Source organism: Nyctereutes procyonoides, unplaced genomic scaffold (assembly GCF_905146905.1).
Source record: "Nyctereutes procyonoides isolate TBG_1078 unplaced genomic scaffold, NYPRO_anot_genome, whole genome shotgun sequence".
Classification (NCBI taxonomy): domain Eukaryota; kingdom Metazoa; phylum Chordata; class Mammalia; order Carnivora; family Canidae; genus Nyctereutes; species Nyctereutes procyonoides.
In genome coordinates this window covers 702,659-984,138 of record NW_026575128.1, presented here as the reverse complement: position 1 = coordinate 984,138, position 281,480 = coordinate 702,659, and the positions used below count along the sequence as shown (strand labels likewise).

The following is a 281,480-nucleotide window of genomic DNA, read 5'->3' as shown; positions in this document are numbered from 1 at the left end:
CAGGCCCTGGACTGAAGGCGGCGCTAAACCGCTGAGCCACCAGGCTGCCTCCTTTTCTATATTTAAGACGCTAGCAAGTCTCTGAAAATAAAAAGGTTCATTCACGCATTTGTCCAACAAATACTTGCCAGTTACTATTAAGGTTGTCAGACACTATTTTAGTGCTTTGGATGCATCAGCAAACAGTAGAGGGAGAGGAGGAGGAGGAAACATCCTTCCCTTTTGGAGCTTTCATTTATTGTGGGGAGAAAGGCGATTAACATAACAAGAAAATTATTTGGTGTGTTAAAAGGTATTCAGCGCAATGGCTGAAAAGAGACCAGGGTAAGAGATGTGAAGAAAACTGGAGGACGTAGGGCTTGGGATTTTTTTTTTTTTAACAATAGCAGTTTATTTATCAATATTAGTTTTATTTGGGGCACCTGGGTTATGCCAGACGGTTATACGTCTGAATTCCGCTCAGGTCACAATCTCAGGGTCCTGGGATTGAGTTCCATGTTGGGCTTCCTGCTCAGAGGGGAGCCTGCTTCTCCCTCTCCCTCTGCTGCCTCCCCTGTTCTCTCTCTAGTGAATAAATGAAATATTAAAATAATAATAATAATAATAATAATAATGGTAGTAGGTTTATTCAACAAAGCCAAACCATGTGTTAGGTGCTGGGGCCTCAGTGGAGAACAAGCCAAAGCTCCGACCTGGTGGACTGTCCAGCTAGTGGAGACCACATGCCAGGTGCTTTCACGTGTCCTCTCATGCAATGCTTTCGCAAGTCTGTGAGAAAAGGACTCTTATGCTCATCTTTGCAGCTGATGAAATTGAGGCTCAGGAGAGAAAAACGAGCTGGAATTCAAACCTGACGTCTTCATAGTCCAGCTCCCTTTCTAGCTTCAGCTGAGGCATTTCGTATTTTTCTGTTTCATTATACCTCACTTCTTTCATCATGGAAACTCATGTGTTAATCTAGGCGAATGGCCTTAGGCCAGTATTGAGGCAAAAGGGAGGGAGAAAAAGAAAATATTTAGAGGAGGAGAGGGAGGAGTTATCAAAACATCTAGACGTGTGGAGCAAGGTAATAGGGGTAAGCAAAGAGGATTTCGTGGAAGAGAAGTGAAGGGAGATTCATTAGTATTCCAATTCTGGTTTTACAGGATGGGATCTTAAACAGCCATCAGGGAGAGCCCAATTCATGAGGTGACTTTAATGAGAAACTTGAAAGAGGTGAGGGAGTGAGCCATGCCTTTGTCTGGGAGTGTCCCAGGCTGAAGGACTAGCTAGTGGAAAGGCCCGGAGGCGAAAGCATTCCTGAAAGTGTTAGAAACCAGGAAGAATCCAGAACAACTAGAGCAAGGTGAGCAACAGAGGCAGGAATGGACAGATTAAGGTCACAGTGGGGTCTTGTAGGCCGCTGTAAGTATCTTAAATAAAAAAAAAATCCACCACCAGGCTTTGAACAGAGGAGCAATATGCAGTTCATGCTTTCAAAAGACCACTCTAGCTACGGTGCTAAGAGTAGATGGTGAGTGGGCATTGGAAGCCAGAGGCTCCACTGTCCTGGTTCAAGATGATGACTTGGATCAATAGGAAAAATAGGATACAGTCTCTATAAGAACTCACAGTATTGGGAGGCCCAGGTGGCTCAGCGGTTTATCACCGCCTTCAGCCCAGGGTGTGATCCTGGAGACCCGGGATCGAATCCCACATCAGGCTCCCCGCATGGAGTCTGCTTCTCCCTCTGCCTGTGTCTCTGCTTCTCTCTGCGTGTGTCTCTCATGAATAAATAAATAAAATCTTAAAAAAAAAAAAAACTCACAGTATACTGTGGGATGCAAATAGATCTGACAATGACATTACACTGTGATAAGGGAAAGAGTATCCTGGAATAAGCCCACATCAGGCTCCCTGCTCAGCCAGGAGCCTGCTGCTACCCCTCCTTCTGCCTGCAGCTCCCCCTGCTTGTGTGCTGGTGCGTGCTCTCTCTCAAATAAATGCATGAAATCTTTAAACCCAGCCTGGGAAGGTAAACCTGCATTTAATCTCATGTTCCATAGCTTAGTTCTTGTGTGCCTGTATCAAGCAATTTAGTTTCACTTAGTCTCATTTTCTTGCTTATTAAATGGAAACAAGAACCCATAGCTACCTAGCAAAAGGGACCCATGTACAGGCTGCCATAAAATAAAGGCACCCCCGGGGTGCCTGGGTGGCACAGTCAGTTGAGTGTCTGATTTGATTTCAGGTCAGATTGTGATATCAGGGTCATGAGATCAAGCCCACCATCCAGCTTTGTGCTGCGCAGGAAGTCGGCTTGGGTTTCTCTCTCTCTCCCTCTCCCTCGGCCCCTTACCCCGTCAAATAAATAAATAAATCTTTTAAAAATCTATTTTAAAAATAATAATTAAGGGGTGCCTGGGTGACTCAGCAGTTGAGTATCAGCTCAGGTCCTGAATCCCGGAGTTCCAGGGTCGAGTTCCATATCAGGCTCCCTACAGGGAGCTCCCTACAGGGAGCCTGATTCTCCCGCTGCCTGTATCTCTGGCTTGCTCTCTCTCTCTCTCTCATGAATAAATAAATAAAATCTTAAAAATAATAATAATAATAAGTAATAAATAAATACAAATAGAGACCTGAAAGGCATTATGTACGAGATTGTCAGCTCAGAAGAGAATAGTTCATCCAGTCTTGGGAGGTGGGGTAGGCTGGTTCACAGTTGTGGTGAGCAGGAGAGCCCTCAAAAAGGAGAGCAACTCCTTAAGAGGAAACAGATTGCTGACAGCAATGAGATAGAGATTTTATTGTTTTGTGTTGTTTGTGATCTTTTCCCAGCCTTGTGTGGATTATAAATTCTCTGAAAAAAACAGCCCTGAGCTAGGCTGTAATTGCCCTACCTTGACTCAGCCACACCGGCAGTACATCAGCAGGGCGTTCAGTGCTTCACGTGACCCACAGCCACTTAGACACTTGAGGTTTTACTTGTTCCTTTTCTCTCCATTTATTGTAAGAGGAAGGCAGAAAATGAGAAATGAATTTAAAATGAGCCAAGACCTACAAGAGGAAGAGAGGAAAACATGAGAGAGTCCCTCCTGTTATTCCCCAGCCCTGAAGGATCCTTCCAGATTCCCTGGATATCTTTAGATGATACTTTATATTTCACATATTCAATGCATAGCGACAACAACAAAGCCTATATACAAAGGCCACTGGGAAGCTCTCAGCACCACAAATGCTATTTAAAGATGATACTCGGCAGTTGGGTGTTGGACACTATGCATACTTGACTAGCGTTCGATAATCATTTATTAAGACCCTACTCTAGACCGTATATTGGGCTAAATACTAGGGAGTCAAAAGGGAATACATAAATTCTCTATTTTCATCAAACTCCTAGGCTGCTGGAGATGCAGACATGTAAACAATCCCAATGCAATTTGGTAGAGATTTGTACTTGTGCCATGGAAACAGAGAAAAAAAAACAAGGCTTAACTCAGATTAGATGGGGACGGGGGCACCAAAAAAAGCTGCACCCTTAATGGTAAGGTTAAGACTAAGTCTGAATAAATGAGTAGGAGTTTGCCATGTAAAGACAGAAGCAAGGCTGAAGTAGAGGAAGAAAATCTGGGGTAGCGGAGGACAGCTTGTATAAAGTCAGAGGTTGGGTAAATATGGGAAAATAGAGGCCATGGAAATTACAGTCATGTAGGTGGTCCTTAAACACTAGTGACTGATGGGAGTAACAAGCTCATAAAGCTAGGCCATAGCACTCTGTGTAAACCATACGTAAATTAAGTTCCTGCTCTTGGTATTAACTTGGTATTAACTTCAGATTAGATCCCGACAGCAGAAGAAAGGAATAGCTTAGAATATTTCTTCCTAGTAGAAGGCAGCAGCCTAAACTTTTTCCAAGTTCTAGCAATGCATTTGCACAAGTGCACTCACACCATCTACCTTCCCCGCTCTGTAACCCCCATCCGTCTTCCTTGTAACCACCTGGCTCAAACCTTGGCTTGCCTTCACTCAGGATTGACCAAGCTAATTAAAAGCATAATGAAAGACACAAGGGCATTGAGACAGCTGAACAAATATGAACAAATACATAGATTAACTGAAGTATTTACATTGTGTGTAAGCAATGGTGTAGAAGAAATTTGGGTGGCACGAGAATGAGTGAGTCAGGAGATGTTCAAATAGAGTAGGATTAGAGGAAATCTCCTCTCTCCATTAGTTAGCTCTATCTTTTGGAATAATTGAATGAAAAACCTGGTTAGCAGGAAAAGAAAGCCAAGGTTTGCAGCTCAAAGGAGCCTGAAACTCCAGGTACAAACATGGCAGTTAGGAAACAACTGTTTGATTTCAAGTTGTGAAGTATTGACCTGTTTCATGCCTAGTGAGCTGAATAAGAACAATCAAGAAACGCTAGCATGATGAGAGAGTGGCTAATATTTATTGAGTGTTCCTTGTAGGATTGGGAACATGACAGCCCCTTTCATACTTTTTCATTTAATCCATGTAGCAAGACTACGAGGTGGTCATCCCCATTCTATGTATTTATTTTTCTAAAGATTTTTTTTAATTTTTATTTATTTATGATAGTCACAGAGAGAGAGAGAGAGAGAGAGAGAGAGAGAGAGGCAGAGACATAGGCAGAGGGAGAAGCAGGCTCCATGCACCGGGAGCCCAACGTGGGATTCGATCCCGGGTCTCCAGGATCACACCCCGGTCCAAAGGCAGGTGCTAAACCGCTGCGTCACCCAGGGATCCCGATTTTTTTTTTTTTTGAGTAATCTCTACACCCAACGTGGGGCTCGAACTCAATCCCAAGATCAAGAGTCACATACTCTACCTACTGAGCCAGCCAGATACCCCGGTCATGCCCATTTTACAGAAGGAGAAATAGACGCTCTATAGTGAGAGTGGTAATTAGAATTTGAACCCAGAACTGCCTGGCTCTAGGCTCATCTTCAAAGACCCTCTAAACCATCCACGCACAGTGATAGGAGAATTGTAACCTTCTGGGTGCTAGCCACTGCAAGACAGTGTATTTACATCCAAGTACTACTTCAGGAAACCTTTCAAACCTTGTTAGAGACACAATTGGGGTTGGGACCAATACACAAAGTCCCAAAGAATCCTCTTCATTTTTTCTATAGACACACAACCCAAATAGTTTCTGCAGCCTGAGGGGGCAGGTAGCTGAAAATCTGTTTTGCAACAACAACAACAACAACAACAACAAAAGGATCAGGAGAGTCGTTGTAGACCATTTTATTGTCCCAAAACATTTACTGTGCTTCTCAGGGGTAGCTTTGGGATGGGTTGTACTTCCCTCACTCCTTTGACAGCAGGCTTGATTACGTGACTTGCATTAGCCAAAGAAATGTGTGAGTGGCTGTATGAGCCACTTTCAGATGGAAGCTTTAAGAGTCAGTGTGCTTCACTGTGTTTTCCTTTCCTGCTGCCCCGATGACCAGTAGCATTCGGGACAGAGGCTAGTGGACCGGCCTGATCCCAGAGTGAAGGTAACATGCAGCAAATCTACAGCTGACCTGGGAAGGACACAGAGCATAAGCGAGAAAAACAACTTTTGCTCATCAAGTCACTGAACTTTGGGACTTACTACCATTAGTATAACAGAGCCTGTCCTGACTAATGCAAACTCCTGCTGAATTTTTTCCCTTTGGTGACCCAAATTTCTGGTGTCATCCCCAGGTATAAAAAGTTGCTTGGGAAGTGTGAGAAAATATAGGAAATGGAATGATTGTTGTAATGTAGTGAAAGGGTTTAAAATAAAAGATTTTTGGAGGGCCTGGGTGGCTCTGTCAGTTAAGTGTCGAACTCTTGTTTTTGGCTCAGGTTGTGATCTCCCAGTGGTGTGATCGAGGCCCTCATTAGGTTCTGCACTCAGGGCAGGGTCTGCTTCATATTCTCTCTCCCTCTGCCTCTGCTTCTCCACCCCCTGCCCCCCCTCAAATAAATAAAATCTTTAAAATAGAAGGGTTTTTTTAAGATTTTAATTTTTTTAGGTAATTTCTACACCCAACTCAGGGCTCGAACTCACAACCCCGAGATCAAGAGTAGACTGCTCCACCAACTGAGCCAGCCAGGTGCCCCATAAAAGAAAGGATTTGAAACTTGGTCTTGACCTATGGGCCCAGACAAGCCTTCGTAAGAGGTTCCATAGACCGTGTCATGTCCCAGAGGAAGTTAAAAAGATTAATATATGGTCTTTGTACTTGAGACAAAGGCCATCCTCACATTCATTTTTAAACCTGGCACTTACAAGACACTCAATATATTTTTACAAATTTTTGTTGAACTAATGCTGTAGAATGATCTGGAATTATAACTCATGTCTCTTAACTCTCCACAAAGGCTCTTCCTATGTTGTGTATTGCCCACTGGGTTAAGGGATCTTGGAAAAGAAGGCTATAGTAATATTTTTTTTTTTCAGTTACATCACTGTATAAGTTTAAGGTATGTAGCATGGTGGTTCGATTTACATATATTGTGAAATTATTACAATAGGTTCAGCTAACATTCATCTTCTCGTATAGCCACAATGAAAGGAAAAAGGAAAAAAGTTCCTTATGATAGGAACTGTCAGGATTTACTCTTTTAAGATCTATCCTATGTATCATATAGCAGTGTTAACTGTAGTTACCATGTTGTACATTATATCCCTGGTATTTATTTATCATATAATTAGAAATTTGTACCTTTGGGCCACCTTCTTCCAATTCCTCTACCTATATGGTTTCTTTTGCTATGCAGAAGCATTTTAGTTTGATGTAATCTCACTGGTCTATTTATTGATTGTGCTTTAGGTGTCATATGTATGGTAATATTATTAGCAAATTTTTATATAATACCTTACAATTTATATGCATTGCCTTTATTTGAAATGCTGCAGAAATTAAAAAAAAATGTCTAGAACATTGGCATCTGCAGGGCTGAAGCATCATAGGCCCTCAGTAAAGGCACACAAACCTCCCTGAGTAAATTACGAAGACCAGAAAACCTTGAAGAGCCCGGGGGACTTGGGGACTTGGCAATGAGAAATCTAGCTTGAAGTGCACTGTGGATCAATCTTTTAATGGGACCAGACTAAGAGAATATGCAGGTGAAAGTCAAATTCAGACAAAGGTGCAGGGCCCTGAGGCATCTCCAAAGAGTACAGAGTGGTAACTGAAAAGCTTTCCATGGAGCATCCTCAAAGAAGCATTGAAAAAAGTCCTGAAAATGAATTAGGACTGCCCAGATCTGTGGATCAGTCCTTCAAAACCAGGAAGAGATTCAATCTGTTATTACTACTATTCACTTAAAAAGTTAAAATACTGCAAAGATGATATACATCTAATTCTCAGGTATAACAGTGCCTGGGCATAATTAGAATATTCAAAGGACTAATTTAAAGCAGAGAAATGAAGAGTTATCCAGTGAACCTATTTGGGTTTATCTTAGCAGATTAACCAGATTGAATAACATGTACAAAAAGATTCTTTCTTTCTTTTATTTATTTATTCGTGAGAGGCACAGAGAAAGAGGCAGAGACACAGGCAGGGAGAAGCAGGCTCCCCATGGGGAACCTGCTGCGGAACTCGATTCCAGGACCCCGGGTCAGGACTTGAGCCAAAGGCAGACGCTCAATCACCGAGCCAGCCAGGTGCCTTTTCTTCCTTCTTTCTTTTTCTTTCTTTCTTTCTTTCTTTCTTTCTTTCTTTCTTTCTTTCTTTCTTTCTTCTTCTTCTTTTTCTTTTTTCCTTTCTTCCTTTTTTTAAATTTATTTTTTATTGGAGTTCAATTTGCCAACATATCGCATATCACCCAGTGCTCATCCAGTCAAGTGCCCCCCTCAGTGCCCTCCACCCAGTCACCCCCACCCCCCGCCCTCCTCCCCTTCCACCACCCCTTGTTCGTTTCCCAGAGTTAGGAGTCTCTCATGTTTTGTCTCCCTCACTGATATTTTCACTCATTTTCTCTCCTTTCCCCTTTATTCCCTTTCACTATTATTCATATTCCCCAAATGAATGAGAACATACACTGTTTGTCCTTCTCCGATTGACTCACTTCACTCAGCATAATACCCTCCAGTTCCATCCACGTTGAAGCAAATGGTGGGTATTTGTCGTTTCTAATGGCTGAGGAATATTCCATTGTATACATAAACCACATCTCCCTTATCCATTCATCTTTCGATGGGCACCGAGGCTCCTTCCACAGTTTGGCTACTGTGGACATGGCTGCTAGAAACATCGGGGTGCAGGTGTCCCGGCGTTTCATTGCATCTGAATCTTTGGGGTAAATCCCCAGCAGTGCAATTGCTGGGTCATAGGGCAGGTCTATTTTTAACTCTTTGAGGAACCTCCACACAGTTTTCCAGAGTGGCTGCACCAGTTCACATTCCCACCAACAGTGTAAGAGGGTTCCCTTTTCTCCGCATCCTCTCCAACATTTGTGGTTTCCTGCCTTGTTAATTTTCCCCATTCTCACTGGTGTGAGGTGGTATCTCATTGTGGTTTTGATTTGTATTTCCCTGATGGCAAGTGATGCAGAGCATTTTCTCATGTGCATGTTGGCCATGTCTATGTCTTCCTCTGTGAGATTTCTCTTCATGTCTTTTGCCCATTTCATGATTGGATTGTTTGTTTCTTTGCTGTTGAGTTTAAGAAGTTCTTTATAGAGGGATCCCTGGGTGGCGCAGTGGTTTGGCGCCTGCCTTTGGCCCAGGGCGCGGATCCTGGAGACCAGGGATCGAATCCCACATCGGGCTCCCGGTGCATAGAGCCTGCTTCTCCCTCTGCCTGTGTCTCTGCCTCTCTCTCTCTCGCTGTGTGCCTATCATAAATAAATAAAAATAAAAAAAAAAGAAGTTCTTTATAGATCTTGGAAACTAGCCCTTTATCTGATACGTCATTTGCGAATATCTTCTCCCATTCTGTAGGTTGTCTTTGAGTTTTGTTGACTGTTTCTTTTGCTGTGCAGAAGCTTTTTATCCTTCCTTCCTTTCTTCCTTCCTTCTTTCTTTCTGACGGAGAGAGAGTGCAGGGGCGAGCGGCAGAGAGAGAGAAATCCTAAGCAGGCTCCACATGGAGCCTGAGACTGACCTGGGCTAAAATCAAGAGTTGGACCCTTAACCTACTGAAACACCCAGATGCCCCAAGATTCTCTGTTTTTTTTTTTTTTTTTTCAACCAGGAGACTACATTGGAGTTTCTTTTGGTAAAAAATAAAATAAAATAACAGAAATCCTTGCAACTGAAATATTTAAATAATGTCTGGGATTTGCTTTTAAATACTCCAGGAAAAAAATGTGTGTGGGAGATCTATAAAACAAGACTGGCAAAATATTAATGTGTATACAAATTCAGAGGAGGGATGGCTCCCTGTCAAGAATAAGGAGTGGAAAAAAGGAAGTAATATTTTGCATTAGTAAATCACTATAATGATGCTAAGTTGGAGATCATTGTCCCCACTTTACAGGCAGAGAAAATTGAGATCACATTGCTACTGAATTGGACAATGTAGGAACTTGATCCTCAGTCTTGTGACTTTGAAATCTTTCCTTTGCTAATATCCCACATTGATTGTCTAAATATGTTTTCTCAGATTCTGACATTTTACTGGAAATGGAGAAGAGTTATTTTTCTGTATAATGGAAAGTTATTTGTAATTCCTGTATCTTTCACCTTTCATTATAGGTTCTCATCTCCACTTTTTTTGAAGTAGTATCTATACCCAACGTGGGGCTCAAACCCATGACTCCACGATCGAAAGTCAGGTGCTTTACCAACTGAGCCAGCCAGGCACTTCCCTCATCTCCACTTTTGAGCAGCTTTTTCAAATACCTCCTGACTCATGAAGTTGTTTTAATCTCATTTATTCTGGATTCATGATCTATCTATGGCTGACTCCCACTATTCAGCACAGAATGAATATGGAATTTTTATTTTATTTTTTTAAGATTTTATTTATTGGGCAGCCCCGGTGGCACAGCGGTTTAGCGCCGCCTGCAGCCCAGGGCGTGATCCTGGAGACCCGGGATCAAGTCCCGCGTCGGGCTCTCTGCATGGAGCTTGCTTCTCCTTCTGCCTGTGTCACTGCCTCTCTCTCTCTCTCTCTCTCTCTCTCTCTCTCTCTGCATCTCTATGAATAAATAAATAAAATCTTAAAAAAAGATTTTATTTATTTATTTGAGAGAGTGAGCAAGAGAGAGAACACAAGCAGGGGGAGCAGCAGGCAGAGGCACAGGGAGAAGCAGGCTCCCCGCTGAGCAGGGAGCCAGTTGTGAGGCCTGATCCCAGGACTCTGGGATCATGACCTGAACTGAAGGCAAACACTTAACCTCTGAGCCACCCAACCACCCATGAATTTATTTTTATTTATTTATTTATTTATTTTTAGGATTTTGTTTATTTGAGAGAGAGAGGAAGAACAGGAGTTGGGGGTGGTGCTCAGAGAGAGGGAGAAGCAGACTCCTCGCCATGCAGGGAGCCAGATGTGGTGCAGGGCTAGATTTCAGGACCCTGGGATCATGACCTAAGTCAAAGGCAGACGCTCAACCAACTGAGCCACCCATGCACCCTGGAATGTTTGATGTTTTGTTTTCTTGTTTGTTTAGTTGTTTTTTTTTTTTTGGCAATAATTCTCAAAGCAAGAGATGCCACAATGCCTGCATGCACATGCATATACACCCATAAACACAAAGTTTATGGTTAAGTACTTAAGGACAGTTTTTCCTTTTCAACTACTTAGTTGCTGAGTGACCTGCTATGCCCACTTCTATCCAATTGCTTTCTCGGCTATGTTACATAGAGCCAAGCTTATCCCTTCTAGGGGGGGTTGTTGTTCCTTGCTACTATGAAATACATTTGTCAATCTTGTGCTGTAAATTATAACTGGATTTGATCTGTTTCTAAATGAAATTTCAAATGCCGATGTGATGGCTATCCACTCCTTCAGTAAACATTTGTTAAATGCTGACTTCTGGGCTGTGTCCTGAGCTCAGGGATTGAAGTACAAAGATAAAAGCAATAGCTAGGGGGCAGTACAGCATAATAGTGATTAAGTGACTATGCGGTAGTGATAAGTGAGCAGCTAGTGATAAGTAAGTAGGGGCTCCCTTGCCTGGGGGGAAGTCCCAGCCCTGCCACTCAGTATCTCAAAGACTTTAATTGGGCAAATTGCTTAATCTCTCTGAGCCTCAATTTCTTCATCTGTAAATGGGTATAATAATAGTACCTACTGCATAACTATGTTGTAAGTTAACTGAAACAATGCACTTGTAGAGAGGTTAGCGTGGTGCTTAGATCCTCAGAAGTGTTATAAATGTGAGCTCTTCATAGTTCCCCGCATGGTTCATAGAAGAAGGAGAGTGGAGGAAGAAAGTTGATCGGACTAGGGGGGGATTTTATTTTTAACTTTTTATTTAAATTCCAATTAGTTGGCATACAGTGTTCTATTAGTTTCAGGTGTACAATTTAGTGATTCCACACTTCCACACATCACCTGGTGCTCATCGCAGCAAGTGCACTCCTTAATCCCCATCACCGGTTTCCCCCATTCCCCCCACAATCTGGTAACCAGTTTGTTCTCTATCGTTCAGTCTATTTCTTGGTTTGCCTCTCTCTCTCTTTTTCTTCCCGTTTACCTGTTTGTTTCATTTCTTAAATTCTACATATGGGTGAAATCATATGGTATTTATCTCCTCTGATTGGCTTATTCCACTTAGCATAATATTCTCTAGCTATGTATTCTATGTAATATTCTCTAGCATAATATTCTCCATCTGTGTTGTTGAAAATGGCAAGATTTCATTCTTTTTTATGGTTGATTAATATTCCATTGTACATACATAGCACATCTTCTTCATCGATTCACCAATCAATGCACACTTGGATTGTTTCCATAATTTGGCTGTTGTAAATAATGCTGCTATAAAGATGGGATGCATGGGGGCCCCTGGGTGGCTCAGCTGGTTGAGTGTCTGCCTTCAGCTTAGGTTGTGCTCTCCAGGTCCTGGGATGGGGCCCCGCCTATGTCGGGCTTCCTGCTCAACAGGGAATCTGCTTCTCTCTCTCTCTCTCTCCCCTCTGTCCCTCCCCACCAATTGTTCTCTCTCTCCCAATTCAATAAATAAAATCGCAAAACAAAACATGGGACGCATGTATCCCTTTGATATTTTTGTATTCTTTGGGTAAATACCAAGTAGTGCAATTGCTGGGTTGTAGGGTGGCTCTATCTTTAACTCTTTGAGGAACCTCCATGCAGTTTTCCAGAGTGACTGCACCAGTTTGCATTCCCACCAACAGTGTAAGAGGGTTCCCCTTTCTCCACATTCTTGACAACACCTGCTGTTTCTTGTGTTGTTAATTTTAGCCATTCTGACAGGTGTGAGGTGATTCTCATTGTAGTTTTGGTTTGTATTTCGCTGATGATGAGTAATGTTGAGCATCTTTTCATGTGTCTATTGACCCTTTCTGTGTCTTCTTTAGACAAATATCTATCCATTTCTTCTGCCCATTTTTATTTTTTTTCCCCAAAGACTCCATTCATCCATTCATGAAAGACACACACACACACACACACACAGAGAGGGAGAGACACAGGCAGAGGGAGAAGCAGGCTCCATACAGGGAGCCTGACGTGGGACTCGATTCTGGGTCTCCAGCATCATGCCCTGGGCCGAAGGCAGGCGCCAAACTGCTGAGCCATCCGGGCTGCCCTCTTCTGCCCATTTTTAAAATTGGATCATTCATTTTTGGAGTTTTGAATTTTATAATTTCTTTATAAATTTTGGATACTGACTCTATCAGGTATGTCATTTGCAAATTATTTTCTCCCATTCTGTAGGCTGTTGACTGTTTCCTTTACTGTGCAGAAGCATTTTATTTTGATGAAGTCCCAATAGTTTATTTTTTATTTTGTTTCCCATGACTCAGGAGACATTCTAAAGGGGTGCCTGGCCAGCTTGGTTGGTAAGTGTGCAACCCTTGATCTCAGAGTTGTGAGTTTGAGCCCCACGTTGAGTGTAGAGATTACTTAAAAATAAAATCTTAAAAACAACAACAAAAAAGGAGACCCATCTAGAAAGAATTGCTATAGCTGATGTCAAGAGATTACTGCCTGTGTTCTCTTCTAGGATTTTCATGGTTTTAGATCTCACAGTTAACTCTTTAATCCATATTGAATTTATTTTTGTGTATGGTGTAAGAAACTGATTTAAATGTCTATACCACCCAAAGCAGTCTACCCATTTAATGCAAACCCTACCAAAACAGCAATAGCATTTTTACAGATCTAGAACAAATAATCCTAAGATTTGTATGGAACCACAAAAGACCCCAAATAGCCAAAGCAACCTTGAGAAAGAAAAAGCTGGTGGCATCACAATTCTGGACTTCCAAGTTATATTACAAAGCTATAGTGGTCAAAACAGTAAGGAGCTAGCACAAAAATAGACAGATCAATGGAACAGAATAGAAAACCTGGAAACGAACCCATAATTGTATGGTCAGTTAAGCTCCAACAGAGCAGGAAAGAATATCCAATGAGAAAAAGAGTACCTCTTCAACAAATGGTGCTAGGAAAACTGGACAGCAACATGGGGGTGGATGTTTTAAGAAAAGTGTGCAGACACAGAAACATTTGAGATCAGCCTTGAAGGCTTAGTTCAAGCTTGTTGGGGTGAGGGAGGCAGGGGAGTGATTCCAGGTATAAAGGCCTGGCCCCAGTGCTCCAGGCTGTACATATTTGAAGGGCCTTCCATCTGAGCTCCCTAGGAGCTCGGGGCATGGGTGCTGGGTCAGATGACATCTGCTCAGCAACTGTATCACAGGTCAACTCCTTTCTCTGCCCATTCCTCTTTTTTTTTTTTTTAAGATTTTATTTATTTATTCATGAGAGACACAAAGAGAGAGGCAGAGACACAGGCAGAGGGAAAAGCACATCCATGCAAGGAGCCTGACATGGGACTTGATCCCGGGTCCCCAGGATCACGCCCTGGGCCGAAGGCAGACGCTTTAACCGCTAAGCCACCCAGGTGTCCCTCTGCCCATTCCTCTTGACTTCACTCCCCCACTAGAACTGATCACAAAAGCACACTTCACTCCCCAAGCACACTTCACCCCCCAAAAAACTTCTTGCCCACAAACTCCCTATCAGAGTCTGTTTTTTCAAGGAGCTTAACTTACCACATCATGAATGATACTAATTATAATTTGAAACAGAAAAATATTATTTATGTGCACAGTGTAGAAACCTCACTACGGAGAGCCAGCTGGGAGAGGCACACATTAATTTATCTGTTAAGCCAACACAATGCATTTTTCCAACACTGTAGTAAGGAGTATTCTGTACTTCTTTACATCTAAGCATTTTAATGTGCATACAGTCTTGGAGAAAGGGACTGTTTTATTTTTTTAAGATTTATTTATTTTAGAGAGAGAGAGCACGAGTGGGAGGGGCAGGGGGAGAAGGAGAGGGAATATCAAGCAGACTCTGCACTGAGCATGGAGCCCGACACAGGGCTCAGTCTCACCACCCTGAGATCACGACCTGAGCCAAAACCAAAAGTCAGATGCCCAGCCGACTGCATCACCCAGGCCCCCCTGCACTTAATGTTTTAAATATGATTCCTTAATCTCCTCAAACTATTTTCAGTGGAAAACTTCAAAACATATGCAAACAAAGAATACACTGAACCCTCCCCATCATCCGGCTTCAACAGTAATCAAGCAGTACCCCCTTGTTTCAATCTAGATCTCACCCTCACCCTCACATTGCCCCTTCTGTGTTATTTTAAAGCAAATTCCAGATACCATACTTCAATACATGCATAGCTTAAAACTGAATCTCCAAAGATAAGAACTGCTATTTTAACACATCATATCATCATCTAAAAATTAATGGGAATTTCTGAAGTCGGAAAATAAATGTATACAGACCTATTAAGATATATTTTTGATACATCTGGTCAGTATTTACATTTCCAAACCCCTTATGAATTTCTTAAGGTTTTGTTTGTTTGAATCAAGGCTCAAGTAATATCCACAAATGGAAATTGGATGATCTGTCCCTTAGATCTTTTTTAATTTATATGTTCCTTCTCCCTCTTTTTTCTTCCAATTTGTTTGCTGAAGAAACTACACTGTTTTTCCTGTAGTATTTCTCACAATCTGGATCTTGCTGATTGCTTCTCTGTGGTTTTTTAATGTGCCCTGCCCTCTGTGTTTCCTATAAATCAGTAATTGAGTCTCTAGGCTGAATCAGATATTCATGTGTGACTTTTTTTTTTTTTTTGGCACAACTACTTCTTTGGTAGTATGTTCTTCTATTAACGAGGCACAAACTATCTGGTTATCTCTCCTTTCCTTTTTCCAATGAAATACTTAACAAAATTTTTCCCCCAAGAAGTTACAATCAGCATAACTTGGATTGCAAGTTAAGAATTGCAGCTGAGGGGCATCTGGGTGGCTCAGTTGGTTAAGCATCTGCCTTTGGCTCAGGTCCTGATCCCAGATCTTGGGATCGAGCCCTGCATCAGGTTCCCTGCTTAGCTGGGAGTCTGCTTCTCCCTTTCCCTCTGCCCTTCCCCCTGCTTGTACTCGCTCTCTCTCTCAAATAAATAAATAAAATCTTTAAAAAATTAAAAAAAAAAAGAATTACAGCTGAAGTATAGCTGGGCCATCACAGGACAACTGATCTTTAAGGTCTGCTGAAGATGAAATCTAATCCTACTGTTATCCTATTATCTGTCATCATTGTCCTATTATTCATCAGGTATGCTAATCACTAATCATAGTATAATAATTAATTCAAACTATTTATTGAGTCCCTACTCCAGGCCAGCCAAACTTTATTTAGGTTACGTAGTCATCACAGCCACTATGCAATGTTAAGTTTTATTATCCTCATTTTAGAGAAGAAAACTAAATTTCAAGGAGATAAAATGACTTTCTTAAGGCCACACAGCAAATGGCAGAAGCAGAGGTGGCATGTAAATGCAGATCTGTCAGGCCCAAAGGTCTCCTTTTTCCCACTAACCCCCAATCCTTTGAAAACACAACAGAATTATAAGAACGATCCCTGCCTTCAGCAGGATTATATCTATGTAGGAGCAAGAGAGAAATCGCTAAAGCAATTAAAGACCATCAGTTAAGAAAACACTATATAGAACATGAACAATGAAAATGTGTGCAGTTTGCAAGCACTGATTGCTATAAATGAACAGGAAGGAGGAGGGGGCCATCAATGTTGATTGAAGTTCCTGAGGGAGGTTTCATCAAGCGATGCAGGAATTATTGCAAATATAAAAGCTTTACCAATGAGCAAAGGGTCCTTTGCACAAGCATCTTCTCCCTTGGGATCCATGTCACACTGACACAAAGATTTTGTCACCATGGCAACTGGTCATTGGACCAATGAAATAATCAGTTGTCATGGTAACATGATCTCCATCTTACTCCCACCAGGCACCTGTTCCAAATCATCACATCCTCCAACAACCTCATGCCACCTCAGGGCTCCTTTCTTTTTTCCCTAGTCACCCTGTTGCCCCCAGCCACCTATGTCTGAGCACCTAACTTTATGGCTAGATGTATATATGAGACTATTAAAGCCAGAGCAAAGGAAGTAAAGAGCTTCACTACAGACGAGAGGAAACCCTCTAAAATGTAATTGTTGAATGAGCCACAGCACTGAAGCAAAAGAGCATGTGATGCTTCCCACTCCTCACCCCCTACATTTCCCTAAGTAAAATTCCTTTGGATTTTGAAACATTGCACTACCCGGATTCTCCTCCTACTTCTGACTATTCGTTCACTGGGTCCTTTTCCTCCTCCTGTCTCCTAAATGCAGATATCTCTCAAGGCTCCATCCTTTGTGTCTGTACTTTCTCTGACAGCACTGTCTGATAGAGTAGCCACCAACCACGTGATGGTTATAGAGCCCTTGAAATTAATTATTGATAAGCTGAGCGGAAGTGTGCTCTGAGTATAAAATCCATACCAGATGTTAAAGACTTCATAACAACAAAAAAGTATATAAAATATCTCATTAATAATGTTTATAGTCATTATAGGTTGAAATGATATGATTTGAATATGTTGAGTACAGCTAAATGTGACATTAAAATTCAATTTTATCTGTTCCTTCTTAATATATTTAATGTGCTTACTGAAAAATTTAAATTGCAAATGTGGCTCATATTTATGGTTTGTGTTCTTTTTTTTTTTTGAGTTTTCTCAAATGTGTTCTATTTCTACTGCACAACACTGCTCTAAATTTTCTCTTTTAAGCTATCTCACCCATGCCTTAGGTGTCAAGTGTCTCCTCCATGAGATGATTCTAGGATCCCAAATCCCAGCCCTTTTTTCTGAGATCCAAACCCACATTTCTAATGGCCTTCTGGCCCTTTCACAAATAACCACCAGCTCCTTAGCTGGGCAATAACAAAGCCATGAGCTTTCCTTCAAAATCTGTTCTTTCTCCTGATTAACTTTATTAAACTTTTGTGTTATTTTCTTTTTTATTTATTTGTTTAATTTTTTTGTGTGTCTGTTATTTTCTCATTGCTGCTGTAACAAATGACCACTAACCTGGTGGCTTAAAATTACACAGATTTATTTACTCTCTTACAGTCCTGCAGGTATGAAGTCTGAAGTGGGACCCACTGGGCAAAAATCAAGTTGTCTGCAGGCTGCATTTTCTGCTGGAGGCTCTAGGAGAACCTAGAAGCTGTAGAGGCTGCTTTGGCATTCTTTGGCTCCTGACCACCTTCCATCTTCAAACCCAACAATGACTGGTCAAGTCTTTCTCAGGCCATATTCCTCTGGCACTAACTTTCCCGCTTCCCTCTTATGCTTCTGAGCTCTGTTGTGATTCCCATGGGTGCATCAGGAGAATCCAGGATCATCTCCCCCATTTAAAGGTCAGCTGATTAGCAAATCTATTTCCATATTCTTAGTTCTCCCTTGCCATGTAACATCACATATTCACAGCTTCCAGGGAATAGGGTGTGGACTTTTCATCTGAATGGGCTGGGCAGAGAGGGAGAATCTGTGTGTGATCCAGCAAGGAAAGAAATGGTAATCAGGGCAGATAGCTCTCTGGCTTTCAAGGCAATCACTGTCAGATATGGAGCAATTAAAGGGGCTGACTGGTATGGACATCAATGGTAACACCTTACTTAGTTTACTGCAGAAACTACCTCTAAGACTCCTTTCTCGATCACTCCTTTTCCCCAGTTACACCTCCCCTCCGTGACAGTTTTTATACATCCTAGACATCTGTCTTACTCTTTTTGTATCATGATTATGTATGTATGTACTTGGTCTTAACCTCTCTGCTAGGTTGGGAAATAATTTGTAAGCAGGAACTATTTGGTTTAGGGTTGTTGTCATCGTGGTCGTTGTTGTTGTTGTTTTATGAAATAGATTCTATACCCAACATGGGGCTTAAGCTCATGACCCCTAGATTAAGGGCCACATGCTCTTCTGACTGAGCCAGCCAGGCCCCCAGGAACTATTTGTTTCACCTTTGTGTTTAACTGTGATGCCTAACATGGTACCTAATGGAGTTTCCCAATAATCATTTCTCGAATTTAGTTGGATAGAGACAACTCATGTTGGCTTATAAAGGATGTGCTTTACCACCACAACCACTGATTTCCTGAAACAGTGAACACCTTTTAAATTGACTTCCACTGGGGTGCTTCAGCCGGGAGTATGCTTCTCCCTCTCCCCACACCCCGCCCCGCACTCCCCCATACTCTCTCTATCTCTCTTTCTCAAATAAATAAAATATTTAAAAATAAAATAAAACAAATTGACTTCTTCTTTACTGATACTCTCCATTCTGTTTTATTTTATTTATTTATTTTAAAAGATTTTATTTATTAATTAGAGACACAACACAAGCAGGGGGAGCAGCAGGCAGAGGGAGAAGAAGAAGCAGGATCCTCATGGAGCAGGGAACCCGATGGGGGGCTTGATCCCATGACTCCTGGATCATGACCTGAGCCAAAGGCAGACATTTAACTGACTGAGCCCCCCAAGAACCCCTCTCTGTTCTGTTTTAGAAGAACTGTTAAGAGCAGCCCAGGTGGCTCAGCAGTTTAGCGCCACCTTCAGTCCAGGGCCTGACCCTGGAGGCCCAGGATCCAGTCCCACATCGGGCTCCCTGCATGGAGCCTGCTCCCTCTGCCTGTGTCTCTGCCTCGCTCTGTGTGTGTGTGTGTGTCTCATGAATAAATAAATAAAATCTTTTAAAAAAATAATAAAAGAACCATTAATGTGAGGCACCTGGTTGGCTCAGTCAGTGGAGCATGTGACTCCGAGGTTGTTAGTTCAAGCCCCATGTTGGGTGTAGAAATTACTTAAAAATTGGGGATCACTGGGTGGCTCAGTGGTTTGGTGCCTGCCTTACGCCCAGGGTGTGGTCCTGGAGTCCCAGGATCAAGTCCCACATCAGGCTCCCTGCATGGAGCCTGCTTCTCCTTCTGCCTGTGTCTCTGCCTTTCTCTGTGTCTCTCGTGAATAAATAAAATCTTAAAAAAAAAAAAGAAAGAAAGAGAAAAGAAATTACTTAAAAATTAAATCTTAAAAAAAAATAAAAACCCCATCGATGTTATCCTTGTAAGTATTGGGCTGCTGTGGACTTAAGTTTTATGCTCATCCAGGGTCAGCCGTATTTGATTTTATAACCTATTGATGTCAGATGTACTTAAATTATAAAATATAATTTAATTTCAAATTACATATAGCAGTGTAATATGAATGTCAAAAGAATGAGAATTGTTTCTATGAAGACTGAATTAGGTATCCCAAAAACAGAAGGAAGTGCAACACCCTAAAATCTACTGATGTCGTACACCATGTGAACAGATTAAAGGAGAAAACCTGACCATTCCAATAAATACAAAAAAAGAAAATCAACAAAATTTAACACTCATTCATGATTCCTAAAATTATTTATTTATTTATTTATTTATTTATTTATTTATTTATTTGAGAGAGAGAGGGCACAAGCAGAGGGAGAGGGAGAAGCAGGCTCCCTGCTAAGCAGGGAGCTCGACATGGGGATCAATCCCAGGACTCTGAGATCATGACCTGAGCAGAAGGTAGATGTTTAACCAACTGAGCCCCCCAGGCACCTCTCTAAAAATCTTTAAAACTGAGATTAGAAGGCCATTGTCCTTATTTACAAATAATATGATTGATTGCATATAAAGTCCTAAAATAATCCACAGAAGAGAATCTATTAAAACTAATAAGGGAGTTCAGCAAACTTGACCATTATGGAGAAATCAATAGTCTTTCAACATCAGTAAATAATCAGAACTTGCAGTAAGAACAAAGATCCCATTCACAATAAGGACAAAAATAAGATTACTAGGAATCAATCTGACAAAAATGTAACTGTGAAGAAAATTACAAAATTGAAGAACATGTGTATATACACACAACAGGGAGATCTGAATAAATGGAGAGATCTACCTGGTTCATGAATTGGGAGATTTAATGTCATAAAGATGTAAATTCTTCCCAAATTAGTTCATAAATTCAATATAATTTTAAATAAAATACAAATATGGCTATTTGTGAAACTAAACAGACTGGCCTTAAAATTCATATAGGAGAGAAAACTATAAGACAGTTTCGAAGATGAGAACAAAACAGACTGTTGCACCAGGTATCAACTTATTTTACCACAACAGTGGGCATGGTCCTGGCTTGAAGATAGACTGAGACAGTGGTAAGTAGAATAGAAAAGGGACTCTGGAAAGAGGTTGATGAATATATGCAGACTTGATATATTCAATGGTGGCAGTATGATGGCAGGGGGTGGAGGTGGGAGGAAAATGAACTATTCAATTATGAGAAAATTGATTTTAAAGAATTCAAATAACATATTTGAATCCTGGATCCACCTGCCCCTGGAGGCCCCAGAAGCCATTGATGTTTATTCCTGTAATACTTCTAGTTATCTCAGGCTCACCATGGAGTGAGAGCCTGGCTTTGGTGTGGCCTCTCTGCTCCCAACACAGCAGAAGACACAGTGGTTCTGGGGCCAAGGTCCCACCCTACCAAACTCAGGGAGGATATGCCTCTTCCATCACTGTCAGATGCAGATAAAGCAATCAAGCTCCATACAACACCACTGAAGAGACTAGCTTGCCCCCTGGCTAGGCAGAGAAAATGTGGAACTCAACCCAGAAGTGAATTAAATGCCACTGGAATAAGCTTCACCTGAGAACAGGGAGGAGAAAAAAGGATCAGCAGATAAAATGTTTGCCCTTTTTCCTCTCTCTGATGGACTATTCTGAGTTGTGGTGCATACACAGAGCATGTCAGGAGGATGTCCTGGGTGACCAGGGCTGGATCTCCTTAGGATGCTATGGCCAGCTTGGTAACATATCAACTGCAATTTGTTTTCTTTCCTTCTACTCCTCATTTCCCTTCTCATTAACTCTTGCTGCCTTGGGATTGCTCATCTTAATACTTTAGCAAGACGTGATGCCTCGGGTTCTATTTTTTAGGGAACTTAGGGTAAGACAGTTGTGTATATAACAAAAAAGGAAGTTAGATCCCTACCTCTCCCCCACACACACCATACTGAAAATCATATCAAAGTGGAATAAAGATCTAAACATTACAAATAAAGCTTTAAAGCATTTTTAAAAGATTTTTATTTATTCATGAGAGACACAGAGGGTGGGGCAGAGACACAGGCAGAGGGAAAAGCAGACTTCCCACGAGGAGCCTGATTCAGGACTTGATCCCAGGACCCTGGGATCACGACCTAAGCCTTAGGCAGATGCTCAATCACTGGGCCACTCAGGTACCTCTAAAGCTTTAAAACATTCTGAAGAGAATGTTAAGAAAAACTTTCTCTCAGAATAAGCAAGTATTTCTTAAAACCCAAAAGCACAAACCATGACCGAAAAGACTAATACATGTGATTACCTGTAATTTAGAAACATTTATTCAGCAACCGATGACATGAACAGGGGCACCTGGCTGGCTCAGTCAGAGGACTGTGCAACTCTTGATCTCAGGGTCGTGAGGACTGGAACTCATGCCCCATCTTGGGCACAGAGATTAATTCCAAAATCTTTTTAATAAAGAAAAGATGACATGAACAAAGGTAAATCCCAGGCTGCTATCTGAGAAAGATATTTGCAATACATTTAATTGACTAGGCTAGGTATCTGGAATTTAACAAAATTTCCTACAAGTCAAGAATAAAAGATAAACAATAGAGAAATGACAAAGTACAGAAAGAAGCAATTCCTAGAAGACTTCTGGATGGCCAATAAATATATGAAAAGATAATGAACTCACTACTGATTGGGCAAATCAAAATAAAATCACTTGAGATACCATTCCACACCTATCTAAGTGGGGAAAAACTTGAAAGAATGATAGGTGAGCATTGGGTTTGAGCAATGAACTCTCACACAGTGCTAGCAAGAGCGTCAACTGCTATAACTATGTTAAAAAAAATTGATGATACACTTGTAAAGGTATGCATACCCTGGGGTGCCTAGGTGGCTCAGTCAGTTAAGTGACTCAGGTCATGATCCCAGAGTCCTGGGATCAAGTCCCGTTATCAGGCCCTCTGCTCATCACGGGGAGTCTGTTTCTCCCTCTTCCCCCTGCTTGTGACCTCTCTCTCTCTCTCTCAAATACATAAATAAAATCTTTAAAAAAATATGCATGCCCTTTGACACCCAAATTCCATTTCTTGTTATATTTTCCAGGCTAGATAAACTCCCACATATATCTACAAGGGGATTTATGAAAGAATGATCACTGTAGTGTTGTTTATCATGGGAAAAAATGGAAATAGCGAGAAAATAACAAGTTTTGAAATATTTGCAAAATATGAACGGCAAACACATAATGATGAGAGAAAAAAATCAAGTTGCAGAATCATGCATGCTGTGTCATATAGATGCCATTTATGTATAGATTTCAAATAGGTAAAACAAAGCCATCTACTTATTGGCACACGTGTGTAATAAGTATAAAAACACATATGGGATGTGGCCTGGATGGCGCAGTCGGTTGAGTGTCCAACTCTTGATTTCAGCTCAGGTCCTGATCTCAGGGTCGACTCAGTCCTGCCTCTGACTCTATGCTCAGTGGGGAGTCTGCTATGAATTCTCTCTCTCTTTCCCTTTCCTTCTGCCGCCCCCCCCACCCCCAACAAATCAATTAGCAACAAAACATATATGGGTTAAAAAAAAAAAAAACCTATATGGGTAAGACAAATGCTAAATTAGAGATTCTTGTCCTGCATGGGGAGGGTGAAATAGAAATGAAATCTGTGTGGAGTGTGTGCAGGAGGTTTCAACTCTATCTGTACTATTTATTCCTCTTGAAAACTCTGAAGCAACTTTACCAAAATGTTAGGATTCATACAGCAGAGTGTAGGGACAGGTGTTCCTTCTGTTGTTCTCCTTGTATGTCTGCAACATTTCATTACATTTTCTTTTCTAAACAAGGTGGAATGCTTTGAAAAGATCCAATAAAAGCTGAGACACTGAAAAACAAAACAAAAACAAAAACTACCATTGTAATAAGTGTGGGCAAAACAATTGTAAAAAGTTGGGTAAATAATTCTAAGCACAGTAATTTCAAGTCCTGCACACAGATTTCCTTCTGAGATATGTTGAAGTTCTGTTTTAAAGAAACCCAAAGTGGGGTTCTGGCTGGCTCAGTTGGTACGGCATATGACTCTTGACCTCAGGATGCTGAGTTGAAGGCCCACATTGGGTATGGAGCCTACTTAGAAAAAGAAGAAGAAGGAGAAAAAGAAGGAGGAGAAGAAGAAGAAAAGAAAAGAAACTCAAAGTGGAAATTATTAAAATGCATATTGCAGGTATAGGTTGCTCAAGAAAGATAATGCAGAGCTCCAAACGGAGGACTCATTCTCAATCTCGCCTTCCATCAAACATTGGTGACTGAATGGATATAAATATGCTTGAAGTTAAAATGAAATATTTAAAAATAAATAAATAAAAATAAAATAATAAAATGAAATATTTAGGGACGCCTGGGTGGCTCAGCAGTTGAGCATCTGCCTTCGGTCAGAGGGTGATGCTGGAGTCCCCGGATCCAGTCCCACATCAGGCTTCCTGCATGGAACCTGCTTCTCCTATGTCTCTGCCTCTCTCTCTCTCCTCTCTCTCTCTCTCTGTGTGTGTGTCTCATGAATAAATAAATAAAATCTTAAAAAAATAAAATGAAATATTTAAAGTAAGTATAGATCCCATTTTGTGATTTCTTTAACAGAATTATTCAAGTTCTTATCCTGATCTGTTGGATAAGAAGACCTCTTCAGTAATCATTCCAAGGTCTCTTAGCACATATTAAAGGCCTCCGTGCTATGCATAAGGCACGGATGGCTCCCTGAAGGATTGAGTGAACCAAAGAGGTGAGGGTTGCAAGCATCCTGGGCAGAGGATAAAATGGGAGCATATTCAGCAAAACATGGACAGGAAATAGAGCATGGATTTCTTTCTTTCTGGAAGGTGTAGGAGCAGGAGAGAAGTTGAGAAAATAGGTTATGGTAAGACCAAAGAAAGAGATACTTGAGTTTTGTCTTAATCTCAATTTTAGCATACTGTAGTTTCATTCAATTCAAAAATTGAATGCATTTTATTCATCACATTTCTTTTCATTCATCGTATATTAAGTTGGCGTGTCAAAGAGTCGTCATCTGCAGTTTCTAAAGTGCTTCAGGAAAACCTAGGCTGATGTCATTTCTAAGATTAACACAGTGGGATCAGAGTTATCTCTTTCTCTTTCACCTTCTATAATAATTAGTAAATTGTCGTATTTCTTTTTTAAATAAATTTTGACACAAAAAACTAATGTATCTTTTTTTTTTTTAATTAATACACCCTTACAGGGACCCTGGGTGGCTCAGTTGGCTAAGCATCTGCCTTCAGCTCAGATCATGATCCTGGGGTCTTGGGATCAAGCTCCGTGTAGGGCTCCCTGCTCTCTCTCTCTCTCTCTCTTTCAAATAAAAGAATAAAATGGGGATCCCTGGGTGGCTCAGTGGTTAAGCATCTGCCTTTGGCTCAGTGCGTGATCCTGGGGTCCAGGGATGGAATCCCACATCGGAGTTCCTTCATGGAGCCTGCTTTCCCTCTGCCTATGTCTCTGCCTTTCTCTGTGTCTCTCATGAATAAATAAAACCTTTAAAAAAAATAAAATCTTTAAAAAAATTAATGCAACTTTAAACAAAATAAATACATTACAAATTAGCCCATGGTTCCTTTGATCGCCAGCCAATGCCAATGCCCTCCCCACATATTTTTTTTTTATTTTAAAGATTATTTATTTATTCGAGAAACAGCAAAAGTGGGGTGGGGGGCAGAAGGAGAGGGAGAAAGAACCTCAAGCAGACTGTGATGCAGGGCCCAATCTCACAACCCTGAGATCGTCATCAGCCAAATTTAAGACCAGTTGCCTAATAGACTGAGCCACCAACATATATCAAAGTAATATAGGTACCCCTCTCCCTACCTGCATATAACCAAAGGTAAGACCTGTAGCTTGGAAGGAGATTATCCAAGTTCAAATCTTTTGTTTGGTTGGTTAGTTTGGGTTTAGGTCTTGATTTTTTCTCTTAAAAAAAACCTTATTGATGTATGATTAACACGTAAAAAGGGATATATATTTAATGTACACAATCCAGTGAGTTTGGGATTAAGTATCTGCCTGTGAAATCATCACCACCATCAAGGCCATAGATGTCTCCATCCTCACCCAAAATTTTCTTCCTCGCCCTTTATCATTATTTTTTGTGGTGGTAAAAACATTTAACATAACATCTACCCTCTTAGCAAAATGTAGGTGTAAAATACAATATTGCAGGGTGCCTGGGTGGCTAAGTTGGTTAAGTGACTGATTCTTGATTTGGTTCAGGTCATGATCTCAGGGTCCCCAGGACTGAGCCCCATGTAGGGGGCTCCATGCTCAGCAGGAAGTCTGCTTCTCTCTTCCTCCTTCTCTCTCTCCGCCCCTCTGCTTGCTCTCTCTCTCAAATCTTTTAAAATATAAAATAAAATATTATTACTTATGGGCATTATGCTGCAGAACAGATTTGCAGGATTTACTTACCTTGCAAAACTGAAATGTTGTGCTCTGTGACCATGACCTCTGGGTTTCTTTCTTCCCTCAACCCCTATAACCACCATTCTACTCTTTTCTTCTATAAGTTTGACTATTTTAGATTTCACATATAAGAGAGATTGTTTACAAATTCAAATCTTGATTCTGCAACTTCCTCATGCCTTGAACAAGTCATTTAACCTCGCAGCTTCAGTTCATCATCATGAAGATGATAGTGGTACACATTTTATAGGGTTGTTGTAAGGATTAAATGAGGTAAATCTTTCAAAGGGCTCAAAGAATTTTATTTTAATAGAAAGCGCTAATAATATGCTATTATTGGCTATTATTTTCAGTTTGGGCCCTTACTCTTATGTTTTAAATATACACATACCTGCAGATAACATTGTGTGGTGTGAGATTGTTTTTACTAAATAGTATCATACCAGACATACTGGTCGGCCACTTTGTCACCTGAGAATAAATCCTGGAGGTCATTCTCTGCACATAAAAATCAACCTTTTGGGGATCCCTGGGTGGCGCAGCGGTTTGGCGCTGCCTTTGGCCCAGGGCGTGATCCTGGAGACCCGGGATCAAATTCCACATCGGGCTCCCGGTGCATGGAGCCTGCTTCTCCCTCTGCCTGTGTCTCTGCCTCTCTCTCTCTCTCTGTGACTATCATAAATAAATAAAAATTAAAAAAAATCAACCTTTTTCTTTTAGATTGTGCATAGCCAGTCCACTTCTACACATTTTTTCCCAGTCTGTCTTATGATGAACAATGCTGCAGTGAACATCTTTATACAAGCAGTTTGCACACTTTTTTTAAGATTTTATTTATTTATTTGAGAGAGATATAAAGCACGAACTGCAGTGGGGGAAGAGGAGGGATGGGGAAGAGTAGACGGACAAGCTGACTCCCCACTGACCCCGAGATGATGACCTGGGCAGAAGTCAGATGCATAACCCACTGAGCCACCCAGGCATCCCTGAAATTTTTTATTTTAAATTAAATTTCCCTGATTCCTGGGAGAATTGGTCAAATGTCTGGGTTTTAAAAAATATTTTTATTTATTTATTCACAAGAGACTCAGAGAGAGGCAGAGACACAGGCAGAGGGAGAAGCAGGCTCCATGCGGGGAGCCTGATGTGGGACTTGATCCCAGGACCCCGGGATCACACCCTGAGCCAAAGGCAGACGCTCAACCACTGAGCCAACAGGAATCCCTAAATATCTGTTTTAATATGTATATTGGCCATTTGTGTTTTCCCATTTGTAAATTGTTGCTATCCTATACTCTTTTTTTAAATTAACTATATGAGTTCTTTATCCATTATGAGTCTTAATTTCTTGATACATGTACTACAAATATTTTTTTCTCAGGGTGCTGCCTTTAACTTTCCTTATGGTATCTACTGTTCTACAGAAGTTTTTAATAGTGACATAGGCAAATGCACCACTAAAAGACTTTTTTTTCTATTTGAATCTTCATCAGCAAGATTTTCCTTACTCCTAAAGCCAGAAACATTTTTCTATAGTTTTTTTCTAATAATTTCATAGCATTTTTTTATATTTAAGTTTTTAATTAATCAGAAATGTATAGTTTTGGGGATCCTGGCTGGCTCAGTCGGCAGAGCATGCAACTCTTGATCTTGAGGTAGTAAATTTAAGCCCACATTGCGTGTAGAGTTTACTTCTTAAAAATGTTTATTTTTAATTGTATTGTTAAGAATCCAATTTTACTCATTTCCCCAGGATTTCCAATTGTCTTCAATTGCATTTTTTGGGCATCTGCTTTATTAAGAGATAATTCACATGCCATACAATCCACCCATTTGAAATGTGCAAGTCAGTGTGGGCTGGCACAATCAGTAGAGCATGCAACTCTTAAGGGTTGTGAGTTCAAGCTCCATGGTGGGTGTAGAGACTACTTAAAAATAAAATCTTAAAAAAAATAAAAATACAATGTACAAGTCAATGGTTTTTAGTATACTCAAAGAGTAGTACAATCATCCCTACAATAAATTTTAGAACATTTTCATCATCCCCAGAAAAAACCTTATCCCCTTTATTATTCTAACCCTCCTCCCAATCCCACAACCATTAATCTACCTTCTGTCTCTATAGATTTGCCTATTCTGGACAGTTCATATAAATGGGATCATACAACATGTGGTCCTTTGTGCCTGGCTGCTTTCACTTAGCCTAATGTTTCAAGGAATGTTTCATTCCTTTTAATAACCAAAAAATAGCACGTTCTATTTCTCTATGCATCAGTTGATGGACATTTGGGTTGTTTCCATTTTTTGGTTATTATGAATAATGCTGCAATAAGCATCATGGCCCCAGGGAATCACTAATGTGGCTCCTATCACTATAGGTTAGTATTCCCTTTTTTAGAATTTCGTATAAATAGAATCATATATTTTTGTCTCTGGCTTTTTTTTTTTACTGAGAATAATATTTGTAAGATTCATCCATGTTATTTGCACATATCACTAGTGCACACCTTTTTACTTTTTATCTATTTCTTTTTATTTATTTGATGGAGAGCACGAGAGAGAGAGAGAGAGAGAGAGAGAGAGAGAGAGAACAGGGGAAGTGGCAGGCAGAGGGAGAAGGAAAAGCAGGATCCCCAAGGAGTAGGAAGCCTGATATGAGACTCGATCCCAGGACCTTGGGATCATGACCTGAGCTGAAGGCAGATGCTTAACTGACTGAGCCATCCAGGTGCCCACAGTGCACACCTTTTTATGGCTGATTAGCATCCCATTTGTGGATACGTCTCCAAATTTTAAAATTTTGATGGGACTCAATTTACCAATTTTTTAAAATTTCATGCTTTTTGGATCTCACTCACAATGGTGCCTTTAAAATTTATTCATTGGAGAAGATTTCCTCTCTGGTCCTGATGACTCTCAGGCATTCACAGGACTCTTAGATAATAAAATGATCTCATGGTCACGATAAATGAGTTTTAGTTCAGGCATTAGAATGCCCAATCTATATAATAATCAAAATGCCAAACTTCATTAAAATGAAAACTCTCGGGGATCCCTGGGTGGCGCAGTGGTTTGGCGCCTGCCTTTGGCCCAGGGCGCGATCCTGGAGACCCGGGATCGAATCCCATATCAGGCTCCCTGCATGGAGCCTGCTTCTCCCTCTGCCTGTGTCTCTGCCTTTCTCTCTCTCTCTGTGACTATCATAAATAAATAAAAAAAAATTTTAAAAAAAAATGAAAACTCTCCTCTCTCTTGGACCTTCTGCATGAACATTTAGAACAGGAATGGAGGGAGGTAGGGCCTGGTAATTCTCTCTTTCCCAGTCTAGGTTATGGCCTCCTCTTCCAGGTGGCTCTCTCAGGTTTGGAAGAGTCAAGTAAGAACTTTCTCTCAGGTTGGGGAAAGAAATATTTCTGTTAAGTAGTTTCAAGTTCTCTGGGATTGGCAAATTTTCAAAGCTGACGATTTCCTTCTTGGCTATGTTCCTTCTGCAGAGGCCTCCTTCTTGGCTATGTTTATTTTCCTTCTTGGCTGTGTTCCTTCTGCAGAGGCCCCCTCTAGATACATTCTATTATACCTGCAACAGTGCAGGTGGTACCATTTTCCTTCCCATCTCAGTTCTTGTTTTTTGGTGGCTCACTGTATCATGGCTCTTTCTGTTGGAATCCCATGGCTCTTCCAAGCAATTTTCTTGGGCAAGATTTAATAGGGTTTAAGCCAACTCTCTTTCCAAAGAAATCTTCCACTCTGACTAACTCTTGGAGTGCAGGCCACTTGACATAATCATTTCCCTCTTCTCTCCTGTGGTTTAAGCAGCTAGCCAGCCCATCTCTGTTCTTCACATGTTCCAGGCATAAGGCAGACACTGACCTGGAGGAGTTACAGATCAAGGTCTCCAGGTGGTCCCATTGAAGCGGTTCCCTCTTGGGGCACCCAGGTGGCTCAGTGATTGAGTGCCTGCCTTTGGCTCAGGTTGTGATCCTGGGACTCTGGGATCAAGTCCTGCATTGGGCTCCCTGCATGGAGCCTGCTTCTCCCTCTGCCTGTGTTTCTGCCTCTCTCTCATGAATAAATAAATAAAATCTTAAAAAAAAAAAAAGAAAGAAATGGTTCTCTCGATTTGACAAGGGGAAAATATCCCCTACCCCTGCTGAGAGACTCAGTATAGCTCTCCTCCAAAAAGTCCTCTTCACAAAATTTTATGGCAACCTTTATATCCCTGAGGGTGAGGCGGTTGAGAATGTGCAATTCGTTTTTGACCATTGACTTTGGAACTCCTACAAGATGGTCTGCTGACAACTTTGTTATCTAATATCTACAGCCTTAGGGTTTCTGGCTGAAACTTCCAATTTAAAATCCCATTACACTTGCATTTGTGAGCTAAATGCTACTTGGATGTGATATATTCTTCTTCTTACTATCCTAATGGATTAAATATGTCAATGTTTTATTTAATATTATGGAATCTATGTTCCATAAATTAAATTGACTGTACTTGTGCTTTTTTTGTACCGACCTTGTGAGGATCATGCAGCAGGATAGAAATTTGCATACTATGACTCAGATGTGCAAAAGAATATCATGTTCATTATTTTCTACAACTAATTCTATCTCAGACTCAAGCCTCTACTCCTCCTAATAGCATAGGAAAAAAACTTCTAATTATGTTTATGTGTCTATGAGTTCAAATTGAATTTAGTCAATTTGGAATCACACCGATGGCTGTTTTTCCCCCTGATGACAGCAGGGGAGGAGCCCCACACTATCCTGTGACCTGCCCTCATGCCACTGTTCAAACCTGCTGAGGAAAAGCTGGTTCTATTTTATCTTCTGCAATGCTGTTCTGATGTGTCCTACTGAGATTCATCATCTCTACATTCGGTGCTTCCCCATGCCAACATCAGGCAGGGAAATAATCCCAATTATTGAGAAGGGGAAAATGCATCAGAAGATACTCTCTAAACATTTTAACTAGTTTACTTATATTTAAACCTGAGACATTGATTGTTCTTATGCTTTTGTTGCTAAATCAAGAACCCAATCACACAGAATAGTCCCCAATTATAGTGATGGGGAAGCGAGCTGCTGATTTCCTCCAAGTGCTTTACTCAGCTCCTCAGCATCCTCTCATGAAGCCTGCACTAATAACTATCACTTATAATAGCTCTGACAGGTGCCTTCCTCATAGTATTTTTAATTCTTACTATAACCCAGTGGGGTACAGAATGCCATTGCCATTTTACAGGAAAATAAATGGAGGCATAGAAAGGTGGCCTGTATTCCTTAGGATACTGGCTAACGTGCTGTAACAAAGAGATAACAATACAGTGGTTTGAACAGCTGAAGGTTTATTTCTCTTTCAGAGAACACAACAGAGGCAGAAATTTCAAGGTGACAGGTGTTTCTACTTTACTCAGTTATTCAGGGACCCAGTACCTTCTGTCTCGTTACTCCACCGTTGAATCATTCAGGGTGCTGTCCTCACCTATTTGGTAAAAGCTGGCTCACCACTACACCTGCATGTGGGAAGGACGAAGAGAGGATAAAGGACAGCAGTTTCTTTAAGGAAACTGCACATAAACACTTCAGTTCGTGTCCCGTTGTCCAGAAAGATCATAGTCCCATGGCCACAACTAACTGCAGGAGGGGCTGAAGAATATGATTTCTACTCAGAGGTCACATGCCAAGGTAAAACTAGCCGTAGATAGGTATGGTGGTGATTCTATTACTAAAAGGAGGGAATCATGGACATTAGAGATTGTTTAGGCATCTCTGCACAGAATCTAATATGATTCTTTCCTTCCAAATTCTGAGCAGTGTGTGCAGATGAAAAATTACATTTCTAAACTTAACTCGCAGATAGGAGCCACCAATTAGATATAAACAGAAGTCACTGTGGGGGCTCCCAGGAAAACTTTTATTGTCCTTCATCCTTCCTGCTGTCTGGAAAGAGGATGAGGTGACTGGAGCTTCAAAAGCTATGTTAGACCATGAGTGACCTAGAATGTACTAAAGATGATGGGGGCATGCAGAAAGGAAGAACGTAGACACTTAATGACCAAGGAGTCACCATACCAATCTTGAACCACCTAACTCTGCACTTCTTTGGGAGAGAAATCAGCCCCTTTCATGTTTCAGTTGCTTTATGACCTACAAGCAACCAAATGTAATTCTTAACTAACTCAAGTTATTCAGTTGAGCAATGTATTCACAGTCATACAGCTAGGAAAATGTTTATACTCAGATTTACCCAAAGCCCATATTCTTGCCCTTTCCAGGTTAAATTAGTCTTTTCTGAGTCAAAAATGGTATCATTTTGTCAAGATTCTGCAATGCAATGAAGAAATAGTGGCAGGTTCCATCATATTTAGGGAAAGATACTTACCCTTTACATCTAGAGTCCTTTATGTGATAAGGCATTTTGACTAGCAAAATGTTTCTCTGTTAGATGTCTGCAACATAAAATTACAGAAGAGCACCATGAGCTATTGAACCAGGCAAGATTTGTTATTTTTATCTCTTTTTCTATTAATTTTAATTGGCTTCCCATTAATTCCTTTTGTTGTCAGCTAGCATGTGCTGACAGGCAAGCAGTTGGAGGCACCAGTGTTAAGGAAGATTAATGGGGAGCATTTTTGAAATGTATAACAATCTACTCATCACTGTAACTTTTTCCCCATTTGCAAAAAAAAATCTGTAATTATTTAACTTTAAGTCTAATACAGAGGACACAGAGTTGGAGATTCTCTGAGCTACGTGATTGACTGATGGGCCTTATGTCATCAGGATGGAAAATAAGGAACAGGTTATGAGATCCATTATGGCCTTATGAACCCGATAAAGGCTTTACTCTTTCTTGTCTAAAGAGCATTTGGTTAAAGTAGGAAATCAATTACATGGACTATTTTTATTTTATTTATTTGAGAGAGAGAGAGAGAGTGATCACAGTGGGGTTGGGGAGGGGCAGAGGGAGAGGGGGAAGCAGATCCCCACTTCCCCAATGTGGGGCTCCATCCCAGGACTCCAGGACCATGACCTGAGCTGAGGCAGACACTTAACCCTCTGAGCCCAACTGGGTGCCCCCTACATGGACTATTTAACCTACATGTTCTAAATTGTTATTAGGAATAATATCACTAGAATTAGTGAGGAAAACTGTGCTACTTTTTTGGGCAAAATACCAGAGAGTTGACATAAGTTGCTTAGAAGGTAATGTTCTTATCATCTCCTTTTGAGAAAAGAAGAAATGATTGTCTGAGGCTATCAAAATGTTTTCTTTAAAGGTTTATTTATTTATGACAGACATAGAGAGAGAGGCAGAGACACAGGAGGAGGAAGAAGCAGGCTCCATGCCGGGAGCCTGACGTGGGACTTGGTCCCGGGACTGCAGGATTGTGCCCTGGGCCAAAGGCAGGTGCTAAACTGCTGAGCCATCCAGGGATTCCCCTATCAAAATGTTTAGATTTAGAATGTCCTGTGTAGTATAAAGGAAATAAGTAAGACTGATTTACCAACAAATGTCACTTTTTCATTGTACGGGTTTGTGGTAGATAGAATAATGAATGACCCTCCAAAGATGTTCATGTTCTCATCCCCAGAACCCATGAGTATGTCACCTTACAGGATAGAGGGGGTTTTGCAAGTGCAATTAAATCAAAGGTTTTAAAACAAGAGCATTTTTTAAAATTTCTTTTTATTGGAGTTCCATTTGCCAACATATAGTATAACACCCAATGCTCATCCCATCAAGTGCCCCCATCAGGGCCCATCACCCAGTCACCCCAACCCCTCGCCCACCTCCCTTCCCACCACTCCTTAAAACAAGAGTATTTTAAAGGTGCAGAGGCTGTTGTGATGCCATTTAGGGGGCCATGAGGCAAGGAACATGGATTGCCACTAGAAGCTGAAAAAAGCCAGGGACTGATTCTCCTTTGACTCTCCAGAGGGAGTACAGCCCTGTCAACACTTGATTTTAACTCAATAAAGCCCACTTTTAGACTTCTGATCTTACGACTTAGACAATAAACTTGTAAGGCACCGACCTCGCACAGTCAGGGGAGTATGTGATTCTTGATCTCAGGGTTGTGAGTTTGAGCCCCATGTTGGGCAAAGAGATTAGTTAAAAAAAATAATAATAATAATAATAAATTTGTGTTGTTTCAACCCACGAAGTTTATGGTAAGTTTATGGTCATTTATTATAGCAGCAATAGAAAATGATGTATGGGGCAGGCCGGGTGGCTCAATGGTTTGGCGCCACCTTTGGCTCAGGGTGTGATCCTGGAGACACGGGATTAAGTCCCACATCGGGCTCCCTGCATGGAGCCTGCTTCTCCCTCTGCCTGTGTCTCTGCCTCTCTCTCTCATTCTTTCTCTGTGTGTCTCTCATGAATAAATAAATAAAATCTTTAAAAGAGAGAGAGAGAGAGTAATTTTACAGTAGGAAAGCCTGACAAACACTACTTCAGCCTTTATTTATTGGAGATCAGAGTCAACATCAGTAGTAACAAATCATATTGATAGTATGTATCCCTGCTATAATGTGATGAAAAGTGGCATCTGTTAGAAAAACCACAGGCCCAAAATGATGTCACTTAGGCCAACTCACCAACCTAGGCTTAATACCTAACCTGAATGCAGTTTCAACCTCTCCCCAGAAATGTGGTCTTAACAGGTTAGTCAAGAATTTTCTGGGGTGCCTGGCTGGCTCCATCGCAGCATGTGACTCTGATCTTGAGGTCGAGGGTTCAAGCCCCACGCTGAGCACAGAGCTGACTTAAATTTTTTTTCCTGATAAACCCCAATGAGATAATCTGTCACAAGGGCCTCTGTCCTGGCTGCCACGCCAAAAGGAAGAGGAGATAATCTACCCCATGAGACTACCTGCTCTTACCCCCACCCACCCTAAGGAAAGTGACCCAACCTGAAACAATCTTTTCTTTCTTTTGCTAATAACTTCCTTGCCCCACCCTCCTTCCTATAAAAATCTTCTATTTTATACAACTCTTTCTACTCCTTCCAGCTCCTACTTGCTAGGTGGGATGCTACCCAACTCATGAATCACTTAATAAAGTGAATTAGATCATCAAATCTTCTCCTTGAATTTTGTTTTTTAACAAACCTTACCTCTTGTGGTCTTGCTCCCAAAAGGCAATAACCTGGCTGGCTCAGTCAGTAGAGCATGGAACTCTTGACCTGGTGGTTTTAAGTCGGAGCCCCATGTTGGGTGTAGAGATGACTTAAAAACAATCTTAAAAAAAAATGCCAGACCAATTGTCTTGAAAACTATCAAGGTCACCAAAAGGTCAGTCTGAAAAAGTGTCTTTAAAAAAAAAAAAGATTTTATTTATTTATTTATTTATTTATTTATTTATTTATTTATTTATTAGAGAGAGAGAAAGAGGGACCGAGGAAGAAGGAGACTCCCCACTGGGCAGGGAGCCAGACATGGGACTCAATACCAGCACTCTAGGATCATGAGCTGAGCCAAAGGCAGATGTTTAACCGACTGAGCCACCCAAGCACCCCTGAAAAAGTGTCTTAACCAAGGGAAAACATGGCAAGTATATGTATTGTGGTATCCTGGATGGGATCCTGCAGCAGAAAAAGGGCATTTGGTGAAAGCTGAAGAAATCTAAATAAGTCATCGATTTTGGTTAATAATAATGTATATCAATAGTAGTTCATTCATTATAACAAATATGCCATAGTTATCTAAGATGGTACTAAATAGGGCCAACAGAGCACAGGATATATGGGAAGTGTGTTTGCTATCTTTGCAAAATCCATATTTTTCTGTAAATCTTAAAGTTTTAAACTATAAGCTGATTTATTTATTTTTTAAAGACTTATTTTTATTTACTTATGATACACATAGAGAGAGAGAGAGAGAGAGAGAGAGAGAGAGAGAGAGGCAGAGACACAGGCAGAAGGAGAAGCAGCCTCCATGCCGGGAGCCCGACACTGGACTCGATCCCGGGACTCCAGGATCGTGCCCTGGGCCAAAGGCAGGCGCCAAACCACTGAGCCACCCAGGGATCCCCTATAAGCTGATTTAAAAAGAAATAAGTGGGGCTTAGTGGGTTAAGCATCTGCCTTCAGCTCAGGTCATGATCTCAGGGTCCTGAGATCAAGCCCTGCAATTGGGGTCCCTGCTCGGCAGGAAGTCTGCTTCTCTCTTTCCCTCTGGAGCTCCCCCTGCTTGTGATCTCTCTCTCTCTCTCTGTCAAATAAATAAAATCTTGAAGAAGAAGAAAAGAAGAAGAAGAAGAAGAAGAAGAAGAAGAAGAAGAAGAAGAAGAAGAAGAAGAAGAAGGAGAAGGAGAAGGAGAAGGAGAAGGAGAAGGAGAAGAAGAATGATGAATGAATCCTGGTTTCTGATGTAGCATCGGTGGGGTAAACAGACCCACAATAAGCCAGCCCTTAATTTTGTGTCAGTTGGCATGTTGAATCGGATATCCTTGGAGGGTGTCCTAAGATCCTACTATAGTCTTCCATTTTTCCTAGAACAAATACTCCCCCACCGTCTCTCAACAGGAATTCAGCATCTGCCAAGTAATTCTAGAATTATTCAATCAGCAATTAGTCAATTCAGCCATCACCACACCCTGTGGCAAGCATGGTTATTCTAAAGGAGGAAGGCACCCTGCGACACAGAGCTAGAAGGCGGCAGGATGAACCTGCTATCTCCCTCCTTATCCCCTGCACCCTAACGAACATCGTTCTGGCAGCTATCAGGAACGCCTACTTGGTTTTGTTCCAGGGGTAGGTTAGAGTGAGGGGCCATGTGTGGTTGCACTGCTGTAACTTTAGGCCTCCCTATGAGACCAGGAAAAGGTCTAGGACTTTGTTAATGGGGACTAGTGGCTGGGCGGAGAAGTGCTTCCTCTCAATTTCAAGCTTCGCATTCTTTCTTTCTTTTTTTTTAATAATAAATTTATTTCTTATTGGTGTTCACTTTGCCAACATACAGAATAACACCCAGTGCTCATCCCGTCAAGTGCCCCTCTCATTTGGCCAGAGCAGTGCTCTCAGCATGATCCTGGGGAGCACAGCAAGCGATCTGATTGGTAAATTTGGAAGCAGAACTTGGTTCCTTGGAGGGTATGATGCTGAGTGAAATAAGTCAATCGGAGAAGGACAAACAGTGTATGTTCTCATTCATTTGGGGAATATGAATAATAGTGAAAGGGAATATAAGGGAAGGGAGAAGAAATGTGTGGGAAATATCAGAAAGGGAGACAACATAGAGACTCCTAACTCTGGGAAACGAACTAGGGGTGGTGGAAGGGGAGGAGGGCGGGGGGTGGGGGTGAATGGGTGACGGGCACTGAGGGGGGTACTTGACGGGATGAGCACTGGGTGTTATGCGATATGTTGGCAAAGTGAACACCAATAAAAAATAAATTTATTATAAAAAAAAGAACTTGGTTCCTTGGACCCATTTGAAAACATAAACACCATACCTGTGTTAGTTATATTATTAATTTAGCTCCATGTCATTTAATTCCCTAATTACGTTTTATACACCTTTTAAGCCTTGTGCACAACTAACCATTAACATTGTTCTTTTGAGGGTAATGGAAGGGGAGCTGAGTGGGGGGGTTGGGGTGACTGGGTGATGCATACTGAGGGGGGCACTTGGCGGGATGAGCACTGGGTGTTATGCTAAATGTTGGCAAATTGAACTCCAATAAAAAAAATTTAAAAAAAACTTTGCTCTTTTGATTCTACCCCTCGTTTGCACACTGATTATAAGAATCTGACGGGAAACAGATAATGACCTTGGTCTTCAAACTATCTGACGTACCAGGTCCCGCAGCCAGGGCACCAGGTTGTCTGGAAGAATGCACACTTCCAGATTGTTCCGGGCCCTCCCCCACCCCAAGATTTCCAGAAACCTCTCCCCTTCCCCTCATGAATATACCTCCTTCCCCAAACATATATAAACTGCCCCAAGGCCCAACAGGGCAAAGTAGCTTTGGGAATGATCCCCTGCCTTCTCGTTGGGCTGCCCTTATGATAACAAAGCTTTCTTTGCTTCAAAACCCGTGTCTCATGGGGATCCCTGGGTGGCTCAGTGGTTTAGCACCTGCCTTTGGCCCGGGGTGTGATCCTGGAGTCCTGGGATCGAGTCCCGCGTCGGGCTCCTTGCATGGAGCCTGCTTCTCCCTCTGCCTCTCTCTCTCTCTCTATCATGAATAAATAAATAAAATCTTAATAATAATAAAAAAAACAACCCGTGTCTCAGACTCAGGTGCAGCCACAGGTTTGAGTTCAGCGACAAAACTGGGCGTGCACAGCAGAACCCCCTTCCTACTCCTTCCTTTGGGGAATGGGCCTGGCCACAGTAGAGGCCCTCTGTTCTGCTCCCACATGTCGTGTGTTTTATAAATACCCTTCCCTTATAGAGGAGCCCTGCAGAAATTCAGTGATTCCTCTGACCGAGTGGTAAACCCATCTAACCCTGAGCTTCAGCATTAAGGAGACAGTTTGAAAAAAAAAAAAAAGAAGACAGTTTGACTCTCACGGCTAAGCCACGTTCTCCAGCATCATAGAAATGAGTATGATAACGGGAAGTGTTAACCATCACCCCCATAAGGCCTAACCTTTGGAGTGATACTCCGCAGAGCAGTCAAGGCCATGGGGCGTTGTGCTCAAGTGAAAGCAAGTGAAGGCAATAGGAGGCCTTGATCCCAGGACTCTTGGGCTGGGACACAAGGTTCGTACACAGCCTGGGACTACCTCTTGGAAATGGAAGATGACATTCAGAAAGACTTCCTGAGTGACTCATGTGTCTTTTTTTTTTTTAAGATTTTATTTATTTATCTATTTATTTATTTATTTATTTATTTGAGAGAGAGAGACAGCTTCGGAGCATAAACGGGGGAAGGCCAGAGAGAGAGGGAGAAGCAGACTCCTCACTGAGCAAGGAGCCCAACTCGGGCCTCGATCCCAGAACCCTGAGATCTCAACCTGAGCTGAAGGCAGACACTTAACCAATTGAGCCACCCAGGTGCCCCGCCTCATATGTCTTGTCTGCAACCTATGGGGATGTGATGCATAATGCCCAGACCTAGAATTAACCTCATCTCTTGTAAGCCAGGGCCCTCTCTCCTGTTCCTTTTTCTTTTTCTTCTTTTTAGAGATAGAGTTTGAGGGAGTGAGTGGGCAGAGGGAGAGGGAATCTCAAGCAGACTCCATGCCCAGCACAGAGCAAGGCGTGCTCAGTCTCACAACCCTGAAATCATGACCTCAGCCAAAATCAAGAGTCAGACGCTTAACCGACAGAGCCACCCAGGCGCCCCTCTCCTATTCTTGTAGACAACTAAGGGGACATTTGGAACCTAAGCTATGCCATCAACAAAGTACAGATCGTATCTTATAAACACGAGCAATACTCTAGCCAGGAGGTAGTCAGTAACCTTTGGGCCACATTTGGATACATCTAGAACGGCTATGACGTTAGCCACCATGCTAGCGTTAACCATGGTCTGTTATGTACAAGCTCCGCCTCTATAGGTACATGATGAGCTTTGCTGTGTGAGTAATATTTTTGGACACATTCCCCTAGAGATACAACAGGCAAAAGACAAAGAAAGCAAATCACAGAGAACATTTTGATGTCTCTTACTCTCACCCCTGATGGAAAGGAACATTTGGTGTAGGCAGGACTAAGTCTTTTCCCAGTACTGTCTGTGGCTGCTGTGCCCGCCTTCCCACTCCTCCCTGGAAAACAAGGGGGGACTTTGCAGCTGTCTCTCTGGTCTTCACCAGCTTGGGCTTGTTTCCTTCTGGTCGTTGGCCCAGTTCAGTTCACTTACTCTTGGCTCCTGGTGTTAATCGATGAGTTTCTTGAGCACCTGGTGATGCTTCCAATGAGACTATGGTATTACAGCATTTTATTTTATTTTTTAAAGATGTTAAGTTGTGGGGCGCCTGGATGGCTCAGTGGTTGAGCCTTTGGCTCAGGGCGTGATCCCAGGGTCCTGGGATCAAGTTCCGCATGGGGCTCCCCATGGGGAGCCTGCTTCTCCCTCTGCCTGTGTCTCTGCCTCTCTCTGTGTGTCTCTCGTGAATAAATAAATAAAATCTTAAAAAAAAAAAGATGTTAAGTCGTCTCTACACCTACCAGGAGGCTCAAACTCACAACTCCAAGATCAAGAGCCCCCCGCTTTACCGACTGAACCAGCCAGGCATTCCAGAATTATAGTATTTTAGAGCTGGCTTTAGAGGATATTTAATTAATTAATTTTTAAAAAGATTTATTTATTTATTTGAGAAGGAGAGGGGTAAAGAATCTCCAGCAGACTCCTCCTGAGCGTGGAGCTCCACACGGTGCTCCATCTCACCCACCCTGAGATCACAACCTGAGCCAAAATCAAGAGTCGGACTCTTAACTGACTGAGCCACCCAGGTGCCCCAGAGGCTGTTTAATTTAAATAATGGGTTATCCGATATAAGATTCTTCATCTCGTAGATAAAGCTAGTGAGGGTTACGTGACTTTTCTGACATCCCATTGCTGGCTAGTCAACAGTGCTAGCGAGGTAGGACAAGAATTGGGTCTCCTAATTCAGTGGGGTTTTTCCCTCCAACGTGTGCTGCCTCCCATATATCCCACTTCCTCTCCGCTATGCATAGTACACTGTGTTCTACTGCACGTGACTAAGATATCTAATGCGTTCACTGGCATCAAGATTTAAAAAACAATGCAATCAAGAGGCCTCAGCACGACCTGACAAAGTAAATACCACACAGTGTGTTGTCAGCTTCCCAGGCAAGAAGGGACAGAGTCGATTACTTTGAGTTTTTCCAAGTAATGGGGGTGACTCATGTCACCTTTGCTTTCCACAGAGGGTTTAGTTCAGAAGGTACAGGACTGCTCTTTGTTGGCAAATCCGTTTGAAAATGATTTATTCACAGCTGTGTCCCTCGCAATACTGATATGATCTTTCCCTGCAATTTGTTATTTTCTCGAATCTGAGCAATCCCATGGATGCTCCTGCGGTTCCGGGCAGCTCTCGCACTGTCTACATTGTCTCTAAATTACTTTCTTCTAACTCTGTTTGATGTATTCAGGAACCACCTCAGGAGACCTCCCTTCCACACCTCCCTCCTGCCCTCATCCTATCATCTGCCAGAACCCCATCCAATTTAGTTTTATTGAGGACAACACAGGAGGATAACAAGAGAATGTCTGAGGGCCAGATTATGAAGCACTCCTGGGTCTTCAATTGTGTGCCCTTCTACTGAAAAATAAAGCCCTAGGGCAGCCTCATGAGGGATACAGGGTGAGAGTGTGACCACTTTTGGCCTCACTGAGTCATGGCTCCAGAGGACACACCAGGGGGCAACAGTAGCCACAGGCTCCTCTATTCCTACTGGAGTGAGGGCCCACTGGGACGCAAGTGGGATTTGGGTGTTGCTGGGTCCAGTGAGATGGCATCTCTTGCCTCCTGTGCTGACTGCTGAGGAAGCTTCCAGGAAGAGAACTCAAGCCATATCCATGTTTTCTATGTAGCTCTATCTGAGGGCCTGGGGGACAGTGGGCCGGGGCAGGGCTAACAGAGGCTAATTGCAGGCAGGACTCCAGATTCCCAGGGGAGCATTCTTCACCAAAGAAAGGGTGTGGTGTCAGCAGCCACCTGTGGCATCAGGGCTTCAGGTTTGGTGAGTATGGTAGTCCTGGGACCTACAGGGTGGCTCTTACCAAAACTTGTCAAACCCAGCCACTCACCATTGGTGTCTTGCATGGTTCTGGGGAGCGGGAGAGGGGCACGTTTAGGCTGTATGTGATATTAAAGGCCTGTCTTGGTACATCAGAGACCCGTCACAACCTGACTGCGTAACTCGATGTGCACACGGTGGCAGCTGGTATCTCCATGACGTGGTTCTCACAGTGCTTCTTAGATTTTCTTTTCTTTTCCTTTTTTTTTAAGATCTTATTTATTTATTTATTTGAGAGAGAGAGAGAGAGAGAGAGAGCATGAGTGGCAGGGAGGGCAGAGGGCAGAGGGAGAAGCAGACTCCCCGTTGAGCAGGGAGTCCCAGGACCCTGAGACCTGGACCTGAACTGAAGGCAGATGCTCAACCGACTGATCCACCCAGGCACCCTTAGATTTTATCATTTTCTATCTTTTTTTTTTTTTATCATTTTCTATCTTGATAAGAAACATGCCAGTTTCAGAAAACATAGAACCCAAAATGCCTTATAATTTTCACAGCTGATGTCGGTGTGGTTTTGACGGCTCTGTCACACTTGTGACGGTTTTCATTATTTTTTGCTCTGGCATATTGGGAGGGCGTATGAGGACGTTCCAGTTGGATGATGGGGTGGGGTGGGCCTGTGATCCCTGCTGCTCCTGCTGTGTTATGTGGAAGGTAGTGGCATCCCTCTGATACACTGGCAAACAAGAGAGGGAGCTGTTCCTCTGCTTTTCAGAGGAAACAGTAGGAGCTGTGTGTGTGCCAGCCAACAGCTGCGTAGGGGCAGTCACAGCTCCTGGGGGGCATGGCTCAGGATCCTTGCAGAAACAGAAAAAGGGCTTCTTCCTCCTGGAGAACACATGTGGGTGGGTGGGTAGCTTAACCACAGTGAACCACATTTCGTGTTAGACTTTGGTGCCTATGCCTCAGCGCTTGTGCACTGAACAACTCACACAACTGTGCCTAACTGCACAGCTCTATGCACTGGCCCCTGTCAGACCGTCGGGGAAGCTCACGCGCACATTTCCAAATAGAGAAGCGAGAGGAGGTCCAGGAAAGATACACAGGCCTGAACGGCAGGGTGGCCAACCCTGGTCCAGCTCAGTAGTATCAGCCTAAGTGGCAGGCAGTCCAGGGGAACCAAGGAGCAGGGGTCCACATGGCAGGCAAGGAGTGATCAGTGTGGAACAATAAGAGTAGAAACGTCAGAAGTATGAAGTGAAGCTTGGGCTGTATGGTGGGAACCCCTGAAATATTTGCTGGGGACGCTCAGGGCGTTAGAAAGGCAGAGTGTGGTGATATTTCTTGTTTTGTCTGCCCACACCCACACAAACGGTGTGAGTCTGCGGAGGCTGCCAACGGCCGCACCCCACTTCTCAGCCACAGGATCCAGCCAACCAAGGAACCCATGGCTTTGGCTATGATTAGCCCCGGGGTCAGCCAATCAAGTTCTTCTGGAGGATTGTTTTTTTCATTTAGAGGTAGAAGAAAACTCACCTGGCCTTCCAGAAAAAGAGTGTTAAGAAGGTGAATGGGGGTTGTCTTCTGGGGAGTGTAGAGGAAGGTATCTCTTGTAGGAGAGGGTGGGGTCAACGTAAGAAAGAAGCGGAGGGAGTGGCAGAGAAAGGGAGAGAAGAGATTGAAAGAGTGAGAAAGACCAATTCAGAAAATGTATTTTTAGTCCCCTAGATGTAGCTGTGACTGAACTCCACTCCTAGACTTCCAAGGGTTATAAGCCGCCAGCACATTCCCTTTGTGCTTATGTTAGTTTAAATTGAATTTGTCATTTGTCAATGAATGGCCTCTAACAAATGTAGGCAGGGAAACTTGGAAGGGTTCTGAGCACCTGAGCTATGCAGGTGAGACCTATCTCCTAACTCTTAAATGAGCTTTTATTTTTTTTTTAAGATTTTATTTATTTATTCATGAGAGACACACAGAGAGAGACAGAGACACAGGCAGAGGGAGAAGCAGGCTCCATGCAGGGAGCCCGATGCGAGACTTGATCCCAGGATCCCAGGATCACGCCCTGGGCCGAAGGGAGGCACTCAACCGCTGAGCCACCCGGGCGTCCCTAACATGTGCAAACTAATTCACAGGTTAGGCATGATAGAGTTTTAGCAGGATGACCAGTGATGAGGGGGATGATGGCCAGAGCCCACTAGGAGCAGAAGTAGGGAAAACTGACCTAACTAAAGGGTCATTTGTCAATGTCCCAAGATAAAGAATATGCCAGGACTGAGTCCCAGCTGGTTTCAGTATCAAGAGACGTTTAGCAGGTGAAGCCTAGCTACTGAGGGGATCCGAGATCAAAGGCAGCAAATGGCAATCATACCCTGGTTCTAGGTTGGCAGTCAGCCTCTACAAGGTAATGAGAATAGGTCTTGGGCTCCCCAGAGGCAGGAATTCAAAGAGTTAAGAAGAGGATCAGGATCTTAGACCAGCAGGGGCATCAGGCTAGTCCTTTTGTCCAAACAGGAAGAAGAATGCCCACTTGGAAAGCTGTAACTCAGTGGACATGCCTGGCCGTCAGGCGATGGGGCAACTTATTTCACCTCCTGGCAGGCTAAAGGAATCCAGCTCAGGTTAGGTAGTAAGGATACAAATAGGACGAAGACACAGCATAATTGCTCTCAAATTGCTTATAATCTAGACAGAGACCGAGCATAAAGAGATGATTACAAATGCATGGAGATACTGGAGGACTTTGATAAATGCCAAAGGAGGGGAATGCATAGTGTGCTATGAGAACACAAAGAAGGGTCACTGACCCCAAACCAAGGTTTAAGAAGACTTCCTGGAGAAGATGCTGCTTGAGCTGATTCCAGCAGGCAAGGGAAAGTGAGAAAGATGTACCATGAACAGTCATGGGGGTGGGACACAGAAAAAGCACGTTCAGGGCATTTCAAGAAGCTGGGTATCCCTGCGGTGGGAAGTCCAGAGAGTCTCTTACGCCATGCTGAGGTGTTTATCCCACACAGGGGTAGGGAGGTATGGTGGGAGCAATTCATCACCCTCATGTCCATCTTTCCTCTTCCTTTTAGTAATAGACGCCCTGTAGCTGGGCATATACCTCCCCAATTAGGGAATATAGTCTCCAGCCTTCCTTGCAGTGGACATGACTATTGGACCAAGTTCTTGGGCTGTGAATGGAAGCTAGGACTATAAAGTTCATGTCACCGCATTCATGTTCCCCACTTCCTCTGTCCTCTCTTTTTTCCTTCCAGAGGCCTGGAACACAGATGTGGCCAAGAGAGCCAGCCTCAGACATGGCATGCCCCGGGGTAGGTAGCACACTACAAATAAAAGGAACCTGGGTCCTGGGATGAACCTGTGAAGCAGAGCCACTTCCTCATCCCAGAGGTCTTTCCTGGACCACTGAATGAGAGGGAAATAAATTTCCCTCTTTGGGGGAATTTTGTCTTTGGGGTCTCTTATTGCGACATAGCATGTACCCTAACATGAGAGAGCAGAGAGATGATGTGAGGAAGGATTTCCTTTTTTTGTTGTTTTTTTAAGATTGATTGATTGATTGATTGATTGATTTATGATAGAGAGAGACAGAGACAGACGGAGACAGAGAGGCAGAGACACAGGAGGAGGGAGAAGCAGGCTCCATGCTGGGAACCCGACATGGGGCTCGATCCCAGGACTTCAGGGTCACGCCCTGGGCCAAAGGCAGGTACCAAACCGCTGAGCCACCTAGGGATCCTTTTCTTTTTCTCCTCCTCCTCCTCCCCCTCCTCCCCCTCCTCCTCCTCCTTCTTCAGATTTATTTAGATGTGAGGATTTCCAATAGAATTCCCAACTCGGTCACAAATGACAGAGGAGCTAGGAAAGGTGGGGAAAGCCAACCTGTCTTTAATGATGAGAGCTGAACAAGGCTGGGGCTGGCAGAGAGTGGCAGCAACTAAGCAATTATGCAGCCTTGTCGCAAGAGAGAGAGGGAAGCCCCTTGAGAACCAGAAACTTCTACCTGGCTCTGATGAGCCAAGTTAATCCAGGATGGCAGCCAGCATCCTCCTGAGCGTCTTCTTTGTACTCTGCCTCTCAAAGCTGTGTGTCCACTGTCATCTTCAAAAGCCAACTCCAACAGGCTTTGCCTGAAGACTTCATTGACAGGTCCAACTTAGTCATTTTGGGTTAATTATGTTTGCATAAGAAAAATATTATTTATAATCGTCTTCTATTTCCTGAAGAGGATGGGTCCTGTAATTGGAAGAGCTTCTGTTTTGCTAAGCACGGTAATTTGTCAGGCGCAGGTTTGGAAGTAGAAACTAGGATAGAGGGACGCCCGGGTGGCTCAGCAGTCAAGTGGCTGCCTTCGGCCCAGGTCATGACCCTGGGGTCCTGGGATCGAGTCCCACGTCGGGCTCCCCATGGGGAGCCTGCTTCTCCCTCTGCCTGGGTCTCTGCCTCTCTCTCTGTGTCTCTCAGGAATAAATAAATAAAATCTTAAAAAAAAAAAAGAAACTAGGATAGAATGCATTCCTCTGAGGAATGAAGGGTTGAGGAATCTGCATGGGGCTGGGAGGTGGTGGTGGTTAAGAGCAGCAAGGCTGGAGGCTAGGGGGTATGGTCGGAAAGGGGATGGGAAAAGATCTGTGTGGCATCTCCTCTGGAGAAAGAGGTGTGTTATCGGGGGTCTTCAGTTGCTACAGCCTACATCACGTAAATCAGGTCTTCCCTTCAGCAGATTCTGACTTGTTCACTAAGACGTTGGTATGAGGGCATAAGGGGCAGGAGTTTGAATTAGAGGATGAGGGAAAAGCTGACATCTGGATTACACACAGCATAGAGAGAAGAAACCAGAGCACAGAAAGCGAGAGTCAATGCCAGTGATTGACAGTTCTAGAATTTCGGATACTTTCTGTTAGTCATTATTTTTTTTAATATTTATTTATTTATTTGTTTGTTTATTTATTTATTTATGGTAGACATAGAGAGAGAGAGAGAGAGAGAGAGAGGCAGAGACACAGGAGGAGGGAGAAGCAGCCTTCATGCCGGGAGCCCAATGTGGGACTCGATCCCAGGACTCCAGGATCGCACCCTGGGCCAAAGGCGGCCCTAAACTGCTGAGCCACCCAGGGATCCCTCTGTTAGTCATTAATTCTATAATTTGAAATTATGTGTCCTGGATTGTCTTATTCTGAGTCGCTGTTCACCCAATAGCTACTCAATGCCCATTACTGGAATAATCACCACTGGCACATATTAATCGCTTATGAAAATTCAGAAACAAGGAGCTTTCTTCTAGCTGAGGGTGGGATGAATTTAAGGAAGGCAACATGACAGGAGTTGCATTTGAGCTGGGCCTTGAAGAATGGACAGGAATCGGTCATGCAAAGGCTTTTCGGGGGAAGGGAACAGCATGGACAATCTGACAAAAGCCAAAGTCCCACATTTTTTTTTTCAATTTATACTTAACAATGTCCACTGTGTGCCAGGTGCAATGCAAGGTCCCAGGGATGTGAAGATGAATTTGGCTTCAGCGGCTTCTGTTAATACATCCTGCTATTTTCTATTCATTGTTATTGGTTTTCCACATCTATCAGGTCTTTTTGGCCACGTTTCTGCCTGGCCAGTTTTTCTTGCTTGAATTCATGCGTGTGTGAGATGCTTCTTTTGCTCCCTAATGCATGTTAACCTGCCATTGATCACCGTTTCTCTAATTTATTGAGGTCAATTGAATTTTGATCTTCTATATACTTGGCACATCCATCTGCTTGGGGTCATATGTAATATTGATGAAGACTATCACTTTCTTTCCACTGTCCAGACCCACATCTCAATACCGTTTTGTGCCAATATGTACTGAAGGTTAAAAGTAAAACGAGAAATATAGCCCTAGAATCCCAGGTTACAAAACCTAGTACACTTGACCTTTGAACGACATAGACTTGAACAGTGTGGATCTACTTATGCATGGATTTGTTTCAATAAATATAGTATAGTACTATAAAGTGTATTTTCCCTCCCTTTTGATTTTTGTTTTTAAACTTGGTTTGAACAAGAGGCTTGAACTCAGAACCCTGAGATCAAGACCTGAGCTGAGATCAAGAGTCAGATGCTTGGGGGATGCCTGGGTGGCTCAGTGGTTGAGCATCTGCCTTCGGCTCAGGTTGTGATACCTGGATCCTGGGATCAAGTTCAGCATCGGGGTCCCTGCGGGGAGCCTGCTTTTCCCTCTGCCTGTGTCTCTGCCTCCATGTGTCTCTCATGAATGAATAAATAAAGATCTTTAAAAAACAACAAAAAAAGAGTCAGATGCTTAACCAACTGAGCCACCCAGGCACCCTTCCTTTTGATTTTCTTAATAATGCTTTCTTTTCTCTAGCTTACTTTATTGTAAGAATACCGTATAAAATACATATACAAAATATGTGTTGTTTATGTTGTTAGTAAGGTTTTTGGTCGACAGAAAAACTTTACTGTTAAGTTTTATGCTTCTAACTACTGTTAAGTAGGGAGTTAAAAAATTATACGTGGATTTTTTTTTAAAGATTTAATTTATTTATTTATGAGAGACAGAGAGAGGCAGAGACACAGGCAGAGGGAGAAGCAGGCTCTATGCAGGGAGCCCGACGGGGGACTCGATCCCAGGTCTCCAGGATCAGGCCCTGGGCTGAGGGCAGCGCTAAACCGCCGAGCCACCCGGGCTGCCCTATACATGGATTTTTGACCCTGCAGGGGGTTGGCGTCTCTAACGCCCGTGTTATTCAAAGGCCAACTATATTTCTGTAATTGACCACAATTTTGTCAACCGAAATTGCATGATGTCTCTTAATGACAGTTATAACTGTTATCAACAGATACCTGAGTACCTATGACAGGTGGAAACCATGATACATGATGCATTGGCCCCCGGTTCTTAAGAGGCTTCCAGTCCAGATGAGGAGGCAAATAGACGATGCATAGGAGACTATCCAGTTCCTCTCCCTAATGGGGTAAAAGGGAACAGAAGTGAGAATGGGGGTATTACCTTCTCTTCTGCCCTAATGGCTTCCTTCAGAAGGAAGGATTTGTTAATCGGATTGGTCAGAACCCAGGACACCAGCGGATTCCACATTCAACCTGGTTGGGGTCACTTTGTGTTGAAAGGTCACATGGCTGTGTGTGCTGCTTTGCTCTCCATTTCCTGCTAAGTAGGCCCAGCTCAGCCTCCAGCACACACTTAGAAGAGGAAAGCTGGTCTGCTTCACAGATCTGATCATCTTCTCCCCTCTTTCTGCAGGCATGCCCACGCATCCTGGCCCCAAAACGTAGAGGGTGGAAGGGGAACAGGGAATTAGGAAGCTTCACTGCAGCAGCCTTAAACCTATGCCACGTCATCCAACTAAGTCTTCTGGCAGAGTTCTGTTCTAGAGGTTATTGGGTGCGAGCTCAGCTATGAATAAAATGATCCTTTGGTTTCAATTCCAATTTCTTTCTTGTGTATGTATTGTTCCCCTTGGGAACCCTAAGGAGAGGAGAGATGATTAGCAGAGCAGTTGACTATTTCTGGTCCTTGAGTGTGGCATATTATAGTGTTGGTCACCGGCTGTCATACATTTTTGCTGTCCTTCCCTGTGGATGTCAGAGTTGGCCAGGTGAACTTGTTCTGACCAAGAAAATGTATCGGTTCCAGGCAGAAGTATCAAGAGCCAGTGTGTCATTCACCACAATCACCATAATCGCTTTTCTTCTTTCATGAGACCAACACTGTTCTGGATAAGGGTCACTTATAAGCCCAACCCCAGCATGAAGACAAATTAGGATATAGCCAAGCTGACCTGCCATGAACATGTAGGGTATTTCAAGAAAAAAAAAAAAACAACTTTGTTGTTATAAGCTACTTTGAGATCATTTGTTACTGCAGCCTAACCTAGCTGACATGTTTACCTTATACAGTTGAACACTGTGATGTGATTTGTCCTAATATCTTTTCTCCCTTCATTTCTCCTAAGAAAACCCTCATTTTGCTCAGGTGATTCTCCAAACTCTATGTGTGCTTGGGGGGAAGGGATTCTAATTCCCAGTCACAGGGGCGAACCATAATTAATTTTATGATAGTTTCTTCCTCCTTGATGGCAACTAGTTCAGATATGGGCATATGAGACTACGGGAAGTTGGCTTGAGGGCTTCCAAGACAGGTATTTCCGTGCTAATTAAAAGGGACACATGAGAAGAAACAGTCTGTCTACTTCTGCCAGACATTATGCATACGCATGACTTAGGTGGACTTGACAACCGTTTTGTAACTATGGGGGGCACTGACCTAAGAATGTCAGAATGAAAAGATGGAAAGAATTGAGATCCCCTGATAGTGTTACTTAGCTGTTAAATGAATCTACCTCTAAATTTCTTGCTACGTGAGATAGATAATATATTTTCCTTATAGTTTAATAAGACAGTAGAATCTGGAATTGAGGGGAAAAGAATGAGTTTCGTTTTAGGGGCATTGAGGTGATGGCAGAACATCCTTTTACATGCCAGAGCTCAAGAGATGTCAGAATTAAATTTGAATTTGGGAGTCATCTGTGAAGAAATATTATATAACAATACATCTGGGAAAATAATCCTATGCCAGAGACAGTATCTATGTACTTGAAGGATTTCAGTAATATAATAAAACATTAATCTAAACAAATGTAGCCATCTCCTAACTGGATATACCACTGTCCCAGGTCCTCACCTGTCACCCATCCTAGGAAAGGGAGAACACAGGGGTGGTAGGAACCTGCTACCAAGGGAGAGGAAAGACAGTGAGGCATTGATGACACCATCTGGGTCCTCAGACCCTGCCCTCCTCAAGCCTGGATATGCACATGATCTGCATATGACTTATGCACTCTAATCTTGCATAGATGACTATAAACGTGGGTTATAAGTGCCTTCTAAAATTACTCTTATATACCTCTTTTTTTTTTTAAAGATTTTTATTTATTAATGAGAGAGAGAGAGAGAGAGGCAGAGACACAGGCAGAGGGAGAAGCAGGCTCCATGCAGGGAGCCTGATGTGGGACTGGATCCCGGGTCTCCAGGATCATGCCCTGGGCCGAAGGCAGCACTAAATCGCTGAGCCACCCGGGCCGTCCCTTATATACCTTTTAGTAAACAATCGTTCCAGCAAACTATGGTTCATCATCTCATAGACTTTCTATGTGTCATACTGCAAAAGCCCCGGAGGGAGCACCAAGGTCAACAAAATGAATGCCATGAAGTATCAAGGAAATGGTCCATGTAGAATATAGAGTCTCTGATGCCCAAGCTGATCTGTGGTTAGAAGATAGTTTTGGGGGTACCTGGGAGGCTCAGTCAGTCGAGTGCCTGACTCTTGATTTCCCTCAGGTCACAATCTCTGGGTCACCAGTGTCACCCTCACCATGGGCTCTGCATTCAGCGTGAAGCCTGCTTGAGATACTTTCCCTCTCCCTGTGCCCCTCCCTTTGCTCGTGCTCTTTTTCTCTATAAAATAAATTTACTTCAAAAAATAAATTAATTCAAAAAATTTTAAAACATTTATTTATTTATTTATTTATTTATTTATTTATTTATTTATTTATTTATTTAATAGAGAGAGAGAGAGAGAGAGAGGGAGGGAGGGAGGCAGAGCGCACAAGCAGGGGGAGCTGCAGAGGAAGGAGAAACCAATTCCCCACTGAGCAAGAAGCCACACACGGGGCTTGATCATGGGATCATAACCCCAGCTGAGGTCATACGCTTAACGCGCTGAGCCACACACTGCCCCTAAAATACATTTAAAAAATCTTAAAAAAAAAAAAAAGGATTTGGAAGTTACTAGTTTATTGATACTTTAATACATAGGAGAGGGTTCTGTTGAAACACAAAAGGATTTACCTACTATGGCTTGAAAAAGCATTAATTTTTGAAATTCTGTTTAGACGTAACTTTGCCAAAGACATACCCAGTGGGTAAAATGCACACATCTGCACACTATTTGCAGTGAAGCCTGTACTTTACCTGAGACATCTTAAAATAGGTTCCTAACTCGTCACTGCTGGGCCGGCCCTGAAATTACTCTCGCTTCCCTAAGCAGGAAAAAAACAGAGACAAACAAAAGCAAAAAACAGAAAAGACATATTTTAATGAGCTGGAAGAGCAAATGCAATCTTCAAAGATGTCTAACTTCAGTCTTGCAGTTATTTAGAAAGGATCTGCCTCCAAACATTGTTTTTGGGCAGAATTTGCAATTGGCTAGGACCGAGGACGGTATTTAAAGATGACTCAGTTGTAAGGTGGGGGTGGGGGGGCCGGGGTGGGGGGGACCAGCCAGCGGCCCTTCCAAGCCAGTGGATTCATCACCTTGGGGGTCCGAGGCCCAGAACCGCCGGACCCTGGGAGCCGCTGCCCAGTGTAAGAAAATCCGAGACCCGAGAAATGCACCTCCGAATTGTCCGGATGGGAGGCGGCTAAAACCCAACTCCCCTCACCCCACCCGCAGCTCCAGGCCAGGATTTCCGCAGAATATTCTCAGGCCAGGGACCAAGCGGGGGTGGGGTGGGGGGGTGCTGCGGCGGGGACCCTGGGCGGGGGACCCTCGCCGGGCCCCGGGGTCCCCCTCGGGACGTCCCCGAGGCCCTGCTCCCGACTCCGGCGGGGCCCACGGGTGCTCGCGACCGCCGTGGGACGCGCCCCGCTGCGCATCGCCCGCGGAGCCGGGCCCCGGCCGCCGTCCCGCGCCCCGCCACCGGGCGGGCGACGCCACGCGCCCCGGTGCCCCCGGCCCTGGGACGCGCCCCGCTGCGCGCCGCCGGCCGAGCCGGCCGGGCCGGCCGGGCCGCCCGGGAGGCCCCTCCCCCGGCCGCCGCCGCAGGCCCCGGCCCGCCGCCCCTCCCGGGCGCCGCCCGCCGAGGCCGCCCCTGCAGCCGGCCCGCGCCCGCCGCTGCGCGCTGATTGGCTGCCCGGGCCGGCGGCGGCGCCGAGTGGCCGGGCGGCTCCGCGGGGTCAGGGCTGCAGAGGCGCCTGGCGCACCGGCGGGAGCGGCAGCGGCAGCGGCGGCGGCGGGAGCCGGAGCGGGAGCGGGAGCGGGAGCGGGAGCGGAGCCGGAGCGGAGCCGGAGCGGAGACGCCGGCCGCCCGCCCGCCAGCCCGCCAGCCCGCCAGCCCGAGCGAGCGAGCCAGCGAGCGGCCCGGGGCGCGGAGGGGCCCGCGGGGCGCCGCGCCCTGGCCGCCATGTGCTCGCAGCTCTGGTTCCTGACGGACCGGCGCATCCGCGAGGACTACCCGCAGGTGCAGATCCTGCGCGCGCTGCGCCAGCGCTGCTCCGAGCAGGACGTGCGCTTCCGGGCGGTGCTCATGGACCAGATCGCCGTCACGGTCGTCGGCGGCCACCTCGGTGAGCGAGGCGGGCCCCGGGGGGGCGGGGAGGCGCGCCGGGGTCCCCGGGAGCGGCCGCGCGCGCCCGGGCCTCCTCCAGCCGAGTCTCCTTCGGGCCCCCCCAGCCCTCCTCGGGCTGCAGGAGCCCTAACCTCGAGCGCCCGCTCGGGCCACCGCCACCTGCCCCGAGGCCAGCATCCGAGGACCCCCGGCGCCCGGGCGACTTTGGGGAGGAACGCGAAGGCGCCGAAGCCGCCCGGAGGTGCGCGGAAACCCAGCTGCAGACCCCGGCCTGGCAGCCCCAGGTCGCGCCCGCCCGCCGCCAGGACGGCTCTAGCGACCCCTCGCCGCGCTGACGACGTCGCCGTAGGACGACCGCTCGTAAAAGTTTCGGGAGTGTGTGAGCCTCGGCGATGCGCTACCTAGAGTGTCAGTCCCAAACCGGGAACCTGCACGGGGGGAGACGGTTACCGTTGGAGTCACCTCCTGAGTGTGTAAGTGGGAGACGAGCCCGTTGATGGGTTCTCCTTTGAACGCATTCTCCCCCCCCCCACCCCCGAAAGTGTCCAATGCCGAGTCCAGAAAAGCCAAGATTTCAGGTACACACCGTCCTAGCCTCCTCTGTTTCTCCACGGATGTGTCCAAGAGACATTTTGGGGTGAGACACGGTTATTCACCTGTGACCCTGACCTCGAAAGGTGAAGCATAAGCATGGTTTTAGATACTCTGAGGTATCTCTACGGCGGCGAGCAGCCTCTGATGGGAATCCCTGTTTTAGGAACCCGCCCCCCCCCCCGCCCCCACACACAGCCTGCAGTTCGGGTGGCTGCAGCCTCCACCCTGGAAGGAAGCCAGCTACTTCTCTGGGATAAGATGTGGGACTGGGGGTGGGGGCGGGGGCGGTATTGGGGCCCAGTTCAGGGTGCTTTGTGGGACGTCGTCCTTATTATTTCAACCATACCCTGGCTAAATAAGCTCACGATTTGGTCTTCTTTAGCAGAGAAAAGGGATTCCAAATTCTGAACAGGTTACTCCTAGAGATCTTGAATATGACCTGTGTCTAATGTATCTGTTCTAGAAGCTTCATCCATAGATTTACCTAAACCCTTCATAAGTAATATCAGACTGTGGAGCCGCCCGGAGAAATGCACTACAAGCATTATTAGATGTCATACATTTAGCCTGAAACAGTGTGTCATCTGTAAGGGGTACTATCTCTCTAATCTCGATTTGCTAAGACTCTTACAGTTAGTTCACATAGACCTAGATTCCTGAACGAGGGACCCGCAGACCTGGATCCTTAGCACAGCTTTGCTGCTAACAAGTATCTTGGTTTTGCACTGGCCGGGTCACTTTATGACTTTGAATCTCAGGTTTCTTGTGTATATAAAACTAAGGGTTAAGATCCGTCCAGCTCTGAAATTGTTAAATGGAATAATCTTAAATGAAATAATCTTATATTTTACCGATCTAAGGTCTAGTATATGCGTCTTTCTACCCCCAGGGTCAGTTTGTCTGCTCCTCGTTTTATTTATCTTACAGCTTGTAAAGATGCCTTTTATTGAGGTATAGTCATTGAAGTTCCATATCATATTCCTGTTCCCATCCTGCATTCTGTGAAAGAGGAGGGAAATGTTGTTTTGTTTCTAAAACCCCATTTTAGGAGCACCTGGCCGGCTTAGTTGGTAGAGCATTTGGCTCTTGATCTTGCGGGTCATGAGTTTGAACCCCACGTTGAGCATAGAGCTTACTCTTAAAAAATTAAAAAAAAAAAAAAAAAAAAACCTGTTTTAAAGAATTGGCCCTAGAGAAAGAAAATTATATTCTTGTGCTGCAGGAAGAGTTTAAAGCCTTTTGTTTAGTGTCTTAAAATTTTACAGGAATTCATATGTGAATGTATCTCAGTCTTTTCACAGAGCAGAAGTTCCTTCTTTTTAAAGTAGAAGAAAATATATGTAGTTATTTGCCTAGTTGATGGAGAAAACTGAAGACAGGCATTTTTTGAAGCAGTTTTAATCTTCTGCTAAATGAGAGATAGCCGCACACAATTCGTTATACAAAACAAACCAACCAGATCACTATTTCTGCCATCCCAAGCAGTCAAAAGATTTATTTGTCATGGGAATGGATTAATTGAAGCACAAGGAAATAATACTTGCTCCATGCAAAGAGTGAGCTCCTTTGCTTGTTCAGTGCTGTAATGATGACATGAACAGTGTCTTGCAATAATAGGCACTCTAAATACTTTTGAGTGAATTAAGATATGCACTCTATTTCCCAGTTTCTTTTACAAACTGTAGAAAAGCACTGGCAGTTTGCTGAGCCAAGTAATCCTCTGAAATAAACTCTAGAACTTAGTGGCTTTGAAATACAGAAATAGTTACTGATATTAATGCCATTTCTCATTTGAAAATTACTGAGTGTGAGAGCTGGGAGAGCCTTTGAGATATCCATCCTGACCCTTCCGTTTTTGTAGATGAAGGACCTGACGCTCAAAGATACTCAGTTAGCAGCTAGTTAGCAGCTTAACGACAGTTCAAGACCCGATCTAATTCCCAGCTACGGGTATGAAATACGTGGGTGCAAGGGCATCTGTAGCCTATAGTGCTTTTTTTCTGTGGATATGGAATTGAACTGAATTGAATTACATTGAGGCTCCATGGTGACTTTGCAGAGTGATTTTAAAGTTTACAAAGTTAAGGCACCATCTTTACAAAGTCTGCATTCATTCTACTGCTCCCTCTGTTCCTTCTTGACGTTAGTATGGGGGTCAGTGCAGGAGTCACTTTGGGACAGTATGGGGAGGACCTCAGCCAATGATATTCTTTCCTGAGCTTCCTTCTGTGGAGGCTGGTGGGACCCCAAATCCAGAGACCAAAATTTCAGGTTATGTCTGGAAATAGGATTTATGCAAGGGATGAAAGGTTTGGGATTTAAAGATTGCAGTTATTTATTTATTTTTTTTAAAAAATAATTTTATTTATTTATTCATGAGAGACACAGACAGGGAGGCAGAGACACAGACAGAGGGAGAAGCAGGCTCCATGCAGGGAGCCCGATGTAGGATTCGATCCCGGGGCTCCAGGATCAGGCCCCGGGCTAAAGGCGGCACTAAACTGCTGAGCCACGTGGGCTGCCCCAAGATTGCAGTTATTTAAGCAAGATAATACAAGGAAGCTGAAGATGCCATGCAAATGCAAGATTTTAGGATGAGTGGTCCAGCTGCCCCAGCGTAGGTTTGGATGGGATGGATGGGAATGGCTACTGGGAAGAGCAGAATGACCTTCCTGGGACTGAAGCAATCCCATAGAGAACACTTTCCCTTCACCTTCCTGTAGGACATAGCATAATGAGAGCCATGTCTCACTTCATTCCTTCCTAGAAACAACAAGTTCTTCATTCACTCAGCAAATATTTCTTAATTATTCTCAACTGTACGGTGAGGTGGTGGTGAATGTGTCACCCGAGCACACATCATAATAGTCAAAGCAAAATATGCATAGTGTTTATTGTGTGCCAGGCAGATGTCAAGGTTCTTTCTGCAAATGAACTCTTGTAAACATCGGTAGGGTATCTGGCACCTAGTACTGGCTGGTGGTTAGGACCAATACTCAGGAATTCCAGGCTCAGCAAACTTGTTTCCTCTCTTCCATGCCACCCCATCCGCACATCGCCTGCCCTGACTTCACCGTGCCCTGTGCACTGATTGCCTCGGCCCCGGGGTGCTCATCATCTTTTGTTTTGTTTTGTTTTTTTAAAGATTTTATTTATTTGGGGATCCCTGGGTGGCTCAGCGGTTTAGCACCTGCCCTTGGCCCAGGGCGCGTCCCTGGAGTTCTGGGATCGAGTCCCGTGTCAGGCTCCTCCCTCCTCCTGTGTTTCTGCCTCTCTCTCTCTCTCTCTCTCTCTCTCTCTCTCTCTGTGTCTATCATGAATAAATAAATTTTTAAAAATCTAAAAAAAAAAAAGATATTTATTTATTTGACAGAAAGGGAGAGCACAAGCAGGGGGAGTGACATGCAGAGGGAGAGGGAATCGATCCCAGGACTCTGGGATCATGACCCAAGCTGAAGGCAGACACTCAACTGACTGAGCCACCCAGGAGCACCCCAGGATGCTCATCTGGTGCTCCCTCTCCCTCACGTGGCAAACTTGTATTCCTCCTTCATCCTCAGCTCACATCACTCATCCCTCTGAGGTCTTTCTGGAACTCCTTCCCCTCCCTTCAGGCCATCTCTTCTCCATCTGCTGCCAAGCTAACACTGTATATCCTTTTAAAATAGCATCCATCATATTTTATTGTAATTTATCTGTTTATAAAGTTTGTTGTCTCTCCCTAAATGACTGGGGATCCCTCAGATGTGTGCTCCGCAACTGGCACACAGTAGGCCTCCAGTTTATGTTTGGATGATTGAGTGAAGGGCCTGAGAGGCTAATTTGAAGCATATGAGACTTTTACCATAATTAGATTCTGTTTGGGAGATCATGGTTGGATGTGTAAATGTTTTTTGTCTGCGAGGGCAGAGTCATTAGTGCAAATTAAGTTCTTTGGCCACCCATGAGCCTTGACAAAGACAATTTCTTGTCTCAAGAAATAAGTATAGTCACAAACTCAGGGATAGGCATCAAGACCAAAAAGCAGTGCATCTGACCTGGAAATGAGGGTGTGTAATAGTTAGTCTCTTAGGAGCAGAATGATTCAGCATTCCTTGCCTTCCTTTCAGAGCTGAAACCTTGGTGGCCATATGGTGATTTCTAGGTCAGATTCTTTTTTTTCTCTTTTTTTAAATTTAATTAATTTATTTAAGATTTACTTATTTGGAGAGAGCACGTGTGTAGATGCATGCCTGTGAGTTGGGGGAGAGGCAGAGAGTCCCTCAGGCAGGCTCCCCACTGAGCACAGAGCCCCACGATCCCAGGACCCATGAGATCATGACCTGAGCTGAAACCGAGAGTCAGGTGCCCAACAGACTGAGCTACCCAGGCGCCCCCGGGTCAGGTTCTAAAGGTGTCTGGGCTACTTTTCCTTGGTTCTCTGCGATCAGTTGAGTAAGATTTAAATGTTTGGGTGGGTGGGGTCTGAACTTAATTGGAAGAAATGGTGGTCTTGCAGCCTTCCAGAAGACAACAGAGGCCTCACAGAAGAAGGAAGGAGTCCCGTTGCTGTGCCAGGAGGCACGAGCAGACAAGGAAGGGTCCCGTGCTACCCGAGGGCGCAGAGGTTGGTCTTTGGCCTCGCTCTCTGCCACGGGCCTGGGCCTGACACTGTGTCATCTGAATGAACAATCATACGGGACTCGTGGAAAAGTCAGAGAGCGGATGGAAGCATCTACCATGTACTGTTCCTAAGCTGCTGTGAACACTGAATGGATATGCTCTGCACTGTGGGTCCACGTTTACATCCGTGGACTAATCTCAAGGACTGAGGATGGACTGGATGTGTAGTTTATGATTCTAGCAGTAGTTTTTAGGGCTACTTCATCAACTGTGTCAGAGAGAGTTCTAGAACCAGTAGGTTGGGATCCTTAGTAGATCTCAAAGCCTTACTTACAGATTTCTGGACTGCCTCTTGCTGCTACCATAACACTTCCACCAAATTTGTTAGGCTTGCCTGGAGGAAGGCGTAGAGCCATCAGGGAAGTCTGTGTCATTCCCATCCATCCACACCTCCTCCTTGGCATCCCCCTTACTAACAGGGAGTCCAGTGACGGCTTGTATGTCAGAGCTAGCCTCACCTCACTCTACCCCCTTCTCCAGTGGCTTCTCCTGCACCACCTTGCTCACTTTGCTAAGAGACTTCACCTTATTAAGGTTTATATTATTTTAACACAAATCGACAGCATGTCACTGAAGCTTTCACTGTATTTCTGTTTGATCCTTTGCTGTTAAAAAGAAACTCAGGGGACCCGGGGTGGCTCAGTGGGTTACGCATCTGCCTTCAGCTCAGGTCATGATCTCAGGGTCCTGGGCTCGAGCCCCACGTCACGCTCCCTGCACAGTGGGGAGTCTGCTTCTCCCTCTCCCTCTGCCTGCTGCTCCCTGCTGTGTGTGTGCTCTGTCAAAATAAATAAAGAAAATTTAAAAGAAAAAAGAAACTCAAGAAGACTGCCCGCCCCATGAGAAAGTGAGAAATTTAAGTTACTGTGCATTTAGGAACTGACAGGAATAGTGGTTCTTTATTTCTGTGACTTTGTTATTATTAATGTTTCCATATCTTTTATGTGCCTTAATCTTCACAACCGTCCTGCCCATTCAACAGCTGTTGCCTGCCCAGTCTGTGCCAAGCCTGTGCTAGGTACTAGAGATATAATGAAGAGTAAGAACAGAGTCTCCATCCTCATTGTTAAGATTTCATTCACTCATTTTGTCAACAAATACCTGTTGATTACCTATTATGTATAAGGTATCATTCTAGGTGCCAGAACAAAAAGGCAGGAATCTCTTCCTCTCCAGGAAATTACAGCCTAGATGGCAGAGAGAAGATACAAACAAAAATGTAAAATATGTGGGAGGTTAGTGAAAAGGGCTAAGGAGGAAAAAGCAGGGAAGGGGGATCGGGGGATAGACTTTCTAGAGGTAGGGGAGGGGATGCAAGTTTAGATAGGGTGGCTGGGGCAGTCCTCATATAGGAGATGATGTTTAAGCAAAGACCTGAAGTTGGTGAGGAAGCAAGCCATTTAGTAATCTGGGATTAGGGGATCCTGGGTGACTCAGTTAAGCATCTGCCTTTGGCTCAAGTCATGATCCTGGGGTCCTGGGATTGGACCCCAAGTTGGGCTTGCTCAGTGGGGAATCTTTCTTTTTTTATTATTTTTTTAAAAGATTTTATTTATTTATTCATGAGAGACACAGAGAGAAGCAGAGACATGGGCAGGGGGAAAAGCAGGCTCAATGCAGGGAGCCCGATGCGGGACTCGATCCTGGGACTCCAGGGTCACACCCTGAGCTGAAGGCAGAAGCTTAACTGCTGAGCCACCCAGGCGTCCTTGGGGAGTCTATTTCTTCCTCTCCCTCTGCCCCTTATACCCTGCTGCTTGTGCTGTCTCCCATCTCTGTCTCAAAGAAATAAATGAACTCTTTAAAAAAAAAAAAAAGATATCTGGGATTAGAGTAGTGTCGGCAAGAGGGAACAACAAAGCAATCTGTGACCAGAGCAGCATGAACCAAGGGATAAGCATTAGGAAGGAGGGTCAGAGAAGAGGGTGAGGGGAGAAAAGCCAATATATAGTGCCTTGGAAGGACTTTTGTTTTTAGTAGGCTCCATGCCTAGTGTGGAACCCAACGCTGGGCTTGACTTTACAGTCCCAAGAGCTGAGGTCAGGAGTTAGACAGTTAACTGACTGTGCCATCCAGGTGCCCTGGTCATGGAAGGACTTTGTATTTTACTTTGGATAAACTGGGACTCCGTTGAAGGATTTTGAGTGGAGGAGTGACGTGATCTGCCTTATGGTCACAGGATCATTTTGGTCGCTGTGTTGAGAACAGACTGATGGTAGCAAAGGCAGAGGCAGGGAGATTGCTGAGGTTCAGGTGAGAGATGATGATTGTTGGAAGAGAATGATTTCAGGGGAGGATGTGCAAGGTGACTGGATTCGGGATAGATTTTGAAGACAGAGTTGTCAGGATTTGCCTACTGGATCAGATGTTGGATGTTCAGGGAAGACTAGACAAGGAGGACTCCAGTGTGTCTGGCCTGAGCAGCTAGAAGAATCAAGTTTGCCATTTACTGGTATGGAAAGGATGTAGGAGTAAGTTTGGGCAGATGGTGAGGATCAGGACTGAGTGTGAGATGCCCATTAGACATCCAAGTGGAAATGTCAAGTAGACAGTTTCATATTATTTGGGATACCAAGGAAAGCCCCGGCCTGAAGAGATCAAAATTAGAAGCATCTCCATTTACCTATCAAGGGAGTGACTACAAATAGAAGAAAGAAGAAGTCCAAGGACTGAGCTCTGGGGCACTCCCTGAGAGTGGTTGGGCAGAGGGGGAGCAGCCAACAAAGAATCCTAAGAATAAGGGATGAAGAAATCCAGGAGTGAATGGTGTCCTGGAAGCCAAATGGTGGGAGTATTTTAAGAAGGAAGTTGTGATCAAATGGTGTCAGATTTTGCTGGTAGATCAAGTCAGGTGAGGAGTGAGAATGGACTGTTGGATTTAGCAATGTGGCCTTAGCATTAGTGTCCCTGATAAGAGAAGTTTCATGAAGTAACCAGCAAATATGCTACACCGTCTTAGGAGTTTTGTTATAAAAGGAAGGTGAAAAGTGGGTTGATAGCCTGCTATGAACTGAATTGTGTTTCTCCCCCAAATTTTCTCTCCCTCTCTGCCTTCTAAGGTTAAACAAGACAGGGACGCCTGGGTGGCTCAGCGGTTTGGTGCCTGCCTTCGGCCCAGGGCATGATCCTGGAGTCCCAGGATCGAGTCCTAGGATCGAGTCCCACGTCAGGCTCCCTGCATGGGGCATGCCTCTCCCTCTGCCTGTGTCTCTGCCTCTCTCTCTCTCTCTCTCTCTGTATCTCTCATGAATAAATAAAATCTTAAAAAAAAAAAAAAAGGTTAGACAAGACAGCAAGAAGGTAGCTGTCTGCAAGTCAGGAACAGAGCCCTCACCAGAACTCAGTCATGCTGGCACCCTGATATCAGATTTCCAGTCTCCAAACTGTGAGAAATAAATTTCTCTTGTTTAAGCCCCCTCCCGGGACGCCTGGGTGGCTCAGCGGTTGGGCGCCTGCCTTTGGTTCAGGTCTGATCCCGGGATGCGGGATCGAGTCCCACATCGGACTCCCTGAGAGGAGCCTGCTTCTCCCTCTGCCTGTGTCTCTGCCTTTCTCTCTCAGTCTGTGTCTATCATGAATAAATAAATAAATCTTAAAAAAAAAAGCCCCCTCCCCCCCAGTCTGTGGTATTTTGTTATAGCAACCTGAGCTAAGACCTCACCCAAAGGGGGGATGGCTTTGAGAAGCTTTTCTTAAAGAAGAAATAACAGCATGTTGTATGCTCGAGTGAGTGATCCAGCAGAGAGATCGGTGATGCAGGGGAGAGGGGGGGAATTGCTGGAGCAGTGCTTTGAGTGGAAGGGGTTGGGATCTATTGCATATTTTAAGGAATTGGCCTAAGCTAGGAGCAAGGACACTTCAGCTGTTATAATAAAAGAGAAGATAACCTGTACGACCCAGGTGTCGGCAGGTGGGTAGATGTGCTTGTAGGGGCTTGTAGACAGGTTCCTTCCTGATTGTTTCAGTTTCTCTCATTGCGATAGGAAGAGTGAGAAGGATGAAGGAGGGAGGAAGTAGCAAGAAGAGAAAGCAAAATTGTTGTGTGGGTCAGGGAGAGTGAATGGACCAGGGAAACAGGGTGCTTGCCAGGCAGCAGTAAGGATGCCCTTGAGACCGGTCAGCAGGGTTATGTATTTTTTCTCCATATTCCATTGCACAGGAGCGCACACGAAATAGGCAGAGTTGGATCAGTCTGACCAGGGATATGGTTTAGCCAAGCAAGAAGCAGGTGCAAGATTTGAGGATGTACCGTAGATTTGAAGATGCATGCTATGGTGTTTGACCATGGAATTTAAATAGGTTAAAAGGGGAAGTGAGAGACAGTGAAAAGGTGGGCATCCATCCATGGTAGTTCCTGGGGGAGGGGGGGTCAACGTTGGGCTGGAGCTGGGGTACTAGAGAGAGCATGCTGGAAAGATGGGACACAGTGATTGAAAACTGGAATTAGGGTAAGTGCATCATGTCTAGACTAACCCGGAGTGGTGGCCAGGGTGGGGTGGTGGACAGCATCTTTGGAGGAAATGAATTCAGGAAATAGGGGCCTGGGTACTGGAAGACTCTTGCACAGGAATATTGAGATCACATCACCACTAGCTCTGACCCCGTGGGGAGTCGTGAGTCAGGAGCTAAAGCTTCAGGGAGGGACCGAGGGGGCTGGCTGGGTCCCTGGATGACCCGCACAGGTGGAGTGATGAGGGCCAAGCTGGGAGTTTGAGGGGAGAGAGAGGAGGATGGTCTGGAAGCCTCTGTGAGGAGCCAGGGGCATCCCTCCCTTGGGTAGGAATCCCAGGTGCCAGGGAATGAGAATGCCACAGCTGGGAAGGGACGTTGGAGAAGCTGGGGAGAGCCGGGGGTCCGCTGCCCTCGGGAAAGGAGGCGAAGGGACACTCACCAGGGAGGTCCAGGATAGAGGATCTGCTGCCCTTGAGTCCCGGAGGACACCTCAACGGTGGGAAGGATGGAAGGGGGAGTAGAAAAGACAGTGTCAGAGCTGGAGGGTGGGAGGTTGGCATCTCCAGAAACAAGGGGACTTTGGAGACTGGAGTGTAGGGTGACTGATACACAAAAGGGATAAAGGGCTTGACGAGATTCATCTTCGTGGTTGCAGGGAAGCTCCCGTTGGTGAGTGGAGCAGGGGAGCCTGGGGGTGGCTTCCAGGTCCTGGGACCCTTCCATTTTGCAGAAGAGCAAACTGACACCCGAGAGACGTGCGTGTTGCCAAGCTGTCGAATGACAACAAGGAATTAAATCAAGTCTCTGACTCCGAGGCCAGTGCTTTGTCCGCTTGACCGTGATCAGCTTTCAGCGCAAGTGCGCTCTACCTCTTGCGGGGCCTTGGTAAATACACTCGCCCTGAGATATCCCTCAGCTTGGGGCCTCGAAGGCGCCAGGCCTCGACTGCGGATTTCTTCCTGAGAGGTAGTCATTATGCATTTGTTGGTTTTACATGTTTCTTCCGAGCCCAGAGGCACCATGAGTCAACATCTCCTTTCTGAAACTATTCTTGATTCCCAGAGACGATCACTCCCTGCTCCCTGTGCCCCTGCTGTCACTCTGCCCTGATACAGGGGCCTGTTAGGCCACTTCTGTTGAGTTACAGTCGGTCGCCTCCTCTCCCCACCCGCTGCCCAAACCAGAATGATAACTTCCTGACGCCAAGGTGCTCTGCACACAGCAGCAGCAGCATTCATCACAATTGTGTGTTGTCTTTCTTAAGTTCCAGGAATCACCCCTCCACCCCCAGGCCCAGCCTTTAATCTGGTGGCTGTTCCTTAGCTGTCAGTGGCCCTCCCATGTCTCTGGTGCCCTTACCATTTGATGGCACTGGGGCCCCAGGTCTAATTTTTATTTATTTATTTATTTATTTATTTATTTATTTATTTATTTATTTATTTATTTATGATAGTCACAGAGAGAGAGAGGCAGAGAGGCAGAGACACAGGCAGAGGGAGAAGCAGGCTCCATGCACCGGGAGCCCGACGTGGGACTCAATCCTGGGTCTCCAGGATCGCGCCCTGGGCCAAAGGCAGGCGCCAAACCGCTGCGCCACTGGGGCCCCAGGTCTCACCTGGGCACCTGAAGCTCTGTCTGAGGGCTTTCTCTGATGTGGGCCAGGAAACTACTAGCGCAGCTTTCAACCAAAGACAGACACGGTGTAGGCTAATGATCGATCACCAGCTCCCTCCCCACTAGGGTGGGATAACAGAGCCTCATGCACTAAACCATTTCTTATTTTTATGCAGCAGGATTAAGCCCCAGTCGCCGATGAGGGGGGTCCCTCAGTTGATAGCACACCCTGTATTTGCCACATTCCCTCCTCTACTCCCCCACCCGTGTTTCCTGAAATTACCCCCCTATTAATAAACTTCTTGCACTTGTCTCGGGGCGTGCTTCTGGAGGCGCCCAAACTAACACGACTTGGCCCAGAGTAGGTGCTAAATAGATACTGCTAAATGGACGTGTTGAGTGCTGGACTGAATGAATATTCAAGTTGTGTCTATGTGTCCTCCTCTACGAGGAGCTTAGAGTCTCCTCGTAGACAGAGATCCCCTGGTTCAGCTTGGTATTCCTGCTTAACAGTGTGATTCATCCCGACAGTTCAATAAAGGTTGAAGTGAATTAAATGATCTGAAAACAGCAGTTGGTAGAGAACAAAAGCAGCCACACGATGACTGGGTTTTAATGAGGTGGAGGTAAGATTTCTTAGGGCATTGTGACAAAGGACTTTAAGAGGAAGGTGGAAAAAAAAAAAAAGAGGAAGGTGGAGTGGGGAATCGCATGTCCTCCTTAAAAATAAAAATAAGTAAAATAAATAAAATAAAAAAAAATAAAATAAAATAACTTCCTTATGAGAAAGTGGGGGGCGAAAGGTAGAAAGAAACCAGGAAAACCTGGAGCATGATTTGACACGAGCCAGATCGTGTTTCACATGGCACCTCTCCCTCATAATGCAAGGAGATCATGTAAAGCTCTCCGTGGATTATCCACTTACTTTATTTATATTGTCGATTCCTTCCTGACAACTTGCAGAGCTTCAGTGCCAGCCACGGTTACATGATCCTGTTAAAATATAGGGGTTCTTAAAGCTGCCGTGAGGTCCTTGCTTGCTGTCATGCTATTGTGTCCTCAGATTTTCTTATTTCTGCTGCTTGCTTTGTACATGAAAGTTTTTTTCTAGTACACCAAAAACCAGTTTACTTTTGAAGCTTTCTCCTGTGAAGCCCAGGATGTGTGCACAGGGTTGGAAGGATCGTGACCCATGATGCATTTGTTTTCTGTCAACGTGGAGACTTTTAAAGTCAGATCTATTGCAGGGATCCCTATGGCAAGAAATCTTTTGTTTATTTATTTCATTTTTTAAAAAGATTTATTTATTTATTTTAGAGAAGAGAGAGTGGAGGGGACAGAGCAGAGGCAGAAGGAGAGAAAAACACTAAGTAGACTGCTGAGGATCCCGATGCGGGGTTCGATCTCCGGACCCTGAGATCACAGCCTGAGTCGAAACCAAGAGTTGGGTGCTTAACTGACTGTGCCACCCAGGCACCCCTAATTTTTTTTTTCAAAGTAATCTCTACACCCAATGTGGGTCTCAAATTCACAACCTTGAAATCAAGAGCTGCGTGCTCTATGGATTGAACCAGCCAGGTGCCCCAAGAAATTTTTCATTTAAATGAGATAATATATGTGAAAGGTCTTACTTAGCACAGTACCTAAAATACAACAGACGCTCAATAGAAACACTAACCTGATTCAGATCTGAACGTCTGCACCTCTGACTAGCCATGCTTCTACTTCTCTCTATGGGAGGGAATGATTGAGAATGGGTTTTAATTTTTTTATTTTTTGAGAATGGGTTTTAATTTCTAGAGCTCTACTTTCCAAGAATGATTTGCTTCTTTCTAAGACCATTTCTCTGTATCATAGAGTACATTTCTTTGCTATTGCATATACAATGTGAAAGTCAAGTTTTTTTTTTAAATTTATTTATGATAGTCACAGAGAGAGAGAGAGAGAGAGGCAGAGACACAGGCAGAGGGAGAAGCAGGCTCCGTGCACCGGGAGCCCGACGTGGGATTCGATCCGGGGTCTCCAGGATCGCGCCCTGGGCCAAAGGCAGGCGCCAAACCGCTGCACCACCCAGGGATCCCGAAAGTCAAGTTTTATAGACTCAATCCAACCTGATACTCGAGTTAGAAAAGAATAGGCCCAGGTGTTTGGGGAAAGTTGTCCCCCTTTCCTACTTGTTTTTTTTTTTTTTAAGATTTTATTTATTTATTCATGAGAGACACAGAGAGAGAGGCAGAGACACAGGCAGAGGGAGAAGCAGGCTCCATGCAGGGAGCCTGACGCAGGACTCAATCTCGGGGCTCCAGGATCACGCCCTGGGCCGAAGGCAGGCGCTAAACCACTGAGCCACCCAGGGGACCCCCCCCCCACTTGTTTTTAATGCAGTAAAATATTTCCAAACATAAATAACAGGTATCAAAAGGACATTAGCCCATAACGATCCACGAAAGTAGATTATTGTTTGTAGAATTAATATGGAGAAAATATTGTTGTGGCTGGGTTGGCTGTTGGTCACTGTACTAATTAGTTTGAGGTTTGACCTTTTTTACTATCTTAGTGACCCATTTGGGGACAGAGTGGTTTAATTAAAAAAAAAAAATAAAGGTTGTTTGAGGCTAAACAGTACATTTCAAGCCCATTGTAGGAGTCTGGGAGACCCTAAATAATATTCCAGAAACAACTCTACTCCCTCCCTCCTGCCCTGTTCCCCAAGTCAAGGTGATGCCCAAGAGCACAGGGCCACTTAGTCACATGAAATCTTTTGTTATTTGGGGGCACGAGCCTCTTCCCTCCATCCACTGGCAGCCAAGCAGAGCCCTGCCTGCCCTGGTGTCCTGCATCAGCTCTTCATTCCCTTGGCTTGAGGCCTATAGATTGCAGTGGAAGTGCTAAGGACTCTGGGAAAGGTGACCCATTTAAGCTGCATCCTGTATTAAGTTTATCAGGTCTTTCCCTGAGAGCAGATATGGATGGGGTGGGGATGGGGGGAGAGCCATTACTAAGTGGCTCAAGGTCTCAGCAGGTTTGCCAGGAGCCAACCTTACACACCCAAGCTGTTCTTGGCCATGGCCAAGTGGAAGCGCTGTTTGCACTGGAGCCACGGGGGAGAGCGGCAGCCTCTTGTCTGCTCCTTGTGGAATTGGTGACTTCCCTGGGTTTAGATGGCAAAGAGAACAGAAATGTGCAGGGCAGGCGAAGATGCCCAGAGCAGGAATACTGGAGCCGTGAACGTGGGCAGCGGAGGAGCCGGTGGTGCAGAGGTGTTCCTAAACCTGTCGGGTCCCTCGGCACGGAGCCGGAGGCTCAGAGCCCACACCTGTCTAACTGCTTGGTGTAGAGCCTTTCCAACTCCGCTTTAACCCATTCCATTCTTCATTTATTGAAGGCTTCAGTTGGAATGAGCCAGGCCCAAAGATTTACCTTTGGAGAAGAGAGATGAAGTTCTGGTAAGACTTCCTAGGTGTCTGTGAACCTGCTTGAGGCTGAGCTGTCTCCGTCCACCTGTGGTTGGTATTTCCAGAAACGACTGAATTCTTTTCTTCCCATTTAGAAGTTTAACTGTTCGTCTGTGGCCTCATGTTGGGATTGGAAAGCCAGACATTTCTGCTGCTTCTCATTTCTCTAGGTCACTTTTCTGTTGCAAAGCCATTTTTCTCTCATCAGGAGGTGCAAAGCTCCATAAATTGTCCTACCCTGCTCGGTAGAGTGTGTGTGTGCAGTGGCGATGCCAGCGCCCCACGTGTGGGTGGCTCTGTGTACTTTCCAGAGCACAGTTGCACATATTCCCTCGTCGCGTGATGTCGTCCCGGGCTGTCGCTTCTGCCCTGAGTGTTTACTCACCATTCTCACCCACTGGAATACCTGTCTTTCTTTCTTCTCCTGTCACTTTTGAGGACGCTAATACAGAGTTTGCTTTTTTTCTCCTTTTATATTCTTTTCTCCGGGGGCTGTAGGTGGCAAAGGAAAAAAAAAAACATATAAATGATTCTGTTTTCTGACGGCAGAGTGAAGATAACCCAAATGCTCTTTTATAAGTCATCACCTGAGAATTATGTTCCAGTTCCTGGGGTTCACACTGTTTGCAGAAGTCCCGAGAACAGTTTATCCTAATAATCACACCTGCCCCCTTTTGTTAAATTGATGGAGCAACTCTTAGAAGAGGGGGGGAAACTGGGCAAGCTAGATGATATAGTACCTTTGTGGTTTTGATTTCTGTTTGCTTCCTTTTGTTTTGTTTTGCTTTGTGTTTTTATATTAATATTATTCATTCCCCCAGTGGAGAAATACTAACGTTTCATTAGCATTTTTTGTGTTCTCGGAATTATCTGGTGGTGTGGCACATCGCTTGCAGAACAGAAAGCACTTAAGTTAAAGCCTGTTTATAAGATGGTTCTGAAACTGTTTAAAAGGTCCTCTTTAGAGCCTTTTAGAGACTCCTTTAAGGCTCACCAAACCGACCTAGTAATTCCCTGAACTCACATCTCATCGCCCTGCCCATCCCATTTCCTGTCTGTGTGGTTCCAAATCTACCTCCCTGTGGCTTCTGAACAATTTAGCAAACATCAGGTGCCTGTCATGCACCAGGCACTGACAGACAAAATAATGCTTATGGATAGCTGTGTCTCTTGGGGTCAGAGAAGACCAACCAAACCAGTCTTCTGCATGGAAGCCCTACAGATACGTCAAGACTGAACTCGTGATCCTCTGAGTCTTTACTTCAAGCCAATACTCCCAGTTTCCAAGTGTAATACAAGCACAGGTCCTTTCATTATATGGACTGCTTGTCTTTGGATACATTCTAGTTTTGTTTGATACTAAATTGATTTTTTGTAGATTGATTTTTTTTTAAGATTTTATTTATTTATTCATGAGAGACACAGAGACAGAGAGAGGCAGAGACACAGGCAGAGGGAGAAGCAGGCTCCATGCAGGGAGCCCAATGTGGGACTCGATCCCGGGTCTCCAGGATCACGGCGTGGGCTGAAGGTGGCACTAAACCGCTGAGCCCACCAGGGCTGCCCTAGATTGATTATTTATTTATTTATTTATTTAAAAAAATTTTTTTATAGATTGATTTTTTAAAAAAAGATTTTTGTTGTTGTTCTAAAGGTAATATGCACTTGGAGACACTTTGCAAAATACAGATAAGTGTAAAGTAGGAAATCACCCATCATCCCATTACCCATTGTTAAAATGTCGGTATATTTCCTTCTAGTCTTTTCTAACTTGTATTTATGATTTTGTGTCCTGTTTTTTTTCCTACTTAACATTGGCATGTTTGCATTCATTATAGTCATAAAAATCATTTAAGCAGTTATGTAATTTTCCAGACATTTACTTTTTTTTTTTAAGTAGTCTCTGTGCCCAATGTGGGACCCAAACTCATGACCCCAACATCAAGATCAAGAGTTGCATCCTCTACTGACTGAGCCAGCAGGGTACCCCTTCAGACAGACTTTTTTTTTTCTTTAAAGATTTTATTTATTTATTTGAGAGAGAGAGAACATGAGTAGGGGGCAGGGGTAGAAGGAGAAGCAGATTCCCTGCTGAGCAGGAAGTAGGGGACTTGATCCCAGGACCCTGGGATCATGACCAGAGCCAAAGGTGGATGCTTAACCGACTGAGCCACCCAGACGCCCCTAGACAGACTTTCAAAGGTTAAGTCATAAAAGACTAATAAGGATCCCTTAAGTGAGCTGCACTGCTTCCCTTTCATTATGTCTCCAACCTCCCAACCCCTTACACTTGGAGGGAAGATGCTGTGCTATCTTATCTCTCCTCTGTGGATTCTTCTAACTTGGATTATTCTTGATCTGCTGCTTCTCTCTCTCTCTCTCTTTTTTCCTGTTCGTTCTTTTGCATTTCCTCATAATCATGCTCTGCCCATTTGTGTGGAGTGTGGCACTGACTGTAGCCCTCTGGCTACTACAGGATTCCCAGTGCCGTTTTCAAGGCTGTCTTCCTGCTGGGTTCAATCTTGAGGAGTCGGTTGGAGCCAGTTCTTCTGGAGGGACTAGACCACGGCCAGCACAGAGCTCACTCTTGTCCTTCAATTACAGGCCTTCAGCTGAACCAGAAGGCGCTCACCACTTTCCCAGATGTGGTGCTCGTGCGGGTGCCCACGCCCTCTGTGCAGTCAGACAGCGACATCACGGTCCTGCGCCACCTGGAGAAGCTGGGCTGCCGCCTGGTCAACCGCCCACAGAGCATCTTAAACTGCGTCAACAAGTTCTGGACTTTCCAAGAGCTGGCTGGACACGGGGTTCCCATGCCAGACACCTTCTCCTATGGTGAGTGTCCCTGGGATTGGAACTTACCTTTCCAAAGCACCCTGCATCGCTAGGTTTTCCCTCCCCCAAAGCACTCTAGGTCTTGTTGGTTTTCAGTGTGCATTTGTTCATCTTAGGTGACTCAACATCTTGGGTCTTTACCATGGTCACCCTCTGTGTCTGTAATTCACTCGTTCCGTATGTTTGTGGTACGTGCTTTGTGGCGGCCACTATCCTAGGTCCTGGGCTATAGCAGGGACTGAGAGAGTCCTGCCCTGAAGGCGCTCCCAGTTCATCACCGCTGTCAGTGGTGGAGGACAGCAAGTGTCAGGGCAGTGGTGAGTGCCATGATGAGTGAGCGTGACATGGGACAGGATACCCAGGAGGGCTCCACGTGCAGCTCGGGAGACATGGAGGAGGGTTTCCTGAAAGAGAATATCTAAACTCAGCTGAAGTTATCCAGCTGAAGCAGCAGGGACGGGGAGTAACCTGAGCCCAGAGCAGAATCTGGATCGGCCTAGAGTCAAGTGAGAACATGACAGATGGGCGGTATTTTGAGTAGTTTGTAGGTGTAGAGTCTGTGAAGTGGATTAGGATGACTCCTGAGGATAACAGGGCGGTAAGCAAGGAGGTGGCCTGATGGGAGTTCGGAAGATCACTTTGGCTGTTCTATGAGGGAAGACTCAGACCAGGGCGACAGGATATGTGGTGATGGGCTTTTTAAACTATCCAAGTGAGCGGTGATGATCTAAACTAAGGGGACCGGGGGCACCTGGGTGGCTCAGTAGGGCAAGCGTCTGCCTTCAGCTCAGGCCATGATCCTAAGGTCCTGGGATCGAGCCCCACATCTGGCTCCTTGCTCAGAGGGGAGTCTGCTTCTCCCTCTCCCTCTGCTGCTCTCCCTACTTGTGCTCCCTCTCTCTCTTTCTCTCTCTCTCTCAAAGAAATAAATAAAATATTTTTAAAAAATAATAAAATAAGGGGGTCATAATAAGAATGAAGGTAAGTGAACACATTGGGAATTACGAAGGAGATCGCAGTAACAGGACGTAACGACTGGCTAGATATGAGGAGTCTAGAGAGCAATCGAGTGACTCTGGTTTCCGATTTGGGCAACCAGACGTGAAAGCAAACATTCACAGAGATGAGAAGCATGAGGGGAGAAACAGGTTGGTGGGTAGGGGGTGAGAGGTTGTCGGGCAGAGATGATTTCTGTTTGAGGCTTGTTGTTTTGAGATGTCCGTAGTATAAGCAAGTGTATTCTGTAGGCAGCAGATAAATGGATCTGGAGCTCCCGAGAGAGCTGTCGTCTAGGAGGGGATTTGGAAACCTTTGCTCTGTTAAGCGAAGTCACAAGAATGAGTGAGATTGCTCAGGGGAATGTATAGAATGAAGAGAGGGCTGAACTGTACACCTAAAGTGGTAAATTTTATGCATATTTTACCACAATAAATAAAATTCAGTGAGAGGACTCAAGAGGGAACCCTTTCAAGAGTGGGTCAAGGAAGAGGAATGTGTCCATGAGACCAAGCAGGAGTGGTGAAGAGGGAGAGGAGAGAGGACAGATGCCAATGAAAGAACATTCCAGGAAGGATGGTATAATTAAAGGTATTGTCTGGTTTGGTTTTGTTTTTAAAGATTTTATTTATTTGAGAGAGAGTAAGCGAGAACGAGTGAGCACAAGCGAGTTGGAGGAGCAGAGGGTGAGGGAGAAGCAGGCTCCCATCTGGGGAGCACGGAGCCCGATGCAGGACTCGATCCCAGGACCCGGGATCATGACCAGAGCTGAAGGCAGATGCTCAACCGCTGAGCAACCCCCCTCCCCCCCTGCCGCACGGCGCCCCTGTGATCTGGTTCTGAAAGGACAAGTAACATAAGCACCGAGACATGTGTTGGATTTAGCAGCAGGGACTTCAGTTTAGTGATGGGGAGAAAAGCCACTGTCGAGGGAGGCCAAGGGAATGAATGAGAAGTGAGACAATGCAAACCGGTTTGAGTAGCTTGATGGTGGGGGTTCAAGGTTGTCATTAAGGGGCGGGGCAGGGGCAAGGAATCAGGATCTTCTTTGTCAAAGATGGGGGAGAGTCGAGCGTGTTTAAAATGGCAATGGAACTAGGAGGTTGGAGACCCTCTAGAGGGAGCTTAGTGGCGCCTGACCCCCAAGGAGGCAGGAGGGAAAGGGGTGTGAAGCACAGGTGCAGGAATGGCCTTGGGTAAGCAGGGCCCCTCTCTCACTGTTTTATAGGGAAGGGAAAAAGGATAGCTAGAGAGGAGGTAAATAGGTCAGCGATGTCAGGAAGTAGGGGTTCCCTTTTTTTGCTTTTTTAAGGAGACAGAAGTTTGTTGAGTGCACTGCAAGGGAGCAGCAGGCAGGACAGCAGAGGAGACACGGTCATCGGCCTGGAGGCAGTGGTCGGGGGGTTGTGGGGGACTGTAGTTAAGGGGGGTGAGGGGGGATATGGGAACGTATGGAATTGTCTTTTCTTTTGGTTCCTGTGCTTGGTTGTCCCGTTGGTCAGGTAGGGCTTGTGGATATTTCGAGGTGGGTCACCTAATGAGCCTGTTCCAGTAAGAGGGTCCAACTAGAGGGTCACTGTGGGCCCTTCTACCTGATTCAGGCCCTCATCGCTCAAGCCCATTGCCTAAAAGCAGTCTCTACATCCCCCTGACAGATCAACCAGGGCAGATCTTTGGCATTTGGGCGGAGGTCCCGTCTTCAGTAGCTTCTTCATGCTGGCAGGTGGCTATGCTGTCCCTACCCAAACTCGTCGGTCAGGGATGCCTGGGTGGCCCAGTGGTTGAGTGTCTGCCTTGGGCTTAGCTCGTGATCCCAGGGTCCTGGGATCGAGTCCCACGTTGGGCTCCCTGCATGGAGCCTGCTTCTCCCTCTGCCTGTGTCTCTGTGTCTCTCATGAATGAATAAATAAAATCTTTAAAAAAAAAACAACCCAACTTGTCGGTTGTCCCTCAGGGGTTCTGTGCAGTTACAGACCAGAGCATGTATTATATCACTGTACTGACTGGAGATGGGAATGAAATTCCTTGGCGGCCAGGTCCATGGGATTTCGGGGGCGGGGAGCCTCTGATGGTCTGGGGTCCTTATTGAATGTCATTTGTATGTGCAGTTGTGGGATTTACTCAGACACTTGGGAACATTGTTTGCCTGTCAATTAGAATGGCAGCTGGATCGGAGGGAACAAAGGGAATACCAGGGGGCCTGAAAGAAGGCAGGCGCATCAGGCATCAGGAAAGGGTCCCCACCGAGTCCCTAATGTGTGGATTCACTGGGGAAGAACTTCCACTGCCAATTACTCCTCAGGTTGGAGACCTCGGGGGACGGAGTGGGAGAGGAGAAGACAGGGCCCCTGGCCTTCACGGGCCCAGGTAGGCCGACCTGTTTGCCCTCAGACCTCCAGGCCCCCCGGGGAGCTGCCCTGGCCAGAGACCTTCTGCTGTCTGAGGAGCAGTACAGGGGTCAGACCGCCCACAAGCCAAAAAGAGAAGGGGGGAGGGAGGAAGGGTCCCTCCGGAGGGAGGGCGAGGGGGACATCCCTCACCCTTTCGGGGTGGGGCAATCTGGTGGGTCCCCCTGGGGCTAAGGGTCCTCACCAAGGGGTAACCTCCCCCTGGGAAGTCATCAGTTCCTCAGGGTGCACCAGGCTGAGGCCCTGCCAGGGAGAGCCCTGGGCAGCCGACCTTCCCCATACAGGCCACCAAATGTGGGGCGTCCCAGCCAGTTGGGGGCTGGTGGCACGGGCTGGGGACACAGAGGAGACAGAAGTTCACACAGCGCAGGGGAGCCGCGGGCAGGGCAGCAAAGGAGGCACGGTCTGCAGGAATTCCTGCTTTCTTCTTTTTTTTTTAAAGATTTATTTATTTATTTATTTATTTATTTATTTATTTATTTATTTATTTATTTATTTATTTGAGAGAGAATGAGGGTGAGAGGGAATGCGAGTCGGGGGAGGGGCAGAGGGACGGGGCCTCCAGCAGTGCCAGATGTCACCTCCCATGAGACCCGGACCGGGACGCTTAGCGGAGCCCCACGTCGTCCCCGGAGTTCCCTTCTAGTAAAACTGACTGTTGATACCTTCTTCCCGCCCCTGATCGTGTGTGTTTGTGTGTGTGTGTGTGTGTGTGTGTGTGTGTGTGCGCGCGCACAGCCCTGCCGTGGTTTTATTCCAACCGTTATGGCGTGGGGGGGCCACAGCCGCGGAGCTGGGGTGCGCGCCCTGCCCGGGCCTTGTCAGGACTGCGGGAGCCCCCGGCACACCCTCGTCCTTGATCCGCGTCCGTTGCCTCCCCTGCCTGCTCCCACGGGTGTCACAGGGGGTTGAGCTGCTTTAATGGGAGGACCTGGAGGCCTGGGGAGGATTCGCACGAGGGGCCGCGCTGGGCCGACCGCTCCGGCCTCACCTGCACTGACTTTCACCCTTTCTCGGCAGGTGGCCATGAAGACTTTTCAAAAATGATTGACGAAGCCGAGCCCCTGGGCTACCCGGTCGTGGTGAAGAGCACGCGAGGACACCGGGGTCAGTGCTGCTCCTCCGGGGCTTCCGCTGGGGCCGCGCATCTGCTGGGAGAAGTGGGGCCCCCCGGAGGGGCTCGGGGTCCTTCCCTCTGTCCCCTCCTCTCTGTCCCCCTGTCCTTGCTTCCTCAGACCCTTCTCATTCCCGCCCTGGCCTAGGCTGCAGGCTCCTGAATGGACTGACTGGCCTCCCCCACCTCGCTGCCAGGGCATCCTCTCTTCTTAGGGACTCATTCCTCTGAACCACCTGTTCCTGTCCTTCCCTCGCTAAAAACACGCCCTCCCACGGGCCTCGTGGCCTGTTCCACGAAGTCCGTGTTCCTCACCACAGCTCTGAAGGCCCCGAAGCTTCAGCCTTCCTCGGCAGCCCCTCTGGCCGCATCAGCCCTCCCTAACCCGCTGCAGACCCCTTCTCCTTCACGACCTAGACCATGGATTTTCTTTTCTTTTTTATTATTTTTTTTAAAGATTTTATTTATTTATTCATGAGAGACACACAGAGAGAGGCAGAGACACAGGCAGAGGGAGAAGCAGGCTCCATGCAGGGAGCCCGATGCGGGACTCGATCCCAGGACCCTGGGGTCACGCCCTGGACCGAAGGCAGGCGCTCAACCGCTGAGCCACCCAGGAATCCCCCTGGATTTTCTTTTCTTTAAACCTCTGCTCTCTTCCCTTTGCTGGCAAGGCCATCTTCCTCCCACCTCTGGTGACTTACGCTCACCCGTGAAGGGCCACCCCAGCTGACCACCCCCTCCACTGTTGTTTCCTACCCCCTGCCCAGCCCAGGTCCCCCTCCCTGTCTGGCAGCAGAGTGACTTGCTCTCCCCTTGTGTTTCTGTGGCACTTTGTCCACGCCTCTAACACAGTCACAGGTGTTTGTGCCCTTTTCCTTCGCTCGGTGGGTTCAGGCTGCTCGGCGGCAGGAACCCGGCCCCTTGCCTCTGTCCCCGACACCTGCTCCGGTGCTTGGGGCATAGCAGGGACCTGGAACTGAGAGGGGCAGGCACGCAGCAGGGAGGTCTCCCCTGCAACGTGAGGGCAGGTACCTGCCGATGTGACCCCAGGACGACTGCAGTGAGGGGAGGCACCTGGGACAGACAAGTGCTGAGGGGGTCCTGCTTTGGGGACTGGGTGGCGACATGGACTGGACACAGGCACTGCTGCTCCCAAGGAGCTGCAGCGTGCACAGGGTGGAGATGGTTGCATCGCAAGGTGACAACCTCCGAGGCAAGCTCGCCCAGCACCTGCTTGTGCCCGACAGCGGGGCCGATTCTGCCATGAGGCAGGGAGGGCCTCCCCAGAGGAGAAGGAGACTGAAGTTGGAGTCTGGAATTCCAACTGGAGGAAGCGAGGAAGCAAACACACAGGAGCAGGTGTGAGCAAAGCAACCTGTGGGAGCCCAGGGATCCTACTGAGGAGAAAGGAATGAGTTGGGGGGCACTGTGGGGCCCTTAATACTATTCAGATGGATATGCTACAGGCCTGAAGTTCAATGTCTCGTTTTTTTTTGTTGTTGTTGTGCTAAAATACACAGTAATTTAGAATTCAACTCATATTTATTGAGTGCCTAGAGAGTGCCAGGCACTGTTGTAGGCTCTGGGGATACAGAAGGGAACAAAGCAAAAACCCCTGTCCTCAAGGAGCTCATGTCGTAGAGAGGTAAGACAGACAATAAACAGAAATTAGATAAAATACATCATATTTTCAAACGTTTTAAAAATTGAGATGTAGGGGCGCCTGGGTAGCTCAGTCACTTAAGCATCCGACTCTTGGTTTCAACTCCGGTCATGATCTCAGGGCTGTGGGATGGAGCCGTGTGTCGGGCTCCACACTCCACAGGGAGTCTGCTGGAGATTCTCACATTCCCTCTCCCTTCCTCCTCCAACCCTCACTTCTCTGCTCTCTCTTTAAAAAAAAAAAAAAAATAGGGGCACCTGGGTGGCTCAGTGATTGAGCGTCTGTCTTCGGCTCAGGTCGTGATCCCGGGGTCCTGGGATCGAGTCCTCCATCGGGCTCCCCGTGGGGAGCCTGCTTCTCCCTCTGCCTTTGTCTCTGGCTCTCTCATGAATAAATACGTAAAACATTTTTTAAAAATAAAATTACAATAAAACATTGAGATGTAATTCACATAACAGTTCGCCATTTTTAAGTGTACAATTTAGTGGATTTTGGTATATTCACTATTGTGTGCAACCATAGCCACCGTCTAACTTCAGAACCTTTCCATCCCAAAAAAGAAATCCTGTGCCTACTAGGGGTCAGTCGCAGTTGCCTCCCCTAGTCTTTGGCAGCCACAAATCTGCTCTATGGATTTGCCTATACTGAACGTGTCCTATCAATGGAATCCTACACCGTAGCCTTTTGTGTCTGGCTTCCTGGACTTAGCATGTTGTCTTCAGGGGTCATCCATGTTGTAACATAGATCAGCCCCTCATTCCTTCTTAATAATCCCTCAGTAATAGGCTGTTGTGCAGATAGACCACATTCTGTTTATCTGTTCATCAGCTGAGGGACGTCTAGTTGTCTCTACTTTGTGGCTGTTATGCATAATGCTGCTGTGGGCGTGTGTATGAGCGTCGAGGTGAACATATGCTTTCATTTCTCCTGGGTATGTATCTACTACCTAAGTGTGAGCTGTGGGGTCATGTGGTGACTCTCTGTGTAGCTTCAGAGGAACTGCCAAACTATTTTCCACAACGGTTGTGTCATTTTACAGGCCTACCAGTAGTGCACAAGGGTTCAGATTTCTCCACATCCTCCCTAATCCTTATTTTATTCATTCACTCATTTATGTATTTATTATTTTTTTAGAATACTAAATAAAACTTTTTGATTGTGTATATATATATGTATATATTTAAATATTTAATTTATTTATTTGAGAGAGAGAGTGAGGGAAAGCATGGGCAGGAAAGAGAGGGAGAAGCAGGTTCCCCACCAAGCAAGGAGCCTGACATGGGACTTGATCCCAGGACCCTGGGATCATGACCTGAGCTGAACTGACTGAGCCATCCAGGTGCCCCTGACTGTATGTATTAATCTGAGAGTTTGTAGCCTAAAAACTGGGCAGGCCTAACTCTTAGAATATACATATATGAATGTCTTCTTTGTCTTGACAAATTAAGCTAATAGTCACCATACTTACATCATAAAAACAAGCCACAGGCCAAATTACATGTTTTCCAAGCACTAGTAATGTAGGGGCCCATTGGATGTATGGATGTATGGATGTATGGATGTATGTATTTTTATTTAAATTCAATTAATTGGGGATCCCTGGGTGGCTCAGCGGTTTAGTGCCTGCCTTCAGCCCAGGGCGCGATCCTGGAGACTCGGGATCGAGTCCCACGTCAGGCTCCCTGCATGGAGCCTGCTTCTCCCTCTGCCTGTGTCTCTGCCTCTCTCTGTGTGCATCTCTCATGAATAAGTAAATAAAATCTTAAAAAATAAATAAATAAATTCAATTAATTAACATACAACGTATTATTGGTTTCAGAGGTAGAGGTCAGTGATTCATCAGGCTTATATAACACCCAGTGCTCATCACATCACGTGCTCATCACCCAGTTACCCCATACCCCCAACCCCTTCCCCTCCAGCGACCCTCAGTTTGTTTCCTGTGATTAAGAGTCTCTCATGGTTTGTCTTCCTCTCTGATTTCATCTCGTTTTATTTTTCCCTCTCTTTCTGAATTTTTAAAATATTCTTTGAGGTCTAATTGACATACAGCATAATTAATGTCAGTTTTAGTTGTACAGTATAATAATTCAATATTTATATACATTATGGTCAAAGTCTAGTTAACATCCATCACCGTACAGAATTTTTTTTTCTTATGATGAGAACTTTTAGCAACTTTCAAACATGTGATTTGTTTTTATTACCACCATCCCAGTGGGTGTAAGGCATCTTAATGTGGTTTCGCTTTGTATTTTCATAATGACTAGTGACGTTGAGCATCTTTTCCTGTGCTTATTGGACATTTGTAGATCTTTGGACAACTGTCTATTCAAATCTTTTGCCCTCTTTTCAGTTGGATTATTGGTCTTTTTTATTGCTGAGAGTTTTTTTTTTTCTTTTTAAAGATTTATTTATTTGTTTTGCGGGAGGAGGGGGAGAGAGAATCCTAAGCAGACTCCATGCTGAGGGCAGAGCCTGCTGAAGGGCTTGATCTCACAACCCTGAGATCACGATATGAGCCAAAACCAAGAAGAGTTGGATGCTCAACCAACTGCACCACCCAAGTGCCCCTTTTTATTGCTGAGTTTTTTTAAGAGTTCACAACATACAAACATAATGTGAACATGTTTTTTTCCCCACCCTGTAGTTTGTCTTTTCACTTTCTTGATAGTATCCTTGGATGTACAAAAGGTTTTGATTTTGATGAAGTTCAATTCATCTATTTTTCTTTCCTTTGGTGGCTTGTGCTTTTAGATGTCATTTTGTGGCTGCCTCATCCAAGGTCACACAGATTGACACCTGTGTTTCCTTCTAAGAGTTTTATAGTTTTAGCTCCTACCTTTGAGTCTTTGATCCATTTTGAGCTGATTTTTGTATATGGTGTGATGAAAGAGTCCAGCTTCCTTCTTTTGCATGTGGCTATCTAGTTTTCCCAGTATTATCTGTTGAAGACTATTCTTTCCTTCATTGGATGTTTTTGTAACTCTTGTCAAAAATCACCTGTCTATATGAGGGTTTATTCTGGGCTCTCGGTTCTATTGCATTGGTCTGTACGTCTCTCATCTTATGCCAGGCCACACTCTCTTCATTACTGTAACGTTGTAATAAGTTTTGAAGTTGGGAAGTTGTGCTCCAACTTTGCCCTTTTTTTTTTTCTTTCTTTGAAGATTGTGTTGGATATTTGGCATCCTTGCCTTTCCTTTTTTTTTTTTTTTTTTTTTTTTTTTTAATGTGAGACACACAGAGAGGGAGAGAGAGAGGCAGAGACACAGGCAGAGGGAGAAGCAGTCTCCATGCTGGGAGCCCGATGTGGGACTTGATCCCAGGTCTCCAGGATCACACCCTTGGCTGAAGGTGGTGCTAAACCGCTGAGCCACCGGGCTGCCCATCCTTGCTTTTCCATACGAATTTTAGGATCAGCTTGTCAACTTCTGCAAAAAAAAAAAAAAGAAAAAAGAAAAAAAAGGAAGTTAGACTTTTGGTGGGATCTGTATTGAATCTGTAGGTCAGCTGGAGGAGTGTTGCTATCTTAACAATATGAAGTCCTCCGATCCCTGAACATGGGGTATCTTTCCATTTACTTAGATCTTTAATTTCGCTCAAAAATGTTTTGTAGTTTTCAGTGATAAGTCTTATACTTCTTTGGTTAAATTTATTCCTTAACTTTTTTGTTCCTTTTGATGCTCTGGTAAATGGAATTGTGTTCTTAATTTCGTTTTCAGGTTGTTCGTTGCTGGTGTCACACATAGTATCTTAGGGAAAATGGATCGGGAGTAAACAAATTATAGCGGCAGTTATACTCTGGCCTATAGAAATAAATCTAAAGAAGACAGTGCAAGGGTACGGGCTGTGCCCTTGAGAAAGTTACTAATCTTGTAGACCTTTATTTCCCTGTACTGTAAAATAAAAATAACCATCCTGTCCTAATGGCTTCATAGGGCTAATATGAGGTGTAAATGAAATGATAAGAAAACAATCTATTTGGCACATGAGAGATGATTAATCTAAGTCCTCTTTCCCACCCCCTCCCCCCTTTTCCTCTGTTCCTGAAAACTGTAGCTCCTTTAGTAATTTCAGACTAAGTCCTATATTAGAACCTGCCAGGAACCAAGGAACCAAGCCCCTATATCTAGTCCCCATCTCTACTGAAAATCCTACGTAATGCCCAGGGAACCCCTAGTGCCTATAATTGAATCCCAGCCATCTGTGGTCAGACGCCAGGTCTCCTGGTGCCAAATGTCCAGTGGCAGAGACATGTGTTGGAGGATACTTCTCAGTCTTCTATGCCCCGAGGGGCTGATACCCATCACTCTTTTTGTTAAGACTTCAGAAAGGTCCCACTCCTTTTTTTTTTTTTAATTTTTTTTCCCACTCCTTTTAATGTGGTGACACAAATTTTAGGAAAACCATCTCTTTGTTCCATATTTGTGAACAGGAAGGCTCAGGCTGAGTGCGCTCATGTCAGATTTCTAGAGCAAACCTATCAGGAACTCCCACTCAGATCTGTCAGCTAATATGTAAATGGGAAAGGGAGATGCCAAGTGATTATAAAAGCACTGGTGATTCAGGCAGAAAATAAAGGATTTGGAGTCAAGAAGAAATGCTTTCCCTAGATAGAAGTGTATAGGTCATTCCTTTTTAGAGTTAAACAGGTACAGCCAGATAATAAGTTTCTCATGTTTAGAAGGAGGAGGGAGTCTGTCGGAGGCTCCCTCTTTGGACTCCCAGACCTTGTCCATAGCATAGACCTCTCTTAATGCCATATCCTGCTGTGTTGTGCTTACCTTTTGGGGGTCTCTCTCTGCCTAGACTTGGAATTCCTCTACAGTGTGTTCCATTAATTGTGTTCTGTAAACACTGATTGAGGTTCAGCTTTGTACCTCGACCCACTGTGGGCTTTGGGGCCTTCACAAAGTGGGCTGGAGATTAGACTCAGCCTAATCCTGGGGTGAGAGGAGATGCTAACTGCTTTTGGAACTGAATTGACCAGAGCCTTAAGATTTTATCTTGGTCTCTTCTGTGTGTTTCTGGAACACATTATTATTCCTGAAAGAAGAGTTGTGGTAGAGGGAGAGGGAGCTGAGGAAAGCCAAGAGAAAGTTTGGCGGCCATTTAAGAAGAAGCGAGAGTCTGGTCAGAGAAAGGGAAGGGGCTCAGGTAAGGCAAGTTCAGAAAGAAACGACAGCGGTAGGGACAGGGAGATAGGAGGGCAGAGGCTTCTCTAACCACTCCTCTTGCTCTGTCTTTCTTCTTCAGGAAAAGCTGTTTTTCTTGCAAGAGATAAACATCACCTCTCAGACATCTGCCATCTGATACGCCATGATGTGCCCTACCTGTTCCAGAAATATGTGAAGGAGTCACATGGCAAAGATATCCGGGTGGTGGTGGTAGGGGGCCGGGTGATAGGCTCAATGCTTCGCTGCTCCACAGATGGACGGATGCAGAGCAACTGCTCTCTCGGTAAGGTAGACAAGCTCATGGTCAATTTTTTCATTAGGTTGTTTGCACCCATTCAGTAAATGTGGATCGATCCCTCCTATCTTGTCAGGTCTTCCGCTGCACACCAGGATCACAGATAAGGATTAGAAACAAGCCCTGTCCTGTCACAGCAAGCAGCCCGGGAAAAGGACAGATGGGTCAGTGTCACAGACGGTGCTGTGACACAGGTCAGGCCTGGGCATCGGGACGCTGAGAGGGAGCCTTGTCTGGTAGGCGTTGGGACTCAGCAGTCAGGTTTAAACTAGGCAGTGACATGTGGACCCAGGCTTGAGAAAAACTTACACATGGGTAGAGGAGGGATTGAAGGCAGGAGGCAAGGAGAGGAGCTTAGAAGATTTTTACAACTGTCGAGGCAAGAAATAATGAGAGTCGACACTAAGGCAATGCAGAAGGCAGAGTGTATTTCGTGTTTACGTTGTAATTGAAGATTGGGTTTTTCCTATATGTATGATATTATTAGAAAGCTGCAGTTCATGTTTGGATCAAATGCATAACACCATCCCACGAACCTATTGTTAATCTTGTTTTCTATTATGGTGGATGGAGATGTTCCAGGAGAGAGATAAATTATTGTCCCCATCACAAAAAGCTATTGTCACCCTCATCGAATGAATGTGTATGTTGCTAATCTGAAGAAAAAAAAAAAAAAGTGCCCACGGTTATATCCTAAATGCCCCGGTGAGTATACCAAGGCTAGTGATTAATAAAGAGACTGAGACACCAATTCGGCTCTTCCTTTATTAATACTGGTTAAGCAGTTGGCAGAAGCGGACTCTACAAGAACGTGTGTAATTAATGAGAGAGGCTCACGGCCCCACAAAGGAGAAGACCTGAAAGCAGATCGTTGCAGGACACTTGATGGAGTGGTTGTGATGGGGGCAGATGCCAGGCTCAGGTTGACACAGTGCTAAGTACTCAAGACGCAGTCTCATCTCATTAGCGTGTGTGTGGTGCCACCATGTTGAACCTCGTGTATTATGTTGTCTTTTGTAGTCACCTTACAAGATGCATTCTTTAAGTACGTAGGAACCAGATGGTTTTGCCATTTGCCCATGTTGCTCTCCTTGGTGAGCTAGTCTAAAACTCTTTTATAGCCTTTTCCTTATACATTCTAGCAGGTGGAGAAGGGATGGCGTTAAGGAAAAGGCATGAATCCTTGGACCTGAGAATACAGGTCTTAAGTCTTTCCATGGAGACTGTTAAGTCTTTCCATGGAGGTCTTAGCTTCGTAGTAGGTAAGGACAGTCAGACTATCTTTGGTATGGGATTTTGTCTCACAAGCCTATCCATCTCCCTCTTCCTAAAATATAATATTAATTTTTTAAAAAAGGACTTTTAAATTTATTTTGGAGGTGGAGGGAGGGGCAAAGGGAGACAGAGAATCCCTAGCAGACTCCATGCTGAGCGTGGAGCCTGATGTGGGTCTGGGTCCCACGGCCCTGAGGTCATGACCTGAGCCAAAATCAAGAGTCAGATGCTTAACTGACTGGTTCACTCAGGCGCCCCAACATAATGTTAATTTTGCCTTTTTCTGTACAAAAGGAATGCATTCTCATGTAGAAAATTTGGAAAATACGGCAAAGTCCAATAAAAAAGATATTTATCATTAATCCCGTCCGTTAAAGACAGGCATTGTTAACATTTCTGTATTGTTCTTTCTGGCAATGTCTTTTGGCACGGTTGTGGTCATGCTGCAGTCTTTAATCCTTCCAAGTATTTTTCCGTGGGATAACAAACTCTCAATGGGCATTATTATTCATGATTATAAAATATGCTGCTTCCTTCTATTGTGAGAGGTTTCTAGTTTTTCATTTACTCACCAACAAATATTTAGTGAGTGCCTGCTATATCCCAGGATTTTTATTTTCCAGTATTTTATGTTATTTTTTTAAGATTTTATTCATTCATCTGAGAGAGAGGCCCAGAGACTGTGAGCATAAGCAGGGGGAGGAGCAGAGGGAGAGGGAGAAGCAGACTCCCCGCTGAGCAGATCCGGGGTCTCCAGGAACGTGACCCCAAGCTGAAGGCAGCCGATTGCCGACTGAGACACCCAGGCTCCCCTCCAGGATTTTAAGTACCTCTGCCAACACCGTCTTTGTGATACAGCTTTTTTTCCCGTTACGTAAGACTATTTCCTTAGTGGTAGGTCAGAGGAAATAAACATTTTTAAAACTCCTAAATAAGCAGTGACCCTATTGTTTTCCCAAAGGGCATCCTGATTTCCAAGCGGATCTTCTGTGGGTACTAAGAATGCCCATCTCCCTCAGGAGATGCCTCTCCTCAGCACTCCCCCCCCCGCCCCATCTCTTCTCTGAAGGGTCAGCATGGCCCTAGTGTCTGATGTCACCATTATGTCGCTGTGCTTTCCCCGCAGGTGGTGTGGGCGTCATGTGCCCGCTGACAGAACAAGGCAAGCAGTTGGCTATTCAGGTATCTAACATCCTGGGCATGGACTTCTGTGGCATCGATCTGCTCATTATGGACGACGGCTCCTTTGTGGTGTGCGAGGCAAACGCCAACGTCGGCTTCCTAGCCTTCGACCAGGCGTGCAATTTAGACGTGGGTGGCATCATCGCGGACTACACCATGTCCTTGCTGCCCAATAGGCAGACTGGCAAGATGGCTGTGCTCCCAGGACTGTCCAGTCCCAGGGAGAAGAAAGAGCCAGATGGCTGCGCTTCAGCTCAGGGAGTCGCAGAGAGCGTCTACGCCATCAACAATGGGTCTACCTCTAGTGAGAGTGAGCCTGAACTGGGAGAGATCCGGGATTCCTCAGTGAGCACCACGGGGGCCTCGCCCCCCATGCTGCCCGACCCCGGCTACAACATTAACAACAGGATTGCTTCAGAATTAAAACTTAAGTGAATTCCTGCTTTTTGGCAGCATTTAAACCAAATCCTACAGCTTCCCTATAGTTTTGAGTGAATAAAATCTGGACTAACGTGATTTCATTTGCACAGGAACTAAGAAATCCCATCTGGGCACTCCGCATTCTTTCTAACGGTGATTTAAGCAAACGGCTTAGCTTTGTAGTTTTTACAAAGACTGAAATAAAAACACTCACCACGAGCAACATCCCGACTGATCAACTTGAGACGGATCGGTGTCTGCCGCAAGCACTTGGATACCACGGCTGACTTTTAAGGCGCTGACTCTGTCGCTGCTTCTGGCTGCTATCAGCAGAGCCCGTGGACTTGGAAGGGCTCCCGGAAGTACTGTCCTCGGAGGCCACCACCGGATGGAGGCCGGTGCAGAAGAGATGGAATGTGCCCTTCGTTAAGTGTGTGTGTGTGTGATGCTTGAAGAATACACAGTTCAGTCTCTGCTCCCCGTCAATCACCATCTTGGCCATATTTCTCTGACACTCAGGATATGGTGTTTTAGGGAGCTTCCTCATTAGCATTTTCGACGAAGCACTTTGTAGAAAGTTTGAGATTGAGCGTTACTTGACTTCACTGGTTGGCAGGTACCTGCTGTGTAACTGGGGCTTTCTACAAATTGCTTTGCCACTCCGAATTTATAGACCCTGCTTCAACTAATGCCAGCCCCAGCAGCCTCTTGCACCTTTGCTGCCTTTGGCCTCAGCTGGAAATGCACTTCAACGAGCTAGTGGCCACACACTTTCTTTCTTCTGCGTGCACTAGAATTGAATGCCATGAACTTTCTTGTCAATGGACTCTGTTCATTTGTCATCCAGCAGCCGGTGGGTTTTTATCATAGAAAGCTTACTGGAAGATAATCATTTCCCCCTTTCTCTCCTAAAACTTTGTGTACTGCTTAGCTGTAGGAGGTTCTCTTGTATACATTGGTGTTGTGGGCCTGTTGGGTAGATAGAGCCATTGGAAACACACTCTAATCCCCTTGACATTCTAGTCCTAGCCAGGTCCCAGAGACCGGTCCTTACCCACTTTTCCAAACTGGGGAGACTCAGGAATTACTCATTGCACATTTTAGGGGAGGAGGGGGTTGGATAGTGTGGACAGGACACCAAGTGCTTTTCACTTTAACTCTTGAAGCAGCAGATGATGATCTTTCCCTTGGGAGAAATCGCGGAGGTGGGTTTTCCATTTCCACTTAATGAAGTATGATGAGAGTGAGCAAGGCTCCCTTTTTAACCAAATACACTAAAACATAAGCACTCAAGAGTTATCATAATCTGTGTTGTTTCCTTGGGAGACCATACTCTTGAGCTGTGATGTTGCACGTGCCAAGAATGGGTGGAAGTCGTCTTTGGGATTATCTCTGAAGCCCTGCAAGGAAAGATGCCTCACAGCCTTATAGTCAGACTTCATTTTTTCACACTACCCTTCCCAGAGGTAGTTCCAAGCTCCATCACCCATTTTCTTTATCAGACTTACCTTCTAATGCTCTTCGACTGTTCCAAAAAAGAAAAAAAAAATCATCCCTCAAAACACCAGTCTACCCATAAAGGACAACAATGAGGAAGCAAGCTTTCAAGTGGACAGTTTCCAAGGAAGGCTCTAGAAATAGTCTGAGTTAAGGTCAGCTTCACTGGACTACACGTACATCTTCCCAAGGTGACTAGTGTGAAGGCAGCAACACCCATCTGGGTGTATAAATCCCTGTACTTACTCTGCTGTACATGTAAAATGTGTACAAAGTCAAAACTAGTACATTTTTTTCCACAACACATTTAAATAGAAATTGGCTTTTAAAATATTGTGGCTAAAAGCACATCTCACCAAGTAACGCGCAGTTGAAAAGCGTTTGGCTCCATGTAATGGAGATACCGCACTACACAGTTGTAGTTTAAATGCAGTCCAGCCTAGGTTGCATGCCACTCAATTGTAACTCTAGTAACGTGTCTTGTACAGTTGACAAATGATAAATACTTCACCTTTAGACAGGTTAAGACATTTACCTTATCTTTACCACTCAGGGTGGGTTCAGAAGGATAGTTCAAGGTCTGTTCTTGTTGGAATTGTCCAAATGCTTTCTACGTAAACATCTGAACCAAGTGGTGACCCTCTGGAAGCTGCATTCGCTCATTCCCACTGTTCACTGTAAGCCCAGTCTCTCCCACTTTATCTAAAAGGATGCTAGCAGGCCCCGCCCCGAGCAGAGCAGCTGGAGGGTGCTTCCAGCTGCTAGTGACATCTGTAGTCCTTGGCACCATTGCTTGAGATCTAGCCCCTGCCTGGAAGCAGAGAAAGCTAGATCGCACCTGGATCACAGCTTCCTCCCCGGATTTCCCACACTGGCCATGGGCCCTGGGAGCCTTGGTCGCGGGTCTGGGCCACACTTGTTACGGCCGCCCGCCAGGCTGCTGGAAGGAGCCACAGATGTGGCCACAGAGCCACATCCTGGTCCTGGCTCTCCCCTTAAAGAGCTGACTCACCTTGTACAGGCAGGTGGACTCTGCCTCCCATTTTTCCATTCTTCCAATAGGGGAGATGCCCCTTTACCTCTTGAGGCTGCTTTGAGGTTGAAGTGAGTTAATTAATGAGACTGTGCATCATGTGGGAGGTGGTAAAAGAATACCTCCCGCATCTGGCTTTAGAAGTTTCTCATCGTCCCTCCTCTGAGGGAGTCAAGAAAAAGGCCATGGATTCTTGGCATTAGCACACTAGACCATGAGAAAGGATGCAGCTTCTCAGAGGCCTTACCACCTGAAAGGATTAAGGCTCTCGTGTATTCGCACAGCCTTCTGGATGGATCGTATCTAACCTGGAACTCTTGACTCTCCTATATCAACAGTCTTCCTTCTGTAACATAAATTGCAGTGTCTGTATAAGGTCTTCCCATTATCTGATAGTAGCATCTTGAAACTGGTCAAAACTTGAATGCCAATAGCTCCGTCACTCAGAATATATACGATTCTGCACTTGGGAAAAACGTCTTCATGGTATCTGATTGCTGGGGGGTGGGGGCTTGCAAGAATGTGGTCTTGGGGCTTCGGGGCTGTAACATCTGATAAAACTGTGTGAGTGGATCATAAGCTCTTACTATCACCGTTCCAGACTCATTGCTCCCAGCTAAGAGGGGATTCCGTGACGCCTGGGGATGGGGCGAGGAGGAAAGGGAAGGAGAAAGGTCTTGGAAGGTTTTGTGACATTGCAGGGGGAGAAATAAGAAATTGGGATCATTTGGGATTCCAGGCGGAAGGAAGAAGAAATGGCTCTTCCGTGGGTTGTTTCAGTGAAAGAATCATGCACACGCATTCATTAGAGGTAGGGGTCTCGGAAACTGTTTTGTATAAAGAAAATGAATTACATGGATTCTCATCGACCTTGGGGAAGTGGGAGAGACCTGCCTCGGCACTTGCTCAAGTCCTGAGGAACGCTGGTCTTGATGCAAGTCCCAGGGAGACGGAAGCGGTTTGGGGGGGTGGGTCCAGGATCCCCCAAGTAACAGCAGGCCCTGCTGCAGGCACCTGCAGGTGAGCCTTGGGCACCCACCTTCTCCGAGGTGGGTCTGAGGGGCCGTGTCCAAGTGAATCCGAAGCCATTAGAACGGGACACCTCAGCTTCCGTACTTTCCTTTGCATCTGCAGGTGAGGCTTCTGTTTGCTGTCAGACTGCAGATGTTTGGGGACGAGCCCTGACGACTGTCATCTTGTCTCTGGACTTAGCATCCTCCCATCTGCTGCTACAGCCATTAGGCCAAGCCGCGTGCTGTTTTTGACTTTCTCTGAGACTCGAGGTCAGATTATGACTTCAAAATGCTTCCACCTGGAAGACCTCCCCATCTCAGGAAAATGTTGTCGGAATCCTTCCTTAAAACTATATTATGCTGCCATTCCCAGTATATGGCCAGACCCTGCAGCCCTCCCTTCTAGAACACTCCCTCGAGTCCAACCACTTTGTTCCTTCAAGCTTCTCAGTTCCCTTCTCCAGGTGTGGTTCCCATGCCAGCGTGTGGCCCTCTCCTGGGCCCCGTGCTGGCATCCCAAGCCCATTTGGTAGTCTCGCTGTGCCATTTCATGCTCACCGTGCCTCCGAGGCAAGACTGAGGATGTCACCTGACAAGTGGACCCAGGAATAACCACACTCCCGACACCAGTTCAGTCCCCTCATTTTATAGATGGAGGATCTGAATCCCAGGAGCCAAGAGCTAGTCAGCGGCAGGGTGGGGACGCTGGTAGGCCCATTCCCCATTCAGGCTCAGCACACTGCCAGAGGTGGCTCTGTTCTCCCCTGGGGCTTAGCACTTGCTGTCACCCTGGACTCCCCCTCTGCCCTTTGTCCTGCTGGGCCTCTGCTCTCAATCAACATGGTGTTGATGCGCCAGCTCTGAAGGGTTTATCTCTTGGATGGCTTTGAATGAGTCCTAGAGGCATGCATATATGAGGTTTTCTAGGGTGCAAGCTGGCATGTGGCCTGTGCCTTCAGACCCACCAAGACCCATTCAGCCCCACCTCACGCTGTCAGTGATGGATGAGAGAAGGAAAGGCCCTGCTGAGCTGGCCGAAGGCTCCCTGGGCCCCAACTTAGCTGACGTTTCCCCGCTGTGGAATGTCTTGGATGTGTGGAGGCCTTTGTGGGCCTCTTTGGAGGTCAACGGCCTGGAGGTCCCAAACTTCTCCCATCGGGCACTCCTGCCGGGGGATCCTGATGGATGCACACGTTCCAGTTGCAATCGGCCACAAAGTCAAAAGTCTCCTTCCACTTCAAACCCACGGTGCATTCACCTGCAGCCCAGCCACAAGGCCAGATTCTTCCCTCTTGTAGCCCATAGGTCAGCTGAGGCCCACGTACCCCCTGGGACCCAGGCACATCTGATAACTGGGCCTTTGGATGTCTGCTCTCTAAGGCGCTGACATTTTGGCAGTCCCAGCTGACTCCAGACTTCTGTTACCTCGTTTTAGGCAATGACGGGGTCTCCTCCCTGCCGTGCATCAATGACACGAAGCTCAGTTCCCTCTCCCATTTCTGCACACAACAAAATTCAAACGTGCCAGCATATGTGTGTGCGTGTGTGCTCCAGTGACCTGAGAGGAAGCAAGAGGTTATAGCAATGCAGACACGATACCCCCCCCCCTCCATAAAGGGTTCTTTGGATACATCACCAAGGAGCCCATCACCTTCTACCCCACAAGTACCTGTCTCTCTGCTTGGGGCAAACCAAAACCACTTAAGTGCTCTTGGACAGCAGTGAGGCCAGTCCTTTTCTTAATTTGATTTCTGCCAATGCCCTTACCTTGGAGAGTTCCTCTTCTCCAATGGGTGGCTTATTAAAGGCATTTTCTTAAGCAAAAAAAGCAAAAACGGCTCCTTCCTCAAGAGGAACTGCAGTGTCACCGCTTAGGGTGGTACATTTTCCACTCATTCTACGCTAACCAGGCATCACAGCAACCAGAGGCCCCACTGTGAGGGGCTTCACTGTCAGTGGAAGGCAACATGGGCTAAGGTCAATAATGCCAGTTTGAGCTTGACATCCCGGGTGCAAATCCTGACCACATAACCTATGGCTTGTGTGACCTTGGGAGAGTCACTTAATCTGGCCAAACCCTCGTTTCTCTACCTATAAATGTGATAAACACGATCGCGAATGTGAAGCACTTAACCACATGCCTAGCTTTCAGCAGCTTCGTTCCCACTGTCAGCAGTCACGGGCGGCTCCTGCCTGCGATCAGGGCTCAGGGCCAAGGGATGAGAGCGGGCACACAGCAGCTCTACAGCTGGGGAAGGAGGAGGGCGAGGAGGCCTGGCAGCTATTTAACGATGGGCAGGTTCCATCCGTCCTGGAGATTCTATGATGCTAGAGTGTAGGATCTAGGTGGTGCATTTGGCTTCATGTACTTGTGTTTGAAGGAAAGCCTGCCTTGGACAACGGGGAGTCTGGAAAGCTGGCAAGCAGCCTGCCCTTGGATGATTTAGCACCTGGTTTCTTCGACTTTTCCTGTATTAGGTTTGCTGGCTTTGCATCAAATGGAAGGAGGAGGTGCCAGGGACTTGAATTAAATCTGTCACACAGAGGGTGAGGGGGTGCAGAAGGCCAGGCTGTGCGGGGAACTCCAATAGCCCAACAGCACCATCTGGGCTTGGCAGCGATGACAGCCCTGAGATCAGATGCAAGGAGCCCGGAAAGTGGCTACTATCCTGCCGCCCTGCGCCTGTGGAGTGGGGCGCCCAGAATCTCCCATCTAGAAAGAATGCTCATCTCCTCTAAGGGGGGGCCGGGGCTCTCCATCCCTCTGCGGAACTAACAGAGGTCTCTGAAGACAGGATTAGGCAGGTGGCTGGCGTGTTTTCATCCCACCGGGGAAGTCTCCGGAGTGCCAGTGGTGTCCTGGAGCCAGCTCGTCCTGGCCCATGAGACTGGATTGTTAGCATTTTCAGGAATTCAGTGAGCTGGTGTTTTGTTTTGTTTTTTTAAACACAGCCATCATCAAAAATTAAAAGATATAAGCCTACGACTAAAGTGTATCACACAGAAATCAAGTGTATTAAAAACATGGGTAATAAATACTCAAATGTCATCACTTCCTGATTTTTTGACTACGTTTTCCTCTGCTCGATGCTGTTGAGCTTGTGCTGTCATTTCCTCGCGGTGGAGACGCCTACGATGAGCGGGGGGCTGCTGTGCGGCTCTGCAAACGCCACCGTGCCGTGACCCTGGCCACTTGAAATCCGCCACGGTGGGGTAGCTACCTGCCAGCAATGGGCAGATGCCACATGGCAGGCTGTTACCCCTGGAGGGCTGGTGGTGAAACAGGCATCAGCACACACCTGCTACTTGGTGACCGAGGAAGAAATTGAGCCACACGAGCACTGAAGGAGCTGGTTCCCAGGGGCCTGGCCTGTGTGAGGTCCTCCTTGCAGCAGGTGCCCTGGTGTAGTGCGCAGAGCTGACCAAGAAAGACGCTTGAGAACGTTGCTCCTCTGCTTGTTTTGCCTTGCCTCTGTTTGCCACGCGTGAGAAATCCTGTTTACTTCGCTCCAAAACTTCTGGAGACATCGGAGAGTTCTGGCTCCCTGCAGGCTGTACCTTAGCCCAGTTCCCTCCAACAGAGTGAAGGGCGGTTTCTCCTGCCCCACTGGTAAAGTGCAAATGTGCTGCAAGGAATATATCTTACCTGGGCCGGAGAGAGCTCCTTGCCAAGTGGTGTCTTCAGCAATAACAATGGTAAGTCCCCCAACAGGGAAGAAATCGTTTATAACTGATTGTTTTTGCTGTCTTCACTTTTTTATTAAAATGATGACTGTGGAGTCAACAAAACTCAAAGACAACCTACAGAATGGGAGAAGATATTTGCAAATAACATATCAGATAAAGGGCTAGTTTCCAAAATCTATAAAGAACTTCTTAAACTCAACACCAAAGAAACAAACAATCCAATCATGAAATGGGCAAAAGACATGAAGAGAAATCTCACAGAGGAAGACATAGACATGGCCAACATGCACATGAGAAAATGCTCTGCATCACTTGCCATCAGGGAAATACAAATCAAAACCACAATGAGATACCACCTCACCTCACACCAGTGAGAATGGGGAAAATTAACAAGGCAGGAAACAACAAATGTTGGAGAGGATGTGGAGAAAGGGGAACCCTCTTACACTGTTGGTGGGAATGTGACCTGGTGCAGCCACTCTGGAAAACTGTGTGGAGGTTCCTCAAAGAATTAAAAATAGACCTGCCCTACGACCCAGCAATTGCACTGTTAGGGATTTACCCCGAAGATTCAGATGCAATGAAACGCCGGGGCACCTGCACCCCGATGTTTCTAGCAGCCATGTCCACAATAGCCAAACTGTGGAAGGAGCCTCGGTGCCCATCGAAAGATGAATGGATAAAGAAGATGTGGTTTATGTATACAATGGAATATTCCTCAGCCATTAGAAACGACAAATACCCACCATTTGCTTCAACGTGGATGGAACTGGAGGGTATTATGCTGAGTGAAGTGAGTCAATCGGAGAAGGACAAACAGTGTATGTTCTCATTCATTTGGGGAATATGAATAATAGTGAAGGGGAATATAAGGGAAGGGAGAAGAAATGTGTGGGAGATATCAGAAAGGGACACAGAACATAAAGACTCCTAACTCTGGGAAACGAACTAGGGGTGGTGGAGGGGAGGAGGGCAGGGGGTGGGGGTGAGTGGGTGACGGGCACTGAGGGGGACACTTGACGGGATGAGCACTGGGTGTTATTCTGTATGTTGGTAAATTGAACACCAATAAAAATTAATTTATAATAAAAAAAATAAAAACAAAAATAAAATAAAATAAAATAAAATAAAATAAAATAAAATGATGACTGTGGGACAAAATGCTTGGTTTGCCTCTGTTCCCCACAATCCGTCCCTTTTGGTGGTTCTTTTTAAGTAAGAGCCACGCGCTGAAGCTACATTTTATTATCTTCATATCACAAAACGAGGGAAAAGCTTCACAAAAACTTCATCCTATTCACTTGCACACCAGCTGCATCCTGAAAAACCATAATTTTCCTTTCAAACGCGGAGTGTCATCTGAATTGTAATATTGCCAACTCTCAACTGTCAAGATGATGGAGGAAAATACTAATGCAGATGGTTTGAGCGTGTCACGGGCCTGCTCCGTGAGCTCTCTTGCACTGACATTTGAATTAAGATTCAAGGAGCAAGTGAGAGCTGAAATCCTTTAACAAGGGTCGCGTGGTGCAGTCAGGGCCCCAGGGGACTGAAGGAATCTGTGCGACCACCTGAAGAAGGCATCCTGGGGACGCCTGGGGGTGGCTCAGGGTTGAGCACCTGCTTTCGATTCAGGGTTTGCTGTCCTGGGATCCTGGGTCCTGGGATCAAGTTCCGCATCAGGCTCCCTGCAGGGACCCTGCTTCTCCCTCTGCCTCTCTCTCTGTCTCATGAATAAATAACATATTAAAAAAAAAAAAAGAATGCTCCCAGGTCAGGCTGAGCCACAGGGACCTACCTGTATTTGCCTGATACTTCACAGGCTGTGCTGGGAGAAACAGGGATAAGACCTTTAGCACCTTACGATGGTCAGCACCAGGCCAGAGACCCTTGAACTAGGGCTGTTCCCCAATTTGTGAGGGTTGGGGAACCCAGCCTGAGTCAAGAGATTGGCAGGGTAATCCCTGATTGTTGCTGCCGGGGAATGATTTGGGGGATACCACTGTCCTACCTCTCATGTGTCCTTTGACCTAAACATCGGGGAATGTGACCTATGTTTCTTTTTATTCTTTTTATTTGATGTGAGAATCTTCAAAGGACACAAAAGCACAGAAAACACCCAGCGTGGAGCCCAATGTGGGGCTTCAACTCACAACCCTGAGGTCAAGACCTGAGCTGAGATCAAGAGTCAGACACTTCACTGACTGAGCCCTAGCATGTATCTCTTTTTTTAAGAGAAGACCCTCCCTTATGCCTTTACCACATCTAAAAAAAATTAACAATAATTCCTTGGTACCATCTACTTCCCATTCTATGTCAAATTCCCCTAGTTGTCTCAAAAAGAACTCCCTTTAGCTGCACTGTAGTTCAGGGTATTTGATGGGGCAGGAGGTACATTGGAAAGGGTGGTGACTGTTTCCCCATCCTCCTGACTTTGGCTCTGGCGGAAACTGTGCCACCTGTGGAGACACCACTGGAGGGGCACCAGCTGGCTACAGACATCTTTCCAAGTGGTTGGGTCTTGGGACTTCCTCTCCTCAAGGAATAGGCCTACGAAGCTCCCCTTCTATTTTCCAGGGTCCCACGGTCTCCCCCTGAGACCCACCCAGCCTGTGTGCTGCAGACACCCCTGGTTGTCACCGTGGCACCCACTCCACTGCTTCTCCTGCACCTGTGTCTTTCACTGCAGGTATTTCCTAAATCAGGGAAGAGGCCTCTCCCAAGGGTTGCCTCTTTCACCAGCCTCAGATCTACCGTACCCTCAGGGAATCACAGCTCTTCAGCTCTCCCAAAGCGCTGTGGCCTCCTCATTTGTCAGGAAATTTTGGCTGGATTCTTCATGGGATGCGTGGTGGAGCTTCTGAGCAGCAGCACACGTGTCACATCTGAACACACATCTCTCACTGGAGACACGGGGCGACTGATGCCCTGCCTGCTTCAGGATTTTCTTTTGCTACAAAGAACATTAAGACCATTGGTTGGTGAACTATGAATAAGGTCCGTATTTTATCATCTGATAGTATCATATCAGTGTTAATTCCTAATTTTGATGATTGTGCTGCCAAGTATATGGAAGAGCATGTCCTTGTTTTTAGAAAATACACATTCAGTGTTGGGGGGTGAAGGGGCATCATGTCTGCAACTTACCTTCCAATGGTTCAGAAAACAGTGAATAGCTAGGGAGGAAAAATGAAAGCAAATGTGGTAAAATGTTAACATTTGGGGAATCTGGATGAAAGGGACAAGGGGATTCTTTGCATGAACAGTCTGAAGAAACCTGAAATTATGTCTACCTCCTCTGCTGGGTTTTCTCCATTAATCCTTCAGTCTGGGGGCATTTCCTTGTCTCTCTTCTCTTCCATGGGCGATCTCCTCTATCCCTGGTATTAGTTACCATCTACTTGATGTTCTCAAAGTTCTCTCTCTCTCTTTTAAAAAAATATTTTATTTAAATTCAATTTGCCAACGTGTAGTATAACACCCAGTGCTCATCCCATCAAATCAAATTTTTCTCTGGAACCTAGGCTTCTTCTCATAATGTCAGATGGTATGTCCTGTTGCCTACCTTTTTGTCTGGTCCCTGAATGTCTCACCGGTTCCTCCAACTCACCTCGCCCCAGTCTGAGTACATGTTCCCCTCCCCTTCCCTCTCCTCCCCTCACAGGCCCTCTCCTCTTCCACGGCCCCCTCACCTGCCTGCATGGTGCCAACTGCTTGCTCAAACCAGAAGAAAATAAACTGCAACTCCAGTGCTCCCTTTGGGCTGCTCTCTTCCTCATCCTTCATGGACATTTTTGTTTCTTGTGGTGAGACTTGACTTTCAAACTAGGAGAGGTCTTTCATCACTGCCTTGTTCATCAAGATGTTCTAGAAGATCTGTGATCTTTGCAAAGGTTTGCAAGCAATGGACAATGATTTTATAATATATAATCCTAGGTTTATCACCTGGTTGCAACATCCATATGCTTTTAAAGCCTGCTAGCATTTATTTAACTATTTGTTAACTACTGAAACTGTATGTTTGTGTGGGCACATATTAAAATATATTAAAATATTTATCTCTGTTGCGTTGCCATCAATATTGATGAATATCAGGAAAGACATACTTTCTATCAAACAAAATGATGACATGGTCTGTCATTCAAGTAATGGTTCATTATCCTTTTTTGAAGTACTTACTTTGTCAGATGTTTGTTTTTCATGACCTGTTATTCTTTTTTTTTTTAAGATTTGATTTATTCATTTGAGAGAGAGAAGAGAGCACAAGCAAGGAGAGGAGGAGGGGAGGAGGGAGAGAGGGAGAGAAAGAAGGAAAGGAAGAGGGAGGACGAGAGGCAAAGCAGACTTTCCACTGAGCAGGGAGGCTGATCCCAGGATTCTAGGATCATGACCTGAGCCAAAGGCAGACACTTAACCAACTGAGCCACCCAGATGCCCCTATGGATCTGCTGGGAGATGTCACACTTTATAGTGTCATTGTGAATACAGAGACACCTCACTTAACGTGTTGTACACCTGTAGTGGGAGCTTCTGGTGGCAGAGCAGTTTGTTACTGATCTTGGTCATCTAGGATCAGTGACACAGCACCACTCCATACCTGTGCAGTGATAAAATGTCATATAGCAGGAATACAGAGCAAGTACTCAAAAGTGAATTTTTGTTAATGTTCATAGACAAATGATATAATTTGTGACAATGAACATGTACTTGCTGGTAGAAAAAAATTTAGCTAGACCTTTCAAGGATGATTTCTCAGCTCCAAGCCTGCAAGTTCTGCTGAAGATGCATAGGGAAGATGTGATGACCTGGTGGGAAGAGAAGAGACACTCTGTGAAGGACCCACCGCATCGCCAGAACTCCTGGTTGGTTCTCTTTAGCCTGCTTATACCTTTTTGGGTCAAGTAAACCACATTTCACAGAGATCATTGGAACTGAGATTATGTCCCACATGACTGTATCATGTATGAAAATGAAATACATCTTCATTGAAGAGTCAAAAAAATGAGGGCAAAATAAAACATTTTAAGATTAATGAAAGAGAAAATCTGAGAATTTGCCATCAGCACACCCTCACTACAGGAAATCTCAAATGAAGCACCATCAGTACACCTTCACATGGAAATCCCAGGTGAGCCAGATGAAAGTATGAAAAACAAGAAAGAATATGATGACTTTATAAAATAAAAATAATTGTGATTTGTGGATGTGAGACATATTTGAAATAAATAATAGTGATAATATACAAGTTAGGGCAGTAAATGGAATTAAAAGGTTTTAAAGGTCTTATATTATTGGGGATGAGGGTTATACATCCTGAAGAGCTCAAGACCTCATTAGTTAGGAATGAATATTTGAATTTCTGGGGTAACCACTGAAAGACTAGAAGCATGGTATATAACCTACAAGCTAGTAGAGAGGAGGAGAAAATAGAATGGGAAAAATGTATAATCAATCCAAAATAAAGAAGAAAATAGAACATGCAGATCAAAGAGAAGACACAAAATAAGAATGTAGATTTATTTTTTTTTAATTTTTATTTATTTATTTATGATAGTCACACACACACACAGAGAGAGAGAGAGAGAGAGAGAGAGGCAGAGACACAGGCAGAGGGAGAAGCAGGCTCCATGCACCGGGAGCCCGACGTGGGACTCGATCCCGGGTCTCCAGGATCGCGCCCTGGGCCAAAGGCAGGCGCCAAACCGCTGCGCCACCCAGGGATCCCAAGAATGTAAATTTATTTATTTATTTATTTATTTATTTATTTATTTATTTAAGATTTATTTATTTATTTATGATAGACAGAGAGAGAGAGAGAGAGAGAGAGAGAGAGAGAGAGAGAGGCAGAGACACAGGAGGAGGGAGAAGCAGGCTCCATGCCAGGAGCCCGACGCGGGACTCGATCCCGGGACTACAGGATCGTGCCCTGGGCCAAAGGCAGGCGCCAAACCACTGAGCCACCCAGGGATCCCCAAGAATGTAGATTTAAACTCAAATAATTTAGTATGTAAATAAAATGTAAATGGCTAAATGATGATTTAACAATTGCAGATATAAAAATATCTAGTTCTATTTTTACAAGAGATATATCTAAAAATAAGGATATAATCTATATCCTTAATAGATCTAATAATCTATTAGAAAGTAAAAGATTGCAAGAAGAAATATCAAGTGTTTCGGTAAGGGTTCAGTTGGGAGAACAGAAGCCTCTAGACACTTTTAAGTAAGGAGCTTTATTTAATACAGGGAATTAGAGGCTTACATGATCTTTGAAATCGCTGGGTGATAAAGACCAAGGAGCAAAGGTCAGCAAGCTGCTTTCACAGAAAATCCGCTTTCAGGAAAGCAACCGGATGATTTTCAAGAAGATTAATGGCTGCTTCTTCTCATCCAGACTCCAACTCCTGTGTAGTTGCCCCTGATTGGCTGAATTCAATCCAGAATCATGGAAGAAAAAAGAGGGAACTGTAGTTCTAAGCTCCCCATTGGATACAGAGATAATGCTGAAGGAAACCATGAGGATGCCTTGCTGGTATCAAGCAATCCAGCCCCAAAGGAAACGGAGGTAGCTACATTACTACCAGACCAAAACAGACTCTAAGGTCAAAAGTGTTAACTAGAGATAAAAGAATCACTTCATAGTACAGAAAATAAAGATTCAATTCACCAGGAAAGTCTAATGTTTGAATTTGTACTTGCCTAATGATAATAAAGCCTCAAAATATATAAAGCAAAAATGGATGGAACTACAAAGAGAAACAGATACATCCACAATCATAATGGATAGATTTTTAAATGCCTCTCCCAGAAATAAACAAGTAATTCAACAAGGATATGCAAGATTTGAAACTATGAACAGGCTCGACTTAACAGACATACACAGGGCAATGTGCCCAATAATTCTATTCTTCTCTAGCACAGACAGAATGTTTTCAAATATTGAGCATATCCTGAGCCATACAGCAAACCACAACAAAGTTCTAAAAGCCAGAATTGTACACAGCATATTTTATGACTTCAATAAAATTAAGCTAAAAGTCAACAACAAAGAAGGAATTAAGGTTACCACCTTCTTTTAAAAATTAGGAATCATATTTCTAATGGACTCATAGATCATAGAAAATTAAATATTTAACGCAAAGTGACAATTGAAATGCTGCCTTTCATATTGTGTAGGATAAACTAAGGCAGTATTTAGAGGAACATTTATAGCTTTATTTTTTTTTTAAATATTTTTTTTAATTTTTATTTATTTATTATAGTCACAGAGAGAGAGAGGGAGAGAGAGGGGCAGAGACACAGGCAGAGGGAGAAGCAGGCTCCATGCAGGGAGCCCCACGTGGGATTCGATCCCGGGTCCCCAGTATCGCGCCCTGGGCCAAAGGCAGGCGCCAAACCGCTGCGCCACCCAGGGATCCCCACATTTATAGCTTTAAATGCAAATTTTCAAAAAGCAGAAAGACTGTATCCCCCACACCCTTCTATGGCAAAGACCTGATGATTAAATTACTAAACATATGGAAAAGTAGAAGGTTATGGCCTATAATCAAGAGGAAAATCAGTCAAAAGGAACAATAAATTGGGGTGCCTGGTTAGCTCAGTTAGTTAGGTGTCTGACTTCGGCTCAGGTCATGATCTCAGAGTCCTGGGATCGAGTCCTATGTCTTACTCCCTGTTTAGTGGGGAGTCTGCTTCTCCCTCTCCCTCTGCCCCTCTGCCTGCTTATGCTTGCTCACATGCTCTCTCTCGCTCTCTCTCAAATAAATAAATAAAATCTTTTTAAAAAAGAACAATAAGTATAAACACTCTAATTTACACAATGAGTTTATAAATAGATTCAGTGAGGAAGGACGCATGAACAAAACCTCAGAGGTGGTAGGAGGACAGAGAATGGAGCAACGAAGAAGGAAGAAAGGGGCTGATGAATATGGTGAGGAGGGAGCTAGAGTTTAGTGAAATGGCCTAGGGAGACTTCCTAGGAACAGGGAAGTTCCAGTATTTTCTTGTAAATTATCTGCTGAAGAGTGGTCGATCCTCCTCCTCACCCTTCCAAACTTCATCACACATCTCTTTGAAAGAGTGGACCCAAACCCCGGGCTAGGGGGTGAGAATCCAGAAGCACGGGGTATGTTCCAGAAGAGAGGAAAAGCAGCTGCATGAAGGTTGTGCAGAGGAGAATGCGCCTGGAGTGACAGTAAGGCCCTGTGACTTCATAGCCACTGTGGAGAAGCTCACAACACGCACTGGTATGGAATGGGGGTTCCAGCAGATTTTACCTAGACCTGAAGGGGCAACATGGCCACCTGACCCCACCTGACATATTTTTATTAACTTACAGTGAGGAACACAAAACTGTCTCCCAAGTCCTCAACTTCCATACCCTCTCCCTTGGATGAAGATCTTATCCAGGAAGCAAAGTGCTACTGGGCAGGCTGCTTGGAGAGTCTGGAGAAAAGAAGGATGTGCTAGATGACCAGAGGCATCGATGGGACAGGCCGAAATAGCCACAGTCATATCTGGGCCGTTTTACAAAAATAATGAATGAGATTCTGGGGGGATCAAGATCACTTGAAAGCTATTAAAGTGAGAGAGTGGGGATTTGAACCCAGGTGTGTCTGCCTCCAAGGCCTATACTCTGTCCCTTCCATCACAGGGGCCTTTCAGAGTGCTGCTCGCCCAGACGGTGTACATGGCTCACATCTGCTTTAAATCCTTGTCTAAGAAAAGAAAGACCCTGGCCCAGAACAGTATCTCAGCCTATCCAGACTCTGGGGTGCCCCGCCAGGCCCAGGGGCCTTCTCTGGCAAAGACCTGTGATTTATGTCCGCATTTTCCTATATGTTTTTGATATATCTCATGTCCTTTTTGTTCCACTACTCTCTTTTCACTGTCTTCTTTTGTATTAAATGGATATTTTCTAGCATAACATTTTAATTTTTTTATCAGTTTGTAACTATTTTTCAGAGCAATTTTCTTAATGATTGCTCCAAGAACTACAATGGACATTGAAATCCACAATCTACCTCCAGATTAATGCTAACTTAATTCTGGTAGAAGAGGAAAACTTTGCTCCACTGGAACTGTATCCCCCACACCATTCTTTGGCAAAGACTTATGAAACATGTGTCCCGGGGAGACTTCTGGCAAATGTGATAAACTATTTGTGGTTTAATTTCAAGCACATCACTCAAAGTCATACAAAGTCATGAAGCCAAGTGCAAAGGTCATGATAAAGATCAGTTTTACTGATTTCTATGCCTAAAACTCTATATTCCCTCCCATACTCTGTGTAAGAATAAAAACATGACTCTGTATGCAGGCCCAGGGGAAATGAGTAGGAGCTTCAGCAAGCTCCTCAAAGCAGTTGTGCAAGCTGGAATATATTTGATGTTGAGTAGCCCCTTGAACGGTTCCCTGATGCAGAGTTCATGGGTCACTAAGTAATGGGATGAGCTTCTTCAGCTGAGATCATATTTAGTAAGTCTTCAATGGTGCTTTGTTCGTTGACACTGAGATGCTGTTCTTTGGCTAGACTGAAGGCTCTCATGGCATATTCTTGTGCCTGGAATAGAATTGCAGTTACAAAAGGAAGTTGTCATAGGAAAGCTTTATGTTGGGAAGCCCCATCTGTGCTCAACCCAGAAACACAGGAAAGGACCCCTCCGCTTCTCACACCTGCCACGGAGCCCTTGTTGGAAATTTGTGAACACCCACCGGGTCCTTACAGCTAGCCACACATGTGCTGGGTGGGGCGTGGGGGACCAGAGAAACCCACCTGGCTTGACAAACTAAGCACAAAGTAAGTACAGCTGTCTAGCAGAGTGAGCTCTCTATAGGGTCTTAATCAGGACCCTCTGAACCAACTGTGCAAGATGCAGAGGTGACAGGTGCCATCCTGGGGGCCATGTAATCCAGAGTTTTGACTTGGACCGAGGCCTCCCGGAACATCCTGGGACACCCTCTGGGCTACCTCTTCTATCCCTCTCACCTCCTCCCTTCCTTCCAATAAATATTTATTGCATGGCTACGATGTTCCAAGTACTATGATCACAGGTCGAAATGCCTGCCCTCTTGGAATTTACAATCTCCCTCCCAGGGCAGGGAGAGAGGCAATAAACAAGACAAATAAGCAAAACATCATCCATCTTCAATAGTGATACATGCTAAGGAAAAAAAAAAAAGTAGGAAAAGGGGGCTGGGAAGCACCAGGAGGAGGGTTTTGCAGCTTTAGATGTGGGGCCAGGGAAATCATCACTGAAAATAAGACAGTTGAGTAAAGACCTAAAGGAAGGGAGGTGTCAGGGGCCGCCTGGGTGGCTCAGTGGTTGAGTGTTTGCCTTTGGCTCAGGGTGTGATCTAGGGGTCCTGGGATGGAGTCCCATATCAGGTTCCCCACAGGGAGCCTGCTTCTCCCTCTGCCTGTGTCTCTGCCTCTCTCTCTCTGTGTCTCTTGTGAACAAGTAGATAAAAAATCATTAAAAAAAAAAAAGGAAGGGAGGGAGGTGTCAATCTTGAGTATATAGATATGTCCCTATGCCCTAAGGACCTCCTATAGATCTAACACCCTTCACCCTGCCTTGGGGTCAGGACTTTGACTGTGGAGTACACAGTCAAAATTGACCCCTGAACTGTAGGAAAGAGGTTTTGTCCAGTGTAAGCTTGGAAATTCAATGGAAATGTTCCCCTGTTCTCTCAGCACTCTTACCTAACCGCAGAGAGTGCCCTGGTCTTCACTATCACATGATTATAACCCACTCACGGAGCTCTACTAGGTCCTGGTATACAGTAGGTGCTTAGTAAAGTTCGCTGAAGATAGGTAGGGAGGAAGGGGCTGGGGAAGGGGATCCTATATTTTCCATGACCCCCACACAGAAAGGCCTCCTCCAGCCAACCCTCCCTCCCCATCTCTCTCCTTGCCTGCTTTTCTTTTTCCTTGCAGCGCTCTTCACTATCTGACATTACATTATGCATTAAGTGTTTCCTTGTTTATTGTGACTTCTCCTCCTCCAAAAGAAATTGGGCAAACAATGGACCCTCTCTGCTCCTCAGTTTCCTTATCTGTAAAGTGGGTATAATACAGTATCTACTTCATGAGTTTGGCCCAAGAATTAAATAGGATAGTTCATGAGAAGTACTTAGGCTAGTGATGGGCATGTCCCTAGGGAGGAAGACAATGCAGTTTCCATTATGCATGTTGGACCCACCAAATGAGAAACATCGGGAGCATCCAGACTGCTTTGAATGAAGTGAGGGCTTACTCAGAGGGCAAAATCCAGTGCAACTGGGCGAACCCCGCCAAATTCACCTAGAGGAATTTCTACCTCCCTTTCAGACACGGGGCTTTCTGGGGAAACTTGCCTTTGAAGAATTCATCATCAGGTAGTAAAGCATGACCAGGATTTTCAGAACAAAGATTGTTTTTTGGGGGTCTGTGTTGGATGTAGATTCTCGAATATTCCAGATTGAGGTCAGGATCTGAATGGCTTCTGCTTCCTGGGCTTCATCTGCAATGGAAAGGAAGGAAGCTGGAATGAAGAAGCCGGCCTGGAGAGCTGCTGAGTCTACCCTCAAGGGTGAGCAGGGAGCAGTCAGGGCACCGGCCTCCTGCACGAAGCACAGCAGGTTCCTCACCTGGTGGCCACGTGCAAGTAGGAAGCCAGGTGGTAGGTAACAGGCAGCTCCATCAAACCTGCTCCTCCCCACAGGTTGCTCAAGGTAGCTACGGTTTCTGGTGTCTCTCTTTCGGAGTCCTGAGCTCCTGATTTCTTAGGCCCCAAATGCAGGAAGCTGTCACAGTGGGATTCCTTGGGGTCCCCCTCAGCTTCGGCTGGAGAGCAAGAGTGGGGAGCCAGGACTTCTGGCAGCCAGCAGCTTGATCCTCCCCCAAATCCAAGGGTGCTTGAGCAATGGCCTCTCTGCTCCCCCAGTGTGAGTCTGTTTATTCTTCCTCCCAGCAACTTTGGGTCCTACTTTGGACCATTTTGAGTTATTTGGGGCCAGATGCTTATAAGTACATTCACGTACTACGCTTAGAGAAGAAGGCAGAAAGGACATACACCATAACGCTAAGGTTGGCTGCCTTTGGATTTCTATGATTTCCAAATTTCTTCCTTTAACCTGAACCACTTTTATAGTGAGAGAAAACTCAATAAAGTTAAATTTTTAAAAAAATTTTAGCTCCAAACCTCTCCTCCAAGAAGTCTTCCCTCTTCAACACTGTCCAACTTCCCTATGCTCTTCCTTCTGGGGCCCACCCTGTAATACAATGTGTACTTGCAAGAACTTCCTTTTATTTCATATAGCTTCTATCTCATCAACCACACTGTATGTGCCTTTTGAACTAGAGGAACTAGATCCTCTGTCCCTTTTTATTATCTCAGAGGGAATGATGCTGTGCAGCCCCACTCAGCACTCACACTTTGCTGAGCCTGGGAACAGAGACATGAATGAGAATGAGCTCCGCCGCTGAGAACCTCACTGTCCAGTAAAGGAGGAGGAGAAAGCACCAGAACAAATGAGCAATGTGGTTTCTTCAGAGAGAACCCTGGCTTATGTGCCCTGGAGAGATAACACACATGACATGGCTCGGTGGAAATCACAGAGGGCTCTGGAAGGTCTTTCTCTCTCCATATCTGTCCCTTATGAGCCCCCAGAGAGGCTATGTGTGGTGCCAGGGCTCTGAATCTTTTGGATTCCCCCATCTCAGGGTCCTCATCAGTAAAATACAGAAGATGGCACTGATGTGCTCCATGACAGGGACAGTGGCTCTCCATCATGGGGACAAGGCCTGTGAATTAAGAGGGGTGAAGCCATGGCTCTACTTCCCAGGGAGAGTGCCACTCACCCAAGCCAGTGTCGGTCTCAAATCGTTTGCCCAGTAAGTCTATCTGCTGGATGCGATTCTGTGAGAGCACTTGGTAGCGATTGTTCAGGTATTTACTCCAGATCTCAGCAATCTGTTGGGAAAGCAGATGCAATCAGAGCAGCAAGCCAGACCCAAGCCTAGTCCATTTTGCTAGTAAAGAAACAGGAAGAAAGGAATAGTGGAATATATCATGTATCAGACCACGTGATCTTGGGCAAGTCATTTCATCTCTCTGTGCCTCATATTTCTCTTGAATGGCCTGACACCAGTTGTAACTTGGAAGGCCAAAGTACCAAGGCTCAACTCCCACATTCCCCAGCTCACCTTGGTGTACAACGTGTCTGCTAGGTCCAACTTTTTAAGGCCATAGAAGATATTAGCCAGGTGGAAATAGCCCCCCGAGGTCCTGATGTCCTCTGTTCCAAATGCACAACTGGCAAAATAAATCTATAGCAAGAGGAAGAAGAGGTGCTTTAGAAGCTTTAGAAGAGGTGCTTTTTACGATTTCTCCTCGTAAATCACATATCTGATAAAGAACTTGTGTACATAGAAATTGTAATGAACTTTCACGGCAGCATATTTAAAATTTAAAAATGGGCAGAAGATCTGAATAGACATGTCTCCAAAAAGATATGCCAATGGCTAATAACACATGAAGTGATGCTTGGCATTATTAGTCACTAAAGAAATGCAAGATAAGATCACAATGAGATACTACTTCACACACACTACAGTGGCTCTAATCAAAGAGGCAGAAAACAAGTGTTGGCGAGGAGGTGGGGAAAATGGAACCCTCGCATGTTGTTGGTGGGAATAGAAAATGATGCAGCTTCTGTGAAAAGCAGATTGGCAGTTCTCAAAGACTTAAATGGTGAGTTACTATATGACCCAGCAGTTCCATTCTTAGGCGTATACCCAAGAGAAATGAAGGCATGTGTCCACTCAGACTTGTACACAAATGTTCAGGGCAGCATTATTCATAACAGCCAAACAGCGAAGACAACCCCAGTGTTCATCAAGTGATAAATGGCTAAATAAATTGTGTATATCCAGATGATGAATACTACTCAGCAATAAAAGGAATGAAGTATTGATAGGACAACACGGATGAAACTCAAAGTAATTATGCTAAGTGAGAGAAGTCAGATGAAAAGACCACATATCATTCTGTTTATATTGAAAGTCCAGAAAAGGCCAATCTACAGAGACAGAACGTGGCTGCCTGGGGTTGGGGGTCAGAATGAGAAATGAATTGTAAATGGATGTGAGGGATTTCTGGGGTGATGGGAATGTTCTAAAACGGGATTGTGCTGATGTCTGCACAACTCTGTAAGTTTACTAAAAATCATGGAGTTGTACTCTTAAAGTGGTAAGTTTTATGATATGTATCTATAAAGCTACGGTTGTTTTGTTTTTGGTTTTCTTTTTTTGAAAGGTAGGCTAAAGAATCTGAGGTTGATCTACTTCTTAACTGTGTGGCCCAGCCCAAAAGATAGAATCTGTAACTCTGCTTAATTTGTTGTGAGAGCATAGAGAGAAAACACAAATAAGGAAGTGTATTAGTCTCTTAGGTGGAAATAGATGGCACCCTCAAAGTGTTTCCTGAAGATAGTTTAATGAAAAGACTGTTTAAAGAGACATACAGAGGTTAAGGAACCAACAAGAGCTAGTGAAGCACCAGCGAGTGTCAACAGCAAGAAATTATTACTCTCCTGACTCCTGAAAAAGAAAGAGAGAAAGCAAGTCACCAGGGCCCTATAAGAGTTAGAGCTATGGGAGAAGGCCATCTGCCAGTAGCTGGGGCCATGGAGGAACAATACCCCTGCCAGAACCGGGATGGAGCAGAAAGGCAGCAGAGAAAATAGATACCCAACCTCTTTCCCCTCCTAACATCCACTCCCCTGCTATGCCTCTCACTCTCTAAATCCAACAGAAACCAGGAAGCAATGGATTCTGGGTAGAGGTCAGCCTCCCAGGCCATAGTAGAGCAGAGAATGGATTTGGGGGAGGGGGATATGGAGACTAACCAGCACAAGAATGTTTCCAGTGGATTTATGGACATTGTGCAGTGGAGACAACCGGAGGGAAGGTTGCCCAGTGGAGGGGCTGAAGAGAGAACCAACTCGTGTTGAGACAGCATCCTGACCCTAACCTCAACTAGATTTCAGGTTCAGGAACCTTCTCTCTGGTAATATTATCCACTACTGAAATCCTTATAGAAACCTCATTAAATTAAGAACAGCTCCATCATCACCCTCATCATCATATTATCTAACAGTTTTACAGTTTGATAGTTTATAAAGAACGTTCATATATGAACAGCTCATTTAAAATTAATAACCACACTCTGAAGTAGAAACATTGATGTTATATGTAAAAATGATAGCAAAATGCTGCATATACAGTGTCCTATGATTAACCTCAATGACCCAATGAGGCATGAGCTATTTGATGATTTGTCTGATACTTGATGAAAGAAGTGAAATAGTTTGTCCAACACTATGTCTAAGAGTAGAAGAAAAGCCCTTCTCTTAACCAGTGTGCTGTTCTGCCTTTATTATCCTCAGAGCAATCGGGCTTGGAGAAGTGATATGACCTGGCCAAGGATCCAGAGCCAAGGAATGGAAAGGCTCGAACTCAGGTCATTAGAACTGTGTTCTTGCTAATACCTCACCAGTCAGTTGTCAACAGAAAGTTCTAGAGAAATGCTCAGTTAATAAAGAACAAACAAAACAATAAGTATAGCGGTTCCCAGAAACATTCAGGTGTTAAAATTTAGCTTGTTTACATCATTGGCCAGATGATAACGGGCTTCCTCATAGTTCTCCTTAGCTATAGAGAGAAGTCCCAGGTTCCGATGCAGTAAAGATTGGGTGGCACAACAACATTCAGTTGATTTGAGGACTGTCCACTGGGCTTGGGATAGATATTCCTCAGCTTGAACAATCTGGCCCAGACCTGCCCAAAAGAAGTGAAGAAGGTTATAATTCATATCCTGGCTAGAGGACACATGATGCACTGTGAGTCAGCACCCATTCACTCATTGATTCAGTGACCTCATCATTTATTGACACACAAGAACTGGCACATGAACATTCATAGCAGCCGAGCCACAATAGCCAAAAAATAGAAACAACTTAAATGCTCATCCACTGATGAATCGATATACAAAATGTGGTCTATCCATAACCATGAGTAGAATATTATTCAATATTTCAAGAAGGGAAAGAAGTATTGACACATGCTACAACACAGACAAGCCTTGAAGATGTTACACTAAGTGAAAGAAGCCAGACATAGAAGGTCACATATTGTCTGATTCCATTGATATGAAATGTCCAGAATAGGCAAATCCATAAGGCAGAAAATGGTGGCCAGGGACTGGAGGGAGGGAGAATGGAGTATGACTACTATATGGGCATGGGGGTCCATTTGGGGTGACTAAAATGTTCTGTAATTAGATGTAGTGAAGGTTGTACAATCTTGCAAATATACTAAAACCACTGAATCGTACCTTAAAAGAGTGAATTTTACGTACGTGAAACGTATCTCAGTTTATATATATTATGTGCATAAAAGATATTAAATATATATTATTAAATATTTAATTTAATATCTTTTATGTACCAGGCCTTGTGTTGAGTGATGAGGATTCCAAGATGAATCCAAGCCATTGCCCTTGAAAGATTTACAGCTGCGGTCAGGGAATGCATGTGTGTCATGAAAACAAATATATTTATAACATAAGTGCAACAACAGTTACATCATAAGGTTTGTAAGTGGTAGAGAATAGGAGGTGTTTAATTCTATAGATGGGGTGTAGAGGCCAATGGTATGGGGAATGGCATGGTCAGTACTATGGACTGAATGTTGAGTCACCCCAAAACACATAATTGAAGCCCTAATCCCCAAAGCGATGGTATTTGGAGGTGGGGCTTTTGGGAGGTAATTTGGTCCTAAGAGTAGAGCCCTGTGAATGGAATTAGTGCCATAAAAGAAGAGATACAAGAAAGGTGATCCCTCTCTCTGTCGTATGAGGATAATAAGTGAGAAAGTAGCTGTCTATAATCCTGAAAGTGGGACCTCACCAGACACCGAATCTGCAGACATCTTGATCTTAGGCTTTCAGCCTCCAGAACGGTGAGAAATAACTTTTTGTTTAAGCCACCCGGTCTGTGGTATTTATTATAGCAGCTGAGCTAAGACAGGAAAATCTGAGCTGAATTTTGAGGATAGATAGAAGTTTTCCTGACAAGTAACGGAGGGCGGACATCTGGAGCAGAGGTAATACATATGCAGAACCATCGGGATGTGAAACAGTGGGCTGTGAGTGGAGAACTGTCTGTGCGTCTGTGATGCTGGAGCACAAAGTGTGAGGAGGAATCAAGTTGCAGGAAACGAGGCTAAAGACGTAGTCAGGGGACAGGTCATGGAGGGCTTAGTCAGTTGCTCCAAGGAGGTGGATGCACGTGGATAAAAATTAGAGGATTTTCAGAAATGGAGAAAGAGAGAATTGGATTTAGATTTAGAAGGACCCCCAGGAGCCGGGGTGGAGGAGGAAGGACCAGAGGGGAGGAAGAAAAGTGGAAGACTCACTAGAGGGGGATCCCTGGGTGGCGCAGCAGTTTGGCGCCTGCCTTTGGCCCAGGGCGCGATCCTGGAGACCCGGGTTCGAATCCCACGTCAGGCTCCCGGTGCATGGAGCCTGCTTGTCCCTCTGCCTGTGTCTCTGCCTCTCTCTCTCTCTCTCTCTGTATGACTATCGTAAATAAAAAAAAAAAGACTCACTAGAGGACTTTTGAAATAGTTCAGGCAAAGACTGATGAGAGCCTGAACTAAGGCAGTGAGCGAAGATGGAGCTGATATATAAGAGACATTTAGGAGCTAGAATGGACCCCACATGGTTACTAAGTAAAAGGCACCTTTATTTCTACTATTCAGAGACTGCTGACACCTAAAACTTTTTGTTTGGTTGTAAAGATGCATCACAGTTTCCTGCCTCCCTGCTTGCCTCCTAGGGAGGCTGTCAGAACCGGATAGAAAACTACCCTGCCAGCCTTCTGCAGAGCTGGAGGTGTGCTCTGGGTGCGGGGTATTTCCTGTGATGGATGCTGCAGCAGAAATGGCACCAGGAAAGGTCAGGAGATGAGGACAGAAACCCCTCATAAGTCAATCTTCTACTCTGCTTGCCCCTCCTCCCAGGTCTGGTTCACAGGCAGGCATCACCCAGTCTAGCCATAATCACAGGTCACTGAATTGAAGGGGGAGAGCTGAAGAAGAAGCAGTCTGAGGGAGGAAGCAAGTAACTTTGCTTGACTGAAGTTCAAACTAAAATGGGAAGATACTAGATTAGAAGCAGAAGGCCGAGGCCCAGGTTCCTGGCTCATGCGAACATTGCAAACCACAACTTCCATCTGGATTTTTCTTTAAAATAAGAGCTGTAGACTGAGGTCTTCTCAGATTTAAAGAATCAAAGGACTCTTAGCAAAGATTATCTAGATGGGGAAGAGATTGGTAGAGGGTACCGCCAGACACTGGAAACTTTTCATCGTGCAGTTTCCCTTTGAGGAGACTATGCCAGGGGAGGAAGGCCCCAAGGCCAAGCTGAACCGGCAACTAAACTAGCATCCCAGAGGAAAAGGCATACTTGGGAGAAAAAACCTTGAGGCCCCAAAATCCAGACAACAGGTAGAGTGAGATAGGAGGAATGTACTGCTCCAAGCAGGTCTAAACTAAGACTGTGGCCCTTGGGGGGTAAGTCTAGGCATGCCTCTTCTACACAGTGCTTACCTGGGCAGGTGTAGGGATGGAGCGGAGGTTTCAGACACACAAAGATGCCAGAGGAAGTGAGACTCTCTTACAAGGCCATGTCACTAGCGTACAGAAGAGAAAAAGAAAGGATGGCCAGTTAAAGAGTGATGGCACCTGTCTGCAGGGTGAGACAACGGGCTCACCCTGGGCTAGCAGCTGATCTGAGAGATGTTGTGGGGGAAGATTTTGCAAGGCTTGATGACGAAAGTAGAGGAGATGAGAATAAGGCAGTCACAGATAATCATCTTCGAGGCTGGGAGGCATCCAGGGGAAGGAAAGGGAATTCGCATTCACTGAGGGCCTGCTATTTGCTGTCCGTATGCTATGCTCCACCATTTGCACCTGTGATCTAAGTTGGCCACCAACTCCGTGAAATAAATAGCAGAGGAGGAATGTCCCGAGAAGGAAATTTCATTCATTCATTCAACCATACATTCACTTAATCTAGAGTCTCTACCCCTTTGCTAGATGCTCAGCGCATACTAGTGAATAAAACAGACATGATCTCTGCCCTCAAGAGCTTATAATCAAGGGAGCTAGATACACGATAAACAAACAAAAATAAAGTGCCATGAAGGAAATGAACAGAACACAATCATCAGAAAAAGGGGGGAAGAAACATACCTTGATTGGATGCGAACACCTCTCTGAGAAGATGATATTTAGGCAAATACCCTGATACCTAGGATCACTCAACCAGTAAAGAAAGAGTTGGAGGGGTCCCTGGGTGGCTCAGTTGGTTTAAGCATCCAACTCTTGATTTCAGCTCAGGTGGTGATCTCAGGGTCATGAAATAGAGCCCTGTGATGGGCTCTGCACTCAGCAGGGAGTCAGGATTCACTCTCTCTGCCCCTCCCCCCACTTGCATGTGCACTCTCTCTAAAGTAAGTAAATAAATCTTTAAAAAAAAAAAAATTGGAATTTGAACCCAAGCTCTCCTGGTTCCAAAGTGCTAACCAGAGTGAGTGAAGATGAGTAAGGTGGCTCGTTGAAGATATTGTCTGACTGACAATATCATCTCTTGTTGATTAAAATTCCAAAGTTTTACCAAAAAGAAAAGAAGAGACTAAATACCCGTTATTTTTTTCCACTCCAGTCTGGAGGAATCTCTAAGATGACAAAGAGACATGTGCACAAGGAATGTGATTTATTTAGACTTTCAAAAAGGTTGGCAAGGTTTTCAATGACCGGGGGAGGTATAATGAGAACTTCCATTTAGATGGAACCTTCCGGCTTGCAAAGCACTCTCATGTTCTTTACACACAAACTCATTTAATCCTCAAAACGATCCTGTGAAGGGGACTCAGATTCACCAAATGCTTTCACAGTGCCCACCAGATGTCAGGTTCTATGAGAGGAGTTTTTGAGCACCTCCTCCATGCTAAGTGCTGTTCTGGGTGTGAAGAGATTCTTGTGAGTAAGAATAGGGACAGGCCCAGTTCTCTCTGAGCCTGTAGTCAGAGAGGGGGAAAGAGGAATTTTAATTAAGTAATCTCATCAATGGATATATAATAATAACTATTATTATTTTGGTTTTAAAAAATACTTTAATATTAGAGAGAGATCACACGCAAGCTGAGGGGAGGGGCAGAGGGAGATGGAAGGGTGAAGAATCTCCAGCACACTTCCTGATGACCGCAGAGCCTACCTGGGGCCCAATCTCAAGACCCTGAGATGGTGACCTGAGCCGAAACTAAGAGTTGGATGCTTAACTCACTGAGCCACCCAGGCGCCCCTGTATGTATAATTATTACTGAAATAAGTGCCCAGAAAAGAGGATGAGGTTTTTAAGGGGGTATATAAAAAGAAACCTGGCCCAGTCTGGGGGCTTGGCAAGGCTTTTAGACAAGGAGGTGGTAACTCTTGAATAGGACTTAGGTGGAGGGGAGAACAAGGCAGGAGAGGTGGGTGGAAAGAGTGGCTGGAGAAGAACCTTCCAGTACAAGAAGGAAGGAGGCCAGTGTAACTAAAAGGGAGAGAGAGGATATCAGATGAGGTGGAAAAATTTATAAAGGCTGGCCCAAACTGTACCTCATAGGCTCTTGAGGAACCCGGTCTTTATTTAGTGGAGTGATTTGACCCTGAATCCCATTTTCAACTAAAAAAAAAAAAAAAAAAAAAAAACCAACCAACCAAACAAACAAAAAAACAAAGCTCCTTGGAGGGATGTTCCAGAAAGCAGGAAAGTGATCGAAGAACAATCGGGAATGTGTCAAGGAGACACAGAGTCCAGTCTGAATGGGCTGCCACTTGCCAGATCCCAAACAGTCTAAGCACCAAATTAATGATAATAAGATTATTAATCCATTGACTAGAACAGGGAACCAAGATTTCATACTGATATAAATAAATAAATTAATTTACTGAAAGTTTGATGGAATGGGATATTTATATAGTTTCAGAATACTAGTCCACAAAATACTTATTAATCGCAAAAAGGAGGAAGAGTATACAAAGGGAAGCCTGGTGATACCACCTTAATAGCGTGACTTAAATGGGTATCATCAGGCATGAAATAAACTGAAAACACGTGCCAACTTGTAGGATGAGGTGCAAACAACACAGCACCACTTGTGATACTCCCACCGAACATACATCACCTGAGTCCAGCCGAGAGGAAACATCAGAGAAACCCAGGTCGAAGGACATTTTGTAGAACACTTGACCTTCAATCTTCAAAGTGTCAGAGTCATACGGTCAAGGAAAGACTAAGAAACTATTCCAGAATGAAGGAGACTAAGAACACATGGCAACAAAAGTGAAAAGCGTGATTTTGGACTGTATCCTTCTGCTCTAAAGATGTAACTGGGATGACTAGAGAAACTCGAATGGGGTGTGCTTAGTAGATGAGAGCAGATGATGGTTGTAGTGGTGGATTTGAGGGATTTGGTCTTTGTGGGAAATGCATCAGGCACACAGCTTACTCTCATGTAGCTCAGGGGAAAAGACCTGGTTTGTACTGTATTTCCAACAGTTTTGCCTTTCAAAAGTCCACTTTTTAAAAAGAAAGTAGTGGCTATTAAGATGTATAAAGTGGGCTGTACAGTAACTAAAGCCCTGCGGATGCTCAAAAATGTTAATTCCCCTCCAAGATGCTAATTCTCTTCTGGGAGCAACCGCCACATGGGATGGAGCCAAGTCTGCGCTTCCCACTCTCACCCAAGAGATGAGATATGTAGTTCCTCTTCCCTCTCCCCTCCACAGGAGCAGGTTCCTACACTCCTCTTTGAACCAGGTGACCCTGACACAAAGGCTGGTAAAGGTGAATATCACCCTCAAGCTGAGTCAACCCAACTCTCTCTTCTAGGAATTTAACACTGGCAGTCGGATGCTGATTGCTTCTACTACCCTCCTTGAACCTGGAGGATGTGTAAATTCCACGTAAATTCAGGTACATCTGATATTTTGGGGTAGCTGTTTTCTGTAGCAGGCATGGGGCAGAAACACCTGGTCTGCAGAGATGGTGAATAAAGCAGCTGCCAAGAGAGAAGCAGAGACAAGACAAAGGCCCAAGAAAGAAAGAGAGCCCCGGCCTTAGTTTGTTACAACATTCTGATTCTAGTACCTCATGAAGACTCAGTTCCCCTGGGACACTCCAGGGTCCTAATAAACGCCCTCCTTTTGCTTGGGCCAGCTAGAGTGGATTTCTGTAGTAGCCCAAAGTTGATGACATCTGCTTCCCCACTTAGGCCAAACCTTATAGTGACATTGCTCTTTTACAAAAGGTATTTTGGTGCCACTGCCAGTATAACCAATATAGAGCTCCTTAAGGGGCCTGGGGGGGTGGCGGGTGGCGGGTCTCAAGTCATTTCACTTACCAAGGCTCGCCTCGGCCAAGAGCAGGTAAGCAGGTACAAGCTCTACTGAGCTCAGGCCGTGCACACTCATGCGAAAGCGAAGCGAGTGCAAAGCTGCTGGAACGGCAGCTTCGTGTTTTCCTTCAAAGAGGTATTTCTGGGCTACGGTGTAGCAGAATTCAATCAAATGCTTCTGCAGAAGAAAAAACTAGAGCATCTCAGACAGCTGAAAGGTAAAAGGCAATGGTGGCCACAGGTACACCTGGAGGAAAGCTAACATCCAATGAGCTGGTTGAGGGCACTTGGTTAACCTGCTTGTATAAGGTGGACGTGAGACCCAAAATGGGTGATGTAAAAAGGTAGACCTGGATTGTGAGTTCCTCGAGGTCCAGGGAGCAGTGTCTTTTCACCTGAGTTCATTGATTGGCAGAGATGAGTGCTCAGTGTTAATTAAACAAATATTACTCTTGTATTTACAGTAAAATTGTAGTTCAGCAAAATCATTATGTCTCAGGATATTCCAAAACTTTCCCCCTGTTATTTGAGTTAATTTTGAGAGAAATAGCTTATCTTTCATTCTGGAGTTAGCCTGCTTAGCAAATATCAGAAATAACTGAAACTGCATTGTTCCAAAGCCATTCTCAAAGTGCCGCAATGCTAAAACTGATGAATCTGGTGTTTTGAGATTCATGGCTTATAAAGCCTTAGTTTTTTTGTTTTTTGTTTTAGAATAATTGAGATGCTGCCAATGCTATAAGAGAAGTTTTAAAAGTTCTTTTATGAATTCACCAGTCTATTCATACATCATTTTTTTTGACCACCTTGCTCTTGCCAACATACTTGGCATATATGGACGTTATGACTGAATTCTGTCCCCACCCCAGCTGCACCCTACCCAAACTCCTATGTTAAAGCCCTAACCCCTAGTACCTAAGAATGTGACTGCATATGGAGACGAGACCTTAACAGAGGTGATTAAGTTAAAATGAGGCCATTAGGGTGGCCCCTAACCCAACCGTACTGGTGTTCTTATAATAGGAAGAAATTTGGGGAACACCAAGGATGCCTGTGCACACAGGAAACCAAACCTGCTGATGTCTGGCGTTGATCATGGACGCCAGAATTGTGAGAATTGGTTCCAGAATTGTGAGAAAAAAACATTTCTGTTGTTTAAGCCACCCAGTGTGTGGTATTTTGTTATGGCAGCCCTTGGAACCTACTACAGTAGGTGTTCAGCAACTATGTGGAGAATGACAGACTGAGGACATAAAGTCATAAAGCAAAGCATAAAGTCACCTCTGTCCTCAAAGAGGTTCCAGTTTGGTGATGTGGCTGCAGTACACCCCGTGTCCTGGGCGGTCTCCCTGCGCCCATGAGCTAAGCCTGTACCAGGCCTACAGGACCCACCTGCCGCTGCTGGAGCTGCTGTAGGCCATGCTGCCGCTCCTCCTCCGAATTGTAGAAGGGCATGGAAGTGCGCAGCGGGATCAGCAGCTGACATATCTTCTCATGGATGCTGCTCCAGTCAGCTCTTTGATGAACCAAACTGCTGACAATAAAAACGTGGACTTCAGTATCTTTCCCTGCAGCCTGGCTTAAGATTCTAGTGGCCCCACTACTTGGCCGAGCCCTAAACACCAGAAAAGTAAGCCCAACACACCTCAGGCAGGGACCCCAAAGCCATTTCTGACACAAATTGCTTTTCTCTCATGTGCTTATTTGATAGTGTAGAAACTAGTTTGGGGTGAGAAGCTGTGGCTTCTTCGGGCACAGGTTCACACTCCAAAGTCGTGGTGACTGGTGACGCTGTGGCTGTTGTTCTGCTTTTCTGCTTTGTTAATAACCAACAAAGACAACTTTTAACTTGTCATTAATCTAAGGCCACTTTCGGAATATCTGATCAATGCTGATGGCTGTGAGGGTCTTTTTCTTGGGGAAGGGAAAGGAATTTACATTTGCTGAGGCTCTAGGAGCCACTTGGCTATGATGTCGCATGGCTCTGGGGGAGCGCCCTGCGCCACGGGCATTGTCTTCTGTGCTCCAGGGGCACAGTCACAGGAACTGGCTAGGAAGGGGTCCCCATTCCCAGCATTGCAGCAGGTGTCTCTGCAAGTAACTGTTTAACTTTTTGAGAACAAAAGCTATGACTTCAAAGATAAAGAAGCATAGGCAGGAAGAGCTTAAGTCGTTACTCTCAGCCTATACTCCAGAGCCAGTTGTTTTTTTAGCTCTCCAGAGGGAAGCACCTTGACAGTTTGGTACAAAGCTTTTCTGAGTTTTACATAGAGATTTGGTATTTTTTTCAACTAATTCATTGGACAGAAAGTCCTGCCGAGAATCTACTCCCATTCCTCAAAGAAATACCTCCATCACTGATTCTCAAATCTCTTCCCAGATTCTGACCCTTCCTCCAATTATTATTTTTTTTTTACATTTTTAAAATGATATATAACTCACATACCACAGAAAATTCACCATGTTTAAGTATAATTAGGGAAGCCTGGGTGGTTCAGTCAGTTAAGCATCTGCCTTTGCCTCAGGTCATGACCCCAGGGTCCTGGGATGGAGCCACACATCAGGCTCCCCGCTGAGCAGGGGAGCCTGCTTCTCCCTCTCCTGTTGCCCCTTCCCCCTGCTTGTGCTCTATCTCGCTCTCTCTCACATAAATAAATAAAATCTTAAAAAAAAAAACACTATAATTTAAATTCAGTGGTTTTTAGTATATTCACAAGGTTGTAAAGCCATCACCTTATCTAACTCCAGGACAATTTCATCACTCAAAAAAGACACTCCATTTGCTCTAACTGGTCCTCTCATTCTTCTTTCCACCCACTGGTGCCCAGAAACCTCGAATCTACTTTCTCTATGTAGTTGCCTGTTCAGGACATTACATATAAATGGAAACAGACGATATGTGACCTTTTGTGTCTGGTCCCTTACACTTAGCATAATGCTTTCAAAGTTCATCCACTTCATAGCATTCATCAATATTATATTCCTTTGTACATCTGAATAAATATTCCACTGTCTGGCTGTATCACTTTTAATGTTTCTCCACTCATCAGTTGGTGGACATTTGGGTTGTTTCTACATTTGGGCTATTGTGAATAATGCCGCTATGAACATTTGTTTATAAATTTTTGTATGAACACATGCTTTCAGAGCCTCTTGAATATATACCTAAGAACTGCTGGGTCATATAGTAACTCTATGTTTAACTTTTTGAGGACTGCCAAACTGTTTTCCGTAGAGGTTGTACCATTTTACAGCCCCGCAGCAACAGATGAGGGGTTCACATTTTCTGTATCTTTGCCAACACCTGTTACTTTTTTTTTTTTTTTTTTTTTTTACTACAGCCATTTTAGTGTGTGTGAAGTGGTATGTTATTGTGGTTTTATCTTGCATTTCCTTAACAACCAATAATGCTCAGCATCATCTCATGTGCTTATTGGCCATTTGTGTATCTTTGGAGAAGTGTTAATTCGAATCTTCTGACCATTTTTTTTAAGTGGGTCTTATCTTCCTATTGTTGAGTTTTAAAAGTCCTTTACATATTCTAGATATAAAATCCTTATTGGACATGATTTGTAAATATTTTCTCCCATTCTGTGGGTTGTCTTTTTGCTTTCTTAATAGTGTTCTCTGATACACAGAAATTGATCTTTGATCAACTAAATTTTGGTGGAGTCCAACTAATCTATTTTTTCTTTGGATTTTTCTGATTTTTTTTTTTTAGATTTTATTTATTTATTCATGAGAGACGCAGAGAGAGAGGCAGAGACACAGGCAGAGGGAGAAGCAGGGTCCTCGCAGGGAGCCCGATGCAGGACTTGATCCCCAGCATGCTCTGATGCTCAACCACTGAGCCACCCAGGCATCCCTAGATCCTTGTGCTTTTGGTATAATAGCTAAATTGTTGGGATACCTGGGTGGCTCAGTGGTTGAGTGTGTCTGCCTTCGGCTCAGGGCATGATCTCGGGGTCTGGGGTCAAGTCCCATATCCGGCTCCTTGAGGGGAGCCTCTTCTCCCTCTGCATGTGTCTCTGCCTCTGTGTCTCTCATGAATAAATAAAAAAATAAAAATAAAAAACTGTTGCCTAATCCCAAGTCACACATATTTCCAACTATATTTCCTTCTGAAAGTTTTATGTTTTTAGGTCTTACATTAAGCCCTTTTTGTCTATGGTGTAAGGCAGGGGTCCAAATTCATTCTTTTGTATGTGGCTATGCAGTTATTCCAGCATCATCTGGAAGGGATCAATCACTCTTTCACCAGTTGAATGGTCTTGGCACCCTTGTTGAAAATCAATTGACCATAAATGTAATGCTTATTTCTGGACTCTTAAACTTAGTCCACTCATCTATATGTCTATCCTTACGCCCCTACCACACTGTCTTTATTACTGTAGTAGTACTGACCATTTTTTTAAGTGGGTCTGATCTTTTTTTTTTTTTTTGGTCAGAAAATGACCAGTACTTTAATACCAGTAAAAAAATGACCAGTACTTTATTACTGTACTGTACATTAAAATTTGAAATTGAAAAGTATGGGTCCTCCAGCTTTGTTATTTTATTTATTTTTATTTTTTAGCTTTGTTCTTTTAAAAGACTCTTTAGCTATTCTGAATACTTTGCATTTTCATTTAAGTTTTAGGATCAAAGTGTCCATTTGTACAAAAATGACAGGTGGGAGTTTTGATAGGGATTGCACTGAATTAATAGATCAATTTGAAGTGTTAACTGTCTTAAAAAATATTTTATTTATTTATTCATGAGAGAGACACACAGAAGGCAGAGGGAGAAGCAGTCTCCCTGAAGGAAGCCTGATGTGGGACTGGATCCCAGGACCCCAGGATCACGACCTGAGCACAAGGCAGATGCTCAACCACTGAGCCACCCAGGTGCCCTGAAGTGTTGTTACTACTTTAATAAGTCTTCTAAACTATGAATATGGAACAGCTTTCCATTTATGTAGGTCTTTCTTTTAAAAATGTTTTTCAGTTTTTAGTGTATAAGTCTTGCTCTTCTTTGATTAAATTTCTTTTTTGATGCTATTGTAAATGGAATGGCTTTCTTAATTTCATTTTTAGATTGTTCATTGCTAACATGCAGAAATACAACTGATTTTCTCACATTGATCTTGTCTTCTGTAACCTTGCTGAATTTGAATTCACTTATTAGTTCTAATAGTTTGTTGTGGGTTTTTTGTAGATTCTTTAGGGATTTCTCTATATAAGATCATGTCATCACCAAATAGAAGTACTTTTACTCCTTTTCCAGGATAGATGATGACTTTTATTTCATTGTCTTACCTAATTGCTCCAACTAGTATTTTTAGAACAATGTTGAATAGAAGTGATGAAAACATCATTGTTGTCTCATTCCTGGTTTTAGGGTGGAAAGTTTTTGGTCTTTGATCACTAAATATGATGTTAGCTTTGTGTTTCTCTATAGATTATTCATACTCATTACCAAGTTAAAAGTTCCTTTCTATTCCTAATTTGTTGTGTTTTTATCACAAAAGTTATTGGATTTTATCAAATGCTTTTTCTCTAACTATTGAGGTTATCATGCAGTTTTTGTCTTCTCTTCTGTTAGGATAATGTCTTAAATAGATATTAGTATGTTGAGCCAATCTTGAATTCCTGGGAGAAATGTCACTTGGTTATGATGTATATAAAAAAAATCCTTTTTATGTGTTGCTGATTTGGTTTGCTAGTATTTTATGGAGGATTTTTTGCATCCATATTCATGAGGGATATTGATCTGTAGTTTTCTTGTGATGTTTTTGTCTGTTTTTGGCATTAGGATAACACTGGCCTTATAAAACGAGTTGGGAACGTTTTCTTCCTCTTGTATTTTTTGGGAAGAGTATTTGAAGAATTGGTATTAATTCTTCTTGAAGTATTTGATAGAATTCACCAGTGAAGTCATTTGGTCCTGGGGTTTTCTCTGTGGGACGTTTTTGATTGCTAGCTAAATCTCTTTACGTATAGACCTACTCAGATATTTTTCTCTTGAGTCAGTTTTGGTTGTTTGTATTTTATCAGGAATATATTTCATCTAGGTTTTCTAATTTGTTGGTATACTATGCTACATAGTATTCTCTTATGACCTCTTTTATTTCTGCAAAGTTGCTAGCAATGTCCCCACTTTGATTTCTTACTAGTAATTTGGGTGTTCTGCTCTTGTTCAATTTAGCTAAAGGTTTTTCATTTTTGTTAATCTTTTTTAAAAGCCAACTTTTGGTTTTGTTGATTCTCTATTGCTTTTCTATTCTCCACTTTACTTATTTCTGCTCTAGTATTTAATATTTTCCTCCTCCCACTAGCTTTGGGTGGGGTTTGCTTTTCTTTCTCTAGTTTCTTAAAGTGGAAGGCTAGATTATTGATTTGAGATCTTCCTTCTTTTATAATATCTGTGTGTTTTTTTCCACAGAAAGCTGAAAAATAATTTATTCCGATAGATGGCAGAAATAAGAAAGTCATCCTGAAAATACACTTTGGTGTAATTCTGTTGGGACAGATATTCCCTCTGAACATGCTCTCCTACTGACTGCCTTGTCTTGTGACAGTTTTTAAACACTTTGCTGATTCCCATGTTGTGACCAGGCAGGAGTCATCTTCAAATCCACAGGTTCCAAGGAGAGAGCAATGTATTTCTCAGAAGAATAGCACCCTCTATCTCAGAAGAGTGCATAAACATTTTATGGAGTCAGCACAGTTTATGTTAAGTAGGCACATAATTCATCAAAATGTAAAAAAGGCAACAGGAAAAAATACTGCACTGTAGAATAAAATATTCAAATATGGTGTGAATGTTTAAGGCAGCTGATGGCCAAAATAGGCAAGTCAGAGAAGGCGGTCTGGGTTTGGAGTTGATTTTGCATCTAGAGGAATTCTCTTCGTGACCTCAATGACTGAGCGCTGGAGAGCAGGTCTTCCTCCTCAAGGCCAATGATACTTGAGGTACCAGATGGTTCCATTTTTCAACTGTGGCCCAAAGACAGGGTTGAGTTGGGCCAGAAATGCAATCAGCCAAAAGAGATAGCAGCAAACTGAACAGGTTACCAACATGGTGATGATAACTCCCCGGTTGGGACCCTTAGGGATAAACCAGGGCACGCAGAAGCCGACGAAGCCCCAGAACACGCTCATCATGATGAGAGGCACCGTGAGGCCGTTGCACGCCATGGCTGCAGCGGAGGCGCGAGCCCCTGCCCAGCTGCCTCGCTTCAGTCCCTATAATCTCTGTGTTTAAGCTAGAAAGTTCCCTCTGAGTACTGCTTTCACTGCATCCCATGAGTTTTAATATTTGTGTTTTTGTTCTCATTTCATCTCAAAGCATTTTCTAATTTCCCTTGTGATTTCTTCGATCCACTGGTTTACGACTTATTTCCATACATTCATAAATTCCTCAAATTTCCTTCTGTCATTGATTACTAACTAATGTCATTCCACTGTGGTCATAGAACATGCTTTGTATAATTTCAATCCTTCTAAATTTATTGAGACTTGCTTTATGGTCTAATACATGGTCTATCCTGGAGAACATTCCATAGGTGCTCAAGATGAATGTATATTCTGCTATTGGTGGTAGTGTTCTATAGATGTCTGTTAGGTTCCGTTGGTTTACAGTGTTGTTCAAGCCTTGTATTGCCTTGCTAATCTTCTGTTCATTATTGACAGTGGAACTGAAGTGTCCAACTATTATTTAGTTCTCCCTTCAATTTGACACTTAATACTTCATGCATCTTGAAACTGTTGTTGGATACATAAATCATGAATTTTTACATTTCTATTGCCTACTGTATATTTTTACTCAAATGTGACTAAGTTAACTGTTTGCTTCCAATTATACATATTCCAAAATTGGTAACAGTAACCTAGCACAGGGTCAGCAAAGTTTTTCTGTAAAGGGCCTAATAGTAAATATTTTAGGCTTTGAGAGCTACATGGTCTCTGCTGCAAAAATTCAACTCTTCTGTTGTAGCAGAAAAGCAGTCAGTCATAGACAACATATAGCTTTGTTCAATCAGTCTCTCTCCTTCCTTCCTTGTGGGACAACAGAGATGCAATAAATTATTTTCTTTATAAACTGTAACCACTATCACAGAAATGATAAAAGTATTTAAAATTTTTTATAGGTAATTATTGTAAACAAATCAATAAAAGCACTTAACAGCCAGGATATAGAAATAGTTGAGTTCAATAGGGTATTTATTAAATCGGGGCTTCTTGAGTAATTGTGTGAGCAATGGAAGTATTAATTTACTTAACTGCCTAGACTTTTGTTCCACTGAGAGCATTTGACACATCTTGCTTTTCCAAATAAAATGAGCATTATTTATACGTTCATGAGCTCTTTCCTTATTTGTCTGTCTCACCCCTAACACCCAACACAGGGTCATGCATAGAGAAGAAGTTGCAAATTATATTTTCAATCAGGGCTCACAATCAAGTAGCTTGTGAGCCAGACGTGTTTTGTTTGGCCATTATCTTGTTTTTAAAACTGAAATGCATGTCTTTTGGCAGGACGCTCATTCTGCAGTTTACCACAGATCCTACTGTCTATTGAATACTACTTCACTGCTGTTCTCTCTTCCTGGACAGTGAGAGCATTTTAATTTGTGCCCCATTTGTTCAATAAAAGGAAAACTTATTTCAAATTACTCTTATCTATAGGCTATGATTTGCTCATCTATAGTACTGAAGCCTCTTTTACTTGTCTATAATGTTTCAGTGAGTACTTTAATAAAATTGCCCTTTCTTACAAATGTTCAATTCCCTGGGAACTTTCTCACAAACCAATACAGAACAATATGTGAAAGATTACAGAGAGCATATAAAATGGATGTATGTATAGGAAAAGAATATAAGGAAATTGATCAAAATGTCAGGTTATTAATTTCTGGGCTGTGAGATTATGGATTATTTCTCTTTATTTTTTATATTTTCAAGTTTTCTACAGTGAGCACGACTTACATTTACAATCGGGGAAAAACTCTTTGGCAAAAAAAGAAAAAAACACTTTCACAAATTCAAGTTGACTCTCCTTCCTGCTCCTTAAGTTGGAGAAGGAAAGAGAAGGAAAGGAATATTGAGTGCCAACTTAGTCTGAGGCATGACACTAAAACACAAAAACCCTCTGAGGAAGGAGTATTAAAGTACCCATTTCTGACATATAGAACAATTACCTCAGTTTTATTTTATGGAAAAATCTTGACATCTCCAGGATACAAGGATATAGAAATCTGGAGGAAAAAAAAAAGGCTGAGTGAGGTGGGGGGGGGGGTGGGGCAAAGAGAAGATCTTAAAGAGAATGAAAGGCAGTGAAGAGGAGAAGGCAAATAATGCTGGATAAGGGCATAGGAAATAATGATTTATTCACGCATTCATCAAATATTTAGTTTCAACTATTTCAAGACACTTTGCAGGAGACTGTAGGGAATACACAGATGGGTCTGACACAGATCAAAAGATAGCATATGTATCACAGTCCTTCTATACATATTCAACATAATATCCTGCATTAATGAAACATGAGAAAATTGACATAACACACTTGCCAACAACTCAAATGAAGAAGGGAAATAAGAGTCAACTGAGAGTAGAGTGACTACAAAGTGAGTTGAGAGGAAGCAGGAATTGCTTCTGGTGCAGGGATGATGGCGAGAGGGAAAGAGATACATGCTCGTATCAGCCATAGGACTCTAATCTCTCTCCTGAGTGCCCCAGGCCTGTACTTGAAGTTGTTCATTAGCCATATTTCCCAAGTGACCTGAAGGCCCTCAAACTCTGTGTCCCCATCCCCATCTCACCACCACCTCCCTATCCACTTAGAAGTCTGCTTACTCAACGAATGATCAGAGTGTCTGGTATGTACCACCAGTAGGCTTAGTAAAAGACAGAGATATTAAACAAGGAAATATAAAATACAGCCGTACAGGAAAAAAGAAGAGGTGAGACAGAAAAATAAGAAAGGAGCATTTTCAGAAAGACCGCTCTAAAGACGTAACATTTTTGAGAACTGAAGGATGAGAAGGCCCTAGGAAGATCTGTGATTGAAGTGGAGGTTCCCAGCAGTGGAGGGAACAGCTTAGGCAAAGACACTGAGGGAGGAAAGGACTTAGCAAGTCAGAACTGAAAGAAAACCTCTGTAATTACATCAAGATTAGAGGGTGGGGAGTATGGTGGGAAATGAAGGTAGAGAGCTCACCGGGGCTTTGCAGTTTAGTTTCTGCTACAAATTCTGAATTGTATTCTAAATGCAACGAAAGACACAGCAATGAAAACACAGATGCCATCCCTCCCTTCATGGTATATATAGATCTAGTGAAGAATACAGATTATTAAACAACTGATTTCAATCTGTGTCATAAGTTTTAAGATAGGGAATATACAGAGTGCTGTAAGAGAGCACGGAGGAGGGGACACCTAATTCAGTCTGAGCAGGTATATTCACTCTCCACAGGGACCATTGCAACAACTTCTCAATCAGTTATGCAGCCTCCAGAGTCACCTTCCAACTTATCTTCCACACTGCTACCTATCATCTTTCCTTGACACAAATGAGAGCCGGTCAAAACCATCCATGACCTCCCAGAGGGTAAATTCCAAAACTTCTTGATCTCCTGTCACCATTTGGCCCTAACCTCTATCTTCTCGGTTTAAGCTCCTACCACTACCTATCACAATGGTTTTTAAACTTTCTTTTTAGTAGGAAACACATTTTATCATTACAAACACACATTATCCACATCAAACGCCAGAAAGTTTCAAGAAACAATTCAAGTAGGATTGCTCTGATACTTTCTGACTTCTTTCCTTAAAATGCTGGTTGATTTATTCATGACTTGCTAATGGGTCTATTCTGCAGTTTGAAATCAGTGACTGCTTCCTCCACTACGAATTTCTCCACTCGGCTTTGAACAAGCTCTGTGCTTGGATGCCTGGATCCAAAGAGTAGCCTGGATGCCAGGAGAACCCTGCCCTTCTGTCTTCATTGTTTATTCACCTAGCAATTTCCTACTGACCTCCCAAGAGTCATCCCAAACATTATTTATTCAGAGAAACCTTTCCAGATATTGCCCCAGTCACCGTACTTCCATCCTTGGAGGTCCCAGGAAATAACACACCCTGAACGACAGTACGTGCCATGCAGGGTCTATTACAATGACTTTTCAGAAACAGGTCAGTCTGCTCTGGACGAGGTTTCTGGACATCAGCAACCTGGCTGTTTTATCTCCGGTCCAAAATAGGGCCTAATCGGTCGGAAGCAAAGGTCAGGGGATGTCACCCTGAATAGATGAAAACTCACCTCATTTTCTACTACCCTCCCCCACACTCTCACCATCTTGGCTGTGCACCAGACAAACTGGCCTTCTTTCTAGTCCTCAAGCACACAAGGTCTTTCCTCCCTCAGAGCCTTACTCTTCCCCCAGCATTTCCCCGGCAGCCTGCTTGCTGCTACTTTACCGTCAAATCAATATCTACCCTTAGAGAGGCCATCTGCCCAACCTCTCAGCACATTTCTTTTTTTAAAGATTTTACTTATTTATCCATGACAGACACAGAGATGCAGAGAGAGAGAGAGGAGCAGAGACACCGGCAGAGGGAGAAGCAGGCTCCATGCAGGGAGCCCGAGGCGGGACTCTATCTCGGGTCTGCAGGGTCACACCCTGGGCTGCAGGCGGCGCTAAACCGCTGGGCCACCAGGGCTGTCCTCTCAGCACATTTCCTTTGTTTTTATGGCATTCAAGGCTCTCTGGAAATTACCTTATTTTCTTTGTTTACTCGTCTACCTGTCCCACATTAGTAAGTGAGGGGCACAGTCCGCCAAGTATCCCCCAGGAACTTCGGCGGCCAGGACGATGCACCGCGTGCAGGAGGCGGTCAACAAAACCTCAGGTGACGAATGAGGGAGCGGGAGCCGGGGGTGCGGACGCAGAAGTCCCGGGGAGCTGTCCGGGAGCCGCCGGGAGTGTTCCCGGGCAGGGCCGCCGCTACGCCCTGCGCAAGGCACCCAGGTGCCGCATTTCAAGGGCCTACCAGTAATAAGTGACCGTGCAGGCCGTGCACACCCGCTCGGCCGGGGCTTCGCACACCTCGCAGCACAGCCGCCGCCCCTTGGGCACCGCCAGCGGGTAGATGCGGTCCATGCTGCAGCCCGCAGCGTCGGCCTCCAGGACGGTTGCCTGGCAACGACGCGCCGCGCGCCGGCATCACGTGCCCGCCGTCGGGCGCACAGGGAGGTGGGGGAGGGGGCGTGGCTGCGCTGACATCTAAGAGTGTATTCGTGCAATTAAAAAAAGAAACCAAAAAAAAAAAAAAAATCAAACGCAAGAGACACAACTCCTCCCCGTACGTCCCGAGGGTTAAAAGGTTGGGGCGGTGTGACTTCGGTGGAATCGAAGCGCAGGGAGGCGCGTACGGTGGCCGGCGAGCGGCAAAAACAGCCGGAGGAGGACGCGAAGGGGCGGCGGCTCCCGGGGCCCTTGCAGCCCTGCCCAGCCGCCAGCCGCCAGCCGCCAGCCGCCAGCCGCCAGCCGCCAGCCCAGGGTCACGTCTGCGGCGCTCCGGCTGCAGACAGCGCGGGCAGCCGCGCAGGACGAGAGGCGCGGCGCCGCGGCAGGGGGAGGCCCGCCCCTCGCGACTGCGGCTGCGCGGGGCCGGGCGGGCGGAGCGCGCGCGAGTGCGGAGCGCGCCGGGGGCTCATGGCGGAAGTGGACCTGGTCGCCGAGTTCCCCAAGCCGGCGGACGCGGCGCGCCGCGGCGAGGTTATGGCTCGCTTCGCCGCCAGGCTGGGCGCGCAGGGCCGGCGGGTGGTGCTGATCACGTCCGGCGGCACCAAGGTCCCGCTGGAAGCCCGGCCAGTGCGCTTCCTGGACAACTTCAGCAGCGGGCGGCGCGGGGCCTCCTCGGCCGAGGCCTTCCTGGCTGCGGGCTACGGGGTCCTGTTCCTGTACCGCGCTCGCTCCGCCTTCCCCTTTGCCCACCGCTTCCCGCCCCAGACCTGGCTGTCGGCGCTGCGGCCCTGCGGCGCGGCCCCTCCGGGCTTGCTGAGCCTGCAGGCCGAGGAGGATGCTCTTCCGGGCTTCGCGGCGGCTCTGCGCAGCTACCAGGAGGCTGCGGCTGCCGGCACCTTCCTGGCCGTGGAGTTCACCACCTTGGCGGACTACTTGCACCTGCTGCAGGCTGCGGCCCAGGCGCTCAATCCGCTGGGTGCGTGCCCTAGGAGTTCAGGGTTGCCTGCAGGCGGACCGGCCTCCCCGGGCACTGCCCCCCTCACCTTCCCGTTGTCCGCAGTCTGACCGCCGGGGAGCCTCAGCTGAGAAGGAGCCGCTCCCATACCCCACGCCGATTGATTACACCCTGTGCTTCTCTCCGCAGGCTCTTCTGCGATGATTTACCTGGCTGCGGCCGTGTCAGATTTCTATGTTCCTGTCTCAGAAATGCCTGAACACAAGATCCAGTCATCTAGGGGCCCACTGCAGGTGATGGGCGCTTCTCTTCCAGAGATCTGATCCCCCATAATCAATCTTGGGTTAATTCCCTCTTGATCTGGAGATGGCCTTTCTGCATTCCGTATGTGCTAGGCGCTAGGGATACAGAGATGACTAAGACACCGCCCTCCCTCAAGAACCTCACAATCTAGTGAGGGAGCTGGACACAGACATAATTACAGTACAGAGGGATAAATGCTCTAGTAGAGGTACGTACAAAGTGAAGCCAGAGCATGGGGTGAGTGCATTCTCGGGGAAGTCAAGGAAGGCTTCCTGGAGTAGATGACACAAACTGGGTTTTGAAAGATGAACAGACTGTGGCAAAGTAGGGAAGGTCCTTCCAGAAAGAGAGCAAGTTGGAGTTTGGAAAGGAGCAGCGTGCTGCCAACTGGAGTGGTTTGGTGAGGCTGGAGAGGAGGGAGAGTGGGGCGCAAGGGGGGGGGGGCGGGCAGACTGCAGAGAGATGCTCTCGTAGGTAGATTTTGTGCTGCTTCTTAAGGAGCTTGGAGCTTAAGTTTTCCTGTGGCACTAAGGAAAACTAAAGAGAACGAGGTAAAGTTTCCGTTTGAAAAGAACATTCTGGCATCACTGTGAAAAGTGCATTAGAGAGTGGCGGGTGTAGGTTGGCAACGTGAGGGTGGTTGCTGTAGTTTAAGGATAAAGGGCGTGGGGTGGGTGGCTAGTGGTGTGGTTGAGGTGTTGAGGAGATCTGGCATCTTGGAACCTGAAAGAATTCTTCGTTACGATCCAAGCAGAAGTTAAATAGGAGACACTCTCTCTGTGGGACACTTGGTGACTTTGTAGGATACTTCATTTGTTCGTTTCTTCAACAAATATTTTATCTGACTACCTGCTATATGCCAAGCACTGTAGTAGTTCCTGAAGATAATGCAGTGTAAAGAAACGTACTGCGCCCTTGTGTGGCTTGTAGTCTTCAGAGACTATAAATAAGTCAAATGCATCCTATGTTAATGAAAAATGCTAAGCAGAAAAATTAAGTGGGGAATGCGGATATAATCCCTATCACACTTGCTAACTTTCTGAAATCCTGATAGTTACCGTAGTAATTTCATACTTTTAAAATTCTGGGAGCTTTAGCTTATCCTGTATTTCTTAGTTCTTGAAAGTACACAAACCAACAAAAAAAAAAAAAAAAAAAAAGAAAGTACACAAACCGACTCAACGTTCTTAGGAGGGATCAAGAACTACCGTAGTAGTAGGACTTTTGATCAAATGAAAATAAAATCAATTCTGTTTCTTCAGTGCGAAGATGTGTTATGAGGTGACAGTTTTTAAATGGAATCCAATAGCCATTCTACTGGCGCAAGAAATATTTTAGGCTGAGAGGTTTAAAAACCCAACTTGAATTAAATTTCTGCCAAGGTCACACTTGCCTTACCGATTTGCGCGAATAGATTATTTGCCTTTTATTTGAGAGTGGTTTAAAATAAGGGGAATGTTTTAAGAAAATACAATGCTGTTTTCAGAGCTCTGTTAATGGTGATGAGGGTGGTAGGGCAAGGTTAATTCACAAGACGTGGTTTGTGTCAGAATTTGTATGAAGCCTTGGAATTAGGTATCCTTACGAACCCCACAGAGCCAAGGTTCTTAAGCTAAGCATTTAAAATGCTCTGATAAGTTTGACAATGAGAAATCCCACTTAAATTGACATAGCCAAAAAAATCTGAGTCCCTGCTTCCTTAGTTTCCCATGAGACTGACCTGGTAGATAGTGACCTGTGTTTGCTTATTAAGCTTTTCTTTTTCCGATACAGATAACAATGAAGATGGTGCCAAAAATGCTTTCTCCTTTGGTTAAAGACTGGGCTCCCAAAGCATTTACAATTTCCTTTAAGTTGGAGACTGACCCTTCCATCATGATCGATCGTGCACGGAATGCTTTGGAAGTTTATCGACATCAAGTGGTGGTGGCTAATAGCCTTGAGTCACACGGATCCTTTGTGATTATTTTAACGAAAGACTCAGAAACCAAGATACTGCTGTCAGAGGAAGAAGCAGAAAAAGGCATAGATATAGAAAAGAAGATAGTAGATGACCTTCAGTCTCGACACACAGTTTTTATACATGACAAAAACTGAAGTAAAAAGAAAAGCCTTTGTTTGTAGGATCAAAAATTGTTCAGTGGATCAGGGCTCTTATAAGTGGTAAAAACAAATCCTTTGCTATCATAAAGACAAAAAAACGAAGGGAAAAAACTGTGAGTGGTATGCAGATGAATATAGTTTGGTATTTATCTTTTAAAGATCATTTCATACTCAGTAAAAATGAAAAAAGCAAAGCAGTTATGATCAAACCACCTGACACACCTACCTGATTATCACCTGGATTGTGAAAATGAACACGAACTGTTGCTCACCTTTAAAAAAAAAAGAGCTTATTGGGAATTATATTTCTCAGAATCTACATGTGAGGCCTGAATATCGACCTTCTTCATATTATGAGAATTATGGATGCATGAATGGCCATGCCTTAACGATCAAATATTTCTTGATGGCCTACTATGTGGTAGGCCCAGAGGATTATGAGGATTAAAAAGATGAATAAATATGTCTCTGGGAAACGGATGTATGAAAAATAAAGTGCAATAAAGTGTGCCCAAAAGCCAACACAATGGAAATGATGTTTTTTGGAAATTTATCAAAGGTGGGAGTACGAGAGGACACTTCCCTTAAGACAGATTGCCTGGGGATCCCTGGGTGGCGCAGCGGTTTGGCGCCTGCCTTTGGCCCAGGGCGCGATCCTGGAGACACAGGATCGAAATCCCACGTCAGGCTCCTGGTGCATGGGGCCTGCTTCTCCCTCTGCCTGTGTCTCTGCCTCTCTCTCTCTCTCTGTGTGACTATCATAAATAAATAAAAATTAAAAAAAAATTTTAAAAAAAAAGACATTGCCTGTAGAATGATGAGCTTCCCACTACATTCACTTTTTGCTGCTTTTCCTAGATTGACTCCATTTGAGTTAACAGTCTATCTTTCAAATATTTTAGAACTCTTCTTAAGGGAAACTTAATCTGACTCCTACTTGGGGCCAGGAAGGGGCCCATTTGTGACTTCTGCCCTGAGGGAAGCTTTACAATGTGAGGAGTAGGGACTTTGGAAACATCTCAACCAAGTTTGGCCCTTCCAGCTGTGTCAGCCGTTACCTGTGTAAGCTTAGACCCTTGACTTAATATCAACTTCCTAATTTATAAAACAGAGATAATAAATCTGCTGAGTAGTGCCCTTTGTTGTGAGGATTAAATAAAACAAGAGAAGACGAGGGATCCCTGGGTGGCGCAGCAGTTTGGCGCCTGCCTTTGGCCCAGGGCGCGATCCTGGAGACCCGGGATCGAATCCCACGTCGGGCTCTCTGCATGGAGCCTGCTTCTCCCTCTGCCTATGTCTCTGCCTCTCTTTCTCTCTCTCACTGTGTGCCTATCATAAATAAATAAAATTTAAAAAATAAAAAAAAAAAAACAAGAGAAGACGTTAGCCTGGTGTCTGGCATGTAGATTTTTAACCTGCATATAAATTTTTTTCAGCAAGGATGTATTCTGAATTCTTGATTTTTCAGAGTTCCTCTCACTGTCCTGGGCTTTGGGTTGGGAGTACAAGAAGTGTGGTTGAGAAAAATGCCCTAAATGGTTGGATTGTCTAGAGTGTATGTTGAGAAAGTACCATTAATAAGTAGGTAGAAGCAGGGACTGTACTTCACATATTTGATTTGAAATGCATTTAGTGATATATCATGGATTTGGGAAGGATAGCCCCCCAATGTGTCTGATGACATTGGAACAATAAATTTTAGTTGAAAAGATTTGAGCAGAGGAAAAATAACTGCAGCAATTAGGACTATTCTGGAAGCAGCAGTCCCATTGAACAAACATTTTAAGAGAACTTAAGGTCCATTTAGCAAAAACCTCAAAGACGACAGGCTTGGTCACCAGAGGCTGCAGTACTGAAGGGCTAGGAGGTAAAAGATTGATTTCCTTCCCTACATCTGTAGTTTCATGTGGATGATGACTATCATGATGTTTGAACGTCCAATGAGGGTAAATGGAGTGAAAACTAGAAGTGATCTCAATGTTTCTACCATTATTATTACTTCCCTTGGGAACCATTTCCTATCCTGTTGTATTAGGCTTACACAAACACCACTTTCCTACATGGATTTATATAAAGTGTTTTCCAGTTCAGTTCAATTTTCATTTGGAGCACTTAAACAGTTTACACACGTTGAAATTCCAAGAGGTGTTTTTTTTTTTTTTTAACGGCAAATAGTGTGCAAAGAAAGAAATACTGAAAAGGAACACAAGTCAATGAGGGCAAACGAGAAGGCACTTGATCTAGATTGGAGGACCAAGAATCGTTTCCCTGAGGAAGTGACACTTGAACTAGTATGTAGCAGTTAAGTGGACTGGAAGTGATGGTGATGGGCATTTTAGATCGAGAAAAAACACTTGTAAGGTAGAAATGATTGAAGCACTTCCATAAAGGATAAGATCTGTCCAAATAATGCACCATCTGTCCAGAGAGCTGACCAAGGTTTGGAAAGGATCCTATAAGACTGAGATGTAGGTACCTATTTGAGGTATCAGCAAAGCAATGATTTGACCCAAAACATGGGTCAAATCAAGCTTTGATGAACTAACTAGAATCTTGCAATAAGAGCATTTAAATGAACATGATATAAACCAAGCCTCTCTTAAATTGTCATTTAGAAATTTTTATTTTGCGCGACATCGGTGGAAGAACGGTTCACTTAAACTGCATTTTCACTGCTTAGGACCTCTAAAAAGGGCTTCTGTCTTAGGGACAATTCTAGTCGAGTCCGGTTTCTTCATTTTTACAATGATAAAGCCAGGTCCAAAAAAAAAAAAAATGCGGTTTGTCATAGGCGCCCCAGGCAGTGACAGACCTAGGCTTAAAATTCAGAACTCCTGACTCTCTCATTTAAGAATGAAGTTCTGGGGATCCCTCGGGTGGCTCAGTGGTTTCTGCTGCCTTCAGACCAGGGCGTGACCCTAGACACCTGGGATCCAGTCCCGCGTCAGGCTCCCTGCATGGAGCCTGCTTCTCCCTCTGCCTGTGTCTCTGCCTCTCTCTCTCTTCTCTGGGTCTCTCATGAATAAATAAATAAAATCTTATGAATGTGTAAGAAGATGTGGTTTATGTATACAATGGAATATTCCTCAGCCGTTAGAAACGACAAATACCCACCATTTGCTTCAACGTGGATGGACCTGGAGGGTATTATGCTGAGTGAAGTAAGTCAATCGGAGAAGGACAAACATTATATGGTCTCATTCATTTGGGGAATATAAAAATTAGTGAAAGGGAATAAAGGGAAAGGAGAGAAAATGAGTGAAAATATCAGCGAGGATGACAAAACATGAGAGACACCTAACTCTGGGAAATGAACAAGGGGTGGTGGAAAGGAAGGTGGATGGGGGGTTGGGGTAACTGGGTGATGGGAACTGAGGGGGGCACTTGACGGGATGAGCACTGGGTGATATGTGATATGTTGGCAAATTGAACTCCAAAAAAAAAAAAAAAAGAAACTAAAATATTAGACAATAGTCATGTGTAAGATTGAGGGACACTGAGGAATTAAAGCATTCTAAAGTCCATGTTCCTGCAAAATATTTTTTAAAAAAATGGCCTTGCAAGATAAAAACAACAACAAATTGATGAGAACTTATTAATGAAAGCAAGCTGAATTAAGTGAAATAAAATTAAAGATTTTTGTTGCATCTCAAAAAAAAATTTAAAGGTAAAAAAATAAAAATTAAAATTAATAAATAAAATCTTAAAAAAAAATGAAGTTCCTTCTAGAAAAATAAAACCAAGGTTATCAGGCCGGGTCTCCAACTTAAGGCCCTGGCGGGAAACTGCTTGAGGGTTATAAATGCCCGCTGACAAAACTTAGCCTCCAAGTAGGGACTCGCGGAGCTATGCTGTTACCATGGTGACGGCCCAGCCAATGGACTGAGCCGTACTTTCGTTCCTGCCGAGAGACCCCGCCCCGCGACCCGGAGACCAATGGGGTGCGCGATCTGCACAGGAAGGGCAGCCCCTGAGCCAATAGCGCGCGTCGTTTCTATGGTGCCCGCCGGAAGGGCGCCTCGGCGTCTCCGCGGCCAGCGCGGTTGCTATGACGCCGGGGCCGCCGCACACCTGCCGCTGGCGGCGGAGCTCAGTGACCCCGGGCCTCCGACTCCCCGAGAGGCAGCTGGCGGCCCAGTTCCCGAGGTTCCCGCGTTCCCGCCTCAGCCCCTTCTGCGTTCCTTTTCAGCGCTCCAGGTCTTTCCCGCTCTCGCCTGTATGGCCCGGAACGGGAGGGGAGGCTCTCCCGGCTCTGCCTTTGTCGTCGCGGCCCGGGCTGATGCCGCCTGAAGGGGGACTCGCCGGCCTCCGGGGACGCGGCCGCCGCGGGCCTTCAGGGCTGGGCCGCCGGCCGTACTCAGGCCTCGGGGCCCCTTCTCACCGCCCGGGCGAAGACTCAGCCCTGCGCCTCCACGGCCTGGCCTCCCCCGCTGGTAGGCTCGGGAACAAAGAACTGCCTTTTTCTGCCTTTTTTGGGGGGTTGGGGGGGGTATGTTCATCCTGCAGAACCCAGATTCCCGATGAAGCTCTGGAGAGGCCTTCTGTATCGTCAGCTGCAGGCGTCACCAAGTCAGTTACCTTGCGCCCTTCGAGCTACAACCTCCTCTTCTCTCATCCCCCCAGCGCCTGTCCTCCCACCCTGCTCATCCCACAGCCATCTCCACCCTCCCTCGTCCACGCTGTGCATCACTGACTGTGCATTGGTCTCCACCACGCCTGCCATCTGCAGACCGCCTCCCTCCGCCTTTCTGCTACGATGATGCTTCGGGTAGCTAAGTATCCCACATTCTCCAGCTCTGGAATCATTGGGAAGATTTTTTCCTTCTTCTTCTCTATTTCTCTGCGCTATGGCAAGCTTTCCTGGCTTGGGTAAACTAGACGGTAGCGTGGAGAAGCGCACATCGGTGAATACACACAGTAAATTTCTGCAGGCCCGGTGTGTTTTGAAAATCGGATGGGGAAAGTCAAAATGCATTTTTGCATTTTGCATTGTAGGCCCGTCCCAGGCTTACAGAAAGAAAGAAGATGGTTCCTTGCTCACGTGAATATTGTGTTAGGTATACGTGATGTATTCATGCGTGGGAAGAGATCATTGGAAATGATCAACTTTAAGCCCATACAAACACAATGCCTTGATAGGATCGAACTTTCTGGAGAGGAGTTGCTTGAAACAGTTCTTGTGCCTTCTTTTCATATGAGTTTCTCTCTTTTCTTTTTTTCTTTTTTTTTTTTTTTTTAAGATTTTATTTATTCATGAGAGACACAGAGAGAAAGAGAGAGGCAGAGACAGAGAAGCAGGCTCCATGCAGGGAGCCTGATGCAGGACTCCATCCCCAGACCCAGGATCATGCCCTGAACTGAAGGCAGACACTCAGCCACTGAGCCATCCAGGTGTCCCTCTTTCTTTCTTTTTAAAGATTTATTTATTTACTTTAGAGAGAGAACACGAGCACATGGGGGGCGGGACAGATAGTGGGAGAGAGACAATGCTCCAGCAGACTCCCCCCTGAGCAGAGCCAGAGGGGGTGGGTGGGCTATCTCAGGTCCCTGAGATCAAGACCTGAGGCAAATCAAGAGTTCCCTGCCCAACCAACTGAGCCACCCAGGTGCCCTTTCATGTCAGTTTCTTTTTTGTTAAGATTTTATTTATTTATTCATGAGAGACAGAGAGGCAGAGACACAGGCAGAGGGAGAAGCAGGCTCCCTGAGAGGAGCCTGATGTGGGACTCGATCCCCAGACCGGGATCATGACCTGAGCCAAAGGCAGATGCTCAACCACTGAGCCACCCAAGTGCCCTCGTGTCAGTTTCTTAACCAGAAAGTTCTTTGTGATGTGAGCCAAGAAACAGAAACAATGAGGAGTGATTGGAAAAAAAAAAAAAAAAAAAGTATTTCTAGCAAGGGAGTAGGCTTAAGAGTCCTAAAAAGACTGGAACATAGGACCTTAAAAATAGAATGAAATTCATTTAGAGCCAGTGCAATTTTTTTTTTTTTAAGTTGGAAAACTTTGCCTTAAAGTATGTGTTCCTTGTTGAGTCTTAACTATTTCTTTTTCAGTACTCAGGTTTAAATGAAAACTATTTCCCTGCATGAAGCAGGCTCCATGCAGGGAGCCGGATGTGGGACTCAATCCCGGGTCTCCAGGATCACACCCTGGGTTGAAGGTGGCACTAAACAGCTGAGCCACCTGGGCTGCCCAGATGTCTATAATTTTTAAATTATATTTGTGTAGAAGAGAAAGAAGAGTTAGGGTGAATGGCCTATCTGGGTATATGAGTTTTTGCAGGCATGCTATTGACTTCTTTTCCCTAATGTCACTCTAAGACCGTTAGATCTAAAACTCATCCTTTGCTCAGAGCCAGAAGATGTGCTATAGCATGAGGTATGGTCCTGGCCCTGTCATTGTGTTTTGAGGGCACTTGTAGGGGAGTTAAGAACAAGTAGCAAAGACTCTGCACCCATTCTCCTTGCCATATTTCCATTTAAAATTCTTTGTCTCAGTTTGCTTTGACAGTTTTACCAACTCATTCTTTACCTCTAGAAGTTTGGGGTGAGGGGACTCAAAAACTTTTTAAGATAGTTAATGAGCATTTATTCAATATCTGCTTTGTAGAGAATCATTTGCATGTATGCTTTGTTATGTGGGTAATTTTATTTTTTATTTAAAGATTTCTTTATTCATGAGAGACAGAGAGAGGCTGAGGGAGAAGCAGCCTCCCCACAGGGAGCCTAATGCAGGACTCAATCCCAGAACTCTGGGATCACAACCTGAGCCAAAGGCAGACGCTCAACCACTGAGCCACCCAGGTGCCCTGTTGTGGGATTTTAGGTGCAGTTCAGATGTTAGAGCATTTATAATTCAAATAATGGATTTTTTTAAAAAACGATTTTATTTATTGAGAGAGAGAGAGAGCGCGCACGAGGTGGGTGAGGGGCAGAGGAAGAGGGAGAAGCAGACTCTCTGCTCAGCATGATCCCTGAGATCATGACCTGCACTGAAGGCAGATGCCAAATAATGGATTTATATCACCTCAAGATCTGCTTTTTTAGAATTTTCAAATTACTTAACCATTGAGTCTCAGTGAACCAACCTCCTGGAAAAAAATGTGTGTTCTGGGATGTTGCAGGAAAACAGGCAGAGCGACCCAAATGTTCAAGTCATGGAGATATAAGCAGCTTGGTGGGGATCTGTAAGTATACTAGCGTGGAGGACTAATGTCAAAGTGTGGTAGAAGATAAGGCTATGGAGTAGGCAGGAAGCAGGTTGTGAAGAATCTCTGCTGCCCAGCCAAGGGGTGCGAACTCTTCCTGGAAGCAATGGGAATGATAAGCAGCAAGTGATTTTGCATTCAGGACAGTCAGTCTGAGGGCTTTGGATGGAGGCCAGCCTGGCAGCAGCACATCAGTTAAGGATGCAATTACACCAAACTGGACAGGAAGTGAGGAGATCTACACTAAGGCTTCCTATACTTCCACCCTTAGATAAGAGGTGGAATCTACACATTCAGGGACTGGTCGTTAATGAGAATGGGATAAATCAGAAGGCAGGGCCATGGATGACTCCCAGGTTTCTGGCTTGGGAAACTGTATCGATGGTGATTTTGTTAACTGTTGACTACAGAAGGAGAAGCAGGTGGAAGGGAAAGATGAATGGATTCAAGCTGAGTTGTTCATTAGACAATTGGATATGCATAGGTCTTAAATAGTAGACTCATTTTATGTTGTCTTCCTAGCCGACATCATCTTCTCTGGAATATGTACCTCTCCACCAATCCTTATTTAAAGAATAGGCTTTGGTGGCCATATTTGTACCCCTACTTCCAACCCATTCCAGTGACAATGGACTGAATGAGGATTGTAGAAACTAACTTTGGAGAGGGGGACACCGTTCATTGGATGAGCAAAAAATAACCAACTCTCCTGAATTTGAATTAGAAGACAAAGGACAGAAATGACTTAATCTGAAAAGTTACTAAGGCTTAACACATGAATGGCTATTTTTAGCCTGGCTGGTGAGCAAGCAGAGAAAAATCTATCCATGTGGAGAAGCAAGTAAATTGGGGCAGATTCACATGGAAACTAAGAGCTGAAAGACCTCAGGAGTCAGGATAGACTAGTCCAATCTAGTCCAGGGTGGGCTGTCCAGTTCCATATCCAGTTCCTATATAGTCATATGTATTTTCCAGTATATGCCCTTTTATCTTATTCTTTAATTAACCCTCCTACGATAGTTGGGATTGGTTGGCTGTGAGGGTCAGAAAACTCATAATTAAATGACTTGAAAAGATAGAACTTTATTTCTCCCAAGTAAGAGTAAAGAAGAAAGCTGTCCAGAACTGATAGGGCAGTGTCTTAAAATTGTCGGAGAATCAGATTTCTCCTCTCATGATAGTATATTATCTGTGGCAGGTGGCTTCTACCCCATGGTGTTCAGGATGGCTGCTCAAGCTTCAACTATCTTGTGTGTATTCCAGCCAGTAGAATGGAGGAAGGAGTGGGGAAGGGTGGTCTCATTCCTTTCTGGGCATTTCCTAGAGGTGGCTCACGATGCCATTTACATCCCATTGGTCAGAACTTAAATCACATGGCTATATCTAGCAGTGAGGCAGGCAGCCATGTGATCGTTCAAGAAATCAGTTACACTGTGGGAAAAGGGAAGAATAAATATTGGGGGACAACTGGCAGTCTTTGCCACACCCACTTGTGTTTGTTCTAACTTCAGTGTGTTTCTGTTTCTTCCCAATTTTTTCTAGATAGATCTGGAGTTTAGTAAAAATTGATTATTATTTAACCCTAACAACCCCATAAAGTAGGCATTATTAATAAACCATTTTATTTGAGAGTAAATAACAGTTGAAAGAAGTTAGGTGACTTGCTTAGTCACAAAGCTAGAGAGTGGTGGAGCCGAGGTTGAACCCAAATGTCAGACTCCTATATCCATGCTGTTAACCACTATGATAGCGAGAAAGGCAGAGAGCCAAAGACATGATTCTTAGGAATGGCATCCTTTCAAGGGGCTATGGAAGAAGAGGAGCCCGGGAAGAACACAGAGAAGGAAAGGCTGGAGAGGTAAAAGTAAAAACAGGAGAAAGTGATGTCACAGAACAGAGGATGGAAACACTTTCAAGGAAGAGGTGGACATACTGCAGAGAGATCACAGAAAAATTACAGAAACATGTCCAGTTTGTTTGGCATTTTGAAGGTTATTGGTAACTGATATCTTGAGTCTCATGCTAAGAACAGAAGCCAAAATGCGGTTGTTTGAGGAGGGGTAGACAAATTAAAAGGAGGACAGTAGCTTCAGAGGAATGTGGTGGGATCAAAGGAGGGTTATTTTTTATCTTTATTTTTAAGACCAGAAGCATCTTTTTTTTTTTTTAGAGAGAGAGAAAGAGAGAGTCCATGTGGGGAGGAGCAGAGAGTGAGGAAGAGAGAATCTTTTTTTTTACATTTAAAATTTTTATTTATTTATTTATTTATTTATTTATTTATTTATTTATTTTCATTTTCATTTTAAAAATTTAAATTAAATTTGCCAACATATAGTATAACACCCAGTGATCATCCCATGAATTGTTCTCCTCAGTGCCCATCACCTAGTTACCCTATTTCCCCACCCACCTCCCCTTCTGTAACCCTTTGTTTGTTTCCCAGAGTCAGGATTCTCTCATGGTTTGTCTCCCTTTCTGATTTTTCCAACTCAGTTCCCCTCCTTTGACTATTTCTTATATTCCACGTATGAGTGAAACCATATGATGATTGTCTTTCTCCGATTGACTTACTTCACTCAGCATCATACCCTCCAGTTCCATCCACAATGAAGCAAAAGGTGGGTATTCATCTTTTCTGATGGCTGAGGAATATTCCATTGTTTATATATAGAAAGAGAGAATCTTAAGCAGGCTCCACATCCAGGATGAAGCCTGATGTGGAGCTCAGTCTCATGACCCTGAGATCATGACCTGAGCCAAAAATCAAGAGTCAAACACTCAACCAACTAGCCATCTAGGCCCTCTGGGATGAGAAACATCTTGAGTGAAGAGCAAGAGATCAGTAGAGAGGGAGATCATGAGTATACAGAAAAGAAATGGCTTCCCTGAAGAAATTCTAGATGGGATGGGATCTAGAACACAGTTGAAGAGACTTGCTTTGATCAGGAGGATGGAAATCTCCATTGAGTGGAGAAAAAGCAAGGTCTCTAAAGACGAAGGCTGTATCTTGGTGTTAGGGAAGAAGCTGACCGAGTTTTATGATGACTTTAGTTTTACTAGTGCTGTGGGAGATAAGGTCATCTGCCAAAAGAAGGGAGAGGTGAGGTTTGGAGTTTAATGGGAGAGATGGAAGTTCTGAATAGTTGCTGAGTGAAATGGTAGCAGAATCTGGTAAAATACATAGATTGATCTGACAATAGAGAAGCTTGGCTCAGACTGCAGGCCATGATTTGTAATGGCTCCAGTTTGTTTTAGTTTTGCTTGTTTTATCTTTCTCTACTACCACTCAGCAAATGAAAATAGAGAATAGTCAAATGGTCAAGCTTTTGCAGGACTGGGATTTTCAGGGAAGGTAGGGACATGGAGCAAGATAACTGGGGACATTGATGAGAGATTGAAATGATCAACTATTGGGTCTAGGCTTGAGGGAGAAGCCAAAGTATCTGGTGGTTTGAGAGATGTTATGGCCTAGGGACAGGTCTTACTGCCATTGCAGAATAAGTACCGCTTAAGACAGCAATCATTTTATACTCATCAGTATATATGTGTGTGTGTGTGTGTGTGTATGTGTGTATGTGTATGTGTATAACAAATAATAACAAGTGTCGGCAAAGATTTGAAGAAATTGGAACCAACCCTTCTGCATCATATGGTGGGAACATAGAATGGCGTAGCCACTTTGGAAAACAGTGCGGCAGCTCTGCAAAAAGTTAAAAAGAATTATAACAATTCTACTTCTAGATATATACCGAAAACAATTGAAAGCAAGGACTTAACCAGATACTTGTACATTCCTGTTCACAACATGTTGATTCATACCAGTTGAAAGGTGGAAACAGCCCAAATGTCCATTAACAGATGAATGAATAAACAAAATGTGACACATATACACATGCAGACACACACTCACGTGCACACACACTCATGCTATTATTCAGCCTTAAAAGGGAGAAGGAAAACACGAGTGGGGACCAGATGATGGGAGTGGGATGGGGAGGAGCACAAGAAGATTTTTAACTACAACTCATGAGGAGGACACATGGGGTATAAAGATTCAGACCCGGATCTTTGTTCTTTCAGTGTGAGGTTCAGATGATAATTAGAATTCTATATATGTCCATTCTAACTGTTGATGTGAAAATGATGAGACTGAAGAACTTAGCAAGAAAGGAGAAAAATAGTAAAATATGATTTTGCTATCAACGCAAAACTGAGTATAGTTTGTGTAGACTATCTGGAGTACAGTAATCATTATGCATATCACTACAATTAGATTAACTTGGTTGAAAGTGATGTTTGGGGAGATGCCTGGATGGCTCGGTGGTTGAGCGTCTGCCTTCAGCTCAGGTCGTGATCCCGGGGTCCTGGGATCGAGTCCCACATCAGGCTCCCTGTATGGAGCCTGCTTCTCCCTCTGCCTATGTCTCTGCCTCTCTGTGTGTCTCTCATGAATAAATAAATAAATAAAATCGTAAAAAAAGAAAAAAGTGACGTTTGGGGCACCTGGGTAGCTCAGTCGGTTAAGTGTCTGCCTTCGGCTGAGGTCATGATCCTGGGGTTTTGGGATTGAGCCCTTCATAGGACTCCCTGCTCAGCAGAGTCTGTTTCTCCCTCTCCCCCACTCCACCCCGTTCTCTCTCTCTCTCTCTCTCTCTCTCTCAAATAAATAAATAAAATCTTTTTAAAAAAGTTTGTCATATTCACAGTTAAAGGTTCTAATAACAGAGAAACACAGATCATCAATCAGAAATTTATCTTTCACCCACCATTATAGTGTAAGCTGTTTTGTAGCATGACTACTTTTAACTTAAAAAACTAAAGATAAAAAAAAAAAAACTAAAGATAATATTGATGGCAGGCTTGTATCAAGAAGTTTTGGAAGAGAACCGAGTGAGTTAGAAGTCAGCAAAAATTCAAGCCATGTTCTGAGAGCACAGTCATTCCTTGGTACTATGGAATCAATGAGTTCTCTAGCTTCCAGAGTCTTTTTATCTCTCAAATTCAATTGAGGGAAAAAGGCTTCTTTGGAATTTATAACTTTGCAAGGGGCCTTTGGGTGATTTTCAGATTACTAAATTGTAAACTTCAGAACTGGGCATACAGAAAAGCTTGTATTTTTTTTAAAACAGACATTTGGGGGATCCCTCGGTGGCTCAGCGGTTTGGCGCCTGCCTTTGGCACAGGGCCTGATCCTGGAGTCCTGGGATCAAGTCCCACATCGGGCTCCTGCATGAGCTTCTCCCTCTGCCTGTGTCTCTGCCTATCTCTGTGTGTGTGTGTCTCTCATGAATAAATAAATAAAATCTTAAAAAAAATAAGACAGACATTTGCATTATCTATCATGTATCTATCTATATCATGTCATCATGTCTTTTTTTGTGTTGGCTTTTCATGTAAATGTTCATCATAACTGGACAACATATCCATTAACAGGAGAACTGAACGATACTTTGTACAGAGTCTAACTCTAGGTGTATATATGCACCAGCTTACTTGCATGCTCAGCTGTATGCGTGTGTATGCATGCATGTGCCTACACATACACTTATCTCTTTTACAAAGGGACAAGTTCAGTTAGAATATGTACTGCATCATCTCAAGAAAGAAGGAACTAAACCTCTTGTTGCTACAGAAGAACCACTCTATTTTGTTTGGTGCTTATTCCAGAACAGTGAAGACGGGCTGAGCACTGCTAACCAGAAATTTAGAAGAGCTTATGGTGAAGCACATGGAAGAAATGAAAGAAGTGAGAACTAATAATATAAAGTTTTAAGATATCTATGATTTTGTTCGTTGTCCTTCATTACATTGACACATTAAAAACCAACATTTGAATATTCCTGTGTAGTGTGCAAAGCACTTGGCACATACGTTTTTGTTTTCTTTCCTTGAAACGTGCCAACAGTCTGTCTGTTTTCATTTCCAGTAGAGTACACCTACAGGTTATCACCTAGGGATGACTGGTTAGATATCCAAATAGGTCTGCTTAGGGTGGCTTGCAATATCTTTGTAAATTCATCCTTGTTTCAATAACTGACTCGTTAGCTGACTCTCATGCTTTTATAGCTTGGAGGCTTAGAAACCTGATTAGTCATGTACTGTGAGTGGATCTGTTTCTCAAAGGTGACCTTATATTAACTACACTCGCAGAGAAGTTTGTAGAAAAATAGATAGCAGCTTACTAATTGACAAAAAGAAATGTAATTGCCACAGGAACCAGGCACGCATGTCCTGTGGCTGATGGATTCTTTGTCTACAGGTACATTATATTACAGATGTTTACTTGTTGAACAAATGATTATAATTTTTCTAGCACTGGCTAAGATAATCACAATAGGGCTCTCTATAGCTGTCCTTATTTCTCGACCTGTTATAGGCTAGAACCAGGGTAACTAGCCCTTAGATGAGTAGGTAATGGCATCTTTTGACCTTCTTATCACTCTTTTGATGTTTCCAATACTGATCAACCTACTTTTTGACATATTCTTTCTTTAAATGAGTTAAAAAAAATACTCTCTCAGGTTGTTTGGAAATCACTCTGCTGTGTTCAACATCTGAGCTCAGATAGGCAACTTACTGATTTTTAAATTTAACTCTTAGAGGACAATTTGATTTTCAAACTCTTAAAGAAGAATGCAGCTCCTTTAGAACAAAAGCAGGACAGCATAATAGACCATAAACTTTAACATTAGGCAGATGGGGGTGAAAAATTGCCTTTACTACTGTCTTTCTGTGTAAGTTAGATAACTTCTTTGAACTTGAAATTCCTCATCTATACGTTGAGGATTGATAATAGCTTCTTCAAAGAGATGTGTGATGTTTACACAGGTTAAAGTACATAAAACATTTCACACACATGTATTTGACACCTAGCAAGTACTCAATTATAGCTGTTATATTAAGAAACAGGTATTATTGTTCCTGCCATTTTGAAGAGAAAGAAATTGAAGACCAGCAGGAAGTTATAAAGTTAAGAGGCAGTGCTGTGTTACCTCTGCTATACCATTCAGCTTTTTCTTCATATTGCAAGATGTTGTCCAGTAGATTTCAACACAGTTCAGCAAAATGCAATTCAGTTACTTTGGCAGTCTACTTCTAAGCACTTTGGCACGTAGGCTAGAGCTCAGCCTCTGGGTCTGGCCGGGCAGTGTGAAGTCTAGCCCCTCCCCTTACTTCCTGCATGACGAGGCAAATCCCCTAGGCCTCCAGCAGCCTGCTTCCTCCCCTAGAAAGTGAGAGGGTAATAGTCTCATAAGATTGTAGTGAAAATGAAGGCTTTGATCTCCTTACTCTAGTGTCTGGAGCATCGAGTCAGCTTTTAATCTATTATTATGAACTCATAAAAGTACCTTTTAGGAAGCTGCCATATTAACCAGAAGCTATTTTTAAAAAATACTCAACAATTGATTTTTTTTTTTTCAAAAAAAATTTTTTTTGAAGATTTTATTTTTTCATGAAAGACACACAGAGAGGCAGAGACACCGGCAGAGGGAGAAGCAGGCTCCATGCAGGGAGCCCGATGTGGGACTCGATCCCAGGTCTCCAGTATCACAATCTGGGCTGCAGGCAGCGCTAGACCACTGAGCCAGCTGGGCTGCCCTCAACAATTGATTTTACTTAAATCTTATGTTAAGATTTCAGGCATCACCATCTTTGTTAACATAGGAATATAAACAGTTATTGTGGGGATTTTTCTCTGTTCGTGGGTATCATTTTTTATTTCCTAAACTATAGATAAGGAGACTTGATTTCAAACCTGATATGTTAATGGGGAAAAAATTAGAGATTGTGAGTGTCTGTGAAATTTGTGATGGTGTGTCATCATGTCTGTGGGAAACGGTCTGTTAACATAAAACAGCTGGAAGGAAGTTTAGGGAGGGAAACTCACATGTAAGGAAAGCCAAGTTTTCTTTTTATTTCTTAGATTAGGGACATGATAGTACGGTGATCTCTTAATGACTCTTTCACTTTATAGATTCGATGTAGGTTACTATATGGACTAAGAGTAAGAAAATGTGTTATTTTCTTTTTAGGTTAAAAAGTATGCAAGTCCGTAACTTAATAGAGGAAAGAGAAGTATTTTCTCACAATTGTGAAAAGGAAAACAAACAGCTTAGACATGTGGTTAAAGAACTCCAACCCAAACAGGGTAATCTTTCCTTTTGTAAAAATGTGAAGTTTATTTTTTTTCTACTTCTAAAAATAATATGTGACAAATTTGGGAAATGCATAAAAGTAGAAGGAAGGGGGAAAATTACTATATAATCCTCCACTCCAAGAAAAGTACTTATAATGTTTTGAGTGTATTTTCTGCTTGGTGTTTTAAATTATCGATTCTGAAATAGTCAGGAATGTGTGTGAGAGAGTACAGGATGGTTATTTCCTTCAGTGTCTATTCTGCTACTTACTACACTATGTCATAGTGACCTGTGTCAGCTCCTCTGGGCCAGAGATCATGCCCTGATCGTAGTGGTTTCTGTGTTCCCACAGCACCTGCCTTGTAAAGAACTAGCACATTAAGCAATGTTCGTCCCTTAATAATAATAAAAATAAAGTAATAAATGTAATAAATAATAATAAAATAATAATAATAATAAATAATAGGAAATATTTATTTAAGTACTACAGAGCTACAAGAGAAGACCTGGATAGAACCCCTTTAGAATATTTTGGGTTTTTTTTAACCTCACAAATTATATATGATTATTACTAGTGTTGGTGATTATTTATATTTACCACACATTTATTGTTTTCTTTGCTCAGCATTTTCCCTTGCATCTCAGATATTCCATATATTCCATTTGGAATCATTTTAAAACTGTCATGAGGGTCTGCTGATGGAAGTTTTCTCTTTATTTTGAATCTCATATGGAGGGGTTGAGTGAAGTATAGAACATATTTCATCTGTTCGGCACTCTTGCTTCATTTATTTTCCTTTCTTGTTTTCCATTGAGTATACTGAATTTTCTTCTGCTGCTTTAAAAGTTTGCATTCTATTTTTGTTTGTATGGTAGTTGCATTTTTTAAAAAGATTTTATTTACTAATGGGAGACATAGAAAGGCAGAGACATAGGCAGAGGGAAAAGCAGGCTCCCCATGGGGAGCACAAGCAGGACTCCATCCTAGGACCCCAGGATCACAATCTGAGCCCAAGGCAGATGCTCACCCCTGAGCCACCCAGCTGCCCCAGTAGTTGCATTTTTAAGAGTTTTTCAATTTCTTCTGGCATTTTTAGTTATTCTCAGCAAGAGGTTGGTTCAGGGCTCTAATCTGCTATTCTGTGAGAAATGGAAGATACTGTTATGTCCTGCTGCCAACATAAATTAGCTCATGAAATATTGGTAAATAAGGGAATGATGTCATTTTAACGCAGAAGTTCATATACAGTGTACCCCAGCATGTTAATGATTTGGGCTTACCAGCAAGCATTGGAGTTTATACATGAAGCTAATTTGTCCCAGAGTCTCCTTTGGAATTCAGTTGGGCCACATGTTTCTCCTTGGAAGTGCTTATGCCAAGATATCCCTAATCTTTGAGCATTTTGCCTTTGTTTTCATAACTCCACAGACTCAACTCTTTTAGCTCACCTTTACAGCAAGCCTGATTTTTTAAAAGAAGATAAAAGTCCTATATTTACTATAGTATTTCTTTGTTTTTTTAGGAATTTGATGTATCTCTTTAAATGTACCAGTATAATTATTAGGATTGTCAGTGTTTTTTATAGCACTCCAGTTACACAATGATAGAAGTTTGGAATTGTCTGTACCAATCTGTTGCTTCAATAAACTTTATTATTTTTAGCAAGCAGTTTGCAAAATACAAGTTTGTTTTAAAAACATAAAAATCACTGCAGAAATGCTTCTATAGTTAGGGTATTTTTTGAAGGTAGGGGTAATATGATTTGATAATGGATATAATGTTAGGTGGGAGAAAAGGGGAGAAATCACTGGTGACCCAAAGCCTTATGGCTGAGTGGTTGGATATTAGAGGTCCAGCTTCTTAGGTTGGGGAGCCTATGGGAGGTTCCATTTGGGGAAGACAGTAAAGAGTTTGCCTTTGGACATGTACATTTCGATGCATGTATTAGATATCCAAGTGGAAATGTCAAGTAGACAATTGTGTATGTTTGGAAGGCACCGCAAGCTAGAGCTGTGAATTTGGGAGTCATCAGCAAATAGCCAACACCTAAAGCCTTGGGACTATAGACGGTTATCTGGGGAATGAAAAGAAGATTAAGGGCTGGGCCCTTGGAATTTCTATGTTTAGAGGTTGGAAAGGGGAGAAATTAGTCAAGGAGTCTGAGAAGGAGTGGCACGCATGGTAGTAAGAAAACCAACAGAGTATGATGTCGCAGGGAGAAATGATGAAAGCCTGTTATCTTTGAGATAAGTGGGAATAGGATCCAGTGCACAAGGGGAGAGTCTGGCCTTAGGATCAAGGGTAGTTTGTTAAATCTCACAAGATGGAAGAGTATGTGGGAATTGGCAGATACGATAAGAAGAGTTTGTGGAAATTGGAGTGCTGCTTTTTTCTCAGGGAAATAGGAAGCAGGGTATTCAGCTGAGAGTGAGGATGGGTAAGGAGGTGTTGGAGACTTGAGGAGAAAGAGTAATGAAATAATGGTCTACATCTCTAGATAATGAGAGAGAGAATTCCAGGGAACTATGGGAGGATTGGTGGACAACAAGGATCCACTTGAGGTGAGTAGTGAGTAGACATGAATTTAGAGTGAAACCAATTGCCACTGGCTGTGTGGTTTTTCTCCAGCTACACTCAGCTTCTAGAGTGAGGTGCAGGAGAGGTAAAGGGTTAGATTTAATAGGCTGGAGTTCTGTCAACTAAGTGTAATGGAGAAAGAGGAGCAAGAAGTTGTGAGTATTTTCAAGGGGGTGATTAGGGACACCTGGGTGGCTCAGTGGTTAAATGACTGCCTTTGGCTCAGATTGTGATCCTGGAGTCCCAGGATTGAGTCCCGCATCAGGCTTCCTGCATGGAGCCTGCTTCTCCCTCTGCCTGTGTCTCTGCCTCTCTCTGTGTGTCTCTCATGAATAAATAAGTAAATCTAAACAAAAAATCAAGGGAGTGATTATAATGATGAACTGATTAGATGAACCTAGGTTGGTAAGAAAGTAAATGAGGACAGGAGTGGGATGAGGAACGTTAAGAAGTGTTTAAAGCTAGTGGATTATAGTTGCCATTATGGTCAAAAACTTGTTGACATCTAGCTACCAGAAGTACATAGGAAAGGATGATTGGAGAATGGGATGCTTGAAATTGAGACTAGGGAGTTGCTGCTAACAACAAGGTCTAGAGAATATCTGTGGAGTAGAAGCTGAGATGAGGCAGCAGGCTCAATCTGAAGTTAGTTGGTGAAGAGACTGAGAAGCCAAAGCACTAGAATAATCTACCTGAATATTGAAATCACCAAGAATTTTGGCAGGGACTAGTTAAGTAACCTTATACAAACTAGTTGGCTTATTGGTGCCTGCATCCTTGTCTCATAAATGGAATAATCACGTTCCCTACCTAAATGGATTGTTGCAGGGATTAGATTACATAAATTTACCTTAAATTTATGCTGCCACATAGTAAGCACTCAATAAAACAACAAATTTTAAAGTTACACAACAGTAAGAATATCTACCACTTGGGATCCCTGGGTGGCGCAGCGGTTTGGCGCCTGCCTTTGGCCCAGGGCATGATCCTGGAGACCCGGGATCGAATCCCACGTCAGGCTCCCGGTGCATGGAGCCTGCTTCTCCCTCTGCCCCCCTCTCTCTCTCTCTGTATGACTATCGTAAATAAATAAAAAAAATTAAAAAAAAAGAATACCACTTTTGAGAACCTTTTCCCACTACTTTTTTTGTTGTTGTTATTATTTCTGAAAGTTTGCAAACACTCTGAAGAGATGGGGAGAAGAGTGGTAGTAGCAGTATAGCTAATTAAAAAAAAATTAACTTGCTATTTAACTAAGAGCACACTTAACACCTTATAACAGCAGTTTTTTTGCCTGCATTCCTTTTAACAGTTTTGTTTCTGTTATTTCTTCTTAACAGAAGTGCAAATAAAAGAGATTGAAGAAGTGTTGTCTCAAGAGGGTTTGTCTGAAATAGCTCTGGGCAGCCCCAGGGAGCAGATTGAGTACTTACTGGTAGAAAGAAGCACATTCTCGAGAAAACTGGAAACTGGGGGCCCCAAGCCAGAGTCCCAAAGACATATGGCCAGTCACCTACAGGAAAGACTTGCCCAGGTATTCTGAAATTAACTAGGTAGTTGAATAAGAGGCAGGCCAGTTTTTTGTTTCTTTCTTTAATAATTCATTGATTAAATGATCAGGAAGTCAGTTTTAATAATGCTTACATATATAGGGTGGGTTTTTTGTTTGTGGTGTTTTTTTTTTTTTAACGATTGACTTATTTGTTTGAGAGAGACAGTGCGCGCGTAAGCCAGTTGGGGGAGCTGCAGAGGGAGAAGGAGGAAGATAATCTTTTTTCCCCCAAGGTTTGTGTTGTAATTTTATTTTTTATTATCATTTTTTATATAAATTTATTTTTTATTGGTGTTCAATTTGCCAGCATATACAATAACACCCAGAGCTCATCCCATCAAGTGTGGAGGTTCCTCAAAGAGTTAAAAATAGACCTGCCCTACGACCCAGCAATTGCACTGCTGGGGATTTACCCCAAAGATACAGACGCAATGAAACGCTGGGACCCCTGCACCCCAATGTTTATAGCAGCAATGTTCACAATAGCCAAACTGTGGAAGGAGCCCCGGTGTCCATCGAAAGATGAATGGATAAAGAAGATGTGGTTTATGTATACAATGGAATATTCCTCAGCCATTAAAAACAACAAATACCCATCATTTGCTTCGAAGTGGATGGAACTGGCGGGTATTATGCTAAGTGAAATAAGTCAATTGGAGAAGGACAAACATTTTATGGTCTCATTCATTTGGGGAATATAAAAAATAGTGAAAGGGAATAAAGGGGAAAGGAGAAAAAATGAGTGGGAAATATCAGAAAGGGAGACAGAACATGAGAGACTCCTAACTCTGGGAAACGAACTAAGGGTGGTGGAAGGGGAGGTGGGCGGGGTGGGGGTGGGGGTGACTGGGTGAGGAAGACAATCTGAAGCAAACTTCCCTACTCAGTGGGGAGCAAGATGTGGGGCTCCATCCAAGGACTCTAAGATCCTGACCTGAACCAAAACCAAGAGCTGACCACTCAACCAACTTTGCCACTCAGGCACTCCAAATATATAGCTTTTATGTTTGGAGGAACATCTCTGCCACTTGTTTGTGGTATGACCTTGAGCAAGTTAGTGAACTTTTGTGAGTCTTGATTTTCTCATCTATAAAATCTGAGATCAACTTAACTACTCCACGAGGTTATCATGAAAATGAAATAACATGTATAAGACTCTAGAATAGTACCTCACATATTAATTAGCATTATTTTGGGTTTTTTTTTCCTCCACAGAAATATATAATAAAAAGTGAAAGATTTATGCCATCTGAAGAGAAATCAGAATATTAATTAGCATTATTGTTAATTGTTTATCGAGAACTTTCCATCTGCCAGGCTCTGTCCCAGTGGATGTAGAAACAAAGTCAAGTTAGACATGATTTGGGCTTGCAAGGAACTTACAAGCTAATGGATGGAAGAAAAAAGCCAGTGATTATAGTTCAGTGTATAAAGTCCCATGATAAAGGAAGGCACAGAAGGCTGGGGAAACTGAGAGGAGGGGCTGAGTCAGATGTGATAGGTGACCGAAAAACATCTTCCATCTCTCATCTTCCAGAGGAGATGCTGAGTAGTATTTTGAAAGCTCAATATGTATCAGCTACGTAAAGATGCTGGGAAAGGCATTCCTAGCAGAGGAAACAATGTGTTATTACATGGTGGTTCACGGAAGTGAATGCTAAGTAATGTGGCTGGAGATGTGTTCAGGAACTACATCATGGTGAGATTCATACACTAATCTCAAATTAGGACTCAGCACCCAGCAGTGTTCCTGAACCATACTAGAGGCATAAAAACATTTTTTTAAAAGATTTTATTTTTCAGGGATCCCTGGGTGGCTCAGCGGTTTGGCGCCTGCCTTTGGCCCAGGGCACGATCCTGGAGTCCCAGGATCGAGTCCCATGTCGGGCTCCCGGCATGGAGCCTGCTTCTCCCTCCTCCTGTGTCTCTGCCTCTCTCTCTCTCTGTGTCTATCATAAATAAAAATAAAAAAAATAAATATTTTTTAAAAAAGATTTTATTTTTCAGTAATCTCTAAACCCAACAGGTTGCTTGAACCCACAACCCCAAGATCAAGAGTTGCAGGCTATGCATATTGAGGCAGCCAGGTGCACCAAGGCATAAAAACATTTAATGGACTTTGTTATAGAAGGTCTGGAGAGGCACTAAATACTTTTAAGAGGAAAGAGTAACAATCTGATTCATGTTATTACAAAATCTAGGATTTTGATTTTTGATTGTATTGAATCAGCTTAAGAGGAATTTACTATCTTACAATATTGATGTGATCTGTGATCATAGAATATCCATTTATTTTTTAATGTATATAAGTAAAGTTTTATGATTTTCCCCACAAACTCTTGTACTCTTGTTACATTTTTTCTTAGGTACTTCATATTACTTCACATTTTTGGATGCTATTAATAGCAAATGTTATCTTCTTAAAAAGAATTTAATATTCTAACTATCTGTGGCTGGTATTTAAAAATGCAATTATTTTATACTGACTTATATCTAACATTGTTGCTAAAGTTTTTTATTCCTTTTACTTATTTATAAACCACTTTTTCCTCTTTATTTTTATTTATTTATTTAAGTAGGCTTCACACCCAGTGTGGGGCTTCAACTTACAACCCCAGATCAAGAGTCATGTACTCTACCAACTGAGCCAGCTAGGTGCCCCTCTTATTCATTTTAATAATTTATTAGAAGATTTAAAATATGTTCTACCTGTACAATCATATTATCTGAGAATAATGATACTTTCATTTCTTCTGTTTCAGTCCTTATTCTTTCCATTCTTTCTCTCTCTCTTATTTTTTTATTTTTTTTTCTCTCTCTCTTTTAAAGACTTTATTTATTTGACAGAGAGAGAGAGAGAAAGAGAGCACAAGCAGGAGAGTAGTGGGCAGAGGGAGATGGAGAAGCAGGCTCTCCACTGAGCGGGGAGCCCCATGCAGGGCTTGACCCAGGATCCTGGGATCATGACCCAAGCTGAAGGCGATTGAGCCACCCAGGCACCTCTCATTTCTTTTTCTTGCCTTTTACTGGGTAGGCCCTCTAGTATTACCTTGAAATTAATGTTATTAGTAGTATTAAATAGTATTTTCATCTTGTTATTAATATCAGAGAAAGCATTCAGTGATTCATTATTAAGTATGATGTTTGCTAAAGGTTTTGTTTCAAATGGTACTGTTTATGTATCATTTATACTCTTGTTTCTAGTTTGCTAAGAGTTTTTTATAGTCATTGATGATGAAATAATTTAAAACTTGAATCTGTTAATGGGAAAATTTTGTTGATTTATTTTTCTAATGCTAAACCTATTTTGCATTCCTAGGATAAATCCAACTTGTTAATGATATTTTATCCTTCCTAGATATTATCAGGTTAGATTTGATAAAGTTTTAATCTATGTTTATGAATAAGAAGATTGCCCTGTGATTTTTCTTTCTCCTGTTATCTTTGTTGGGTTTTAATCTCAAGGTTTGGCTAGCCAGTGTTAACCAGTCATTTTTCATTATTGCCTCTGTAATGAGATTTTTTAGATTTACTACTACTGTAGAGTTCTAGATACTGTAGGCATATCATGCTTTGTACATAAGAAGAGTAAGATTTTTTTTGCTCCTGTAGAAACCAATTTTCACTCCTTTGGGGATGATATTGTCTCATTGAGAATGGATAGCCTAGCCTCATAAAATGGATTGGACTGTGTCCCTTTTTTTTCTTTTTTAAAAAAATTTAAATGACATTTTTTTTACAAAGACTGATGCAAGTTTCATTTATCTCTTATTATTTATTTAGGAGACATTTGAACAAATCTACCAGCCTCTGCAAAGAAAACATGAGAAATATCAGGAACCTGTGCAGCAATCTGAAAAAATTTTGAGTGAGGTAAAAAAAAAAAAAAAAAAAAAAAAGAATCCTTCACTTAATAATCACAGCTAATTACACATTAGTTTTTACCAAGTATTTTGTTTGAATATATTAAAATATATGCTGTGAAAATTATAAAATTATACGTAAAAGTATTGTAAACATATCACGAAGATTTGGGAAGAAAAAAATTAATAGCTAATTTTTATTGAATGTATCAAAATTTAAACAATCAATATGTGTTATATCCTTTGAAAAATCACTTTGGGATAATACATACTTCTTCCCAAATATGTTTGGAGCCCTTTTTTGGGGGTAGTCTTTTGATATATACAGCACATTATTTTAAGTATAATCAATTCTCCTCATATAATTAAACTTTCTAATCTGAGAAAATGTTATTAAGTGCTAAATCCAGTAAATAAGCTATGTGCTAGAAATTTAACTGCAGGAAATAACCCAAGATAAATGTATATGGATAAAACTGTATATCATAGTATTATTTTAAATAGCAAAAATTGGAAACTACCAAATATTTAAATAATTATATAAATCATATTACTCCTACTTTGGAACATTATATAGCTTTTAAAAATTATCATTACAAAATCTGTACAGTTATTTGGGAAATGTTCCTCATATAATGTTAAATGAAAAAGACAAACATGTATGTAGATTGGGATTATGACTACATAAAAAATGTATATAAATAAAAAATACTGCAAGGATATATACCAATATCCTAGAAGTGATTTTGTTATGCAGATGGTATTTTGGTTGTCTTTCAGAAATAGTTGTATGATGATTATATAAATAATACATATTTTAGGGATCAAAAGCAAGGTATAATTGAAACTGAATTTCTTAGCTTTTAAAATACTTTGAAGGGATCCCTGGGTGGCGCAGCGGTTTAGCGCCTGCCTTTGGCCTAGGGCACGATCCTGGAGACCCGGGATCGAATCCCACATCGGGCTCCCGGTGCATGGAGCCTGCTTCTCCCTCTGCCTGTGTCTCTGCCTCTCTTTCTCTCTCTGTGTGACTATCATAAATAAATAAAAATTTTAAAAAAATAAAAATAAAATAAAATACTTTGAAAATAATTGCAGAAAAGGAGTTATAAACATTTGAGTGTGTTCATATCTTGAAATTAAATGTGAAAGCATTTTATAAACTGTATTTAATGGACCATATACATAAGGATTTTTTTCTCTCTTTTTTGCCAGATGATACTCATTTTTATGATAAAATTTCTATTTTTTATAATCATATAATCATAAACTCTTATTTTTTTTAATTTTTTTTTTTTAAATTTATGACAGTCACAGAGAGAGAAGGAGAGAGAGGCAGAGACACAGGCAAATGGAGAAGCAGGCTCCATGCACCGGGAGCCCGACGTGGGATTCGATCCCGGGTCTCCAGGATCACGCCCTGGGCCAAAGGCAGGCGCCAAACCGCTGCGCCACCCAGGGATCCCTTTTTAATTTTTTTTTTAAACTCTTATTTTTTTTAATCATAAACTCTTAGATATTAAGTTGAACTATATGAAGTTGTATGTTCATAGGTAAAAAATCAGGTATCAATAATTTTATATTTCAACTTAAAAGAAATACATATAAATGAAATATTGTTTGCTGCTTTTCTTTATTAGCTTTCAAATGCTTGTAGGAAATAGTACAGTATTATAAGAATACATTTAATTTTTGTTTTAAAAAATTATTTTATTTTAGTTTTTGTTAGTTTAAAACTAACTATAGTTTTATTTCAGTCCCATAGTGAAGACCTGGAAAAAGCTAAAATTTCACAAAACTGCCTGGAGAGGAATGCAAAACAAGTAGCAGAGAGGTTAGGGATGGCCCAGGAAGAGATCCGAAGGCTCACTGATGAACTAAAAAGGAAGGAGAAAGAACAGAGTAAATTAGGTAAGCTGTGGTTGCAGATGAACATTTCTGATGATGTTTTCAATGTAATTGATATTTTCTCAGGGTGGAACATGAGTGCATTGGAAAAAAAAATCTTCTAAGACAAACACATAGAAGTTTGATAAACGGCTTCTTTTTGTACACTGTCTACAAATTTTTACTGAAGCGTAAGCATAACATACCTACCAAAATATTCACAACTCCTAAGTGTGCACCATGTGGTCCAAGAAGCTCCCAGCATCCCAGAGTCCCCTTTGTTTCTTCTTTCTAGGTCTACACCCTCTCTCCCATCCGAAAGTAACCACTATCCTGACTTTTAATACTGTTTCTGAGTTTTGACTGCAGGTAATATGCATTTTTAAATTTAGTTTGTTTCTCTTGTTCAGTCTTATGTCCATGAGATTCACTGTTGTTGCATGTAGCAGCACTTTGTTCACTTATGCTGGTTGTATAATATTCCACTGAATAAACATATAGTTTACTTTATCTAGCCATTCTACTGTTGGTGAGCATTTATGTTGCTTCCAGCTGTGCTCTGTTATGAATAGTGCTATGGATGTTCTTGGACTTACCAACACATTTCTGATTGTGATATACTAATTATTGGATTGAACGGTTATGTGTACAACCTACTTCGGTAGATAACTGTTATACTGTCTTCCAAAGAGTTGTATTAATTTAAACTCTTCTCAGCTGTATAGGAGACTTTGGTTACTCTACATTCCTTGTCAGTATTTGGTATTGTCAGTCTTACTAACTTTGACTTTTCCGATAAATGTGTAGTGGTATGTAATTATGGCTTTAATTTGCATTTCTCTGATGGCTGATGAAGTTGAAAACCCTGTCATAATTTGTTGTTACTGTTGTTGTTGCTCATCTAGATATATTCTTTTGTGAAGTACCTGCTTAAGTCTTGTATATATTTTTCCATTGGGTTGTATTTTTTATTAATTTGTAAAAATTCTTTATATATTCCTGGGGCAGCTGGCTGGTTCAATCCATAGAGCATGTGACTTTTGATCTTGGGATCGTGAGTTCAAGCTCCACAATGGACGTAGAGACTACTTAGTAACAAAAGAACAAAAGAAATTAAAAAAAAATTCTTTTATATATTCTGGATATGAGCCTTTTGTTGGTTATAAATGTTACATTGGAGTTTTTTTGCCATATAGAAATGTTAATATTTTTCAAGTTGGGTTTAGCAGAGTTATTATTCTGTATGGCTTCTGGGTTTTCATGTGTAAAAGCCTTTTCTATATCATTACAAGGTTTTTGAAAGTATTCATCCCTTTAGTGTTTTATTGCGCTTTCATGGTTTCATTGTTTATATTTCAGTCTTCACTTTATCAATAATTTATTTTAGCATAAAGTTTAAACTTTTATCCCCCTTTTATATTTATAATTTACAATGACTAAGAAATTAGGCCAATTTTCAAATGCAGTATATAAGTTACTTTAGGATTGTATCTTTTTTTTAATTTATTTATTTATGATAGTCACAGAGAGAGAGAGAGAGAGAGGCAGAGACATAGGCAGAGGGAGAAGCAGGCTCCATGCACCAGGAGCCCGATATGGGATTCGATCCCGGGTCTCCAGGATCGTGCCCTGAGCCAAAGGCAGGCGCCAAACCGCTGCGCCACCCAGGGATCCCAGGATTGTATCTTTAAAGTGTTAAATGTTAAAACAATAATGATTCTGCCAACTTGATTATGGATTTAAAAATGAAGAATATCAGAGAGGTTGGGATTTTGTTAGGAATGTGTTTTAAACAGTGTACACAAAGGAATTTTTGTAATATGGAATTGTTCTATAATAGGGTTTGTGATTATACCACTATATATATTTGTCAAAATTCACTGCCCACCTAAAAGGATGAATTTTTACTGTATGCAAGCTATACACCCAACTTTTTAAAAAGGGAAAGAAATTTGGCTTTGTGAATATGATGAGAAGCAGTCTTTGCTACTTGTAATATGGAAGGAGAAAGGAAAAGCAGGACACTCATTCCTCTTAGTTACATTTGGACACAACAGAATACCATCACATGGCACCCTGTTCTATAACCAGTTGGCTGGTCTCATAGATCCTAAACTATTAACTGAAAGCTGTCTCTCTAGAGTCAGTATACTGGGGCACTGTTGGGAAGTTAAATTAGCAAGTCCTTTAAAAATATATGTACTATCAAAAAGAATAAAAATAAAATAAAACAAAATAAAATATTAGTACCAGTGTGTGCCCTATGTATAAATTCTTGACTTATCAGGTTATAAGTCAATGTATTTCTAGGTAACTGTGTTACATGACAATGTTTACCAAGTATTAGTCTACTTACAACAAATTTATTTATTTATTTATTTATTTATTTATTTATTTATTTATTTATTTATAAAGATTTTATTTATTTATTTGAAAGAGAGAGAGCATGAGGGAGAGGAGAGGCCAAGGGAAAGGGAGAAGCAAACTCCCCACTGAGCAGGGAATCTGACATGGGGCTCAATCCTAGGACCCCAAGATCATGACCTGAGCCAAAGGCAGCTTCACAACCGACTGAGCCACCCAGGTACCGCCAAACTGACTCTTTTGAATGAAGTACTCTATATTAGTTTATTTTCTAGCTCTCTCTACAACTGACTGAGCCACCCAGGTACCGCCAAAATGACTCTTTTAAATGAAGTACTCTATTTTAGTTTATTTTCTATCTCTCTCTATATCACATCCAAAAATTTGGATGAGAATGAAAAACTCTGGATAGTAACAAAGATATTTATTCAGAATAAAACAGAATTAATGTGAGATATTTAGAGTATTCTTCAATAAACAAATTGAAATAAAAAGATGAATTTTTTAAAATTTAAGGGAATTAATAACCAATTATAACATGTGGCCTTTACTGGATCTTGATTCAAACACATTTGTAACATTGGTGAAAAAATTGGAAATGTGAGTATGTACTGGATATGTAAGGAATTTAGTTAAATTTCCCTAACCACATGTGAAGTTTATGTTTAAAAAGAGTTCTTATCTTGTAATTTAACTATAAAGTAAAATAATGAGCAACACTAAAAAAAAAAAAAGATTTCTTATCTTTTAGAGATATATAGTGAAATATTTATGATGAGTGATATGGTTTCTGGGATTTGCTTTATAAAGTGTCCTACATCAACCTACACAAAAATTGACTGCAAAGCTAAATAAGAGTTAAAACTATAAACTTCTTAGAAGAAAACAGAGTAAATAAATCTTCATGATCTTGGATTAGGCAATAATATATTAGTTCAGCACCAAAAGCAAAGGTGGTAAGAGAAAAACTAATAAATTGGACTTAATAAAAATTTGAAATTTCTGTATTTCAAAAGACAACATCAAGAAAATGAAAAGACAACTTCCTAGACTGGAAGCAAATATTTGCAAATCATATGTTTGATACAGAACTTATATTTAGAATATGTAAAGAATTCCTATACTCCAATAATAAAAAGAAAGTATGATTTTAAAATGAGAAAAATATTTGAGTAGACATTTCTCTGGAGAAGATATATGAATGGCCAGTAGGCACATAGAAGATGCTCAACATCATTAGTCATTAGGAAAGTGCAAATTAAAACCACAATAAGATACCACACACAATCACTAGAATAAATAGCTAATAAAAAAAGACAATGACAAGTGTTAGTAAGAATGTGGAGAAATTAAAACCTTCATATAGTGCTGATGGCAATGTAAAATGATACAGATACTGGAAAATAATTTTGCAATTTCACAGGATTTTAAATGTAGACTTATCATGAAGCCCATCAATTTAACTCTTACGTATCTACCCAAGAGAACTGAAAACATGTGTCCACACAAAGACTTATATGCGAATGTTCCAAGCACTATTATTTACAATAGCCAAAAGGAAGAAATGACCCAAATGTTTATCAATTGATGAATGGATAAACAAAATGTGATATATTCACTTTGTGTAGGAAATAGTTAACAGAAAAAACTTGACGCTGCTATCCTTAGAAAGGCATGCTTGAAGGTCAGTCCTTGGATAACATCTGGGAACTTGAATTTTGGGAAGGTTCTCACCATTCCCTAACTAGTAATAGTGGCTCACTGTGCCTTAATGTTTGTACAAACTGTGTGGCTTACACTTACTTATCTAGGGTTCCTGGATCCCAATTTTAATGTGGAAGAGGGCGGTGTCTCTCATTACGACCAAGCAGTTCTTGGACATCAGTTGGGTGTCCTACAATTCAACTTAATTCTAACACTATTTTCCATTAATTCTAACACTGTTCACCTGGATATAGTGTCGGATTCTACAGATTAAGGCTCAGTTTTGTTTTGTTTTGTTTTGAAGAGAGAGAGAAAGCATGCGCCTGCAAGGGGCAGGGGAGGAGAGAAAAGGAGAGAGAGAATCCCAAGCTGAGCATGGAGCCCCACTCAGGGCTTGATCTCAAGACCCCAAGATCATGAGCTGAGCCAAAATCAAGAGTTGTACGCTTAACTGACTGAGCCACCCAGGTGCCCTCCACTTTTTTTTTTTTTTGAAAAGAGAGCGCAGATTAAGGCTCAGTCTTATAAGACTGCTCCCCACCTCTTCAGATGTCAGTTGTAAGCCTAGGGTATCACCTGTGTGGTTCTGCCAACTGGGTATAGATTGGAAGTTCTTTTTTATTTATTTATTTATTTTATTTTTAGATCAGAAGTTCTAATTACCCCTCCTTGGGTTCAATTAATTTGCTAGTGACTAACAGAACTCAGAAATTCTAACATTTTGTCACAAGGTTACTGGTTTGTTATAAAAGAATACAGTTCAGGAATAGCCAGATAGAAGGGGATGCCCCTCTGAGTGTACCATCCTCCCCAAATCTCCATGTGTTCACCAATCCAGAAGCTCTCCAAACCCTCTCCTGGGTTTTTATGGGGGCTTCATTACATAGACATGGTTGATTAAATTATTGGCTATAGGTAATTGATTCAACCTCCAGCTCCTCTCCTGTCCCTGGAGGTCAGAGGATAATTGGAAGTTCCAACCCTTTGTTTGATTTTTATTTTATTTTTTTAAAGATTCCATCCATTTATTTTACACACACACACACACACACACACACACACACAGAGGAGAGAGAGAGAGAGAGAAAGCGCAAGCGCAAGCACAAGCAGGGGGAAAGGCAGAGGGAGAGGGAGAAGCAGGCTCCCCACCGAGCAGAAGCCCAACGTGGGACTTAATCCCAGGACCCTGGGATCATGACTTGAACCAAAGGCAGATGCTTAACTGATTGAGCCACCAAGTTCCAACCCTTTAATCGCATGGTTGGTTCTTCTGGAAACCAGCCTCTGTTGTTAAGCATGGTCCAGGAGTCACCTCATTAACATAAGATGCCTTTATCACTCTCATCACCTAAGAAATTTCAAGGGCTTTAGGATCTCTGTGCCAGAAATGGATTGAAAACAAGACCAAATACATATTTCTTATTACAAATCACAGTACCACAGTGCTGGACACCTCCTTTCCTTCCAAGAAACCGGAATTTTGGTACTTGATGAGTAGAAGGTGGTATATATGTGACCAGCCCCAAACAAAAACCTTGGGCACTGAGTCTCTAGTGAACTTCTCTGATAGACAACATTTCACACATGCTGGAGAAATTAAGCACATCCAAGAGAAGACTCGGGCACGTGAGCCTGATTTCCTCTGGACTTTGCCCCATTTACCTTTTACCTTTGTTGATTTTGCTTTGTATCCTTTTGTTGTAGTAAATCTTAGCTGTGAATATTAGTATATCTTTTGTCCTGTAAGGCAAGTCCTAAGAGTCACCAAACCTGGGAGTGATTTAGGGGACTCCTAATATTCATACAATGAATACAATTTGCCTATAAAAAACCTAAAATACTTATACTTGCTACAACATGGATGAATCTGAAAAACATAATACTAAGGAAAAAAGTCAGATGCAAAAGGTTATATATTATATGATTCCATTTATGTGAAGTGTCCAGAAAAGGCAAACCTATAGAGAGAGAAAGTAGATTAGTGGTTGCCTGGGGCTGAGAGTGGGATCAGGGCCAACTAAATGGTCATGAAGTTTCTTTAGGGGGTGATAAAATGTTCTAAAATCAGATTATGGTGGTGGTTGCACATATGTAAATATACTAAAAGTCACTTAATTGTACACTTAAAATAGGTGAATTTTATGTAAATTGTACCTCAAAAATTATACCTCAATAAAGCTGTTAAAAATATAAGAACTGGAGGTTTTAGGTATATTAGATAGAAAGCTAAGATGGTCTCCAAGAGCCCCACTTGGTGTAAATATTCTTTTTCCCAGTTAATTCAATCAAATACAATATAGATGCTCCTGTGAAGAACCTTTACAGATGTAGTTAAGGTCCCAAATCAGTTGCCTTTAAGAAAAAGAGATTATCTTGACCTGATCAGATGAGCCCTTAAAAGGGCTTAGTCTTTTCTGGGTGAAAAATACTCAAAGTATGAGAAGGATTCAACATGAGGGAAATTCTCCTTTGCTGACTTTGAAGATGGAGGAGACCATGTGGCAAAGAATGTTGGTTACTTCTAAAAGCTGATAGAGCTCTGTATATGTATGTAATATTTAAGGATGCAAATGAAACAAGATTGACTATGGCTTAATAATTGTTAAAAGCTGGATGATAGATATAGGTATTTCCTTAACTGTTGTATCTACTTTTGTATATGTCTGAAATATTCCATAGTAAAAGAAGTTCTAAAAAATTATCTAGGGTAACCACTAAAGGAATAGACTTAGAAAATTAAACTGTCGGGATCCCTGGGTGGCGCAGCGGTTTGGCGCCTGCCTTTGGCCCAGGGCGCGATCCTGGAGACCCGGGATCGAATCCCATGTCGGGCTCCCGGTGCATGGAGCCTGCTTCTCCCTCTGCCTGTGTCTCTGCCTCTCTCTCTCTGTATGACTATCGTAAATAAAATAAAATAAAAAATTTAAAAAAAAAAAAAAAAAAAAGAAAATTAAACTGTCAAATAAGAGAGGTCTCCAAAACCTACAACCAACACAGGGTTAGAAATATTACTAGTTTAAGAGAAATAATGGAGAGCTATGATTTTCACATGTCTGCATGAGCATGGCAGGAGAAGCTAACCTGGCAACGTGAGTTAATGCATTTGGTGGTCTCTGATATATTTGAGTTTTGTATATGATATATTTGGCTGTATGTGTTAATGTAAAAATGGGTTGCTGTTGCTTTTTTTTTTAATTTTTTTTTTTTATTTACGATAGTCATACAGAGAGAGAGAGAGAGGCAGAGACACAGGCAGAGGGAGAAGCAGGCTCCATGCACTGGGCGCCCGACGTGGGATTCAATCCCGGGTCTCCAGGATCGCGCCCTGGGCCAAAGGCAGGCGCCAAACCACTGCGCCACCCAGGGATCCCTGCTGTCGCTTTTTAAGTGGAAATCAAATCAAATGTTTGCAGAACCTCTCGATTACCTCCTCAGGACTTTAACCTTCCATAAGAATTTTATTCTGAAGGATAAATACTGAGCTTCCCAAAGGCCTTTCTGGTTTGGCTCTTGCCTATCTGTATGGCTTCATACCCTATATTTCCCGTAATCCTTTGCACTGTAGACCCAAGCAGTATTAAACTACATGTAGTTCCCAGAACATTCAGTGTTCTCTTACTCACTCTCCTTCCAGAGACAAACATATTGGAAAACCATGGTCTTTTTTTTTTAAGATTTTTTTTTTAATTCATGAGAAATACAGAGAGAGAGGCAGAGATATGGGCAGAGGGAGAAGCAGGCTCCCTGTAAGGAACCCGATACAGGACTCAATCCCAGACACCCGGGATCACACCCTGAGCCAAAGGCAGACACTAAACTACTGAGCCACCCAGGCGTCCCAGAAAACCATTGTCTTAATAAAACAGAAGCTATTCTCACATCTCTAGCATAGCGTACTCAAACAGACCTGAGTTCAGATCCCAACTTTATCATTTACCAATTATGTGACTCTGAGCAAATTGCCTAATTTTTCTGAGCCTCCTTTATCTTATCCATAAAATGGGAATACTAGTATTTGCTTTGAAGATTTGTTATAATGTTAATATATCTGACACTAGTAGCTGCTGCTGTTGGTAGCAGTGGTAATAACTATTGTTATGGTCAGGAATATAATTTTAGGTGAATCTAGTAGATCAGACTGGGATTTACTCCAAAGAATTGAGCATTTGGGGAGTAATAATAAAATATGCATAATTGTGCTGATGTATTTACTTTGTGATTAGGAATGATCTCTTATAAGGGTCATGTTAGCCTCTTACTTCTGAGAAGTTCTTCATCCTGACATAGAAGCCCACCAAACATATCACTGGTAATGACTAGACCCAAGGAAGCAAAGTGATAAAACCTGGATTAGAGAACCCAAATCCAGTAGACTCCAGTGCCCCATGTCCTTGCCCTGTACCATTTGGCCATCTTCATATAATTCTTCAATAGTATCAAAAGGTATTTCCTGAAATTTTGTTGTCTTGATGTTTCTAGCAACTACTGGTAAAATTCTTTTTTAAAAAAGTTTTGTCTTATTTATTTAGAGAGACTACTGGTAAAATTCTTTTTAAAAAAAGTTTTGTCTTATTTATTTAGAGAGAGCAGGCAGGGGAGGGGCAAAGAGAGAGGGAGGAGGAGAGAGAACCTCAAGCAGACCCCCTGCTGTGCTCGGAGCCTGACGTGGGGCTCAGTCTCACAACCTGAGATCATGACCCACGCCAGAATCAAGACTTGGATGCTCAACTGACTGAGCCACCCAGGCACCCCACTACTGGTAGAATTCTAAATATTACTAATTGAAGAAATTAATTTTAAATATTTCTGACTGTAATTGAAGCTGAGAGTATCATGCTTAAAAAGTTTAGTTGTTCCTATTGTTTATTGTGATCCAAACTCTTCAACATGGACTCCAGTTAGGGAAACAGAACTCTTGCGAGACTGCACAATCAGGAATAATGATAGGGTGCATTGAGAACACTAAGGGGAGTCTGGAAGAGTTTCCTGGAGGTGACATTTTGTAGAAAGTCAAAGGACAATCAGCAGAAAGTGAGTTTTCCAAAGAAAGAGAATGCTAATCATTTGCTCCTTACAGAAAGATTTTCTTTTTTCTTTAGATTCTGCACTTGAGAAGGCTCAGCTAGAAATTAAGAATTGAAAGAAAATTTGACGAAGCTGCAAGAAAATGGTGAGTGATGCATGTTAGTAGATATGTTTAATAATACACTAAATAATAACAAGTGATTTATACACAATTTAACATACTGTCTTTAATAATAGTGATAAAGCACTATTGTACTGTTATTATTTCTACTACTATTACTGCTACTACCACTTATTTCTTACTAAATAACAGGCATTCTATCTATCAGGCACTTTATATGCATTGACTCTAATCCTCACAATTCCAAATAGTGAGTATTATCATTCCCATTTCTTAGACAAAGAAGCTGAGTTATGGCAAGGTTTAGCGAGTTATCCAATAGGTACACCGAGTATTAATGAATTAAGTAATATAGGGCTGGTATTTGAACCCAAATATATCTAACTCTAAAACCTGTGGTGAACAGAAATAGCACATATTTTACTACTGAGATCAAGACACATTATGATGAATTTAGCAATACTTCATACATACTTTCTCACTGGGAAGCCAATAGGCTTGGAATCCCTGGTGAATTAATCTGACCCTAGCTGAACTATGTAAAAATGCTACCAGCTATAAATAATACAATGAACTTTGAGTGTTATAATGGTAGCAACTACAAAAATAATTAAAATCCTTTACTTGTTTTAAATAATTCTAAAACTAGGTTTCCCCAGTGATATTGTGATTTATAATAAGAAATATATATTTGGTCTTTGGCCCTTTTCTGCCACCAAGCTTCAAAAACCCTTGAAATTTCCTCCAATGGGAGTGATAAAAAGTGTCTTTTATTATCTTAAGGAGGGCTTTTGGAAAGCTCCTAGGTTACCAAGGCTGGAAGGGGACAGCCGATAGAGTTCAGTCCTAATGGCCAATGACTCATCAATCATGCCTATGAATGAAGCCTTTGTAAAAATACCAAAGGACAGGGTCTGGAGAGCTTCTGAATTGGTGATTTGGGGGAGAGTGTTGTGCCCAGAGAGGATATGGAAGCTCCTCACGTCTTGCCCTATGCATCTCTTCCATTAGACTATTCTTCAGTTATATCCCTTTATAACAAACCAGAAATCTAGTGGATAAAATGTTTCCCTAAATTCTGTGAGCCCCTCTACTAAATCATTTGAACTAAGATGATTTGCAACCTCTGATTTATAACCGGTCAGTCAGAAGCACAGGTAACAACATGGATTTGTCTTTGGTATCTGAAGTGGTGGGCGTTCTTGTGGAACTGAGCTCTTAACCTGTAGAATCTGATGTTGTCTCCAGCTAGATAATGCCAGAATTGAGTTGAATTATAGGATACCTGGCTACTGTCCAAGAATTGCCTGGATGTGTGGGGGAAAAAAATCCACACATTATAATTGGTGATTAGAGTTGCTAACCCTCCTTTTCAAAAATATATCAATGCAATTATAAAATGAACACTACTTTCTTAGTAACTGAAAAAAAAAAACGAGAAAACAAAATCAGTAAAGATAAAGACTTAAGGATAGTACCAACCAACATGACCAAATTAATAATTATAGAAAAGTCCATCAGATTACACATACTTTTCAAGTACACATGGAACATTCTCAAGGAAAGGCCATACTGAGCCATCAAACAACTTTCTGTGGAAGAACTACAATCACACAAATTGTGTTCTCTGACCATAATGGAATTGAACTAAGAATCAATAACAGAAGTATGTTTAGACAATCTCCAAATATTTGGAAACCAAACAAGATATTTCTAAATTGCCATGTGATCAAAGAAAAAATTACAAAATTACAAAAAATATTAGAAAATATTTTCCATGAATTAACTTGAATGAAAATGAAAAAAAAAAGCATATCAATATTTGGTAAAAGTAACTAAAACAGTACTTAGATGGGAATTTATATCATTTAATGCTTATACCAGAAATCGAGAAAGGACTCAAAGTGATCTACACTTTCACCTTAAAAACCCAGAATAAGAAGACCAAATTAAATCCACATCAGGTGCAATGAAAGAAGTATTTTTTTAAAGTCTTTTTTTTTTAATTTTTATTTATTTATGATAGTCACACAGAGAGAGAGAGAGGGGCGGGGGCAGAGACATAGGCAGAGGGAGAAGCAGGCTCCATGCACCGGGAGCACGACGTGGGACTCGATCCCGGGTCTCCAGGATCGCACCCTGGGCCAAAGGCAGGCGCTAAACCGCTGCGCCACCCAGGGATCCCCAATGAAAAAAGTATTAAAAATAAGACTTGAAGTCAATACAATTAAAGACAGAACCACAAGAGAGTAAATTATGGAACCAAATGTGGTTATTTGGAGGGATCAATAGCACTGATAAATTTCTAACTAGATTGATCATGAAAAAAAAAAAAGAGAAGACAACAAATCACCAATATAAGAAATTACAGGAAGAACATTTCTACAGACCAAAAAATAATAAGAGGATATTTTGAACAACTTTATGCCAATAAATTTGAGGATCCATATGACTTGAGCACATTTCTTCAAAGACCAATCCTCGGGGATCCCTGGGTGGCGCAGCGGTTTGGCGCCTGCCTTTGGCCCAGGGCGCGATCCTGGAGACCCGGGATCGAATCCCACGTCGGGCTCCCGGTGCGTGGAGCCTGCTTCTCCCTCTGCCTATGTCTCTGCCTCTCTCTCTCTCTCTCTCTCTCTCTCTCTCTCTCTGTGTGACTATCATAAATAAATAAAAATTAAAAAAAAAAAAAAAAGACCAATCCTCACTCAAGAAGAAATCTGCCGGGCTGCCTGGGTAGCTGCCTGGGTAGCCTGGGTAGCTCAGTCCTTAAGCATCTATTTTTGGCTAGGGTCATGATCCCAGAGTCCTGGGATTGAGCCCCATGTGGGGCTCTCTGCTTGGTGAGGAATCTGCTTCTCCCTCTTCTCCTGCTTGTTCTTGCCCTCCTTCTCTCTCAAATAAATAATTAAATCTTAAAAGAAAAAAAAAAGAAGAAATCTGCCAAAGGAAATAAATTTGTAGATAAAAATCTTCCCATGAAGAAAACTCTAGGCTCAGATGTCTAAGAAAAAAATTTTTTCTGAGAAAATTTTTAAGGATAAATGATATCGATTTTACATAAAGTCTTCCAGAATACTTTCCAGCTTTTAAGTGGTCAGCATTACCCTGATATCAAAACCAGACAAAAATACTACACTATCACTAATGACTATAGAAGAACTTGTAAAAGTACAGAGAATAAGGAAAACTTTTGGGGTAGCAAAATTAAGTTGTGTTTATCCACAGTGGATTGGCTAACTAAATGACTGTGCATCTATGAATAAGAAGGATGTAGATCTATGTGCACAGACATGAATAGATGTCTATGATATATTATCAAGTTAAAAAAAGCAAGCTGTAGAGTAATATATGTAGTATAATGTTATTTTAGTTTTTATTTTTTGGATGTGTGTGTGTGTATGCCCATAGGATGGCTATGAAGTGGTACACATTAATGTATGACAGTGAAGACACTGGAATAATTTTGTATAAGTTGTAAATAGCTGCTACCCTGAGTCTTTCAGCTGTCTACCATCTACCTCAACTATCTGAGCTCCTTCCAACCCCTTGTCTTCCCAGGCATTAAAGGGATAATACTTGGCAGTTCTCTAGAACTCTACTCCAGAGCTACGTTCTTATAGGTGAGGACCCATACTTTAGCAGTTGATAAATACTTTTAATACAACCCTTGTCTGTATATGCATATAAAATATTTTGATGAATATTTACTAAGTATTAATATTATTTTGGGTCATCTAACCCTTTGAGTAAGGGTTAGATGAGAATATTCACTTGAAGATAACTGTACAGTTTTACTTTTAAACAAAAAGCCTATATTCATTTGTGATCAGCAAAACATATTGCATTTAAAAACAAGCCATTATTTGGGATGCCTGGGTGGTGGAGTTGGTTAAGTGTCCAACTCTTGGGTTCAGCTCAGGCCTGATCTCAGTGTCGTAAGACTGAGCCCTGAGTCAGGCTCCGTACTTAGTGTGGAGTCTGCTTGGGTTTCTCTTCCTTTCCCCTCTGGCCCATTCTCTCTCTCTCTCTCTCTCTCTCTCTCTCCCTCAAATAAATAAATAAACCTTTAAAACAAGCCATTATTCAACTGCATTTTTAAGATTTATGAAAATTAAAATTCTGGTAACATTCAGTGTGGAGAAATGGGCAGAATGTAACTTTGTGCAATCTTTTTAAGGAGTGATTTGGCAATATCTATTAAATTTTCTAAATGCACATATCCTCTGATCCAGCTTTCCCATTTTTGGGAATTTGTTTTTTGGAAATAATTTCATAAGTGCCTAAAGATTGATGAACAAGGATAATGATTTTAGAATTATTTATAAGAGTAAAGCATCAGCAATGCACCTGAATCTTCTTCAGTAGGGGAAAAGTGACACACATGATGACACATTTGGACAATGGCGCGTTGTACAGAACAAAGTGAGAGACTGGATGAAGATTATCGATATGACAGATGGCATCGCCAAAATATATATTGAGCAAAAGAAGCCTGCCATGAAAAATACATATATTAAGATTCCATTTGTAGGAAAAGCAAAATCCAGTAAAACTAATCTAAAAATAGTTCCAAATGAGAAATGGAAAATGGCTTTATAAGGATTGTGCTGTAAAGACATCCATGACATGTTCACAAGTGGTGAATTCGCAGATTATGTAGCATTGTTTAAATCTTTAAAAAATTGCACAGGTCAAAAACCAAATGTCTCTGTCTTTGCCTCTGTCTGTCTCTCTCACTCTAAATCCACACACACTCACACATAGATAGGGTGAGATTGTGAATATTTTTTTTTCCCCTTTTCGGTACGTTTTCAGCATTTTTCAAATTAAAAAAAATACTAAGGGGGAAAGTAGATGGGAAGAGGAAAACTAAAAATAAAGAAAGAACATGAAGAATAATTAATACAAAACAAGTGATGAAGAAGGAAAACAAAAGAGAATTTAAGGCAACAGAAGAAAAATAAGAAATATGAGTGGAAGTGGCTTAAAGAAATAGCTACAAATTTAGGAAAGTCTCAGGCAGCAAGTTTGCAATATTGAAACTGATGAAAGCTGGAAAGAGCAGGTCTTAACACGAGGTGCTAAACTCAGAGGGAACTACCATTTTATGGGCTGTGGTGGAGGCAGAAAGATGATTTTGATGCATGAACTTGATTTAGCTAGGAAAATCTGGCTGTCCACTGCTCGTGGCTCATCACTTGTCATCTGTGGGGCCTTACTGTTGCTAAGTAGAAGAGAAGAGTCTAGGAGTAATATGTAATGTGTAAGAGAGACAGGACCACAAGCAAGATAGGAAGTTGATTTTCTCGATTGTTTAACCTTTAGGAGGTAGGCTCCACGGCTTTAAAGGTACAATTCCCTAAATAACCTCTGTTGCTGGAAATCCTATTCTCAAAAAAATCCAGCTCATTAGTCTAGTGTGAGAAATAAAAAAGTTCTGTTCTGTTTCAATAGGTTGTTAGAATATTCTAGGGCTGGACTTGAGAGCATAGCAGCTCTCCTGTGCAGAGATCCACATATGCAGAAACATGGTAGGACTGACAAGAAGCCAGGAAATAGTACTTCCTTAGTTTTAAAGTTAGTGCCTCAAATCAAAACTTTGATCCAGTCGAACCAACTGTGTTCTGTTCTGTTTTAGATTCAGTTGACCTACAGAAAGCAAAGGAACATAATCAGAGACTAGATGAGGAAATTCTGGCTTTAAGAAATCGGGTTCGATCACTTGACTCAGAAAAGAAAGTGCTTGGAGAAGTGGTAAGTTGTTCAATGTAATTTTTCTTAGAATTTATTTAAATGTGTTTAAAATAACAATCAGCAGCTAGAGCACTGTATACATATGATTACTGAGGACCAGTCCTGGTGCCTATCATATCCCAGATAGATGCCATACTCTGACCTAGATGCAGTCTATCAGTATTTATGTTTTATACATTTTAACTACCCATGCTAAACAGTAGTGTTAATGCTATTATGTCAGTTTAGGATCTTTTCTTTTTAATAAGGATTTAGGTAATAGTTTATACTTAATTTACCAAATAGAAATTATTTCTCTATTTTATTGGATAAGTTTGAGTTGTGTCACATTTTTTAATTATTTCTTTTTCATCCTTTATTGATTTTTAATGTGTACTTCCAAGTTCTGGATATATGTCTCTTCAATTTTAGTGGGTTTTGGGGCGCCTGGGTGGCTCAGGCAGGTTTAGTGCCTGCCTTTGGCCCAGGGCGTGATCCTGGAGTCCCAGGATCGAGTCCTGCATCAGGATCCCTGTATGGAGCCTGCTTCTCCCTCTGCCTGTGTCTCTGCTTCTCTCTCTGAATAAATAAAAAAATATTTTAAAAAAAATTTTAATGAGTTTTTAAAAAGATTTTATTTGAGAGAGAGACAGAGATAGCAACAAAGAGCACAAGCAGGGAGGAGAGGGTGAAACAGACTCCCTATTCAGTAGGGAGCCCCATGTGGGGCTCGATCCCAGGACCTTGGGATCATGACCTGACCCAAAGGCAAATGCTTAACCAACTGAGCCACCCAGTTGCCCCTGATTTTAGTTTATTTTCATTTTACAGTTATATCTCTAGTGTCTCACACAACACCTGGCATATACTAAGTGCTCACAATATACTTGTTGCAAGAATGGATAAAAGTACCCATTAGGAAACAAACTAGGGGTGGTGGAAGGGGAGGTGGGCAGGAGGTGGGGGTGACTGGGTGACGGGCACTGAGGGGGTCACTTGATGGGATGAGCACTGGGTGTTATTCTATATGTTGGCAAATTGAACACCAATAAAAAATAAATTTATAAAAAAAAAAGTACCCATTAGGATGGCTCTTATCAAAACAATAGAAAATGACAAGTGTTGATGGTAATATGGAGAAATTGGAACCCATGTGCGTTGTTGTTGAGAATGAAAAATTATGCTGCAGTCACTATAGGAACCAGCATGGCATTTTCTTTAAAAAGTAAATGTAGAATTACCATTTAATTGAGCAATTCTGCTTTTGAGTATATACCCAAAGAATTGAAAGCAGGGACTTGAACAGATACTTGCACACTCACGTTCATAGCAGTGTTATCCACGACAGCCAAAAGTTTGAAGCAATTCAAGTATCCCTTGATGGATAAATAGATAAATAGAATGTGGAATATACAATAGAATATTATTCAGCCTTAAATAGGAAGGAAATTCTTTTTTAAAAAATATTTTATTTATTTATTCATGAGAGACACAGAGAGAGAGGCAGAGGGAGAAGCAGGCTCCATGCAGGAAACCCGATGTGGGACTTGACCCCAGGACTCCAGGATCACGCCCTAAGCCAAAGGCAGATGCTCAACTGTGGAGCCACCCAGGCAACCCAATAGGAAGGAAATTCTATTCTATGCTACAACATGGATAAGATTTGAAGACATTATGTTAATTGAAATGTAAGTCAAAAAAGGAAAAATAGTGTATGATTCCCCTTATGTGAGGTACTTAGAGTAGTCAAAATCATACAGACAGAAAGTAGATTGGTTGTTTGGGACTGCAGGGAGAGGACAGGATAGGGAGTTCTTTAATGGGCATAGAATTTCAGTTTTGCAAGATGAAAAGAATTTTGGAGATTTATGGTGGTGATGGTTGCATAATAATTAGAAGGTACTTAATAATACTGAACTGTGCACTTAAAAATGGTCAACATGGTAGATTTTGTATTATTTGTTTTTTTTTTTCATTTTTAAAACACCATCATAAAAAGAATGAACAACTGTTCAAGTTGTCTTAGTCTTTGTGCATTTATGTATTTAATACATATATGTATATATTAAGTATATTATAAGTAATATAAGCTATATAATAAGTTATTATAATAATACTTAAAATATACTTAATACATGCACATACATATATACACATACATGATAAAACTCAAGAAGGGTATATCCTGAACAGTGTTACTTCTGGAAAGGGAAATGGGATTGTGGGGTAAGGTTATGTGAAAGAAATTTTCAATTTTTATTCTCTATTTCTATGTGTAGTTTGAAATGTTTTCATAAGGGATGTATTCAGTATTCCTTGTATCTTTTAAAAACAAAGCAGACCACCTCCCCAAACCCCATATTCTCATATTCAAAATGCTTTTGTATTTGAGGTTGAAAAACTTAAAGGAGAGATTCATGAATCTCAAAAGAATAAGCAACTTGGAAACCACTCCCCTGGGAAAACTGTGGACCCCAAACAGAGAGAACAGGTATTGTAAAGTCTATTCATTCTGATTTTGAATTTTGAAGCAAGTCGCATTTTTGTAAAATACACCAGAGTGTACTGATCATTTGCTACTCTCCTCTTGCTGTCTGTCTTTCTTTATTGCTTGTCCAATTAGAATGGAGGAAGAAATTGGGGAGCAGAGGATGTGTTTCTGTTAAAATCTTCCCCACAGGGAAAATTTATATGAAGAATGTAATGGACTATTTTCTCTTTTAAAGGAAAAAAAAAGGGGGGGAATCTTACAAAGATACAACCAATTTGAGCATTTTTAATCATCAAAATGAAGTTGATTTATAGAATCAACAATAGTGGGGTAGTGGGTAGTTGGAGTCACACTGAAAGAAATAAAGTATGGTGAAGAACCAGAAGGGCTTAGATGCTGTGCACCATGTTTCGTCTTTTCAGCATGATCAGCCTCTGAAGTGGTGGGCAAAGAGATCAAACGCAAGCTGGAATGAAGTGGGACCCAGTGTGGTTTAGATAGGGCTGTGTCAAACATTCAGGGCAAGGGGCTAGACTGCTTTGGGGGGCTTTCCTCTTCCATACCCAAGATGAGTGACATCCCTTGTTGCTGAGCTTGTTTTTATTGTAGCTCCTTGAGCCCTATAGCACAGACCTCTTAGGTATCATGGAAACTGCAGCTCCAGGATTTCTTGGCTCTGACTCAAGGAACTAGTATTATTCCTTGTCTTCCAAAACCCTCTTGCATAGAAGCAGTGCAGTTTTGTAGGAAGGAAGGGAAGAAAAGCAGAGAAGGTGGGAGAGAAGAGTGGAGAGAGTAGAGAGAGAGAGAAAGAGGGCAAATGGGGAGGGGGCAAAGGGGGAGGGAGCGAGAGGGAGAATCTGAAGCAGATTCTGCACTGAACGTGGAGCTGGACAAGGGGATCCATCTCCTGACCCTAAGATCATGACCTGAGCTGAAATCAAGAGTCGGATGCCCAAAGAGAGAGAGAGAATCTTAAGTCAGCTCCACGTTCAGCAGAGCCCAAAATGGGGCTTGATCTCATGACCCTGAGATCATAGCCTAAGCTGAAGTCAAGAGTTGGGCACTTAACCAACTCAGCCACCCAGGAGCCCCTCACTGTGGTTTTAATTTGACTTTTGAGAGTGCCTAATAACAATGAGTAGGTTTTGATGTGCCCATTGGCTGTTAGTATATTTTGTTTTATGAGACTTCTGTTCAAATATTTTATTCATTAATTGAATTATATGAATATTAAGTTGCAGAAATTCTTTATATAGGTTGTAATCAGGCCTTCATTAGATATATGTATTTTAAATATTTTTCTCAGTCTATGACTTGCTTTTCATTTTTAAAAGTGTTTTATGAAGAATAGCTGTTTTTAAATTTTGATAGAAATTTATCAAAGTTTTATTATAGGACAGAAAAGCCATCTGAGAAATCTTTGGCTACATCAAGGACACAAATATTTGTCCTCTCTCTTCTTCTAAAGGTTTTATAGTTTGAGCTCCTACATTTAGGTTTATGATCCATCAGAGAGAATTTTTGTAATAGTGGGATGTAAGGTTTGAGGTTCATTTATTTCCAAATGTATATCCAGTTATTCTGGGACAATTTATTGGAAAGAGAATTATTTCCTTATTTAATTTTTTTGGCACCTTTATCCAAAATTAGTTATGCAGCTCAATTTCTGGACTCTATTCTGTTCCACTAATCTACATATTTGTTCATAGGATAATACCATGCAGTCTTGAAATCAGAAAGGAAACCTTTCCAACTTTGTTTTTCTTTTTCAAAGATGTCTGGACTGTTCTAGGTCCTCTGCATTTTCATATACATTTTTTAAAAAGATATTATTGACTTATTGAGAGAAAGAGAGAGAGAGAGAAAGAAAGGAGAGAAAAGAGAGGAGGGGCAGAGGGAGAAGGAGAAGCAAACTCCCTACTCTGCAGGGAGCCTGACATGGGGCTCAATCTGAGGACCGTGGGATCATGACCTAAGCTGAAGGCAGATGCTTAACCAACTGAGAATCAGCCTGTCAATTTTGACAAAAATGCCTGCTAGGATTTTGATTGGGATTTCACTGAATCTTCAGATCAAGTGAGGGAGAATTTTTATTTTAACAATATTGGATCTGCTGATGTGTTAACATGGTCTACATCTTTCTGTTTATTTCGGTCTTTAATTTGTCTCAGCAATGTTTTGTAGTTTTCAGCACACAGGTCTTACCTTATGTAATTACATTTATTCTTTAGAAAGAATTGAAGTATAATTTACATACCATAAAAGTATATGGTTCAGTGGTTTTTAGCATGTTCACAAAGTCACACAATTATCACCATTATCTAATTTCAGAACATTTTCAACTCCCCTAAAGAAACCCCAAACCCATTATATTCTCCATTCCCTTAGCCTCCAGCCAGCCTCTTGGCAACTACTAATTTACTTTATGTCTCTAAGAATTCGCCTATCCAGTACATTTCATACAAATGGAATCATACAGTATGTGGTCTTCTTCATCTGGCTTCTTTCACTTAGCATAATCTTGTCAAGATTCAAGCAAATTGTAGCATGAATCAATACTTTCTTTTTATGGCTGAATAATATTGCATGGATATACCACATTTTGTCCATTCACCAGTTGATGGACATTTGGTAGTTTCCATTTTGTGGCCATTATGAATAATGCTGCTATGAATACGCACATACAAATTTTTTGTGTGGACATGTTTTCATTTCTCTTGAGTATGTATGTGGGAGTGGAATTGCTAGGTCCTATGTTAATTCTATGTTTAACCTTTTGAAATTGCCAGGCTGTTTTCCAAGGCAGCTGCCCCATATAACATTCCCATCAGCAGTATATGAGAATTCCAGTTTCTGTCTTTTTTATTATAGCCATCCTAGTGGGTGTGAATTAGTATCTTAATGTAGTTTTAATTTCATTTCCTGAGTGATATTGAGCATCTTTTCTTATGCTTATTGAGCATTTGTGCATCTTCTATAGAAAATGTCTATTCATATCTTTTGCCAACTTTTAATGGACTAATTTGTCTTTTTATTTCAAGAATTCTTTATGTATTCTATTAATGAGTCTATTTCATACACTGGATTGTGCCTCCCCCAAAGTGTGTTGAAATCCTAACCCCTAGTACCTGTGAATATGACCTCATTTGGAAACAGGGTCTTTGGAGATGCAATCGAGTTAAGATGAGGTCATTAGAATGGGTCCTACTCCAATATGACTGGTGTACCTGTAAGAAGAGGAAATGCTGTTTGAAGACAGAGATGCTCAGGGAGTGCCATGTGATGACAGAGGCAGAGGTTGGAGTGATGCAGCTGCAAGCCAAGAAATGCCAAGGATCAACGGCCACCGCCAGAAGCTAGGAGAGGCAAGGAAAGATTCTTCCCAGCGTCTCAAAGGGAACATGACTCTGCTGACAGCTTGGTTTCAGAGTTCTAGCCTCCAGAGCTATGAGGAATACATTTATGTTGTTTTAAGCCACCTAATGTGTGGTGCTTTGTTATAGCAGCCCTAGGAAACTCGTTGACATTTTGGTACCAGAAAGTGAGGCACTTCTATAACAAATACCTAAAACTAGAATGGGCTTCATGATTGTATTATATACAGAGGCTAGAATAATTTTGAGGTGCTAGATAGAAAAAGCAAAACTGCCTTGAAAGGAATGTTGGTATAATATGGATTTAAAGGTGATTCTGATGGGAGCTCAAGAAGTGAGAGCTTCAGGGAAGGCTTTGTCATCTCAGACAACACATAGATTGCCATGTCCAGAATGTTGCTATAAATATGCACATCAAAGGTGCTTCTGCTTGAGGTCTCAGAGAGCAATGAGCAACATGCTGTTTGGAGAAGAGGTGATACTTGTTATAAGGTAGGAGAATGTGGTTGAATTATGTTTTACCATTGGGTGGAAAGTAGAACATATAAGTGACAGACTTGGATGCCTAACTATGGTGATTTACAAATAAAAGGTATAAGGTGTGGTTTAACCTCGATGATTATGGTAAAATGCAAGAGGAAGGAAATAAATTGGATGAACTGTTAATAAAAAGGAACAACACTTGCTGTTCTAAGCCCTGTAGTACACTGTTATTATTCTTGTTTTAGCCTATTACCTTTTAAAGGAAAAGCAGGGGATCCCTGGGTGGCTCAGTGGTTTCACGCCTGCCTTTGGCCCAGGGCGCGATCCTGGAGTCCCAGGATCGAGTCCCGTGTCAGGCTCCCTGCATGGAGCCTGTTTCTCCCTCTCCCTGTGTCTCTGCCTCTCTCTCTCTCTCTATGTCTATCGTAAATAAATAAATAAAAATAAGTCTTAAAAAAAAAAGGAAAAGCAAAAGTCTTCATATTTAACCACATATTGACTGTTTCTAGAGTTCATCGTTACTTTGTATAAATCCAACTTTCTATCTGGTACCAATCATACTTCTTTAGCCTAAAGAACATGTTCCAACATTTCTTCTAGAGTAAGTCTAGTAGTGGTAAACTATCTGGTTTTGTTTGTCCATAAAAGTCTTACCTTTAAAAAAAATTCTTTTTACCTTGGCAAAATACACATAACAGAAAATTTATCATGTCAGCTATTTCTTTTTAAGATTTATTTATTTATATGAGGGAGAGAGCATGAGTGGCAGGTGGGGGAAAGGGGGGAGAAGGAGGGAGAGAGAAACAGAATCTGCGCTGAGAAGGGAGCCCGCTGCAGGGCTCAATCTCACAATCCCAAGATCATGACCTGAGCGGAAATCAAGAGTCAGAGGCTCAGCCCACTGAGGCGCCCAGGTGCCCCTCGTGTTTCTAAGTGTACAGTTCAATGATAGTAAGCATGTTCACATTGTTGTGCAGCCATTACTAACATCCACCTCCAAAATTCCCTTCATCTTGCAAAACTGAAACTGTATATTCATTAAGCAGTAAGTCCCCTTTCTGTCCTTCCCCCAACCCCTGGCAACCACCATCCTACTTCTGTCTCTATGATTTTGACTACTATAGGTACCTCACATAAAGGGAATCATACACTATTTATCCTTTTGGGACTCACATTTCAATTAGCATAATGTCTTCAAGTATCATTCATGTTGCAGCATAGATCAGAATTTCCCTCCTATTTAGGCTGAATAATATTCCATTGTATATTCCACATCCTGTTTATCCATTTATCCATCAAGGGATACTCGGGTTGCTTCAACCTTTTGGCTATTGTGGATAACACTGCTATGAACGTGAGTGTGTAAGTATCTGTTCAAGTCCCTGCTTTCAATTCTTTTGGGTATATATATATAGATGTGGAACTGCTGGATCATATGGTAGTTCTCTTTCATTTTGTTGAGGAACCACCATACCATTTTCCACAGTGACTGCACTATTTTACATTCTCACTGACAGTGCACAAGGATTCCCTTTTCTCTATATCATCAGCAGCAGCACTTGCTATTTTCTGTTTCTGGTGCTAGCTTTCCAAATGAATGCAGGGTGGTTTCTCACTGTGGTTTGAGATGCATTTACCTAATAATGAAAGATGTTAAACATCATTTGATGTGCTTATTGACCTTTCATATGTCATCACTGGAGAAATATCTATTCAAGTCCTTTGCCTATTTTTAAATCAGGTTGTTTTTATGTTGTTGAGTTTTTGGAGCTCTTTACATATTCTGATTACATCAATCCCTTATTGGTTTTATAACTTGCAAATATTTTTCTATTCCATAGGTTTACTTTTCACTGTGTTGATGCACAAAAAAAGTTCTAAGTTTCATGAAGTCCAGTTTGTCTATTTTTTCTCTGATTGTCTGTACCTTTGAAGTCATATCCAAGAAATCATTGCCAAATTCAATGTTGTAAAGCTTTTCCCATCTTTTCTCCTATGAGCTTTATAGTTTTAGGTCTTACATTTAAATCTTTGATCCATTTTGAATTAATCTTTATATACACTGTTAAGATACAACTTATTCCTTTGCATATAGATTTCCAGTTATTCAAGCATCATTTGTTGAAAAGACTAGCCTTTTCCCATTGAATGTTCTTGGCACCCTTGTCAAAAATTATTTGACCATATACATGAAGGTTTATTTTTGGGCTCCGTATTCTATTCCATTGATCTGTATGTCTGTGTTTATGCCTGTACCACACTGTTTTGACTACTGTGACTTCACAGTAAATTTTAAAATCAGGAAGTATGAGTCCTGAAGCTTTGTTCTTCTTTTCCAAGATAGTTTTAGCTATTCAGCATCCCTTGAGATTCCGTATGAATTTTAGGATGGGTTTTTCTATTTCTGCAAAAAAAATGTCATTGGGATTTTGATAAGGATTACCCTGAATCTGTAGATCATTTTGGGTAGTATTGACATGTTAACAATGTTAAGTCTTCCAGTTCATGAACATGGAATGTGTTTGTTTGTCTTCTTTAATTTTTTCAGCAATGTTTGGTAGTTTTCATTGTACAAATCTTTCACCTCCTTGGTTAAGTTAATTCCTATTTTATTCTTTTTGATGCTACTATAAATGGAAATGTTTTTGTAATTTCCTTTTCAGATTGCTTGTTGTTAGTGTGTAGAAGTGTGACTGAGTTTTGTGTGTTGATTTGGTATCTTGTTACTTGGCTAAATTAACTTATTATCTCTAATTGTTTATAGAATCTTTACAGCTTTCTACATATAAGGCAATATCATTTGCAAATAGATGATTTTACTTCTTCCATTCCCATTTGGATATCTTTTTTTTCTTGTTAATTGCTCTGGCTAGAATTTCCAATACTGTGTTGAATAGAAGTGGTGAAAGCTTTGTTTCTGATCTTATAGAAAAGCTTTCAGTCTTTGACTATTGAATATGATGTTCACTGTGGGTTTTTTATAAATCTCTTATTATGTTGAGGTAGATTGTTTTTAAGATTTTATTTATTTATTCATGAGAGACACACAGAGAGAGGCAGAGACATAGGTAGAGGGAGAAGCAGGCTCCCTTCACGGAGCCCGATGCAGGACTTGATCTCAGGACCCCAGGGATCACGACCTGAGCTGAAGGGAGACTCTCAACCACTGAGCCACCCAGGGATCCTGAGGTAGTTTACTCTATTCCTAGTTTATTTCATGTTTTTTTTTTTAAATCATGAAAGGGTGTTGGATTCTGTCAAATACCTTTTCTGCATCAATTGAGATGATCATGTCAATGTTCCCTCATACTTTTAATGTGGTGTATCACATTGATTGATTTCTGTAAAACCATATTTACATTTCAGGAATAAATCTCACTTGCTCATGGTGTATATATTCATTCAAATATAATGTGGAATTCATTTTAATAATTTTTTGTTGAGAATTTTGCATCAATGCTCGTAAAGGATATTGGTCTGTGGTTTTTTTCTTCCTTTTTGTATATTTGTATGACTTTCATGTCAGGGTAAGCTGGCCTCACAGGATGAGTTAGAAAGTGTTTCTTCCCTTTTAAGTTTTGGGAAAGGTTCAAGAAGTGTTGGTCTTAGTTCTTTTTTAGATGTTTGGTGGAATTCACCAGTGAAGCAATCAGGCCTGGGCTTTTCTTTGTACCTGAGATTTTTGATTACTGATTCAGTATCCTGTGAGTTATAGGTCTAGTCAAATTTTCTGTTTCTTCATGATTCAGTCTTTGTTGCTTTTATGTTTCTAGGAATTTGTCGATTTCATGTAGGTTATCTAGTTTATTGGTGTACAATTGTTCAAAGTACTCTCTTCTAATGCTTTTTAATCTGTAAAATCAGTAATGTACTCACTTTCAATTTCTCTGTTAGTAATTTAATTCTTCTCTTTTTTCTTAGTCTTTCTAGCTAATAGATTTATCAAATTTGTTGATCTTTTCAAAGAACCAATTTTTGGTATCACTGATTTTCTTTTTTTCTTTTTTTTATTTGATCTGTGCTCTCTTATTATTTCTTTCTGCTAAGCTTAGATTTTTTTGTTTGTCCTTTTATACCTCTCTAAATTATAAAGTTAGGTTGTTGATTTCAGATCTTTCTTATTCTTTGATGTAAGCTATAGCTATAAATTTCCCCCTTAGTACATCTTTCATTACATCCCATTAGTTTTGATATGTTGTAGTTTCGTGTTTCATTTTCATTCATCATTAGGTATTTACTAATCTCTTGTGATTTCTTCTTTGAGCCATTGGTTGTTTAAGAGTATGTTGTTTAATTTCTACAAATAGTTGAAATTTCCAGTTTTCCTTCTGTTATTAATATCTGTTTCTATCCTGCTGTGGTTGGAGAAGATACTTTGCCTAAGATCTGTCTTTCAAAATCTACTAAGACTTAGTCTATGGCCTAAAATATTGTCTGTCCTGGAGAATGTCTGTGTGCATTTGGGAAGAGCGGTCATTGAGTAGAGTGTCCTATATATGTCTGTTAGATATTGTTGCTTTATTGTATTGTTCAAGTCCTCTGTTTCCTTATTTATCTTAGACCTGGCTGTCTTATCCATTATTGAAAGTAAGATATTGAAGTCCCCAACTCTTTTTTTAAGATTTTATTTATTCATGAAAGACACAGAGAGAGAGAGAGAGAGAGAGAGAGAGAGAGAGAGAGAGAGGCAGAGACACAGCCAGAGAGAGAAGCAGGCTCCATGCAGAGAGCCTGATGTGGGACTCAATCGCGGGTCTCCAGGATCATACCCTGGACCAAAGGTGGTGCTAAACCACTGAGCCACTTGGACTGCCACCCCAACTCTTATTATAGAAATGTTTATGCCTTCTTTCAATTTTGCCAATTTTTGCCTTATATATTTTGGTTGGTGATTAGGTACTGCTATATCTTATCGCTGTATTGAACCTTTTCTTAATATATAATGCCCTCATTTGTCTCTTGTAATCTTTTTGATTTAAAGTCTATTTTGTGGGATGCCTGCATGGCTCAATTGGTTTCGCATCTGCCTTCAGCTCAGGTCATGATCTCAGGGTCCTGGGATTGAACTCCTCATTGGGCTCCCTGCTCAGCAGGGAATCTGCTTTTCCCTCTCCCTGTCTCCCCCACTTCTCATGCTCATGCTCTATCTCTCTCAAATAAATAAAATTTTAAAAATAAAATAAAATCTGGGACACCTGAGTGGCTCAGCAGTTGAGCATCTGCCTTTGGCTCAGAGCACGATCCTGGAATTCTGGGATGAAGTCCCACATCAGACTCCCTGTAGAGAGCCTGCTTCTCCCTCTGCCTATGTCTCTGCCTCTCTCTGTGTCTCTCATGAATAAATAAATAGATAAATAAATAAATCTTTGAAAAAAATCTATTCTGTCTGGTATTAGTTTAACTAGCCTTGCTATCTTTTGGTACTATTTGCACCCTTTTGCTTACAATCTCTTCATATCTTTGGATCTAAAGTGAATCTTCTGTGGACAGTATATAGTTAGATTATGTTTTGTTTTTTCCATGATACCAATGTCTGTCTTTTGATTGGAGAGATGAAGTGCCTTACATTTAAAGTAATTATTAAAGTAGGACTCTGTCATTTTGCCATTTGTTTCTATGTGCCTTATAGCTTTTGATCCCCCTCATTTCCTGCATTAGTATCTCTCTTGTGTGTAGTTAACTTTTTGGGTAATAAAACATTTTAATTCCTTTTCATTCCCTTTTGTGTGTATTCTATAAGTATTTTCTTTGTGGTTACCATTGGGATTACATTTAACATACCAAAGTTATAAACTTTAATTTGGATTTATCCCAGCTTAACTTCAATAATATGCAAAAACTCTACTCATTTACAGCTCTGTTCTCAGTAATTGACATCACAGAATTACGTCTTTATATAGGATGTATCCAAAACAATGAACTAATAATTGCTTTTTAAAATGTATTAGCCCCTTGGGGTACCTGGATGGCTCCATTGGTTAAGTGGCTGCATTTGGCTCTGGTCATGATCCCAGGGTCCTGCGATGGAGCCTATATCAGGCTTACTGCTCAGTGGGGAGTCTGCTTCTTCCTCTGTCCCTCCCCCTACTCCTGCTCTTTCTCTCTCTCTCTCTCTCACACACACACACTCTCTCTCTCTTATATAATAAAATCTTTAAAAAATGTATTAGTCTCTTAACATAGAAACCAAATCATGGAATTAGAATGAAAGTTACAATAATACTAGCTTTTAGGCTAATAATAATTTTTATTTATTTATTTTTTAAAGATTTTATTTATTTGTTCATGAGAGGCCCAGAGAGAGAGAGAGAGAGAGAGAGAGGCAGAGACATAAGCAGAGGCAGAAGCAGGCTTCCTGCAGGGAGTCCAATCCAGGACTTAATCCCAGGACCCTGGGATCATGCCCTGAGCCAAAGGTAGACAATCAACCACAGAACTACCCAGGCATCCCTAATTTTTAAAAACAATATATTAATCTCTTAAATCATGTAGAAAACAAAAAGTGGAGTTTTAAACTATTGCTAATTTTTATCATCACCCATGTATTTACCTTTACTGAGATGTTTATCTCTTCATATGGCTTTGAGTTACTGTCTGTTATCTTTTCATTTCAACCTACAGGACTCCTTTTAGAATTTCTCACAGGGCAGGTCTAGTAGTAACAAACTCCCTCAGCTTTTGTTATCTGTGAATGTCTTAATTTTATCCTCACTCTTGAAAGAACAGTTTTGCTGGATATGGAATTCTTGGCTGTTTTGTTCTTTTAGATTTTGAATATATCAGTCTGCTCCTCTGGCCTCCAAAGTTTCTGATGAGAAATCTTCTATTAATCTTACTAAGAATATCCTGTAGGTGACAATTCACTTCTTTTTGCTACATTCAAGATGATCTCTTTGTCTTTGTCTTTAGGTGGCCTGATACGTCTCAGTGTGAGTCTCTTGCAGTTCAGTGAGCTTCTTTGATGTTTATATTCATGTCTTTAAATAAATGATAATTTTCTTTTGACTTTGATGGTAACCATGACCTGTTGCCCATTCCTTGTCTTATCATCCATATATCCACTAGAAGGAGACTGATCTGGGAAGCAAGCACCAAGACAAGACTAGAGTTGCAGGAGAGTTATTGGGGGTGGTCCCTGAGAAGGATCAAGGGAAGGGCAGACGTAGTCTAGCAAAAAAGCCTTTAGCTCATGATGTAGGTCTGATATTTGTTAAAGAAGAGGGAGAAGGAAAAAAGATTGAATAGGAAGAGCCTCAGATTGTGGTGTAGCTCTGAGAAGTCTTGTTCAGACCAACAGGGCTTTAGCGTAATGGTAACCTGTGAAGGAATTCCACATTAACTAGAAATGTCCGAGACTTAATATCCTCACCATGCTCAGTTATTCACTGGAGGCTGCCTGGGAAGAGAATGCCAAGTTCTTTCCTGAAGAGAGAGATACCTACCAGTCGTGCACTTTCATGTGGCCCTCTTTATCACAGGATTCCTGATAGTAGAAAAGATCCTTGTAGAGTAACTGGTTAATCCGCTCCCTCTATGATAGATGTTATCTATGACATAAATGAACATACATCATATTTTAAAACATGTTTAGTAAAGAAGATTATACATTTTCCTCTCGTGTTTAATTTTAAATATCAGAAGTTTTTTCTTTGTCTAATCTCCATCCTGTAGGCTGTAATAAACCACTTTTTTTTACTTGTTCATCAAGACTTGAAATACGTGTGGATTTCTAAAATAATACTAAATAGATTTTTGCCATCAATGTTTTCTCTTGATCTTCCATGAAGACAAAGATTCAAGCTTTCTTGATTGAGTTTGGCAGCCAAGCAATGATGCTATCATATTAACTAAAGGATCATTCTCATCTGTGGAATTGAGTGAACCGAGTACTGTAATCAGTAGGTTAGAATTTTCAGATCTTGATGCAGGGCCATGCTCCCCTTGGGATGAATCTTCAGCTTTTAGGTGGGTGCATGGGTGTCTCATGCCATCATTCCTGGTTTCTTACTGCTTTACTTTCTGTTTCCTACAAAAAGGAAGTAAGAGTATGGGAATGAAAATTTCAGTGCCTACAATGTTATAAGGTCTCTGCTGTGGGTTTGATATAACTCATTTAATGTTAACAGAAAATTCTGGAAGGTAGGTATCTCTCACCCTGCTGTGTAGGTGAGGAAACCAAGATCACAAATTCATAAGTGTGAAGATTTCAAATTTCAACTGACTACAAGACTCATGTTTTTGCTACTGCAATTTTCAAACTGTGTTTTGAGGATCCTTGATGTTCCACAGATGCAGAGCTCTAGGTTTCTGCCTCTATATCAACCAGAAAAGCCTCCATTTCTGGGTACCCTGTAGACAGTTTCCCCATAAGAATTCTTTTGAAAATAAATGGGAAGAAAAGGGAGGTGGGCGGGGGGTGGGGGTGAATGGGTGACGGGCACTGAGGGGGGCACTTGATGGGATGAGCACTGGGTGTTATGCTATATGTTGGCAAATTGAACTCCAATTAAAAAATATGTAAAAAAAGAAAATAAATGGGAAGAGATGACTTTAAAAGGACAAATAATTTAGAAAACCAATCCCTTAAATCGGGCAGGCTATTCAAGATAATGACCTGTAACCCTTACCTATTTCTTTCTTTCTTTCTTTCTTTCTTTCTTTCTTTCTTTCTTTCTTTCTGTCTTTCTTTCTTCTTTCTCTCTCTCTCTCTTTTTAATTTTTTTTTATTTTTATTTATTTATGATAGTCAGAGAGAGAGAGAGAGAGAGAGGCAGAGACACAGGCAGAGGGAGAAGCAGGCTCCCTGCACCGGGAGCCCGATGTGGGATTCTATCCCGGGTCTCCAGGATCGCGCCCTGGGCCAAAGGCAGGCGCCAAACCGCTGTGCCACCCGGGGATCCCCTCTCTCTTTTTTTTTATTCATGAGAGACACAGGAGTGGGGGGGGCGGGCAGAGACACAAGGAGAGGGAGAGGTAGGCTCCACGCAGGGAGCTCGATGTGGGACTCAATCCCAGATCTCCAGGATCAGGCCCTGGGCTGAGGGCGGCGCTAAACCGCTGGAGCCACCCAGGCTGCCCCCCTTATCCATTTCTATCTGCAGACAGATTTACCATTGATAGACCATCTTAATGCAGCTAGTATGCATATTCTCAGAGAAGATGCTTAAAAAGAAGAAATGCTAGGTATCTGGTAGGAATGATAATAGCCGCAATATATTAAGTATCTCTCAAATGCCATGATCTGTTCTAGATATTTTATAAACATAATCTCATGTAATCCCTGTAACAGCCCTCCCCAAGGTAAGTAGGTATAGTCCCCATTTCATATTTGAGAGAACTTGAAAGGTCTTGAACAAAGTGAGCAGCAGAGCTAGGACTTGTTCCAGGCTTGTCAGGCCTTGGAGCTGATTTTGTATATCACATCAACTCTTGGATGAGGATTTATGGAAGGATTTACTTAGGGGATTTATAACAACTCATGGGGGCTACACTGAGCACATAAACCATGCCCACCTGGAGGTGATGACTATGTCCCATCCTGCCTGGTGCCCGCACCTGCCATTCCATTGACTGTGTCTATGAGAGAGCACAGCCTAGTGCAGGCACATAGTTGAGACGGCAGTAGCACTTGTCATACTGTGCCTAGGAGGCACAGTTTGCTTCAGAGCAGTAGACGATCCCTACCTTTGGGCCAGTAGAACACTGAAAGTGGAGAATTCTGAGCTGTTACACTGCACTCCAGAGTCGTTGGTGGCTACCCCATGCCAGTGAGGCAATTCCCTAATAAGTCCGGTAGTGCTTGCTTTTTTCTGACTGCTGCCTGACAGGCGAGGTAGGCTCCCTTCAGCTACCCAGAGCTCTCTCTATCCCACTGCTCATTTCTTAGATTATTTGCTGCCCCTTTGCTGTGTTTTTCTGCTTGAAACTTTGATCACCACGAAGTACATGCAGGACATAGATTGCCTAAATGCCTAAGCATTTTTAGTATGCCGCAAATTATGTTAAATTTCAAATAAACATTCTCTTGAAAAGCTATCTTTTAAAAGCTATAGCATTAAAATACATGGCATTCTTATACTAAAAAACAGAGGAAATGAGGGGAGTTTTCATTTTTAAGAGTTGAAATGTTTCTTGCATTTTGCACTGAGGCATCTCAGGTGGAGTCAAGGAGATTCTTGCCTTGAGTGCCGCATGCATCAGCATGTCATGTGTGGATGTACAGAAACATTCAGCAGGGCAAAAGGGGGCTGATGAAGGGGAAAAGCCGCTCTGAGGAAAAAATTTACCCTTTCCTATATCCTTGTTCAGCACTCCTAGGAAGCCGACTTGATTCTTAACCAGGTCTTTTTTCTATACTCCTGGACAGAAGAATTTGTAGAAGTTACACTGGGGGTTCATCATCCATTTTTCCAGTTGCCTGTCCTCTCTTCCTATTTTATTGATATTAAACACAAGAAAGGTAAGTCTATTGATAATCAACTTTACCAAACTAATAAATTAATTTTTGAAAAAAAACTGCAGGTTAAATTAATATGTATCTGGAAGTAAATTATGAATCTGCAAGTATAAGCAAAGCCCCAAAATACTTTTCTCCAAAATTTAATTAGGTAAAACTCTGATATATCAACCCTTTCCTTTCTTCAGCTTAAATAAATGAATGTTTTTGTCTCTGAAATAAACGAAAAACTTAACTGAAGTTTCTGTTGAAACCTAATTGTGAATAAAAGTAATATCAGTATTAGTGTCTTCTATTTCTAAATTACATCTAAATACTCAAAAGCTTTTTTTGCATATAGTATTGTTACTGGGCCAATCAACAATAAAAGGGTACTTTTCAAAAGTGAAAAAAAATACATTAGCAGCTTAAGTTAGGACAATGAGGATCCTGTAGTATATTTTTCTAATACTTGGTCCCTTTGATTAAGCTGCTAAACAGCAGTGAGGGCTTAAATACTTAATAAAGCAACTCTCCAAAGGACCTAAGACCAGACAAGGGGTGAAACTTGTTGATAGGGAAATTTTTCAAGGTGTAGCTTCAGGGAAGGACACTTAAGAACTATCGCTTATGTTTTCAGTGTTTTTTAGAGTAACACATGAATGAATTTAAACTGATGATTTATTTGGATTAAGATTTCCCTCTTAGAGCCTGAGTTATCAGTAATATAGGAAATCAGAAGAGAAACCAGTACGAAAGGTCAAGAGACAGTGCAAGTACAAGATATGAATGAGGCAAGAAATAAAAAGGTTGTTTTCAGTGACAGTTGCTAATACAGGTGAGGCGGACTCCATTACTAAATCACTAAATTGGGATCCCTGGGTGGCTCAGCGGTTTAGCACCTGCCTTTGGCCCAGGGCACAATCCTGGAGTCCCAGGATCGAGTCCCACATCGGGCTTCCTGCATGGAGCCTGTTTCTCCCTCCTCCTGTGTCTCTGCCTCTCTCTCTCTCTCTCTATGTCTATCATGAATAAATATAAAAAAAAAAAACAACTAAATCACTAAATTGCATTTTGGCCTCCATTTAATTTCCTCATAGGTTTTTATAACAGGAGAAAATATACTTAGGCAAGTCCAAATAGAGAAGATATTAAACGTAAGGACTTGTAAGTTAGATTTGATTTGAATCCCAGCACTGACTATGTGATCTTGGGGAAAATGTCTAATATATCTGAGCCTCACCCCTGTTCTCTGTAAAAAAAAAAAAAAAAAAAAAAAAAAAAAGTAGTAGTTCCAATTTCACAGGAGTCATGGGAAAACAAAATGAGGTAATGCAAGTAAAGCATGTACCATAATGTCTCACACATGGTAAGCACTAACTAGTAGCTGCTCTCATTATTTTAATTATTATTACCAATCTGGAAAGATTTTACCAACACTTTATATTTGGTAGGTGCTTAATAAAATTCTTTCAAACTCTCACTTAATTCCTACTCTGATGATTATAATGTATGTAGAACAATTATTAGCTTCATTTGACAACTGAGAAAACAGGTTGAGAGAGAAAAATGTCTCTTACAAGCTATGGGACCATGAATTCCTTTTCCCAGCTTTATATCTCCCCTAAATGACTTTATAATTGAGTTAGGCAGGAAATTATTATTATCAATATTTATAAGAAACATTATTGTACGCAGAATTAATGATGTAAAATGCTTTTTACAGATTTTGAAAATGAGCCAAGAAAAAATTGAAATATTTGAAAGTGAGTTGTCAGAAGAGAGAGAAGGGAGAAAGCAATTGACATCTGATCTTAATACTGTGCAGATGGCTTTGAAAGTTAAAAGTGAGGTATTTTATCACTCAGGATGTTATTTCCCTCTTTTTGCATTCCTACTTTAGGGATTTCGTGTTACCATTCATTTTGATTCTAAAATAAATCGTAGCTGTAGAATATGTGTTTCTGTTAGTAATAATGAGGTGAGTATCATTTCTACAAGCTGAGTTCCAGCAGCCTTTAAGTAGCAGGTGTTTGGTTCTTATGGTGGTCATGGAGTCATGGACTTGTCTTTCCTTTTAACTGCTTGTCCTACCATCTTGGAAAGGTCTATCAGGAGACAACCAGCCTATATTTGGAAGAGACACCTGGAACTGAGTTCATGGAAGTCTAGATCACCAATTTGAAGGATGGTGACACTTAACCGGTTTGCAGGGGGTGGGGGTGGGCGGGGGATGACAGGCAGTGCAATGCCCCAAATCCCACCTTGATGACCTACAGGGATTTTCAATGCAATGAGGTAGGAAACTGATGCCACTTGCCATCTTCCTGTGGTTTTGGGTGGCCACTCTCCATTTTCCCTCTATTTTCCCAACGCCTTCCTCATCAACACTCTCTTCCTCTTCTGATCTCAAGGCTTTGGGAAAATAGCAAGTAACTCCTCTCCTAAAACAAATTTTATATCACCTGTTCCCTTTATGGGGCACCACAGATTCTCAGGCCCCAATCATCCACCAACTGAACTATATATTCCATGTCATCAATGTAAAAATTGGATAAGAATCTACATATAACTGAAGTGTTTTCTCTCACGGATCTAAAAAAAAATCAGAGGACTAGAGGAAAGCTTAGTTGATTATGTCACTGAATATATACAACATTAAGTAAGGCAGCATAATTTGTAGCTAAGAACAGAGTTTGAAGTTGGTCAGACAATTGAATGTCAGCTTTAGCACTTCCTAGCTATGCGAACTTAGGCAGGCCACTTATACTCTCTGAGCCTGTTTTAGTAACCCTAGCACATGGGATTGTCGCAAAATTAAAAGTAAAGTTGTTCTATAAAAGGTAATTTTTTTAAAAAGATACATTTAAAAATAGGCAATATAACTAATGCAGGAGTTGCTGAAGAATTTACCTTTCTACAAGCCTTGCTAAAAGTAGGAATGATTCTACAAACCAGTCCTTCAACCTGTGAATGATAGAAATTAAGAGTGCTCAGTTTAATTAATTGATTTAAGTAAACTTTAACTACTAAGAAAGTAGTTCTGCCAGAAAAATAAGTTGGAATATTTAAAACAAAAAAAAAATTCAGAGTCATTTTAAAGATTCCTTTTTAGAAGTATTATATCTCTTATGAAGAAAAGTCTTGTTTTATTTTACTAAATATCTTTATTTCTTAATCAGGAATTACAAAAATCAAAGTCAGAACTTATATGCCTTTATAATGAAATTCAAAGTCTTCCAGGGACAACAAAAGACAGAGACCATTTTTTAACAGCATATGACCTGCTACAAAGAGAGAATTCTGAATTAGAAACAAAGGTGAGACTGAATTATTTAAATGTTCAGTGTTTGACTTTATCTTTTATTAAGATAAGAAAAAAGGAAATCAATTCTCAGGGAAATATTACTTGGAAATTAGGGTTTCTTTTATTATTATAGAATATATTTCCATATAGTTTTGGTTATAAGCCAACCTGTGTCTCAGAAAAGACTTCAACCAGTATGTCGCTCTTAGGATTAATCAGTGAATTTTTTACTTTAAATCAGTTTCCCAACAGCTTAATTTTTGGAGCACATATTATAATGTAAAAGGTTTACCTAAAAATAGAACTACCAAATGATCCAGCAATTCCACTATCTAGGTATATACCCAAAAGAATTGAAAGCAGGATCTTGAAGAAATACTTTACACACCCATTTTCATAACAGCATTATTCACAATAGCTAAGATGTGGAAGTAATCCAAGTTGTTTATTGATGGATAAATAGATAAACAAATTGTGGTATGTACACAATGGGAACTCATTCACTCTTACAAAAGGAGGGAAATTGTACAATATGCTACAACATGAATAAATCTTGAAGACATTATGCTAAGTGAAATAAGCCAATCACAAAAACACAAATACTGTATGATTCCAATTATGTGAGGTTCTTAGAGTAGTCAAAATCATAAAGACAAAAAGTATAATGGTGGTTGCAGGGGCTGGGGGAGGAGAAAAGGGGGAGTTATTATTTAATAGGTAGAGTTTGTTTTACAAGATGAAAAGAGTTCTGGGAATGGATGATGGTGATGGTTGCACAACAATGTGAATGTATTTAATACCACTGAACAACATACTGAAGTGCGTAAGGTTAAGATGGTAAATTTTATGTTATGTGTATTTTACTACCATCCCCAAAATTTAAAACAAACAAAAGTTTACTTAAGTGTCTTCAACTTTAAACCTTCAAAGCTTTTTTTTTTCAGCTACACTGAAAATTAGGCTTATACTTAGAATTAGGAAAATGTTTAAATGTTCTGACCCCAGTGTGTTCCCCAAGTATAAAAATGCCTGCCAGACCAGGGTTAGAAGGAAGGGTTGCCTGTAGGGTGATTTCTGGAGTCCCACTTATTATTAACAACTCCTACATGAAAATTCTCTTCCTCAGTTACTCTCTTGGTCTTGATAAAAATGGTAGGAAGGAGTGAAGCCTTGAACACACAATTAAAACATATTTCCATACCACATGTGAAATGGAAAATTAAGTTTAGGCCTCATTTATCCTAAATGAATTTGTTGTCTTGAAAGTAGGGTGCAAGTTGCTGAGGGATTGGGACATGGATCTAATAGTATGTGACCTAGAGAAGGAAAGATGCAGAACATGGTTTTGTCTACCTGGAAAGGTGGATACATGGGGCATAGCCTATAGATGAGCTTTGTGAGACCTTGTCATCAAAGTGAGTTGTCATCACACTGTACAATTAAAGGATTCTGTCTTATGAAATATCACTGGACAGTGTAACACAGAAGATGAACTGAGGCAACAAGGATGTAATATAAAAATGAGAGATCCAGATCACTATCCTGGTAATCTGGCTCTCCCTTTCTCTCTCTCTTAAAAAACTTTTTATTTTGAAGTAATTTCAGACTCATAGAAAAGTTGCAAAAATAATACAAAGAATTCTCATGTACCTTCACCCCTCCGATGTTAACATGGTACCACAGGTGCTTTGTCATCCTAGCGCTGTCTCCCTTTTTCCAAGAATACCCTTCTTTAACACCATGGATTTACATATCCTTATGCCTACAGTAAAAATGGATTTGCATAACAACTGCAAAATGTTAAGTTAAATTAGAAGAAGAAGACTTCAAATAGGATATCAATTTATATTATATGTCAATAATCATTTAAGCATTCAATGGACTCAATGGACTTTCTCATAATTCTATATTAAAACATACAAAACAGAGTATTTTCTCACTTAACTTTTACAGGTCATGAAGCTTTCACAAGAATTTGAACAAGTTAATCATTTTACTGTAGCTGCTAATTTAATTGCAAGTGAAAGTATCTGTAAAGATCCTGTGTCTAAACTACCAATTTTGGAATTAGAGACTCAAAGCCCAAAGGAGGAGAGAGAGGAACTCTGGTAAATTGAGAAAGTCCCATATCACATTAATTATTTGGGGGGTATACTTTATTTGACTTGATCATTGTAAGAATTTGACATTCATTTCCAAATGATGTGAGCAGAAAAATTAATTACAAGTGAGCATTCCCCCAAGGAGTTTGTCTTTTGATATATTATTACATTTTTAAACCTTTTCTTGCTTTTAAAAATAAATTTATGCTTTTGGTGGGAAATTTGGAAGGCATGGAAAAATAAAAGGAATGATAATAACCCATAGTTTCACCAGGGAAATACGTTAATGTCCTAACTTAGACTATACTCTGCTAAGAGATTTTTTTGCTGTTTTTATTTAACACTGTATCTGATAATTCTTTTGATTACCTTTCTTTTCTTTTCTTTTCTTTTCTTTTCTTTTCTTTTCTTTTCTTTTCTTTTCTTCTTTTCTTTTTCTTTTCCTTCCTTCCTTCCTTCCTTCCTTCCTTCCTTCCTTCCTTCCGTCTTTCTCATTAATCTTGCCCTCTAACTCTTATATTTCTACTTTTTCACCAAAAATATCTTTCACTGAAGCTTTTGAGACTTTGGGCAAATGCATTACTCTGCTTCGGCACAAAAACTAATAGATGCAATCAAACTTTTTCTGGGCAAAAGCCTAGAACTAGGTCATCTACTGTTATAGATGGCAATTTTGACATATACTATATACTAAAGGATACATCATCAGTAAACTAGGAAAATATGGTCTAGGTATAGCCAAATTTATATCTTTGTCATGTTTTAACATAGAAGGAGGGGTTTTGTTTTTTGGGTTTTTTTTTTTTTTTTGCTAGTTTTTGGACCACTGAATTTCATGCCTTCCTGAAAGTTGCTTTTAACTTTAGAGTGTACTCTAAGATTCACAATCATGAAACCTAACTGCAGAAGGGGAAAAAGCATATTGGAGGCATGGTGGGGGACAGGCATGATAGTGGTCACAAGAACAAAAAAGCCAAGAAGCTTGGTCACAGCATTTAAGTTTGCTATAGGAAAAAAAGGAAGTCTAGTTCTTGAGCACTGTAATGGTGTATTACCAGGTTTTTGAGGGAGATTGTTCTAGTACCTCTATAAGAGGTAAATCGATGAAGACCAATTAATTCAGATATGAGCCATAGATGAAGAGATAGTGGCCTAGATTCAGTAGGTGGGAGTTGAAGTGGCCAATCTGAACACTCTTCAGAGAAGATATAGACATTATCAAAGCTGACAAAAATCCACCTAGCTGAAATGGGATACTTGCCACAGGGAGCAAGGCTGTGGCCTTAATTCATTTGGAGGTGGGGAACCTTGCCATGATAAATGTACTGGACTTCTGGGGCAGCCCAGAAGTCCAGTAGCTCAGCGGTTTAGCGCTGCCTTCAGTCCAGGGCGTGATCCTGGAGACCCGGGATTGAGTCCCACGTCAGGCTCCCTGCATGGAGCCTGCTTCTCCCTCTGCCTGTGTTTCAGTCTCTCTCTTTCTCTCTCTGTGTCTCTCATGAGTGAATAAATAAAATATTAAAAAAAAAAAGATACTGGACTTCTTTATCAAGAGCCCCTTGCTACCACCTGTTTCCATTACTTGGTCCAAATTACTTCCTATCACTGGGATTGTGAGAAGCTACATATCTGCCCTATCTCCTCTTCTCAGATTGTTTTCTCATTTATCTCCTGTGCCCCCCTTCACAGTCCCCATTTATCTCAGCTCCAGTACACCATCACATTAGACAATAAAATTCCATATCTACCATGTGCCAGGTACTGTAGGGAGAAACTGAGCATACAAAATAAGACATAGCTCTTACCCTCATGCTCCATATAGCCTGCAGAGGGGAGATAGACAATTAAACAAAGCAGTACTGGAAACCATGGGAGCACAAAAGAAGTGACCTGGCTCATTCTTAAAGGAAGTAACAGACTGAGTCCTGAAGCATAGGTAACCCAGGACCAAGCAAATGGTGAGGGAATAATTTTTAGGGGGATTATGACATGTGCAAGAGAAGTCCTGATTTGTTTGAGGAACTCAGTAACCTCGGCACTGCTACAGCACAGAGCATGGAGAGAGGAAATGGAGAAGGAGACTATGAGAGTGAGGAAGTAGGCAGGGACCTAATTATGAAGGAAAGTGAGTAATTGCATGGGGAAGTTTGGACAGTAGGAAACTACTGCAGGGTTTGTTAACATGGAAGAGACTAAAGCAGATTTGGCCTGTTCACTCTGCCTGCTATGTGGAAAAGAGATGTTAGCACAGGAATGAAGTTTGGAGGCTATTGCTATAATCTGGGTGAGAGAAGATAGTGATGTGAGGATAGAAAAAAGTGGATGGAACTGAGAAGAGGTAAAATCAACAGGACTTAGGGACTAATGAGTATAGGAAGTGAGGAAGAAGATATGGTCATCAGGGACGTGGGTGTGGGTGGTGGTTAAGGAAGACCTCCAAGTTTCTGGTGTGATGGTGTCATCTGTTAACACAGTTTTGAGGGAGGAGGGAAAAGAGTACAGCTTTTGATACATTGACTTTGAAGTGTCTTTGCAACAGCCATGCCAAGAGTGAAGCCTGGACTGGAGGTAAATTTGAAAATCATCAATAAGTAGACAGTAACAGAAGTCCTGTGATGGATAAGATAGTCCCGTAAGTTGCTTGATGAAGGTACCCAAAGGCAGAAACGTAAGGAAAGCCTCCCCATAAGAGACAAAAAAGAATTACCCCAAAGGTAACTGAGACAAAACAGTCAGAGAAGTAGAACAAAAGTCAGGAGAATGTGCCAGAAGTCAGGTTAGAGAGTATTTCAAGAAGAAAGAAATAGCAAATAATGTCATGGACTGCCGAGAAAATAAAGAACAAAAGGTAACTACTGTATTTAGGATTAAGAATGTGGTTGAAGACTTTAGTAAGAGTTGTTCCAACGAAGGGCAAAAAACAAATGGCTTCCTAGATCACATCTCATGGGATGATAAACGGGAGTGAACTAGGAGTGAGTGGAATTTGAGGAAGTGAAAATGGCGAGTGTGGATGCTTTCCAAAGAGTTTAGTTGTGAAGGAGAGAAGGGAATATGGAGCTGAGGTAAAAGGAAATGTATGTTCAAATGCTGAGAAAGACAAATGGGCAGGTTTAGGATTCTGACTACCAGAGAGAGGCTAGCCTTAGCAGATGGGCTACCTGGCCTGGTGTAGGGGAAGGAAGAAAGGGAGAATGGAAAGAGATCCAAGTGGGTTTTTAACTGGAGAGGAAATCAAAGGACTTGTTTGATAGTTTGTGTCCTCTGTGAAATGGGAAGGAAAGTCATATGCTGAAAGAGAGAGAGTAATGGAAATGTCAGAGTGAAAGAAGTTTGAAATAACTGTGGTAATTGGGAAGGAAAGCTTACTAGGGAGGTCAGGCAGTGTTGAGGGCCCGGTTAAGGCTAGAGACCATGACTGTATATGGCATTTGTCTTTGAGAATATGTGATGTGTGGGACAACATTTAGTATAGGCAGAAGAAGATGATTGGATTCCTCCAGGGCTAAGGTTTTGCCACATGAGTGCACTGGAAGGACAATGGGGGAGAAAAGTCGAACATTTCATTTAGGCAGTGATTAAAATCATGAACACTAAGCTTGGGGCATCTGGGTGGCTCAGTTGGTTAAGCATCCAGCTCTTGATCTCAGCTCCGATCTTGATCTCAGGGTCGTTGAGTTTAAGCCCTGCACCCACCCTCTAGGCTGGATGTGGAGACTACTTAAATAATAATAATAACAATAATAATAATAATAATAATAATAAACACTAAGCTCTACATTGGCTAAAGAAGCAAGTAAAGGGAGCTGATAGAAAAAGAGATAAGGAATTGAAGGTATTTACGTAAAAATTACGTAAAAAGGAAAAGCTGAAATCTGGATATCTAATTTTAGTTATTTTGGAAGTAAAGTGTTTGCTTATGATACAACCCACAGTGTGATTATGCAAGTAGTTGGCAAAGAGGGAGAGATGAGGAGGTAACTGGAGATAAGGAGACTGAGGAAGTGAGATGCCAAGGCATTGGTAGGTGATCTGTATGGTCCTTGGAATCTTCCAGGATGATGGCAGGATTTGGGGTGAAGAGGATGCCAGAAAGCCAGGAGCTAAAATCTTCCACTAAAAAAAAGTAGAAGGTGTTACAGCACACCTAGCATGGTTCCATGCACACAGAAGGTGCTCCATGAGCCAAATTGATTGATTCTTGTAGTACATGTCTTCTACTAGATTTTAGCTCCTTTAAGGTAATGGACTGTGTCTTGTTTTTCTCTTGTTTATAATGCTTTCCTTAAAGAGTAACAAATCTTTAGAACAGGAGGGACCTGCAGATCTTCTAGTGGTTTTCACACTGCAGCCTTCCAAGACTTTAGGAATTCTAAGTGGGGGCTCAGAAACTATCTTTGGAGATGAGGAAAGACTGATGAGTGGGACTAGGAGCCCTCCACTCACATTTCAGCCAGAGACGACTCACCTTACCTGTTTTATATGTGGTCTTCTGTATAAAATTTTACTTCAAGAAAGGGGCCACAGGTAAAATATTTGAAAACCACAGCTATGTAGCTAAGCCTTCTCCTTTCACAGAACAGGTCTCTGAGACCAGAAGAACTGAAATGCCTATTTTGGTCACAGTCACATACTTAGCAAGTGGTCAGCAGGACTGAAGGAGGTTCCGAGTCTCCTAACTGAATTAGAGGTTACCACTTTACCTACTTTGGAGAGTCATAAATATCCTAGGGGCAAGAAGGTGCTGGCACACTTGAGTTGTAAGTAGTTGCTATGAAAGTGAGCTTTATGGTATTAAAAATGGCTCAGGACTCAGTCTTTGTATATATATATAACATGGGAGAGGGACGGGGTAAGAATGAAGTCTCATCTGCTTTGTTCTGGACTATCTTCGGAGTCTAGAACAATGCCTGACACATAGTAGGTACTTTAAAATATTGGAATGAATGGAGTTCTCCTCCTACTCCCCCTGTGTACTTGCATTACAACCCAGAGTTGGATTTCCGATGGTAACCCTAAGCTGATCTCAGCCTGGATTTGCTTTGTTAGGATGCTTGGGCCAGAGCAGCTGGTAGCTTCCTTTGACTTTAAAGCCTTAATGAACTGTCCTTCTAACACACTCCTGTTCACCATCTCCTTGCATTCTTACTACCTTTATCAAGAATTATTTGTTAAATGTTCAAGTTGATTTTTGTTTCCACTTCAACTTGACAGTGAATTTATATCCATTTCATAAACTACTGAGACATTTTCCATCTTCCTCTACACGATTTCTTCTCCAGTCCAATCCATTCGGTGAATAGCCCCTCCATTCACACAGTTGATCAAACCAAAACCTAAGAAGGCACTGTTGCTTCCTCCCCACATCTAAACCATCAACAAATCCTGTCAGTTCCACCATGAAAATATAGAATATTTCATCTGTTTGTTTCTATTATATCTCCACTGCTACCACCCTACTCTATGACACTGGTGTCACTCACTTGGACTATCACAATATCGTCTTCTTCTTCTTTTTTTAATCACAATATCTTCTTAACTGACCTCCCTGCATTTATACCTCTTTACCAATCCATTCTCCATAGAGCAGCCAAAGTGGTCTTTTAATGATGCAAGTTGAATGAGATTACTCCTCTGTTAAAAACCTCTCAATGGTTTCCCACTGCACTCAAAATAAAGTCTAAACCCTTACCATGACCTATAAGGCCTTCCGTGACTTGGCCTTTGTCCATCTCTCCAATTTCCTCACTGTACCACTCTCTGCCTTGTTTATCATGCAGACTTTCAGAGCCTCTAGCCCTTAAAGCACTTTCCTACTTCAGGAATTTTGCACTGAAAAGCTGTTCCTGCCCAGAATGCTCGTCTGCCAGATTTTCGTGTGGCTAACTCCTTTGCACCTTCTCAGAGTAGTAATCAGTAAGCATCATGTTAGGGAAAAATCCTAACTCCTGCTCTGCCATGTAGACTTATCATAATCTAAATATCAGGTTTACTTGTTTGTTGTGTGTCCTTGTATTCCTCCTCTGGGCGCGTGCTCTATGAGAGCACAGTCCTGGCTGTCTCGGTCACCACTAACTTTTTAGCACATAGAACAGTGTTTGGTAGGGCACCTGCGTGGCTTGGTCAGTTGGGTATCTGAATCTTGATTTCAGCTCAGGGCATGATCTTGGGGTCCTAGGATTGAGCCCCACATGGGGCTCCGTGCTCAGTGGGGAGTCTATTTGAGATTCTCCCCCTCTGTCCCTCCGCCTGGCTCACAGGCTCGCTCTCCCTTTCTTTCTCTCTCTCTCTCCCAAATAAATAAATAAATCTTGAAGAGAAGAAAAAAAAAAAGAACAGTGCTTGACCTATAATTGATATTCAATAAATATTTGATGAATGAGTGAACTAATCTTTTCCTTCCTCTCTGGAAGCAGAGTTCTAGTACTACCCATCCCTATTCTGTTCTACTAGTCTTGGATTCATTTTGATCATATCTTATACTTGTAGGTTTTCAAAATGCCTTCACATTTTACTTCATAAGATCCAACAAATCCCATTTTATAAATGACAACACTAAGACTCTGAGAGATTGTGCCTTGCTGAAAGTTACCTAAGTAGTAGGTAGAAGATCCAGGACTAGAACTCACAGCTTCTACTGTGTTATAGTCTTTCTTAAATCTCTGTATGTGTTCAAGACTATGTATCTAAGCTATTAGAAAAGGAACAGGGTAGGGATTCTGCTTAGGCACCTACCTGTTGAAGCCTAGTGACAACTGCAAACTTATAAAATGAAATAAATAACAGAAGGGGTGAGTTTCAGTCAGTAATGTGTTATTCTGTATGTTGGTAAATTGAACACCAATAAAAATTAATTTATTAAAAAAATAAATAAAAAAAAGAAGGGGTGAGTTTCAGTCAGTAACAGATCCTTTCAAATAAAGATTAAGAACCAGAGGGATGGGAGGGGGGATGAAGGAAATAGCTGATGGGGGTGAAGGAGTGCACTCGTTATGATGAGCACCAGGTGTTGTATGGAAGTGTTAAATTACTATATTGTACACTTGAAACTAACATTATACTGTATGTTAACTAACTGGAATTAAAGTAAAAACTTTAAAAAAAAACCACACAAAAGAAAAGTTACTGGAGGAAAAAAAAAAAAGGACTGTGTTAAAGGAGAAATTTGAGAGTCACAGTGAGTTTTCCCAGCCCTAAAGTACAGGTGTGCACAATGCAGGACATGTTCTCAGCAATATGTCTTTTCTGGCTGGTGGTTTACTTTTGCTTACACAACTTTTACATTATTATTATCATTATCATTATTACTACTACTACATGAAAGAAAATAAAGTAATACCTAGTAGTATGTACTACTTTTTAAAATCTGTTCAGTTTGCCTTTTGTTTCTGCATCACACATTTTATATCTTTTGAAGGGACAAAGACTTCCTTTTGGAGGGCATTTATTTATTTATTTATTTATTTATTTGGAGGGCATTTATTTAATGGCTAATTGTCCTCATGTATCAAGAACACTTTAAATTCCCATATTCCAGGATATTGCTAATTCTTCTTAATTAATGAATTCATGTGAATGCTGTTCATTTTTCCAGACCATTAATGAAGATGTAAAATGGCATCAGCCCCAGGATTTTACCCTAGAGAGCACTTACTCATCATTCCCTCCAAGTCAAAGAAGACTTACTGACTGCCTTGCTCTAAATATGGCTTTACAAGCACATCTCATAGGCCCACCTGAGAGGAAGACCATTTAAACTTTATCCTTAAACTATGGAAGCATAATGAAGGCTGTCAGCATGGCCCCCATGCAATTATAGAAGGAAATTACATTTAGGTCTTGCTAAGTTTACTCTATAAAGTCATTTACCCTTCTAAATGTGACAAATCAATCACCTTCATAGATATTACACCTAAATGACCAATTCATATTTGCCCTTTCTTTAAAGAAAAATTTTTAGTTTTAGGTACTTGTAGACTCACATGCATACAGTTGTAAGAAATAACAGAGAGGTCCCATGTACCCTTTATCAGTTTTCCCCCATTGGTAGCATCTTGTAAAATTATAGTATAATATCATAACCTGGGTATTGACTTTGATACAGTCAAGGTACAGAACATTTCTATCACCACAGGGATCCCTTGTATTGCTCTCTTACAGGCTCCCTCCCAACATTTCTCCTACTTCACCCACTTCTTAACTCTAGGCCCTCATCTAATTCTAACCAGTCTATTCTCCATTTCTCTAAGTTTTTCATTTCAAGAATGTTATGTTAATATAACCATACAATGTGTAGCCTTTTGGGGCTGGCCTTTTTTTCACTCAATTCTCTGGAGATTCACCTAATTTCTGTATCAATAATTGGATCTTTGAGGCATCTGCGTGGCTCAGTGTTTGAGCATCTGCCTTCGTCTCAGGTCGTGATCCCAGGGTCCAGGAATCGAGTCTTGAATCAGGCTCCCCCCCACCCCCCAGGAAGCCTACTTCTCCCTCTGCCTATGTCTCTTCCTTCTCTCTGTGTCTCTCATGAATAAATAAATATAATCTTTAAAAAATAATTGGACCCTTTGACTTATGTAGTATTCCACAGTATGGCTGTTCCACAGTTTAACTGTTCATCCATTGAAAGACATCCAGTTTATTTCTAGTTTGGGCTGTTTTGAATAAAGCTGCTATAAATATTCAAGTTTTTATATGAACGTAATTGTTCATTTCTCTTGGATAAATCCCCAGGAGTGCAATTTCTGGGTCACGTAGTAACCGTATGCTTAGGGTTTTTTTTGCTGTTTTTTAAGACACTGCTAAGCTGTTTTCCCCCAGTTACTATAACATTCCCACTAGCAATATAGGAGTGATCCAGTTTCTCTGCATCTTCACTAGCATTTGGTTTTGTCACTTGTAAATTTTAGCCATTCTCATGGATGTATAGTAGTATCTCATTATAGTTTTAATCTGCATTTTCCTGAAGTCTAATAATATTATGTTTTTATGTGCTTATTTGTAGCAGTCTATCCTCTTTAGTGAAGTCTCCTTTTGTGTCTTTGCCTATTTTCTAATGGGTTTATTTTTTCACTATTAAGTTTTTAGAGTTCTTTATGAATTCTAATATTAGTCCTTCATCAGCTATGTGATTTGCAAATATTTTTCCCAGTCTGTAGCTTGTTATTTACCCTCTTTTCGGGATTTTCTCAGTGTGAAGTTTTTCATTTTGATGACGCATCAGTCTTTCGTTTTATGAATCATACTTTTGGTGTTAAGTCTCGGAACTCTGCTTAGCTTTAAATCTTTTTTTTTTCCTTAGCTTTAAATCTTGAAGACTGTCTCCTGTGTTTTGTTTTGTTTTGTTTTTTACAACTTAAGTTCATTTTGCATTTGAGTTTTTATTTTAATTATTGTACTTTTCAGTTCCAAAATTTCCATTTGGCTCTTCCCTTATATCTTCTATTTCCCTGCCAAGACGTTCTAGTTCTTTTCTGAGACTTTGCATTTTTTCATGTGTTTCAACTGTGTTCATAAGTGCTCATCAAAGCATTTTTATAATGGCTGATTAAAAATCTTTGTCAGATAATTCTGACTTGTTGGTTTTATCATCTATTTTTATCTCTTCTCATTTTCCGGGAGATTGGTATGAGAAGTAATTTTAGATTAAAATCTGAATATTTTGGGTTTTATGAGACTCTAGGTCTTACTTAAGCCTTCAGTTTAACTGGCTTATTCTGATACCACTCTGGCAGGGGGAGTAGGAGGGTGCTGTCTCATTAGTACCCCAGGTGGGGTACAAGTCAAGGTTCTCCATTCAACCTCCATGGACACCTAAGGAAAGAAGGGCTCCTCATTACTGCTGGTGAGGGTGGGAGGCCTCTGCTTATCCTGTTCTGGCTGTGAGGGGGAAGAGTGCCTGGTTACTGTTATCCACTGGGTCTCTATGATACCACATGTAAGTGGGTAAGGGTGGTCCTGTTAGTGAAAGTCCTTACTCTCCACTAGACCTCCTCTGACACCACCCCAGTGGAAAGGAAGAAAGGTGTCTCCTCACTGCCAGGTGGGGGTGAAAGTCCAAGACTCCTCATGTCAGCCTGGCAGAGATAAAAGTCCTTGCTCCCTGTTGGCTTGTCACACCACCCTAATGGGGTAGGTGGGACGCTTCATTATAGCCTGGCAGAGGAGGAAGTATTAGACTCCTAACCTGACCTTGGCTGACATGGATGAGGGTGGGACCACAGTTTTTTCTGTGGTGTTTGGCTGGAGTAAAGCAGTTATTGCCTGAAAGTTTTCTTACTTGTTTTGCTGTCCATTTCTTGGTCCTCTGTTCTTGTTGGTGTTGTCTGGGTTGCCAGCTTCTTCAGATGCAAGTCTAGGATACCTGAGGTGAAAAGAAAACCCGGGAAGCTCACAGTCATGTCATTCCTCGAGTCCTGAGTACCCTAATTGGGTCTGCCTTCTCTCTACCTTTCAGAGTCTTCTTATGTTTGTTTTATCTATAATGCCGGGCTTTTAGTTGTACTTGGTGGGGGAAACAGGAAAGTAAGTTCACTCCATCTTCCCAGAAGAAGTCGGCTTTTCTATTCTAAAAATTATGAGATATATGTTTACATTTTCCCAGTCTTCAATTAAATCTGGCTTCCACTGGGAGTAGGAAAAGGAACAGAGTTTATGAAGGATGGGGAAAAAAAATCATTGTATTTTATCAGAAATTTATTTTTAAAGCATTTTAGTCTTTCATATTGTTTTGGATAATTTGAGTATATTATCTTTAAAAACCTGCTGAGTTGGGGTGCCTGGGTGGCTCAGTCAGGTAGGCATCTGACTCTTGATTTTGGCTCAAGTCATGATCCCAGGGTCTTGGACTCTGTGCTAGGTGTGGAGCCTACTTAAGATTCTCTCTCTCTCTCTCTCTCTCTCTCTCCCTCTCTCCCTCCCTCTTTCCCTCTCCTCCCTTTCTTCTTGCACTCTCTCTCTCTCTAAAAACAAAAACAAAAACACAACCTGCTGAGTTCAAAAAGAATTTTAATTCTTTTTTTGTTTAATGTCAATGGAATTTTAAAAGGGAAAAAAAAACCTCCCTAGACATAATTTTCCCCTGTCCTTTCCAGTTTTTTCTATATACACATTTCCCAAGGCATTATGTATGTTTATACACATTACATACATATATATAGTTTATTGTTCTACCATTTTATTTTAATCAGTATTTTTCATGTTGATGAACAGTCTTTATACCACTTTCAAGTTGATTTATCTTTAATTCTCTTAGCCATTTCTGTGTCTCCATTTAATCACTATTTTAAATAGCATGCTTATGAACATTATTATACATTCAGCTCTTTTCTTCTTATGAATTATTCTATTGCAGTAAATTCATTGGTATTCAATTATTCAGTCAAAGGGTCTGAACATTTTTATGGCTCTTGATCTGTACTGCCAAATTGCCTTCTTGAAGAATTTGAGCACCAACTATAATTTGTGAAGCATGCTATGCTAGGCTCCAAGGTAGCTGAAACAAATTTAAAATGAAGGGAATAAAAATAAACTCAGCATGTTTGTCTTCACTCTACTTGTCATCCACACTGTCTGACCATTGAAGGTACATTCCCTCCCCTTGGCTTCTTCAGCTCACAGTCTCTTGGTTTTCCTCCTCCCTCTCTGGCTTCTCAGCCTCCCCTCCAGGCTCTCATTCCTCTGCTTGTTCCTTGCAAGTCTTTAGGCATCTATCTAGAATGGTGGTCCTCCTCTCACTTTCTCCCTTTTCCTTGGCTTGTGTTATCTGATCCTGAGGCTTCTGCTCACAGTCTTCTGTATCTCTGTGTTCACCAAAGGCATCTCTCCAATCTAAATTCACATTCCCCCTTCTTGGTCTACCATCCGTTTGATTATTTGCCCCAGTCAGAAATATCTAGGTGTCATCCATTATTCATTTTCCTCCTCTGCTGCCACATCCAATTCATGACAAACTTTATCAATACTGTCTTCTGAATATTTCTAGAATCCACTGCTTGTTTCCATCCCCACCATCCTGTTCTAGTCAATCACTGTTTATCACATAGATCACTAATAATCTCTGGTTTCCCACCAATGGCATCTAAATGATCTTTCTAAGGACATTCTCTCTTTTGCTGCTAGGCTTTTACCTATTTTATTTATTAAGTCGTCTCGGAACACCTATTTTTCTCTTTTCCCACCTATACCAGCACCTTCCCCCAATATATATATATATATATATATATATATATATATATATGCAACTATGCACATGTCTGTACCTTTATGTTTGCCTGGTTTGTCCCTACTCATCCATCAGGCCTCAGATTACTTAGTACTGGTGTAATCTACTCACTTATTATCCTTATTTCTCACTAAATTGTAAACCCTTTAGGGCAGGGATTATGTCCTGTTGTAGCCCCAATGCCTGCTAAAGTGCCTGATGCTTATTGAGTGATTTAAAAAAAATCTTTATAAGCTGTGTCTACCCATTGCCATACTTAATATTGAAAAAGTGAAAAGCTCACTTAAGCTGGCTGATTTGGAAAAATAAAAGTAAACTGGTTGATTTGGTATAGATGAAAATCTCTGATGGGTCATCTCCCTGAGTGTGAGTAAAAAAAAATATGACTCATTTGTTTTTAAAGTTTATAAGAGTAAGATAACTGTTCTGCTACAGAATTCAAGTTGAAAAATTTGCTTGCGGGATCCCTGGGTGGTGCAGTGGTTTAGCGCCTGCCTTTGGCCCAGGGCGCGATCCTGGAGACCCGGGCTCGAATCCCACATCGGGCTCCCGGTGCATGGAGCCTGCTTCTCCCTCTGCCTATGTCTCTCTCTCTCTCTCTCTGTGTGTGTGTGTGACTATCATAAATAAATAGAAATTTTTAAAAAAAAGAAAAATTTGCTTGCAGTACTGGTTGATATTTTTTTTCTCCATATTCTGCTACTATAACAAGCATTTTGACAGTTTTCTGTTGTTATATTTGTACCAAGTCCTGAACAAGGAGAAAGTAAGCAGAAGGAAACTGCAGAGGAGTCAGTAAAAGAGGGCACTTTGCCAAGAGAGAGGCAGAAGGAGGACTCACAACAGAACCAAGATATGAAGGGTGAAGGACAGCAGTTGACCTTCAAGCGTGAGGAAGTCATGAGGCTTAGTGAAGAGCTGAATTCTATAAATCAGAGCCTCCGGCAGTCTCAGAGCTCGGGGGATAGTTCAAATGACAATAATGCCCAGGTAGGTGCTGTAAACACTTGCTTTGACTAGGTCCATTTCCTCTGGCCAGCTGTGAATGTGAGCACCATCTTTATATCAACATTAATCTATGTTATTAAGCAAGATCATCGCCATGGCCTGAATGGTCATAAAATGGCAATCAGGATCAGAACTAAGCCCATCAGCTGATCCACTTTGTTATAAAGGGTTCTTAAGGCTTCATTTAGGCTCAGCAGAAAGAAATACTGATTGGTTGCCAGTGTGTGCTCCCCGGGGAGGCAAGATAGGGAGGGGCAGGATCTGGGTCATATTTTCTATTCATAGTGCCTGGCTTAGATGTACAAAATAGTTTGGGTGGGGAAAAGACCATAGATTTGGAATTGTTTTAAATTTGGCTTTTGCTATTTACACAAGATCTGCCCGCTGGAGAAATCAAGGGAGTTCCTGCCAACCACACCTCAGCTTTTATACCTCAATTTTTCAGGTTCCCTCCTGTACAAATTAAGACTTCCCAGGATGCCTGGGTGGCTCAGTGCATCTGCCTTTGGCTCAGGGTGTGATCCCAGAGTCCTGGGATCAAGTCCCGTATCAGGCTCCTTGCATGGAGCCTGCTTCTCCTGTCTCTGTATCTCTCTCTGCCTCTCTCTGTGTCTTTCATGAGTAAATAAATAAATAAATAAATAAATAAATAAATAAATAAATAAATTCCCCCATATGTACCTATCTAGGAATTATTCTGAGATCCACAGAGGAGGCCTTTGTGCACATATGTAAAGCAACTTGAAATGACTAATAATATGCGTTTTAAAATGGCTTCAAGTATATATTTAGGGGAAAAAAGGCAGAGTAATAGCCAAGGAAGTCAAAAATATATTTGAGAAGAGATTCAAATATAGAGTCTGAAAACTGAGGCAAGTCACAATAAAGAAGGAAAATAGATACCTAAAAGGAGATTCAGATACATTTGGAAGAGAAGGGAGCCATCACATCCGTTCAGAAGACCAAAGGGGAGCATAACACCAAATGTTCAAAAAGAGGTTAATTTTAAATCCCCCAAGAAGTTCGTTCCCTTTGTTGGGCAGGGAACAACAGCATAGGAGGCTTGGGAAGAGGCTGAGCACTGTGGTCACAAAGATTATAAAATCTTTGTTTATAAGCTTAAAATGATTAATGCACTTAAAAAACAATGAGTTGGAAAGTATGAGAAGTAGCACCCCAGTTCATTTGTTAATTTTATTTAATGTGTCCTTTCTCATTATTTGAAGAATCATCTCCCTATACCCAGGAGAGAGGTAAAAAACTATTAAATATATATAAATTATGTGGGACATCTGGGAGAAGAGCCACTTTGTGAAAGGGCAGATGGTTCTCTACACCACATAGCCTCAAGGGTTTCACTGAATTCTTGCAGAGTTCACTAATTTTGTTCCATAATAATGACTTTGAATTATTGAGAGAAGGGTAAGTTGCTCTTACTCGTTTATCTGACCATTATTAATTGAGTATTTATAACATGCCAGGCCCTGGTGTCAGGGCACATATGGCAAGAGACAAGATAGATGTAGGCCTCATGAGAAAAAAGAACATATTTATATTTTGAACTTTACATTTCCCAAAGCAGTATCGCACACACCATTTCATTTACGTCTTTAAGTAAGCAGAGAAGAAAAGATGTTTTAGATAGATTTTTTTTTCCTTCAGGGTGCTGTGTAATGATAATTTCAGAACCTTTTTCTGTGCAGAGGGTCCTTTGACCTACTGGTGGCTATAAATTGCTCTACTTTTTAGTTCTTGGGTATGTGTAAATTTTTGGTCTTCACTGCTGTTGTTGGTTTAGTGTCTAGTGCCTAGCTGCTTATCCATGTGTGCTGCATCTTCTTAATCTTATAACATACACATTTAAGCAACTGTAGCTTGAGACCAGATACCAAACTTTAAAGAATGCTTATAGATAGTAAATACATAGAAAAAGAATTGTGAAAGCCTTTTTTATGAGTAAGTAGGTGAGCTCTATTGTTCATACGTATTTGTGATATCATTTGTGGCTGCTGATCGCATTTGGTGGCATAATTTCTGCTGTTCAACAGTGTTCCAGGTAAGGTTGTGATAGCTGAATTCGAGATTATTACCTCCCCAACGTTTGTGAAACGAACTGGAATCACCAATAATTAATTTTATAGGTTTAAAAATCTAGCCTCTTGTTTTTCTGTAACATTTTTAAATATTTGCTTTGTTCCAGGACTGTACTAAATACCTTGTGTATATTAAGCAACACAACGAGGCAGGATATTATTGTTGCCACTTTACAGATAAGGAAAACTGAGGCCTTAGGTTAAACCATTTTCCCAGAATGACATATCGTGGTGGAACCTGAGTTGATCTACTCTAGAGCTTGACCTCTTAGCTGCTGTGTCATTTGCTTCCCCCTGCTGAAAAATTCAAAGAAAACATACACTTCTCATGTAAAGCTAATTTCCTGAGGACTGGCAAGCTGTCTTCCGGAGGCCCTTCCAGGGTGTCTGTTGTTAGGTTTGCAGGCTCCGAAACTTGATGCATTAGTCCCCTTAGAATAGATAGATCTGTGTCTTGGGGATAAACTCACATTAAACCAAACTTTTGAAACTATTGGGTAAAATCAGAATGTCAGTTATTATTTTGTAATAATTATAAACAGCACTTGAACATGTTAAAATGAACAATACATTTACCTATAGAGAGCTGGGAAAGACAAATCAAAATCTGAAGGATGTTTGATGAGTAGAGAGTCAGAACCATTGGACTTCATTTAATGACTGACATATTTACAGGTTGGATAACCTGTTCCATCCACATTCACTGGATGAGAATATATATTTTTTAAATTTTATTTATTCATGAAAGAGAGAGAGAGAGAGAGAGAGAGAGAGAGAGGCAGAGACACAGGCAGAGGGAGAAGCAGGCTCCGTGCAGGAAGCCTGACATGTGACTTGATCCCAGGTCTCCAGGATCATGCCCTGGGGTGAAGGCAGCGCTAAACCGCTGAGCCACCGGGGCTGCCCTGGATGAGAATATTTAAGGCTCATAGGCTTTAATTGTTTCCACAAAAGGAATGATTCTGTCATTGGGACCAGTATATGGATTTGGTTCATGTTAAATTTTTATTTTATGAAGATAATATTTGAAAATATTAAAAGCTAGGTTTTAAGCATATAAAATTAAGATAATGCTGGTTCCAATTTGTTTCATTTTAATTCTTAAGGAATTATGAATTGAAGAGCCATTACATACACATCATCTGGTCTTAAGCCTTTAATTTGCAGATGAGTCAGCTGAGACTCAGAGAGGATGATTAGCTTAATAAGTCTGTTGATGGATCAGGAAAGGACACTTAATATTCTTTACTTTGCATTACTACATGGTTCCTACTACCTGAGTGAGTCCAAACACTTCTGTAATAATTTTCTTCCAAGAAGCATTTTATATGGTAGGGAAAAAATACACTTTATGTTGGTCACTTGACTGGTTGACCGGTAGCTTCTTTACTAGTTGCCTATCATGAAAAATAGTTTGCATTTCTACTCTGGCAAAGTGACTTGACTAGAAAATGTAGGCAAGAAGAACTTTTGTTCTGGTTTTTCTCATCTTCAAAACAGGCTAAAAACTTTGTACATTGGTATAAAAGGGGGTGCTTCTCTTGTATATCTCTGTTTGGGCATGTTAAGTGGCCATACGGGCTGCTGATTACTAACTGATTATTAAAAGCTGCCAATAAATAAATAAATAAATAAATAAATAAATAAATAAATAAATACTGCCATCTGATAGATAAGAAGCTAGACTGGTGATCAAGGGTTTCCAGGCTTCAGGAGAATTCTTGTTTTCAGATGGAAGCAGAAGGCCCTTAAAATTAAGCTTGGTAGCATCCACAGTAATGGGTAATGTTACTGAGTGCTTATTGTGCACTAAGCATCATGCTAAGTGCTTGCATGCCTTTTCTTCCTTTTCTTACCCTTTACTCCATCCAGCAGTTATCATTATTATCCCCATTTTAACATGAGGGAAATGAAAAGCAGGAAGACTAAGTAACTTCTTTAAGATAGATTCAGGACTGAAACTAATTCCAGAGTTAGGGTTTTTAATAATTTTCCGTTAAAGAATTTTTTCTAGGGAACTTAAGACACTTGCAGCTCTAGGACAGGCAAATTGGATTCAGACTGCCTTTTTGACTAAACCAAGATAGGAATTTTTTTTAATTTTTAATTTTTATTTATGATAGTCACACACAGAGAGAGAGAGGCAGAGACATAGGCAGAGGGAGAAGCAGGCCCCATGCACCGGGAGCCCGACGTGGGTTTCGATCCCGGATCTCCAGGATCGTGCCCTGGGCCAAAGGCAGGTGCTAAACCGCTGCGCCACCCAGGGATCCCTAGATTCTTTATCTACATAGCACCCCCATGTGAGCCTACTGGTTAGAAAACCCAGTGACTCCTCCTTTGGTCAAGGTGGTTTTATTCACCTGGAGACCTGACAGGAGGGTGTGTGGTTGTTAAATAGTAACTGAAGAAGAATTTTCTGGTAGTAACAGGAAAGCAATGAGTAAGACTGGGAATTTAAGATCTCCTGCTAAATGTTCTCTCTCTCTCTCTCTCTCTCTCTCTCTCTCTCTCTCTCTTTTGCCAACAGACACCCCCCCGCCCCCCGCCGCCAACACACACACACATACAGTGTATACTTTCCTTCTTCACATATTGGCTCTTTGAACTCCTCATTTAAAGCATGTTTTACCCTAAAATGATCATGCTTCTGTTTCCCTTCATTGGTATGAAAAGTGAGAAAGTTAGTTGTCTATACTTAACTGGTTTGCTCAAATGATTTCTTTGATATTTTCACTCCAAAATAGTAGGAATTAAGTTATATGAACATGTACCAACTAGCCATAAATATAAAAAAGAGTAATTTGCTGTCAGTAAGTCAACTCCAAGAACATTCACGCTCTGGCATTGCTGCTTCTGACAGCTGGAACCCATGTTTTACCAATATTCTTTCAAATTGCCCATGTTCCTCTTTTAAAATGTTTGTTTAGCCTCCATCATCTGAAGAAAAATTGAAATACCAGCAGCAAGAGGATGTACAAAAGCTTCGCCAGAATTTGCACCGGCTCCAGGTTTTGTGCTGCTCAGCCGAAAAAGAGCTCCAATATGAGCGAGGAAAGAACTTGGACTTGAAGCAGCACAATAGCTTACTTCAAGAAGAAAACATTAAGGTAACTCTGGTGGGCATAGCCTTGATTGGGGGGGTTGGGGGTTGTTTGGGGGGAGGCCTCAGTTGCTAATTGGCCCAGGGGACAAATGAGTTTGAATTCCCCAGCTGCATAATTCGTGATAGGACCCACAGATGTGTGGACAATGTGAGCTCTCTGATAACTCACTCTGACTTTGCCCTACCAAGTACGTACACAGTTCAGTTGTTTCTCTGCTGTTGAACTTGTGTGTGTACTGTCAACCTGTAAATGTGGAAAACTTTTTTAAGTTACACAGTCTTTTGAAATCATTAGCTAAAACTTGTAACAATAAATTTGAAGGACCTGACCCCAAATGCTGGAGGTCCTGCTCTAGTTCTACCTATAAACTTATTTATCCCTAAGAGCTCAATTATTATTGGTTGAATCATATATCAACTGCACCGAGGTACAATTAATTCATAGGAGGGCAAAATTGTTCTTCCTGACATGAGACTATCAAAAGTTAGGAGGACAGCCCCCAAACATGCTTGTTTTAAAATAATCTATATAGAACTGCCATCCAGAAAGTCATCTAAATTTTATGAATCACATAAATATTCAGACTGAACCATCATGTAAAATAGTGCTTCCTTTTAATTGAAGTTCGATTCTGTAAATGTATATTAGGGGCCTAGTTTCTGTAAGTCCCTATCTAAAGTTCTGGAATTCAACATTCAACAAGTATGTGCTGAGTATTAAGTCATAGCCTAGGCAGGAAATCTTGCTAATACTGAGGGTTTAACTGTAGGTAAAACTGATACAGTTCTTATCCCCTCGTCTGTAGAAGTCCATGGTCAAATCCTGCCTGCCTCTTGTTTTTTTGTAAATAAAGCTTTATTGGCCCACAGCCACACCTGTTTGTTTACATATTACAGATGGCTGCTTTCACATTATAATAGCAGATTTGAGTAGTTCTAACAGAGACCATGTGGCCTACAAAGACTAAAATATTTACTCTCTGGACTATTACAGGAAAATTCATCACACCTAGTGTAGCGGGAACAAGGTACCTTCTTCAAAAAGTGACCTAAGAATGGATTAAGAAGGGTCCCTACTTTTTAGGAACTCAAAATCTAGTAGGGAAGATACAGAAGAAAAAAAATAGTCATTTATGTCAAACTTTAAGGGAAGCCCTTCTAAAGAGTCCTACTATTCCAGGATTATTTGAAGAAACCTCTTCCTTATCCTTACCCTTCATGATTTTTTGAATTTGAATATATTTTCTCAAGCCTTTGTAGTTTTAAGTTAAATCTGAAATTTCCTTATAAGAGGGGCTTTCACTTTTCTTTTCAAACACATTTCTGAGATCATTTCAACTGTCTAACTCTGAGCACATCCAAGCAATACTATATCTTTCTTAAGGTGTAATAACCAGAGCAACACACATTATGATGCCTTATCTGTGGTTGGCACCCCAGAAATATTTGTTAAATTAATGAATGAGTCCTTTAGGGATGGGTAAATGATAGATTGGTAAAAGTTCTGTTCTAAATCGCCTTAGTGGTGGGGTAAAATATTGGCCATTTCAATAATGAGATATCAGTGTTTTGGCTGGTTCCTTAGACAAGGTACCTAAATGGAGTCATTACAACAGCCAACTACCTTTTTATTTTTTTAATTTACTTTATCTCTTATAAACCTCCCTACGGCTGTGAAGGGTCAGCATTTTATAGATGAGAAACTGTCCAAGGTTGCAAAGCTAATGCATCATGGAGTCAGAATTTAAATCCAGGTCTGTTTCTCTCTTTCCTGTGAAGAGTTAACTTTCCGTATTACACCTCTCCTCAACTTGGGATCATCTTGGAACCTCAGCTTTGCAAACTAAGAACTTACTTTTAAAAACCCACTCAGAGTGATCCCTGGGTGGCGCAGCAGTTTAGCGCCTGCCTTTGGCCCAGGGTGCAATCCTGGAGACCCTGGATCGAATCCCACATTGGGATCCCGGTGCATGGAGCCTGCTTGTGTCTCTGCCTCTCTCTCGATCTGTGTGTGACTATCATAAATAAATAAAAATTTAAAAAAAAACCCACTCAGAAATGATCAAACTCTGGGTCTCTGGCTAATGTTAGACATATTTAAGATTAATTAAGAAACTAGATTATTAATTTATTGCCTTTAAACCATTTTATTATGACCTAGAACACTCAGAAAGTACATAAAACCTAAAAATAGAGTTTAACAAATTGTCGTAAAGTGATTACCCATGTAACCACCACTCAGGATGAGAAACAGCACATTGGCCACCTACTAGCAGTTCGTGCCTCTTTCCCATTGTAATTCAATCACCTTTCCGTTTTAGCCATAACTGCTGATTTTGACAATAACCCTCTTGCTTTACTTTATAGTTTCACCACCCATATATGAATCTCACACAATATAGTTTAGTTTTGCCTATTCTTGTGTCTATCTTCTTATGACCTACTTTGGAAGGTCCATCCATGTTGCAGTATATAGCTATTGTTCATTTCCTTTGCAGTCCATCATAAGAAATTGCCATTATTTATTCTCTGTATGGTTTATGGACATCTTATATGTTACCAGCTTGGGGCTATTAAGAAGAATGCTATAGGCTTGGACAGCTTCGGGCAGAGAGCTGTTCTGTCCCCACCAACACTGAGACACTATGCTGGATCCTCTTATTTGTGATTGAATACCCCAACCTAAAGCTAAAGAAGCCCTCCTAGATGCACATCATTGGCCATAATAGTGTTTGCTCCACTGTTACCTCGTTTCTTCATTACCAGCATGGCCAAAATACTGTGTGTTAGCTCTATGACTGATGATCACAGGTCCCAGAAGCCTTTAGCTTTCTTGGCCTATGGAGGAGGTAGACAATATATTATGAGAGGACTCGAAACTTTTCTATTTATAGCAAGAAGTTTAGGTCTCATAACCCTGAATTAGTCAAATGCACCAAATTTTCCAACATTTGATTTCTTCTTTTCCCTCGTTTGTTTTTTCTCCTGTTCATTAGATCTGCCTGCATCTTACTCCGTTTTTAAGGCTACATTGTTCTTTTTTATTTATTTTTTAACCTCCTAATTCCATTCACATATTGTGCCCACCCCCTCACCTCCGTCCCCTCTGGTGTGTTTGTTCTTTGCATTTATGAATTCATTTCTGTTTTGTTTTGTTTGTATTGCATTTCACATTTCACATATAAGTGAAATCACATGTCTTCCTCTATACATGGCTACCTGGTTCTTGAAAAATGAAAGTTCCAGGCAGCACTGGTGGCTCAGCGGTTTAGCACAGCCTTCAGCCCGGGTGTGATCCTGGAGACCCAGGATGGAGTCCCACGTCGGGCTCTCTACATGGAGCCGGCTCCTCCCTCAGCCTGTGTCTCTGCCTCTCTCTCTCTCTCTGGGTGTCTCTTATGAATAAATAAAATCTTAAAAAAAAAGAAAGAAAGAAAGAAAGAAAAATGAAAGTTCCTAGCTAATAAGTTAGAGAGCCTTTTGAGAAGACACCTGTATTTAATAGGTTTGGTCCTGTCAATGAAGTTTAAAAAGCTCTATCAATCCTCCAAAATAAAATGAGAAAATTAAAGAGAGAGAGAGGTTGAACTAGTTTAGAGTGGCAGGGAAGGGGACAAAGAAGGATTTTTACTGGAAAAATAGGAAGCTTATTAAAACTTGATCTATAATTTCTTTTTGGTAACACCAAAGAGACTAGCTTATTACAGTAGTTTTTCTCTATTGATCTATATTGACCACCAATGATATCAAGGCATATTAGTCCCGTAGGGTTTCTTTATTTCTACACACATTCATTTCTACTCTGTTTAATAAATCATTTTGATCATTTTTACATATCTGTTAACATTTTTGGAGATGGCATATCTGGTGTTCAGAACTTAATGCAAAAGGAGGTATCAGGAGCTTAGCTCTCTGGACACTTGAGCAGCTTTTATCCAAGGACCTTTGCTTTTATTTTTTTATTTACTTATGATAGTCACACAGAGAGAGAGAGAGAGAGAGAGAGAAGCAGAGACACAGGCAGAGGGAGAAGCAGGCTCCAAGCACCGGGAGCCCGATGTGGGATTCGATCCCGGGTCTCCAGGATCGCGCCCTGGGCCAAAGGCAAGCGCCAAACCGCTGCGCCACCCAGGGATCCCGGACCTTTGCTTTTAAACATAGAGCATAAGAGCATGTTATTTCAGATATGTTCATTTATTGAATGTTAAGACTCTTTCTTGAATAGTGAATGCACAAAAGGATCTGAGTAACGCCTCTATTTTTCAAAAACTGCTGTTGTGAACACTCGTATACATGTGTTCTGGTGTCCATCCATAGTACGTATTTCTTTAGGAAGAGAGTGGGAGTGAAATTATAGGGTATATATGACTTGAACTTTTGCTAAAGGTTTATACTCCTACCAGCAGGTATGAAGTTTTCTATTGCTCTACATTCTCAACAATTCTTGATACTGTCAGACTTTACAATTTTTGCTAATCTTATATGTGTATAGTGGTAGCTCTTAGCAGTTTTAATGTGCATTTCCTTGTTTTAAAAATGAAGCTGAACAGCTTATTTATTTGACATTTGAGTTTCTATTTTGTGAAACACTTGTTCAAGATTTTGTTTACCTTTCTGGGGGGCTTCTGTCTCTTTCTTTCTTTCTTTCTTTCTTTCTTTCTTTCTTTCTTTCTTTCTTTTTGTCCTTTTAATTTTCCCATTAATTTATAGGAATTCTTAATTTATGAAGCCTTGATCAGGTGTGTATTATGAACATCTTCTACTCTATGGCTTATATTTTCACTCTCTAAATATATGTTTTGATGAATCAAAGTTTTAAATTTTAACCTAATCAATGTTTGCCATTTATAACAAGAGTGGCTCAGTCAGTTAAGTGTCTGCTTTCAGCTCAGATCATGATCCCAGGGTTCTGGGATCAAGCCCCAAGTTGGTTGAGCTCAGCGGAGAGCTTACTTCTCTCTCTCTACTCTTCTCCCTGGCTCATGCTCATGCTCTCTCTCTCTCTCTTGTTATCTCAAATAAACAAATAAAAAATCTTTGAGAAAAAAAAAAGGACAAAATCACTGACGACCTCAAAGTCATAAAGATATTCTCCTACATTACTATATTGTCACCTGGGCCATAAGAATATTAGTATATATATATGGTCTGTTTCCAAGCTCTCTATTCTGTTCCATTGTCCTATTTTGTCTATTCTTGTGCCAATAACATGCTATCTTAATTACTTCAGCTTTACATAAATCTTAATATTTGATAGAGCACATCTTTTTTTCTTGTTGCTCTTATTCTAGGATGCCTTGGCTACACTTGGCCATTTGAAATTCTGTATAAATTTTGTCATCATCCTGTCAAGGTACACGCTCATACCCACATGTACTCACACATATACACATATTTACACACATGGTCTTTTGGGATTTCTACACTGAATCTATACACCAAATCTATAGATAAATTTGGGGAGAATTTAAATCTTTATAATATCAAATCCTCTACAAAATGTGTGTGTATTATATTTAGGTCTTCTTTAATTTCTCCCAGTATCATAATTTTATTTGTGGAGGTCTTATACATCTTTTGTAGGACATACTCCTAGGTGCTGATACTTTCCATACTATTGTAAGTGGTAACTTTTTAAAAATTTCATCTTCTAACTATTGCTAACACAAAAATGTACTAAGTTTTTTCTAATAAAAACCTTGCCATGCTTTTAATTACTTCTTATAATTTATATTTATATTATTCTGTATTTTATATATAAGCAATCATATCATATAAGAATAAATATGATTTTCCTTCTTCCCTTCTACACATGTTCCACCTTTCATTCTTTATCCTTGTTCTAAGCAGTGGCTAATATAGTGCCAAATAGAGCTGGTGATAGTGGGTACATTTTCTCCTTCCCAGTCTCATTTCATTGAATATGTCTTGTAAGGTATTTTTTTAAGACTTTTAAAAATCACATTAAGAAAATTCTAGTGTTCATTCAATGTTTTGTGATGAGCACATGTTGAATTTTATCAAATTACTTTTCTGCATATTTTGATTTTTAAATCTGTTAATATGGTGAATTACATTAACTGATTTTCTAATGTTAACTCAACTTTGCATTCTTGGGATAAACCCAACTTCATCCTAAATTATTATTCTTTTTCTACATTGCTGATTTTAGCTTGCCAGTATTTCTTTGGAATTTTTGCATCTTTGTTCCTGAATGAGACTGGCCTGTCATTTTCCTTTCTTATAACATCCATGTCAGATATTGGCATTAAGGTTACCCTAGCCCCTTAACATGAGATGGGAAACATACCCTTTTTCTGTTCTCTGGAGGAGTTTCTTTCTTTTTTTTTTAATAAATTAATTTTTATTGGTGTTCAATTTACCAACATACAGAATAACACCCAGTGCTCATCCCGTCAAGTGCCCCCCTCAGTGCCCGTCACCCATTCACCCCCACCCCCGCCCTCCTCCCCCTCCACCACCCCTAGTTCATTTCCCAGAGTTAGGAGTCTTTATGTTCTGTCTCCCTTTCTGATATTTCCCACACATTTCTTCTCCCTTCCCTTACATTCCCTTTCACTATTATTCATATTCCCCAAATGAATGAGAACATACACTGTTTGTCCTTCTCCGATTGACTTATTTCACTCAGCATAATACCCTCCAGTTCCATCCACATTGAAGCAAATGGTGGGTATTTGTCGTTTCTAATGGCTGAGGAATATTCCATTGTATACATAAGTCACATCTTCTTTATCCATTCATCTTTCGATGGGCACCGAGGCTCCTTCCACAGTTTGGCTATTGTGGACATGGCTGCTAGAAACATTGGGGTGCAGGTGTCCCAGCGTTTCATTGCATCTGAATCTTTGGGGTAAATCCCTAACAGTGCAATTGCTGGGTCGTAGGGCAGGTCTATTTTTAATTCTTTGAGGAACCTCTGGAGGAGTTTCTAACAATAAATTACAATTCCTTTTTCTTCAATAATTGTAAGAACTGATTTCTGAATCCTTATGATTCTAGAGTTTTCTTCTAGGAAGATTTTCAATTACTGATTCAGTTTCCTAATAGTTATAAGAAATCACACTTTTCATTTTTTCTTGTTATCAACTTTAGTAAATTTTATTTTTATAGAAATTTTTTCTTTTCATTTAAATTTTCAAAATTTTTACTAAAATTAGTCACCAATTTTTAAATATAAAGATAGCCCCTTTACTTTCATGGTGCTAAGTAACCTGTGATTTAAAAGAGGTTGGCAAGGGGAAGAAAAGGAGTCGGGGGGAGGGCACCTGGTTGGCTCAGTCAGTTAAGCCTCCAACTCTTGATTTTGGCTCAGGACATGATCTCAGGGTTGTGAGATGGAGCCCTGCATCAGGTTCTGTGCTGGGTGTGGAGCCTGCTTGAGCTTCTCTCCCTCTCCCTCTTCCCCTCCCTCCCTCCTGTGCACTTGCTCTCAAGAAAGAAAGAAAAGAAAAGAGAGTAGGGATGGAGGGAAAGGAGGAAAAAAGAAAGAAAGAAAGAAAGAAAGAAAGAAAGAAAGAAAGAAAGAAAGAACAAACACACACTTGGGCTGCAATGAAGAGAAGAGATAAGAAGGGAATAAAAATGGAAGCAGCAGGACCATGTTGTTATCATGATGATCCAGGCTAGAGATGATGATGTCGTACACAAGAGTGGTGGACACAGATGGGCTGATGCGAGACACGTTGTGGAGGCAGCATGCCAGCAGGTGCCAAATGGGCTCATGATGAGAAAGGAAGGCTCGGGATGACTCTCAGACTACTGGCTCAAACAGAACTTTAGGTGGTGGCATCACTTACTGAAATCAGGGAGATTGAGGGAAAAAATGATTTTTGATATGGACAGACTCAAGGAGTTTTATTTTGGCAGTTATGGGCATAAAGGTGGTATTTCAAAACCACTCTCAAGGCCTAGGGTAGTCCAATGATATTTAGAAGTTGGGTAGCATTAGAATGGAAAGGACCAGGAAGGAACACAGAAAAGAGAAAGGAGAAAACCAGCAGAGTTTGGTATCATATAGACTCCAACAGAACTTTCTGAGATGGAGGGAGTGAACACTACCTAAGAGTTCAGTTTGTCCATTGGATTCATTTTGGCAGTGGGGAGATCAGTAGTGCCCCTGGCATAAACAGTTTCATGGAGTAGTGAGGATGAAAGCCAGCTTGTAGGAGATTGAAAAAAAGGATGGAAAATGTTCAGATGATGCGTGTATAGAAACTCTTGGGAAAATTCCTCTGTCCAGCTGCCATCTGCCATCTGGCTAGATAGACTTTGGCAAACCTTACTAACACATGACAGCTCCAGAGAGGTAACCATCCATATGACATTGGTTATTTGTCAGCTCTTGGGGGACTGCACTATGAAAAGTGCTTATCCTGGCTCAATATTCGTCTTATTTCAATGCTTATTACTATCACTCTGTTTAATCCCCACCTCTAGATCAAAGTTGAACTAAAGCAGGCCCAGCAGAAGTTCTTAGATAGCACAAAGATGTGCTCTTCACTCACAGCAGAATGGAAGCACTGTCAGCAGAAAATCCGGGAACTGGAGCTAGAGGTACAGGCTCAGAGCATTAAATCACAGAACAACCTGCAGGAAAAGCTGGATCAGGAGAAATCAAAAGTTGCTGATGCAGAAGCGAAGGTAATTATCCTCAAGCTTAATAAACAGCATGCACTGAATATCACAACTGAAATCCTATTTCCCTAAGGATATTAAGAAGTAGTTACAATGCCAACTTGATAGAATTCTCGGGTTTTTCTTTGCTCTTCCATACTTTCCTCTCTTTTGACATCACCTGCTCCTACTGTTCCAGTAAATCTCGTGTTTCTTTAAACTGCATGAACTTTAAAAGATTAAGTTTCATTAAAGCTATAACATGAACTTAAAGTAACCGATTGAAGCCATATGACTTTTGTTTTATACTTTCAACTTTTAAAAGATTTATTCTCCTCTCATTTGTCTGCTGATATGATATTTACTTTGTAATTTTGGGGAGATTTGTGTTGTGAAATGGACTGTTTTGAAATAATGCCCCTGCATTTCAGATTGCCTAACACCAGGTGGCAGTAGTATGTAACAGTTGCACATTTTGGTCTGTGGGTTGGAGAGTCAAATTTCACATAAAAAAATAAATCATAAAATAAGTAAATAAATCATTTCATCAAACCATATAAGTATAAAACAAATATCTAAGAGTAGATGACAGCGAGCAGCCCGGGTGGCTCAGTGGCTTAGCGCCTCCTTTGGCCCGGGGCCTCATCCTGGAGACCCAGGATCTAGTCCTATGTCCGGCTTCCTGCATGGAGCCTGCTTCTCCCTCTGCCTGTATCTCTGCCTCTCTCTCTGCGTGTGTGTGTCATGAATAAATAAAATATTTTTAAAAAATAAATAAATAAATAAAAGTAGATTACAGCAATCTTAATTATGCTCAAAAGCCTAATTTTGAGCTAAAGAAACCAGAACAAGAACGTTCATACCATTTAATTTCATTTATATGAGGTTTAAGAATAGACAAAACTAAGTTATGATCTGAGAATGAGATTGTCTTTATTAGGTCACTAATTGGGAGAGGACTAGAGGGAATTTTCTGTGGTGCTGGGAGTATCCTATACCTTGATGTGAGAGACAGTTGTAAGTGAAACTCCATTCAGTATGCTCAAGATATGTGCACTTTGTGTATATTATTACTCCATTAAAAAAGTAATTGGTGGGCATCTGGGTGGCTTAGTCAGTTAAGTGTCTACCTTTGGCTCAGGCCATGATCCCAGGGTCCTGGGTTGGAGCCCCCAGTCGGGCTCCCTGCTCAGTGGAGAGTCTGCTTCTCCCTCTGCCTTTAATCCTTGCTCATGATCTCTCTCTCTCTCTCTCTCTCTCTCTCTCTCTCTTTCTCTCTCTCTCTCTCACTCACTCTCTAAAATAAATAAATAAATAAATAAAATCTCTTAAAAAATTTTTTAAATAAAAAAACAGAAAAGTAGTTGGTAATTCCAGATTAGTAAAAAAATCTAAATTTAGACAGTACTAAATATCGGTGAGCATTTTGTACAATAAGGAGTTTTAAATATTGACTGCAATTGGAAGAATAAATTAACATGAACACTTTGGGTTTTTTTTTAAAAGACATTTATTTAGACAGAGAGCAGCACATGTGAGAGTGTGGGGAGGGGCAGAGGGAGAGGAAAGAGAATCCTTAAGCAGATTGCGTGCTGGGCATGGAGCCCCATGCAGGGCTCCCCAGGACCCCAAGATCATGAGCCAAAATCAAGAGCCAGATGCTCACCTGATGGAGCAACCAAGGCATCCCAGTATGAACACTTTGGAAAACAATTTAGTACGTGTACCTGCCTCTGTCTCTGCCTCTCTCTGTGTCTCTCATGAATAAATAAATAAAATCTTAAAAAAAAATCTTATCATGAATCTAGTTGCACTGTGAAGAAACTAGACATGCTCACACATTGCTGTTGGAAGTATAAATTGGCCTAATACCTATGGAGTCAGTTTGGCATTATCAAACAAACAAATAATAATACCTTTGCCTTGGCAAATTCATATCTTATAATTTATTCTAGAGCGATTGTTTGTAATAGCGAAAGACTGGAATCAATTTAAATATCCCATCAGTAGGGATCTATTTAAATAAGTTATAATATATCCTTATAATGGAATGGTATACATCTATAAGAGTTCTATATACACATATAATATGGAAAAATCACCAAATATAGTGTTATTTTTAAAAAGTAAAATGCAAAAAATAAAAATAAAAAAAATAAAAAGTAAAATGCATCTGAGGCACCTAGGTGGCTCAGTCAGTTAAGTGTCTGACTCTTGATTTTGGCTCAGGTCATGGTTTCAGTGTCAAGAGATCAAGCCCTGCATCGTGCTCTACACTGGGCATGGAGCCTGCTTGAGATTCTTTCTCCTCCCCCTATCCCCTCCTCCTCCTCTATTCATTCTTTCTCTATCTAAAAAAAAAAATATTTTTTAAAAAAGCAAAGTACATAAGTATATATGATATGTCATCATCTGTGTAAAAAATATGCATACGAGGGAGAACTGTATAATAATATTTATGTAGGCATAAATCCCGGAAAGGTACACAAGAAACTAATACCAGTGATTATGTATGTAGTGCAGGAAAACTGGCAGGAAGACAAGCTAGAGATGGGAAGGAGCTTTCACTATAAAGCTTCATTTACACAAACATCCGTTAAACTGTGTGAATGTTTCATATATTGTAAAACTTAGGTAATTTATTTTAAAATTAAAATAAATCTAGCCTTGCTGTTTACTTTAGACCAGATTTGTTTGTTAGCACTGTGTTTGCCAGTTCCTCATATGGCATATCCCTAATTGGAAAAAAGGTCAGACTTTGCTTAACATTTTATTGGTGAAATTTTTCCTTCAAGATTTTGGATCTACAGCAGAAATTAGAACAAGCTCACAAAGTCTGTCTCTCAGACACATGTGCTTTGGGGAAGAAGCAACTCGAGGAAAGAATAAAAGAAGCCCTGGAAAATGAAGCTAAAACAAAGCAACAATATCAGGAAGAGCAACAAAACAGGTAAGAGGAACAAAGATGGCAGCTTCCCCCGGGCTAACCCCCAGTTTGCCAGCAGTGTCAGTTTATGGACGTATTTCCTCAGTGTTCCCACTCAAGTGAACTCAGTTACACCAGGCTTACCAACACTGTGTTCTCATTGTTGGTCTTGTTTGCCATTCACACTAGCGTGTTGGATTCTTAAAGGCAGGGATTGTATCTTGTTGCTTTGAGACACACTTGGTGCCCCCAGTCCATGTTCTTGATAACTGTATTACCTCTGAAATATGATACTCTGGGATTTGCTTTTCTAGTTCTAACATGACTGGTGAAAAGGCAAACCAAATGAAATTGATGTTTGTATTTATCAGCTGATATTCTTCAAAGAAGTCTCAAGTACTTTCCAGGTATCTTAATCATCAATAATCTGTTCCCAGATAAGAGCTTTCTTTTTTATTTTTTCTCAAATTATTAGGATTACTATTAGAATTCTTACTTAGGCGATCTCCCTGGATACCCTAAACTTCAGTAACTGGTTTCTTTTTCTATGACACTCCCAGTAATTCACATCTATTTTAATAAAAAGTTGGTTTTAGCTGCTGAAAAGATACGCAGACATTCATGTATATTATGAAGCTGAGAAATATACTTTCAGCTTTAGATAAAAGCTCTAGTATAGGGCCTAGCACTCAATAGGTACTCAGAAAATAGTGAATGAATGAATGTTTGAATAAGTAAATGAATAAATGTATGAATGAATAATGAGTTCACTGAGTGAGGTACAGTAGAAAAATACTTGTCTCACTGCTGCCTCTAACAGGATGGCAGGCCATCCTTCTGTTATAACACAGCTAGATCCTGAATAAACATAGTCCGTATACCTTTTAAAGCTTTACCCACAGTAAAGCAAGAGAAAGCACCAACAGCAAACATACAATAAGCTCAAACAAAAATGATGAATGTGAATAAACTTCTGAGTCAGAGGGCAAATAATAATATCACCTCGGGTTTGGGAAAAGGATCTGAGGAAGTTTGCCTCAAGGTGGGAGAGTGAACTAGAGACTCTGATACTAAGCTGAGAGTCTTGAAGTGTTCCCTAGTAGGCAGCTTCCTGACTTCCCCAAATTCTCTTAGGAGGAAAGCAAGCCCAATTCAGATGTGAAGGATTCCCATATATTAAGTTTAATCAGATATAAGCCTACAATAAAAAATTACCAAATGACACAAGGAAACTGGCTACCACAAATGATTGTCATTGGATACAACAAACACCAGATTTATAACCCCCAAGAACTTCTGCAACAGGAATTATGAATAATAGATTGCAAAACAACTATATGAGGCTTTTAAAGAAACAAAATATGAAGAAATCTTCATACCCTGTTAGTAGGAACATATATTGGTACAGCCACTGTGGAAAACAGGATGGAAGTTCCTCAAACAATTAAAAGTAAAACCACCATATGACCCAGTAATTCCACTACCAGGTATTTACCCAGAGAAAATGAAAATACATTAATTTAAAAAGATACAGGCACCCCTTTGTTTATTGCAGCATTATTTACAATAGCCAGGATATGGAAGCAACATAAGCGTCCATCAATAGACAAATGGATAAGAAAGATGTGATGCTGTACTTGTGTACACCCTCTGTAATGGAATATTATGCAGCCATAAAAAGGATGAGATTGTGCCATTTGCAACAAATTGGATAGACCTGGAGAGTATTATGCTAAGTGAAATAAGTCAGACTGAGAAAGGTAAATACCATATGATTTCACTCATATGTAGAATCTAAAAAAAACAACAACAAATGAACAAACAAAAAGCAGAATTGGATCTATAAACGCAGAGAACAAATTGAGGATTGACAGAGGGAAGGATAGTAGGGGAATGAGCAAAATGGATGAAGGGGAGTGGGTGATACAGGCTTGCAGTTATGGAGTGAATAAATCATGGGAATGAAAGGTACAGCATGAGGAATATAGTCAATGGTATTGTAATAGCATCGTATGTGACATATTATGGTAGCTATACTTACGGTGAACACAGCATAATGTATAAACTTGTCAAATAACTACGTTCTACACCTGAAACTAATGCAACATGGTGCATCAACTATACTCAAATAAAAATATTTTTAAAAAAGAAACAAAAGATGTAATCCAAGAATTGAGCAAGGAAAAGGCTATTTAACTTCCCTGAAACTTGGTTTCTTATCTCTAAAGTGGGACTAGTAATACCAGCTCTATACTTCTTCTGTGAAGATCGCCCAAGACAAACTATGTAGAAATAATATGTAATATTTCAGCTAGCTATAAGAAAATGAAATATGTAGGGAAATTCTTTTCCACAAAGAACTATATAATATACATTGTTTTGTAACCTGGAGGAAAGCAATCCCAATTTAGATATTTAGATTGTAACCTACTTTTTTCACTGTTCGGTTTATCTTCCATAAACCTTCTAGAACATTATTCTAATAACAGACCATAATTAACTTAATCCCTTATTGTTGTATATTTACATCTTTTCCAGTTTCTTGCTGTAATAAGCAATAACCTAATATCTTTCCTTGTAGCCAAATTTTTGTGTATATCCTTTACTACTTCCATGGGATAATTCTAGCAAGTAAAATTGTAATTAATTATAATTAATTATAATACTCATTATGAAATTTCAGTTACTAAAGAGAAATATTAGGGCACATTAGTGACTCATTTGGTTAAGCTTCTGACTCTTGATTTTGGCTTAAGTTATGATCTCAAGGTCAGGAGATTGAGCCCTGTGTTGGGCTTTGCGCTGAGCATGGAGCTTACTTGAGATTCTCTCCTTCTTCCTCTACCCCTCCCCTGCTCGCACAGACCTGTGCACTCTCTCTCTTTATAAAATAAATAAATCTTTGTAAAAAAAAAAAGAGCTATATAAAATAAAAAGAATAAATCCTTTAGAATTCTGTCCTTTGGCAATAACCACTTCAAGTGGTTCATACATATTTCTCAGGTCTTTTTTCTACACATATGCATATATTTTTATTATTTGTATTTTGTTGACAAAAGTTGACCCCTTTAAAATATATTGCTTTGGGGTACCTCGGTGGCTCAGTCGATTAAGCATCTGCCTTCTGGCTCAGGTTATGATCTCAGAGTCCTGGGATCGAGTCCTGCATCAGGCTCCCTGCTCAGTGGGGAGTCTGCTTCTCCCTTTACCCCTCCCCCCTGCTTGTGACCTCTCATGCTCTCTCTCTCTCTCTCATAAATAAATTAAATCTTTAAAATAATATGTTGCTTTTGAATTTGCATTTTTTACCTAACAATATAACATGGGCATCTTATTAGCTATGTAAGAGCTACATAATATTGGTCAAGTTTCTTATCCTTTCAGTGCCTCTCCACACCTAATTCATAAGATTGTTGCGTGGATTAAATGAGCTTTAAGAGTTAGGTTATATTATCAGCATAGGGCACATAGTAAGCACTCGTATTAGTCAGGAATCCATCAGAATAGAACCAGTAAGAGAAATACATATTTAGTAAGAGATTTGGTACCAGGATTTGGTCTTATGCCATTGTGGGGCAGGTTACACAGTTTGTAAGGCTATCATCATTCATCTTATGCTAGAGCTCAAAGTCTGCAGGATGAGTGGTCAGGAAGTGTAGATGGATATGAAGTGAGAGTGCAATGACAAGCTAAACCCATGAGCACAGGGCAAAACCGTGAGGATGGACTGGACCCTGTCCCTGCCTCCAACCTTGATGAAGTAGGTGTCCTGCAGGAGAAAATGGTCCCCCTTATCAAGGAGCTAACTGAACACCTGGTCCAGGAGCTGGAAAAGATAGAGCAGTTGCAAGCCTAGCTGTTGCTTCACACAGAGGTGAGCCGCAGATACCTGGCAATGGGGATGAGCTTCAAAGGCACCTACTCTGACTTCCTGAGTGTAAAACCCAAACTGCTTTACTTCCACCCTCCATACCCTGTACAAGTAAAGTATATCTCTTGTAGCCCAGTCTAACCAGAAACATATACAGAGGTAATTCCTGGACAAGTTGACACGTTACAAGTCAGGACTAAAAAGGTGTTATTATTATTGTTGTTGCAATATTTGATGTTATTTTTGTTACTGTTGTCATCAACATCTTCTTCAGTGAAGTGATAAATGTTCATCTGGCCCAGAACAAAATGTCTGAGAATAAGGCAAATGGCAAGAAAAGAGGCTAGAAAAGTAAGCTAGACTCGAGCCCTGCTGAACGTAACAAGCCACATCAAGGACTTGGGGCATGTTCATGGAAGACACTGGTCTATAGCTCTCCTTTCCTGTAACATCTCTATCTGGTTTTGGTATTAGGGAGATGCTGACATCATAGAATTGATTAATAAGTATTCCCTCTTCTTCACTTTTTCTGGAAGAGATTGTAGAGAATTGATATCATTTCTTCTTTATGTTTGGTTGAATTCACTGGTGAAACCATCTGGGCTTAGTGCCCTATTTTTTGAAAAGTTATTAAATAGTGATTCAATTTCTTTAGTAGGTAGAGGTCTATTCACAGTATCTATTTCTCCTTGCATAAGTGTTGGTAGACTGTGTCTTTCAACGAACCAGTCTGTTTCATCTAAGTTATCAAATGTGTAGGCATAGACTTGTTTAAAAAAATATTCTTTTATTGTCCTTTTTTATGTCCATAGGATCAGTAGTGGTGATCCATCTTTCATTTCTGATATTAGAAATTTGTGTCTTCTCTGCTTCTTGATTACCCTGCCTAGGGTTTATCAATTTTATTGATCTGTTCAAAGAACCATTTAAATTGTTTTTCTCTATTGTTTTCCTGTGTTCAGTTTCACTAATTTCTGCTCTGTTTTTTGTTATTTCTTTTCTTCTGCTTTATTTAGGATTATATTGGTCTGCTTTCTCTAATTTCCTAAAGTGGAAGCTTAGATTATTGATTTTTGATCTTCCTTTTATAATATTTGCAGTTATTTTTTTTAAAGATTTGATTTATTTACTCATGAAAGACACACACAGAGAGAAGCAGAGACACAGGCAGAGGGAGAAGCAGGCTCCATGCAGGGAGCCTGACATGGGACTCGATCCCAGGTCTCCAGGATCACACCCTGGGCTGAAGGTGGTGCTAAACCACTGAGCCACCGAGGCTGCCCAATATTTGCATTTAATGCTGTAAATGTCCCACTAAGCATAGCTTTCGTTCCAACTCACAAATTTTGTAAGTTGTATTTTCATCTTCATGTAAAATACATGTAGTTCATAATATTTTTAATTTTTTATGATTTCTTATTTGACATGTATTATTTAGAAGCATATTGTTTAATCTCCAGATATTTTGGGATTTTCCAGCTATCTTTCTGTTACTGATTTTAGTTCCATAATATTATTTTAAACAGTTTCATAACATTCTGTTACATAACTATAATTTATATAAAATGCTTTTTAGACATTTTTGCTGTTACAAATAATGATGCAATGAATATCTGTGTACATAGACTTTATAATAAGTGTTATGCTAAGAGAAGATGCTGTGGTAGTGCATAGCAGAGACACTTAGTCTGGTCTAGGGAGCTCAAGAAAGCCTTCCTCAATGAAATCTGTTTAAGCTTAGTGTGAGGAACTTGGGATGGATAGCTCAATAGAGAATATTAGGGGAAAGAAGTCCTAGAAGAGGAAGATAAGGACAAGGTTGGAGTTGCAGGGGAGAAATAAGTGTAGAGGATGACTTATTTCAGGTGTGAAAAAAGTTCATTTTGCCTGGAACAAAATGTTTGGGGGCAAGAAAATGAGGCTAGAAAGGTAAGCTAGCTAGCAAGCTATATTGAGGTATTTGAACCTTATGATATGATGAGATTGTGATGTAGAAAGAGCACTCTGGTTGCTATGTAAGGAATGGATTGAGAGATTAAGGCCATTGGGGAAACCAGGATGCTTCAACCCATTTATCTCTTAATTTCTTTTTTTTTTTAAGCTGGATACAGTGTACTTTATTGATGGTACATAACAACACAGGAGCTCCCCAAGCCCCTCCCCTTCTTCAGGGGTCTGGGATGAAAACTGTGGTGGTCTGGAGATTCTCAGTGTGTTAGGGGATGAATTGGGGCAAGGACTCCCCAGCAGCTGAGGGCCTCTCTCTTCCTCTTGCTCTCACTGAGGCTGGTGGTCTAGGGGTTTCTCACACCTTAGAGGCCATGAGGACCATAAAGTCCACCCCCCAGTTGCTGTAGTCAAATTCATTGTCATACTAGGAAATAAGCTTGACCAAGTGGTCATTAAGAGGAATGCCAGCCCCAGCACTGAAGGTGGAAGAGTGGGTGTCACTATGAATGTCTCAGGAGACAACCTGGTTTTCAGTGTACCCCAGGATGCCCTTGAGGGGGCCCTGTAATGCCTGTTTCACCACTTTCTTGATGTCATCATATTTGGCAGCTTTCTCCAGGCAGGAGGTCAGATCCATGACTAACACATTGGGGGTGGGGACACAGAGGCCATGCCAGTGAGATTCCCATTCAGCTCAGGGATGACCTTGCCTACAGCCTCGGCAGCGCCAGTAGAAGGAGGGATGATATTCTAGGCAGCCATCATGTCACAGCTTGCCATAGAGGCTGTCCACAGTCTTCTGAATGACAGTGATGGCATGGACTGTGGTCCTGAATCCCTCCACGATTCCGAAATTGTCATGGATGACCTTGGTCAGAGAGGCCAATAGTTGGTGGTGCAGGAGGCATTGCTGACAATCTTGAAGGAGTTGTCTTACTCCTCAAGGTTCATGCCCACCACAAACATGGGAGCATCAGCAGAGTGGGAACAGATGATGATCCTCTTGGCCCCACCCTTCAAGTGAGCCCCAGACTTCTCCATGGTGAGATAGCAGTGGACTCCACAACATACTCAGCATAACATCATCCCAATTGATGTTGGCGGGATCTTGCTCTTGGAAGATGGAGATGGGCTTTCCATTGATGATAAGCTTCCTGTTCTCAGCTTTGACTATGCTGTGGAATTTGCCATGGGTAGAATCATAGTGGAACATGTAGATCATGTAGTTGAGGTCAGTGAAGGGGCCATTGATGGCTACAGTATCCACTTTACCAGAGTTAAAAGCAGTCCCAGTGGCCAGGTGCCCAATATGGCCAAATTGACTTACTCCAACTTTCATCGTTGTGTCTCAGGGACAGGACTGGCACTGCACCAGAAGATGTGGCTGCATATATCTAAGGGAGAGGAGCAGAGAGCCTTCTTAATTTCATTCATTGGCATAACTGGTTTATTTGTCTTTTTTCAAACTATATATAATATGGGAATTAATTTCTAACATTTCATTAGTTTTTTAAATTTTGACTTGATATGTTTCAATGTCCGTTTCCAACTCCTAGATTCTATTGCATATAACTCAATTTTCTTTTTTTTTTTATTTTTTTTAATTTTTTATTTTATGATAGTCAGAGAGAGCGAGAGAGAGAGGCAGAGACACAGGCAGAGGGAGAAGCAGGCTCCATGCACCGGGAGCCCGATACGGGATTCGATCCCGGGTCTCCAGGATCGCGCCCTGGGCCAAAGGCAGGCGCCAAACCGCTGCGCCACCCAGGGATCCCTCAATTTTCTTTAGTCCTAGCAATTTAAAACTTCCCTTTCAGCTCCAAAGCTTATTTCTTAGTCTGGCCCCTTGATCAGAAATTCAGAATGGAACCAAAAGAGCAGACAATAATTGTCAAGAATTGCTCAGGTCTATAATGAATGAGGTAAAACAGAGGTGAAGGGGGCAGTCCTGGTGCAGGGACAGATATGAATGGTACAAGGTAAGCTTATAGAGCCTGCGCTTATATCCAGAACCATGACAAGAGCTGGAGGTGCTGGAGGCTGAGAGATATGAGTCCCAAGTCTCAAATATCAATCTTTCCCAGTAATCCATTGGCTTTTCTGAAAACTGAAGTTAGAGAAAGTGAGTTCAGTTGTCCAGTATCAGTAGTGACCTAGCATGTAGATGTTACTCCATCATCCTCATCATATTCTTCTTGATCATCTCCTAAATCCAAAGAGCCTTGTCAGAAATCCTCAGAAACTCTTCCACGAACTGTAGTCTGATGAGATTCCCTCTGAAGGAGTTAAGTACTTATGGCCCTTCTGGAAAAGGGTGAATTTCCTCATCAAACACGGGCTTATTTATGATTCAGCTCTTGCAGTGTTAACCTGTGTGCATTAGTATCAATAACATTTGTAACTAACAGCCCTATGTTGAACCAAGAAGATCAAGGGACCCAACTTGTAAAGCCACAAGAACGAGTAGAAAGAATAGAAGAAAGAAAACAAAAAAAAAAGAAAAAAAAAGAAAGAATAGAAGATTCAGGATCAGAGCCCTACCTCCATCTTGTCCTAGCAAGTTAATTAAACCTCTCAGAACCACAGCTTCCTCTGTGAAATAAGGGAAATTACTTCCTCTTTGTAGGGTTGTCTTGATGAGTGAGAGAGAGAACTAAGAGAAGCATTTGTCACAAAAGAGGTCCCCTGTGCTGGTCTCTTTATTTTATGGACACGTGCCCTACCTCAATGGACCAGTAAAATCCCTTGTGATGATATAACAATTTTAGGTCAAAGAATTCCATAAATTCAGTGTGATTTAATGTACATTAATTGCTCTCAGGAAACTCCTAGATCAGAATGTAAATGAGCTACAAAAGCAAGTGAGCATCTTACAAGATAAAGGGAATCAACTGGAAATAACCACTTCTCAGCAACAATCCAGAATTCAGGAACAGGAGGCCCAACTTAAACAACTAGAAGATGAAAAAAGAAAATCAGACGAGGTAAGAAAAGCAAATAGATGTGCTTCTCAGTTTTCCTGTTCCATAGACCTGAGTAATACCTAATACTTATTGAGTGCCTAGCATTTTACCCGTTAAGTGTATTGGGAAAGCAGAATCTACTCTAGATATCTCAAGCAAGAAAGGATCTAACACAGGGAATAACATGCTTACAAACTGTTGGAAGGGAAACTGTTGGAAGGGAAACGTAGGGGTGGAGAGAAGGTCAGAAAGAACTGCTGCTGACTTTCAGTAACTCCAGAAGTTCAGAAATCCCAGAGAAACCCACTCCTGCAGCCCCAGAGTGGGAGATTTGCAGGAACACTTCCTGAAGCCCGCAAATGTCTCGTCAACTGTCTCTCTGTCCATTTACCTGCTAGTGCTAGAGGAGAACCATGGGTTCCCCCCGCAGTGCTGGAACTCTGCTGTCAAGAGAGTCTGGGAAAGGTAGTTTTCAGACTTCCAACCTTGCAGCACAGAATAGACTAATTTTTTAAAAATTGTTTTTCAGCATCTTAAGAGCAACCAAGAATTGTCAGAAAAGCTTTCTGGGTTGCAGCAAGAGAAGGAAGTGCTACGTGAAAAATATGGGCAACTTTTGAGGCAGTTTGATGTCCATGTGAGGTAAACAAAAACCAGTTCCCTCTGGATAGGGATTTCATGCTTTTCCCACATACACCCTTTTCATTTGCCTTCATGGTTTTCTCCCTGCACATACTTTGCTCAGTCCGGATCACCCTCTCCCTGTTTCAATTCCTCATTTCAACTCATAATTCTTAGGCTAGGAGTCACCTTCTCTAAGAAGCCATTTTTGGTGCCACCAGCCTGGGCTGGGTGAAGTGCTTGTTCTCTGTATCCTTAACAGCGGTTGGTATATGCGTCTTTGTATTTATTTCAGAACTTGCCGCATTATTTTGAAATGATGTGATTCACTACATGTCTTCCTACCAGACTATAGGCTTTTCAAGGGCATGGACCATGGTCTTATTTTCCTTAGTCTACAGTATATACTAGGTGCTCAATAAAAAAATGTGTTTCTGAACTTCCTGCTCTTTCTTCCATTCCCTGCTCATCATTCCACCAGATGCCTCCTGCTCTCCTCCTTTCTGGAATGTAGCATAGTAGTTCAGAGTATGGACTCTGGAGCCATATTGCCTGGGTACAAATCCTGGATCCACTAGAAACTAGCTGTGTGACTGTGGATGAGTTATGTTGCCTCTCTATGCCCAAAGTCCCTCATCTTTAAAATGGGCAAAATAACAGCACTTATCTCATAAAGTTGTTGTGAAAATTAAATGAATAAATAGACATAAAGCACTTAGAACAATGTCTAGCACACAGCTATTATTCTATTTCTTTTTAGTTATTTTTCCATGACCCACCCCTCCGCTCCCAGCTCTGTAGTCTCCTGCTCTATTCCTTCTATTAGGCTGAAATTTCTTATTCTTTTGTATTCTTACTCGCCAACTATGTTGATGGTATTAATAATAATGATTTTAAAACCATTGTCCAGGGGATCCCTGGGTGGCGCAGCGGTTTAGCGCCGCCTTCAGCCCAGGGCCTGATCCTGGAGACCCGGGATCGAGTCCCACGTCGGGCTCCCTGCACGGAGCCTGCTTCTCCCTCTGCCTGTGTCTCTGCCTCTCTCTCTCTCTCTCTCTCTCTCTCACTGTGTGCCTACCATAAATAAATAAAATAAAATAAAATAATTAAAAAAAAAACCAATGTCCATTGCTGTATAGCAAAGAGTATTTTTCAAAGTCATTGGTATTCCTTATCTTGCTTCAATCATCATATTAGTGAGAAATGTAGAAACCATGGTCAGGGGACTATGTGTGGTTCAGTTGATGCTGCTTAGAAATCTAAGGCTAGGGATCCCTGGGTGGCGCAGCGGTTTGGCGCCTGCCTTTGGCCCAGGGCGCGATCCTGGAGACCCGGGATCGAATCCCACGTCGGGCTCCCGGTGCATGGAGCCTGCTTCTCCCTCTGCCTATGTCTCTGCGCCTCTCTCTCTCTCTCTCTCTCTCTCTCTGTGTGTGTGTGTGTGTGTGTGTGTGTGACTATCATAAATAAATAAAAATTAAAAAAAAGAAATCTAAGGCTAGAACTCAGTCCTCTAATAACCTATATAGTGCTCTTCTCACACCTTATCTTGGTATTAGAAGGAGTTGAAAGAATGAAGTGCGAGATCCAGAACATATAAAATGCCACGATGCCTGCCAAATGAATTGACACTGAATCTAATATGTATATAAATTGCTTATCCAGAATCCTTCGTGTATTCATTCCTAGTCTCTGTCAATACACAGTTTTATGATTTTACCATCATAGCTTGGATAAAAATTTTTTTGAAGATTTTATTTATTTATTCATGAGAGACACACAGAGAGGCAGAGACACAGGCAGAGGGAGAAGCAGGCTCCATGCAGGGAGCTGGATGTGGGGCTCGATCCTGGGTCTTCAGGATCATGCCCTGGGCTGAAGGTGGCGCTAAACCACTGAGCCACCTGGGTTGCCCCATAGCTTGGATAAAATTTTATATTCCCCTCCTCTTAGTGTTGTCTCCTAAGCATAGTGCTTTGTTGCGACAGCCTTTGAATTTGCTTATTTTTGTAAAACATAGTATTTCGTAAAGTTGATGTACCCTTGCACACATAGTTGCAGTTAAACAGGATCTGATTGCTAAAGAAGACTAACAGGATCCAATGACAGTGCTTCCAAATGTCCAACTTGTTGCAGGAGAGGATACAGTAGCACAACAGAATTGCCTTCCATGGCAGTCTCACAGCAGACAGTCCTGAGTGGTCCAGCCAGGATCCCCAGAGGTGATCCAGATGTGTAAGGGCCATGCTGGGATGCACCTCCTCTCTTGGGTCAGGAACTACCAGTGTGTGCACTGAATACCTCAAAACCAGGGACCCCCCAGATGGAGTCTCAGCTGAGATTTTTCTTTATACATACACACACACACACACACACACATATATATGTATATATATTTTGTATATATACATATATGTATATATATATATATATATATATATATATATATATATATTTGGCTGGTCATGTGAGCATATTTCTGCTACGTAACCAGCCTCAACAGCAGAGTCTTCTTGAGATCTTACTGAGACCAAGTACAAATCATTGGTCTCACTGTTATCAGTAAACAGTGCTGACAAGCTGGTGAAAGCTGCCATCAGATTCCTCGGCCCTGGGATTACAAAGCAATGCTGCTTTAATCAGCAAATTTCATTACTTGACCAATAGTCAGTGCCAAGGAAGAACTTTAGCAAAACAGCTCAGGTCAGTTCTAGGCCTGCTGGAATCAACCCTCACAACGCAGTCCTAATTGAGTTACAAATTACTCACTGGTCTTATGAATGAGATTTTTACTCAGAATAACACAGAAAAAAGGTATTTTGGTATATGTATATATACACACACACACATACTTTTTGTTTAAAACATTATTTTTATAGAATAAATTTCCAGGAGTGGAATTACTGGTCAAAAATCTGGAACTCTGGTTCTTAAAATGTTATGGCAAACATTCAGAAGCACCCCACCAAAATGTTCTGCTATCATTATATAAAAGTAGCAATTACACCACATCCTCATTAGCACTGGGTGCTGCTATTGCGGGGAGGGCTCTGAAGAAATTTTACCCAATATTCTTTGTTTTAGTGGAGGTATAATTGACCTATAATAAATGCACAGATTGTGTATGTACAGCCTTATACTTGGCAAATGTATACACCTACACAATTGCTACTGTATTCAAGATCCAGAACATTTCCATTATCCCTTAAGGTTCCATCTGAACTTTTCGCAGTCACTCTGCATCTCCTGCAGGTGCAGAGATGTGTCCCCCACTTCCTCCCAGACATCCACTCTTCTGATCTCTGTCTCTTCTAGAATTTTATATAAATGGAATATTATTGCATGTAATATTTGTGTCTGACTTCTTTTGAGCAACATATTCTATGATTTTTTTAATGCTCACTTATAATTATAAATATTTGTCATTTTATTTTAAATTTCTCTGATGGCTAGTATGGCTGAATATTTTTCCGTGTCATTTGCCCATTGCCTTTAGGACAGTGGGTCCTGAATCTAGCTTCATGTGCCTGGACCCCAATATAGGTTAGTTAGATCAGAATCTGTGGGGATAGGGCTTAGGGACCAATGTCTTTATAAAAGCTTCCTTGTGTGGTTCTGATGGGTCATCCAGTGTTAAAAACACAGCTTTAGGAAAGAAAATGGAAGGAATTATCAAACTCTAGGTCCATTTTTGTCTTCATTCCCCTGACCCCAGCCCTGACCTTTACAGACAATGCTTATTTTTTCCAAGTTGTCCCAACCACTCTTCCAGAGGAACAAATTCCTTGCCTTTTTGAAAGAAAAAAAAAATAGAAAAGTCCATCTGGTTTTACTTAAACATAAGCAAAAAATTGTCCCTACATTTTAGACATGAGTATTGTGCTGCCTCATAGATCTAGTAGTTAATAAAGTGAAAAATAAACTTAGAAAATTCACATGTTCTTCACACACTTTGGCCAGGAGAGCTTCTGACCAAACCAAAAGGTGTGGCACCTAGCCAGCCAGCACTGGCGAGGGAAGGCTCCAAGCTCTCACCAGCTGTACTGCATCAACATACTCTTCAAACCATGCATAACACTATAGAAAGAAGCCTGAATATCAAGCAACAGGAGCCAGTTCAGTCAAGCATAATACGCTCACTTGATGGAACCTCATACAATTGTAAAAGATGGGGACCCCCAAAGACTAGACAGTGGCATGGGGAAATGCTTACAATATAATAAATGGAAAGACGGTAAGACTAAAATTTTAATGTAGACAATGTTTAAACAAAAGATGCTTATAAAAAGACTGAAAGGAGGGGCAGCTGGGTGGCTCAGTGGCTGTGATCTCAGGGTCGTGAGACTTGAGCTCCACGTGGGGCTCCATGCTCAGAAGGAAGTGTGCTTAAGACTCTCTCTTCCTAAAAAAAAAAAAAAAAAAAAAAAAAAAAAAAAAAAAGACTCTCTCTTCCTCTCCGTTTGCCCCTCCCCTCTCAAATAAACGAATAAATCTTTTTTAAAAATTAATTTCTTAATACTCCCAATGGCAAAATAAGAGAGAAAGCAGCTAGGATTTGGGTTTTAATATTCTAGGGCAGGATGGGTAAAATAAAACCCAGAAACAAGTGCTGTGTTTCAAATGACGTCAAAACATCAGAGTAGGGTAGCCTGGGTGGCTCAACGGGTAGCCTGGGTAGCTCAGCGGTTTAGCGCCGCCTTCAGCCCAGGGCCTGATCCTGGAGACCCGGGATCGAGTCCCACGTCGGGCTCCCTGCACGGAGCCTGCTTCTCCCTCTGCCTGTGTCTCTCATGAGTAAATAAATAAAATCTTTAAAAAAAAATCAGAGTAATTGTGAACAGCTGAGAAACCCAGAGGATGCCAGGTAGGTTGTTTGTACACTGGCAGGTGTTACACCTCTGAAGCCATGGACTAGAGGATGCTAAAACCCAGTGATATCTTTTGCCAAACTATTTCTAGTAAAAAGGGAAATAAGAACATTTATGAGATGTAAATATCTCCCTGTAAAGAATCTAAGTCACAGCAGTGGTAATCTTGAACACAATTCTGCAAAAATATATACTTCATCCTATGCAGTGGGTACTGCAAGAGCCACAAAACTGAACAGGCCTGAGGCAGTTTTATGAACCCGGTATCTAGACCAACTCTATTAATTAGGATGTAGGTAGAGTTGCTGGAGCAGAGACCCTGAATAGCAACATCTTTTGAAAGGAAAAGTTTTCTCTCCTACTTAACAGTGTAGACATAAGCAGTCTAGAAGGGGTATGGTGGCTCAGTGTAACAGGAGTCTAGACTCCTTTGTCTCGTTGCTCCAGCATCTTTAACATGTTACTCTCATCCACATTCAAGCCAACAAAAAAGGAAGAGGGGACAGCAAGGATGTTCCATTTGCCTTAAGGACACACTACTTCCATTCATGTTCTATTGGCCAGAGTTTACTCATATGGTCCCATCTAGCTGGAAGGAAAGTCAGGAAGTACAGTTCACTTTATGGGCAACCAGGTGCCCAGCTGAAAATCAGAGGGTCTATAATGACAGAGGAAGGAGAAAATAGACTGGGGACAACCCCAGCAGTCAATCACTGCCAAACACAATGACAAGCTGTATCTAGGCTGGTATGTATGTCTCTGGCCTTCAGGAATTCCAACTTCTCAGCCAGATATCTGACTAACAGCTAAGTTTGTATTTTTTTTTTAATTTCTTTATTCACTCGAGACACAGAGAGAGGCAGAGACATAGGCAGAAGAAGAAGCAAGCTTCATGCAGGGAGCCCGATGTGGAACTTGATCCTGGGACTCTGGGACCATGCCCTGGGCCAAAGGCAGATGCTCCACTGCTGAGCTGCCCAGGCGTCCCACTAACAGCTAAGTTAATCTTCTAAGGGAAAAACATGCAAATGATTCTTGTATGTACGATCAGCAAGTAAGAGAGAGAGAGCACTATTTTGGAAAATGGAGGAGTCTTACAAAAACATATTTAGGAGTAAGACATAATTTAGAAGACCACAGGACCGTCTTGGAGTAGCTCTTCTATCACAGTTTTTTTTTAAGAGATTTTTTTTTAATTTTTATTTATTTATGATAGTCACAGAGAGAGAGAGAGAGAGACAGAGACATAGGCAGAGGGAGAAGCAGGCTCCATGCACCGGGAGCCTGACGTGGGATTCGATCCTGGGTCTCCAGGATCGTGCCCTGGGCCAAAGGCAGGCGCTAAACCGCTGCACCACCCAGGGATCCCTCTTCTATCACAGTTTGACTAGAATTAGCATCTAGATAAGTCTGCTTTGCTCCTTCCCTCCCATCTGGCTCCCAGCTCTTACATAAAACAAAATATCAAACCCATACATACATGATCAATTAATTTATGACAAAGAAGCCAAGAATATACAGTGGGGAAGTGACAGTCTGTTCAATAAAGTGTTTTAAAGAAACTGGATGGCTGGGATCCCTGGGTGGGACAGCGGTTTAGACTGTCTTTGGCCCAGGCGCGATCCTGGAGACTGGGATCGAATCCCACGTCGGGTCCGGTGTGCATGGAGCTGCTTCTCCTCTGCCTGTGTCTCTGCCTATCTCTCTTTCTTCCTCTGTGTGACAGTCATAAATAAATAAAAAAAATTAAAAAAAAAAGAAACTGGATGGTTACATGCAAGAGAATAACTGGAACCACTCTCTTTTACCATATACAAAAAATTTACGCAAAGGTTTAAAGACCTTGAATGTAAGGCCTACCTACAGCTAATATCATTTCAATGGGTGAACACTGAAAGCTTTTCTATAAGTCAGTAATTCATGGGGATTAATAATTGTAATGGTGACTAGTTAATAGTTAAATTGGCATTGCATCTTTGAAGTTGCTAAGAGAGTAAATCTTAAAGTTCTCATCACAAGAAAAAAATTTATCTTATGGGGATAGATGTTAATTAGATTGTGGTGATCATTTTGCAATTATAAACTTTTCAAATCCTCATGTTATATACCAAAAATTTAATATAAAGTTGTATGTCAATTATACCTCAATTTTATTCTTTTTAAGATTTTAGTTTATTTATTTGAGAAGAGAGAGAGTGAGCATGAGCAGGAGGGGCAGAGGTGAGGAGGGAGAATTTCAAGCAGGACTCCTGCTGAGCGAGGCCAACCCAGGGTCTCATGACCTGATGAATCGTGACCTGAGCCAAATCCAAGAGTTTCCAACACTTAACCAATTGAGCCACCCAGATGCCCCAATTATACCTCAATTTAAGAATAATAAAATTTAATTTAATTATTAAAAATTAAAAAATAGATTTCTTACTGGGAAAAATCAGCAGTGTCTGGTTTGCTTGGCCTTGCTGATATTTTAGCATTCTTCTCTGTAGAAGTAACTTCCTTCCATGTCAGGAGGTCCCTAGAGCACCCTCGGGTATGGTGATTCATCGAGACTCATAGCACTCAAAAAAGCTGTTATACTCATGTTTATGGTTTGTATTACAGTGAAAGGATACAGATTAAAATCAGCAAAGGAAAAAGGCACATAGAGGCCAGAAGAGACAAGACACAAGCAGCCTTCCCGTGGTCCTCTCCCACTAGAGTAGATAGGACAGTACATAATCCTCTCTGCAATGACGCATGACAACATGTATGAAGTATTCCCAAGCACAGAGACTCACCTGGGCCTGACATCCAGAGAGTTTATCAGGGGTCTGTCACATAGTCATGGAGTGCCCCAATGATTAACCTTAACTACTCAGTCTCTAGTTCCCCTAACCCCCAAGGTCAAACTGACACAGCACAGCCCAGGGCCCTAGCTGAAGAAAAATGCACTCACCATCAATCATACTGTTAGCATAAAATATTGGTGTGGCCCCAGGCCACAGGTAAACAAAGATGTCGTTACCAAGCAGGATATTCCAGGGGCTTAAAGGTTGTCTCCCAGGAGCCAGTCAAGGAATGTGAAGGGTTTGGATACCTTGGTCCACGGAGTTAACTCCTGCACAGCCTCTGTCTGCTGACTTCATAGAGTATGGAGATAGGCTGCACAAATTTGCTTTAAAATCAAACAAGGGTGCAGCCCGGGTGGCTCAGCGGTTTATCGCCTCCTTCGGCCCAGGGCGTGATCCTGAAGACCTGAGATCGAGTCCCACGTCGGGCTCCCTGCATGGAGCCTACTTCTCCCTCTGCCTGGGTCTCTGCCTCTCTCTCTCTCTCTCTCTCTCTCTCTCTCTCTCTCTCCTCTCTCTCTCTCTCTCTCTCTGTGTGTGTGTCTCATGAATAAATACATAAAAATCTTTTCAAAAAAATCAAATCAAATCAAACAAGGTTTTTAGTTACCTTCCCTTAAGTTAGGGCTTCCCCCCAGTTTAAGTATCAGAGGTAAGATCAGATAGTCAAAATGTGAAAACTGCCTGCCACCCCCGGCCTGACTGGCTGTGTCCTCTAGTGCCTACAGGGACCAAGAGTAGCTTTCTCATTCCTTAAACACATTTTGTTTCAGTTAAAATGCCATTACCCAAATGTCTAGGCATTCAGGGGAGTCAGGGGCTATAGAGACCGTTAGAATAGTTTTTAAAAAGATTTTATTTATTTGAGAGAGAGAGAGAGAGAGAGAGAGCATGAGAGATCAAGAGAAAGAGTGTGAGAATGAGTGGGAGGGGGGCGGGGGGTGGAGAGGGAGAAGCAGACTCCCCACTGGGCGGGGCTCCATCCCAGGACCCTGGGATCATGACCGGAGCCGAAGGCAGATCCTTAACCGACTGAGCCACTCAAGCACCCCCCATTAGAATAGTTTTTGTTTGTTTGGAGTAGTGTTCGTTGCTTTGTTTTTAAGATATCAGGATGTAACTGACTGCAAAACAAAACACAACCAAAACAAAGCAACCACCTGACACATATTTAGACCAAAAATCTTTTCTCCTTTAACAAGAAATCTCAAGGAATGTGAATGTCGAGATGGCTTCAGCTGCTCAGTGTCTCTAAGGACCAGGCTCTTTCCTTCATTCGCTCTGCTGTGCTTGGTGGGTGGGCACGTTCGTCTTTAGGCTTGTCCCATCGTGGTTACAAGGCGGTGACTGAGGCTGCAGGTCGCACAGCCTCAGCACAAGGGCAGCGAGGGCGGAGAGGGATGGTTTCTCAAGTTCCTAGAAGTGTCCAGCAGGCACACCTTCTCACAAGCCCACCCCCCTGTCACACACACACAGCTGGGGCCCACCCACCTTTCTTGAGATCAAGGACTCTCTGTGGACACCTAAATGAAATCTGGCTTTGGTTAGCAGGAAAGAAGAAAGGCTCCATACCTGCAGACCGTATAGCCTGCCACAAGGGGTCTGTTTATAATGAAATGGAAGCGGTAAGGGGCTCCCTCCCAAATATGTCCAGGGCTTTCCCTCAAGCTTTAGTCTGCATTAGAATCCCCGGAGGACTTGCTAAAACACTGATCCACCCCCAGAGTTTATGATTCTGTAGTTCTGGGATACAGCCTGAGACTTTGCATTTCTAACAAGTTCCCAGGTGATGCCGATGCTCTCAGTCAGGACACAGTTTGAGAATCACTGCTGTAGGCTTAGAGAAAACTCAGTTTAGGAACGTGGGCTGCAGCCATGGTTCTCATGGGGCAGTGGTTTGCCTCCCCGGACAAGGGAACATTTTGCAACGTCTGGAGATATTTGGGGTTGTCACACGGTAGAAGATACTCCTGGCATATGGTGGGTCGAGGCCAAGGATTCTGTGTAAGCATTCTACACACCACAGTACAGGCTTCCACAACAACGAATCACCTGGCACAGATTGTCAACAGGACAGAGGTCGAGAAACACTAGTTTAGAGTGATTTTGTGTTATCAGACCTAATGGGTTCAAAGTAAGATATCTCCTCAATTTTTAATTTGAAGAGGTGCTTCTTGAATAACCATATCCTTATTTGGAAAGCACAGTCATCTTCAAAGACGCTTGCCTAGTTGGGGTATCCGGGCTTTAATCTATTTTCTTGTTTACTCAGATTAGCTGTTTATAGTAGCTTGAAATGGTAATGTAGATTTTTGTCCTTCTTTTAAAAAACAGTTTATTGATATAATTAACATACCATACAGTTCACCCACTAAAGTGTACAATTCGGTGGCTTTAGTTGTACATCCATCACCACAATCAATTTTAGAACATTTTGTTACCCCCAAAAGAAACCTTTTAGCCATCCCCATTTTCCCTCCCTGCCCCCAACCGTAGGCCACCAGGAACCCTCTACCTTTGCCTGTTCTGGACATAGAAATGCAATCATATGATATGTGGTCCTTTGTGACTGACTTCTTCCACTTAACATAATGCCTTCAAGGTTCATCTGTGTCGTAGCATGGATCTGTACGTTGTCCCTTTTGTGCCAGAATAATGTTCCATTGTACAAATATACCATATTTTGTTAATCCATCCATCAGTTGATGGTCTTGGGTTGTTTCCACCTTTTGACTATTGTGAATAGTGCTACTATGAATATTCATATACAAGTTTTCACATGGATGTGTTTTCATTTCCTTTCTCTTGGGGGTGGAACTGCTAGGTCCCAGGGCTCTTTGTTGAACCATTTGAAGAACTTTCAGGCTTTTTCCAAAGAGGCTGCACCGTTTGACATTCCTACCAGCAGTGTTTGAGAGTTCCAATCTCTCTGCATCTTTCCTAGCACTTGTTGTTTGTTTTATTTTAGCCAGTCTAGGGGGTGTGGAGAGGTATCCCACTGTAGCTTTGATTTACATTTCCTTAATGGCTAATGATGTTGAGTATCTTCTCATGGGCTTGCTGGCGGTAAGTTTGATTTATGTCGGAATCTGAGTTAGAGTCTTGAGCAGAGACCTACGTAGAATTGGCCTTCAGAAGTCCAGACTCAGGCAAGGACTGAGAGCGGACTCAGTTATCGGAGGTTGAAGTGGGTTTATCACTGTCCAAGCATATAGCCAAGAACTAGGAACTCAACTACTGATTCCATGGAGCAGGAATCAGAAATAGATGTCAAAGAGTTTCCTGGGTTGGGGGTGACTAAAGCTGCTGCTATTTAGGAGATTACCCTTGGTCCATTCCCCTACCTTGGGGGCCAGAAGTCCTACAGATGTGAGGCAGGACAAGTATCCACATCTGGTGGCAGGCCTCAAGAAAGCAAGAGAAGGAAACCTAAGATAGGTGCGTACTGAGGAAGCAACATAAACTTTCACTCTGCTCAGCTGCACTTTGTTTAAATTTACTTTTATAGGAACTATAATGAGAAACATCAGCACCACAAAGCCAAACTTCGCAGAGTTAAGGACCGTTTAGTTCACGAAGTAGAACTACGAGATAAGAAAATTGAAAAACTGGAACATGAAATCAGAATTCTGCATCAAGAAAAGGAAACGGTGAGCAGAAATGTTGAAGAGCTCCCTGATGTGCTGTGGCTCGGCTCATTCGAGAAAGTCCCCTTCTGCTTTAATTATCTTGCAATCTTTTCATACCCTAGGTTCTCATTTCTTTCCCTTGCACCTTCTTTCGGTGTAATTCTGCCAAAAAAAAAAAAAAAGTAAGACTCATGGTGTCGCTAAAACGGATCAGACACTGAAAATACCGTGCCCTTCCGACCCCAATCAGTGTCTTGTTTTCAAATGAAAATGTCTTCTCTTAAATGCATCAGCAGAGACTTCCAAAGGACCCTCAGTAACTCATTCCTACTTCATATTGCGCTCAGTTTCCATCGAACTTCTGCCAGTTTTAAATGGCAGAGGAAGTGGGTGACTCGTGTTCCTTTATCAATGCTTGTGTAGTGTCTCTAGGCTTTTTTTCTCAATACTCATGGCTGCTTCATCCTTGTCCCATTGCCCCTGTGACTTAGTGGTAGGCAGGAAGAAAATGACACAGATGGCATGGAATCAGCTGCAGAATGGTCTGGAGATCATTAAGCTATGTGAATTCAAAGTGGAGAGCCAGTAATGTTTTCCCTTCTTGAGATCCTTAGCCCATCAGAATTTTGAAAACTCTGTGCTTGCTCCTAAAATACTCATTGCTATGTGTGTGCCAAGGATCCCGAAAGAACTCATGCAGTTTCAGTCATTCCATGGGCTATTATGGGATGGTTAAGAATTCTAGACTACACACAATAAAACATTTTTGGATTATAACAGATGGGTCACCAGTGTTTAAAAAAAATCCTCCTGATACTCCACGCTATAGTGAGAAAGGAAAATAAGTTGGATTTTGCTGTATCCTTCTATTTGGGCACGAAATTGTCAAACTTTTAAAGACTCAGATCTAGGTTAGACTCACAACTAGGAAAAGTACACAAAAGTATACAGATGAAAGTAGCAATCCTGGTTCATGGGCCCACCAGAAATATCAGCCTACTTCTGCATTGCCACGTTCTTGTACTGCCTGCCTTCCACTCCTAGGGTTACATGACAGAAACAGCCTCCTACTTTCAGCAGGCATGTTTACTTTCTTCCTGACTGTGCTGGGTTAGAGAGCGTCCTCCACAAACTTGTGTCTCCCCAGAACCTCAGAATGTGCTCTAACTTGGAAATAAGGTCTTTGCGGGTGTAATTAGTTAAGATGAGGTCATAGTGGATTAGAGTTGGCCTCAAATCCAGTATGACTGGTGTCCTTATGAGAAGAGCCAGCACATGTAGACACACACAGGGGAAGAAGACTGCATGATAGTGGAGGCAGCTGTTGGGGTGATGCAGCTACACCAGGGAGCACCAGGGACTGCTTGTAAGCACCAGAAGCTGAGAGAGAGGCAGAAGGAACTAACCCAGCCAACACTCCCAGGTTTAGACTTGTGGCCTCCGGACATGTGAGAAAAACAGGTCCTATTGTTTTAAGCCATCCAGTTTGTGGTAATTTGTTACAGCAGCCCTGGGAATCTGACACATCTACCCAGAGAACAACAGATCTCCAGGAAATACTCTGGATATGGCAAATATGCAGAGCTAAGGAAGGGCAGTTGGTCCCTTTGCCTACTGCCATTGAAGGGTGCTGTGGGTTTTGGCCTTAGACGCAAAATCTTGACTTGCCACTGAATAGTTCTGTGACCTGGCACAAGTCTCTGGGTATTGTTTTCCATCATGAAATGCCAGAACTAATCCCCACCTCATAAGGCTTTTGTGCAGTTAAAATAGGAAATGCCATAGAGTGGCACCTGACACAGACAACTATACATAGATGTTATTTTCTTCTCTCTTGGTATACGCTCTCTTAGAAACATGTTAATTGGTATATGCAAGTTCACAAGAGAAATTGTTAATAGAATAGGAAATACTAATGCCACAGTGGTACAAACCTGGAGGTCCTGATTTTACTTATTTCAGGGCCCACGGACCAGAGCTGGGCTCACCTTCCAATCACCAAGTCTCCAGAAAGTAATGCCGCTTTTTTTGGACTTCATTCCTTTAGCCTTCTCTTTATACAGTGAGCCTGTTGAGTCTCTTGCCTGTTGTAAACATCCAAATCAAATTTCTCCAAATATTTTATCCTTTTATTAGAGTAGATGTCCGATTTTCTGGTTCAAAGAATAAGGCATTTCCAAAGGGCAGAGTTTCAGGAGCCTGCCCCATCCAGATTCCTTTCTAATCCAGTTGTAACTGCAGAGTATTATCAGTGGGATGACTGCTTCTATTCTCAATCCTTACCAAAAACGTACTTAAATAAGAGCAGACAAGACTATTGTTAGACATTGAAGGGTCCTGGCTGCGGGACTTTAAAATCTGGAGTGGTTTGTTTCAGAACATAATGTCATATCCTTTCTTACAATTCTTGAATAATAGATGGAGTCTTTTCTGGATGATCTATATCGGTGCCTTATTTAAAAGATAGTAAGAAAGTTGCCCCTCTTAACTCTATGATTCACCATCTGCCAGCAGCTCATTATTCTCTTCCCATCCCCACTCACTCCTGCCTTTGGCAGGTAGGGAACAAACACAGAAGGGTGAAGGCACTTACCAGTGACAGGTCATCACTGATGTGAAAAGGGCAAGTCTACACTTTTGAGCTTCTGAACTCCTCACCAACAGTGATATTTATTAATATCCACTGACTCTTTCAATATAAAAACATTAGTATTTTTTCACAAGCTACCCTCCTTTATCATTTTAGCTATAGCTTCGCTAGCTATTGCTTTTTGGGAAATTGTTGGTAGGAAATGAAACCTGGTGTCAAGCTAGAAGTCTCTTTGGGCTGATCTCCACAAAGATATTCTCAGTAGCTGGCTTACCTGCTTGATTTGCCAAGCCAACTAAGATCCTGATGCTGGTTGCCAAGTTTGAGGGCTAAATTCCCATCTCTTCTCTTTGCCTAAGACTATCACCACATTGCAGATGGAGATGTGTTATAAGGAAAAATGTCAAACTGGAGCTTTAGGGGATTCAGTTGTATTTGTTAGTGATTTGATACCCTGTGATATTAGAATATACATGAAAAAAAATAGAATATACATGAAAGCCTTGGGATCTTCCTGGAAGTTGAGTGCTCAGATATTTTTAACTGTTAGCCAGAAGAATGATTAATTGTTAAAAAAAAAAAGCAGGACCTAAAATGACCAAAATCAACAAAAGAACTATATAGCTGGCAACATCAGCAAATAGGTGAAGACAACCTAGGGGGCAAGAGAGGAAAAATAGAAAAAGGAAATTTGCTGTCCATTTCGTAATTCTTCCTCCTGCAGTAACGAGGGGCTTTATGATCTCTAGGATAAGGCATTCCGGGACCAGGTCATTGCTCAAAATGATATACTGCTCCTAGAGAAAAGGAAACTTCTGGAACAATTCCTAGACCAAGAACAATTAACCCACAGCAACAAATGCGTAATATCTTCAGTTGAGAACAGGTAGGTGCGATCCTGCCTGAGGAGCCAGTGAATTCTCCATAGAGGTTTCTCCTTCACCAAAGAGCACAGAATTAGGGCAAAGAGAATGGGTTGATCTTAACACATAGAGTCACCAATAATAGCTATAGTGATGACATTTTGGGGGCGTTTACTATGTGCTAGGCACTGATGTAAGTTCGCTCTCTCACCAAGCCTCACACCAATCCACGAGGAATGCTCTGGGATTAGCCTTAGTTTATAGGTGAGAAAGCTAAGGTCCAGAAAGGTTTGGGAGCTCAGGCAGCTTGGTCAGTGACACAGTAGTGTGTGAACCTCAGTAGCTTGGCCCTACAGCCCACAGTCTGTGGGGAGATCTGTCCAGTAGCCTGGAACTCTCCTTTCTGCTATTGTGGACACACACTTCTCCAGGCAGGCCTGGGGAGTCTCTGATTATCTCTTATTATCTGTGTCTCGCCTTGAATATACTCTATATAAGCCACTGCCCTTCTCAAACTATGTCATTGATTCTGACATTCCCAACACAACTGACTTATTACCCGTGCCTTAACATTAATGATGTTCTCATCTTACCCTCCTAAAGACACACTCTGGCCATCTGGATTGGACTTGTATGTTTTACTTACAAGAGTTACTTACAGTTACTTACAGTTTACTTACTCCAGAAACTGGAGTAAGTTTCTTCTACAGGGTGCTTCTTCCTTTTACAGATGAGAAAACTGAGGCTCAGGTTTGGTAATTTGCCAAGGATCACACAGCTAGTAAGTGGCAGAACCAGAACTCAAACACAAATCTCCAACCCACACTGTTGTATCCTCATGTGTCCCAAATAAACCATGGCCCTGGATAGTGAGCCTGGAATATTGGTTAGGAACTCAGGCTTAGAAGTCTGAAAGATCTGGATTGGCATCTCAGTTCTACGACTTTCTGGTTTTTATGTCTTTAAACAAGTTGCTTTTTTCTGGGCTTCAGTTTCCTCATCTGTAAAATGGGCTCCATAATGATAGTGATTTCATGGAGTTGTTGTGAGGATCGAATGAGCCAATACATGAGCGGTTTTAAGTGTTTACTCTGTGGGTGGTTACAGTGCGTAACACACGGTAAGTACGTGGTAAAAGGTTGCTGCTACTACTGCTGCTCTACTTCTACTATTACTACTGCTATTGCTGCTGCTACCACTACTGCTACTGCTGTTGCTGCTGCTGCTACTATTACTGCTGCTGCTGCTATTACTCTGTTGCTACTATTACCGCTACTAATGCTGCTACTATTATTAATACTACTGCTGCTTCTACTACTATTACTACTGCTGCTATTACAACTGCTGCTGCTACTACCACTAATGCTATTACTACAGCTGCTGCTGCTATTGCTGCTACTATTATCATTACTGCTACTGCTGCTGCTACTACTGCTTTTAGTACCACTACTACTGCTGCTACTACCACTACTACTGATGCTGCTGCTATTACTGTTACTGTTACTATGGCTGCTGCTGTTACTATTATTATTACTGCTACTGCTGCCACTACTAATACTAGTGCTGCTACTACTACTATTACTACTGCTTCTGCTGCTACTGCTGCTGCTCCGCTACTGCTACAAAAGTATGGGAGAACTGCATGAGATTAGAACCAGAAGCAGGCTGTGTAGCTACAATATTTGAAGGGATGCAGAGTCTCTTGTTTCAGTCCCACCCCTAAATGGGACCATATCCTTCATCACATTTCTCTAGGGCTAGAACTGTGCCTTCCACACTCTTGCATATGGTATGTCTCTGTTCTCAATATGTTTTTAGTGACTATGTATGGTCCAGAAGCTTATTAGTTTCTACTTGGTCTTGGAACATGGTGGGAATCATTCTGCCAAACATAATCTAGGCAGTGGGCTAGGACCCAGAGCTGGTGGGAAGTGGGACATAGTGTTGAGTTTTAGTAATTATACAGAAAGTTTCAATTATCCCTCTGATCTATCCCATTCTTAGAGTCTTTCTTCTGGATCAAGAAAATAAGCAATTGCGGGAAATCAGCCTCCGGCTTACACAGCACGTTGGCTTCTTAAAGCGAATCATAAAGAGCATGCAGATTTATGAAGAAAAGGTAAGATGTGTGCTTTTGCGTGTCCTTCATATGAAGCCTAGTTGCCAAGGTTATTGTGTTGTCTCTTCCATTCATCTTTGTTTTTAAATGTATTCCTTTTTAAAAAAAAAAAGATCTTATTTATTTATTTGTGAGAGACAGAGAAAGAGAGAGAGAGAGAGAGAGAGGCAGAGACACAGGCAGAAGGATAAGCAGGCTCCATGCAGGGAGCCCAATGTGGGACTCGATCCTGGGATTCTGGAATCATGCCCTGGGCTGATTTGCTAAGTACTTTGCTAAGTGCTCAACTGCTGAGCCACCCAGGTGTCCCTTCCCTTCATCTTCATGTAGCTGTAGGCTGCACTTGGCGTCATAGTGGACTGTGGCAAAGAGGCTCATTGGCTGCACCAGAGCAACAGACTCTGAGACTCCTCTTGGCCAACTTTGCTCTTTATTAGGTCAGCTTGGGACCCAAACTCATGGCCTTGAGATCAAGGCCCAAGCTAAGATCAAGAGTCAGATGCCCAACTGAATGACCCACCAAGGCACCCCTGGGTCAGCTTTTAGTAAACACTCTCCCCCTACATTATCCCAAAGAGATTTGTACATGTCTCATAGCTTTTTCCTTAGCACTATATCATCATTGCCTTTTTTCTTCTCTCATTAACTCAGCAGTGAGATCCTGAAGGGCAAGTATTGTATCTCATCTGTCATTGTATCTATAGACAGGTGCTCCATAAATATTTGAGAATGAATGAATTTAAATATTCTCACATGTATGCCTCATTCTCAAACCTGTTTGCCATGGATTATTCTAGCCCTGAGAAATGAGCAGTCTGAGGCTCAGAGAGGTAAATGGAGATAGTCTGGTCTGGCAATGAGTCAAGCCTGAGGAGAACCCTGGAGTCAGAGAAAAGCAATTAACGTACAGAAATCCAAGTAGACAAGTAGCAGAGTCCAGACAGCTGTGGCAAATAGTATAGGTTCAGAGAAGGTCCAGAGTCTGGCTGGTCAATGTGTCAGCAAAAGGGACTTCAGTGAACAGAGTTGCATTCTGAATCCAGGATGCAGAGGCTGCTTGCTTTCTCCCCTGGTTTATATCTTCTGCTAGATGTTTCTTCCCAAGATATTTCATGTAGATTCTGTTTGTTGGGTACTATTGGTATGAGCATAAGACCCACATCTGATTTATTCTCAGAAAGGTGATTATTTCTGGGGTCCCTGCGTAGCTCAGTCAGTTGGGCATCCAACTCTTGATTTCAATTCAGGTCATGGTCTCAGGTTTGCAGGATCAAGCCCCATATCAGGTTCCACACTCAGAACAGAATCTGCTTGGGATTCTCTCTCTCTCATTCTCTCTCTCTCTCTCTCTCTCTCTCTCTCTCTCTCCCTCTCCCTCCATTCCTCCCCCAACTTCTTGCTCTTGCTCACTCTCTCTCTTAAATAAATAAACAAAATCTTTTTTAAAAGAAAGGTAAAAAAATTTTTTAAAAAATAAAATAAAGGTAATTATTCCTAAGGCATATGAGTTGTTTTGTAGATTTTGTCAAAAGTAGAACTGCCAGATTATGGGCTTGATTTCCAACAGTTTATGTTTTTGCTTGAGCTACAACTGTTCTCAGTTGTCTAGCCATTCACAGTATACTTATTCATTCAGAACTATGCTAAATCCTAAGAATATGAAGATAGACCCTGTTTCTCGAAATCTTTAGTTAAGTAGAGAAGGACAGACATACATGAATAAGCATTATATAGTCTTATAGGTACTGAGTTAGAGCCTTAATGGAGTATATACTAGGACCAATAGCTTTGATTGCCACCATATTATGCTCAAACAAGATAAGAAATGTGACATGGGTCAGGACTACAGTATATCAAACTCCACATTTCATGTGGAACAAAAGTACCAACTGGTAACATCTTCATATATGTTAAAACAACTCCAAAATTGTTTTTAAGCTTAGAATCTTAAGAATCTTCCACTTCAGTCCCCTCATTTTATACGGGAAGGCAATGAAACTCGAGAGAGGTTAATGTTGTACCTGAGTCACACAGCTACTGCTGACATTTCCCACGTCTCTTGATTCTCAATGATTGAGTATCATACTACAAACAGATCAGATATAGAGATCAGACATATCCTAGATCTCCTCTTTCCTTGCAACACCTCAGAGACTAAAATGGTGAGAGTCTGACATTTATTGAGTGCTTGCTATGCGTCTGGTACTTTGCTAAGCATTTTATGTACATTATCTCTTTTAATCTACAAAATAACCTTGCCATTTTCACAGCTTAGGAAATTGAGCTCTAGTGAGGTGAAGTGACATCACTGCCCAAGGCATATCGCTAATAAATAGAAGAGCAAGGACTGAAACCAACTCTCTCTGTTCTTAGCCGTTACCTCGTAATACCCCACGTCTACTGTTTCCCATTTGGGGTATTGGCATAACTGGAGACATAGGCTGGTAAGAGACCATGTTGCTTCCTGCATTGTAATCCCATCTTTCTCTCTTTTGGGTTGTAAACTCCATGAGAGCAGGAGCTATGTTCACCGTGTTATCCTCCATATCCCAAGCACTTAGTACCTGGGTTACAGCAACAATTTCACTCATCTCCTTTCACTCTTCCCTCGTAATCTGTCCTGCCCATGCCTCCAGAGTAATCTTAATGAAACACTGCCTGCCTTCGTAGTTCTTCATCTCACAGAGTTTCAGAGACTTGCTTTGTCTATCAGATAAAGTTCATTCAACAAATATTTATTAGGCATATAGAGTGTGCCAGGTTTCACACCGTCCCCCTTGTGGTTTGGATATGGTGATGTACAAGATACAGTGTTTGTGCTCCCTGCACTCAGCCCTAGTGAGAGTGAAAGTCATATCTACCATATACTGTGATAAGCACCTCAATAGCGGTAGGCCCAGAATGCTGTGAAAGCAGGTGGAATGGCATCTAGACCTGTCTGGGGTAGTTAGGGAAGGCTTCCAGAGTTGTTGATGTCTAAGCCAGAAGAACTGAAGCCACACAGGAACTTCCCATGGTCCAAATAACTTTCTGACATCAAACAAACTTGATCAAATGAAACAGATCTATTTGCTGTTTCACCCAAAGCTCTGAAGTTTCCTCCCTCTGGATCATATATTTTCCTTACTTGGAAAGACATATCCCATCTTCCTGGCTTTTGTCTTTTGAAGTCCTTTTGTTCTATTAGTCTATAGCCAGAGGGGTCTTTACAAAATATAATCTGAGTTTATGACTCAAAGCTATTCAATGACTTAACACAGTCTCGTTGATAAAACCCAAATTTTCCAACACAGTCTTCATATTCTCCACAACCTGGCCTCTGCCACTCTCACCCTTCTTATCTCTCATTGGTTCCCCTCTCCACTCTAGGGTTCCACATTGTACAGGTCTTTGAATTCTATATTCTATCAGTTTTAGGCTCTTCTAGGAAACCCCTCTCCCTCCACTGCCTTCTCCCATGACTTCCATCCACCAGATTTTCTCTTGGCTTGTTCCTACTGTCCCTCAGAATTCAACTAAATATCTTCTCTTCCATAAAGCTTTTTCTGAATCCTCCCCTCTCAAAATATGGCTTTGTGTCCTTGATATATTTTCTCAAAGCACCTCATGTCTCAAATCCCAGCTCAGCATTTTACTAGCTGTGTGAAGAAAGGAAACCTAATTCACTTTCTAGTTCCCTAATCTGGGAAAATGTAGTAATAACACTCAAAGGTGGTTGTTCCACACCAAATTCTGTATATAAAGACTTAGAGCAGCATTATTGATAATAGCCAAGAAGTAAACAATCCAAATGTCTATCAGATGATGGATAAAATAAAATGTGTTATATCCATCCATACAACAGGATATCATTCAGCCATAAAAAGGAATGAAGCATTAATCCATGTTATAATGCAGACAAAGTTTAAAGATATGTGAAATGAGAAAAACGGTCACCATATATTATACAATTCCATTTATATAAAATATCCAGAATAGGCAACTATATAAACATAGAAGTAGATGAGTAGTTGCTTAGGGCTGAATCATTTAGGGATGGGAGGTGTAGCTAAAGGTATTAGGTTTATATTGGGGGTGCTGAAGATTTTTTAAATTGTAACAATGGTTGTACAACCCTGTGAATGTACTAAAAACCATTGAATTGTGCACTTTACTTTTATTTATTTATATATATATATATGAGAGAGAGAGAGAGAGAGAGAGAAGGAAAGTGCAAGCAGGGGGAAGGAGCAGAGGGAGAGGGACAAGCAGACTCCATACTGAGTGTGGAGCCCAACACAGGGCTTGATCGCATGACTCTGAAATCATGACCTGAGCTGAAACCAAGAGTCAGATGCCTAGCCAGCTGAGCCACCTAGGCGCCCCAAATTGTGCACTTTAAATGACTGAGTTGTATATTGCGTGAATTATATCTCCACAAGAATGAATGAATGAATCAATGAATCAGTAAATGAATTTCAAATATGGCTACTGGCGATAAAGTAGAATAATTAGAATAATGCATATAAAGTACCAAGTGTGTTGCTTGGCAAATAAATGGCATTCAAAAAATGGCAGCCCTGGTGGCTCAGCGGTTTAGCGCCGCCTTCAGCCCAGGGTGTGATCCTGGAGACCTGGGATCGAGTCCCACGTCGGGCTCCCTGCATGGAGCCTGCTTCTCCCTCTGCCTGTGTCTCTGCATCTCTCTCTCTCTGTATCTCTCATGAATAAATAAATAAAATCTTTAAAATATATATAGCTTCTTTCTTTCACTGCATATACATACACTTGTTTCTATATTGAACACTTATTGGGTTCTTCCCATATGTTAGATATGTTTATGTTAATTAATTTTCACAATACCCCTGAAAGATTAGGTATTAATTGTTATTCTTACATTTTAAATGTAGGAAGCAAAACGCAGAGAGGTGACAGGATGTATCAGAGTCTAACAACTAGTAGAGCCAGAATTCAAGCCTTGCTCTCCTAACTCCTAGTCTAGTAATATTTTTCACACATTATAAATTTCTCCGAATGCTAGTTTTTTCCTCCTTATAGAAGTTTCTCATTTATTTCAGGATAACTAAAAATTTCTTACAGAAACAAACTGGCCTATAAAAAGGTTAAACAGAGGTCCAAGTTTCGGAGAATTACTAAACCCTCATAATCATATGTAAAATTTGGTCTCTGTGGATTGGTTTCTGTGAGAAAGGGTGTTTGGTTTTTAAAGTCATAGATTTTATGAAAAAAATACTTTTTTCATAATTTAAAGGGACAGAAAATATTTACCAGAGTACTAAGTAAAACCTTACCTAAGTAAATAAAACAGAATGATTTTTATCAGCTAATATGAGGTAATTCATGTAGGAAAATAGATATAATAAGCAGGCTTACAATGGAAGTGCTAATGTAAAAATGTAAGATTTAGAATTACCAGATATTCTATAGGTATTTAGGGAATACTTTTTTTTTTCAGTTTTATTGAGGTGTAATTGACTTATAACATTCATTGCATAAGTTAAAAAGTGTAACTTTGATTTGTATAACATAATGATTTGATATATGCATGCAATGCAAAATGATTATCACAGTAAGATTAATTAACCTCTATCACCTCACTTAGTTACAATTTTTTTCCTGGCGATGAGAACTTTTAAGATCTACTGTCTTAGCAACTCTCAAATATACAGTACAGTACTGTTAAATGTTGTCTTCACTCTGTATATTACATCCTCAGAATTTATCTTATAATTGGAAGTCTTTGCCTTTTGACCACCTACAACTAATTCCTCCATCCACCACACCCTCACCTCTGGCAATCACAAATCTGATCTCTGCTTCTATGAGTTTTTTTTTTTTTAGATTGTACATATATGTGAAACCATGTAGTTTTTGTCTTTCTCTGATTTATTTCACTTAGAATAATGCTCTGAAGGTACATCCATGTCATTGCAAATGGCAGGATTTCCTTTTTTTTCATAGTTGAATAACATTCCATGTGTGTTTATCACATTTTCTTTATTCATTTATCAATCCATGGACACTTAGGTTCCATGTCTTGGCTGTTGTAAATAATTCTGCTATAAACATGAGGCCGTGGGGTGCAGATATCTTCAGACAGTGATTTCATTTTCTCTGGATATCCAGAAGTGGAATTGTTGGATCATATGGCATTTCTGTTTTTAGTTTTATGAGGAACTGCCCTACTGTTTTCCACAGTGGCTGCACCAATGTAGATGCCCACCAATGGTGCACAAGGGTTCCTTTTTCTCCACACCTGTGCCAGGATTTGTTATCTCTTGTGTTTTTGTTTTTGTTTTGTTTTGTTTTTTTAATGATGGCCATTCTAATAGGTATGAGGTAAGTGAATTAAATCTTTAGCCAAACATATATATAAAGCATACATTTTAGGATCATATTGCCAATGGCTTATAATTTTAAATATGCAATCCTTTCTTTTCTTTTAGGAGACAATTAATGACGTCCCTGAACTTGAAGTATGGAGTAAAATCTTGCCGTTATCAAGCTCCAGGTTAGTAAAGTCAAGACAATCATCTGCAAGCCTGAGAGTCATGGCAGCCTAACCCCTCCTGAGTTGCTAGCTTGACAAACCATAGCATTTGGGGGTGATTTTTCTATACTTAGTACTTGAATCTTTTTCCATTTCCTTCTCTCTTTTCCACCTCTTCACCCCCATATCTGACAGAATCTTGACTTAAGGTAGAAAGTAATCCCTGAACATAAATTTAAGGTAAATGTTACTTGACTTTCTTTGTATTTGACTCTTGTAAAAAACTGAAATCCAATTGATACCTTATCCCTGTAATCCCAGAGTGCTATCAAGAGATCCCGTTTTCACAAAGTCCTCACAAATGGCCATTCTTAGTTTTTCAGGAAGAGGTTTGGTACAGTCAGTCAGAAACCTTCAAGAGCTTGAGGAACGTAAGTCAGAAGAAGCAATCGCAAACCTTGAAGTCCCCCAAGTCTCTTTAGGGTTCACAGAATTCTGAACCTGGATACATAAAAGTGACTATTCTGAAAGAGACACAGTGCATCCAAGAACAAGACCAAAAGTCAGAACCATAAAATCACTGGTGGCTAAAACTAGACTGATCGAAGCTGCTAACTTAAAGCTTGGGTGTGAGGGTGGAACATGACATGGAGAAGAATTACCACAGATCCCCACTGGACATCAACTGACAGTCTTTGAAATTGCTGATAAATTCATTAAACCAGTTATAAAAATAGATTTCTCAAGTGTGTTTGATATCCTCAAGTAACTTTGTATTGATCAATAATAATGACTTAAGTTCAATGGTTTACTTAGTGTTCTGTTCAGCAGAGCACATATATGTCTAATTCAGCACTTTCCCCCCTATTATCATGGGTATTAATTATTTTTGAAAAGTAAAAACAACGTAATCATATTAAAGCAAATACTTTAAAGAGAAAAATCTCCTCTAATCCGGCATTCTTAACACAACTATTTTCATACATTCCTTTTTGGTTCTTATTCAAATGCATATATTTTTTAAGTGGTTGTTATATGTTCATTTTCACAGTCTGATTTTTAGCTTAATATACCATAAAACAGGGGATCCCTGGGTGGCTCAGCGGTTTAGTACCTGCCTTTGGCCCAGGGCGCCATCCTCCGGTCCCAGGATCGGGTCCCAAGTCAGGCTGCCGGCATGGAGCCTGCTTCTCCCTCCTCCTGTGTCTCTGCCTCTCTCTCTCTATGTCTATCATGAATAAATAAATAAATAATTAAATAAATAAATCTTTAAATATATATATATATATATATATATACACACCATAAAACATTTTCCTGTGTTTCAGCAGTCTTCATAATTATTCTTTCAGTAGCCACATGATATTCTATCACGTTGATGTTCTATAAATTATCTTGTTTGCATTCAAGTTGTTTCTGCTTTTTCACTATTTGAGATTATGCTGTGGTGAAAGTCTTTGCGAATATAACTCTTCTTTTCTCTCGAGTTACTCCAGAAAAGATTGGCAGTTATGGGCCAGAAGACACAAATGTTATACAGTTTTGGTACATCACTTGTAGCGTTGCTTTAAAAAAAGAAGAAAAACTTGTGTCAACGTAATGTTTCTATAGTCAGACTTTTTTTCTTGTCTTTTCTTTTTATTAAGTAGGCTCCACACCCAGCATGGAGCCCAGTGTGGGGCTTGAACTCACCACCCAAAGATCAAGACCTGAGTTGAGATGCAGTCAGATGCTTAATCGACTGAGCCACTGGTGCCCCTATGGTCAACCTCTCTAAGCCTCAATTTCTTGATCCATAAATGGGATCAGTAGTCATTCCTGTCCCATAGAGTTGTGAGGACCAAATTAAATGAAATGTGTATTTAGAACTTAGTAGCTGCTTAACAAATGCTAGGCATCATTTATTTTCACTAGCACTGGTTTTTCCACAACCTCATCAACATTGGATATTACCAATTAAAAAAATTATTTTAGAATAGTTGGTATAAACTATACTGAAGGGTGACTCCTGCTGTTCTTTCTTCCCATCCTGCTCCTCTCCCTCCTACTCTCCTCTCCCTCTTCAGTTGGAGATAGAGAAGGATACCAAAGGGAAAGGAAAAGTAACTAAAAATAAAAAAGACACCATTAAGCTGAGACATTGAGTTTTTACATGTAACCCCTGCTTCCGCAGACAACTGGCCAAAAAGGATGATCAAAGGATATAGGACACAATAGCTATGATATCAGATACATGCTGTGACTCTTAAGCCTTGCCCAAGGTCACCTTTTCCCACTCAATTCATTGAATCTATTTATTGGATCCTCACTATGGGCTACTCAATAGTAGGCACTAGAGCTAAGGATGGGAGGCCAGGAAGGATCTATAAGCAGGTTTATTTTAAAAGCTCTAGCTGCAGGCAGGTGGCTCAGCGGTTGAGCACCTGCCTTCGGCCCAGGGCGTGACCCTGGAGACCCGGGAACGAGTCCCACGTGGGGCTCCCTGCGTGGAGCCTGCTGCTCCCTCTGCACGTGTCTCTGCCTCTCTCTCTCTCTCTCTCTCGTGATTAAATAAGTAAAATCTTTAAAAGGGGGAAAAAATAAATAAAAGCTCCAGGAGGAATGAACGGTAGGTCACAAGAGGGGCAGCTCGCGAGCAGAACCAGAACTCCGGTTCCGGCTTAACCCGAGCGCTCAGGGTCCAGCAGCCGGGACCCACCGCCTCCCGCGCTGCCGCCGCCGCCGCGGCGCACACTGAGCGGAGGGGGAAAGACGCGGCGTGTACGTCGCCGGAGGCCCTGGCCCCGCCCACTTGCGCGACGCCCAGTTTCGGCGCCGGAGGCCGGGAGCGCTCCGCAGGGGGCGGGACTTCCGGGGGGCGGGGCCTGGCCTCGGGTGGCTCTGCCTGCGCCTGCGCCGGCGAGTAGAAGCCCCGGAAATCGGGGCTCGGGTTCGCCGGAACCGCTGCCTGCGGCTACTGCTTCCGGGTCGGAGCCATGGCGGTGGCAAATTCAAGCCCCGTCAATCCCGTGGTGTTCTTTGATGTCAGCATCGGCGGCCAGGTGAGGTTCCAGGCCCGGCCGGGAGGGTCTCCCGCACCCGGGGATAGCGGACTCGGGAAGCCAGAAGGCGAAGCTGGACCGGGACCTACCGACCTGCGGGGCGGGGGGCTCGGGAGGGAGAGGAGTCGTCTCGCGGATCCCAGCGCCCCGCCGGGGGGGCGGGGGGGCCCGGGTCGCCCCTCCGGATCCCTGCTCGCTGAGGCCTTCTGACCGTGTCCCGCCGCCTGCAGGAGGTCGGCCGCATGAAGATCGAGCTCTTTGCAGACGTTGTGCCGAAGACGGCCGAGAATTTTAGGTAAGGGATGCTCATCGGAACCGGGAGCCGGACCGGGCCTGCGTGCCGGCCCGCTCCCCGCCCTTGAGATCGGAGCTCCGAATTGTCCCTGTTTTTACCTTTCCCATCTCAGCTCATCGTAATTCTGGGTGTCGAGGCCGGCGGGCCCGCGGGGGGCTCAGGCCGCGCTCCCCTCCCCGCCCCTCTGCGCCAGGCGCGCCCCCCGCTGTGGGGTCACCGAGACTGAAGCATCCCTGCTCTTTTCCCTTTCAGGCAGTTCTGCACTGGAGAATTCAGGTCAGTCTCTCAGACGCGGGTGACTCGTCTGCTCGCTCCTGAAGGGTGGCCCCGGGGCCGCAGTGGGGTTTTGGGGAACCACACCCGTAGGCCTTGAATGATTGCTGGTGCCGGTAGTAGAAGGTTAATACCCCAAGGGTCTGTCTTCAGTTCATTTGCCTCCTTTATCTCTCTCCTCCCCACCACCTTTAGGGAGTCTCTTGGCTCGAGTGTGTGGGAAGCTGGGAGGACCTGTCATTACTTGTCGTCATTCCAAGTCTCTTTCTTTTTGGTTATAGAAAAGATGGGGTTCCGATAGGATACAAAGGAAGCACCTTCCACAGGTAAGGCTTGGCAAACCGTCCTGCAGGCTTTTAGAATTACTTTCTAAAAAAGTAATTTCTTACCTTTTTTTTTTTTTTTTAAGATTTTATTTATTTATTCATGAGAGACACAGGCAGAGGGAGAAGCAGGCTCCCTGCAGGGAGCCCGACGCGGGACTTGATCCGGGGTCTCCAGGATCACACCCTGGGCCGAAGGCAGGCACGAAACCACTGAGCCACCCGGGCTGCCCTGTAATTTCTTACTTTCTTAAGAAAGTAAGATTCATTTCTTTAGAGGGAACTAAAACCATAGGATAATTCCTAGATCTTGAGAAGGAATGTTTTTTGTGAACTCAACAATAGATTTGAAGGCTTATTAAAAACCAAGGGATCCCTGGGTGGCTCAGCGGTTTAGCGCCAGAACTTTGCCAACTGAATTCAGCAGAAATGCCAAGGTATTAACAGTAGGTGCAAAGTTACAATTAACAGTGTTCTCAGCATCCTCTCCCCCCATCCCCAGACCCCCAGGGATGGATTCTGATTAGCTAAAGCCAGTAAGAGCAGAACATTTTTTTTTTTTTTTTAGAGCAGAACATTCTTTAAAAAGGAGGCAGCCCGCGTGGCTCAGCGGTTTAGCGCCCCCCTTCAGCCCAGGGCGTGGCCCTGGAGACCCGGGATCGAGTCCCACGTCAGGCTCCCTGCATGGAGCCTGCTTCTCCCTCTGCCTGTGTCTCTGCCCCCCCACCTCTCTCTCTCTGTCTCATGAATAAATAAATAAAGTCTTTAAAAAAAAATACCAAAGTTTAAAAAACGTTTTATTTTTAAATCAGTGTTAATCTAAAGTATAATGAGTACGTCAATGTTTTTCTAAATGACAGAACCTTCTCTCAGGATCCTTTATTCTCTGTTTCAGGGTCATAAAAGATTTCATGATCCAGGGTGGGGATTTTGTTAATGTAAGTATTATTTCTTTGCTAATAAAGATCTGTAGGAATATTGGTTTTTATTACTGCTGTTGCTACTATTTTTTTTGCTATGGAGTCCAGTCCTGAGGCTTGAAACAATAACCAAGTTTGATGAGAAAGAGGGGTGACAGGAATGTCCTTTAGAGTTGCTGGCTTCCACTCTTTATACCATTAGGTGACAGACATCAGCACCCTGATTGAGTAACTGACTTCCAAATCAGCCTTTTAGGGCCAGAAGCTAACTTTCCCAGCATGCCTATAGATGATCCATGAGAGATGCAAACTAGTTAGTCACATGAAACTTGGATAGAAATCAGATGCAATTGTTTTGTTTTGTTTTGTTTTGTTTTCTAAATGGCAGTAAGCTCTCTTTCAGTGAGCTAAATGCTTATGTCCTATTTCCACATGCCTGGAAAGCGGAGTTTTTCATCAGAAACCGATTTAGTGGGCAAAGAACCAGAGCAACAGAGGTAGATCATTCTGGAAGGATGTTTCCTCTATTTACTAGCGGGGCCCAGTAGAATGGCTCTTCGCTGCGATTAATGGACTTTCTTGTGACTAGACTGTATGTGTCTCTCATACCAAGCCTCTTCGCCTTCCTCTGACTCTGGAAGGTGCTGAATAAACCGTATCTCTTCTTAAATCTACTTTTGTTCTTAACCAACCACTTGTGTGCATGTCTGTGGTCTTATTAATATCATTTGGTTAGTCATGTTGCTATTTTCTTGAGTCTTGGGAGATGTCTTTCTCCTTCTTATGTATATTTATTTAGTTAAACTTTGAGGAATTTTTAAAGACTTCCTTCCTGTCTAGGAAAGGTTACAAAGTGGCAGATTTTAGATACATGTTGTTTCATGTGTGTGATGTTGTAAAACTGGGACATTTCACCAGAAAATTCCAGAGTTTTGTTTTCTCTTTAAAGAATGGAAAACAGGTGTGCACTTGGCCTGTGTTTCTCATGTAGCAGCAATGATTTGGAATCAAATAACTGTTCCTTTAATCAGGGTCTGTCCTTGACATTTCACCTCAGTCACTACCACCTGCTTCCCTTACTTATGTCCCTGGAGGGCAAGTTTGCAACCCCTGGCTTCCACTGATGGTAGTAGGGCCTGGGCAACTGTATACTTTGTGGTACCTGGTAAGAAGGGCTAAGAATCTATTCTCTGCCCTTTCTTCCTCTTTTCTTCCTTTTCATCCTTTTTCTCTCTCTTTTTTTCTCTCTTTCTTTCTTTCTTTCTTTCTTTCTTTCTTTCTTTCTTTCTTTCTTTCTTTCTCTTTCTTTCTTTCTTTCTTTCTTTCTTTCTTTCTTTCTTTCTTTCTTTCTCTCTCTTCCTTCCTTCCTTCCTTCCTTCCTTCCTTCCTTCCTTCCTTCCTTCCTTCCTTCCTTCCTTCCTTCCTTCCTTCCTTCCTTCCTTCCTTCCTTCCTTCCTTCCTTCCTTCCTTCCTTCCCATAGGCTCGCGTTGCTGTATTGTCTTAACAGGGACAAGACCAGCTTCTTACTGGTCATTGCCAGGCACATCCAGTCACTTGCCGATAGCTCCAGGATCAGACAATATAGTCGGTCAGCCAGAAGGCTGAGTGTCAAGAAACAGTTGTTTGGTGCCACTCTTAGGAAAGAAAAAATAGAATGAGCAAGAAGCAGAAGTAGGATTTGAGACCTTCTAGAGTTGGACCAAGAATATGTATTTGTTTTAATAATTATTTTTTGGTTGCAGAAGTGCAAAAAAGAAAATCATCTCTCAAGGCGTCTTGCTTTTCAAGGAATATATTCTTGGCATTTTAGTTTATAGCTGCCAGTCTTATTGTTACATATGTATGTATCTCAAATATAATTTTTAGCAGACTTAAGATCATGTATACATTTTAATTTTTTTATGCTTAATAATTGTCTACATTTTTGTCATTAAGTCACGTTATAATAGCTATGTAATATCCCATTATGAATAGATAACAAATTTATTTGATCAATCTACAATTGTTAAAAATTTAAGTTAGCTTTTTTTTTTAATATGTATCTATTTAATTTTTAAGCCACTGCCTATTGTTTGCTCTGAGAGTTTTTTTTTTAACATTTATTTATTTATTTATTTATTTATTTATTTATTTATTTATTTATTTATGAGAGAGAGAGAGAGAGAGAGAGAGAGAGAGAGAGAGAGAGGGAGGCAGGCTCCATGCACCGGGAGCCCGACGTGGACTCCATCCCGGGACTCCAGGATCACACCCTGGACCAAAGGCAGGCGCCAAACCGCTGAGCCACCCAGGGATCCCCTGAGAATTAATTTTTGTTATTTTCCCTACTCTGGCTCCTGGAGAGCGATAGATCGCATAATTGTAGAAAAGGATGTGGGCAATGGTCTGTCCCCCAGGTTTATTGGGAAATTGGAAGTGAACTGGTTTTTCTCTTCTGTATATATGTAGGAGTTAAAGGTATAATAGCTCACATTTATATAGTGCTGTGTCAATTGCAGGTTCTCTTCTGATTGGATCTTCATGGCAGCAGTGTAGAGAGCAGGTGATTTCATCTTCACTTGATAGTTGAGAGAAGTGATGCTCAGTGATATGAAGTGACTTTCCCAGCTCATAAAGGATTGATCTGGAACTCACATCCAGATCTTTCCACTACACAGAGCTTGGTTTTAGTAATTTTTAACCAAATAAAGGTTCGATTTTGACAGTTTTTTTCCGTCTCTGGTTTATGTTAATCCCCTTTGGTAATCTTTGCCTCAATAAGGGCCCCTTGATTCTGCCCTAGGTCAGTGCTTTCCCTTTCTGCCATGCACCCAATATTCTTTTTCCTTACTGGCTGGAAGAGATTGGTCTTTTGGCACCTTCTCAATATTACCTTTAGACCCCAGGGATTCTGCTTAAGGTACTGCAAATATGACTGTGGTCTAGTTGCTTTTTTACCCTGATTTAAGTCGACTCCGCTGAAAAATGAGGAAGATGTTAGTGCTTTTTCCATGTGATTACTGAAAGAGCAAAGAGATAATGCTGATAAAACTAGTTTAAGCAGAAATTGGGGATTTATGATAAGGTGTTTCATGAAACCCAAAGGAAGAAACAGGTCTAAAAACTGGAAAGCCATATGGAACCGAGGCACTCCTTGTATTTCTGTTTCTCCAGTGCTCTCTGTACCTGTATGTTGCCTTCTCTTTCTGTTCTCTAGTCCGCTTTACAGAAGATGGTCACTGCTAGCTTCCAGGTTTACATGATAAATTCAACCTTGAAGTGTAGCATCAGTCCTCTTTCCCGATTCCTAGAGAAGGAACTTTAGTTGGTCCTGCATTGTTTGGGCATCCTTCCCTGGAGCAATCAGCTCTGATCGGGAGGGTAGTAGTATCTGTATAGACTAGACTTCCAAGAACCCACCCACTTGCATAGGTTGGGGAGGTAGGGATAGTGGTCAGTTAAGTGGGTAATTTTATTTGACTCCAGGCACAAGAGTCTTCAGGAGTGGCAAGGATTATGTATATGATGGTTGTACTATTGTTCCCTACTTTGCCTCTGTCTAAACCGAGCTTTTAGAAATCTAGCTGTGACCTGTCGGACCCAATCTGTGCAGTGTCCTGGCCAGTCTGTGGGCTGCAGGTGCCTTGTATGGGGGTGGCTTTGATTGTACAATGGGGTCAAAGAGGTGTGGTTCTCAAAGGGACCTTCAAGAGGAAGAGTATACCTGAAGAGTGTTGCTGTGGTGCCGCAGCATTCCTCCTTTGGGCTTCAGGGGATGCCCAACACTCAAAACTTGCTAACACTTCCTTTCTCTCTGCTCAGGGAGATGGTACTGGAGTTGCCAGTATTTACCGGGGGCCATTTGCAGATGAAAATTTTAAACTTAGACACTCAGCACCAGGCCTGCTTTCCATGGTAAGTGAGGTCCAGTCAAGGTTTTTTGTTTTTTTAAGATTTTTATTTACTTATTCATGAGAGACCCACAGAGAGAGAGAGGCAGAGACACAGGCAGAGGGAGCAGCTGGCTCCATGCAGGGAGCCTGATGTGGGACTTGATCCTGGGTCTCCAGGATCAGGCCCTGGGCTGGAGGCAGCACTAAACTCCTGACCCACCCAGGCTGCCCAACCAGTCAAGGTTTTGGATTAGATTTGTATGCAGCAGGTTTCTGGGCCCCTTTTGAGCCCAGTGATGTCTCTTAGGATCACAGCAAACTCTTCTCTTGCTTGTCCCAGGACTCACCTCTGCTTCACCTCCTTTCCCAGTTGGCTTTGGTTTTGTTCAGCTGGGCCCCCTAGCAATCTGGGAAACCAAAATTGAACTCTGATGTGTGTTTTCTTACCTTTGTCTGAGCCAGGATATGCAGCTTGGCATCCAACCCTGTTGCTCAGAACACAGCCAGTTCTGCTTTTAGGCCCAACATCCATGCACTTGGCACTCCACCCACCAGGATTCCCAAGGCACCGTCCCACTCATGCCACCTCCTGGCTGGTCCTCCTCTGGGCTCACTGACCACTCCTGCTCCCTGAGCACCCTTTCCTACCCCCTCCCCTTTCTCAGCTCCCTGCCTCATCTATCCCACTCCTGCTCACTCTGCTGCATGCTCACTCCCTCATCTTCCTCTTACTCATCCTGCCCTAATTTTTCCTTACTCATCCCACCTTGCATTCCTCTCATTCTTGAATCCCCTCCCTGCTTTCCCTCATCACCCATTTCCCTGGCAGTGTCTCTAGTCTTGCTCTCCCTGATCTAGTATTTCCGGGCACCCACTCTGTGTTCACTTGCATAACCTTCCACTTATTTAGGCAGGCATTCATCAAGTGAAGGTTTTCCGACACCCAGTCTGTTTCAGACGGGTGTATGGTACTCCGGTACAGACCTGATCCCTGCCCTTCTGACACTTAACATCTAATGGGGGAATCACTCATGCAAAATGACAAGCCCAGTGTAGTATAATTCACACTACTGCCTGTTGAGATAAGGGCTCCTCCGGGTATGTAAAAGTACTGGGAGGGCCCCGCAGCATGAGAGTAAGTACTTCAGGGGTCAGGCTTCAGAGGAGGGTGGTGTGAAATAGCAGGGTGGCAGTCAAGGGGCTGAAGGTGAGGAAGGATGAGAATATCTCTTATGAATGGGAGAGGGAAGGGCCAGTAGAGACCCCTGGAGAGGCAGGTGGGTCTAGCTCCTTAAGGGTTTTAAATGAAAGTAAAGATGAAGTGTGTGGAGTTTCTTGCATAGGTTATGGAGAGCCATACACTTTTTTGAGCAGGGTCAATAAACTTTGTGATTTAGGATGAAGTTCCTGGCTGCGGGGTGAGTGGCAGATGGGAATATGGAGGTGAGCGCAGGGAAGCTAGTCAGGATGCTGCCATGAGAATTGGGCAAGACCAGACCAGCAGACTGTGCGAACCCCATTTTTGGAAAGCCAGGCTGGGTAATCACGGGTAAATGCTGCAGGAGGAGCTTAGGTGGGCTTGGATCTTTGCTAGGAGGGCTGGAACCCTCTACGGGCATGCCCCTATGTTAGCATCTATGGAGGAGTCAGAAAAATGGAAGGAAACAGTGTCTGCTCCCTCAAGCTGACACTGGTGAAGTTGTGCTATCACAAATCACGTGCAGAACTGTTTTTGTTTCCATCCTCCTCTAAATCGTAAGTTCCTTAAGGGCAGGGACTGGGCCTCAGTGGTCTTGAAGCCCTACTACTTGAGACAGAAAGGCGTGGAGCAGATACCGATGAATGACCAAAAGATCATCAGCATGATGGCTAACATTTATTGGCCAATTGCTCAAAAAGCACTGTATTTGCGTTAATTCATTTTAATCCTCTCAGCATCCCTTTGAGATAGGTATAAATGAGGACCCCGAGGCCCAGAGAGGGTATGTGACTAAACTAAGGTCACACAGTCTGTGGTGGAGCTGGGATTCCAGCTAGGTCATCATCTGGCTCCAGAGCTTATTCTCGAAAGCAGTAAGCTGACCTGCCTGAGAATGAATTAATGAGTGGCTGAGGACAGAGAGCATCTCCTGAGCTATAAAAATGTATATGATGGTTCTCTGGTTTGTTTGCTAATAAATGTTCATACGCCAAGCAGCAAGGTAGATTGATTGACTGGTTGGTTGTTAGGTTGAAAGAAGGAAGCAGAGATTTGGGAGCCCTGAGAAGTCTGTCCCTCATTGCACAATGTGTGCCTTCTCTGACTGGCTTAGGCATTCCCTTGCTTTCGTGCAATGAGCTGTTCTAAATACACGCACAAAACCCAAAAGTAGCCTCATCTTACGTGGGACATTTCTAAGTATAACTAAAAATCCTCAGTGAGGCAGTGAGCACGTTCCCCTAGACAGTGTCGTGAATGTATTTCATACACGCTTTTATCCCTGCACAGCTGAGCACAGAATTAACCAATTTAAATCCACGCAGCGTCCAATTACTGCTAGTGGTCTATGTCATAATTTCCAGTCCTGTCTCAGTCATGTTAATCTTACGAGACCTGTGCTTTTAATAGTACTTTGTTTTCCACTTTCTACTACTATTTTCCAAAACAAAGGAAGTATGCAATAAAATGTTCACATAGACCTTGTTGCAAGGCAGTGCTACTGAAAGGTAACTTGTCGATGTACAAAAGCCTGAATTTAGTGTATTAAAGGCAGTTCGGGGATACTAGCATGTAAAGTACAAAAGTACACTTCATTAGAAAGTCAAATATCACCCTAGAAATTATCCCTCTGCATCATACGTAATAATAGCCTCTTCTTTTATAACACATTATGAAATGTAATGATATAGAAATAATTTCAAGTGAGGATACAGGTAGAGACTTTCAGATTCTCAATTTAAAAAATTCTTGCTCCTGTAAAATTCAATAAGGATTTTGGGTGTAGCTGTAAAAAGCAAACATCATTGATTAAATGTAGTCTTTTTCTAGCATGGCACTAGCTTAGCAATTTCTTGCACTTTCTTAAAGGCATTTATTACCGTTGTCACGGTGCAGTACAAAGCTATTCAGACAAAAGAGCTTATGGCATAGGCAACAGGCTTTTTCTCAGTGGTATCTAATTTGTAACTATAATCCAGGTATAACCAGTATTGGATTAAATACAGCAAATCAGGTCCCATGAACAGTTGTTCCCACTTTAAAAATTCACACTGCAGGAGAACTGTGCCTTGATTCAAGGATCTAGCTCCTTGAGGGCAGTGATTATGTATCCTGTTTATGTCCTTGGATCCTAGCTCCGGAGACTTGGCTTATAGTAGATATTCAGTAAGGTTTGCTGAAAGAAAGGAATCAAGGCTACAGGCTCTTTTGGGAATCTTATCCTTCGGCTAGCATGGCCGGGAAAACTCACTGGAGATGTACTTGGTTTCTGTCAGGCAAACAGTGGTCCCAGTACAAATGGCTGCCAGTTCTTCATCACCTGTTCTAAATGTGATTGGCTGGATGGGAAGCACGTAGTGTTTGGTGAGTTCTATTCCTGTCCCAGAGTCCAGGCCCCATTCACACAGAGTGGGACTTCCAAAGGAGCCAGTCCCCAGGCTCTAGGCCCAAGAGGGCTCAGCTGATATAACTGGTCTGGGAAGGTGGAGGTGGTGGGAGGTGGGGAGGACATGTGCTTGGAGCACTAAAGGGAAGGGCGGAGGGGCTGTGTGATAGAGTGTGTGACCACTTGGCTGATCTGTGTGTCTGGGAGGGAAACCCAGATGGTATCACTGAAGAAACGCCATGCGGAGGCAGCATGGTATGGTAGGGCTTTGCAGTCGCTCAGACCTAGCGCTCTGTAACCTCTTACCTGTGACCTTGGGCAAATCATTTCACTTCCATCAGGTCCCAATTTTCTGATGGTAAGAGGAGGGTCAAATGAGATGATGGCTAACAGTGGGCATCAGAAGCTGGAAAGTGCTACGCAAATGAGAATAATAAAGTCTAGCTCATATTCTTCCTACAGGAAAGATCATTGACGGACTTCTAGTGATGCGAAAGATTGAGGTGAGTCATGTTCTGATTTCCTGTATCTCGTCCGTTCTGGTCTAGGAGCCAAGTGTGTGAGGCCCGGGCCTGACCACCTCCAGTTACGTGGGCTCCCTCAGGAAGAGGGAGGAGTACGTGGCCCCTGCCTCCCTGTGTTTTCAGCCTGCAGCTTTGCATCTCTAGTGCACACCGAAGTTTGGCCTCTGACAGCCCTTTCACCTCCTTGATAAGATCCTATGGTGGATCCAAGATCCTTCATGACCTGGTTCCTGCCACCTCTGCACAGCCCCTTCTGCCTCTACTGCCTCCATATTACAGCCTCCTCAGGCTACTAGCTCTTCTCTAAATGTGCCATACACATTCCTGCCTCTGGCTCCTTCCTGCCCCTGAGCGTTTGCTCATGCTGTTTCCTCTACTGGAATGCCCTTCTCCTTTCTTTTCCTCCTCTTTGGATCCACTGCCTCCTTCTAGGCCCAGCTCAGATATCTCCTGTGGTGTGAATCCTTCCTGACCTGCTGAAGCAGTGGTTGCTTCCTCTGCCCTGTTGTATAAACTCTGTCTTATAACTTATTGCCTTGTTATCTATCATAGGTTTGATCTTTTTTTTTTTTAACTGTAGTACATTTTCTCTTTGATCTGGATTATCCTTACCCTTCTGCTAGGATGTGGATTGTTATCCTTTCAGTCCCTGAGTCCTCAATCCAGAGCACAGGGGCTGACAGACATCAGTAAATGTTTGGTGAGCTTGTGTCTGAGTACGTGAATCTCCACTGTGCTTTCTCTCCTAGAATGTTCCCACAGGCCCCAACAATAAGCCCAAGCTACCTGTGGTAATCTCACAGTGTGGGGAGATGTAGTCCAGAGCAAGACTGATCATCAGGTACGTGTGTCTTTCTCCTCCTGGTTAGGAGTCCCCAGTGAAGACAGCATGATCTAGTGGAAGGAACTTCACACTTGAAACATGAGAACATGAGATTGAGCCCGTCTCCTGTCTCTGTGACCTTGGGGAAATCACCTTCCTTTCTGAGCCTGTTTTCCTCATCTGTCAAATGGGGACAATAGCGATCTCGGGCTCGTTGTAAGGATCAAAAGAGGAAGGGTTATTGGGGTGTTTTTACTTTTCTACCACTTGGTGGTTTACAAAGTATCAACCTGAGAACCAGTAGGCAGTCTCCAACAGCACTGACAGCACTGCCCGACTGTAGTTCCTTCCATTCAGGGCTCCTGCTGGAAGGACCTGCCTCCCCACCCCCCCACCCCCCCCACTTCCCCTCCTCCCTCCCCCCCAGCAACTCCCTGCTGGGAGCAGCCTGGGCTGCCTGGAGCACAGCTGTCACGCCTCTCCTCAGAACTGATGCTCATTTCCAGGCCCTGACTTTGTATCTGCCAGCCTCATAAGTGAACGCAACATACTTCTCAGCCCATGTGGGCTCACTTCCTACCCATATTTGCCACTGCCTGCTCTTTGCCGGATGACAACTGAAAAATGCCTCTCTTTCAGGAGCTTATGGGGAGTAAGACACATTCTCCAAGGTGATCACTGGTAATATGAGTGACATTGCTAAGTGTTATCAGAGTTCAGGGGAGACATTGATCACTTCAGCTAGGTGTGGGGTAGTGGTGTTTTGCCTTGCTTCCTTCCTTCCTTCCTTCCTTCCTTCCGTTTTCAAACCTGCAGAAAAGTTGGAAGAATGATACACTGAACACCCATCTATCTGCCTTTCACCCAGATATTCTAGTAGTTAAGATTCTCACTTATCATTTTTGCTTTAACTTGTTTTCTTTCTTTACCTTCTTGCCTCTCCTCTCTCCTGCTCCCCTTCTTTCCCTACTTCCTCTCGTCCTTTCTACCTTCATTCCTTCCATTGTTTTCCTTCCTTTCTTTCCCATTTGAAAGGTGAAGACTTTTTTTTTTTTAAGATTTTATTTACTTATTCATGAGAGACACACAGAAAGAGGCAGAGACAGGCAGAGGGAGAAGCAGGCTCCATGCAGGGAGCCCGATGTGGGACTCGATCCCAGATCCTGGGATCACGCCCTGAGCCAAAGACAGATGGCTCAACTGCTGAGCCACCCAGGCATCCTGAAAGGTGAAGACTTCTTGACACTTTACCCCTAAATACTTCAGCAAACAACTCCTAAAAATAGCATCCTATATGACCACAGTAATATTTTTTTCACAGTAATATTATTTAATATACATGTTCCAACTTCCCCAACTGTCCACATAGTAACCTTAATAGCTCTAAAAAAAAAAAAAAGATTCAATGAAGATTCATATATTTCATTTGGTTGTTTATTTTTAATTATAAAAGTAATGTTGGGCAGCCTGGGTGGCTCAGTGGTTTAGTGCCACCGTCAGTCCAGGGCGTGATCCTGGCGACCCAGGATCGAGTCCCGCATTGGGCTCACTGCATGGAGCCTACTTCTCCCTCTGCCTCTCTCTCTCTCTGTCTCTCATGAATAAATAAATTAAATATGAATGAACAAATAAATAAATAAATAAATGTAACGTGATACAATCTTGAGAAAACAGTTCAAGTCCTTGTCATCTCTCCTCCCCCACCCCATCCAATCCCACTTCTGTCCCAGGAGGTAGCTGCTTTATCAGTTTGATGTATGTCCTTCAGGGCCTTTTTTGTTCCTATCTTATTTTGGGAGTTTTTGTTTTTCCCAAATTTCGTCACACTATTTTGTTCATCACTTGTTTTCCATTTGACAGATGTCTTGAAGACTTTTCCTCTCCCATCACATAAAACTACTTTGTAGTAAAACAAAACTGACAATATTCTATGTTTATAGCACATAACATATTTTACCCTTCTCTTATGATTTGAATAGTTATAAATTCTGAACCTTACTTCTCTATTTTATATAACTATTTTATCCAGAATGTATTTTAAGCAAAAACTAGCAATGTGTTGGTTTTCTGAACATTGGTGATAACCTTTGTTAAGCAGAAGTTCTAAGTTTTGATGAGGTCAAAACTATCCATCTTTTCTCTTACGGCTTTTGTGGTCTTGTTTTGTTTAGGAAGGTCCTTAATATCTCAGATCATAATGTCTTTTGTATTATTTCTAATATTTCTATGGTTTTATTTACATACTTAAAAAATTACCTAGAATTTATTTTTCTTTTCTCTGCTTTTGTTCCTCAGTGGAGATCTAGTCAAATGCCAGACCATTTTAATAACTGTACATACTTCTCTCTGTGATTTTGTGTTATATCATCTGGTACTTACAGGCATTCATTAAAAATTTATTACATGAGTTAATAGAGAGGGAGAATGTCAGGCATTTTAGGCAGGGAACTGGTGTGTGCAAATGCTGAGGCAGGCATGCACAAGTGTTTCCTAGAAGCTGCACGTGGTCCTCTCTCTTGTCCAGCCAAAAGATCCCTTCTCAGGCACAGTTGACACCCTGAGGTTTCTTTTCTGCCAGTACCAGGGGTCCCTAGGGCTCAGCATGCTCTACTTCAGTAGTGTCTGGCTTTTCCCTCCTTCTCCCACTTAGTTCTTTGCTGAACCTAAATTGAGCTACTAGGTCCTTTTCCTTCTAAGGATTGACCACTGATCACTACCGGAGGACAGAGATAAAAAGAATATGGAGTTTAGAAATTTTTGCTTGGGGCTTCTTTTCTTTATTTTTCTGAGTCCCTTATAGAAAGTTTGTGGAAATCCTTGTTGGGGGCTTGATTTCTGAGGGTGGTGATCACAGCCCTCCCCTCCTCATCTCTTATTAGCAAAGGGTATGTAAACCTTTGCCCCCATGGAAGCTTCTCTTCTCGGCCTGCAACCCAAGCAGAATAAATTCCACAGGGTCCATTTGATGTTCCAGAGGCTTCTTAGACCAGAACTGTCCAATAGAAATTCCTTTCTGTGATGGTGGAAATGTTCTATATCTGTGCTGTCCATCATGCAGCTCCAGCCACATGTGACAGTTGAGCACTTGAAATATGTGGCTGATGTGACTGAAGGACTGAATTTTTAATTTAATTTTAATTAAATATAAGTCTGATACCTCCGATTCAGTCTCCTACCCCTGACTTGCTCAGAATTGAACTTTTCATAGCTAATATTTAGAGGCAACATCATAATGGCAGTTATCGTTTATTGCATACTTTTTGTGCTAAATACTGAGCTAAGAACTTGAATTATCTCATTTAACTTTACCAAAAATCTTTATCATAAGCTTTAAGGTGTTAGGGATTTAGGTGGCAGTACTGACCCCACTTTGGGTTTCTCAGTACTGTGATTTGGAAGAAAGGAAAAGTGGAGATTAATTCCCTGGAGAACAGTTGTCATCCCATCATTTTTCTTCCCAGCTCTAAAGTTACAAGCATCTCTAATTCCTATGGGAATGTTTTAGATTCCTCCAGTTGTGTGGGGCAGGATAATGGTTGACAGTTAATATAGATGCTGTTTTCAAACCCTACTGGGCAGTATTTTTCAAACCTTAATGTACTTATGAATCACCAGGAGATCTTGTTAAAATGCTGGTTCTGGTTCAGTGGGTCCGGATAGGGCCAGAGATTTTGCATTTCTAAGCAGCACTCAGGAGATGCTAATACTTACTTTGAGTGGCAGGGCTATAGTAGAATAACAGAACCTGCTTTTTAATTAAGAAGCCTCCATATTCCAATGAGAAAAGACCCAGAAGGAGATCCTTTCTTGGTGGCACTGGTCCGGCAGGAATCTACTGCATTGAAATCAAGATATCACCAAATCATGCATATGGGGCCTTGCGCCTAGGCACTGGAAATAAAAGAAGATGGGAAGGAGATAGAAGATGGTGCCAGTGGCTTGATCAGCTGTATCTGCCTAGGAAGCACTTCTGGAACTTCTGTGTTTTGCCTTAGGTCCTGACTTTGGTTTTAGTGAGCATGAAGTTTTCTGTACAACTCTAGATATAGAAACCATAGTTTTATCTCCGTGGGTGCTGTGAAAGCTTTTTACGATGAATTTGATTAGGTATACCTAAGTGACCCTTGGCCCTCATGATTCTCCTGCTGTAGTCTAGGCCAGTTTCTTTGCTACTTAGGACTACTTGGGGACTGGTCTGTAGCCTCTGGTTTGAGTCTCTTGGAAAGGGGAGTGGCTGAGAGCTCTGGCAGTCCAGCTAGTCTGGATTGCTGCTCTTCCAATTATCCCCAGACCTGGTACCTATAGCAAGCAGTAGATAGCTTTCTTCCGTCCCCAAGTTCCCTAAAGAATCGAATCACTTGCGATCATCTGTTAACGCTACTAATTCCCAGATCCCTTTTCTGGAGAGTTTGAGTGAGTGAGTGTGAGGTAGGATCCAGGACGCTATGTTTGTAACAAGCATTTCAGGTGCTTCTTATCAGAGGAATATGGGTAGCGCTGCTTTAGGTGGTGCTGTGATGAGTACCTTTTAACAGTGTGGCATCATTCAAATTCCAAAGGTGATCAGATTAAAAATTAATTAACCTGTGGGTGGTGGCTAGAACAGTGGTGAAGGTGCTATTGGAATGGTGGAGCTTTAGGAAACACTGTCCCCCATTCTGGGATTACCCATAGATGTGATATGTTCCTGTAGAGGAAGATGATGAGGCATGTTGGTAGCACATGGACTGGTCCTTCATTCTTTCCACAGTACGCACTGATGGATTAAGATGGGCCCCATGCTGCATATGAGACTGCAAATTTGAAAAGCCCAGTTCCTGTCCCTAAGGAACTCACAGTCTCTTGGGGAAACTGACAATTATAGTGCAAAGAGCACTGGACTAGAGGCTTCAGAACAAAGTAAGGAAAGCTGGAATGCCTATGTCTGCCTGAACCAGTCTGCGGAGACTACAGGAGAGATGCTGCTCTGGCTGGCTGAGTAGGTGAAGAAGGGAACTTCTCAGGTGGCTAAAACGGAAGGGCATTCCAGGCAGAGGGAACAGCATGAGCAAAAGCACAAAAGCAGGAAACAGCAGGAGTTGTAAGGGAAACTGCACCTAATTCATATGGCCAAAGCAGGAAGGTGTTTAAAGCAAAAGGTAAGGGGTAAGGCTGGAGAAGGCCAGGGCCAGTTGTGAGATCAGGGCAGGCTGAGATACTCATGTTATCCTGAGAGGGCTTCAGGCAGTATGCACATTTGTTCCCTCCTGGAGTGAGAGTCCATTGTACTCTGGGCATTGTCAGAAAAGAGCCTTGCCTGGCCCTCCAAAAAGAACCAGGCCAACAGGAGCCACTGGAATATTCTGAGCAGGACATTGTGATTGAATTTGCTTGTTCCAGTGATGATTCTGGCAGCAACGTGTAGGAGAAGCTGAGGTTGGTGAGGTGTCCACTGCAGAAGTCCGGGCCAGAGAAAAGGTTCCCCATGAAAATACAGGTCTAGGAAACACCAGAGATTTGACAGCAAATATTTGCATGCCTGCTGGGTGTGTGACACTGTTGTCGCCTGCCCTGAAAGACAGAAGCCTTGCCAGCCAAAAGGAGAGGGAGGGAGAATGGCTTCATTCCAGTCCAATCCAGTACAAAGGCACAGCTCAGGGTATTGATCACAGGGATCAGGTCTCACACTGAGCTACACCAATCAGTGAAATAACACGTAGCCTGAAAAAGAAAGGTAGATCTGGGGGGGGGGGGGGACGACAGATTTCTAGGGAATTTTTTTTTATTAAAGAGTATCATTTACTCTTCCTTTTTATTTATTTATTTATTTATCTATCTATTTATTTATTTATTAAGATTTTATTTATTTATTCATGAGAGACACAGAGAGAGACAGACACAGGCAGAGGGAGAAGCAGGCTCCATGCAGGGAGCCCGTTGCGGGACTGGATCCCGGGTCTCCAGGATCACCCCCTGGGCTGAAGGCAGTAAGCTGAAGCGCTGAGCCACCTGGGCTGCCCATTTCTAGGGAATGTTAAGGGACAAAGTCAAGATTTAGTACATTTGAGTGTTTCAGGAATTACTATAGTGAAATTAAGCCAATAATAGTTAATAATAGTTAACTATTAATATTAATGTTAATAATAGTTACTTGTGTAGTGTAGAGACGGCAAAGAGTCTTTCTCCCCCCATTTCTATCGTCCTGTGTATGCTTGAACTTTCTTTATTGAGCGTGTATCTTATAATTGAAATAAAATTGTGTATATACGGAGTTTTAACTGATCCTAGTTCCTCGCAGCTGCTCCCAGGAGCATGTGGCTAACCAGCCTGGTCCCTCCTATCTCTCCGGTCTAGGCACAGCAGCGGTGCCTTCCTGGGTGCTGGCACAGTACTTGGTCCATCTCCGTACGGCATCTAACGTGGCACATTACCCCTGTTGGCCTGGTCTTCTCTAGACAGTACTCCTTGAGGCAGGGACCACGCTGACTCACACAGCACCTGGTCTACAATAGAGCTTAGGTCCTGGAGCACCATGGGACGGACAAAGTGCATGTACGCAGTTTTATACATTCTGCTTTGGGGCCTAGGGGTAAACTTCTGAGCCTGCCGCCTGACACCAGGACTCCCTGTCCCTTGAAGGGAAAGGGGTGTGGCCACATGTAGGGGGAGGGAGACAGGGTAGTTTCTAAGTGTACTCACTCTGTTCTTAAAGCTAACTACCAAGGCCATAAACAGAGGGTGTGGACTTTACTTTCTCTATGACACTGGGACCAAAACCTGCAAGGACGAAGGATTGCTCTTTGTTCTAGAGCTCCACAGAGAGCCATCGAGGTCTGGCAAAAAGCACACAGACTTTGGAGCCAAGGAGACCAAGAAGCCCCATCACTGTCAAACCATTAAACCCTGAGAGACCCTAGTTTCCTCTTCTGCTTGATTACAGATAACATATCCTGCACAGTTTGTGAAGGGTAAATAAATGAGGCGATATGCATGGCCATAAATATTAGTTTCTTTCTTTTTGGTTCTTGTGTAATATACTCTCAACTTTATCATGAGGAACCAAAGGTCTGACCGTGGGCAAGAGTCAGGCCAGTTCTGCTCTTTGGGGAAAAGCAGGTTAGGAGTGTAGACAAGAGCTGGGAGTGTTGTGTCTCATGGAATATCCCCTTCAGTTGCATCCGAGCTGCTTCTTTTCCATCCCTAACAGACCTCCACCTCTGCCACCGTAGGCCTTCCCTTGCTCTGGGTGGCGCTTTGAGGGAGATCATCTGGATTGGCCCCTGTGTTTGCTTCCCTGCCTGCTGCTGACCTTTCTGATCAAGAGACCTTGGAAGTGTCACAGATTCAGAACCCAAGACTGTTTACATTTTCGATTGTAAATAAAGTTTTGTTTTGTTTTGTTATATGTGTTGTTTTTAACCGATTATAATGATAGCCTAGCCTGTCTCCTCACACCTTACCTTCACCTAGAAGGACTAGCTCTCACCAGAGGATAGCATGGACTAGAGCCAAACTGTCCCTGTGGTTAGGTGATGCCTCAGACTTGCAAGCAACTGTAGCACTCCCTTCTTTGGTTCCAGCTGGTTGGGCAAAGAAGGCAAAGCTCCAGGGCTGTAAGTACAATTTATTCCAAGGATGTACCCAGGTTCAGTTTGGTTGGTTCTGGAGCCTGTGGGAAAAGGGTCACTAACTTGGGATATTTTTGGATCCGAGACCATTTGGTAGAATGTGTCTCAGTCATGATGAAGTGGGAATAATTTGCTCAAATCTTAGTTTTAATCTGAGGTCTTTTTGAAAGATTTTATTTATTTGAGAGAGCACAAGCTGGGGAGAGGACTCTGGGATCATGACCTGAGCTGAAGGCAGATGCTTACTGGCTTGAGCCACCCAGGTGCCCCTGGGGTCATTTTTTAAACAGTAGAGGTCTTGAGAAGTTCTCTTCCCCTTTCAGAACCTCAGTCTTCTCATCTGTAAAATGGGGATAATAACACCTACCTACCTCATAGCATTGTTGAAAGAGTCAAATAAGAACATGGATATGAAGGTAACTGCCTTGGAAAATGCTTATCCTGAAAGGACATGGCCCAACATGGAAAGACCCCACTGAGCATAATGTTCAAGGGGTAAAAAAAAAAGTTCCATGGTGGGACACCAGGGTGGCTCAGTGGTTGAGCGTCTGCCTTTGGCTCAGAGCGTGATCCTGGAATCCTGGATCGAGTCCCACATCGGGCTCCCTGCGTGGAGCCTGCTTCTCCCTCTGCCTGTGTCTCTGCTCCCCCCAATCCTTCTTTCTGTGTCTCTCATGAATAAATAAATCTTTTTTTTAAAAAAAAAAAAAAAGCTCTATGGTGTTCCTTTCATGAAGCCGTTTCTTGCCATCTCTCTTGGCTCATGGGCAGGGATGACTCATAACTCCTGGCAGTGGCAGAGGTAGCGCAGAGCTGAATTCTGTGACAGAAGAGAACCTGTTTAAAAGTGCCATTTCAGTGTATTGGGGTACAGGAAGCTGGTGAGCTATACAAAGGCCCTACAGTATAGATATTTGCAACTCTCTATAGCTAAGTAGACAGGGTTCAGGCGACAAAGTGAAGAAAGGACAACCTAATGGTGGAGAGTTCTTTAACCAGACAAGGTGGAATTAGAGAAAGAGGAAGAAGGATGAGCAGCTGAGATCCTGAGTTGATGTTCTTGTGATGGGTCATTCAGTTGAATCCAGTTACTTTTGGCATCTGCATTCTAGGCCAGTCTCTGTCCTGGGCACAGGAGCTGCAAGATGAGTAGGATGTGGCCCATGCTTGTGGCAGGAGTTAGGCACATTTCAATTCAGTGTGGTATTAGAATGTGAACCAGGAAATATGGGTGTGTTGTGTTGTTTTGTTTTGTTGCTATGTCCCCAGCACCTAGAAAGGTATCTAGTATCTAGTACGTGCTCAAGGAATACCTGTTGTGTGGATGGTATGTACAATGGTATGCTGTAGGGGTGGGGGGTAGAGGAGTAGCATGAAAGGAAGAGGTAACATTTGAGTTAATTATGGACAGATTGAAGGCTTTCTAGGGAGAGGAACTATGTTCTTGGGCCAGACTCTGTTAGAGATGGAAGACAGGGTGAACATTATTTTGCAATGCAGATTCTTGGAATGAATCTCTTTGCCTTTCCTATCACTTAAGGATGGCACTGAAGTTGTCCAAACTGGTCACCATGCTGGGCAGTGTACTAGCAAGGGGCTAGCAAACCTGGAGCAGAAAGCTCCCACCTTGGAGCAGGAGTTGAATTTTGACATGAACTATTTATCCTCTAGGGCATCAGTATCATCTCTGCTGCTATGGAGGTGGCTACAAGGAAACTAGTTTCTTAAGTAACTCATCTTTATACTCATTGAGCATGAAGAGAGGGCTTAGTGTGGGTAAGTAATGATACTTTTAAGTAACATTTTAAAGACAAATCTTAACAGAATTGATATTGCTGTTTGAGAAGCCATCCCTTCAAAGCAGTTACAGAGGGAATATTGCTCATTTATTCACAGAGGTGCTGCTCCCATTGTTCATTTTTTTATAAAGATTTTATTTATTTATTCATGATAGAGGCAGAGACACAGGCAGAGGGAGAAGCAGGCTCCATGCAGGGAGCCCGATGTGGGACTCGATCCTGGAACCCCAGGATCATGCCCTTGGCCAAAGGCAGGCGCTAAACCACTGAGCCACCCAGGGATCCCCTGCTCTCATTGTTCTAAGTGTCTTTGTAACTCTACTTTGGAAGAAAGGTCGCAAACCTATAGGGCACACTTTTAAACGTCCCCAGTGTTGGAAGAACTGCCTCTGAGGAAGCATTTTCTTTTTAACAGTCAAAAGTTATGTGGAGTTGGAACAGATGAATAGCAGCTCCAGAATCCACCTATTCTGTCCATACACATAATTGCCGCAAGCCTTTTTCACCCGGATTACTGGTGCAGCTGCCCAGATGACCTCTCCGCTGCCAGTACCTTCTCCAGTCCATTTTCCACACCACGTTATTTATAGAACAAACTTACTAAGATGCTGGGTGTCAGGTACTAGTCCAGATGTTTCAGGAACTCAGTCTGAGGAGAGGAAGATTTAAATAGTGCGACACAGTGTGTTAGGATAGGGGGGTCTCCTAATGAATAACATCTGAGGCAAGACCCAAAGCATGAAGAGTTAAGCAGGCAAAAGAGAAGAAGAGAGAAAGGAAGAGATTTCTATGTAGAGGGAATAGTATGTGATAACTCACAGGAGGCGATGGCTAAAAGATCACCTGGAAGGTTGAACAAGGAAATGTGAAAAGAAGTGTCAGAGGTCAGTTTGGAGAAGTCCTTCAGAGTCCTGTAAATCACAATAAGAAATTTGGACAAATCTAAGAGTGGTAGTAGTCACTGAAAGATTTCAAGTAGAACTCTCATGATCAGATAGATGTTTTCAGAATGCTCTGGATGTTGCGTGGAGGATATTAGAGTAAGAAAGAGGTAGAGACTGGCCAGGGGTTGGGGGGCACAGTAGTGCGCTAAAGTGAGGGGTCAGCAGACTGTGGTTGGCAGGTCAGACGGCACTCCCTGTTTATCAGTGGCTCCTAAGCTAAGAATAAGAATGTTTTTTAGTGTCTAAACAGTTGAAACAAAAGAATATTTTGTGATATGTAAAAAAATATGAAATTCAAATTTCAGCGTCCACAACGCTGTGGTTTTTGGAACACAGGTGCACTTGTTTATTGATTGGCTGCTTTCAGGCTCTAAAGTTGAGCAGTTGAGACACAATCATCTGGCCTGCAAAGCCTAAATTGTTTGCTCTCTGAGAAAGTTTGCCTATTCCTGCTGTAAGCAAGAGATGATTGCCTGCACTAGTGTCAGGGCAGGAGGAATGAGAGATCCGGTTTGGCATTTAGAGATCTTTAGGAGGTGGAATGGACAAGCCTCCATCATCCTGCCCCAGCCTGCTGCCTCCTTCCTTCCATCTTGTCCCTCTACAATCCCTTTTCCACCCAGTAGCCATTTTTAAAAAATCTTGCCACTCCCTACTTAAAATTCTAAAATTACCCTTCTCACCATTGCCCTTAGGATAATTTCAAATAAAAATGTTCCTAATTGGAACCAGCCTACCCCTATAACCCAAGGTCTTCATTCTAGCCTTACCCCGACTACTTGCCTTCCATTTGCCCCAGGCCCTCCCCGTCGTCGTCTTGCCTCCAGGCTTTTGCATAAACCTCCTCGTGCCTGGAGTCGGCACTCCCACCTTCTTCCCACCTCCACTCCCAGAATGCTTTGTGCTTTTGCGAAGCTGTAAGAGTGTTTGTGGGAGTTTGAATTTCTGCCTTCATCCTCAAGACTGAAATTCCTGTGTTTAAACGTCTGCCTGCATCCCCAGACGGAATTTAGGGCAGAGACTTGGAGTTTCGAGCTAGCGCGTCAGGGCCCACAGGAGAACCCTTAGCATTAAGAACGAATGAAGGGGGGGGGGGACTTGGGCTACATCAGGTGGCAGCCTCAGAAATGGTTTGCACGATGAGGACGGTAGTCCCCATTTCACACGGCTGCTGCACGGACAGAATGCAAGGGAAATGGCCAGCTTGCTCAATAAACGTGAGCTGAAGTGGAATCTGGTTTGTGGCCAATACAGAAAGACGTGCACACTTAACGACACGGTTCTTAGAGGTGCAGGAGGCAGGTCGCCGTGGAGCACCCCCCGCCCCCCGCCCTAAATAGGCTGAGCGGGGACGGCCGACGGACCGCACGGCCCCTCCAAGGTGACCGCTCCGCCCAAGCGCACGCTCTTTGAATGCATCCGTTTAGGCCGGTCCCCGAAGCCCTCGCTGTGCAGACCGCACACGGCCATTGCAGAAAAGACGGCTGTATCCGCAGCGATGGCCCGAGGTCACAAGGACCACGTCCAGGGATCGGCGGGCGAGAGGCGGCCTCCCCTCCACCCGGGGCCCAGGCGTCGTCGGCTCCCCTTCCGAGCCCCCGGGCCAGGCCAGGCAATCCCGGCCCCGGCGTTGGCCGCTGCCCTTCCCCCGGGCAGGACCCAACCCTGGACGTGGGGCCCGCCCGCGCCGCAGCCT

General features: G+C 42.3%; 6 protein-coding genes across 11 annotated transcripts; 4 read left to right on the top strand and 2 right to left on the bottom strand.

Annotated features, from left to right (window-relative positions):
- The first annotated feature begins 52,808 nt into the window (after nt 1-52,808).
- RIMKLA (ribosomal modification protein rimK like family member A) lies at nt 52,809-86,601 on the top strand. Its single transcript, XM_055341572.1, has 5 exons — nt 52,809-53,158; nt 70,542-70,772; nt 75,197-75,283; nt 82,216-82,419; nt 84,833-86,601. The coding sequence occupies exons 1-5, from the start codon at nt 52,996-52,998 to the stop codon at nt 85,321-85,323; spliced, it is 1,176 nt and encodes a 391-aa protein (XP_055197547.1). The 5' UTR covers nt 52,809-52,995; the 3' UTR covers nt 85,324-86,601.
- A 15,161-nt stretch (nt 86,602-101,762) lies between these two features.
- On the bottom strand, nt 101,763-127,255 carry ZMYND12 (zinc finger MYND-type containing 12). 3 transcript variants are annotated; one of them, XM_055341895.1, is made up of 9 exons: nt 127,062-127,183; nt 124,208-124,264; nt 116,419-116,560; nt 115,033-115,204; nt 108,192-108,361; nt 105,728-105,850; nt 105,383-105,494; nt 103,897-104,042; nt 101,763-102,100 (listed from the first exon to the last, which is right to left on the bottom strand). In XM_055341895.1, the coding sequence occupies exons 2-9, from the start codon at nt 124,237-124,239 to the stop codon at nt 101,975-101,977; spliced, it is 1,023 nt and encodes a 340-aa protein (XP_055197870.1). In that variant the 5' UTR covers nt 124,240-124,264; nt 127,062-127,183; the 3' UTR covers nt 101,763-101,974. The 3 variants fall into 3 exon arrangements, with proteins under 3 accessions (XP_055197870.1, XP_055197869.1, XP_055197871.1); XM_055341894.1 differs by lacking the exon at nt 124,208-124,264 and having other exon boundaries at nt 127,062-127,255; XM_055341896.1 differs by lacking the exon at nt 124,208-124,264 and having other exon boundaries at nt 126,789-127,137.
- On the bottom strand, nt 121,443-122,247 carry LOC129520709 (V-type proton ATPase subunit e 1-like). Its single transcript, XM_055341897.1, has one exon. The coding sequence runs from the start codon at nt 122,202-122,204 to the stop codon at nt 121,959-121,961; it is 246 nt and encodes an 81-aa protein (XP_055197872.1). The 5' UTR covers nt 122,205-122,247; the 3' UTR covers nt 121,443-121,958.
- Nucleotides 127,256-127,686: 431 nt separating the features above from the next.
- PPCS (phosphopantothenoylcysteine synthetase) lies at nt 127,687-131,146 on the top strand. Of its 2 annotated transcripts, XM_055341495.1 has the most exons (3): nt 127,687-128,234; nt 128,403-128,506; nt 130,290-131,146. In XM_055341495.1, the coding sequence occupies exons 1-3, from the start codon at nt 127,727-127,729 to the stop codon at nt 130,611-130,613; spliced, it is 936 nt and encodes a 311-aa protein (XP_055197470.1). In that variant the 5' UTR covers nt 127,687-127,726; the 3' UTR covers nt 130,614-131,146. The 2 variants fall into 2 exon arrangements, with proteins under 2 accessions (XP_055197470.1, XP_055197471.1); XM_055341496.1 differs by lacking the exons at nt 127,687-128,234; nt 128,403-128,506 and adding an exon at nt 128,514-128,724.
- Nucleotides 131,147-134,917: 3,771 nt separating this feature from the next.
- Nucleotides 134,918-256,514, top strand: CCDC30 (coiled-coil domain containing 30). Its single transcript, XM_055342080.1, is given in 20 exon segments — nt 134,918-135,052; nt 135,243-135,387; nt 149,887-150,080; nt 153,882-153,971; nt 155,719-155,872; nt 165,016-165,045; nt 165,048-165,086; nt 170,704-170,819; nt 173,191-173,289; nt 211,248-211,427; nt 219,884-220,087; nt 222,856-223,010; nt 231,629-231,791; nt 232,300-232,412; nt 243,596-243,737; nt 247,056-247,192; nt 249,174-249,288; nt 255,735-255,799; nt 256,154-256,237; nt 256,239-256,514. Coding segments are annotated over 18 exon segments (2,034 nt in total). The 5' UTR covers nt 134,918-135,052; nt 135,243-135,387; nt 149,887-150,047; the 3' UTR covers nt 256,354-256,514.
- Nucleotides 256,515-258,678: 2,164 nt separating this feature from the next.
- PPIH (peptidylprolyl isomerase H) lies at nt 258,679-276,816 on the top strand. 3 transcript variants are annotated; one of them, XM_055342001.1, is made up of 10 exons: nt 258,679-258,819; nt 259,050-259,114; nt 259,367-259,390; nt 259,669-259,713; nt 260,606-260,648; nt 264,433-264,525; nt 267,978-268,065; nt 268,550-268,590; nt 269,361-269,452; nt 276,643-276,816. In XM_055342001.1, the coding sequence occupies exons 1-9, from the start codon at nt 258,754-258,756 to the stop codon at nt 269,427-269,429; spliced, it is 534 nt and encodes a 177-aa protein (XP_055197976.1). In that variant the 5' UTR covers nt 258,679-258,753; the 3' UTR covers nt 269,430-269,452; nt 276,643-276,816. The 3 variants fall into 3 exon arrangements, with proteins under 3 accessions (XP_055197976.1, XP_055197975.1, XP_055197977.1); XM_055342000.1 differs by having other exon boundaries at nt 276,621-276,816; XM_055342002.1 differs by lacking the exon at nt 276,643-276,816 and adding an exon at nt 275,768-276,614.
- Nucleotides 276,817-281,480: the final 4,664 nt, after the last annotated feature.

Excerpts from the sequence above, each read along its gene's own strand:
- RIMKLA (XM_055341572.1), top strand. The coding sequence starts at position 52,996 with ATGTGCTCGCAGCTCTGGTTCCTGACGGACCGGCGCATCCGCGAGGAC. Across the intron at positions 75,284-82,215 it reads GAGCACGCGAGGACACCGGG|GAAAAGCTGTTTTTCTTGCA; the intron begins GTCAGTGCTGCT and ends TTTCTTCTTCAG. Across the intron at positions 82,420-84,832 it reads GCAGAGCAACTGCTCTCTCG|GTGGTGTGGGCGTCATGTGC; the intron begins GTAAGGTAGACA and ends CTTTCCCCGCAG.
- LOC129520709 (XM_055341897.1), bottom strand. The coding sequence starts at position 122,204 with ATGGCGTGCAACGGCCTCACGGTGCCTCTCATCATGATGAGCGTGTTC.
- ZMYND12 (XM_055341894.1), bottom strand. The coding sequence starts at position 127,171 with ATGGACCGCATCTACCCGCTGGCGGTGCCCAAGGGGCGGCGGCTGTGC. Across the intron at positions 108,362-115,032 it reads CTTGGCCGAGGCGAGCCTTG|GTCTGGGCCAGATTGTTCAA; the intron begins GTAAGTGAAATG and ends TCTTTTGGGCAG. Across the intron at positions 105,851-108,191 it reads GTTATCATCTGGCCAATGAT|ATTTATTTTGCCAGTTGTGC; the intron begins GTAAACAAGCTA and ends CTCTTGCTATAG.
- PPCS (XM_055341495.1), top strand. The coding sequence starts at position 127,727 with ATGGCGGAAGTGGACCTGGTCGCCGAGTTCCCCAAGCCGGCGGACGCG. Across the intron at positions 128,235-128,402 it reads CCAGGCGCTCAATCCGCTGG|GCTCTTCTGCGATGATTTAC; the intron begins GTGCGTGCCCTA and ends TTCTCTCCGCAG. Across the intron at positions 128,507-130,289 it reads CATCTAGGGGCCCACTGCAG|ATAACAATGAAGATGGTGCC; the intron begins GTGATGGGCGCT and ends TTTCCGATACAG.
- PPIH (XM_055342001.1), top strand. The coding sequence starts at position 258,754 with ATGGCGGTGGCAAATTCAAGCCCCGTCAATCCCGTGGTGTTCTTTGAT. Across the intron at positions 260,649-264,432 it reads AGGGTGGGGATTTTGTTAAT|GGAGATGGTACTGGAGTTGC; the intron begins GTAAGTATTATT and ends CTCTCTGCTCAG. Across the intron at positions 268,066-268,549 it reads TGGGAAGCACGTAGTGTTTG|GAAAGATCATTGACGGACTT; the intron begins GTGAGTTCTATT and ends TTCTTCCTACAG.